General features: G+C 35.2%; 1 long non-coding RNA gene across 1 annotated transcript; it reads right to left on the reverse strand.

The window, feature by feature from the left end:
- Nucleotides 1–22,555: 22,555 nt before the first annotated feature.
- On the reverse strand, nt 22,556–138,156 carry LOC103879375. Its single transcript, XR_004178528.1, has 4 exons — nt 136,484–138,156; nt 57,168–57,344; nt 43,594–43,812; nt 22,556–22,822 (listed from the first exon to the last, which is right to left on the reverse strand). It is a non-coding gene; the product is annotated as an uncharacterized LOC103879375 (long non-coding RNA).
- Nucleotides 138,157–288,358: the final 150,202 nt, after the last annotated feature.

Below are 288,358 nucleotides of genomic sequence, written 5' to 3' on the forward strand. Positions count from 1 at the left end.
TTAGATTTTGAAACTTCTAATCTACTAGCAAATATCTATACTAACAATGATTACTCAAGGACTATCCTTTGGTACAAAAAACTGAATATTTTCTCAATACAAAATAATTTCTCAATACCACGAAGAATGCAAACCAGTAAGTCACAAAAATAGATTAATAAAAATGAGCCCAAGTTTTAAGCTGATAACAGGGGTCACCTTTCTATTGTGAGTTAGTTGGCCATCCATTTAGATGCATACTTAGGCTAGTGTCACCCCACCTAATCCATTGGCAATCATTTTGCGTCCTGATCTGAGACCCTGAAGGTTGATCTGTAGGAACTCTGATATATCAATGGGGTTTCTTGTCTTCTAGCTTCTGATTAGTTACAATCAATAGATCAGAAGATCTATGCAAGACGGAAGAATAAGGTCAGGGTTGTTACTCCCTTGACAATCTCATTCTGGGGTTGTCTAAAGTGGTGGTTTCCCTTGGCCAAGGTGACAGCTTTTGCAAAGCAACCCTTTTCATAGTTTCTCAGTCTGAGTTCTCATACCTGTCTTTGTCTCCTCAGAATTGGGGTTGGTAAAAACCCTACACTTTCTAGCTCCCTGAATATTGAATTAATCCCATGGTTTCCCTCTAATCCCATGACTTTATAAATGGTTCTTTATTAAACTTTCAAAAATTTTCCAAAGTGAGTCTGTAATTGGTCTTCTGTTGGGACACTGAATTATATATTTAGGGTTTCTTACATGTATAAGAAGGTATTATCTTACTGTAGTTTGTTAATAACCAATTCAAGGGGTCTATGAAAGCACAAAATACTTCTTTTTTTTGAACACCCAATTTGTATTTTTTTTAGCTCTACAATAAAAAGCCCAGTTAAGATAAATAAAATAGCACATGAATTTAATGAACCTGGATGTGCTGCTTCTATTTATACTTCAAACAGTTTAAACCTCAAGCTATAGACTAAACCACATCATCAGAGAACAAAATACTGAAACTAGGATGTTTTAATTCCTTTACCGGGTTTATTTCTTGTAACAGACCCCAGAGTTACACCTTAATTCAGCCTTAGGGGCTATTATGATAAAACAAAAACAATTTAGAGTTTTAAAATTATGTTTATTATTTTGATGACATTGAGTCTGCATTAGTCTGTAGCTTGCAGAATACTCTTATCAGGTCCTTTGAATTTATTGGTTTGCTCTTTTGGAAAAAAACAACAAACCTGTAAATCTCGAATTCTGGATTTTTCAGTCTTTAGAAATTTAAGAATTTTTCAAATAGTCATATTTGTTTTGGTAGCTATGATGCTTAGAACACTCTTTCATTTTGACATATTTATAAAAACTTTAGTCTATGGCTTGCATTCTTGAAAATTATTCTTTTTTCTGATCCACTGCTTTTCTAATTTTTTATTAGGTCATTTTCTAGCAAAAACTTATTGTATTCATTTTGCATTGTAGGTTTTCTTATAAAGCATCTCTAGTTGTCAATAGATCCAGGATAAAATGATATATACATACCCAAACACACACATATATACACACAAATATACACACACACATATATAAAGTAGTAACATATATAAAGAAATATATATGTAAATAGAAGTAATTTTATCTTATAGTTGGAGTTTCAACAGTGAAAACAATAGGGGCAAAGTAATCCCACTTGCTGATCTAAAACAAGGTACAAAATGATCTGTGGGGGTCTTACAAGGAGTGTGGTCAAACAATATTTTTAAAAAATTACTAAAATATAAGGTACCTACCACAACGTTCCTCCTCAAAGTATATGATAAAATGGTTTTATTATGTTTATAATGTTGTGTAAATAGCACTAGAATCTAATTTTAGAAAAATTTGCATCACCCAAAAAGACACACCAATCCCATTTGCAACGAGTCCCTATCTACTGCCTTCCAGGTTAAACAAATAATCTCTTTCTGTCTCTATAAATTTATCCATTTTTGACATTTCATATGAATTCATGAATCAACCAATATATATATAATTGTGAATCTGGCTTTTTCAATTAGCATGTTTTCAAGGTTTATCTATGTTGTAGCATGTATCAGCAATTCTTTCTTTCCTTTTTATTGCTGAATAATTTCCCATTTATGGACATACCACAATTTATCTGTTCATCACTGATGGACATTTCGGTTGTTTCCACCTTTTGACTATGATCAAGTATGCTTCTGTGAACATCCATGTACATAGGTTTTACAGATAGACATGTTTTCATACCTACTGGGTATATCAATACGAATTGCATTTCTAATCTATCGAACAATTTTATGTTTAACATTTTGAGGAACTGCCAAACTGCCAAAAACTAATTTTTAAAAGCATTTCTCATTATTGAATTTGAACATGTATGAGAGTGTATAAATAAAATTCATTATGATGGAAAAGTCAATAGTGAGAATTTCTTTGGTGCATTTTTTACTCCTGCTGCAAACAAGAAAGTTTTCTTTCTCCAAGTGAGAATGTCGTCTGGAAAAACTCATGGAAATCTTGGTAAATGTCTTTTAACGTGGTATGCTCAGGATTAGGTACCTCTCGCACACAAAATAGGTGAAGATTGGCAAATCAAGGGGATGGAACCTAGCAGAAGTCAAGTTCTGAGAGAGAAGTGTGAGCAGCCAACTAGGAACATTCGTCTATTCCAGAAGTCTGAATGTTAAAGTATTTGGAAGAACAATGTCCCCACCCCGCCCCCCACAACATGCACACGTAAGAATCAGAGTATGTGGGCATCTGCCAGTCAGAGGCTGCTGCTAAGTTTATTACATCAGTCAGGTGACACATTTTCTGCTACTTTTCTTGCCTCTTATCCCCCTTCCTCTCTTCACATTCCATCCAAACCTTGAGTTTATAAAGCCTGTCTTAAAAATAAAAGTGTGGAAAGAAGAGTTATCAAACAGAATTCCTTTCAATTCCTGAAACTTTGTGTCATCTCTCTTACCCCCAGGATATTCCACAAGTGAAAACTGTATGTTCTCTTTGCTTTGCCTGGCTAACTCCAAACCTGGAAGTTCCACTTTATTTCATCTTGTCCAATCAATCTTCCCTAAAACACTCCACATTCCTACCTTTGAGACCAGAACAGATGTCACTCTTAATTAAATTGAAAACATGTTGTTTTTATTTTCTAATTAATTCTGTAATTTACTGTAGAGTATCCCAAGATCATGCTTACTTCTATTATAAGGTAAATTCAATAAAACACTGTGAGAAGCCATCAGCTTCACAGCTATTTCTCAAAAATTACCATAGTGTCCAACATTTAATCAATGATTAATAAACATTCTGACAATTTATACAGTACATTGACCTTGGAATCAGAAGACATAGGGTAAATTCAAATCTTCTCATTGTTTGTTTGGTAATCTTTTTTCTTTTTCTTTTCTTTTTTTTTTTTTTAAGGCACTCTACTGCGATAGTCTTAGACTAATCATCTGCAAAATGACTATGTTGGGCAAGATGAACATTAATTCTTTTTATTTCAACTCTGATTAAAAGACTTAATTGTAAATATAACTTTTTTTAAGGAAGCATTTGCTTACATTTGATTGAGTTGGAGAGACCACAGAATCAATGACTAAACTCTTGATGGTATATCAGTGATGTACATCTTTTTAACTTATTTCTTCTACTTTGCATAACAAAGGAATAAAGGGTATCTCCTCCTACTACTTACATAGAGAAATTTAATATACTCAAGTGTTCAAGTGCTTCTGCACAATTGTTTAATATTTACATAGTTAATACCTTTTCTAAGCATGTTTAATATATTTTTCTTGATTTTATTACATAAAGTAGATATATCAATTTTACAAATTTCTACTACATTTCATTCTACATTTGTCCTGATTTTCATCCTGCCTCAAAGCTTTCTGGCTGTTTTTCATTTAGACGCTATTGAATGTATCTTAAGAAATTGAGGATTAGAAGTGTTCACTTGGCATGTGTATTGTCCTATTCATTGTTTTATAATAGATAAGATTGGTTTATGAGCTAATACTTTTTTTACTTGGACATTAGTATATTTTTTTGCTGTGCTGGGTAGTTGAATATGATAAATGCTAATTACATTATGACATGAATATATATAATGTATTATCATTATTTAATTCATAAAAGAAATCTTTGATATTTGTACATTGTGGCTTAATATAATTTTTAGACATATAATATCTTTAAGAATATATACAGTGCATTAAAAATTCTACCTGAATATCAACAAAATTTGACTTCAAACATATATTTTAAAAGTCATATGAGAGCTATTTATGATAAAACTGAATTTTGTTTATTTAACTTCTTGAAGAATAAAATAACTATGCAAGAATTCTTACCAGAAACATTATCTATGGAAAAAAAAAAGGGATTCCAAAAGTGAGGATCAATTATTATTATGATTAATTTATTATTTCCAAATATTTTAGAGCAGAAATATATATATATTTCTATATATATTTTAGAGCAGATATACATATAAATATATATAAATATATATATAAATATATATATATCTCTCTCTCTTAAGTATGTTATTCAGAGAAAGTACACCTGGCAGCTTAATCTATGCTTTGCAAGGGAGTGAGTGTTAAAGTACTTAGGCGGAAAAAGAAAGAGGAAACAATTCAGACACATTTGAGATGAATGGAGAGGCATCCAGATCACAGTGCTATGATTTGAATGTTTTTTCCCATCCAGAACTCATGTTGAAATTTCATTGCCACTGTAACAGTATTAATAGGTGAGACTTTTAAGAGGTTATTAGGACAGGACAGCTCTACTTTTCCTGGTGGGATTGGTGCTGTTATGAAAGGGTAAGTTTGCCCCTTCTAGCTCTTTCTCAAGCCAATAGAAAAGAAACAATTTTTATTCAACTTATCATAACATGAATTCATGTAACATTTAGGCCCATGCAACACCCAAGATTTCAGAGCCTACTTGCCAGTTCCAGAAATACTAAAAACAGGATTAAAAATTCAAGCAATAAACCAATGAACATATCAAACTCTTAGAGATTGTGTGAGAGGAATTCAAAAACAGCAACAACAACATCAGAAATGTGTTCCTACAGGGGAGAAGGAAGAATTGCCGCTGAAAGCTACACAAGTATGTAGAAAACAGATGCAAGAAAATAAACATTTTTTAGGCATGCCTGTGTATTTGAGTCGGAAACTGTGCACTTCAGTACTTGTGTCACACAACTGTAAAAATATGCACGTCTATTTCCCTTTTGGTTTATATGTATACAAACACACAGGCTCAACACTTTTTTTCCTCCTCCAAATAGAACTGAATGTATACAAAGTTGCCTCTACCATGCAAACCTGACTTACTTAAATATTACTACAATACTATCTCTTTAGCATTTTTTAATATTCTACTTTTTGGTAGATGATATTATAGATATATTTTATGCTACCACATCTGGGTAATTAGCTGAGATTACACCAAACTTTCCAGAACCCCTTTTTCTTCTTTTAGATTAAACTGAAGTCAAGTTATGGAGAGAAAAGTCAACTCTCTTCTAGTTCAAAATATGTAAAATGTTATGAGTTATACATCATGTATTATCTGAACCAAACATTATATTTCTTTAGAGATATACAGTCCAATATTGAAGGAGTAGTATCAAACATTGATCAAAAAAGTAACACTCCTTTAACTCTGCTGGTATTATTTCCCTCTAATATAATCTTCTGATATATTTTGCAGTTAAACAAGCTGGGTGCTGTCTGAAGCAGAACAATGGGTAGACATTTTCTTTATCTCTGATACTCAGATGTCTTTAGTATGACCTTGAACATTGTCATCAACCTTATCATGCCAGATATTTGTAGCACTTGGAAAATTAATAATGTGATTTACCCTACATTGATAGGTGCTAACACATTTGTGTTGAGTCAGTGTCACGGTCTTTTCTCAGAATATTGGTTGCTAGGGCTGTTGTGACACACTGTGCTTTGGCTCTAAAATCAGTTTTGTAATCCAATTTCCAGGAAGATGAATACAGGCCAATGTCCCTTGTCATTTCTGATTCATCAATAGATTGATTGATTTAATATTTATTGGGTACTGTTTTTCACAGTGCTTAGCTTCAGTCATGTCCCCAGTAAGCAGTAGCCAAGCAAAGGGAGGGAAATTAATTCTTTCTGGTATTCCATTTTCTAGCAAATTTGCATTCACTTTAAAAAGTAGATGTACTTGTGAAGCAATTGTAATTAATTATAGCCTGAATTATATTGCTAGGCTGAAATTTTGCAAAATTCAAAGTGATTAACATGATATTTTGATGACTAAGAGGAATAGTAGCAGGGTTTAGAGAGTATCTATTCTACAAATTACATCATCTATAAAGTTACATTACATCAAAAACAAAAAAGCCATATTCAACTGAATACTGTTAATATTCACCCATATTTAAACAATAAATTAACCAAATTAACATAATTATTTAGAATATCTTTTGCTGAATTAGGGCTTGAAATAATATTTCAAAATAGCTAGAACACAGTAAGTGCTATGTATCAAAGTTTAAAGCATTGAAGTACATTATTTAATTTGTAGTTGGCATAAATTGTTAGCTATCAATAACAATACTATCAATAACAATACAACACAATACAATACATAATGATGTTTTGGTTAATAGACTGCATATATGTCAGTGGTCACATAGATTTTAATATTGTATTTTTACTGTGTCTTTTCTATGTTTAGATATACAAATATTATTGTGTTAGGATAGTCTACAGTGATCAGTACAGTAACATGTTTTACAGGTTTATAGCTTAGGAGTAATATGCTATGCCATATAGTCTAGGTGTGTAGTAGGCTATAGATACAGGTTTGTGTACGTATGCTTAATGATGTTCACGTGACAAAATCGCCTAATTATGCATTTTTTAGAACATATCCTCATCTTTAAGTGATGTATGACTGTAGTTTGTTTTCCCTTTGTATATAATGCTGACAACAAACATATAACTGGAACTTTTTGGGGTTCTGTAAATGAACAGAATGCCAGAGCATAAGCAATTTGACCATTCACAACGACTTGCCTATTACTGTAAAGAAAAATGCAGAAGTATGAATATGAACAAGTATTTCATTTGTTACATGTATACATTTTAAAAATCAGGTCAGGACATTATTTAAAGGTTTATTGAAGAAATATACAGTTGCTTCTGTCTTAGGAGCCTTGAGAGAGAAAAGTAACTGATTTGTATCAGTTTCTGATTCATTTTAATTATACCTATTAAATGACTGAATAAACATGGGGGAAAGGGCTCAAGTTGCTTTTTTTACAGAAAAAAATTGTATACGTGATTTTTACTAATTTGCTTATTAATAAGTTAATCGCATGTTTGCCATTCAATTGTAGTGAAACTTAGATTATGACTTCAATGAAATCTCTGTATATAATATACTATTCTCAGGCTGCATGAATTCACCTTATTACAAATATCCTTGGATTTAGTCCAAAGCAGCAAAATCTTCTAAAGAATGCATTTCTATAAAGAATAACTACGTATATCATCTTTTGAATTATTCAAATGTGAATGAAATAGATGATTTATTTCTACAGGTGATTTAGGGTAGTTATTGAAACTTATAGCAATAACAAGATTCACTTTTTACTTATATTTATGTATAAGAAAATTATGTTATTCATCTTTTATTATACTGTACTGGAATACTAGATGGCCTTTTTTTGGTAACAGTATACATTTTTAAACAGACTTGTCTAGAAAGAAAAGGAAAAAAATGTATCATGTTCTTTTCATATTAGATAAATATTAGACAAAACACGAAGTGTTGTTATGGCTATGACTTAAAAAGAAAAATTGGCTATATGATATTTTTATGTGATTTTATTTATTATTAAGCTAGTAAGGACTTTTCATAGGAAGAACATTGCACATACAGACAGCTCTTAAGAGACTGTATTGTAATAAAGTAGGTTCAAATCATCATGAGACTAGTCTTTTTATTTTTATTTTTGTTTCATTTTTTTCTTATAGACAATCTATTTTGAGGGTCAACCATTTGAAAAATTGAAATTTACATCACCCTCACCTTCCAGAAATCATGACAAAATGTTTAAAATTTCATGTAATAATACCTCTTAGAGAAGAAGAGCACTCCTTCAAGTAAAGTTACTAGGTATCTTCCAAGTACTCACTGTACACCACACATTATGCAAAGAGGAAGAGTAACACTTCAACCTTGAGATCACCAGGGGTAAAGCAGGGAAACGACATGTTTGTTTCCTTATACCACTCTGTAGCCCAGGCTGGAGCACAGTGGTGTGATCACAGCTCACTGCAGCGTGCTAAAACTAAAGTGATAAAACGAAAACTAAAGCCTTTACAGAAGTAAAGGGATACTCCAGCCTCAGCCTTGCGAGTAGCTAGGATTGCAGGTGTAGGCCACCACACCATCTTTTTATTATTATTATCATTTATTGTAGAGATGGAGTCTTGCTATTACAGACTGATCTTGAACTCCTAGTCTCAAGTAATTTGCCTGCTTTGGCTTCCCCAAAAGTGCTGAGATTACAGGAGTGAGCCACCTTGCCCAGCCCTTATTGCCTTATTGACCTGTATTGTTTTGCAAGCTTATTTTCTTGTCTTACTGAGTCATAATTTGTCTACAGTATGATTAGGTAAACAGTTCAATAAGTAACTACCAATCTGACCATGTTATAGAACATTCTGGCCAATCGTACAATTTCCTTTCATATCTTTCCAGCCCATGCTCTTTCCGTAATATCTTATGAAACCACTGCTCCGATGTCTACTGCCATACCTTATTTTTGCCTGTTCTAGAATGTCATATTAACGGAATGTGGAAATACATGCTTTTTAAAATATATTGCAAAATAGTATTTCACTCTGGATATAACACAATCTGTTCATCTAAGACTGTTCATTTCAAATCACAATGGTGAGTGAATGTCGACAGCAGGGGCAAATCGGAGTGTTCGGAAAACCAGAAGAAACTTTGCTGACAGTAAAAGTTGTATGTGCAAGCCGCTGAAATTACCAAATTGTTTCTCAGAAACTAAGGGACAAAAATACTTTTAGTGGTTTAAATAGAGGAAAAAAAATGGGTATATCTGGAGGGAGGTTTGACTGCCTGAGAAAAATTTATCCTCATATGTAATATTTTACTCTTACAATTAAAGAATTACTAATACATTTAGGTAATACATTCATATATTTTATTAATTATATTAATAGTATTTTTTCTGATTTACTGATCAAAGAAAGGGCATTTTGGCTGTTCCACTCTAGTAACAAAACACATTTACAATAACTTTGTACTCATGTCTCTTTTGTTTACAATAATCTATAGATTAAAAATATCCCCAAACATTCCTTTGTGACCAGCAGACTGATTTAGCCTATACATATTAGGAAGCAAAGGCAGAACAGTATTTCTGATTAAGAGAGCAGACAAAACACTACTGAGTTCCTCCAGAAGACTGCTTAATTGTTTGTATCACAAGATGTATTAAAAACACACTGTTGTGTTTTAAACTGCATAGACTTTTCAAAATTTTTGTATCATAATGCAAATAAGGACTGCTCACATGTACATTTATTAATATGATAATGGGATATATCATCATCTTAATACATGCTTACCTGTTATAGAATATCTATCAACTATATCAGTATAAATTGAACAAATATTTAAGTAAAAGTGGTGATACAAAATTTAAGAAAATCTAGAATTATAATGGAGTCTGATATATTAGTAATCATTGCTTCTTTTTTTTGTTTGTTTTTGAGAAGGAGTCTCGCTCTGTCGCCCAGGCTGGAGTGCAGTGGCGCGATCTCAGCTCACTGCAACCTCTGCCCTCCGGGTTCAAGTGATTCTCCTGCCTCAGCCACCGGAGTAGCTGGGACTACAGGCGCATGCCACCACGCCTGGCTAATTTTTTTTTTTGGTAGTTTTAGTATTTTAGTATCTGGATGCCCAGATGTTGAAAATACATGTATTGGGATAAGGATAGAAATATGTGAATATAGACCATGTAAACTATGGAAAAGGGGAAGGTAGGATTATGATTGGATGGATAGAAAAGATTCGGATTTGTGTGTGTGTATATATATTTTTTATTTATATATGTATATATCATAGTGATATACATATATAAAATATTTATATATATATATTTAAAATTTTCTCCCATGGACTTGATATTTTAGGTCACCCTTATTTAGCTCTTAATCTTTTGAATCAGATACATTTCACATAAGACACAATATAAAACAACCAACATTTTTTCCAGATTAAAAAGAAAAAATTATAATACTAGCTTTTAAATAATACATCCATCCTGCAGTAATCTCTACCCTAAAGCCATCTCTATAATAATGTCAGCCTCCAGGTATGAATAAGATTTCTATTGTGCTTTATTGATATATTTTCCTTCTGCACGCATATTTTGTACCGTTTATATAACTGCTACTTTGAATTATATCCTTATATCTACTTATATCTACATGAAGTGCCTTCCCTGTGTGTTCTTCTCTTTCAAAATTTTCTTGTCTCTCCCTGCATTTTTATTGTTACTTACTTTCAGAATCAGCTTCCAATATAAACTTGTTGCCATTTGATGAGCTTTGTATGTATTAACATGGGAACTGACATACATTAATTCACATATTTCCCTATGAAGATCTAAGGACATACGTAAATTGAAAAATTGTCTTCCTCAACGGAAAATCTAGGGATACATTAATTCAAAAATCTCCCTATGAATATTTTTGTTGCTAGTGTAAAGGCATATTAATTTTTATTGTATTTTCTAGTTGGTAATTCCTGATATATAGAAAAGCTATTGAATTTTCCATGTTGACCACACGAAGTTGCTGAAAGCACTTTACAGTTCCTTGAAATGTATGTATAAATTATTTTTGATTTATCATGTTGGTGATCATGATGTATCAGTCAGGCCTCTCCAGAGAAACAGAGGCAATAGGAGAGATAGATTCTATAAATAGATAAATGGCTATATGTAAATATATATTTTATATTAACATATTACAATTTGATAGACTATATTACATAGATGATTAATAGTGTTATAAATATCTTCCTATTTCATGTATGTATGTATGTATATGCATATATGTGAATATTTGTGTATTATATATGTATACATGTATGTGTCTGTCTGTGTACATGTATTATATATAGGAATTAGTTCAGATAATTGGATGCTGCAAAGTCTGAAATCCATAGGGCAGGCTGGAACTTCAGGAAGGAATTTTATGCTAAAGTCTTGAGACAGAATTTATTCTTTCCTGGGAAATTTGTTTTTTCTGTTAAGGCCTTCAACTAATTGAATGAGGTCCACCCTCATCATCCATGATAATGTGCTTTACTTAAAGTGAACTGATTTTAGATGTTAATCACTCATACAAAATACTTTTATAGCAATATCTACACTAGTGTTTGGCCAAACAACCGAGCACCATAGCCTGCCAAATTGACACACAAAATTAACCATTACACATGCAGTCTACAATTACTATAAAAAAATTTTCCCGCACAGTCTTTAGGCTTCCTCTTTAGTTTATGTACTGAACTTTTCAGTTACTTAAAAATAATTTTAAACATTAGTGGTAAAAGCAGGCATTCTTGTCCTTTTAATATTTAATAAGAAGATGTTTTTAAGGTTTTTCGTTGACTTTGATGCCCGCCTTCTTCCGCCTTATTCCTTCTCAGGGTGTGTTTATATTCTATGTCAAAATAAGAATCTCTTACCTGTTTCTTATTTCCTGAGTTTATTTACATTTTTAATTTTTGAACTTTGAAAAATTATCTTTTTCAATATATTAGCATTTTCTTCATAATATTTATCAAGATTTTCTATGACAATCATTTTCTCCATTAATTATTTACAGAAATTTTCAATGCCATTAGCTCGCACGGAAGGGATGAAACCTACTGAAGCAAAATCAGTAATGTTTAATACACTATATAACAAACTGGCTAATTATACCAAGATTATCAAACTCTGTTCTTAAGGGTATTTTGCTCATAATTTTTCTCCTGTAATGCTTTGAAGTATTTTATCATAAAAGTAGATTGAATTTATAAATTGAGTTGAACAAAATTTTTCACACTTTCTACTTCCTAGATATATTTGTGAGAGGTAGAAATTATCTGCTTCTAAATAATTTGTTGGAATTTGCCTATAAATTGCTTGGTTCTGAGGCTTTTGTCAGGGTGTACAGGGTGGGAGATGGGTGATTGGTTTCCATTGCATGCTATCAGATGTTTATTGTAGCATTCAAAGTAGTTTTTATAACCAAGTTTGCTTATTATAAATTCTAGAAAATGTCGCAATTTCAGTTAGAATATTTATATTTTGCCATTTAAAGTTTGTAGAATCTATTATGGTCTTTAAAAGCTCTGCAACCGATTTTATTACTTTATACATTTATTTCACTTTCTCTTTGCCACCCTTTGAAAAAATTATTTTTGCAATAATTTCATCATAATACTTTTTTAAATTTTAATTCAACTTAGTAAGCTGAATTAAAATGAAATTTAATTAAGTTAAATTTAATATACAAATTAAAACTTAAGTTTACACTTGTATATTTAGTACCTAGCAATCTTTTAATGATGTATTTTTGTTAATGTTGTGTTTTCTTAATGATACATTTTCTTAAGTATTTTTCTTAAAAGCAGTGTTCATATATATAAAATTTCTCTAAATACAGATTTGGCTTAACTGATAATGCAGTGTGTTCTATGTTACATATGATTTTCTTGTAAACCAAGGATTATATAGTAGTGTATCATGTGATCTTCAGCTATATTTTTTAAATTTACATTTCTGTAATATATTTTAATATTTGGGTTATTGTTGGAAAATTTCATGTGCATTTGCAGGAAAGCTTCTTAAGATTTCCCTTGTAGCCTATTACATGGTCAGTTTGAGAGATAATTATCTGATCTAAAATTACCTCAATTTTGCTAAATCTAATGGCCAGTTTTTAACCTTACCTTACTGGACCTATAAGCAAAAGTGATAAGTCCCCCTCCCTGAAGTATTTTCTTTGCTAGGTTGACAGTTTACCTCATTTTCTTGGTTTTCCTTTGTTCTCACTGACAGCTTTTCTCAGTCTCCTGTGAAGGTCCTCACATCTCTAGCTCAACATATCGTAGTGAGCTTGATCTAGTTATTGGTCTCTTTTGCTTTCTTCTTTCATTGTCTTCCTTCCCTTTTCTTTCCTTCCCTCTTTCTCTTCTTTCTTCTTACATCCTCCCCCTTCCCTCTCCCTTGCTCCCTTACCCACTCAGTTTACCCACTCAGTTCCGCTTTCCCTCTCTCTTCCTCTTTCTCCCCTCTGTTTCTCTTCTCCCTCTCATTTTCTTTTCTCTCTCTTCTCCCTCTCATTTTCTTTCTTCCTTTTCCTCCCTAGCAGCTATATTGGAATTATCTATGGTTCTAATTAAATAAACTTATACCATCAATTTCAAGTCTTTCCAATTTGGCACATTCATATTTAGCTGCCTACTCTTCACCTCTACTCAAATATCTTATAAACACCTAAAAATTATCAATTACAAAACTTAGCTGCTGACATTCTGTTCTGTATCTCTTGCTTTTCTTGCAGTATCTCCCATCCTATCAAATAAAAAAAAAAAATCTGTTTTTAGACTGGTTCAAACCAAAATATTTAGTGTCATCTTTAATTCCTAACTTTTTCTCAGCTACCACTGTAGCTAATATGGCTAAGTCAGTTTTCAAAATAAATCCAGAAACAAGCCACTTCTTAATACCTTAGGAACTATCAGTTTATGCAAACATTATTTCTTACCTGAATAATTGTCACAGCTCCCTAATCCATCACCTAGTTTCTGTCTTTGCCACTTATAGGCTATTTTTAACACAGAAGTCCAAATGATCCTATTACAATATAAATCACTCTCTGCTTAAAATACTCATGGCTTCCTGTTATACTCTGAATTACAGCCACAGTTTATAAGCTTACTTCCCAAGTCCCTGTGATAATCTCAGGTCCCACTGTCTTTTCTTCTTCACCACTAGGCTGAAGTACCAGGCACTTCCCCCATTCCAATGTAAAGAACGGATAATATATACGTACTTGGAATATTCTTCCTCACCACTTTACTCCCTAGATTCTTTCAAATCTTTACTCAACTTTACTTTCTAGGTATAGACATTCTATCCATCCCCTCCATAATTCAAACTTTCCCTGCCATATGTTTTTATCAGTACTTGTCATCATATAATGTATAATCTGTATAATTTATATAGTTTACTTATTATAGGCAACCTCCTACAATAAGGCTGTAGGATGTAAGATGTAAAATGACTTATGAGGAGACTGGGATTTTTGTTATTTTGTTTCTCACTAGAACTGCATGGTCTAGAACAGTGCTACCAACTACTAAATGCAATGTAAGCTTTTATATAACGAATTAACTAATGAATGAAATTCCTGCACACATTAAATGTCTCTTTACTTTCCCCATGTTAGCTCATGTTGCAGAACATCTGTCAACCACCTTGGCACATAACCTGTTGGGGTTGGATTCTATGTTGAACTCAGGTAGAAGACTTTAGAGGACAAAGAGTTAACCACTCCTCACTTACCCTGCCACCATATTTTCAGGTAACCTTGACTGTCACAGAACTTCCCAATACCACCATGTTTGTCACACTGAGCTTTCTGTAATTTCCCAGTGCATGACTTAAAGCAAAGAGTAGGCCAGCATCTACCCACACACTATTATAGGTTTCCCAGCTTTACAGCCTTCTTTGATATTCTGACCTGTATAGATGAGGCACTGTAGCTTTTACACTCTGCTGACTGAGTTACTCACTAACTGCCCAGTACAATGTGGACAGCTTACTTCGTATAAATTGGTTTTGGCATTCTCCTTTCATAGGCTGCCATTATTTAAGAACGTAGAGTTCCCTGACTCATTTCTAGAACTCTGTGTTTTTCCTTGTAGTTTCTTTGGTTAGTATTGGAATCATTCACACCCATCTCATGTTTGTGGCACTTCTAAACTTGAGGTCAGAGTAGGAAGTGAACAGCCTTTACTGGTAAGCCACAGTATCTGGAACTTGATGCAAATTGTAAAGGCCAAAAGTTGCAATGTATTACTGAAACTCTGCTTACAGAATTATTACACTTCAATGAAACTACAAATGGTTCCAGATGGAGTAAATGGCAGAAAATGATAATCATTTCACTCATTTCTTACAAGGTTATAATTATTTCTTTTGTATAGGAAAAAATAGAGTAATTGCCGTAGTTCAACACCAAACTATATTAGCTTTCTGTTTGTGTTTTAAAATAGTATAAAAATATTTAAAATATTCTAGTATTCAAAGAAAGAGAAACAAAGTTTTATTTTCCTCTGTGCTCTTCCATTTTTATATTACCAAATTTTATCTCTGCCCCATTAAAGAAGTCCTTGCTCTGGTAGGCCAGAGGTAGAACCAGTAGACAATATTGCCTGCAGAAAAGGCCAAAGAGTGCTTTAAACTTTTAGGGATTTCAACATTAAAACACTTACGAGAATGAGGATTTCATGGGCATTTGAGGCATGAATTTATAATCAGACAAATTTTAGTTCAGTTTATGTTTTGGTTTTATGTAACTTATAAGCATAATCTTCCCCTGTCTATGCTATTAGTTTTCTTCTCTATAAGAAATGCTAACACTTCATCAAATACATTTTCTTTGAACTCTAAAGATGGTATGCCTGCAAAGCATTTAGCACAGTGTTTAGTATATCATGAGCACTCAATTATGGTAGCCATTATTATTATTGTATTTTTATAATTCTGACAAGAAGAAAATATTTTACTTAAATATGCAAGGAAATGAAAATATAGAACTGCATATACGTAAGTTTGACATTTATAGATAATTTATTATTTAGAATTAAGTTATTTTAAGAGAGTTGAAATTTGCATTGCATTATAAACTCATGTATTTCAGGAAATGGAAAAAAAATGCCTCCTAAGGGATGAAATTTTCAGCCTATTATAAAGTATTTGAGATTCACCATTAAAATCTTTGAATTGCTTTGTATTATTTATTAATATAATTTGACTTTATTGTAATCATCATAAGCCATTTCTAGCCAAGCCAACTTTCTGATTTTCTCATACCGTAATTTATACAACTATTAGTTCATGAAACTAATACCAACTAAATTACCTGCCTTCAATTCAGAAATATAATTTAAAGCCAAATATAATACCGCAAAATTTGATGAAAACTCTTTCTTATTCAAACAACATCTTCACTGTGGAGTTATTCATGAAGAATACACAGAATTTAATATAATGCTTTGCAACTGTGCTCATTTTTTCTATGCCATTTCTTCATTACTTTACTAGGCAAAAACATGCACATACTTCAAGGAACTTCACTTCTATGTTTTCATAGACATGTGCACCTCTCACTGGTTTTAATCATTGTTGAAGTCATAATTATCTAGTTTTTTTTCCTTCACTTAGAATTAAATGAAGAGATGAGCTACTTTGCAGAAGACATCTATATATATATATTGTGTGTGTGTGTGTGTGTGTATGTGCTAGCGTGTGTTTCTGTGAATCTGTAACAATCAGTCAATAAGGAGCTTACATCTATTTTAAAATAGAGTGTTTATCTGCCTTTATATCAGCTATTTAGGTATCTACAACTATGACAGCTATTTTGCCTTATAAACTTGCTCTTTAGATTCCTGATGGAAGATCAAGACTGATGATATCTTAGTGATTTCAAGTTTTGTCACTGCATATGCTTAATCCAAATAAAAAAAAATTTCTCATCAAATGGTAAAGATAAAAATCTTTAGAATCTATTTAAAAATACTCTTCACTTTTCATAAATTCAGATAATTCTAGAAGTACATAGCTTTTACGTGGCTGCTAAATATATGGCTAAAATTAAAGACTGTCTATTTCAATCCTCTACCATGGTCTCATTGCTTCGAGCACTCTTAGCAGTCACCACCCAAAAAAGCAATGTGCCCTTTGTTAATAATAGCCATTCTGACAGGTGAACAATTAAAAAAAAAAAAAAAAAAAAGACAAGTGTTGGTGAGGATGCAGAGAAATTAGGAAACTTGCAAACTCTTAGTGGAAATGCAGTACAGTTCAGTTAATTCATAGTATTTGGAAAACAGTATGGAAGTTCCTCAAAATATAAATAAATAAAAAGAAAACTATCATTTGGGCCAGTAAGCATACTTCTGGATATATAACCAAAATAATTGAAATCAAAATCTTAAAGAGGTATCTACACTCCCAATGTTTATTGCAGCACTATTCACATCAGCCAAGATGTAGAAGCAACCTAAATGTCCACTAATGAATGAATGCACAAAGAAAATGTGGTATATACATACAATACAATATTCACCCTTAAAAAACAAAGTTCTTTAATATGAGATAATACGAGTGGGCCTGGATAACATTATGTTTGGTGAAATAACCCAGTCACAGAAAGACAAATACTGCATAATTCCTTTTATATGAGGTATCTAAAATAAATTCATAGAATCAAAAACTGGAATGGTAGTTGTCAAGACAACTATGGTAGGAGGGGGATATGGACAGTTACCTATCAATGGGCACACAGTTTTTATTCAGTAAGATGAATCAGTTCTGGAGCTCTGGTGCACAACATTAGGCCTACAGTCAACAACATTGTATTGGACACTTAAAATTTTATTGAAGGGTAGATCTCATGTTAAGTGTTCATACTGTAGTAAAATAATTTAAGAAATAAATTTAGGGTACACATAACATTTCAATTGTAGCAAATGCAGTTTCCTTTTCATTGGAAATTGATTTGGTTACTGAAAAAGTTATTTTCAAAGAAAATTATATTTTAAAATCAACTATTAAGTCAAAATATACCAAACACATATTATAAGAAGAAAACACAGAATGATGAGCAAACTGCTAATTGTAGCTAAATAAAGGGGGTATCTCCAAAGTATGAATTGCACTCCTTTTAGACAAATTCATTCATATGTAGTGACTATCATTTCTCATTCAAGAGCTCAACTGACTTGTATTTCTAACATTGATGCTTTCAGCGCTGCCTCTCAAAACCTCACCAAATATGCCAAACAATAAAAAAAAATAGATGCTATGCAAAAAAAAAAAAAAAAAAACAGAAAAAGAAAGAAAGAAAGAAAGCAATGTACCCTGTTTCAGAGGTCAGGGAAAAACTGATTTCTCTCATATCTAGCACATTATTTACAACAAATGTGATATAGCGACTCATTTTGGACCACTATTATTGAAATTGGCCCCAATATTTTGTATTTATATAATGCAGGAACAAAAAAGAGGCTATGATTTTCCTAATGGTGTCATCTGAGTGAAAACAAAAACAAAACCAAAAACCAAGCTGCCCGCACTATACTTCAGTAGCTTGGCCCTGTAAATAAACATGGTGCTGTTAGAGAGTTTGTCCCATTCCTGCTCATTGGAAATTTGAATAGTTTTATACCGGTTCATTTCTCTCGATGGCTTATTTTCCATTAGGTTTTTAAGTTTTAGTATGTGCTAAAAGCAGGAATATAAGGATTTATTTTTATAATAAAAATTATCATTGGTTTACTTTTTCTGTTCTGCAGAGGAAAACAAAGGTAAACTTATGAGACAAATCAAAACTTTTGCCTCTTGGTCTGAATTGTTCATACAAATTAAAATCTACTTCATTGACTTAGAGGAGTATATTCTAAACTGAAACATATTCAACTTTAATTATCTGTATTTCTATAGTGACATAATATTTTTTAGGATATTCTCTAGAGAATAGAAGTTTATTTAAAAATTTTAATTGCTGATTTAATTTCACCTCCTGCTTTGTTTACCTTTCTGGATTACTGGGTTACATAATTTAGAGAATTCAGAGCTTTTGCCAAGAATTAAATTCAGCTATTTCCATTCTTCTAATAAATATATACATATAGGATGTATATGATTCCCTCATATTTCTGAATACCAGACTGAATAGTATTTGATGTTTTGGTGTCCACTTGCAATGCTTTTGTTCTCTGAAGTTTAAAAAGCAAATACCATTCTTGCAAATACATTAAGACTTCAAATAGCACACATATTTGTTCAAAATAATTGGCATATTTTCCTTGCAACTCTATTGTGCTAAATCTGCATTCTAACGTAGTTTAAGATATTTTCCCTTTCTCAGCTAATTTAGAGACTGAGAATTGCATAAAATCTAGTGTATAATTCAAAGTTCATGCTGCATTTTCAGAATAAGAATGGGAGATGAATGAATTCAAACTGTTTTTTAAGGGGAAAAATGGACCCTACTGAGAAATACTTCTTAATGGTGCATAACTGTTTTATGAATCAGAGAAAATGAGTTGGTGTAGGGTTATAAAACAATTAATGTTATTCACTGGGTCTAGAGTAGTAAAGCGAGAATTCAGTGCTAATAGCACTTCATCATTCGAAGTAGCAGAGAACAAGAATGTATTTATCATTAAGCTCTAACTGCAAGCACAATTTATGGCAGGATGTTTTTGTTTCTGCTATGCTGATAGAACAAATAAAATCTGTGAAGAATTAATTTTCTGGAAATCAGGTCAACAATGAAGACATTTAAAAGGATAATATAAAAAAAAAAAAAAAAAAAAAAAAGAGAGAGAAAGTAACTGCTTTAATGCTTTGTCACATTGATGAACTGTATTATCAAATTAAGTTGATCAATTCAGTAGTAATTTTAGATACCACTTCTGATTTTCAGTGAATAACACAAAACTTAAATCACTGAAGTTAAACACATCTTTTAAATGATATACATTAGTTTATAGTATACAACATATAATGACTGACTTCATTTACAGTATAGTTTGTTTGAGTAAATTACCAGAAGCATTTAAAAAAATGGAGCATACCCAACATTAAATGGATACAGCAGACACTACTAATTATAAGAACATTTTAATATTTTGGAGACTTCATTATTCATTGGGCAGAGTATATAAGCAAACAATCACATTACAGATTTTTATGGCAAGACTAAAAACTTTAATATTATAATCAGAAGTGAGAACAACATTTCAAAAGGAAAATAATTGAGAGAATGATCATAATACATATTGCCTCCGTGAAAAATAGTGCAAAGTTTATTACCTGAACTATGCAGTAATTGTGTATTCAACTGCCTGCCTAGATGTGCTAGGGTGAAAAGCTTGAGTTATAGTGGTAAAAGATATTTTTAGAGAAAGATAAAAATGTGTTAAATGCTGCCAAATCTAGATTTCAAGTCTCTATAACTAGATTTTATGTTATACAGTAGTATAATTTGACGAAGTGATAATAGACTTCAGTGAGAAGAGAACCAAATTATACTGACTCTGAATAGAAAATCTCATTTGAAGACTCAACTACTCTCCTCTCTACTGTTTAGCTAGAGCATTACACTTTAATGAGAAACAGACATTCAGATGCCAATCAGCAAGTCTAGACAGTATTTCAATATTTTTGGACCAGATGAGAACTCTAAATTTGATTCTTATTTTCTGAGAATTAATATCCAACATTCATGGTGTAATAGCCCTCCTTACATTCCCTCTGTTCTGCTCTGAAGGAAAGGTAAGAATAATTCTACCTCTGTCTTTTCACTCGCTTGATCACCACTGCTTTGATACTGGTATATTTCTAATCATGGAATTCATTTGTTTAAACTTCATCTTTGGTTTAGAACTACTCTTAGGATGCAGGCAAAAATCTGAAATATTGTTCACAAAGTTCTTCATTATTATTCCCAATTAACCTTCCAGTTTTCTACTCATATACAGTGATTATATTGAAAATATTTATAGACTGGTAAAACACAGGCATGTAATTGCCAGATGAGATGCCACCTGGAGGACCTTTGCTCTGCCAGACACTTATCTCTTAGTTGACAGATCTTGGGTGGCTGGAGGTTTTCTAGGCAGGGCTGGGAGTACATGAGGGGCTCAGGGTAAAGAGGCTTTATTGCCCTTTTTTCAGACATTCCATTATGCGTTCAATCACACAAATACTTCCCTAGCACACAACCATGGTAAACTGTAGTTTAGTTATTGGGATCTCGACCCTTGTTTGTTTCCTCTGTCTGGACATCTCTCCCATCTCCTAACATTTGCATCTGGTTAAGTAGTATACATCTTTCAGGTCTCATAGTGCCACTCAATGCTCATCACAGTCTTAATTATATTTTTCCAGTTGTCCACATATACTATAATGTATTTTGCTTGCACAAAACAGTTAATCTTATTATATATTATTATGTAGTTAATTAACATATTCTCTTACTCTGAACCTTTGTTTTTATTTAGGGGAACTATAACTCCCTGGGGTCTGTGAAAAAAAAAGTAAAATCTCAGGACCCCAATTCACTATCCCAAAAAGAAAAAATGAAGCGGAAAGATGAGTCATGCAAGAACCTGCTTTCATTTTGTTCCTAAGCAGAGAGCTACAGATAAAGGTTATGTATCTCCATAGATAGCTACTCTGTTCACCTTATGTTATATAAAGTACCGATTTACTGAGAGTTAGTTGAAAACTTAATGGACTATTCCCCTACCTGCTCCTTTTCTATTACAAGATGTGGATTCAGCAATGTCACAATACTGTCTCTCTTTCCCCTCCAGCCCGCATTTTCCCTTTAAATACTGAAGGTTTCAAAATCATCTTTGGAGAAAGTATGGACCACAGATTGTTCCTGTGGATTTGTGATTTTTCTTTTCAAGCAAGTCCTTAACCTTGGCACAATAAACTTCTAAAGTGATTGATTCCTGCTTCAGATATTTTTTGGTTTACAAATTGGTGACAAAGTGGACTCTGAGTAGAGGTGGCCCTAACTTTTGACAAATCTTCTGTTGGTGCTTGGTACCAGCCTGGGTACCAAACCTCAAACCTTGGTACCCAGGCTGGTACCAAGATTTTATTGCTCAAACCAATAGGACAATTTGCAGAGGTACTGAAGGTTTTATTTACCCTCCAGAGAATCTTGATCTCCCCTAATTTGGTAGAGATCTAAGGTTGATTTAGCTGTATGACTCCTTTCCTGAGGTTTTACTCACTCACAACAGGTAAGGCAAGTTTGAGCTTTTTCCTGCTTCTAAGATGGTAGAGATCGGCTTTCAGCCTTGGCCGCATTCCTAGGTAGGTAGCTGAACTGGGGTTTTGCCTTGAAATAAATGTCTTAAGTCATTTTCTTTTCTTTCTATTTTTATTTTATTGTATTTATTTATTTATTTATTTATTTATTTATTTATTTATTTATTTATTTTGAGACCAAGTTTTGCTCTTTTTGCCCGGGCTGGAGTGCAATGGTGCAATCTCAGCTCACCTCAACTTCTGCCACCTGGGTTCAAGTGATTCTCCTGCCTCAGCCTCCTGAGTAGCTGGCATTACAGGCATGCACCACCATTCCCAGTCTGTCACTTTCCTTTTTTTTTTTTTTTTTAATTTTTTAATTTATGATTATACTGTAAGTTCTAGGGTACATATGAACAATATGCAGGTTTGTTATGACTAAAACTTAAGATTGACAAGCAGCTGGCCTTGATTTCTCCTTACCATTAGAGTGCTCAGTAATCGTATTGCTTGTTCTTCTTGTTCTTGTTTTGGCCTTTCACTCCTGTTTCCATTGGATTTCACCAACTCCACCTGGTTTGGTCAAATCTGAATGAGAATTCCCACTTATGCAGACCAAGTCCTCTGAATTGGCTGAAATCCCCTACAGCTGCAAAACTGAAAAACAAAACAAAAATAAAAACAAACAAACAAACAAAAACAGCCAGAAAAAAGGATTAAAAAATGTTTTTCTACTAGGGGGACTTCAGCCACAAAACAAGGGTACCTTTTACTAAAAAAGCTGCCTCTAGTTCTTCTTCTAAGAAGAGCAATGGCAGCTACCATTAGCTATATAGTTCAGTGGCTAAGATTCTGCCCCTTTTACTGTTGTAACCTAGGTTTGCTTCCTAAATCAAGTCCTTTCTTGTTTGATAGTTATGCTCCTTTTGAATATCAGCTGATTATCTCTGCTAATATATAATAGTAAGAGATTTGAAAGGATTTTTAAAGCTTTATATTTAAAAGTCAGCTTAATTAAAAGCTGGTATCAAAGATATCTATACCTCTATCTATCTATCTATCTATCTATCTATCTATCTATCTATCTATCTATGTCTTTGTGCTCCTATGAGAATCTAATGCTGCCACTGAGCTGACAGGAGGTGAAGCTCAAGTGTCAACACTTGCCTACCTGCCACTTACCTCCTGCTGTGTGACCCAATTCCTAACAGGCCACAAGCTAGTGCTGGTCCACAGCCTGGCGGGTGGGAACCTCTGCAATATGGGCTGCATTGGAAGAACTCAGTGGCCCAGTGAAAAGATACAGAATAAATTTAAAACTACCTATGTAAATAAAATTGGTCTCCTTGTAAAATCCTATGGTAGATTTCTATAATTTCGTGTTTGGCTTGGCATCCATTTTAATCCTCCTGCAACACACCCTAACTCTCTCTCTCTCTGTACTTTGCAATGTAAATTTTGCTGATTTTCACCTAAGAATTTCCTTTGTTATGCAAATTTAAGGCTATGTTGCTGAGGATTGCTTAGGGTAATGAAAGAGGTTATCAGGAAGGCTGGGCATGGTGGCTCACTCCTGTAATCCCAACATTTTGGGAGGCTGATGGGAACAGAATGCTTGAGCCCAGGAGTTTGAGACTAGCCTGGGCAACATGGCAAAACCCTGTCTCTACTAAAAAATACGAAAATTAGCAGAGTCTGAAGGCATGTGTTTGTCACACCAGCTACTCCAGAGGATGAGGTGGGAGTATCAATTGAGCCAGGGAGTTTGACGCTGCAGTGAGCCACGACTGGGCTACTGCACTCCAGCCTGTATTAAGAGTGAAACTTAATACAGTTTAACCAACACTAAAGAATTGGTTAGAGTGATAAAAATTTTTAAGTGTTGATTTACTTTTAATAAAATTACAATAAATTTTTATTTCTCACCCTAAAATTCAAATTCAACTTCTGTTGCATCTAGTTTTCAGCTTTCTTTTCTATTTGAAGAGGCCTGATACAATAACTCTCTCCTTCAAGCTTTTTATCACCTCATGTAACTTTTTTCTCAGGTTCTAACTGTCACTGTGGTCTGATACTAACAATAATTTATTTTGAAGATCTAAAATAAATGTATTTTCCTGATATAATAATTTTATATTCTTGGCTTCTCCTAGTATGTCTAAATGGCTCTATGAAATGTAAAACTTTCACTGATGACCAAGGGTACACTCTTACTATGTCTAATAAATTTTAGTATCCTTTTCATTAGTTTGGAATTGCAGGTTATCTAAATGAACTCCCCATAAAGAAATGCAATCACACTGTACAAGATCAGTTTTTTGCTTTTTTGTAATTAGTCTAAGAAACACATTTTAATTTTATTGAAAAGTTTCCTATGTCAATGTTACTACGTTTTTTAAAAATCTGCATTTGCTTAGAAAAAACTGAGATTTTAAAAAATTAATTAATGTTATTACATGCATGTTACTTTCTGTAAGGCTTTTAAAATCCTTGCTCTGGTATGTTACAGGGCTTTGACACTTGGGTGTAAAAAGGACCCTAACTCCTACTAAATCTTAAACATTGACCATACTTAAAACCTCATTGTCAGACTCAGGAGAAGATGACTATAAAAATGAACTGTGTTCTTGAGACACAGGGATGAAAATTAAGACTACTCAACCCCTCTAGGCCCAGGAACTATGTAGAAAAGGTAGGTATGTGAGATTGTAGGAGTCAATTTTGAGAGAAACAATGAGTTCAGTCGCTCTATAAATTAAACATTAACATCAAAGGCACAGTGATGCAAGACCAGCATTGGGGCCCCAGGTTTTCTTAGACCTTTAATCCTCATTTTAGGGGGAAAAAAAGTTTATAAAAAGAATTGCAAACATATCTTATGGTCAAGATATTAGAGTTTAATAGATTTGTTTATAAGATCTGAGAGATTTTTAACTGGCATCATGCTGTCTTTATTAGGGATTATTATTTGGGAAAGTAACTCTCCTCTAATAAAGAGTAAAGGCTTTTACTTTAAAAAACAACAACAAAAAAAAAACAAGTTATGTAGGCTAAATTAATGACTTGTTTTACAATAATCTGTTATCCCATTTGATTATATCTTAAATATAAACCTTTGCTATTTCACAAACTTTCCAAAATCAAATGCTGAATTTATTCTTTTTGATTTCATTTTTTAAATATTAGGTTTATAATATAAAATCCAAAACAGATATTTTCAGATTTAAAATCTGAAATCCAAAACAGATATATTTGCTTATATTGGTATAATAAAACCATAGAAAGCATTGTCAACTATGAAATAATGTCTAACATATTTTGATTATATTTATATACGTGTATTATTAGTATGAGTTTCAAAATTATGAGAGATTTCTGTGACTCTGATATGTCTTAGTATATAATATTAGTAGTAATTATGATTATGTTAAACAGTTGCAAGCCACAGAAATAATCAAATTTTCCTGTCATTTTTTTTTTTTTTTATCATGGTTGTTCTAAGACTTATTTCATCCACAATTGTTATAGCTTAACCTTTTGAAAGGGTTATTTATAATCAGCTACAGAGCTCTGAGGAGTTCTCTAAAATACAGGTTTCTGATAAATTTAGAGACTGTGCCATTGGAATGAAGAGAAAATCTTCCAGGACTTTCATGGAGATGTGATATATTCATGAGGATTGCTGATCAAATATGGAGCAGAAAAGAAGTTCACTGCATGGAGTGAACTAATAGACGACTGAATATAACCTTTTACGACCTTTGTTTAAAACATTGCCAGTTCTTTTTATATTTCAGAGTCAATAAAACTTTTTCCTCTTTTATGCCATTTAAGCTTTTAACAACTGAATAAAATAAACCCTTATGAGCAAAATTTAAAACATAATTCTTTTTTTTCAATGTGTTTCCAAAATTTGGAAGCTTTTTGATTATTCTTAATTTGTAGGTTATATAGCTATTTGTATGAGTTCACTAAGAATCTGTTTTCTTTTATAACAAGACATGATTAGAGACAATGGTTATTTGATCAAGGCTTTGACTAGGATGACATATTTTCAGATGGCCTTGAGAAAATAGGGCTGACCTACAGAGTTTTAAAAGCCCCTTGGAAAAACAGGTCTCATATTTTGTCTTTAAGACAGTGCTGACCTGTGGTAGGTAAAGAATGTTACTTTCTGACGGACCCAGGAACCCCAAGCTTACTTGGTACCTCAAAAAAGGAGAAATTCATTGAATTCATACCAGTATCTACAGGTACGGAAAAAATCTTTGGCTGGGATCAAGACTTTTAGAAAGGTTCCAGCAAGACCGATTTTTTTTTTTTTTAAACACTTATATGGCAAATGATTATCCTTGTTCAATTCTAGGCAAATAACCATGCCAAGTACAATAAAACTAAAATTTATTTTACAAACAAATTGGTCCTGCTGTGATTTTGCCTTTAATAAAATTGGGTAATTAGAGACATAAATTATTTTTTCAAAATAATCTATAGGATACTTCTTACTAGATTCTAAGTTTGTCCAATAATTTTCACTTTTTATTATTTTCTAAAATTTGAACTAAATCCTAACATTTTCCTGGCTACAGTCTCTAAAGTCATGTTTTTTACTTTTTTCCCTTTTTTCTTTTTGTCTCCATTTTCAATGATTTGAAATCACAAAAAGTTAAAATAGTGCTTTTCTTAAAGCTCTGTAACCTGAAGCTAGAAAACTTAAACACTGGAAGAAAAGGACAATCCCTATATATAATATTTTATTATATATTATATAATATATATTATATATAAAATGTATATTATATTATATATTATATATAAATATACATTTATTACTTCCTACTGATGTATGAACTTCAGAGTAATATGACCTATATCCGTTTTCCAGGATTGTTTTACCTTTCTATATGTTAATTCTCTTTTTTGTTCTTCTGTTTTCTTTCTCTCTTCCTTCCCCAATTTTCTTTAATGAAATGGGAGACTTCACAACTTGCTAACAATGAACTTTCCTCACAATATGGGAACTATCCATCTAGGAACAAACCATCTTAGCCATGAGAGATTGGACAAAATCTGAAACCAGAGACTCATTTTCATCTAATATGCTTTCTCTAAAGGAAAAAAATTTTTTAAGGAGGGGTGGGAGATGAATGTGAAATGAAAAATAAAATCTGAGGAACCCAATTATGGCCAAAAGTATAAATTAAGCTAAAAAGCTGAATCATGTATGAAACTTCCTTTCCTTTTGTTCCTAAGAGGATAGTTACAGATAAAAGGTTAAATATCACCACAGGTAGCTACTCTATGCTCACATTTCTCATGGAACATTCTGAGTTACTGAGTGCTAGTTGAACTAATTGACTCTTTCTTTACTGCTACTTTTCTCTTGCAACATGTGGATTCAGTAATGTGACTGTACCCTTCCTTTTTCCCGTCGAGTCCACTTTTTTCCCTTTAAATATTTAAGTCCTCAAAATCATCATTGGAAAAAGGTATGGACCACAGATAGTTCTTGTGGATTTGTGATCCTTTTTTTTCAGGCATGTCTTTAACCTTGATAAAAAAAAATTTCTACATTGATTGAGATCTGTCTCAGACACTTTCTGGTTTACAGATCACGGTTAAAGGTTTCAATTCCTGTAGTTCATTTTCTAACAAAGTAATAAATTCTCTTTGCTATGCCTCAAATATGGACAATTTAACAAGATTCTTAGTGATTCACATGCAACTTATAATTTAAGAACTGCTCTGTGAAGACAGTATTTAAACATGCTTTTTCACATGTTGAGAAAATAACCCAAAACACAGCACAAAATCAGTACTTGGAAAATCTTGTTGAACGAATGAATGCCTGTCAAAAATGCTTCACTGATGAAAGTTTATTTTCACGTGTCAGCTTGTGAAGTTAGATAATATTTAGTTAGCTGGAAATAGAATTAAAGTTAAGGTAAAAAGAAACTTGTATGCCATATAAAAATAATCACTGTTGCTGAGTATTTCAATAAGAGAGCTCTTGCTGTTTCATGGTCCCTGTGTGTCAGAGGATATTTAAATTAACTCTAAATCGCTGGTCAGTATTACTCTCTTTACACACGTTTCTTCTTTTCCTCTTCCTCCTCTTTCCTCATCCTTCTCTTCCTCCTTTCCTTCTCCTTCTTTATCTCTTTATTATCACTTTGTTACCATTTGGTACTCTTTTGTCTCATTAATTATTTTTTTTGAGACGGAGTCTCGCTCTGTCGCCCAGGCTGGAGTGCAGTGGCGCGATCTCAGCTCACTGCAAGCTCCGCCTCCTGGGTTCACGCCATTCTCCTGCCTCAGCCTCCCGAGTAGCTGGGACTACAGGTGCCCGCCGCCACGCCCGGCTAATTTTTTTATATTTTTAGTAGAGACGGGGTTTCACCGGGTTAGCCAGTATGGTCTCGATCTCCTGACCTCGTGATCCCCCCGCCTCAGCCTCCCAAAGTGCTGGGATTACAGGCGTGAAAACTTTTTAACTTTTATTTTAGATTTCTCTTTTGTTCTGATTGGTAATCAAAGGAATGATTTAGATTTTCCTTAGCCTCTCAAGCCTAAGACAATTATGAGGTAAATAATGAGTGTAAAAATCACCCCAAAACATAAATGATTTGAAATGTTATACCAATAATGATCTAATTGTTTTGATATGTAAATCCGAATATTACATTTTCTGAACTAGTGGTGGCCTCTTTATACTTACAAACTTATACTAGTTAAAAAAAAAAAAATACAGCATGAATTCCTAAATCAATTAAATTTGAAATAATAAAGTCTGCATTTGTATCACATAGAATATTTTGAGTTTAACTCAAGCTTTGAAGTTCTGTTCACTTAACGTATAAAGGCTTTATAAATGTCACTTATTTGACACACATGGTCATAGTCTCGGGCAGGTAAACCCAAATATAGTTAACTATGTATAAATTATTCAATAAACCCATACATAGTAAATATGTATCTGAGTAAAATATATATATACATATACACACACACACACACACACACACATATATATATTTACTTCTGGGAATGTTAATGTTAAAATAATAAGATATTACCTTGTAAAGAGCTATAGAGTCCTAGTCTAAATAAGAATCGTACAGACATGTATAGGAACTTAAAATAATAAGATATTACCTTGTAAAGAGCTATAGAGTCCTAGTCTAAATAAGAATTGTACAGACATGTATAGGAACTTCACGATTTGGTCTGTTCAGTGATTTGCTCAACTATTCTTAGCAGAGATAGGGTGAAATGCTGTAACTTCCAACTTCCAGTGGAAGCCCACTCCACCAAAATATGAAGAATTCAGACTAATATTACCTGTCAATATGGTTTATAGTCTATGTGTCTCAGAGAGAATATACACAGCTAGATTTGTTTTGGTTTCCAGTCAAAGAGCTTGGAATTTTTGTCTCATTACTAGAATTTGCCAACTAGTAACATCTTTTCAAGTTATAGACTAGTTTGGATATATTTTAGTTTTTAAAGCTACAAATTGAGCAGACATACAAACTATAAACTTCTACAAAGAGGAAAGTTAGCAGTAAAACGGATTACATAAATCTTCTTTGTTACTAATCACAGATATGCTCTCTCTCATAAACTATTAATAAAAGTGAAGCCTTAAGGAGCATTATAATTTTCAGAGGCTTAGTTGAAAACATGTATAATTTAATTTAATTTGTAAAGATATGTCTTCAACTGTTGTGCATGTAAATTGGAATAAACATTCGGTTTTATTGTTCTAGAAATATATTCAAAGTCACAGTTAATATATGCCCTTAGGGTGATGATTTTCACATTTTTAAAATGATTATGTAACCAACTGTTCAACAAAGCATACAAAACAAATTGGGGAAAGGACGTCTTATTCAATAAATGGTGCTGGAAAAACTGGCAAGCCACATGTAGCAGAACGAAACTGGATTTCCATCTCTCACCTATACAAAAATCAACTCAAGTTGAATCAAAGACTTAAATCTAGTATCTGAAACCATACAAATTCTTGAAGATAATATTGTAAAACTCTTTTAGTCATTGGCTTAGGCAAATAATTTATGTCTAAGACCCCAAAAGAAAATGCAACAAAAAGAAGTAAATGGGACCTAATTAAACTAAAAAGCTTCTGCTCAGCAAAATGAATTATCAGGAAGAGTAAACAGACAACGCACAGAGTAAGAGAAAATATTTACAACCTATGCATCTGACAAAGGACTAATACCCAGAATCCATAAAGAACTCAAACTAATTAGCAAGAAGAAAACAAATAATCCCATAAAAAATAGGCAAAGGACATGAATAGACAATTCTCAAAAGCAGTTATATAAAAAGCAAACAAACCCATGAAAAACTGCTCCACATCACTGTTAGGGAGATGCAAATTAAAACCACAACGAGAGACCACCCTACTCCTGAAGAATGGGCATGATATAAAAGTCAAAAAACAACGGAGGTTGGCATGGATGTGGAGAAAAGGGAACACTTTAACACCGCTGGTGAAATGTAAACTAATACAACCATTATGGAAAACAGTATGGGGATTCCTTAAAGAACTAAATGTAGAACTACCATTCAATCCAGCGATCTACCCAAAGGAAAATAAAGCATTATATGAAAAAGACACATGCACACGCATGTTTATAATAGCACAATTTGCAATTGCAGAGGTATGGAATCACCTTAAATGTCCATCAACCAATGAGTGGATTAAAAAAATGTGATACATATACACCATGGAATACTACTCAGTCATAAAATGGAATGAAACAACTTGAATGAAGCTGGAGGACACTATTCTATGTGAAGTAATTCAGGAATGGAAAATCAGATATTCTATGTTCTCACTTGTAAGTGGGAGCTCAGTTAGGAAAATGCAAAGGCAAACAAATCATATACTGAACTTTGGGAACTCTGAGTGGGGGATGTTAGGAGCAAGGTGAGGGATAAAAGACTACATATTAGATACAGTGTACACTGCTCTGGTGACAGATGCACCAAAATCTCAAAAATCATGACTAAAGAACTTACTCATGTAACCCTAAACCACCCATACCCCAAAACTATTGAAATAAGAATAAAATTAACTTTTAAAAATGCTTACAAATAGAAAATAATTTTGCTGCTAGTTTTGGAGTAATGCTTCCAGAGGGAGAGCATCTATAAACTTACTGATCCTCCAGTGAGAGAACTGTATAATAGGTAAGACAAAATGACAAGAATATTTCAGAAAAAGGCTAAATAATGATTTTGAATATACTATCCTTCTACAATAGTTGTTCCGGTGAAATCCTTTTGTGCAATAAAATATTATTTGCAAAACATATTTTGATAATGATATATACTTTTTTTCTGGTGGATTCCTTTTTCTAAATTTATATAAATATAAGAGGTACAGTTTAATTTTGTTAAATGCATAGATTGCATAGTGGTAAAGTCAGAGCATTTAGGGTATCCATCACCCAAACTGTGTACATTGTACCCATTAAGTACTTTTTCATCCTCCACCTGCCTCCCACACCCTCACCCTTCCAAGACACCACTGTCTATCATTTCACACTCTACATCCATGTGCACCCATTATTTAGCTCCAAATTGTAATTGAAAAGAAGCAATATTGGTTTTTCTGTGTCTTGCCTGATTCACTAAAATAATGGCTGCCAGTTCCATTCATGGTGTTCAAAATACATGATTTCATTATTTTTAAAACTGAGTAGTATTCCATTGTGTATATGTACCACATTTTATTTATCCAGTCATTGTTTGATGAACACTTAGGTTGATTCCATATGTTCACTATTGTGAATAATTCTGTGATCAACATAAAAGCGCAGTTTTTTTTTAAAATAATGATTTCTTTTCCTTTGGGTAGATAAGTAGCAGTGGGATTGCTGAATTGAATGGTAGTTGTATTTTTAGCTCTTTGAGAAACACCAATAATGCTTTCTATAGATGTTGCATTAATTTACATTCTAACCAACAATGCATAAGCACACTCTTGTCTACACATTCTCAGCAACATCTTTTTTAGGAAATTGTTATTAATGATGGTCTGCCTAATGATGGACATTTGTATGTCTCCTTTTGAAAAGAGTCTATTCAGGTCCTTGCCCATGTTTAAATGAGGTTACTTTTTTTTTTTTGGTGATGGTGGTGGTTGTTGAGATCCTTGTATATTCTGGATATTAGAACCTTGTTGGATGCACATGTGGTAAATATATTATCCTATTCTACAAGTTGGCTGTCAACTCTATTGAATATTTCTTTTGCTGTGCAGAAGCTGTATAGTTTTATTTACTCCTATTTGTTGATTTTTGTTTTTGCGGACTGTGATATTGAGATCTTAGATATTAATTTGTTGCCTGGACCAATGTCCACCAGAGTTTTCCCTAGGTTTTATTCTACTATGTTTATAGTTTCAGGTCTTACATTTTACTCTTTGATAGATCTTGCATTGGATTTTTTATATGGTGAAAGATTGGGGTACTATTTCATTCTTCTGCATAAAGTTCTCCAATTTTCCCAGCACTGTTTATTGAAAAGGGTGTCCTTTCCCCAATGTATGTACTTGCAACTTTGGCATATATAAGTTTGCTGTACATATTGTCTTTATTTCTGGGTTCTGTATTCTGTTCCATTAAACTATAAGTCAATTTTCATGCCAGTAACATGATTTTGTGGTTACTATATTAATGTTAAGTCAGGAAATGTGATGCCTCCAGATTTACTCTTTGTGCCTAGAATTGCCTTGGTTATTCCAGGCTCTTTTTTGGTTCATAGGAACTTCAGGATTGTTTTTTCTCTCTGTGAAAAATAATATTGTTATGTGATAGAAACTGCATTACATCTATAGATTGCATGAAGCAAAATGTTCATTCAAAAATATCAATGTTTTCAATCCACGAGCATGGATGTTTTTCCATTTGTTTGTGTCATCTACAGTTTCTGTCATCAGTGTTTTTGTTTTCTTGTACAGATCTTACACCGGTTTGATTAATTACATTCTTAGGTATTAAATTTTTGGTAGCTATTGTAAATGAGATTGCCTTCTTGATTTTATTCTCAGCTGGATGATTACTGGTGTATAAAAATGTGACTAATTTTTGTCCATGATTTTGTAACCTGAAACATTGTTGAAGTTTTTATTTTTATTATTATTATTATTATTATTATTATATCTAGCAGCCTTTGGGCACAGTCTATGGAGTTTTCTTGTTTCCATTTCATTCAGTTTAGTTCTGATTGTGGTTAATTTATTTTTCTGCTAGCTTTGGAGTTAGTTTGCTTTTGCTTTTCAAGTTTGGCTAGGTGTGATATTAGCTTGTTAGTTTGAACTCTAACTTTTTAATGTAAGTGTTTAGCACTATTATCCTTTCCCTTAACAATGCTTTAGCTGTGTCCCAGAGATTCTGATATGTGGTGTCTTTGTTTTCATTAGTTTTGAAGAATTTATTGATTTCTGCCTTAATTTTATTATTTACCCCAAATTCAGGAGCAAATTGTTTAACTCCCATGTAATTGTATGGTTTTGAGAGATTTTCTTAGTACTGATTTCTGTTTCTATTGCACTGTGGTCCCATAGTGTTGGTATGATTTTTTTTTTTATTTGTGGAAAATTGCTTTATGGCAAGTATAAGATACATTTTAGAGTATGTGCCATCTACAAATGAAAAGAATGTGCATTCTGATTTTGTTAGATGGATTGCTCTGTAGTTGTCTGTTAGATCCATTTAGTCTAGTAACTAGTTTAGATCCCAAGTATCTTTGTTAGTATTCTTCCCTGATGATCTGCCCAATACATTTGTTGGAGTGTTGAAGTTTCTTACTATTATTGAGTGGTAATGAGAGTCTCTTTGCCAATCTCTAAGATTTTGTTTTATGAATCTGTGTGCTCCAACGTTGGGTGCATATATATTTAGGACAGTTAAGTCTTCTTGTTGAACTGAATCTTTTATCATTATGTAATGCTCTGCTTTGTCTTTTTTGATTGTTGTTGGTTTAAAGTTGATTCTGTCTAAAATAAAAATAGCAAGCCCTGCTTTTTAAAAATTTCCTATTGCTTGATAGATCTTTCTCCATCCTTTTACTTTGAGTCTGTGGGTGTCCTTCCATGTGAGATGGATCTCTTGAAGATAGCCTAGAGTTGGGTCTTGCTTCTTTATGCAACTTGTCACTCTGTACATTTTAGGTAGGTTGTTTAACCTATTTATACTTAAGTCTAATATTGATATGTACAGATTTGATTGTCATCATGATGTTAGCTGTTTTTACATCTTGATTGGGTATCTGTTTTATAATATTGATGGTCTATATACTTGAGTATGCTTTTGTGATGGCTGGAAATGACCTTTCATTTCCATGTTGCATGCTCCCTTAAGGACCTCGTTATACAGGCCTGTTGGTAATGAATTTGCTTAGAATTTGCTTGTCTGAAAATAATTTTATTTCTCCTTCACTCATAAAGCTTAGTATGGTTGGATATAAAATCCTTGGTTGGAATCTCTTTTCCTTAAGGATCCTGAATATAGGTCCCCAATCTCTTCTGTCTTGTAAGGTTTCTGCTGAGATCTCCTGTTGGCCTGATGAGGTTCCCTTTGTAGGTAATCTGCCCCTTCTTTCTATCTGCCTTTCATATTTTTTCTTTTGTTCTGACCTTGAAGAATCTCATAACTGTGTGTCTTGGGGATGGTCTTTTCATTTAGTATCTTGTGGGGGTCCTTTGAACTTCCTTAATTTGCAAGTCAATCTCTCTAGGGCTGGGGGGTGGAATTTTGTGGGCAGTATCCTCAAAGAGAATTTCCAGGTTACTTGCTCTCTCTCCCTCAAGAATGCAAATGATTTGTAGATTTGTTATCCTTAGATAATATCATATTTCTCAGGAGTTTTGCTCATTTTAAAATTATTTTTTCTAATTTTTTTTCTGACTGAGTTAATTTGAAGAACCAGCATTCAAACTCAGATATTCCTTCCTCAGCTTGGTCTACTATGCTGTCAAAACTTTACATTTTGTTATGAAATATTTGTAGTGAGTTTCTCAGTTCGATCAGCTCAGATTGGCTCCTCATTAAAATGGCTATTTTATCTTTCTTCCATTGAAACATTTTACTGGTTCTTCGGATTGGGTCTGTGTTCCCACCCAAATGTGATGTCAAATTGTTTTGCCTTGAAGGCATTTCAGAGACCTTCATGTCAGACCCTCCCATCACAGGCCCAGAGGCCTAGGAGTAAAGAATAGTTTCATGGGCCAGGCCCATGGTGTTGCTGCCCTGTGCAGCATCAGGACACTACTGCCTGCATCCCAGCCACTCCAGCTCCAACCGTGGCTAAAGGGACCCACATACAGCTCAGGCCACTGCTTTAGAGGGTGCAAGCCATAAGCCTTTGTGGTTTCCATGTGGTGGTAAGCCTGTGGGTTCACAGACTGCAAGAGTTGAGGCTTGGGATCCTCTGCCTATATTTTGGAGGATGTATGGAAAATCTGGAATCTCCAGGCAGAAGCCTGCTGCAGGGATGGATTCATCAAATCATGGAGAACCCACACTAGGACAGTAGGAGGGGAAACGTGAGGTTGGAGCCTCCACACAGAGTACCCGCTGGGGCACTGCCTAGTGGAGCTGTAAGAAAAGGGCCACTATTCTCCAGACCCTGTAATGGTAGAGCCACTGAAGGCTTGCACCATGTGCCTGGAAAAATTGAAAGTATTCAACAGCAGCCCATGAGAGCAGCTGTGGGAACTGACCCCTGCAAAGCCACAGGGGCAGAGCTGCCCAAGGCCTTGGGAGCCCACCTCTCACACCAATGTATCCTGGATGTGAAGCATGAATTCAAATGAGATTATCTTGGAGCTTTAGAGTTTAGTGACTTCCCTGCTGGGTTTCAGATTTGCATGGGGCCTTTAGCCCCTTTTTTGGCTGATTTTTCCCATTTAGAATGGGAATATTTACCCAATACCTTACCCCCGCCATTATATCTTGGAAGTAAGTAACAAATTTTTTATTTTACAGGCTCAGCACAGAAGGGACTAGTCTCGTCTGAGATGAGACTTTGGACTTTGGGATTTTTGAGTTAATGCTGGACTGAGTTAAGACTTTGGGGGACTGTTGTGAGAAGGACATGAGATTTGAGAGGGGCAAAGGGAGGAAATAATATGGTTTGGCCTGTGCCCTTGCCCAAATCTCATGTCAAATTTTAATCTCCACCACTGGAGGCAGGGTCTGGTGGGCGATTGGATCATGGAAGCAGAATTCCCCCTTGGTGCTGTTCTTGTGATAGAGAGTGAATTCTCATGAGATATGGTCATTTGAAAGTGTCTGGCAACTCCCCTGCTCTCTCACTTCCTGCTGCTCTGGCCATGTGAAGTGCTGGCTTCCCCTTCACCTTCTGCCATGATTGTAAATTTCGTGAAGCCTCTCAAGAAGCTGAGCAGTTGCTGCCATGCTTCCTGTACAGCCTGCAGAATCATGAGCCAATTAAACCTCTTTTCTTTATAAATTAGCCAGTCTCAGGTATTTTTTACAGCAACGTGAGAACTGACTGATACAACCGGATTCCGTAGAATCCTTGGAATTTGTTTCAACATTCTTCTGAATCTCAAGGGTCTTAATTGCTATCCAGACTCCAGATTCTATGTCTTTTACTTCAGCTATTTCCTTCTGACTAATAACCATTGCTGGGGAGCTACTGTGGTATTTGGAGGTAAGAAGACACTCTGGCTTCTAGAGTTGCCAGAATTCTTGCACTGGTTCTTTCTCATCTCTGTGGATCAATGTTCCCTTTACCTTGGTGTGTAATTTGAACACAGTCAGTTGGCTCCATTTCTTCATGTTTTCAGAGGGTCAAGGCTTTGTGCAGCATCTTTATTTTTGGCTGAATTCTTGTTCTTGGTTTCACAGGGGGATATAGTACTATCATCTAAGTATTTTTGTTGTTGAAGTTTGGGCTGTGATCCAGTAGATGACGCTTAAGCATAATGCCCTTTAGGTAGGCTTTTGCTCAGCCAGGCAGCTCCTCTGTATTTCCTCCTGTTTGTAGCCATGCTCCCTCTCAGGGCTCTGAGAGTGTGAGCTCCTCTCTTACTTGAGTGCTGGCTACAGATCTTAGCTTGGCACTCTTGGGCAGTGCACCACAGCCATGGGGCAAGCTCAGGCTTTTTTCCCTCTCAAGCTTGGGGGAAGCAGGGACTAGGACTTTGGTAGTGATAATGGGAGAAGACCTTTTCCTTGTCTCTTGGAGCTCCACCCTAGAGCAACAAAGAGCATCTGCCAATGGGAACAATGAGCCCAGGGCATGGTGGCTGCATTTCAGGCCCAAGCCAGGGGTCCCTGCCTGGTGAAGAGCAGGGGGTTGGGGACTCACTGAGAAGAGAGACTCATTTCAATTCCCTGTGGTGACTGTAGCATTCTGGACGTATGAGTAAAGCACGCAGGCTGCTTGTTTCTTCCCCAGTTAGAGGGCACTAAGGGCATTACTGCTGCACTGGCAGTGGCAGAAGGGAGGGGGAATGTCTCTGATATTTACTCCTCAGAGAAATGCAAAGCCCCCACCAACTGATGTGCTGTGCCCTGGCAGGGGCAGGGCAGCTACGCTAGGGGGCCAGGTTGAGAGATCCTGGCCACTGAGGAGTTACAGGATCAGGGGTTCACATACAACACAGCCTGGCCACTTTTCTGGAAGGCAGCCGTGTTGTGCTGGAGGCCTGCAATAGTCCTTCATCTCTCTGCTCCCTACCGAGCCTGAAGGCAGTCGGATTGGGGGCAGCAGCAGCAGCAGCAGCAGCAAAAATGTCAGACCTGTGTTTTTCCTCTGGGAGTTCTGTCCCAGGGAAATGCAGAACTGCCACTGGCTTAAGAGCTCAGGCAGCTTGGGGTGGCTGTGCTAAGGTCCTAGGCCAATTGTCTTTGTCTAATGAGGCGTAGCAGAGGCCAAGCCTGCAGACCATTCACTCCTCAGCACCATGAGGCCCCTTTCCTGGGGAGTGTGAAAGAGCCTGGCCTCCCTTGTTGGTAGAGCTACAGCCACTGGTGTCAAGGTGCTCAGGGGTCTGAGGCCCCTGGGACTCTGTGTGTCTTAGTGAAGGCTCTGCCCATACTCCATGCAACATTCTCTGTCACTCTGGAGGTCCCAGGAAGGGAAGAGTATCAGGGGAGATCTCCTATGCGCTGGTTTGCAAAGGTCTGTGGCAGAAGTGTGTCTGTGAGAAGAGCCAGGGGCTCTTGCTCACTCACCATTTCCCTATGGTAAGAAGCCTCACTTGGTTCCATGCCAATCCCAGGTTGGTGGCTGTCCTATCTCACTTCTCTGTACTCCGTGGGTCCCGTTGCTTCTTTAATGAATCACAAAGTGTTCTTGACAATTCAGTTAAAAAAAATAGTGTTTACTCACCACGCTATCTCCTCTCTCTGGGAGTGGCACACACTAGCTGCTTCTAGTCAGCCATCTTCTGGCCTTTATCACTTGAAGGATGTTTCTTCTATGCCTAAGTTGTTGAGGGTGTTTAGCATGAAGACACACAGGATTTTATCAAATGTTTTTTTTACATCTATTGAGATGCTCATATCAGTTGTGTACTTATTTTTGTTTATATGATGTTCATATTTATTGATTTGCGTATGTTGAATATCCTTGCATTTCTGGTATAAAACCCACTTAATTGTCATTTATTATCTTTATGATACACTGTTGGATTTGATTGGATAGTATTTTGATGAGGGTTTTGCATCTATGTTAATCAGGAATATTGGTCTGCAGTTTTCTTCTTTCATTGTGTGCTTGCCTGATTTTGGTATAAAAGAGATATTGGCCTTGTAGAATAAGTTAGGGATAATTTTCTCTTTGTATCTTGTTTTTGGTGACAATTTCAGGAGGATTTCTATTAGTTCTTCTTTGTATGTTGGTAGAATAATTCAGCTTGTAATTCGTCTGGTCCTGGGCTTTTCTTTGTTGGGAGATTTTTAAAAACTGCTACAGTCTCACCACTCATTATTATTCGTCTGTTCAGGTTTTCTATTTCTTTTTGATAAATCTTAAAAAGTGGTATGTTTGGGATTTTTTCTGTTTCCTCTAGGTTTTCTAGTTTGTGAGCATACAGTTGGTAATAGTCTCTGATGATCTTTGTATTTATGTGGTATCAGTTGTAATCTCGATTGTTGTATTTGATTTTGTTTATTTGGATCTTCATTCTTATTTTCTTGTTTAGACTAGCTAGGAGCTTATCAATTGCCTTCAGATAACAGATGAATCAACTGTTTATTTCTTCAATCCTTTGTAATTTTTTGTTTATATCTTAATATTGTAATTTTTGTTTATATCTTAATATCTTTTACGTTTCTTATTTATTTTCTTGAGCAAATTTTGGGTTTGGTTTATTCTTGCTTTTCTAGTTCCTTGAGGTATGATGCTTGGTTGTTTATTTTTAGCCTTTCTACTTTTTATGTAAGCATTTAAAGCTGTAAACTTCACTCTTTGCACTACTTTTGTTATATCTCAGCAGATTTGGTAAGCTGTATTTCCATTTTTATTTGTTTCAATAAATTTTTAAATTTCCATCTTATTTGTTGGCCCAATGATCATTCATAAATGTGTTTTATAATTTCCATGTATCTGTATAATTTCCAAATATTTATTTGGTATTGTTTTCTATTTGTATTCCACTGTGATCTGAATAAATACTTGATATGATTTCTGTTTTGCTTTTAATTTGTTAAGACCTGTTTTGTGGTCTAATATATAGCCTATCTAAAAGAATATTCCATGTGCTGATGAGAACTATCTGTATTATGTGGTTGTTGGGTAGAATATTCTGTAAATGCATATTAGGTCTATTTGTTCTAATGTGCAATTTAAATCCAGTGGGTTAATTTTTGTTGTTGATTTTATGTCTTGATGATATGTCTAGGCTTTGAGTGGGATGTTGAAATCCTCACTATTATTTTATTGCTGTCTGTCTCTTTCTTTGGGTCTAGTAACATTTGTTTTATGAATCTGGTACATATATGAATGGGTACATATATATTTCAAATTATTATATTCTCTTGATGAATTGAGAGCTTTATCATATATAATGACCTTTTAAAAAAGTGGTTTCAATTTAAAATCTGTTTTCTCTACTATTAACATAGTTATTCTTAATTTTGTGTTTTGTTTGTGTGGAATATCTTTTTCCACACCTTTACTTTAAGTCTTTCTGTGTCATTACAGGTAAGGTGTATTTATTGTAAGCAGTATATTGTTAGATCATTACTTTTTACATCAATTACATCAATCTATATCTCTTAAGTGGAACATTTAACTCATTTACATTTATGGTTAATACTGGTATGTGAGCTTTTGTTCCTGTTATATTCTTAATTTTTTTTTTATTTTTTTCTGTGTCTACTTATCTTTGATTCAGTGGAACTCTGTAATATTATTATTTGATTTCTTTTTTTTTGATATTGAGTGTGGTGGCACAATCTTGGCTCACTGCAACATCCACTTCCTGGGTTCAAGCGATTCTTCTGCCTCAGTCTCCCAAGTAACTGGGACTACAAGTGCCCGCCACCACCCCCGACTAATTTTTGTATTTTTAGTAGAGGTAGACTTTCACAATGTTGGCCAGGCTGAGCTTGAACTCCTGACTTCAAGTGATCTGCCCACCTCAGCCTCCCAAAGTGCTGGGATTACAGGCATGAGCCATTGCACCTGGCCCCTTATTTGATTTATTTCTCTTTTTTGCGTGTGATTGCTTTACCGGTGAGTTTTATACATTCATATGTTGTTACAGTGGTGAATGTTATTCTCTCATTTCTAGTTAGGACTCTTAATTATTTTTTGTAGGACTAGTCTGGTGGTGATGAATTCCCTCAGCATTTGTGTGGCTGGGAAAGATTTTATTTCTCCTTTATTTATAAACCTTAATTTTGCTGGATATAGAGTTCTGGGCTAGAAGTTTTATTTATTTCAGCAGTTCTGACATGCCTTCCCATTCTCTTCTGTCCTGTATGATTTCTGCTGAGATGTCTGCTTGTTAGTCTGATGGGCTTTCTTCATAAGCAACTAGATGCTTTTCTCTTATTAATTTTAGAATTCTTTCTTTCACTTTGACTTTAGACTGATTACAATTTGTGTTAAAGCTCTTTTTGCAATAAATTTCCTAGGGATTATGGGTCCTACTATACCTGGATGATTAAATCTCTTGATAGATGGGAAATTTTCATTAACTATTTTATTAAATAGGTCTTCAAAATATTTTAATTTGTATTTACCCCTGGAGAATATGATTCTTAAGTTCAATTGCCTGATGTAGTCTCAAATGTCTTGAAGCCTATGCACATTCTTTTTAATTTCTTTTCTTTATTTTTGTCTGCAATATTTCAAAAGACCTTTTCTGAAGTTGTACTTTTTTTTGCTTGATCTTATCATTGTTGAGGCTTTTGAAAATTTTTGAAATTCATTTGATAAAGTTTTGAGGTCTAGAATTTTTGTATATATGTACGTGTGTGTGTGTGTGTGTGTGTGTGTGTGTGTGTGTGTGTGTGTGAGTTGTTTTGTTTTTCTTTTTTCAGATATCAATCTCCCTGGTAAAGTTCTCATTTATATCCCGAATTTTTTTTTCTTTGTATTGGTTTTTAAATTTATCTTGCATCTCATTGAACTTCATTAAAATCAATATTTTGAATTTATTATATGACATTTCAATGACTTTTTTGTTAACACCTACTTCTGGAGAACTATTGTGTTTCTCTGAAGGTGTCATATTACTTTGTTTTTTGCTCTGGAGCAATAGTTGCTTCTTTTTAATTTAAAATTACTTTCATGGGAGGAGATTTTTTTATTGAACATATTACTGTGATACTTACTTGGTACGGCATTTGACTCTGGTTCTTTGCAGTGATGAAAACTGTGTAAGATTTCCTTGGCTAGTTTATACATGCACACGTATGTTTATTGCGGCACTATTCACAATAGCAAAGACTTGGAATCAACCCAAATGTCCCTCAGTGACAGACTGGATTAAGAAAATGTGGCACATATACACCATGGAATACTATGCAGCCATAAAAAAGGATGAGTTTGTGTCCTTTGTAGGGACATGGATGAAGCTGGAAACCATCATTCTCAGCAAACTATCGCAAGAACAGAAAACCAAACACCGCATGTTCTCACTCATAGGTGGGAACTGAACAATGAGATCACTTGGGCTCGGGAAGGGGAACATCACACACTGGGGCCTATCATGGGGAGGGGGGAGGAGGGAGGGATTGCATTGGGAGTTATACCTGATGTAAATGATGAGTTGATGGGTGCTGACGAGTTGATGGGTGCAGCACACCAACATGGCACAAGTATACATATGTAACAAACAATAATGATAATAATAAAAAGATTTCTTTGGCTATACCTAGCCTTGGTATCTGTGGGTTGCTCAGTAGTTAGGGTGCAGCCATGGGTGGGGGATGTGGGGAAGTTGTGCTGAGGACTAGAATGCCTAAAAGCTCTTCAGGTTTCATTCATAGTAGTGGTGGGCTCAGCATGTTTATCATTGTGATCTGGGGTCATGTATGCTGGCGCCTGAGGTGGCAGTTCCCGGCAGGCTGGTTCCTGGGCTTCTGAGTGGCTTTCTCAGATGCCAGTAGTAGCAGTGGTGCACTAAGGAGGTGAGTGGGCTTTTGGCATCCTTGGAACCTGGGGTGTTGTGGGTGATGGCAGTAGCAGTGGTCATGAGATCCTTTTGTAGTTCCTGAGTGTTTTTGTGCTAGCAGTTGTTATAATGGTAATGAAATACATGGGCTATCCTCTAGGCCAGTAGGTGGCACTGACAGGTAAAAAAACAATAATAATAATACAGCTGTGGGGGTAGTGGTAGGATGTATAAATCTGACCTATGTTCCCTGAGGGAAGTACTTGGGTGTCCCACGTGGTGGATTGATTTGTGGAACACCCATGAGCATGGATCCCACACTGTCTCAGAGAGTGGGGAGAAGTTTGGCAGAGCTGAACCAGGCAACCTTGAACCCAGGCCTCCTAGTGGTAGGTACAGGCACCATGCTTGTCAGGACAGGACAAGGCAATCCTCAGGGTGCCCAGCTCCACCAGTGGCTAGATCTCACTCCACACTCAATTCTCAGAACTACTTGTGGTAACCCATCCTGCAGTAAAGTCCCATTTCCATAATTGCCTCTAAGCATCCCTACCAGCCAGGACCAATGCTGCTACTCTCAAGGACCATGCACAGTTGGCTTGGAGGTGGGCTCAAGAATAGCATCCCAGGTCTATAAAAGGGCATGCAACACTCCTGAAGCAATTCTTTCTCACAGTATTCTGGCTGCTTCTCAAGCTAGATTCAGAGATTGGGAGGGTTAGGTACTCCCCTTGTTCCTCAACTCGCACAATTCCACAGTAGGAAAGTGGACCACGGAAGCACATTCACTCACCCTTTTCCATATTGAGGATTTGCACCCAGGTCTTGGCTGATCTTGGCCACTCAGGCTGCCCATTTTCTTTTTTCCTCCCAGATTTGAAGACTTCCCTTCAACTTTCTGTTGAACTCCTGTGTTCCTTCCTGAGTAATGTATTCAAAGTGTGATTGTCCACATACTATTTTGGTTCTGCCAAGTGGAGGAGGAATGCTTGAAATGCTTCTAGTCAGCCATCTTGGAGGAAAAAACAAACAAACAAACAAAAAGAACAGTTTTGGTAGATGACGATGATATTTTGATTAGTTAAAATGGTAAAACCATCTATATACTTATAACATTCATCATTAAAAGAGAGACACAATACTTCAGTATAATATTTAATCACCATCATGAAACACCAGTATATGCTATCTTCCTTTTTTGTTGCACATTTTACATATTAAATATATGTGCTATATTTTTAGAATAAGAACAGGAATATTTTAAATTCATGTAAATTGATTTAGAAAATTTTAAAGCACAACATTCACTTATCTGAATGGCTCAGTTTGATATTGATAGAAATAATCATACAGAATATCTAGTAATGATTATTAATTTAAAATTGTAAGTGCCTGTTCTGTAGAGGAATATGACTTCAAGTCCTGTAATAGCTTATACTTGGGTTTATTTACTTTCTGAATGTTCATGCTGGATGGTGCACTCGATAAACACTCTATTAAGTCACCTGATTTGAACTTGTTTCTAACGTGACTGTTGTGAATTACAGCTTCATAACAAATCAGACATTACCTTTGAGGTTAATGAAATCTTTAAGTATTTCCTATTCTTGATTTTAGCATTCTCTCGGAGTCCCTAATTTAGGGAGACACAAAGTATTTTTGAGATTCACTATGTCAAGAAAAGGGGGCCCATCATTAATTAATACCTGCCATAACTTAATGTATTAATGGAGACTGTCGAGTGTGAGAAAGATCATTTTATAAGAAATTATAAATTGGACAATTATGACCTCATCTGGAGGTCATTCCTGGCCTTCCAGAATATGTGAACAGAAATCTTAGGATGGTCCCTGAGACTTCATTATTTTTGCTTTTATGGTTATCAGAGAATGAAAATTTGGTTTTTGAATGTCATTATTTACTTATATTTAACATTTCTTTATAATGAGAGTCCTTTTGTAGTTCCTGATGACATGTTTGTCATACATTACATTTTATTAATATTTAATAAAATTATCTCAAGTTATTAACAGGCAATAACTTAAAATGGCATGTTTTGGATGTTTACTGAAGTCATATGACCATTGACAAATTAGACAAGAATTGTATTTTTTTACATGTTTGTTTTCTTGTTAACAATATATGAGTAATAGGATAGGCCTCTATTGACTTGTACCAATTAGACTTAAATTTTACAATTGTTTACACAATTAAATTTGACTACTTTAGTACAAAAATATTCATATTAGTATAGAGAGGGAAATCAAACCTTTATAACATAATGTTATGTAACATATAATGCAGCATAACATATACTGTAATATGATATACTCTACTATAGCATAGTATAATAAAATATAACATAATATGTACTATTGGGTTTGTAAGAAATGTGTCTTCTGAGTTTTGTGAAAGTTACAATTCCACGGTAGGTATAAAAGTGTTCCAAACTACTGCTTCCATAAAAACAAACAAACAAACAAAACACCCATCAATTTTGAAGATATCTTTCCCTATACAATATGTTATATCAATTATTTGTGGTTTATTTGTGTGTGTGATGTGTTTACTAATTTGCACATTTTAGTCATTATTTTTTGAATTGACTCTTTTATTGTTATATAATGATCTTCTTTGTCTCTTTTTACAGTTTTTGATTTAAACATATTTTATCTAATACAGGAATTCTAATCTCTTTTGATTTTATTTGAACAGAATGTTTTTCCGTTTCTTCATTTTTGCTCTATGTGTGTCTTTACAGTTGAAGTGAGTCTCTTACAGACAGCATACAGTTGAGTTGTGTTTATTTTTCATCCATTCTTTAACTCAACGTGTTTTTATTCGAGAATTTGATTCATTTATTTTAAAGGTGATTATTGACATATATTGACTTTATACTGATAATTTGCTATTTTTTTTCTACTTGTTTTGTATATCCTTTTCCCCTTTCTTCTTCTTTTGCTTTTATCTCTTCCTTTATTGTTAAGTAATTTTCTCCAGTGGTATATTTTTATTTTTTGAATTTCATTTTTTTGTGTGTGTGTGTATATCTACTAAAGTCTTTGCTATAGTTACCATGAAGCTTTAAAAATTATGCATTAAACAGCTTATTTAAGCCAATAATAACTTAAATTTGATCACATAAAATGCCTCTATACTTTTACTCCCCTTCCATAATATTTTACATTTTTATGTGATGATTTACATCTTTTTATATTTCATATTGCTTAACAAATTATTATAGCAATTATATTTTTAATAGTTTTGTCTTTTAACCTTTATATTACAGATATAAGTGAATTACACATCACCATTACAGTAATAGCGTATTCTGAATTTAACTATGTACTTACATTTTCAGTGAGTTTTATACTTTAATATGTTTTTATGTTACTTACTAGTATCTTTTTTTCTTTGAGCTTGAAGGACTTCCTTTATCATTTCTCATAAGATGGGTCTCATGTGCACAACGGGCCAAGTTTGTTACGTAGGTATACATGTGCCATGTTGGTTTGCTGTACTCATCAACTCGTCATTTACATTAGGTATTTTTCCTAATGCTGTCCCTCCCCCAGTCCCCCATCCCTGGTGTGTGATGCTCCCCTCCCTGTGTCCATGTGTTCTCATTGTTCACCTCCCACTTATGAGAGAGAACATGCAGTGATTGTTTTTTTCTTCTTGTGTTACTTTTCTGAGAATGATGGTTTCCAGTTTCATCCATGTCCCTGCAAAGGACATGAACTCATCCTTTTTTATGGCTGCATAGTATTCCATGGTGTATATATGCCAAATTTTCTTTATACAGTCTATCATTGATGGAACTTAAAGTATAAGATGGGTCTCATGAAGCATACTGCCTCAGCCTTTATTTATCTGGAAAATTCTTTACGTCATTTCTAAAGGATAACTTTGCTGAGAACAGTATTCTTTATTGAAAGTGTTTTTTTCTGTTTTTTTTTTTTTTTTCTCTTCAGGTACTGATCTCAGTCTCTCCTGGCCTATAAGGGCTGCGCTGAGAAACCTTCTACTAGTCTTATTGAAACTGTCTTTTGTTTCTTGCTTCTTTTCTCTTGCTGCTTTTAGGATCTTCTCTTTTGTCTTTGATTTTGGACAGTTTGATTATAATATGTCTTGAGGTCATCTTATTTGAATTGAATCTGGAGATGTTTGACATTTCTGTACTTAGATAGTTATATCTTTCACCAGATTTGGAAAGTTTTCTGCTATTATTTATTTAAATAAACATTCTACTCCTTGACCTTTTTTTTTTCCTACTTTATCCTCTATAACTCAGTAATTTGCCTTTATGATGCTGTCCTGTAAGTCTCATAAGCTTTATTCATTCCTTATTTTTTTCTGTATATTTTCAAATAACCTGCCTTCAATTTCACAGATTCTTTATTCTATTAATTTTGCAACTGATGCTCTGCATTATAATTTTCATTTTGTTCATTATATTTTTCAGCTCAATAATTTGTGTCAGTTTTGTTTTAATCATTTCTATCTCTGTTAAATTCTGCTCCCTTGTATTTCTTTGAATTGTTCCCCTGTGTTTGTTTTTAAAGCTCTCTGAGGCCCCTTAAAGCAGTTATTTTGAATTCTTTGTCAAGTACTTTATACATCTTCCTTTGTTTATGGTTGATAACTAGCACTTTGTTTTGTCCCTTTACTGATGTCATACTTCCCTTCTTTTCTTATTCCTTATGGCCATGCATTGTCAGCACATTTGAAAAAGTGGGTATTCATTCCAGTCATTAGAGACTAGCGTTTTCTGAAAATTTCTTCAACAGTCAGCCCATTCAGAGATTCTAGGCAGGCTGTCCAGCATGTTTCATAACCTGGAGACCATTGTGGTTGACAAAGCACTGGATATGCCCAATGTTTGGGTCTGCTGAAGTCAGTCTTCTGTGACCATTGAAGTTCTGGGGCAGAGTAGAAACACAGGACTGCTAAAGCCTGTCTGCCACTGAAGGCTGTCTGGGTCCTGGAACCACTGAAACCAGGCCATGGTGTGGACTAGCGATTAAATTTTTCTCACAGGCCTTAAGCTTTGTACTGCAAGTTCCCCACTCCTACCAAGGTGGGTTTGGAGGTTTATCCTTAAGAATCTAACCTGGTTTTGAAGGCCATGGGAGCCTGCCTGCTTCTGAGTTTTACTGTGGGGATCACATTTTGAGGTCCAGGGAAAAGTCCTGTGCTCACCCTCCTCTCTTTCCCTGAAGCAAAGAGTATCTCTCTCCATGGTGTGCTGCTCAGGGCTGCGGGGAGGGTTGATACGGGTAGTGTAAAATAGTCTTTCCTACCCTCTTCAATGCCTTTTCAATGCGTCTTTTCTTATTATTGTGGTGCGGTCAGGCATCGTGCTCTCTCACCTGGTTTCCTTAGCTCTTGTGAAGGTACTTTTGAATGTAGATAGCTGTTCATATTGACATTTCGGCAGCAGGAAGAACTCTGAAGAATCTTATTTTCCCGTCATCCTCTAGTTCTCTCGTTTATTTTTGAATCACATAACAATTTTAATTTATTGCTCTCTTTTCAGATATTGGGCACATGCATGTATTCAGATAGAAAACTTCCACAATGATTCCAAAAAAAGGTTGTTTTTTTTTTTTTTTTTTTAAATACTTATTCTATGTGGGTATTACTTTTATTTTTATATTAAAAAATCCCTCCATAATAGTGTTATGATTATTGCATGGTGATGGAAAAGCTGCACTTTATACATTACATAGCTTACTCTGTCCCTCAAATCTGATTGGTTTTTACACTGCAAACAAACTTATCCTTTTAAAATGTAAATCTAGTAATATCACTGAATTTGTAAAATGTATTTTACATCTTATTATTCATAGACCAAAAACACAAATATTTAACTTGGCCTAAAAATCCAGTACTTTCTATTCCTTGTAAAATCTTTTTACTTTATCTCATACTTTTTGTCCCCAGCTGTCTATTCTCCAACTTCACCGGACAGTTGTGGGTTTCTCTTTTTTTTTTTTTTTTTTTTTTTTTTGAGATGGAGTCTCGCTCTGTTGCCCAGGCTGGAGTGCAGTGGCCGGATCTCAGCTCACTGCAAGCTTTGCCTCCCGGGTTTACGCCATTCTCCTGCCTCAGCCTCCCGGTAGCTGGGACTACAGGTGCCCGCCACCTCACCCGGCTAGTTTTTTGTATTTTTTTAGTAGAGACAGGGTAGAGACAGGGTTTCATTATGTTCACCAGGGTGACCTTGATCTCCTGACCTCGTGATCCACCTGTCTCGGCCTCCCAAAGTGCTGGGATTACAGGCTTGAGCCACCGAGCCCGGCTGTGGGTTTCTCAAACATTCAACGCTCTTTCCTGTGTTGTTGGCTTTCATGTCTATTGTTCTCTTGCTAGAAATGTTCTCTGAAGAGCTCTACTTCTTTCTCAAACATTAAACTTTGTCTGTTTAACTTCTAACAATTCTTCATTTTTACAGCTTAAAGGATATGCTTTTGCAGAAAACCTTCATTAGCTTCTAAATTAGTGAGGTTCATGTGTTATGTAATATTTATGTCAAAATTCATGTGTTATGAATAGTATTTTGGACTTTTATCACAATTATTTGAATTTTCTAATTCTGAACTGACTTGGGTATTTGTGTTCTGTCCCTAGACTGTGAACTGTCAAAGGGTAGAATCTATCAACTTTTCTTACCTTCTTATGTATGTATGACCAGTGCCTGCTCATAAGAGATACTCAATAAATATATGTTAAATAAGTGAATAGGTAGTTATTACCTTAGAAAATGCTTAAGCATAGCTTAAGATACCAACAATACTCTTGAGAATACAATATTTGAATATCTATACTATCTATAAAAGTGATGTGCTCCCGAAGAAATTCCCACAAAACGCTGGGCACGGTGGCTCATGCCTGTAATCCCAGCACTTTGGGAGGCCAAGGCGGGCGGATCACGAGGTCAGGAAATCGAGACCATCCTGGCTAACACAGTGAAACCCCGTCTCTACTAAAAATACAAAAAATTAGCCTGGTGTGATGATGGGTGCCTGTAGTCCCGGCTACTCGTGAGGCTGAGGTAGGAGAAGGTCATGAACCCGGGAGGCGGTGGCTGCAGTGAGCCGAGATCGCGCCACTGCACTCCAGCCTGGGTGACAGAGCTAGACTCCGTCTCAGAAAAAAAAAAAAAAAAAAGGAAATTCCCACTAAATTCAAACTGATTTTGAGATCAAAATCTCATTGCCTAAACTAAAAACAATTACATAAATTGTAAGTAGATATGTTAGATTGTACCTAACCTTGCCTAGTCCGATTATACTGAAATTATTACTTGCTGTTCTTTTTTATTGCATTGTTCTTGTTGTAGGGGTTATTTACTTATATAGTCACATTAGGTGACGCAGATTTGAAAGGACTAAGTCATACAATCTTTAATATGACATTCAAACAACCTCTAGAAATATGAAGTCACTAAAATTTCTGTTCTTGGCCTGCTGATTTACATATGAAGAAAATTGGTGTTGGAATAGTGTTTATTTACTTTCAGTGAAAGTACCTGAATTGAAGGTAGGTATATCAGGATCACATGTGTAGGGGAGTATTTTCCAACTGAATCTTTTCAAGCCTCACCATTCTGAGAACATTTTAAGATGCCAAGCATCTCTGAAGTGACATGCCCCAACTCATCTCTAAACCTTTAAGGGGATCAATGCGAAGGTATATTATTTGCTGTTGCTGGTTGTATATGAAAATTGTTAAATATTTTATAGTTGCAAATGCATTGAAAGACACTGACTTAAATAGGAGAACAGTACCATAAGAAAGGCAAAGTATTATTAGAAACCCCAACACTCTTTCTCTTACATATATACAATATGCACTCTTTCTCTTACTATTCGTGTATCAATGTCATTTAATAAATCTTTTAGGTTAGTAGTAATGAGGATTTATTCCTAACTCCCAAGCCTTCAAGATAACTAGAATTCATTTCTTTTCAATTCTAAGTTAATATCATCTCTTTCAGTATTCTCTAATTTTAGACAGAAATGATTACTGTTTTCAATAGAAGGATAAATAAGACTAAAACTCAAGAACAAAGGAAGAATTATCTGTAGCTTTTAAGTCTTAGACAAATCCACATTGAAGTATTATCTGCTCAGAATGTGTTTGCCATTTCAACTGAAGAGCTTTAAACCGAAGATGCAAGTGATAGATGGGTAAAACCCTTACATATTTATAGTGTGCTGATTGGAACTAATTACAGAAGCACATAAATGTAGAATTTATTTTCAAGAGAGCTGGAATCAAATTTATAGTGCCATTTGCATTCAGTTAGTTCTACAAGGAATCTTTCTTCATTTTGAACTTTGAAAAAAAAAATCATTCTTTTTCTCAACCAGTTACTAAATAGAAGTTTGAATTCCAAATTCAACTTTGATGTTTACTTGATATCAGAAAATGAAAAATAAATTAATTTTCCAACAAGACTCACGGGAAAATTAATGTTTACTTCAGAACCTTGACATTTACACAATAAGAAGTTTCAATGTTTTTTATTTTATAGGGAGTCTAATACACATTAGATTTCTTCACAAATATGCTAGCTCTTTTTTCTTTTTAGTCACTTTGTAGGTTTGCACTTTCCCATCTTTTTAAGGTTGTTTCTTTTTGTGATTATTTCCAGTGAAATGGGACCGGAAATGATTTGTCTCATTTACAAGTGATTTAAATTTCCAGGTGATTTAAATCTATTTAAAATTCTGAGAATGCTTTGTGACATTGCTTATTTATTTGTTTTCTTCCACAGAGAACATTTCTGATAGTGGCTACTTTATTAGGAGGATGGTGACACATTTCAGAGACTCTAAATGACTATTTTCTTTTTTTTTTGAGATGGAGTCTCGCCCTGTCGCCCAGGCTGGAGTAAAGTGGCCAGATCTCAGCTCACTGCAAGCTCCGCCTCCCAAGTTTATGCCATTCTCCTGCCTCAGCCTCCCAAGTAGCTGGGACTACAGGCACCCAACACCTCACCTGGCTAGTTTTTTGTACTTTTTAGTAGAGACGGGGTTTCACCGTGTTAGCCAGGATGGTCTCGATCTCCTGACCTCGTGATCCGCCCGTCTCGGCCTCCCAAAGTGCAGGGATTACAGGCTTGAGCCACCGCGCCCGGCTCTAAATGACTATTTTTAAATATGTAACTTGGGTGAGAAGTTAAGAAACAAAAGCAAAAACATACAACCATTTTAGTTTTAAGCCAATGAGTGTTAGTGGTTGTTTGTTATTGCCACATAAGCTAATCTTGCCTGATTGATTCATATCCCTTTCAAACTATGATAAAATATGGCTAAAACCACAAAACTTTGCTAAATAATCCCCATGAGCATGATTGTATGAAACAGCCATTTGTTGACCATTCCAGAGGGTGATTTTAGACAAAGTATATAATGTTCTTAGTTCTTGTTACTGAATTTGAAATTCATGGATTATAGAAACCTTTCAAAGATATTTTTTAACAATACTTTTGCTGTATATTGCATTTTAAAGATAACACACATCAATAATATATTGTAATTCTGTATATAGGTAATTAAGAACTTCATAATACAACTTTCAAAATGCCATGTATTTATTTGCTCTCAGTTGCTAACACTTCTGTGATCAATTAAAAATGTTAACTTTACACCTTTTCTTTTCACTTATTCATTTTGTAGTCTAACCGCTGTAGTTTCCACCTAATGCTCTTATGTATTCTATTGTAGGATAATGAAAAAAAAATCCCCTTAACTGGCTTCTGCTTTTCCTTCATGGTATACCCATTTAATATATTCATAGCTCTAGTTATTTCCATTTCTCTTCCCTCTCTGGCTTGTGGAGCTCTTTACTGTGTATACAGTACAATAAATAAAATATAAATAAGGAGCTTCAACTGGGTGCTTAACAACAACAAAGGGATATTTTGTTGTATTTCTTTTTCTACTTTCTAAAATAACTCGATTATATCCTCTAAAATCCCATATTTTTTACCCTCCTTTTTTTCCCCTAGTTTTACATGTCATGGAGATAATAAATATTTATAAAAGAATTTCTGTAATTTGTAGACCGGAACTTTATTATACCTTCTCTCTTCTCCTTAAATCCCATATTCTTTTTTTGTTTGCTTATTTGACATGAAATCTCGCTTTTGTCGCCCAGGATGGAGTGCAATGGTGTGATCGCTGCTCACTGCAACCTCCGCCTCCCAGGTTCCAGCAATTCCCCTGCCTCATCCTCTCGAGTAGCTGAGATTACACGTGCCCATCACCATGCCCGCCTAATTTTTGTATTTTTAGTAGAGACAGGGTTGCACCGTGTTGGCCAGGCTGGTCTCAAACTCCTGACATCAGGTGATCCACACACCTCGACCTCCCAGAGTGCTGGGATTACGGGTGTGAGCCGCCGCACCTGGCCTTAAATCCTATATTCTTTTACCCTCCTTTTTTTTTCTCCTAGTCTTACATGTCATGGAGATAATAAATATGTATAAAAATTTTTCTTAACTTATAGACCCTAAACCTATGACTCTAGCTGCCTCCACATTTACTTCTTTATTTTCTCCTGATACAAAAGATTTATGTGCCTCATAATGAGATTTCAGTGAACAATAAACACGTATTTGATGATCTTCCCACAAAATAATAGTGGCGCCTAAAAATTCTATACCCTAGTGACATCATAGCCATCATAATGCTGACTGTAACGTAACACATTAGTCACTTCTTTGTGATGACACTTGTGTAAAAAACTACTATGTTGCCAGTCATATAAAAGTATAACACATACAAATATAATCTAATAAATATTATCATATTACTGGTTTATGTATTTATTACACTATACATTTTATGATTATTTCAGAATGTACTGCTTCTACTTATTTTTTTTTTAAAAGTAAACTTAATACAGCCGCAGAAAGGTCCTTTAGGAAGATTTGTGGAAGAATGCATTGTTATCTTAGTAGATGACAACTCCATGTGTGTTATTGTCCCTGAAGACCTTCCAGGGGGACAGGATGTGGAAGTGGTAGACAGTGATACTGATGATCCTTACCTTGTGTGTGTAGGCTTAGAATAGCGTGTATGTTTGTGTCTTACTTCCCCACAAAATAAGTTTAAAAAGTAAACAATAAAAATTAAAGAAACTAAAATAGGGAAAAGCTTATAGAATATGAATAAAAGAAAGTATTTTTGTACAGTTGCACAATGTGTTTGTGTTTTAAGGTAAGTGTTGTACAAAACAATCAAAATGTTAAAATAATTTAGCAGTTTATAAACTAAAGAAGTTTCAGTAAGCTAAGCTTAACATACTATTGAATGAAAATTATTTTTTAGAAATTTAGTGTGCCCCAAGTGTACAATGTTTATAAAGTCTATGGTAATGTACATTATTACCTTAGGATTGCATATTCATTCACCACTCACTTACTGACTCACTCAGAGCAACTTCTATTTGTGCAAGCTCCATCCATGCTAAGTGCCCTATATAGCTGTAGCATTCTTTATCTTTTATTCCATATTTTTACTGTACCTTTTCTATGTTAAGATTCATTTATATACACAAACATCATTTTGTTACAGTTGCCTACAGTATTGAGTAGAGCAATATGCTGTACTCTTAGTACAGTAGTAACATGTTGTACTGTTAGAGTAACATGCTGTACTGCAGAATAGAGTAGACTAACATGCTGTACTCTCTGTAGCCTAGGAGCAATAGGCTATACCGTATAGCCTGTGTGTGGAGTAGGCTACCCCATCTAGTTTTGTGTGAGTATGCTCTGTGATGTTTGAACAAAGGCAAAGTTGCCTAAAGACACATTCCTCTGAATATGTACCCATTGGTAAGCAACACTGTACGTAGCGAAGGTGACTCCTTCTTTATATACACTTCACTCCATACACTGTTATCTTCTGCATCTATCCTGCATTTCATCTGCTGCTGCCTGTTCTAGATCCTAATTTATCTGTCTTCTTTCTTGTGCATGTACATTGTCTCTCCCACACCTATATACTTCTCAAAGCATCAAACATGCCTAACAGGGCTGTAAAGAATAAATAATATATTTTTAAAGTCTTCCATATTTTCATTTTGAAAAAAATTGAATCCCTTCATAAGCATTTATTCCAAGTAAATTTTAAAAATTATTTTTTCTCATTTTCTAAGCTGGAAAGATTTAGCTAGCAAATCTCTTCATTATAAGTGGAATAAAGTAGACGAACTTAAAATTAAAAATTAGAGAAAGAACCAGTGATATGATTTGGCTGTTTCCCCATCCGAGTCTCATCTTGAATTTTAGTTCCCATAATCTCCGTGTCATGAGAAGAACCCAGTGGGAGATAACTGAATCATGGGGGTAGTTACTTTTATGTTCTTCTCATTATAGTGTGTGAGTTTTCAAGAGATCTGATGGTTTTATAAGAGGCTTCTGCTACTTTTGCTTGGCTCTTGCCCTTGCTGCCATCATGTGAAGAAGGACATGTTTTCTTTCCCTTCCACCGTGATTGTAAGTTTCCTGAAACCTTCCCAACTATGTGGAACTATGAGTCAATTAAACCTCTCTCCTTTATAAATAACCCAGTCTTAGGTATGTCCTTATTAGCAGCATGAGAATGAACTAATACAGTAAATTGGTACTGGGTAGTGGGGCACTGCTGTAAAGATACCTGAAAGTGAGAAAGCAACTTTGGAACTGGGTAACAGGCAGAGGTTGGAACACTTTGAAGAGCTCAGAAGACAGGAAAATGTGGGAAAATTTGGAATTTCCTAGAGACTTGGAGGTCTCAGAAGACAGGAAGATGTGGGAAAGTTTTCAACTTCCTAGAGACTTATTGCATGTCTTTGACCAAACCAAAATGCTGATGGTGATATGGACAATAAAGTCCAGGCTGAGATGGTCTCAGATGAAGACGAGAAGCTTTTTGGGAACTGGAGCAAAGGTGACTCTTGTTATGCTTTAGTGAAGAGACTGGTGGCAATTTGTCCCTGCCCTAGAGATCTGTGGAAATTTGAACTTGAGAGAAAGATTTAGGTTATCTGGCAGGATAAATTTCTAAGCAGCGATGTATTCAAGAGGTGACAGAGCATAAAACTAGAAAATTTGCAGCCTGATGATGAGATAGAAAAGAAAAACCCATTTGCTGGGGAGAAATTCAAGCCCACTTCATATATTTGCATAAGTAATGAAGAGCTGAATGTTAATAACCAAAAGGATGGGAAAAATGTCTCCAATGCGTATCAGAGACATTCATGACAGCCCCTCTCATCACAGGCATGGAGGCTTAGGGAAAAGAGGCCTTCCCTGGAGGCCTAGGGAAAAATTCCATACCTGGGCTGGGTCCAGGTCCCTGCTGCTGTGTGCAGCCTTGGAACTGGCTGCTCTGCATTCCAGCTGCTCCAGCCATCACTAATGGGGGCAAATGTACAGCTCAGGCCATGGCTTCAGACGGTGCAAGCACCAAGCCTTGGTAACTTCCATGTGGTGTTGGACCCACGGGTGAACAGAAGTCCACTATTGAGGTTTGGGGAATTCTGCCTAGATTCAGAGAATGTATGGAATGCCTGGATGTCCAGGCAGAAGGCTACCACAGGGATGGAACCCTCGTGGAGAAACTCTGTTAGGACAGTGAAGAAGAGAAATGTGGGATTGGAGCCCCCACACAGAGTCCCCACTGGGGCATTGCCTAGTGGAGCTGTGAGAAGAAGGCACCAACCTCCAGACCCCAGAATGGTAGATTTACTGACAGCTTGCACTGTGAACCTGGAAAAGCCACAGGCGCTCAACACCAGCACATGAAAAGAGCCAGGAGTGGGGCATTACCCTGCAAAGCCACAGGGGCCGAGCTGTGCAAGGCTGTGGGAGCCCACCTCTTGCATCAGCATGACCTGGATGTAAGACATTGAGTTGAGGAAGATCATTTTGAAACTTTAAGGTTTAATGATTGCCCTATTGAATTTCAGATGTTTATAGGGTCTGTGGCCCCTTAGTTTTGGCCATTTTCTCCCATTTGGAATGGCTGTATTTACCCAAGGCCTGTACCCTGATTGTATCTAGGAAGTAACTAACTTGCTTTTAATTTTATAGGCTCATAATTGGAAAGGTCTTGCCTTGTCTTAGATAAGACTTTGGACTTGGACTTTTGAGTCAATGCTGGAATTAGTTAAGATTTTAGGAGACTGTTGAGAGGGCATGATTGTATTTTAAAATGTGACCACAGGAGATTTTGGAGGGGCCAAGGGTGGGATGATACAGTTTGGCTGTGTCTCCACCCAAATCTTATCTTGAATCTTAGCTCCCATAATCCCCATGTGTGCTGGTAGCGACCCAGTGGGAGGTAATTTAATCATAAGGGTAATTACCGTGATGCTGCTCTCTTGACAGTAAGTAAGTAGGTTCTCAAGAGATCCGATGATTTCACAAGGTGCTTTTCTGCCTTTTGCTTGGCACTTCTCTTTGTTGCTGCCATGTGAAGGACTTGTTTGCCTCCCCTTCAGTCATGGTTGTGAGATTCCCGAAGTCTCCCGAACCCTGTGGAACTGTGAGTCAATTAAACATCTTTTGTTTATAAAGTACCCAGTCTTGGATATGTCTTTATTAGCACCTTGAGAACGAATATAGCCAACTTAATCAAAACCATTTTAATGCATTTACTTACGTAAATCATTAAAAACGCAAAACACTATTAGTTTTTCTCTGTACTACCTTTATTCTTCTATTTGGTCAATTGAGGCTATAGCACATTTCCTCATCATTACATGCTATACTTCTTATACATCACCCATACAAATGAAAGTTCTTCAAATTTTAAAACATATCACACTCTTAGAAAAGGCAGAAGAATACATAAAATCCCCTGGAGCGATTAGTAAACTATTCTTTTTTTACCTGAATTAAGGATCCCCAGAAGAAAAAATAATATGATTTGGTAATATTAATTTGAAAACAAAAATGAAAACACAACAATATTTTCTGGTTCTTCATATGCACTCCACAAAGCAATCACACTCCTGCTTCTCATTTAAAACCAGTGTTGTAGATTCAATTCACGTATCTTTTATTTTTGGAAACTTTGATAACATTTTATAATTTATTTTTTACTCATATTAAAACAAATTTTATCCCACTTTACAAAAGCTAGTAATACAATAAGATTTCTATAACAATATTGAGCAATTTAATGGGATGTCTTCTGTAAGTCACTTAGATGATATGCTACATACTTCAATTCTATGCACTGTTTCAAGTAAAAATTACTTTAAATGCTCTAAGCATGGTCTTTTCCTAATATAACTTATTTTCATCTACTTTGGAGAATAATAGCTGGCAGATAAAGCCTATAAAATAGCTACTTTTTGATTAATCCTCATTTGTCTTTGTAAAGACTCTGAGTAACACAATGTCAATAATATTGTTGAGCATTCATAAGCACAGCCTTGAAAGACAGTAAGTTAGCCAGAAAAAAAAGTATGATAACCAGCAAATCAAAGCTGAATAAAGAAGAAAACTACAATGAATGTGGTTAGAGACTCAGTTAATAAATAATATGTTGTTTCACTGCATATGAAAATTTTGAGTGTGTATGTCTGTTACATTCTTACTGTGTTGCCATGATACTGGATTTTAGTTTTGTAATCTGGCATTGCTCTCCTTTTTGCCTGATCTTTACAAAAGAAGACTTCTCTCCTGATAATTGACGTTGCTTTGCATATATCAGTCTTTGTGACCTAGCTCAGTGTTGGCTGCAAAATATGTTGATATGGAAATTGACTTATTTCTTTGAATTGGGATTTGAGTCTGGCATTCTTGAAGCTGAACTATATGGTGGCTAGTCTTTTTTTTTTTTTTTTTTAAGTAAGACTGCCCATTCTTGAGACTTTCACCATGTATTTGATAGCTTAAAACAGATGTGAAACCACACGTCTCAAATTAAACCACAAATTCCACTAAGTAAAATAAATACATAGTGTGTCTCAGAACACTGAAGTACAAATTGAATAAAAAATTGAAAGGAAATATTGCAAAACTGAAAAAAGTCAGGAAGTGAAAATGTCAGCTTGACCTCATTTTGTAAGGTACTGATCATGATTAGTTACATTCAAGCAGACTGATTCCATCCATACATGGGAATTCTATCTAGAAGATTCTGGAAGATATCCACTTACTTGGCAAATCACTATGGAATCTTTATTATATTTTATGTATTTTAAGTTTCTTCTTGAAAATTAACTATTTAAGGACTATTTTTACATACACGCACGCACACATAACTGTATTACTTAGGTATGAAAAATAAAAATAAAATTCTTAAACTTCAGTGGTTTATTCCCATAGAAATGAGAACCTCGTTATTCTCATTTCATTCTAATGAGGTTGGTTTAGGGGCAGCAAGTTGACCTAAATGTGGTAATTTCAGAGACGATAACTCTTTCCATGTCTTAGTACATCTGGATCCTCTGCATTTAGTAGCAAAGAGAAGGTAAGGAAAGCATGATCAGTTCCTGTGTTTTTAAATACAGAGGTGCCATTTATTATTTTCTCTCAAATTGTCAATAAAAAAGTCATATGGCCCTGATTAGTCCCCAGGAGAATGAAAAGCAGTCCTGGCTGTAGACCTGTCTGTCACTCGTCTAATACATCAAGTGTTATTAAAATAAGTTATATTGTTTTACCATGTTCTTTTCAGGACACTAAATGCTATTTTGGTTAAGTCTGAACATCACACAAAGGTCTTTCATCAGCAAAATGAAAAAAAAGTTTAATTTTGCCCTAATACAAATTAAATTACTATCCTGGTTCCAGGTGAACAGAAATAATTATTGATATCTATCTGACTTTTGTCTGCAACTGACTCTCTTCCTTCAAAATTAAACATGGAAATGAAAGCTTTGCTCTCAAGGGTTTATTTTTGTCTCTTAAAATAAATGACATGAATTACTTCTCCTTTCAGAATTATCTTTTCCCAAGTGTTGCTGATGGCTTCTTTTTAAAATGTTTTACATTAGCAAGTGCCATCCAGATGAAAAGCCCATTTCGACTTGACATTAATTTTACACTCAGTGCATAATACTCGACCTTGTCATTAGGTCAACCATAAACTGCCATGAGTGAAATGTAATTTCTCTACTGCATTGCTATTTGTCCTTCTCTTATTTGTACCCTGAGGTGTGCAGTTGCCCTCTACTGTCATCTTTGTCTCCTTTGTATGTTGCTCTTCTACTCATTAACTCTCATCACCAATGTACCTTTGCTTACAAAAGGTAAAGGTGCTTCTACTATAAATATACATGAGTTTCTTTTTCCCTCAATTTCTAAACAAAACAAAACTCCAAAAATCTACTTCGATAGCTAAAAAACCTAGGAGTTTAAGCTTATAAAGGCCATGTATTAAGAAATGTTCCCGTAAGCTGGTACATAGAAATGTGCATGTTACCAGAGTACTTTTCTATAAGGTGCCTTTCAAGCTCTGCTCCTTTCTATGCTGAAACACACTGTGGATTCTGTTTCCCAACACTCACCATTTGGAAATCACTCATATATAAATAACTAAATGTTTCCTTATAGTTCATGCAAATACACTCTTGAGCAATCTTCTGATTTTTCTGCAATTCTGACAATCACTTTTATCTCCAAAAATTATAGACCAGTTAGCATTAAATGTATATAAAAATATGTTTTTTTTTTTTACAATACGAATACATCTTTTTAAGGGTGCACATAACAAAAATGAGAATCATTGTGAACTCAAAATTATAAAATGACATCATTTCAGATACATTGTTGCAATCATATTTTCTATATCCAATGAAAGCAGGTTTAAACCAAATGGTAAGACTGTGTCATTAATACGAATTTTACATACTACATTACATAATTTGATTTATTTCAAGTTAGTCCAAAAATATGTATCATTCTTACAATCCATTTTTGGACTTGAAAACTATCTATTTGCCAGATTTGGTTCATTGATTGTTCCTCTCTTGATATCCAACTGAATCTTCTTTGAGGAATACATTTTCTCTGGAAGTGGTAGGCTATTGAAACTTACACAAATGTTTTGCAATATAGGAGGAGGATGGGGGAGGAGGAGGAGGGCAAAGAAAATGTGGAGACAGAGAGAAAGAGGAGAAAAAGGAGAAAAAGAGGGAAAACATGGAGATTAAAATTGTTCATATAAATTTTGGAAATTGTCAGTAAAAGCAAAAATAAGACAACATATTTAAGGAAAAGACTGAAATAACAATGCTAGGAAATTATAACTACAACTGCAGAAACATTTTTCCTTCTAGAAAGTAAACTATGTGTATTGTTATTCTACTTGGGTAGTAGATAATAAAATTACTTACTTTCTTTGGAGTTAGCTTACAATTTGATATGTTTATCTCAGTTGTCATTATAAATAAAAATGTGTCACAAGCTTGGATATAGTTTTACAATTACTTCAGCTGTTTATAATAATGAAAGCAATTTCTTATATAATTATGTGACACTTAGGAACCATCTAAAAAGCAAAACCTTTATTATATCTTATTATATTAATTATTTTATATTATATATCATTCCTGCTGCTATATTTTACTTTTCTTCAATAATTCTAGCAATTCAAAAATAATGTCAGTGTTATGATGAATAATATAAAATATGAATAATATACATTATAGATATCTTTAAACTTCTGATTTGTAGCAAAAAAATGGAATATATTTGAAAGTATATGTGAAGTTTTGATAAAAATATTTTAAATATGGAGCCCAGACCTTTTTTAGAAAAATTTCTATCAATCAAATAGTTTTTAAAGTAACCCATGCATGCTGCAAATTGGGATTAAAACCAATAAAATTTATCAGTAGAAAGGAAAAGAAATTATGACAGTAACACGGGATAAAGCCATACAATCAAGCCTTAGAAAGTATTTCTTTTAGCAAATAACTCCCTTTGAATCTCTTATTCTCCTTTAACTCTTAAAAGATGTAGTATTCTTTTCAAAACATGCAGATCCCTACAGTGCTTGGTCTAGTTTGAAAACAGTGCTATAGAAAAGTATGCATTTTATTTGAAAAATGAACAAGTCAATATCATACGAATTACTGGCTTACATATTGTATACAATACAGAAAAAGGCTGATGATAGCTGGACCAGAATTATGTCCTGGGTTTATGGTCAGAGTCAGCATGAGGTAACTCTCAAAGTCAAAACACTAAAGAAGTGTCAAAGAGCAAACAAAACTGAAATATCGGTGGTGAGTTCATTCACATTATCAATCAGAAGAGGCCATGGCCAAGACTGCAAACACGAACACCTGTAGGTTCTAGGCCATCAACTAACTGAGTTCAAGCAACAAAGATGTAAAAGTCAATAGCAACTGATCACTGATTTTCAGAGAAGCAATATAAGGTACTGAGGACTAGGACCAACAAGAAAGGAAGTGCACAGTAGAAGTATTCCTTTCATTTACATGTGATATGGAATAATAGAGTTACATGTCCCTTTTAAATACCCTGTGAAATGTCTTCCAATGCCATTTGGCTTCTCTTTTTATAATTTCACTTTCTGTGTCATGAGTCTTCACACTGCCTTCCACATGATGGCATTACTAGAGAACAGCTCACTTCAACTTTTTGTAGTCAGAGTCATGTACAGTCTGAGTGCTGAACTTACCTTTAGTCTTACGTGGTACCCTCAAATATAACAGAGTCAACCATAGCTTTATAAGGGATGAAATTTAAACATTTCACACTTCCATGTCTGCTAATAACAAACTCAAGTTGCTTCAAATATAGCTATTTTTTAATATTTAATAGCTTAAGAATATTTCTGTATGCTCAAAACTTACTGGGTGCTCATAGATTGATCCCAATGACTATACTGTTTTGAAATTATTCAACTTATTTCTCATTGAAGACAGGGACAATAGTTTTATTCCTTTTAGAGAACCCATACACAGTTTTCTCCTGAATTGATTCCTTTGGCTCTCCTCCAAGTTAGCAAAGTGTTAATGGCATTCCAACGGTATTTATATTCTACTTTAAAATGTTTAGAATCTACTCTATAATTTGTAGGAATAATTTTGAAATATAATAAATGAAAAATAAAAGTTATAATGTTTGCATGTGAAAGTAACAGATAAAATAAAAACATGTCTGGCAGTAAGGTTATACTGATATGGCTAACTCAGTGTCCGAATAAGAATGTAGTTTTCCATTCTACCCTCTTTGGAATGTTATCTTCTAGTAGTTCCAGTATGGCAACTTGTGTCACATGTAGAGGCCAAAATTAAGAAGTAGAAAAAAAAAATCATCTTTCATCTCCATCAGGAACAAGAAAATCCATCATAGAATACATTCACATTGAAAGAACTTCTCTGTATAATTGAATTGGCATAATTTTGTCAGACGACCTTGCCGAAAATAATCACCATCAGGCAAATGAGACCACATTTTTGTCAGAGACAAGTTAAGAACCATTCCGTGTTTCCTAGGAAGGCAGAGCGCTGCTGAAAGCAAATTGGAGAATGGTGAGCCCATGTGGAGTTTTCATAGCAAGGAAGATGTCTAGGAGATAGTGATGAGGAGACAACCCAGAATGACTGTCAGAAACAAAGGTAACTTTGGCTGCTTTGCTTTGGGCTCTCTTGCCTCTTACCTGAAAACCATTACAGAAAATAATGTTTCCTACTCTATCAGATATAAGAGCAGCTGAGAATAATCTTCATTCTTGACCAAAATGCCAGTAAAATGTTATCTATATTCCAATTTAAATTCACAAACATTCTGACATTATTAATAGGAATTTTAAAAGTTTTATCCAAGGATATTTTGGCTTGCTCCAAATCCTACAGACTTAGAGGAAGAAAACACATTTTTAATAAAAGGAGCCAAGAATGATTTTTGTTTAATTCTACCCAAATATGCCATTTTTGGAAGGATTTCTGGCAGGAGCAGTTTTAAGAAGCACACTGTTAATGTTGTAATGGGTTTTGAACTTGTGGCTGTTATTCCAGGAAAATTCACTCTTTTTGTGCCCCTATGCACAGTAGAAGATATAAGCATTTGTTTTAAATGTAGGCATTAGTTCTGAATTCTGTAAAAAAGATAACAATATATACTCTAATTATTGTTAGATTAATTAATATATTACATTTCTAGGACAAAAGTAACATTGTGTCACACACAGTTTGCACTGTATACATGATTTTTGTTTTCTAACAATCTTCAAAAGTTAGAATCAAATTCCTTCCACTGTTGTGGGTTCTTTATTTTCAAATCTTACAATTTTCAAAAATGAAAGCTATTTGTAGTAAAATGCTATGAAAGGTCATTCATTTTTACGTAACAGTAAACTCATGCGATTATAGAGTCCTTATAAACCTGAAATTGAATGCTTTGCTACAGTCATTTTTAGAATACCATACTTAATATGGTTTGAATTTGCATTCCCACCCAAATCTCATGTTGAATTGTAATCCCCAGTGTGGAAGAGGGGCTTGATGGGAGGCGGTTTGCTTATGGGGGTTATTACTAATGATTTAGCACCATCCCCCTAGTGCTGTCTTGTGATAGAGTTCTCCTGAGATCTGCTTGTTTGAACTGCGTAGCACCTTCCCCTATTCTCCTGCTCTGGCCACGTGTCAGTGACCTCTTCACCTACTGCCATCATTGTGTTTCCTGGGGCATCACCCCAGCAATGCTTTCTGTACAGCCTGCAGAACTGTGAGCCAATTAAACCTCTTTTCTTTATAAATTACCCAGTTTCCAGTATTTCTTTATAGCAATGTGAGAATGGACTAAGGCAATGTTCTAAGGTACTAAAAAATAGGATAACAATAGAAGATGATTCTAATTTACTTTTTAAGTAAATTGTACACTTGTCTATAATATAGTATGCTTTTGATATATTACAATAGTGAAACAAAGAAACTGTGAATACATATACTTCACAGTGGTACACTAATATGTGGTTTATAAAATACAATTATATCTGGCTTACTTTGTGAACCACAGAATTAAGATTTTTTTCTTGTCAAAAGTATTATAATATTTATTGTTGATTTAGCATGGACAAAAATTGTCTAATATTCTTATTTCCCTCTTTGAAGGCATCCCATATGAAAAGTCTGCATGTATTAAATATGTAGTACATGTAATACACATAAAGATTGTGTAACTACTACCCAAGCCAACTCCTTCATAACATGCTCCAGTCAGGATCATACCCAATTGTAAACACTATCGTGATTAACTCATTCTACTGTTATTGGACATTTGACTCTTGCCAAGTTTGGGGCTGCAATGAATAAATTTCCATGTTCACTTTTTCATATTGGTTTTGGTGTATTTCTGTTGGGCATATAGAATATAGGAATGGCGTTGCTAATTCCAGGCATATGAGAGGATACTATTATTTTTATTCAAATAGGTTCTATCAAAACATTTTCTTTTAAATGTTTTTACATTTTTCGTAATCACTACCAATATAGTTACTGTTATTCCACATCCTCAGGAACTCTTGGTATTTTCAACCATTTATTTAGGTATTCTGATAGGTAGTGATAGTTCATTGAAATATTAATTGGCATATCTGTGATCAATAATGATAATAAAACATTTCCACAAGTTTATGCAAATTTTTGATATCTTTTTGTGAAGCACACATTCAATTCAACCTATTTTTCTATATGTATACATATGTATGTGTGTGTATATATATATATAGAGAGAGAGAGAAAATATCTTCTCCCAGACTGTAGTTTTTGTATCACTTCCCTTAATTATCAGGTTTGTTGAAAACTATATATTTTTTCTTAATGAAGCACCATTTATCAATGTTTGTTATAGATACTACTTACTGCATGTTATTTGAGAAATTTATTCAGAGATTGAGTTAATGAAGACTTGTATGTGTTTTCTTCTAGAAATTTGATAAATATATGTATAATATTTAGGTGTACCTGCCATCTAACATTAGTTTGTGTTTGTTTGGAAAGAGAAGTGAATTAATATAACCATTTTCCCCATGGACTATAAAAACATCCTTTCCCCAGAGAATTTGTAATGGGGACTTCAAAAAATCAAGTATAGATTAATGTGCATGTCTCTAACTAGACGCTGTGTTCTGTACCATTGGACCATTTGTCTGTCCTTGAAACAATGTCACATTGTTTGGGTTACTATGTATTTATAGTAAGACATGGTATGTGGTAATACCTGTTCTGCTTTGCTCTGCTTCAAAATTGCTTTAGTGATTCTAGGACATTGGACTTTCAATCTACATGTTAGGATTATACTCTCAATTTCCATAAAAGGAAAATCATGCTGAAATGTTTATGGGGATTGCAAAGAAGCTTTAGGGAAACTTGAGGAAAATAGGCATTTTACTAGTAAGAGTAGAACAATCCATTAAGTTGGAATAACTCTCCATTTTATTTAGATATAATTTAAGAAATGCTTTGCATAGTTTTCAGTGTGAAGATATTGTAAAGTTTTCATATATTTACTAGATTCATTCATAGAAATGTAATGTTTTGGCTATTGTAACAGAGTTCTCTAAATTTCATTCCCATTTTTATTGCTAGTATAAAAAATATAACTGACAATTATATACCTACCATGTATCCAGCTAAATTCCATTCTTATTAAATACTTTCTATGGTTGGCTTGTAGGTATTTTGTTAAGTTTGTTTTTTGTAGGAGAGATTTTCTGTATCATGATGTGTGTCAAAAACTTCTTTTTCCAATATTCTCAGCTATTATCATGTCTTCTAAAGTAGATATAGTTTCGTTTAGCTTTTCACTAAAAGTGCTGCCTTATACATGAAATGATCCATAATATAGTCAATCCTGCATATCCATGGGTTTTACAACCATGGAGTCAACCAACCATGGATCAAAAACATTTGGAAAAAAATGCATAGCTACCTCTGCACTGAATATGTACTTTTTCCATTTTATTCTTACCTAGACAATACAGTATAACAACTATTTACATATCACTTACATTTTATTAGGTATTATAAGTAATTTAGAGATGATTTAAAGTATATGAGAGGGTGTTAGTGGGTTATAATCAAATACTACATAATTGTATAAAAGGGACTTAAGTATCCATGGATTTTCGTACCCACAGGAGGTCCTGGAACCAATCTCCTGTGAATACTGAGGAGCAACTCTATTTTACTGTGATTTTCAACCAGTATACGACTTCAATCTTTCAATGCTTCATTTGATGAAGATGTAGATGTGTATAATTGCTTGTCTCTTTTGTATACAGACATGAGTTAGCCTTGGCTTGGCACAGTTACTGTTACCTTTACGATTTCAAACATTCTTAAGTCTCCTAAAGTTCTGGTTATTGTAGAACTTTCCAAGATCTTGAGCTCAGAAGTTTCTGGGCTCTCTCATTTCTTATTGTAAATATAAATGTCCTCTATGTCTACCCCTATATCTAACATTCACTGTAGCAGTGATGTTTTATTTTCTCTTTTACTTTTCCCACGTTCCTTTTGTTATGCCGGTATGTTGACACTTCATCTATGCTCAGAATACAGAATTTTTAAATATTTCCTTGTATCAAACTTTCTTTTATTTTTTCTCTCTTGGTGGTCTAACCCTTAAGAAAGCATAAAGTATAGTATCCAAGTTTCAGGCATTAGGTGTTAGGCATTTTTATCTTGTTGACAATTATATATTTAAGTTTTATATTATATATAATTTTACATTCTCTAAGCAACAAATATCAAACCCTTGATAAATAAAATACAATAAGCATTAATGTGCATATAGTCTCTTTATGACTTTTTTTTGGTCAAGAGGACCAGTGTCATCACCGTATAAACCATCTGTCCATCTGAAGGTCATGTTTAGCTCCTCAATGCCTCGAGTAATTTTGGGAGATCAAATGTACAGTTACAAATTATGTTTTAACTAACCAATGTGGTTTTATAGATAATAATTAGGCACTTATATTTAATGACTTTGATGGGCAATAAATTTAGAATAGTGTATAAAAACATAGGGTGAACTAATTTTTTATCATAGAAATTTCTGATAACATTTTCAAATTTATATATATGTGGATAGATCTATTTTATGATTATGAAAATATGTGAGCATATCTGTATCAATCTGTATATAATATATATGTGAAAACATGTGCAAACACACACAGACACACACAGACCCTTATTGGCACACATATTTTACTTCTATGGTAAATGTTAAGATAAATGATAGAGTTAAAAAGTTAAGAAGACATTTTCCTGTCATAAATATATAAGACTGAAGTCATATGATTTTTTTAAGTCAGAAACAATTGCAACAAAAAAAATGTTGCCTGGGACATGATATTAAAAAAAAAAAAGTGATTGTAACCAGGAGGAGCAACACCTCAGAATTACTTATGTCAAAGGACAGACAAATTATACCCTATGTGCCAATTTCTAGGATTTTTCTTTTCTTTATTCTAAATAATAATGCATCATTATACATCATTTACCTTGGGCCAAAGATGAAGTGAGAAAATAATATAGTAAAACATGTTACACTTTTATAAATTTATAAATTTAAAAAATTTAGTAACAGTATGTAGATCTGAGTAAATTTTCACTTCACTCCTTAACAATGGATTCAATGCTTATTATTATTACAGAAATTTGGTTATAAAGTAAAATGTAACGTTTATTTCTTTTCCCCAAGTTCAATTGTGTGCTCTTCATATCACTAGAAAAACATTTTCTCAATAAAAAAAATCAGCCTTTCTCATCAATGATTTCAAAACATTGCTCATTTATATTCTAAGGCACCAACAATAATTAGTGAATCAAAGAAATCCAATGTAAGCTTCTTAAGATTAACAATCATTCCTTATGGATTTTTTTATCTTCGGGTTCGTAAGTTTCTCTCACTTGAATTAATGACTGTATGTTGCCAAAATAAACAAATCTTTCTTGAGCTAATTTATTAATACATCTCCCAAGACTATTTATGTTGATCTTTTTTCTCATATTTCTATTTCCTTTTAATGACATTAGGCTGGCAGCATATAACCAAATATATGTATATAAATGAATATATAGTGGATCATATATTATATATGCATGTAGTGTGTATGTGTATATTATATATAACTACTGACATAGAACAAATAAGTAAGCAGCAAATATTTTGTTAAAAGCATTTTTAAATAATATGCCAGTAGGAATAATAGTAACAGCAGCAGTAATAAATATAACAAAAGGAATAGCATATTTGTAAAATATACAGGTGTAAATTATGTAAATGAGAAGAATGGGCTAACTGCTTATATGTATTATCTTGTTTCATATTAACTATAAGCATATATTGCTCATATTAAATTTCTTCTTGTAGATAAAGAAACTTGGGGTCTCAAAAGTTATGTAATAATCCATAAGCCATAAAGGTAATACATATCAGAGCCAGTGTTTGAGGTCATGTATACCAGAATTTCCACTCTTAATCATTAATACATAATACTGTAGGTCTACAGATACAGATTTTATTCTGATGACAATACTTTTTCAAATATTTCACAACAGATGAAAGAAACCAACGTCCTATTGAAAAGAATTGCCCTCAGTTCCGAGTTTGATGTATCATTTTCACACAAATGTATTTGCAATGAGTCAGAAAGTCCTTCTAGGAAACAAATGAACAAAAAAAATCACAACTCTGGAAGCTTGGTTAATGAAGCAATTATGGTGAAAATGTTTCAAATGAATCATGGTGAATTGAGAACTTAGTGATTTCTAGATACTTCTGGGTATTTAATCATTGAAAACCATACATGGCCACATATGAACACCTGGGATGCAATGAAACTATTTGGACATGATGATGTTGTAGGTTAGATGCTTGTGCAAACAGATATTTGAACTAAGTCAGAACAGAGGAATATTTTAGGAAATTAATATTTTATCTCTGAAGGCCAAAAGGCCTCTGAAAATAATATCAGATTTGTTAATGTCCTTTACATTTCATTTAAAGTACCTCATTATATCACCGTGTATTCAATTTTGCCAGGTTACGTATGTAAGGACAACTTGACTGTCTTTGGAGGTTCTATTTAATAACTTGTGTTCGGGGAGCAGATTCATTACGTGGAGTATCAATATCCACAACCAGTCATCTCAGTTAATATCATGGCAAGTCCAGAGTAATTGTATCACAGGTGAAATTTCCTGTGTTCTTCTGTGTCAATAACATGTGGGATGGGGTTGATAAAATTCTATTGTATTTTAATGTCTACATCCTTGTGAATAATCAATTGGATCTCTGAGACATCAACTATTTGAATATATTTGAAGTGACAATATGTGTGGAAAGTAGGAGTTGGAGTATGGAGGATGGGAGGTGAGGATGGAAAATTTGGAGGTGAGAACAAAGAATGTAAGACAGAAAATAAAAGATCGAGACTATTTAGGATATTTGCATCATATTAATGATTTTGGATTTTAAATCTGAAAAGTCACAATTGCAAGTTTTATTATTTAATTCACATTTTAAATATTGTTCCTTATGCTTTCACCAGTTGTTTTTTATGACTTTCTTCTTTCATTTCTCTCCATTTGTCCTTGCCCTCATCACTGCTTCATTTCCTAATTTAATCATCACTTAATTGTCTTCTCTAATTTTACCTCCTTTTCTTTTGCTTGCCATGTTGTTAGTGGTGTTATGCATTATCTCCTTTGTCAATTCTTAGAGAGAAACAAGTAATGCATTATTTGAGAAATACTTGAGTATTTTCCAGGCTTCTTGATTTATGTATTTTGACATTTAGATATTACATTTTACTTGGTTCTATATCTTTTCCTCAGAAATTTCTTTATATTGTTCTCTGTAGTATATACATATTTTTAATAATTTTCACCAGTTTCACTTCATTTAATTAGTCCTCTCTAAATTATATCAATTTTTACTTTAGTATCTGTGTATCGAATGAATTGGATAAGATAAAGTAAAAAGTTTAGGTAATAGGTGTTATTACTTTATCAATTTGTGCTCAGACCTTGCAAAACCAGTATATAAACCTGATTTTTATGAACAATTAATGTTGTTCCCAGATCAAAACTCATTTTAATGTTTAATAACATTCTTTTTTGGTGATATTCTCTAAAGAGCAGAATACATTCAAGGATAAATAATTATTATTTTTATTTTATTTTATTTTATTGAGATGGAGTCTCTCTCCATAACCCAGGCTGGAGTGCAGTGGCGCGATCTTGGCTCACTGCAAACTCCACCTCCCGGGTTCACGCCATTCTCCTGCCTCAGCCTCCCGAGTAGCTGGGACTACAGGCACCCAAATGTGAGGCACTAAGAACATAGAGAAAAACTGAGGATGTCATAAATGGCAGTATGCAAGGTTAAATAAAGCAAAAAGGCAGAACTGTTTTGGGAAATGAACACATTTTCTTGGATTTTAAGGAAAAAGTACCACAGATGTTTAAATATTTTAATAAACAGAAAGACAGAAAATAATCAGTACTGATGCCTGTATTTTATCCGTCTCAGTGATTGAAATGAAATGCCCACACCATTTGAAGTTAAATTTTTTTGTGCAATGGTAAAATTATAGCTCATTTTAACTCTGAACTCCTGGACTCAAGCGATCCTCCTGCCTCAGACTCTTGATTAGCTGGGACTACAGGTTTGAGAATGTATGCCCCTCCTAAGTGAGTTTTTATAAAGAACCAGTATTATCAGCAGCACAGCCTTTGAAAATGTCAGAAGTCTTCTTTTTAAATTTAATTTGACTTTTTAATTTTTAATTGCTGTGGGTACATAGTAGGTATATATATTTATGGGATACATGAGATATTTTAATACAGGCATAAATTGCATAATAATCACATCAGGGTAAATAGGGGATTCATAACTTTAAGCACTTATTCTTTCTTTGTGTTACAAACAATTCAATTATACTTTTAGTTATTTTAGAATATACAATAAATTACTGTTGACTGTAGTCACCCTGCTGTGCTATCAAATACTAGATCTTATCCATTCCATCTAGCTTTGTTTCAAGTTTCAAAAACCATATACTTTGTCTTTTTCATTTTCTATTTAAAATTTCTTTAAACTTCAGTTTCAAAGAAAATGAAAACTATATTTTATCTAATTTTTTTTCACTTTATTTAATTACTAACACTGCAATATTTAAGCAATGTACTTCTTACTTCTTAAAATTTATCGTATTAGGTTTTGACCAATAGTTGACACGACGTGAACTATTAACCATTTCTGCTGCCTCATTATTTTATTGAAAGTAAACATTTGAATGACCACATTAGGATTACATGTTTTAATATGAAACTACAAAGCCATTTTCAAAACTTTATCATGTTTATGTTCTCACATATATGTAAGAGACTTAAAAGTTTATCTCATAGAGGTAGAGATCAGAATGCTGGATATGAGAGGCTAAGAAGAGAGGGGATAGAAGGTGACGAGAGGTTCATTAAGGGGTACAAACATATACTTATAAGGAATAAATTCTAGTGTTTTATTGCACACTAGAGTGACTGAACTTATCAATAATTTGCTGTGCATTTCAAAATAGCTAGAAAAGAATATTTGAAATATTCTCAACACAAATAAATGATCAACATTTGAAGTGATGGATATTGCAATTGCTCTGATTTGATGATTATACATTGCATCTATCAAAAATTACAAGTAACCTATAAATATGTACAATTATTACCATAAATAAAACAAAAATAAACAGGTTATCAAATGTTAATGTGAAAATACTTTGCAATGTTAGAAAATGTCTTGCAAATAAGAGCATGATCTTCCATAAGCTGAATTTTCTTTTCAAAGCAGTGGCAAGTAGATTGTCAGTACCAGGATACTTTGGCATTTAGAAATACAAAATGTGACTTGACGGCAAATTGACTAATTTTATCATATATTTGCTTTTTATTTTTGAATTAAAAGATTTAAAATATATTTTAAAAATACAAGCCTGAAAAAATTGGTAAAAAGCTAATTTTATAATGATGAAAAATTTGATATCCAAGTAGCTTATAACATATATTAGGGTGTCCATTTATTTTAGAATTAGCATAGGCTATCTTGCTGTTTGTTTGAATATAAGACATTTATTATAAATACTACTTCATAGAAATTTTTTTTATTTATTTATTTATTTATTTATTTATTTATTTATTTATTTTGAGATGGAGTCTCACTGTGTCACCCAGGCTGGAGTGCACTAGTGCGATCTTGGCTTACTGCAACCTCCGCCTCCCGGGTTCAAGTGATTCTTCTGCCTCAGCCTCCTGAGTAGCTGGGATTACAGGCTCATGTTACCACGCCCAGCTAATTTTTTTTTTTCGTATTTTTATTAGAGAAGGGGTTTTACCATATTGGCCAGGCTGGTCTCGAACCCCTGACCTCTTGATCTGCCTGCCTTGGCCTCCCAAAGCACTGGAATTACAGGCGTGAGCCACCGTGCCCGGTTGATAATTTCTATTGAATAATAAAAATGATTAATAAAATGATAAAACAATACTCTTTGTGAGATAAATTCAAAATGTTTTTTTTGGAAAGTAGTAATATTTTACTTAATATCTACTTAGGACTCTAAATATGAATCAGGGGAAAACTACACACTATTTGTTGGTGAGTCCTTAAAAACAAAAGATATTTTAGTGGGTAAGTTTAAATTAAGACCCATTTTGAAAAATAAAATAAAGGATAGAACCAAAGAAACTTTCAAACAACATTAATTTTCAGAAGTCATGATATTTGAATAACAATAATTTATATATCAATAAATCACATAATCACCAGGAAAATATAAATATACAATTTTCAATACAAAAGAAGTAATGATAGAGTAGAATTGAAAAACTATATGAGAACTGTAGGAAAAATATTAATTTTGAAATTGTTTGCAGAGGAGTAAGAATTTGTTCTATGGCAAGGGACTAAGAGTTAACCAGGCAGAAGGGAGTGTGACGGGGATATTCATTTTAAATATTTATACACCGTGAGCAAAAATGCAGAGAAAGAAGTGAACATGTTCTGTTGATTAAGGAAATATTTATACTATAAAAGTGTTCACTGTCTAGTTGGTTAGAATATATAACAATTATAAGTCTGAATAATTATGTGTGTATAATAAGAACACAAATCCAACAGAAGCAGATTCACCTAATAAATGCACATTTATTTATGCACTAGTTAATGCATTAGACCCTGAGGACACATCTGTCAGCCAAAAACGGCAGGGCTGCAGTCCTTGAAGAATGTGTATCTATTCTTCAGTGTTTGCTTTTACCAATTTCATGACAAAAAATATGGAATCTGTGACATGTCAAGCTGCTCTTTTGGGATCGGGCAATAGCAGTTAAGATTTGGTGACTATCAGAAAAATTAAAAGCAACATCACAATGAGATATTCCTTTACACCTCTTAGGATGCCCATTGTCAAAAACAAAAACAAAATGTGTTGGAAAGGATGGGGAAAAATTGGAACGCTTTACACTTTTGGTAGAAATAATTGTAAAATGGCACATCTAATATGGAAAACATGGAGGTTCTTCAAAACATGAAAAACAGAACCACGATGTGATTCAGCAATCCTACTCCTGGGCATATATTAAAAAGATATGAAGTCAGGGTCTCAGAGAGAGATCTACACTCCCATGTTTATTGTAGCATTATTAACAATAGCCAAGATATGAAAATAACCCAAATGTCCATTGACAGATGAATGGGTAAAGAAAAACGAAAATGTGAAATATACATGCAATGGAATAAAATTCAGCCTGAAAAAAGGAAATCCTAACATTTGCAACATACCTGAGTGTGGATGACATTATGCTAAGTGAAATATCAGTGATGGAATGACAAATGCCGAATGACTTCCCTTACATGAGATATCTAAAATGGCCAAGGTATAGAAAGGAAAAATAGAATGGTGACTACCACAAGGTAGGAGGAGGAAGAAATGGTTATTGTTGTTCAGTGGGTATAAAGTTACAGTTATACAAAATAAGTAAGTTCTAGATATGTGGTATACAGCGTAATGCCTGTATTTCAAAGTACCGTTTGTGAACTTAAAAATTTGTTAAGAGGATAGAGCTCATGTTAAGTGTTCTTACAAACAAACAAACAGCAAAAGGTCATGGGAAAATCTTTGGAAGTGATGGATATGCTTACTACCTTAACTGAGGTGATGGTATCATGTGTATACACTTATATCCAAACTCATCAAATTTTATACATTAAATAGGTGTGGTTTTAAAGATATATCAATTATACATTCATAAATCTGTAAAAAATATATGGTGTAATTTTTTCCTCTGCTCTTTAATTCTGAAGAATATGTTACTATATGTAAAGGAATTCATAGAGAAGAATGAAAGCTTTTATTTCTCATATGATAATTCCAGCTTAAATAAATAATATGCCAATACTGACTCTCCCATTCAGCAGTTCTAAAACATCTTGTAAATTATTTGGCCACTTTATGTTTCTTCATATGAAAACAAAAATAATATAGTTGTAAAGATTATAAAGTAAACATATATAACACTTTTACAGCTATGCTTGGCACAAAGATGGCATTATAGATGTGTTGGTTATTATAGTAAAAATAATTTGATGATGATAATTTCATTGTGGCTTAGTTTGCATTTTCCTGATAAACAATGATATTGAGCCTCTCTTCATATGTTTATTAGTCATTTGTTTATCTTGTTTATTTGAAATGCCTATTTGTTTCTAGTTCATTTTGTTATTACATTTATCACTTTTATATGCTGAAATTTTTAATACATTTGATGTGTGAATCCATTGATCAGTGTAAGTATTTCAACCATATTCTTTATGTCTGTGGTTTGCCTTTTCAATTTTTAAGGTTTTTGATTAATAGAAGATCTTAATTATACTGTTTTCCAACTTTCAAATTTTATGGTTAGTTGTTTTTGCTTTTGTGTTCTTGCATTCATTTTAGAAAATCTTTGTATGCCCTCAGTTCACGATCACATTAACTGGCTTGTCCATCTTTGAGCCAGTACCATACTGTCTTAATTCTTGTGGGCCTAAAAGTCTTGGTATCAAATAGGGTGCTTCTCAAATTTCATTCTTCAGATGCTTTAATCCTGTTGGCCTCTTACTTACTTGTCCCTATAAAATTAGAATTACTTTGTCAGTACACACACACACACACACACACACACACACACACACACACACACACACTCACTCTTGCTCCCTCTCTCTTTTCTAATATTTTCTTTGGGATTTCTTTGAATGTATAAACTAATTTGCAAAAAACTGATGTTTTTACACTGTTGAATCTTCCAAACCACAAACATCAAATGCAATTTACACTTCTATCTATTTAGACCTGTTATGATTTTGCTCAGTTAAATTTAGTATTGTTTTATTCTTGCATAACTCTTTCTAGATTTATTCTAGATGCTTGTTTATAGTAATATTCATTTAAATGAAATATTCTATTTGTTAGATGCTTTTATATAAAAATTGGTATTTGACATGAGTGTGTCTGATAACCTTGCTAAAAGTTTGTACAAATTTCTATAATTCAGGGTTTTTCTTCGATTATTCATATAGACCATAATGTTGTATATGGATCAAGACAGACTTATTTCTTTCTTTCCAACTTCCTTTAATCTTTCCTTTTTACTTTACTACTAAGAGCTGTGGGCCAGTTATAAACAGAAGTGGTAATTGGTGGTCTCAGGGAAAGCGTTCAGTAAGATCTATTGTTAGTGACTGTAGCACATGTAGTGATGCCTCTTTTTTCACCTCTGATACTGATATATCTTTCTGTTTAATTTGGGTGGAAATTTTTTACAATTATACATTTTCAAATAACAAACAAGAGTTTAGAAGGATTTTGTACAATTTTAAATTTGATTTCAATATTTCACTATCTTATCTGTCTCATTTATGCTCTTGATTTTTATGCCTATTTTTTTAACACCTTGAGCTGGATAATTAGACTGTGTTAACTGTTCAACCTTTCAATTATAAGAACTACAATTACATATTTTCCTCTACATAAGCTTTAGCTGCATAGAATAATTTACAAGATGTTGTATTTTTATCATCATTAAGTAAGAACACTAAATTTCAAACAGTTTGAGAATTTTCTAAGTTAATTATTGATATTTAGCTGAATCTCCCTATGACATGGTAACATCTTCTGAAGGTTTATTCCTGAGGTTTGTTGAGACTTGTTCCTCATATTTTAAAATAAATGTTATAGTGTATTTTAAGACTCTATTTAACAAGCTCATAAGCCTATAGAGCATCTTTTTGAGTCTCACATTGTCTGGCAGTTATTGATTGATTTTATATAATTTTGCTAGTCTCAAACCAGTCATGGTTTAGGGTAGAATTTCTTTTGTTTGTCTTGTACATTCTGTCTTCCGATATAATCTTTCTTCAACAACTGCCACTGACTGTATAATAAGAAATAACCATTTCTGGTAAGATAATTTTAAGATTAGTAGGTTATAAATAAAGAATTTATCTTATTCATGACCATTTCCTTTTCACAATATATCCCTTTACTTAGAAATGCAGCATTTTAGATCTAGACAAAATATTTGACTTACTATAATTTATCTGTTTAAATGTAAAAGCATTTAGAAGTTTTAAATAAAAGTTACATAGAATCTTAGTACTTGATGTGGAAAAACTTAAGTGCAGCCACTGTATGTGAAGTGAGGAGAGAGGGTTCAATATTCTGGATGCTGAAGCTTCACATTGACCATCCTGAGTTGCTTGCCTTTAGAAGCACCTTCCAATAATCCCATTAGAAATCTAAGTAGCAGAGCTGAAAGCGCCCTCATACAGTTAATCTTCCTTTAGCAGAGGATGCAGCCCAGAGAAACTCTATCATCTTCTACAGAGTTGGTTTGTGGACCACTTTCATCTAAAGTTTATTCTCCTAAATATGTTTATCAAATGTTCCACCATTGTCTAACTGTTTGCAAAGAAGAACATATCACTGAAAAAGCAAAATAAGTAAATAAATATTGTAATCTATTTTGTTAGAATGGCTTGTCGATCTGAATATAAAATTATCTCTCTTCTACCCCAAATTTCCTTTCCTGAAAAAGGCGACATGAGAGAAAAAATGTACATTTTGGAATAAAAGGGTTAATATATTTCTAATGACACTTATCCATGATGGCAAGATAAATTCAAATATTATTAATTAACCATCTTTTCCCACTCTCTCTTTCTTTACCCATATCTATTTTGTATTTGAAAGCAGTCATATGATGAGGAAAGACAAAGTCAGGCTGACTTCTAAGGCTGTACTACAATTAATCTAATATTAACTGAACACACAATGCAAATCTTATGCTTCCTGAAAATAAGTAATATAATTTCATATATAGAAAATTGCAATCAACATAGTGATGCTAAGTTATTAGCCAAAGCTTAATTAATTGAGTTTATTTGTAAACTCTTGTAGTTCATAATGGAGTTTTAAAGTTTTGAAAGTAGTTGAAATTAAACACTGTGCATAGTTGTCACTTTGAATGCAATCTATTTATACTTCTTCCATTTATTTACCATTATTGAATGTCAAAAAGAAATGTTATAGCACTTTGCTTAGCCAAATAATTTTTGTTCCAAATGTAAGTTATTTGTCAGTAAGTTGTACTAAATTGTCAAATTAATTATTCTTGCATTGACTCTGTTTTCCTTGGAGGGGAATAGAAGTGAAAAAAAGGTTTAAAGTGTTCAATAGCCAAATCTGTTGGTATTTGGAAAATATTGAACCTTTTTTTTTTCATATAAAGAGGCAGAAAAGATAAAATAAAGTAAAAGAAAAAAAAGCAAAAGAATGAAGAGGATGAAAATAAAAGAGAAAGGAACAGATATTTTAATTAAAAATTAAATATGATATCTAAGGGTATTTTTATTTGTAATAAAGCACAGAAGATAAATTAAATGTATGAATTGTGCTACATTTATATACTAATTTATCTATGATGTATTGAATAATTACTATGTTCCCAGCACTCTGCAGTTTGCTAAGAATGAAAACAGTGCCAACAAGGAGGGCACAGTCTTTTGAGACACTGGCAAGCCAATTGGCAACCACGATATTGTGTAGTGAGTGTTTTAATAAAGGTAAAAGAGAGTATATAAGAGAGATATTCTTAGAGTTCTATATGTTAGAAGTACTGTATGGGTCATAAAGGCATCTATCTGCATGGCTCTGTTTCTTTCTGGAAGCTCCTAGAAGAAAATTCATGTCTTTCCTCAATTGTATTATTGCCAGAATTCAATTCCTTGCAACTGTTGAACTAAGGTCTTTATGTTTCTCTGGTTGTAAACTGTGGACCATTCCCAACTTTTATAGGCTGCCACATTCTTTGGCTCCTACCCTACTTCCTTTCCCTCAAAACCAGCAACAGTGGGTGCAGCCCTTCTCACACCAAATCTCTCTGACTCACTTTTCTGGCTTCCTCTTTCCCTCTTAAAGGCTCACATGGTGCAACTGGCCCCACAGACGTAATATAAAATAATATTCCTAAATCAGTGTCCTTTGCCTTAATTATATTTCAATTCTTTTTGCAATTTTACATTACATATTTTCAGAGCTGGAGATTGGGAAATGGGCATCTTTGAGTATGAGGGCATTATTCTGCCTATCACAGATACTTAACACAGAGTGGTGAGAGATGAGCAGACAAGGAAGCAGTGGATACGTAGATAGGGATCTATACATTAAAGAATAAATTGATCCCGAGGAAAGAAAAAAATGAGGTTAGCAGGAACATTTTTAAAAAGTGGTTTGTAATTTAGAGAAAAATAAATGACAATTTTGGAAAAGTTTCTTCCGTTTAGCAAGTGATGTTGATGTCATGAGAAGCTGAAAGATTAGCAGCTGGAATGAAGTGTCTCCTATGCCATGGTTGGGTATTTCAGTTTTATTTCAAATGTAGCAGAAAACCATGGAAGCATTTTAAGAGATAAAATGCCATTATATACTCATTGTATAAAAGTCACTGACAGCAGCATGGGAAGGAATGGCAGGGGAGGGTCAAAGCTTGAGAAATAAAGAAAAGTTAAGAGGATAATACTATAAATGAGAGGAGAAATAGCCTGATCATGGGCAGTGACAGTAATGACCTTGCAGAGGGGAAGGATTCTAACAATATTCAGGAAATATAAGTGAGAGAACCTGACAGAAAATTGGATGTGGAAGAGAAAGTTAACAGGGAAGAACAATAATTATAAGAATTCTAGCTTTGAAAACTGCAACTGTGAAATCAAAGTGTCAACTCATGTGCTTTTTAATGTGTGCCTGAAGAATTGTCATAATTAACCCTGAAAAGACTGATGTATTCTGTGATGAACGAGGATTGGTTGTCCCTCAAGGAAACGTCCATTGAAACTGAGAGTTCACAGGCAGTAAAAAGAAGACTCAGTCCTTATAAAATCTATACCGTTGTTGTTCCCAATTAATATCATAACATGTATAAATCGAACTGACATGGACGTTCACTATGCTAAGAGTCTAAAATCTTGAAGTTTAAAAGGTACAGAGGAGGTACTATCAATAAATGAAAACATCTTTGGTATCCATAACCCCTCACATTGAAGGAAAGCTGTAACTAGTGTAATAACGAAAACATTAATTGGAAATCATGACTTACAAAATACATATTTTTCTAACTCTATTATTCCTAACCATATCTTAATATTATAACTGCACTTTTTTCCATGAAAAACTCTCATGAAAGCCCATACAAAACAATCGAGATATTATTTTGTTTCTATTACTAATGTCTACTAAAAGTAACTAGGGCTCCTTGAAGCACATTTGATTATGTGCCATGGGACAAGAAAAATAAAAGCCTGGGTCTGGAACCTCTTGTAACAGTTCAAATGTTAGGATAGTTTTGAGGTTTTCATAGGTATTAAAGCCATCTTAAAGGGGCTATTACTGGGCAAGTGGTAATAATTAAGTAGACAATGGAATATTAAAATTATTAATATTTGCCATTTGGTCAAATATTAATGGCCATTTGAATCAGCTTACAATGATAAAAATCTACATGTTCAGGAGCATAAAGTGCAAGACAATCTATGTACTTATAAAGGAGAAAAAAGATGACAATGTTCGAATAATTATATTTTTGAATTGTCTTCATACAAAGTGACATTCTATACGTATGCAACTTGATTATGGAACATGTAAATATATGCATATATGTATATATGTGTACATATACACACATATACAAAGGAAACTTTAAAAACATATAAGTACAAATACTAAAATTGTCAGAAAAAAATATCATCAAAAGCTGAAGAAATGCCGCAAGAAAACGGTTTACAGTGAATGCAACTGTTGACTTTCACGGGTGGTCATACCAAAAGATCAGTTAATAAAATGGTCAAAAAGTCAATATTCCAAAAACATAAATATCAAATGTGTCAAAGAATAGCCTTGTGACTTGCGTCACACATCCCCTTACTCTAGAATTGAGAAAACTTCAAAATCACCTTATAAGTTTTCAAAAAACTCTTGTTCCATAATAAATTTCCAATAATACTGAGAAATAATGTTAAAATATCATTAAAACATGGCCTTAAGCTAGTTCCTGGCCATGGAAAATGTAATTAATATATCATTTTAAGAAAAGATACCAAATTTCAAAATCTACCATTTATATCAAAGACAGAGAAATGAAACCCATGATATAAAAACTAAAGCTTCACTGCATTAAGAAAAAACAAAAACTCAGTCTCATATTGAATGCTATAACTTGCAGCAATCTCATTGGACGAAACATCTCTATCTTGGCTTCTACTTAAAGATCTTCCCTCTAGAAATCAAAGTTTTATTACTTTGGTATGGTATTATTTTATTGTGTCTTAAAAGACAACTAAGGGTAAATGTAAACATAACATATAGTAGAATAAATGAAACCCTAGGAATATGTAGAAATGGCAAATAAAAGAAGCTACATATATAGGATACAATCCAGTTTATGTCATAAGCACTGTATAACTTTGAGCTCGATCTCTGTCACCTCAGTTCAATAAGACCATGATCTGCTCAGAATCCACTTCTCTGCACTGCCATTTGGAAAGTGCCTTCAGGCACTGCCTGCATTTCAACATCCAAACTGTACTGGTTGGCTAAGTCTAGTCTTAGTTATTTTATCATCGCCAATAGCAGGTGTTTTCTCCAAAACAATTTTGCCAAATTATCTAACAGTTCTCGAGCATAAGCTATACTCTCTAAAAGCAGGCCTTTCACTTCTCTCTGGATGACACTCTATTCTAGTTTTATTACAACGCCTGTAGCAAGTAGGTCTTAATCCATGTATGAGGCATGGGAACATTTGCTGAGATTTCTGGTTCACATTAAGGAAAATGGTGATTAAATTATGGCTGAAGCCATGTAAAAGAGAATGGCAGTTAATAAAAGAGTGGTCATTTTGAGGCCTCCTCAAAATGCCTCATCCATGTGTAAGACAAGAGCCAGATAATATTATTCATTTTTAAGAAAATACATTGGAAAGCTCCTTTTTTGTTTATATACACACCGAAAGTGCAGGTTTTCTTTTTCTCTGCATTTACATTCTGGGAGATAATTCTCCATGTGTACCCTCCCTTTTTACACATCTTGTGAGCAGAGACACTGATTGCTTTTGTTTCAGACTACTTTGCTGTTTGCATAGCAAACAATCTTGGAAGATAGAGATAGTGTTTCCCTCCAGAGCAAGTAACAGGCATGATTCCCTGATTCCCATCCTGTAAAAGATTTGCATTTCCTAAGAAAAGAGTTTCTCCTTTGTAATTCAACCCATTATGTGTAATTCTCTCTTTGCACCACACTGTAGAAATTTGACCTTAGGGAACAGAAGGCCAGAAGAACCTGCTCTTTTGACTACTGCTATCAGAGTGATCAACTAATTTACTTGCTTTCATCCAAGAGGGTCATGTCTTCTGACAGCATTCATGAAATTGTGAGGCAAATATTTCAGCTTGAAAATAGGGTAACATTTCAAACTATTCACAGTTCTTGACAGTTCTGTCTATGAGACGGGGACACTGACAGAAATACAGCTTTCTAGGAAAGGAAGAAGGAGACCTTGTAGGCCAATTAAGAGAGTTTGAGAAAAGTCCCTGTGAATCTGTATGGTGAAGATTGAATAAATCATGTGGTTATCCACATAATAAATCGTCCTTCACTTTGATGCCTGTTAATGAGGGGGAATTAAAAAGAGTAACGATGGACTGAGTACTGGAAAGTAGATTCAAAGCCAGCTCGTTGAATGGTACCCTGATTGTTGCTAACCTTCCTCTAACTAACAGGGCTTTGTCACAAATGTAGCAGTCAGCCCTATGGCTGCCTGGGTGGGCAGAAATTTCTGATCCATTTTAGACAACAGTTATAGAGAATACACCTACACTAAGAATGTAAAGATGAGATTTGCAACCATCATGTGTAAACCCAAATAACAACTCCAAGGTCCAACAAGCATGTAGAAAGGAATGATACATACAGCTATAGAAATAAGAGAGATACATAGATGATATATTTATGCTATTAAAATATATTTTCAAAGTCTTCCCTTAAAGTCTTTCTCACAAAGAAAAAACTATAGTGCAGCTCCTCAAACTGTTGCAAGCTCCCAGATTTTAGTTGACCACTCTTTTATTAACTGCCATTCTCTTTTATATGGCTTTAGCTATAATTTAATTACAATTTTCCTTAATATGAACCAGAAGTCTACCAGAAATCTCAGCAAATGTTCCCAGGTGCTGCTCTTCTCAGACAAATCAACTGTCTACACCTCCATATGTATGTCCAATTCTCTTTCATTTTCCATGGCTCATGGGTCCTGAATGGCGTAGATCTTACTTGGGGAGTCCCATCAATTGTGAAAAAAGTGTTTTATTCAGGGAGGTCATATTGGCTATACTCTTCTTGTACCCCTGACTGCTGTAGGTTTCATTTGAGACCCTGACAGTTGCAACATTTCAGGTGGAAAATCCAAAAATGTAGGAGTCATCAATGTCTCCTCTTTTACCTTACCAAAAGAAAAAAACAAAAACAAAAACAAAAAAACACGAAGTTCTAGTAATTTAACCTTATTTATGACCTTAGTCAGCCCCTCATTTTACCAAACCTGATTTAGTGTAGCAGCCACCATAGAATTGCCATTCATGCCCCCAGACTTGTTGCCTAAAATCTATCTTCCATTGTATTAGTCTTTTCTCACAATGTTATAAAGAACTGCCCAAGAATGGGCAATCTATAAAGAAAGGAAGTTGAATTGACTTATAGTTCCACATGGCTGGGAGGCCTCAGGAAACTTACAATCACAGTGGCAGGGCAAACAGCCACGTCTTAGATTGGGGCAGGCAAGCGAGAAAGTGTGTAAAGGAGAAACTGTCAAACACTTATAATACTATCAGATTTCATGAGAACTCACTATCACAAGAATAGCATGGGAGAAACTGCCCCCATGGTCCAATCACCTCCCACCAGGTCCCTCTCTTGACACGTGGGGTTATGGAGATTACAATTTGAGATGAGATTTGAGTGGGGACAGAGAGGCAAACCATATCATCCATTCTCTAAAAACAAAGCAAAACAAAACAAAAATTCCAAAACAAAATGAAACAGAAAAACAGATTTTCCTAACATAAAAATTATTTCTCAGCCTGATGTTTATTAAGAGCCCCAAACATCATTAGGTATAAGAACAAAATCTCTAGTGTGGTCAACAGCATCTTCCATGACCTGGCATTGATCTTCTTATCCAAGATTCCATTTGTTACTCCCAACACTTTCTTTATAAATTCAAGCACAGGTAAATCATGCACTTTGCACTCACTCTTGTGGTTCCCTCGCTTTCTGTCTAGTTGTTCTCTCTGCCTCAAATTTTGTTTACTGAGTACTCCATAATCTGTCTTGCTTTATAGTGTTTATATTCCCTATGTCTCATTTGGGGTATCACTTCTCATTGAACTCCTTCCTAGGAATTTGACTGGTTGCTCACTGAAGTGTTTCCATGATACACTGTAAGTGCTTTTAACATGGTTGCTATCACTCTGTATGGCATTATTCTATTTATTCATTATGCCTCCTAATATGTGACAAGATCCATGCAGTCTGAACTTAGTTTTGAAAAGCACCAACCAACAAATTTCAAACTCAATGTAAATACTCAAAAAATGCTTAATGAATTAACAAATTATTGTATCTCACATTATTATTTCAATTATGTAGAATTATATGTTTATATGGTCAATTAAAAATAAATACAGTAAAGAAATTGTCAGTTTTTGGTGAAGATCATTGAGTTATTTTATTTTATACTGTTCTTGCTTCAACATTACTTATGCAAAAATTACCTGTAAAAGCATGACGCTAACCTTTTATGAGCATACGAATAATGAATATATCTTTTACACACAGCTAGCAATTACATTTTTAGATTAGTTGGCTGTCACGTTGAAAAGAGCACAGATCTCAGATGATGAGATGCTAAGCAGATAAGAAGAAAGGTTAGGCAGATCTTCACAAAACGTTACAGATCCAGTGGGTTGTACTGGAAGCATAACAGGAAACAGAGTGAAAGAGAAAGTAAAAAAAAAAATAAGAGATTAAAAAATGGTTGATGGGAAACACTGTTTACTCTTCTATATCATCTAATTTTGCTCTATGCTGTGGTACTTTGGAGAAGACAATTGAAAAGTAATGGGGTGTGGAAGAGCTGCAGCACCCACTAACCACTAACTGAGGGAGAAAGTCGTAGCCTAATGAAGTAAATGGGTTGGCACAGAGCTTGTTAGAAGAGGGTGAAAATGGAAACATTTTAAAAGCATTTTTTAATTAGAAATTAAAGTTATAACATGAATGGATAAAGAGAAAATTCTGAAAATAAATTTAAAAATGTAAATCCATATAACATTTGCTTTTAATGACTTAATTTTAAGTAATGAATTCATGTGCCATTAAAATAGAACAGAGTAGTAATTTTAATGCATGATCCTAGGAACAAAATAAAAGAGTATATCTCTCTGCAAGCAAATGTTATAATTTCCCTTGAAAATGACAAAGAGAATAGAAAATATTCCCATTTGACCATTTTACATATTTATGATTCATTCCTTTGTTATGATCTATTTTTACATTAACCCAATAAGTTTTATCTTTCCTTTTTACTCTCTGTGACAATAAGATTAATGTTAAGGCTTTAGTTTATGCTGCAGTAGATTTTATACAAGTAACAATGAACACAACATATTTGAAGGATTTTCCAAACATTGTTTTCCGTAATAATTTTTCATCTAAGAACTATAATGTTAAAATTATGCCAATAAATATAATCACTTTAAAAACATTGTAAACTCGCTCTTATTCTTTATTCACTGCTTTAGGCTTTACTACGAATGTTTATAAAATTTACCTTTTTAGTTTTAAATTATAAGATTATCACATTAATAATCTCCCTTTTTCAGACATATCCTGATCATCATCTACTAAACAGCAAAAGTTTGTCTATTTTTACTGTACTCCTTTTATTTTTAATCATTGTACAACGTCAACCATTCTGAAATAGCTAAGCTCCCTTCTAATTTTAAATGTATTTTTTCTCTCTTACATACTGATGATAGAATATGCATCTATGTCCTTCTCTTAATATTATCTAGATTTTTCACTCTATCTCCCTCAAAATCTTCCACTTGGGCATTTTGTCATGAAGAACAGGTTTAACTCAAGGACATTGACTAATACATGAGAGATGTGGATTTATTTAGTTGATATCCACTGACACCCCACACCCAAACTAAAACAACAAAAACAAAAATCAATAGATCGGGAGCACACAACAATGTGAGTTTATTGTATAATATAGATAAATTAATAATTGTCATTTATTGATGTCATTTATTGATTCATTCAACAAATATTTATCCAAAGTTTAGAATGGCTTTCAGTAGAATGACATTAAATAGAATAAATATAATGGTATTATTCAATTTATTAGTTATACCTCCAAATACACGATAAGTTCCATGCAGTCTGAAGTTACCTTTGCAAAGCATCAGCCAATACATTTCAAACTCCATGTAAATACTCAAAAAATGCTTAATGAATTAACTAACAAATTATTGGATCTCACATTACTATTCAAATTATATATATTTGTATATTTATATGGTCAATTATAAATAAATTAAAACTAAAAATAGTAAAAAAAAAACTGTTCATTGTACTTTTGTGTGACATCCTCATGGGGCCATCACAGTTGCTAGGTGCAGAGCTAGCAGCTGTGATGTGCCTATGAGGATGTCAGTCAAAAATACAATGAACATTAGGATAGAGGAGGTGGGTGTAACAAGGACTGTCCATAGAGCGGCCAGTATGCCTAGTTGTTGGATCAGAAAAAAATCAAAAGTTAAGTCCTAGATTATGAGCAGTTGATGGATAGGTCAAATAGTGCAAGAAGAAAGAGAAATATTTTGATCAGAGAGAACATGATTGAAAGTGTAAAAATCAGAAAAAAAGAAGTAACCCAGACCATATTTGTATGGTTGCCTTAGAAACAGTATGAGAGTGGTGAGTCTAGGTAGGCTAGTACTACATAACAACAATTTATAGGACTCATTAAACATTAAAGCTTCATCCTAAACTTCACAAGAGGCCAGTCAAGGAGGGGTGACAATTTATGTTTTGAAAAAATTCACCCAGGATGCTCTCAGGTAAATGATTGAAGACTGTCACTCACCTGAATGAGACATAACAGTTGCCTGCACTATACTTGTGGGAACAAGGATGGTAGGAAGAAGTGGAGGATCTCAGGATCTTTAAATGGTGGAGTCAAATTGACTCTAGTGATTTATTGTTTCAGAATGAGAGATGAATAGCTGTGCCTTGATTTTGACACTAGCGATTAGATTTATGGTGTTGCCAATTACTGTGAAAGGAAACTTAAGTGAGGAGTTAAATTTGCTAAGTAAGGCACTGCATTCAATTTAAACAAGAAGGTAGTTTATTGGTATTTAAATTTTTCAAACTGCATTAACATTTTGGCTAATAAATGCCTGTCTAAAACATGTGATGTAACTTTCTCTGATGTCTTCATGACACTTCAGCATTAGAAGAGAAAAGCTCTAAAAGCTACCATGTAAATGGTAAGAGTGTCTGGTTAATAAGACTTAAGGGAGCTAGATTGGCCTACTTGGCAAATTATACACAAATAATTTTAATTCATCACATGGTGTGGCCTATAAAGAAAAAAGTCAAAACATAAGTCCAAAATCTCCAAGAATAAATATTTAAGTCAGATATAATTTCCAGAGTCAAGAACTAAAAGGCCTATCTCTGTTAACCCTAAATACATATATAGTAGTACATGGACACAACTTTAATCTTTAGGTCTTTGTACAAAATACAGAGAAAACTAAAAATCAGTAAATGAATTGCCTTTGCCCCATCCCAAAAATGGAAAAAAATTCTTGATGCAGGATTTTTCTCAGCCACTTTGCCAGCCAGAGATCTCCCCAGCTGTTGACTCCCCTGCCAAGGTCTTGCTTGCCCCTGGGTTCGGCACAGGAGGTGCACCTCTCACTCAGCCCGCCAGGCCATGCCTGGCTTGTGCTCTGCACAGATACCATGACCACTGTGATGGTGTACTCAGTCCCCGGCGGAGGGTGTGTCTGGGTGAGTGAGTGCCAGGTTCAGCTGGCCACTCCAAGTGCTGGCACAGGTGCATGCTCTGTGCAGGGCTTGTGGCTAAACCAGGTGTGTTGCAAGTGACTCCTCCATGAGACTCTGACATCCAGATGAGGGTAAGATGATGGCACCTAAACAGGGAAGCGTGTGACCTCCAAGCCCCAGAGGACGTGTTACCGCATGCTAACAGCTCTTTTAGTGCCACCACAGCCTGCAGAATGGGGACGTGTTAACAACTCTTTCAGTCCTGTTGCCACACTGTGCCCACAGCTCCAGAGCTGGCCCACCCCCATCGCTGTTTCCTATTGCATGGGGTGGCCACCAGGTGCCAACAGGGGTCAGAGGGCTAAATAAAGTGTGACTGCCTTCTTCGTACCTGCATTTGGCAGCAACCCAATTCTTGTCTCACTTCCAAGAAGAATGAGTTTATGCTGACAATTGAAGGTTGAGAGGTGCAGAAAAGAGTTTTATTAAGCAACGGAACAGCTGTCAGGAGAGAGACGTGAGGGTGGTCCCCCACCTTAAGTTGGGTGGTCTCTCTCTCTCAGCATGGCTGGGTCTGGGACTTTTATGGCCTCAGAATAGAGGAGTGCATGCTGATTGCTTTGTGGGTATGCAAAAAATAAATAAATAAATAAAAGCCTAAATCAAAGGCACCACTCAAAGGTGGGCATGGCAGTGTAAAACAACAACAATTAGAGAAGGGTAGGTATATGTAAAATAGGTGAAGTGTGGGGACCAATCAGAGGAAAGCATGTCAAACAGGAAGAGAGTTTCTCAATCCCGTTTATGGATTTTTTTTTTTTTTTGATACTTGTAGCTTGGCTTTTAAACTGTCTTTGACTTGAAAGTGGGGTTTTACTGGGGACCCTCCCCTATTTGCGCAGGAATGTGGTTGCCTCCTGTGGCTATCATTCTAACAGTCTTACACGTTATATTGAAAGAACGTGAACAGGTTGTATAATGGAATTGTTTTCATTGGGAACAATGCACTCATATTATTAATGTTTGTTCTGTATATACTAAACATACTTCTGAACCACAAACATATTTCATTACTCAGTATGATTTTAAGAAGAAGTAACTACCATGTCCTTTATTATAAGCAGAAAGTATTGGAAAATCTCCTATATACTTCACTATAGACAAATGCCATTATCTCAAGAGTACAAAATTAGAAATTAACTTGTGACAAGTATAAATGTATTTCCAGAGAGTTCTAGTGCAAAATACATTGGCACTATTTAAGTTTACCTTGGACCTACTTCAAGGAGATTAAATATTTTATATTTAGATTCTAACTATTTAGTGAAAAGCTCCTAAATTTTGTATATAAATCAGCATATACACAAATGTTAGTGTTTACGGAAGCTTACCTGTTGCTTAATCCTCATAACAGTTAAAAATATCTTATGAGTTTATGCCAAGACTTCCTTTAAAATACCTATTGCTTATTAAACTATGGGGTCATTTATTTCAAGAACCAAAGTATGACACATATTTTAAATTTAGACAGACAAACTTCTAGCAAACTCTATTTCATAAGAACAACCTCTCTCTCTAGATCTCTAGTCTACCCATCAGCGGTAAACTGAATAAAGAAAATGTGATATACATATACCTGGAATACTATGCAGCTATGAAAGAAATGAGATTATGTACTTTGCAGGGTTATGGATGGAGTTGGAGGCCATTATTCTTAGCAATTTTTGTTTATAAGTGAGAACAAAATGCAGTATTTTGGGAGCTAAATGATGAGAACACATGGTCACACCAAGGGGAACAACACACACTGGGGCCTATTGGAGGATGAAGGGTGAGGGAAGGGAGAGGATGAGGAAAAACAATTAATGAGTACTAGGCTTAATGCCTGGGTGATGAAATGATCTGTACAACAAACCCCCATGACACATGTTTACCTATGTAACAAATCTGCACGCGTACCCCTAAATCTAACATAAAAGCATTAAAAAACTAAAAAAAAAGGTCTTAATGTTTTTCCACAGATGGATTAAAAATAAACGCTGTTATAGTGAGTCTTGTTTTTGGCTCTTTGATTAGAATATTTAACTGAAATTTTTCAAAAAACCTACATTTATTACAGTAGTATTTCCATGTAAATTTAAGTGTCAAAGAAACTCTCTCAGTTTCAAAAAGATACATTTTTTAAACAGTAAGTCTTATTTAAAAAGACTTAAATAAGGCAGAAATGAAAGTGGAAACATTATAAGAGATACTTCAAAATAAAAAATGATTATAGGGAGTAATAATGAGCAAATATCTGTCAATAAATTAGATAACTTAGAGGAAATAAATTCCTAGAAAACTTTAAACCCACTAAGATTGATTCAGGCAGAAGGACGAAGTCTGAAAAGACCAACAACAAATAAAGAGATTGAAGTAATAATTAAAAGCCTCTAAACAAAGAAAACTTCTGATAACTTCATTGCTGAATTCTACTGAATGTACAAGGAAGAATTAACATCAATCCTTCTTTTTTTTTTTTTTTTTTTTTTTGAGACCGAGTTTTGCTCTTGTCACCCAGGCTGCAGTGCAATGGAGTGATCTCGCCTCACTGCAACTTCCACCTCCCGGGTTCAAGCTATTCTTCTGCCTCAGCCTCCCGAGCAGCCTGGATTACGGCTGTCTGTCACCATGTCCAGCTAATTTTTGTAATTTTAGGAGAGACAAGGTTTCACCATGTTGCCCAGGCTGGTCTCGAACACCCACCTCAGCCTCCCAAAGTACCAGGACAACAAATGTAAGCCACTGCACCAGGCCAACACCAATTCTTCTTAAGCTCTTTCAAAAATAGAGGTAGATGGAATACTTCCAAGCCCATTTTATGAGGCCAATGCCACAGTGATACCAAAGCCAGACAAAGACACCACAAGAAAGGAAAATTACAGGCTGGTATCTCTGATGAACGCAGATGCAAAAATGTTTAATAAATTATTAAGAATACAAATTGAACAGCACGTCAACAAGATTATATATCATGACCAAGTGGGATTTATCCCTGACATGCAAGGCTGAATTAACACACAAAAATCAATCAAAGCAATTAACAGAATGAAGAATAAACCACAAATGATTATGGCAATTGATGCAGAAAAGCCATTTGACAAAATTTAACTTTTTTTAATGATAATACTCAACAAATTAGATAAAGAAGGACATTTTCTCAATGTAATAAAGGTCATTTATGAAAATCCCCCAGCTAACATCATAATCAATGTAGAAGAACTAAAAATTTTTCCTCTAAATTCCAATAGTAAGCAAGGATACTCACCCTGGCTACATTTAGTCATATAGTATTGGAAGTACTAGCAAGAGCAGACAAAAAAAAAAAATAATAATAAAATAAAAGGCATACAAATGGAAAAAGAATAAGTAAAAGTATCCTTATTTGCAGATGATTACATAATCCTATATGTAGAAAAAACTATAGACAAAAAGTCTGTTAGTATTAATAAATGAATTTAACAAAGTTGCAGATATAAAATCAATATACAAAAATTAGTTTTATTTCTGTACAACATTAACTGTTTATATGACACAGAAGTCCCTTTTCTGGGTATATACCTGAAGGAAATGAAATTATCACATTGTAGAGATATCTGCACTTTTCTTTTTTATGGCTGTATAATATCCATTAATTTTTCATCCATTCATCCACTGATGGTCACTTAGGTTGTTTCCATATCTTGGCTATTGTGAATAACTTACTTGAGGTATCTATAAAGTTTACACTCTAGAAGCAGAGAGTGAAAAAGTGGTTGCCAGGGGCTGGAAATGGGTAAGGAAAATGGAAAGACTGGTCAAAGGATACACATGTTCTGTTATAAAATTAATAAGTTATAGAGATCTAATATAAATTGTGAATACAGTTAATAATACTGTATTGTGCACCTGAAGTTTGCTCTTTGATGATTTTATATACATATGTAATGTAATGTTACCAAAATCAAATAGACCCTGCACTACACAGTTACTGTGTGTGTGTGCGTGTGTGTGTTTGCGTGTGTGTGTGGTAAGGATACTGAAGAGTTGCCCATTGTACTCCTTATATATGTACACTTTTGTGTAAAAGACAGGGTCTCACTCTGTTGCCCAGGTTGGAGTGCAGTGACATGAACATAGCTCGCTTCAGCCTTGAACTCCTGGGCTCAAGTGATCCCTGCACCTCAGGGTCCAGAGTAGCTGGGATTACAGGCATGAGCTATTATGCTCAGCTAATTTTTAAAAAATAGAGATGAGGATCTCACTATTTTGCTCAGGCTGTTCTCAATCTGCTGGCCTCGTGATCCTCTCGCCTCAACTTCTCAAGTGGTTAAGATTACAGGTGTGAACTACCAATTACAAGTATATACAATTTTTATTTGTCAATTATACTTCAATAAAGCTGGGAAAAAATAAAGGTAAAAAAAGTAAATGGGAATATATAATATGTACATAATATGTAAACCACAGCTAGAGAAACGGAACACAAAACTCAGTGGTAAAAAATGGCAACTATTCTTTCTTTGGCACACTAAAAGTTTCCACACTCAGTCTTGGCAGTTTCAGAGATGGGGTAGCAAGTGAGACAGATACCAAATTGATTATTCAAAGGAATTTTTATAGCTTTTGAAATTAGTGTCCTACTTTTATGTAACAAGTAAAATTTTAGTCCAATGAAAGCAAAGATGAAATTCAAGTGTCCCCAAGAGGGGGATGAAAAACTATTTAAAATGAAACCAGGTTGGCATCAGACTGCTCATTACTACCACTTGATTTTAGGAAAAAAATTGATAAAAACTTCAGATTGTTGTGGGAAAATATCACTAATCTAGAATTATTATTTCCAATAAATCTCTGTTAGCAGCAAGAGGAAGACTACAGATTTTTTTTTTTTAATTCAGACTCCAAAATTCTTTCAATTCATTGCTGGAATATATTATCCTCCACCCCCTATAAAAACAGAAAATGTGTATATGTATATACATACACACACACATACACGTGTGTGTATGTATATATATGGTTTAGAAAAAAAATGAAGTTACAATGTACTGAGAGAAACATACTCAACATGATAATTAATAATTAATTCCCTAAAATAAACAGTGCGATTATGAAATTGGTTTATTAATGCACATAATATTTATTATATTTTATTTTTTCCTGGCCTAAACAGTATTATTCACTAAAATAAATTTTAGAAGATGGCAATTCTAATGACAGGGCCCAGTAACAGTTGCTTATGGCCTTTATTTGCTATCAAATATAATACCCAAACAATGTTTAAATATCATCCTCACTGCCTTAGATTTTCTGCTTGAGACTAGGCCCATTAGTAATGTGAATTCTTTGAGGCCTGATGAATATGATCTCTTCTTGAGAGCTAAGCCAGGCTCTGCTGATTTAACCAAATATTACGTATTCACAAAGAAAGATACATCTTGACTCTTAAAATTTGTTTAAGAAGTTGAAAATGTGTCAAGTGAGATATCCACTTAAACAACTTGTCTACCTATAATTCAAAGGGATCTATTCCTCTTCAATTCATTAATGGAGACCTAGACATGGAGACATATAAAGAACACAGGATTCCCACAAAATGCAAGTGTAATTTCAAATTAAGAGCTGTTTACCAATTTCCCTCAGCTTATTTATTTTTTTTACCTTTAAAACAATTTTGACACCTTATATTTGCACATATTTGTGCAGTACCTGTGAAATTTTGTTACATGCATAGAATGTGTAATGATCCAGTCAGGGTATTCAGGATTTCCACCATCTGAGTATGTATCACTTGTATGTGTTGGGTACATTTCAAGTCCTTTTCTCTATTTTAAAAAATACAATATGTTAACTATAGTCACTCTACTTTGTCATCAAACATTAGAACTTATTCCTTCTATCTATCTCCATGGTTGTACCCATTAACCAACCTCTTTTCATTCCTGCCACCCTCACACACAGACACTCTTGCCAGTGTCTGGTGTCTGTCATTACACTGTCTACTTCCATGTGATTAAGTTTCTTTAGGCTCTACATATGAGTAAGAAAATGTGGTATTTGTCTTTCTGTATCTGGCTTCTTTTACTTAAACGATAACCTTGAGTTTCATCCATGTTGCTGCAAATAACATGATTTCATTCTTTTTTATAGGCAAATCGTATTCCACTGTGTATATATGCCATATTTTCTTTATTCATTCATTAATGAACACTTAGGTTGATTTCATATCTTTGCTATTGTGAACAATAGTGCAACAAACATGGGGATGTAGCTATCTCTTTGATATAGTGACTTATTTTCCTTTGTATAAATACCCAGTAGTATGACTGCTGGACTGTATGGTAGTTCTATTTTAGTTTTTTAAAAATCTCCATAGTTTTCCATACTGACTGTATTAATTTGCATTCTCACCAACAGTGTATAACATTTTTCTTTTCTCAATATCCTTGTCAACATTTGTTGTTTTGTCTTTTTTAAATAAGCTGTTTTAACTGGAGTAAGATGATATCTCACTGTGATTTTCAGCTGCATTTCTTTGTGATTAGTGATGTTGAACATTTTTTCATATACTTGGCTATTTATGTTTCCTTTTGAAAGATGTCTATTCATGCCCTTTGTCCATTTTTTAATGGGATTATTGGTTTGTTTTTTGTTTTTTACCACTGATTTGTTTGGTTCTTTGTATTTCCCGGATATTAATCCCCTGCTGAATGAGTAGTTTACAAATATTTTCTCCCATTCAAGAGGGTGCCTTGTCATTCTTATTTCATTTGCTTTGCAAAAGCATTTGATTTTAATATAGTACTATTTGTCTATTTTTGTAGCCTGTGACTTTGAGGCCTTAGCCATAAAACCTTTGCCTACACTAATGTCCTGAAGAATTTTCCTTATGTTTCCTCCTAATATTTTAGTAGTTTTGGGCCTATATTCATCTTGAATTGATTTTTCTATATGGTGAGAGATAGAGGCCCAGTTTCATTCTTCTTCTGGTTATCCAGTTTTCCCAGCACCATTTATTGAAGAAGGTATCCTTTCCCCAGTGTTTATTCTTGACAGCTTTGCCAAAGATCAGTTCACTGTAAATATTTGGATTTATTTCTAGATTCTCTATTTGTTCTATTGGTGTATTTGTCTGTTTTTATACCAATACCATGCTGTTTTATTCCCTATAGCTTTGTAATATATTTTGAAGTCAGGCAGTACAATGTCACCAGCTTTGCTGTATTTGCTCAGTATTCCTTTGGTTAGCCAGGCTCTTTTTTGGTTACATGCAAATATTAGAATTGTTTTTTTTCTATTTCTGTAAAAAAAGTTGGTGTTTTGATAGGGATTGTATTGAATCTGTAGATTGTTTTTTTGCAGTATGTCCATTTTAATGATACTAAATTGAAGAGGACACAAACAAATAGAAAGGCATTGCCATGATCCTGGACCAAAACAATTAATTATTATTAGTTTAGACATGCAGCTACCTTATGCTAAGGACACAATAAACTTAACAGCCATTACAACAAACCACAAATCTAGGATACCAGGGTCTTTAAGACCAAAATAGTGCTATTTCTTATTATACCCAAAGCATTGTGAGAAAGAAAACGTTACATTCTTTATCTCTCACAGTGAATATGGGAAGTCAATGGGAGTTTTTTCATGTGGATAATTCAAGAAATAAAAGATCCAGTAGCTATGTACTTAGAAATGGGATTCTATGATAACACCTAATATTTTACATAGTTAAAACCATATTATTTTCTTGGAGAATGGATATTAAAAGTGGAAGAAGGGGTGACGTTTTACTGTTTGTCTTATATTTGTTTACAGTGTGGATTTGATGTCATAAGCTCATGTTATTTTTTATGTTTATTAATATCAGTATAATAATTTGCCATTTCCAGTATTTTCAACAATTCTGAATATCCTATATAACATGTTTTTGTACTGGATGGTAAGGTTCTTCAATAACTATATGTACTTTTGTTTATCAGTCATTAGCCCTTAATTTAAGTACTTGTGTATACAAAAATAACAGAAAAATAAAATTGGAAAAAGGAAGGAGGGGAGAAAGAAAGGAAGGGAGGGCTACTAACCCAATAGTTTGGAAAGAATAAATCAATCAGTTCCCAAGTAATTTCATATAAATATGTACTTTTCAAACACCATGCCTAAAACACAACGATTGAGATTATATTAAATGTTGATTTAAAAGTCCTAACAGTTATTTGCATGAAGAAGAGCATTCAAGATGATATATAGTATTTGTGGTTGTTTTGTTAATGTCTACAATCCTCAAAACATATGGTTTCTGATTCGCTGGTTATATTTCTTAATTTACCACACCAGCATTAAATATTACAAATTGCAAAGAGATTAGTCATGTATTCAATTTTAACAAAATGTTTTCTCAAATGAGAAAAAGAGTTATTTTAGCATATTCTAGAAATGTTAGGGAAGCATGTAAACATTCATTTACCTCTTAATCATAAACTACTCTAATTTTGGGGAAAAATCCATTTTGGGGAAAAAATAAATTACTTGTTATTATCATCATAATGTAGTTGATAATATTTTATCCATATAGCATACATCTTGTACATTAAAATTATATTATCCCAGCATAAACTATACAAATAATATCATATAAAACTTAAGTGTAATACATATGATACTGTTATAAAATTATTAAAATCCAGTGTGTTCATTTTTTAATGCAGCCATAAAAAGTGGCCACAAATACAGTGTTTTAGCCCAACACAAATCTATTACCTTAGAGTTCTGTGGATCAGAAGCCCAACATAGATTTAAGGTGTCAGTAGGATGCATTTTATTCTGAGGATTCTTGGAAAGAAGAATTTGGTCCCTTGCCTCTTCCAGCTTCTAGAGTCCACACATTTTCCTTGGCTCTTGGCCCCTTCCTTCATTTAAAAAATTTGTCACTTTGGGCCAAGTCCTTCTCATACTGCCATATCTCTGGTCCTCTCTTCCACATTTATGTGCTCTTGTGATTACACTGGACTGAATATAATCATACTAAGGTCAGCTGATTAGCAACTTTAATTTCATCTATATCCTTATTTCCTCTTTGTCATTTAATGTAACATATTAGTAGCTTTCAAGCATTAGAATATGGAAATCTTTGAGGGGCCATTATTCTGTTATGACACCAAGATATGGTTATGCAGTTGAAAATATTAACTGCAAAAAATAATTATTTCATATTACATTATTTTATATGGTATTTTTCAAAATATAGCCTTACTGTCTTAAAAATGAGACTACATGTAGTGCATTTGAATAAATATGCAAATTATATATATTTCATAAACTGAATAAAAACTATTTAAAATGCACAAAAGCACATTGCTAAAGTTTTCTCTAACTTCCTTTATTATTATTATAGCTACTATGTTTGAAATTAAGAATTTACTTTGGTTTATACATTTATATACTATATTTTTGAGTAAGGAATTTAACCAGGCCATTTGCAGATGCAACTTAATCATTATGTTATACAATTATTTAGTTTTTACAAAACTTTGACTTAAAAAACCATACTATTTACTAAGTGTTTTTTCACTTTGAAGAGTTTTTCATAAAATGTTAGAAAGAAAACTAGTCATAAAACTTCAAAACACAGTAATTAAAAATCATTTAATTTACCAATAATCTCAGTATTAGCTCCAAATACTAAACTCTTTCTCTCTCTCACACACACACACACACACTCTCACATACACAAACAGAATGTTCAAATATGTAAAGATATTAAGAATAGAGAGCCAGATTTTCTCTTAATTGAAGACGGAATTTACAAATTTGAAGGGGCAAAAACTTGTGTGGTTGGATCAGAATTAGAAATAAGAGAAATAACAAATACATATTTAATATACAGACTTTTCATCCCCTCTGTCCCTTTCTTGATGCACTGATGCTTCTTCCCCTACATAGAGACCCTCCCTCCCTTGTCCACATTTCCCCATAATGCACAGACAATTGTTTAAAAGAAAGTCCTTAAGCTAGTTAGACTTGAACCTTCCAGCCCAGGTGTCCCCTAACAGAATGTTCTCATCCTGCTCAGCTTCTAACACCCCACACCAGGCTGCATACACATTTGTAGGCCCCTCCTGGACTCTGATTTCCATGCTTGAATGCCGTATTGTTTCTGACTTACAACACTTTTCTACCCAGTCTGGTCTCTCACAAATGCCATCTGTTTTGTTCCCCACTTCTTTGCAAAGAGACACTTTCCTAATCCACCTCATGTTAGTCTGTCCATCTCTTGTAGAAACAAGCCTCACCCTGCTTTGGCTCTGAAATGATGTCCAGGGTCACCATCCTATTCATTACTTTCTCACACTACTTGAAACACACCACTAAGAATCTGCCCCCACAGCATTCTTGTCATCTCTCTCCCACTCTTCTGTCACCTCTTCTGGAACACTGTCTTCTCCATCCTTAACATAATGCTGCCTTGTTTGGCTCCATGTAGGAATACAGCAGTTGAAGAAGAGAAAGGAATAAAAGGAGGGAAAAGATGAAGTGCTTGTTTAAAAGAAAGATGATGAGGAAAATGAAGAGCCCAATATAATCCTGAAAGTCATCAATATTAGTGTTCATTTCAGGTTCAAATTCTTAAATGAGTATCTTTATATCTTTTATGAAGAAGATACATCCAATGTATAGTATTCAGATCAGGGTTTTATATGGAAAAGAAATGTTTACTAATGAAGATCTAAAAAACTGTGACCAGGAAGACCAAGTGTGAAGAAAATCATGTCACAGAAATATCTAAAGGCTCTGGTTTCTCCCCATCTTAGTGGTTTTTTCTACCTTTGGTCTTTGATGATGATGGTGATGTACAGATGTGGATGTCCTTTCTGTTTGTTAGTTTTCCTTCTGACAATCAGGACCCTCAGCTGCAGGGCTGTTGGAGTTTGCTGGAAGTCCACTCCAGACCCTGTTTGACTGGGTATCACCAGCGGAGGTTGCAGAACAGCAACTATTGCAGAACGGCAGATGTTGCTGCCTAATCCTTTCTCTGGAAGCTTTGTCTCAGAGGGGCACTCAGCTGTATGAGGTGTCAGTTGGCCTCTACTGGGAGGCATCGCCCAATTAGGCTACTTGGGGTTCAGGGACCCACTTGAGGAGGTAGTCTGTCCATTCTCAGATCTCAAACTCTGTGCTGGGAGAACCACTACTCTCTTCAAAGCTGTTAGACAGGGACGTTTAAGTCTGCAGAAGTTTCTGCTGCCTTTTGTTAAGCTATGCTCTGCCCCCAGAGGTGGAGTCTACAGAGGCAGGCAGGCCTCTTTGAACTTAGGTGGGCTCCACCCAGTTCGAGTTTCCCCACTGCTTTATTTACCTACTCAAGCCTCAGCAATGGTGGACGCCTCTACCCCAGCCTTGCTGCCGCCTTGCAGTTCAATCTCAGACTGCTGTGCTAGCAGTGAGTGGGGCTCTGTGGGTGTGAGACCCTTCAAGACAGGCGCAGGATATAATATCCTGGTGTGCCATTTGCTAAGACCACTGGAAAAGCGCAGTATTAGGGTAGGAGTGTCCCAGTTTTCCAGGTACGATCTGTCACGGCTTCCCTTGGCTAGGAAAGGGAATTCCCTGACCCCTTGAACTTCCCTGGTGAGGTGATGCCTCACCCTGCACCATAGGCTGCACCACTGTCACCAACAGGCCTGCCTTTCAAGAGCTCCTGAAGGAAGCACTTAACATGGAAAGGAACAACTGGTAACAGCCATTGCAAAACCATGCCAAATTGTAAAGACCATCGATGCTAGGAAGGAACTGCATCAACTAATGAGCAAAATAACCAGCTAATATCATAATGACCGGATCAAATTCACACATAACAATATTAACCTTAAATGTAAATGGGTTAAATGCTCCAATTGAAAGACACCGACTGGCAAATTGGATAAAGAGTCAAGACTCATCAGTGTGCTGTATTTAGGAGACCCATCTCACATGCAGAGACACACATAGGTTCAAAATAAAGGGATGGAGGAAGATCTACCAAGCAAATGGAAAACAAAAAAAAGGCAAGGGTTGCAATCCTAGTCTCTGATAAAACAGACTTTAAACCGACAAAGATCAAAAGAGACAAAGAAGGCCATTACATAATGGTAATGGTAAAGGGATCAATTCAACAAGAAGAGCTAACTATCCTAAACGTATATGTACATGCAACCAATACAGGAGGCACCCAGATTCATAAATCAAGTCCTTAGAGACCTAGAAAGACACTTAGACTCCCACACAATAATAATGGGAGACTTAACACCCCACTGTCAACATCAGACAGATCAATGAGACGGAAAGCAAAAAAGGATATCCAGGAATGGAACTGAGCTCTGCACCAAGTGGACCTAATAGATATCTACAGAACTCTCCACCCCAAATCAACAGAATATACATTCTTCTCAGCACCACATCACACTTATTCCAAAATTGACCACATAGTTGGAAGTAAAGCACTCCTTAGCAAATGTAAAATAAGAGAAATTATAACGAACTGTCTCTCAGACCACAGTGCAATCAAACTAGAACTCAGGATTAAGAAACTCACTCAAAACTGCTCAACTACATGGAAACTGAACAACCTGCTCCTGAAGGACTACTGGGCACATAACAAAATGAAGGCAGAAATAAAGATGTTCTTTGAAACCAATGAGAACAAAGATACAACATACCAGAATCTCTGGGACACATTTAAAGCAGCGTATAGAGGGAAATTTATAGCACTAAATGCCCACAAGAGAAAGCAGGAAAGATCTAAAATTGACAACCTAGCATCACAATTAAAAGAACTAGAGAAGCAAGAGCAAACACATTCAAAAGCTAGCAGAAGGCAAGAAATAACTAAGATCAGAGCAGAACTGAAGGAGATAGAGACACAAAAAGCCCTTCAAAAAAATCAATGAATCTAGTAGGTGGTTTTTTGAAAAGATCAACAAAATTGATAGACCACTAGAAAGACTAATAAAGAAGAAAAGACAGAAGTATTAAATAGACACAATAAAAAATGATAAAGGGGATATCACCACCGATCCCACAGAAATACAAACTACCATCAGAGAATACTATAAACACCTATATGCAAATAAACTATAAAATCTAGAAGAAATGGATAAATTCTTGGACACGTACGCCCTCCCAAGTCTAAACCAGGAAGAAGTTGAATCCCTGAATAGACCAATAACAGGTTCTAAAATTTGAGGGAATAATTAAGAGCCTACCAACCAAAAAAAGTCCAGGACCAGACGGATTCACAGGCTGAATTCTACCAGAGGTACAAGGAAGAGCTGGTACCATTCCCTCTGAAACTATTCCATCAATAGAAAAATAGGGAATCCTCCCTAACTCATTTTATGCAGCCAGCATTATCCTGATACCAAAGCCTGGCAGAGACACAGACACACAAAAAAGAGAGTTTTAGACCAATATCCCTGATGAACATCGATGCAAAATCCTTGAAAAAATACTGGCAAACCGAATTCAGCAGCACATCAAAAAGCTTATCCACCATGATCAAGTGGGCTTCATCCCTGGGATGCAAGGCTGGTTCAACATATGCAAATCAATAAATGTAATCCATCATATAAACAGAACCAAAGACAAAAAACACATGATTATCCCAACAGATGCAGAAAAGGCCTTCAATAAAATTCGACAGCCCTTCATGCTAAGAACTTTCAATAAACTACGTATTGATGGGATGTGTCTCAAAATAGTAAGAGCTACTTATGACAAACCCACAGCCAATATCATACTGAATGGGCAAAAACTGGAAGCATTCCCTTTGAAAAGCAACACAAGACAGGGATGCCCTCTTTCACCATTCCTATTCAACATAGTGTTGGAAGTTCTGGCCAGGGCAATCAGGCAGGAGAAAGAAATAAAGGGTATTCAATTAGGAAAAGCGGAAGTCAAACTGTCCCTGTTTGCAGATGACATGACTGTATATTTAGAAAACCCCATTGTCTCAGCCCAAAAGCTCTTTAAGCTGATAAGCAACTTCAGCAAAGTCTCAGGATACAAAATCAATGTGCAAAAATACAAGCATTCTTATACACCAGTAACAGACAAACGGAGAGTCAAATCATGAGTGAACTCCCATTCACAATTGCTTCAAAGAGAATAAAATACCTAGGAATTGAACTTACAAGGGATGTTAAGGACCTCTTCAAAGAGAACTACAAACCACTGCTCAACAAAGTAAAAGAGGACACAAACAAATGGAAGAACATTCCATGCTAATGGATAAGAATCAATATCGTGAAAATGGCCATACTGCCCAAGGTAATTTATAGATTCAATGCCATCCCCATCAAGCTACCAATGACTTTCTTCACAGAATTGGAAAAAAAACTACTTTAAAGTTCATCTAGAACCAAAAAAAAGAGCCCACACTGCCAAGACAATCCTAAGCCAAAAGACCAAAGCTGGAGGCATCACACTACCTGACTTCAAACTATACTACAAGTATACAGTAACCACAACCGCATGGTACCAAAACAGAGATATAGACCAATGGAACACAACAGAGCCCTCAGAAATAATACCACACATCTACAACCATCTGATGTTTGACAAACCTGACAAAAACAAGAAATTGGGAAAAGATTCCCTTTTTAATAAATGGTTCTGGGAAAACTGGCTAGCCATATGTAGAAAGCTGAAACTGGATCCCTTCCTTACACCTTATACAAAAATTAATTCAAGATGGATTAAAGATTTAAATGTTAGACCTAAAAACATAAAAACCCTAGAAGAAAACCTAGGCAATACCAGTCAGGACATAGGCATGGGCAACGACTTCATGACTAAAACACCAAAAGCAATGGCAACAAAGGACAAAATTGACAAATGGGATCTAATTAAACTAAAGAGCTTCTGTACAGCAAAAGAAACTACCATCAGAGTGAACAGGCAAACTACAGAATGGGAGAAAATTTTTACAATCTACCCATCTGACAAAGGGCTAATATCCAGAATCTACAAATAACTTAAACAAATTTACAAGAAAAAGTTAAACCCCATAAAAAAAATGGGCAAAGGATATGAACAGACACTTCTCAAAAGAAGACATTTAGGCAGTCAACAGACACATGAAAAAATGCTCATCATCACCAGCCATCAGAGAAATGCAAATCAAACCCATAATGAGATACCATCTCACACCACTTACAATGGTGATCATTAAAAAGTCAGGAAACAACAGGTGCTGGAGAGGATGTGGAGAAATAGGAGCACTGTTACACTGTTGGTGGGACTGTAAACTAGTTCAACCATTGTGGAAGACAGTGTGGCAATTCCTGAAGGATCTAGAACTAGAAATACCATTTGACCTAGCCATCCCATTACTGGGTATATACCCAAAGGATTATAAATCATGCTGCTTTAAAGACACATGCACACGTATGTTTATTGCGGCACTATTCACAATAGCAAAGACTTGGAGCCAACCCAAATGTCCACCAATGATAGACTGGATTAAGAAAATGTGGCACATATACACCATGGGATACTATGCAGCCATTAAAAAGGATGAGTTTATGTCCTTTGTAGGGACATGATTGAAGCTGGAAATCATCATTCTGAGCAAACTATCGCAAGGACAGAAAACTACACAGTGCATGTTCTCACTCATAGTTGGGAACTGAACAATGTGAACACTTGGACACAGGCTGGGGAACATCACACACTGGAGCCTGTTGTAGGGTGGGGGGAGGCGGGAGGGATAGCATTAGAAGATATACTTACTGTAAATGATGAGTTAACGGGTGCAGCACACCAACACGGCACATGCATACATATGTAACAAACCTGCACGTTGTGCACATGTACCCTAGAACTTAAAGCACAAAAAAAAAAAAAAATCACCAAGAGAAAAACTTTTTGTATTTCTGACTGGGAAACAGGTTCAGTTTTGTACATCTTAGGATAAAATGGTATTTTTTGGAATGGAATATGCTACACTGACATTTGAAGATAAACTCTATCATTTTAATTATACCAATAAAGCTTTTAAATAAGTTTTCTCCAAAAAAGGAGAAATATCTAAAGGCACAAGATGTGGCATAGACAAGTATTTGGAACATGAATGTATGATGATCTGAGTATTAACAGGAATGTCATATGCAAAACTGTTATATTATGGCTGTGTGCTTTTTAAGGGATAACTGGGTAAAGCATAAACTCAAAAACCTAACCTACACTTTCTAAATATAAGAGCCATTTAAAAATAAGGAAGGTTTTTTAAAAAAAATATGGACGTATGAGCACATGCTTCCATCATTTTCCTTACTGGATATGCCCTCCATCATTACCCAATAAAAATATTTGATTAGCCCAAAAGTATGTGGACACATTGGAAAAACTGGATGTATGCTGGTGATTTTAGAAGTGTCTATCTTCAATTTCAAATTATGTGAACATTCTTTTAGATACTGTACCAATGGATCGCGATGAATAGAAATCAGCAAAGATCAAATAAAAACTTGAGTTCCTGAAACAGGTCCTCCATGAGAATTAAAAATAAGCAATATTAACGGAACTCTACCAGTAACTTCTGAGAGAGAGAGAATGATAGCTCCACTGGGCACATGACTGCCCCGTAATCACATCTGCTTTGTTTGGTGTGACATCAAATAGATAGCCTATAGCAAGATGGCCTTACTTGTTAGGGCTTTCCCTGATGCTGACCATTTCTCCATACTTCTTCACCCCTGTGAATTTGGAAAACTCACATTTTGTGAGAAAAAAAAAAAAATGGAAGTAACTACTGAATTGTGTAAATACACCGAACTGACATTTTAAGCCATTAAAAGTTGAATTAACTGAAAACTGATTAAAACTCAAAACAGGATTCTATTCATTTTTCTTTTCCCAGATGCTCACATTTACCTTTGACCGCTTGTTTAAAGCTTTTTTTTCTATTTGTTTGCCTGTTTTTGTCTGTCTTTGGCTAATAAATGGAACGAACAGGGGGATAAAAGTGAAATAACATGAAGAGAAAGGGGAATAAAGAGAAGAAATGAGAAAAAACTTTTTGTGAGGTAAGTTTAGACATATAAAGTGAGCAATGATACATCTAAGTACTAGGAACAAACTACAGAGAATGCTCCAATGTGTGAAAAGATTTTAATGTGGTGTTAAAGGAAATGTGTAAGACTGAGTTAAAATGGGATGCCATGCACACAGTCTTTATCTGGCGTGGGATCTGGGGCAGGACAGTTAGTCATATGCAGCCCTTTCTTATGTCAGTGATTATAGGGTATCAGCTGATGGAAGAGGTAATAAGGAAAATAATTTAATCTCTGTACTAGAAATTGTGAAATAAGGAGAAAGATATGGTGTGAACCTGACATAATACTTTTTCTAAAAACTTCTAAAGTTATGAGTTATTAATAAAGAAATAAGGATTTATAAAATTTAAATCAATTAATTTATAGCTGGAAAGAGCTAATATGCCTTATATGTTTTGTTATTTTGTATAAGCAGAGCTAATAAATTTATCTTGGTAGGTTTTCAAATAAGAAACCTATTGTGTATATTTTAAAACCAATTTTGATACCTCATGAACTGTAATTCCCAATAGCATACTTTTTCTAATTACTGTTTAAGAAAATTTATGGTGGATGTAACACCTTAAAATCCATTAACATGATATTTCTGATCCTCTCAATGCACACTCAAAGCTAAAATGTTTAAAAGCAACATGTTATAGCTGGATAAGAGCTATTTGACATGACACCTTTAAAACACTTGGGTTTCAAAGTCTACCAGTAGGCTCAGTTGGAAGATATAAAGCTGAAGAGAATACTTAGCACAGGGAGAGGGTTTTACAAACCGGAACTGCTAATCAAAGAATAGTTTACATAGGTATTCATTAATAATGCAATGTCTCTTTAGCTTGAAATCCACTATTCATTGCTCACATTCTTTGATAAAGAGGTTTGAGTTCCAATAGCCATCTCTTCTGTCATGTCTTGAGATAGTTAAATTGAATAGAAGGTAGTTTTCTCAGTGGGTGTCTTTACATGAGACCTTAATAACTCAGTACCTGCATTTGTCCACAAAGGTGAGATTTTGATTTAAAAACTACATGAAGCATGTCGCTATGCTGAAATTTGTATAAAGCCAAATTAACTCTAGTTGTGATTTTAAACTAAATTTAACAATGTTTTTTTTTTTTTGGTCTTATAGTGGCAGAAATGTCAATGGGGCATTGTGACATTGTGTAAGCATCACCTTTAATACCTGTCATAATCACTGGCACAGCATACACAATGTTCTCATGAATAAAAAATAGATGGTAGCTTGATTTACTTTTTATAATAATATATTAATCATAAACAATTTTGTATTCTACTCTACAGAAATTACAAGCATAAAGGGAAAATATTTATGTAGTGAGTCAAATACTTTTACCAAAGCAAAAGGTATTCATAAAACACTAGGTAATGAAGAAATAAATTATGCTTTTTGGCTTCCTTAATAATGCTAGGATGTTAGGAATCCAATATAATTACACAGATAAATGGAGGGTCGGTATTAGAAGTAAAATGTAAGAGAAATATATTAGTGACTCTGACAGCACAACACAACTAATTTAAGGGAAAAAATGTAAGAATGCATTTATAAACATTTCAGATTTTCATGAGTTTCAGAAAATAACATGGTACATAGTCATTTGTACTAATATAGAGTAAATATAAAAACTAATAGAATATGAATAAAACATGCAAAAGCTTACAATAATGTACTTTTTACAAACAAGTAGCATATATTTGTTATTCAATTTGTGCCTGGTGTTTATGTACAAAAACAAAGAACAAAAACAAAAACTCATATTTTAAATTATTAAATTTTATCTGGATTGAAATACACAATCATAAATTACTAATTATTCCCTAATTTGCAAATGTCATGCAATTACCCAAACTTTAGTTAATAGATGGTTGTGGTAATGAAGAATGAGAAAACAGAAGATCTCATTCTTCCTTTTATGAAAGTAAATGTAACTTATTTAATGTATCAGTCTTAAGAACTTATGTATTAATAAGTCCTTCAATTGTTGTTTTTTGTGTTCCAAAACAAAACTACTGTCTAACATATTTTTAGCCAATTTGAGTGATTTTTCCTTATTCATAATCATTTTGTTCTATTGTGGCAAATGGGTACATTTATAAGGTGAAGAGCTGATTGTAAGGTGCCATCTGTTACTCTGCATAATAGTATTTTTGTTTGATGTGCTGTATAAGAATCAGACCCTCAAACTTGAATTCATCAGCATCGTGATATAGATAATGGATCTAGTTAGTATCAATATAACTCATTCATATTCTATTGTGAAACACATTGGAGTCTCAACTCATATTTGATTAAATTTCCATTAATCATTATTAAAGATGCCTCTGTGCAAATGAAATGGCATTTAGTTCATTTAACATATAATTGAGTTCTAATTGAGTAGCAACTGTTCCATAGAATTGTTAAGCACTTTTTGAATGTAAAATAACACAGGTACCAATTTGTCTGTAGTTTTCTGTAACAATGTTTTCCCATTAACTTCAATTTTCATATACTGGACCAATAGTTATTGGTTCATCTTGCCCATCACTGACCTCATTCCTCACTCAGTCATGTGGTATCATATTCTTAATGAAATAAGTTACACCTTTGGATATCTTTCTAAATGAAATATTTTTAGTTTTATATGGAGAGATAAATGCCCTCATCGTGAAAAGTAAGTGTAAGCATGCACTCTTCTGTTAGGGAAAACCCCATATTTAAGAGGATGCTATCTGTAGTTTATGAGCAATTCCTTCAAACACAATTAAAAGCATCTTATTTACCTTCATCAAAATTATAAACCAGGGCTGGGCACAGTCGCTCAGACCTGTAATCCCACCACTTTTGGAATCTGAGGCGGGTGGATCACTTGAGGCCAAGAGTCTGAGATTAGACTGGACAAAATGGCAAAACTCCGTCTCTACTAAAAATAAAAAAAATTAGCCAGTCTCAGCTGCTTGGGAAGCTGAGGCATGAGAATTTCTCAAACCCACCAGGTAGAAGCCGCAGTGAGCCAAGATCGCAACACAGCACTCCAACCTGGGCAAAAGAGCAAGACCCTGTCTCAAAACAAACAAACAAACAAAAAACAGAGTCAAATGTTTCCTTCTTAATTTTTTGCGATTTATTCCCAATTTGAGAATTCAATCCCCTATGTAAACCATTTTTGATCATTTTTATGTTCATACTCTGTAAATTTAAGACCTAGTTTTATTTTTCTTAATTTTTAATATCATTTGATCCTCATTATTCATGGATCCCATGGAAATTCGTCTACTCTATAAAATTTATTTGTATCCTCAAAATTAATACTAGTGGCACTTTTGTGGTCATTTGTGGACAAGTGGTGAGTGGCAAAAACTTTGGTTCACATTGTGTGCAGGTTCCCAGCTAAAATTAAACAAGCCAAAGCTGGCTGTTTCAACTCTATACTGCAAAGAAATGGCCCTGTTATGGTTTAATTGGTGCCATATTTTTCACAACTTTGTACTTTTTGTTGGTGATTTCACTATTTAAATGTCTCCCAAAGATAATGCTGAAATGTCGTTTTATTGTTCTAAGGGAAAAACAGCTGATATGTATTAGGAAGAAAATCTATGAGTTAGCCAAGCTTTGTTCAGACATAATTTATATAGTGCTGTTGGCTGAGTTCATGTAAATCAATCTGTATTTTAACATAGATTAAATAACATGTCTTTAAGTAGAAATACACATAAAACTAGGATATGTGTTGACTGCTTGGTAAAAATGTTGTGACCAGAGACTCTCAGAAATCTAAGCCTGTATATCTTCCAGGGGTAAGGGTTCAATATTTGTTATTTCAGTGTTATCTGTGAATTTATAGAACACAGCAACTGCATATAATGAATAATGCCTGCATGTGAGACAGTTAGCTGGAAGAATTTTGAAAATCATATTTTATTAATCTTATATTTCTAATTCTCAAAAAGCTGACTTATAATCTCTTTTATGTAAGATACCTAATGTAATCAAACTCAGAGAAGCAGAGAGTATATTGGTGGTTTTCAGGAGCTGAGAGAAAGAAATACAGAGCTGTTGTTTAATGGGTATCAAGTTTCATTTATGCAAGATGAATAAGTACTAGAGATCTTCCATACAACATAATATCTAAAGTTAACAATGCTGTATTGTGCACTTAAGGAATTTGTTGAGAGGGCAGATCTCATATTGTGTTCTTAACACACACACACACACACACCCAAAACAACAACAGCAATCAAGAAAACAAAGAAGCCTGAAGAAACTTTTGGAGGTGATGGATATGTTTATATCCCTGACTATGGTGATGGTTTCATGGGTGTATGCATGTGTCCAAACTCATCAAATTGTACACATTAAATATATGTAGCTTTTTGGTATATCTATTATGCCTCAATGAAGCTGTTAAAATCACTAATCAAGACAGAGAATATTTCAGTATCTTTCAAAAATCAAAATTGAGGCAACAAAGCTTTGTTCAACACATACAAATTTTAAAAATAAAATCTAACTCTGCAAAAAAGAAAGAAAATAAAATTATTCTCAAACTAATTTCCTGTATCAGTATTTCCTGTATCAGTCTCAATTTCTTGACTGCTTACTACACAATACAATAATTTGTGTATACATTTGACCCTCTGTATCTATAGTTTCTGCCTCCATGAATTCAACCAACCACAGAGCAAATGTATTTTTTAAAAAACACAAAAAATAACAATACAGTAAAAAATACAAAAAATACAGTATACTATTTACATGCATTTATATTTTAGTAGGTATTATAAGTAATATAAAGATGATTTAATGTATATGGGAGAATGTACGTAGGTTATATGCAAATACTATGTCATTTTATACAAGGAACTTGAGCATCCATAGATCCCAGTATCCAAAGGAGTCCTGAAATCAATCCCCTGTGGATACCAAGGGAGGACTTAACATTGTTCTAACATTCGCTTTCTTTTTCTTCTTAACTATTCTCAGCTGTATCATATCTATTATAAACATATAAATGTGTATTCATTTATTGTAAGCAGTTTTTTCCTGTAAATTGATGCAAAATAATTTTTAGTGATCTTGATTTTGTAAATTCACAAATATGAAGCCAATTAGCATTTTAGGTTCACATTGGTTTTTGAAATGCCAAGTCACCATTTTTGAGTTATTCACAGTGTCATGTACAATTTGGGTTCTTTTTATTTTCACTTCAATTGCTAATAATGTTTTATCTTAATTTACTTTGTATTTTGTTCATGACTCTACCACAACATTCTGCTGCATCTTTGTCTTGTTTTCTAGTTACATTCTTTCTTGCTGCAGCACAACATGTACCTGTTTCAGTATAGAACTGTTTCTTATTTTTTCTCTATTTTTACATATCTTTTCAAATTTTTATATTTTTAGAGAATTTTCTTTAGTACTACTCTCCTTTCATGTTAGTTTGTATTGAAAATCATAGTTTTAATTTCTCAGAGATTTGTATTCTCTATTTTTTCATGACATTTCTCTTTTTGTATATACTATCTTCTCCAAAGTCAGTGAGAAAATAAATTAATAATTTCTTAAATATTATCCATTGTGCCTTGGTTTACTTCTCTAATATCCTTAGGTGTCTAAATATATTGACCTCCCTCTTTTCTTCCCAGTTGCTGGTTTCATTCATATAACTGTTGATCTGTAGCTATCTGTTCATGGTTTGGGAAATAACTGAGTAGCTCCTTCTTCCATGAAGGATTGACTTTTATGAGATTTGCCCTCCTGCTGTAAACAACTAGAACCCTCTCCCCCAAAAATGTAAAACGATTTATTTTAAGACAATGAACATTAGTTAGCACAGGACTGTGATACCTGAGAGAAGGAAAACAGAGTAAGTTCAGAGTCATTGCCAGGCCTCAGAACAAGTAGGGAAAACCTAGGAGGAGCAGCGTCCTCCTGCTTAAATGTGGAGATAAGGGCATTAAATTCAGGAAGGCAAAGATGGCTAGACTGCTGGGTAGGGTACTAAGAGGAAGAAGCTGATACAGAGAGAGTGCCAGTTCAAGGGATGTGCTGAGGCATTCCCTTGAATTGGACAGAGGAGTGATGTACACATATGTGAGGAATCTCCCCCAGGATAATGGAAAGATACACCTTGAAGCACACAGCAAACCAGCTGGAGCTTCCAGAGGGCTAGGAATCATTCTGTGTTTCCACCAGTTAGGATGGAGAAACCTATTAATAATTCACAGGGCATAAGGAACAATTATGAGGAAAGTCATGTTGTAGAAGGGGGCTGCATTTGTACCAAGAAAGGCTGTTATGGATATGTTAATTAGAAGGTTGGAAAATGATATACCATGGAGAAATAAAGTCTGAAGTAGACTTCAGATAAAATACTATTTCTAGAGATAAGGAGAAATATTCCAAAATACAAATGGTGTAAATTCAGTAAGAAAATGTAACACTCTTAAATGTACATGCTCCTAACAACAAAGCATTGGCAAATATGAAATAAATACAAATATGAAGTAAAAACTGAAAAGAAAAATAAACACTGATTTTTGTCAAGTAACAACTTCACATTATATATTTATTTACATTATACATTTATTCATATTATATATTTCTACAGTCTCAACTCTGAGTGCAAGTTTTTATCTGCTTTTTTCTCAAAACCTATCTGTGGAAAAATAAATAAAATGGTATTTTGAAGGAAATTTTGCCCCCAAGATTTGCCATTTTATGTTTGTCCTATTCTTACTTGCTTGAAGCCTTCCTTTTGCATTGTATGTTTTCAGCACCATTCTAATTGCTTTTACATTTTCAAGGATGGTTTTAAATTCCTAAAATTTACCTTTTCCCAAATATTTATCTCAGAATTTTTGAGACCTGGGAATTTGGGATGTCTAAAGCATAGAAAGGCTTCTATCTCACATGTTGAGATACTATAAAAAACTTAGGCTGTGGTACTTTTCTCTGTATTATCAGTTACCACCTTTCCATCTGCCTTCTAGCCTCCAGAAATGTATTGTTATCTCCCTGCTACTAATTGTCCTAGTTTTATAAATGTGCTTGGTTTAAATTGCCAATGTTCTTTTGAAATGAATTTAATGTGGCCTCTTAAAAAGGAGATTAATGTATGTAGTGAGGCAGCTATGATAATTCCAAACATTGCAATGTTTAACATATTTTATGTGATTTAGTGATTTTTTACTTATAAACATCTATTTTTAATTTACTAAATTATATCTATCGTGTACATGTTTTGTAGTATGCTTACATTACAAAATTGCTACATATAGCCAATTAACATATACATTACCTCATATACTTTTTGGTGACAAGAACACTTAAAATCTCTTTTCTTAGCAATTTTCAAGAATTCAAGGCGTTGTTATTAACTATAGACCCATGTTGTCCAAAACATCTCTCAAACTTATTCCTTCTAGCTAACTGAAATTTTGTATCCTTTGATTAACATCACACCAACATTCATCCGCGCCCCCATCGGCAGTCCCTGGGCACCATCATTGCATTGTCTAATTCTATGAGTTCAACTTTTTTAGATTCCAAACATAAAGGATACCATGTGGTCTTTGTCTTTCTGTGCCTGGTTTATTTAACTTAACATAATGTCTTTCAGGTTCACTATGTGTCACAAATGACACTTCCTCTTTTTATAAAAGGTTGAATCATATTCCATTGATGAAATATAACATTTTATTCATTTATTAATGAACAATTATGTTGATTCTATATCATAGCTAGTGTGAATAATGTTGCAATTAACATGGCAGAGCAACTATCTTTTGACATACTGATACCATTTTCTTCGGATATATACCCAGCAGTGGGGTGGAATGATGAGATAGTCCTATTTAAAAAAAAAAAAAAAAAAAAAAAACTTCCATTCTGTTTTCCATTATGGCTCTAATAACTTGTATTCCCACCAACAGTATACAAAGGGTCCTTTTTCCTCATATCTTTGCCAATGTTTGTTATCTCTTGATATTTTGATCCTAAAGTGAGGTGATATCACATAGTTGCTTTGAATGCACTTCCCTGATGATTAATGATATTGAGCACCTTTTATATACTTATTGGTCATTTTTATATCTTCTCTGGAGAAATGTCTCTTTAGGCTCTTTACCCGTTTGTTAATCGCGTATTTGTCTGAGTTGTATGAATTCTTTATAAATTTTAGGTATTAACCCTTTTTCAGATACGTGGTTTACAAATATTTTCCAAATCCCTAGCTTCCATTTTATTTTCTTGTTTCCTTTGACTGAAGAAATTTTTTAGTTTGATGTTTTTTATAGCATTGCTTATTGGTATGGTTTGGCTGTGTCCCCACCCAAATCCTATCTTGAATTGTAGTTCCCATACTCCCCACATGTCATGGGAGGGACCTGGTGGGAGGTAATTGAATCACAGGGGTGGTTACCCCCATGCTGTTTTTATGATAGTGAGTTCTCATGAGATCTGATAGTTTTGTGAGGTGCTTTTACCCCTTTGCTCAGCACATCTTTCTCCTGCTGCCATGTGACGGAGGACATGTTTGCTTCCCCTTCCACCTTGATTCTAAATTTCCTGAGGTCTCCCCAGCCCTGCCGAACTTTGAGGCAATTAAAACTCTTTCCATTATAAATTACCCAGTCTCGGGTGTTCTTTCGTAGCAGTGTGAAAATGGACTAATACGCTTACGTAGCCTGAGTTTTTGGTATGATATCCAAAAAAAAAAAAAAAAAATCATTGCCAAGGCTACTGACAAGGAATTTTTCTCTGTGTTCTCATCTAAACATCTTATGGTTTCAGGTGTTACACTTAGATCTTTTGTCCATTCTAACTTTTTTTGTGTTTTGTATAATAAATGGGTCCAATTTTACTTGTTTCCATATGAAAATCCAGTTTTCCCAGAACCATGTATTGAATGAAAATCCAGTTTTCCCAGAACCATGTATTGAAGAGACTACTTTTTACCTATTGCCCTTGTCAAAAGTTACTTGACTATACAAGTTTGGATTTATTTCTGTGGTCTATGTGTTTATGAGGGAAATAGATTATTTGAAATCAAATTTGAGCAATCATTAAATGTGTTTTCTTCTTCTTTGTGTTTCTTTTAGTATTGAAGCTTTTCATTTTTAAGTAATTATACATGCATAAGAAGTTGCAGAAAAGGAACAGAGAGGCCCCATGTCCCCTTCCTTCACTGACAAGGGCGAAAGTCCCACCTTTCCACTAATCTTCCTGAACCACCACCATGGAGGGCAGCAGAAGTTTCTCATTACCTCCAGGTGGTGGTTGAAGTCCAGGTACCAAGTGCCACTGAAGACACTACAAGGTTCGGGCGTGGGGTAGGGGATGTTATTTTTCAGTGTTGGTGAAATTGCTGGTTTTCCAATAACCCCCTTCTCACACTACTCGAGGAAGGAAAAGATGGAAGTATTATAGTCAGGCAAAGATGGAAGTATTCACTTTCCACTTAGCCTTTGCTGATGTGCGTATAGATGGAGACACAGGTTTTTCTCATGGCTAGGGTAGTAGTAGAGCAGTATCATTATTGAAAAATTTTACCTCTTGCTAGGATCTTCCTTTCCTGGCTCTTTTGTGTAGAGAGGACAAACTTTTCTTTTTTCTTGATGTGACCCTTTGCTGTTTCTAGATTGTAAGTTTCTCCAGTATCCAGTCCAGTTAAAATGAACAGAAAAGAAACCCCACTGGAACTCACCTTCACATAATTCTTCTGGTGCAAGGCCTTTAGCTGGTCTGCCTTCTCCTCTCCATGATTTTATGTTGTGTTTTACAATTTTAGCTGTACATAGCATGAAAAATACTGAGAAGCATGTCTATTACATCTTTCCTAAAACTTGAAATCTGTTCCCCTTTTTAAAGCATGTTTAATATGCAAAAATTAAAAAATGTTAACTAAGATCAAGTGAATATTTACTTTAAAATAAAATTCTTCACCTTGCACAGTAATTCACTTTGGAATTTCAATAATGTCTCTCTCAAATATAATACAAGGTACAATTCCTTTGAATGTAAAAATTTACAGGACTTTTCAGGTACACGTCATTCTATAAAAGGATGCACATTTGTATTGAAAATTCTGACTGGTACTGGGAAGATGATTTTAGATACTGTCTTTATTTATTTTTCTGTGAATTTGTATTAATAGTAGAAATTCACAAGTGCCTCACATTCACCACAGTGTTCTTTGTGCTTTGATCTATAGTTGTAACCTTCCCAGGCACTGAAGGCAATGTTGTTTACTCAACATAAAAAAGTAATGGTCACAGCTTTGCTTGCATTTTCAGACTGAATATGCTGAGAATATTCTTATAAGATTCTTGGATCATTATTACATCCCTTATGCACATAGCTGTTACCCTAAATTTAATTTGAACTTTGTTTTCAATTATGCAAAAATCCCTGAGTCTGTAGTTAAGCCAGCATAGTCTGAGTGAGTGTAGAGATAAAACCCATTATTGGAAAAAATACATTCTTACTATTAAAAGGTCACAATGTTCCCAGACTCCAGAAAAGGATGAAAAAAGTACTTGTCTTTCCCCATGAAATGCTATTTGTCCAGCTTTGATGGCTATGCTAGGCCAGAGCCCATTCTTCCATTATCTTCTTGTGTCTTCTTTGCTTTAGTCTTTTATCTTCTCTGCCCTGACCCAGACTCCTAACTTCAGTACTTTGAGGTCCTTGTAAACTTCATCACCGTTTTGACTTCACATTGGAAGACTGACAGCAGTTATTATTCTGCTTCATTTTGGAGGACTTCACCATTTTGGTTTCATCTTGGAGCACCAATAGCAGTTTTCTACTAAGCCCAACTCTGTGCTATTTCAACTTCAAGGTTCTTTAAGGTCGAGCTTTTAAAAATAAATAAATGTTTATCATGTATACAATATAATGTCTTTGCTATATATATATATATATATAAAATATTTGAAATGTTGAGCACACTGATAGCAAAACTTGATGAATCGTGCTCCTGGAGTCTTTGCCTTTACTCCTCTCAAAGTCAAGCAGAAACAGAAAAAGAGATGAGGTGGAATGAAAATCTTGCTTTGCCATATGAGGTTTAGAATATTTAACTTAGTCTTATATTCACTTCCCTCACAAGTAGCTGGAAAGATTAGAAATAGGATTTTCAATGTCAGTAAAAATTAACGCTGATATTATATTCATATTTCTGATTGTTTTATGTATGTAAACACATAAATTGTAAATACACACTATATATACAGTTGACCCTTGAATAACATGGGCGTGAGCTGCACAGTTTCACTAATACATACATATTTTTTCAATAAATGTATTGAACAATGTTTTAAAAATTTGCAACATTTAAAAAAAATTGCAGACAAACTGTACAAAATATAATTTATCAATACAATTTAGGAAAAGTTAGGTAGGTCATGAATGTATAAAATATAAGTAGATACTAGTCAATTTTACTATTTACTACCATGAAATATACACACATGTATTATAAAAAGTAAAAATTGTATGAAACTTACAGACCATACATGACAACATTCACAATGAAGATAAATGAAAACAAACATAAAGATCCGGTATTAAAACATAATTGCATAAAATTATAGTACATTTTGTACTACTGTAATGATTTTGTAGCCACCTCCTGTTGCTATTTTGTTGAGTTTGTGTTGCAAGCATCCACTAACAACATAGTGTGGCTCTAGTCATCTTTGGGTGAACAGTTCATCTCTTCAGTAAATTGTGTATTCCAGAAAAAAGTGTTCTTTCACAGTTCTCATGTTATTTTTCACTGTGTTTAGTACAATATCATAGACCTTGAATACAACAAGGGACCTATATGCAGTGGCACTATTGATGCCAGAAGTGCTCCAAAGAAGCATAGAAAAGCCATGACATTACAAGAAAAAGTTGAATTGCTTGGTACATACCAAAGAATGAGGTCTGCATCTGCAGTTGCCCATCATTTTTCAAGTAAATGAAGCTAGTGTAAGCACTAGTGCCAATGTAAGAAAAAAAAAAATGGCTGCAGCTATGCTAGCAGGTACAGAAATCTTTCGCTTTTCACGAAATACATTTTTTTATCTCATACCCTTATGCTAGTAAAGAAAAATACAGCTCTTATGTTAGCATAGGATTGTTACAAGGAAAACATACCAATGGATTCTAACATAATTCAAGAAAAAAATTAAACCATTATATGGAACTTAAATCAAAAGGAAGATGAAGTATCAAAGCTGGATAATTTATTGGCAGCAAAGGATGGTTTGATAATTTTAGAAAAAAAAGATTTGGCCTAAAAATGTCAAGATAATAGGAAAAGCAGCTTCTATCAACCAAAACGCAGCAGATGAGTACCTAGATGCCATAAAAAATTGAAAAGAAAATGTATCTGCCTGAACAGGTTTTTAATGCAGATGAAAGTGCCATATCAGGGGGTCATAAGGACATTTAAGGCTCATTACGCATGGTGCTCTATGGAAATAATTTTCAACTCTATGGAAGAGAACCCTGATAGGATATCTGGAAGGATTATTAAATTTGGCATCATTGTTACAGAAAAGCAATGAAAACAACCAAGCTCGAAACAATAAATTGTGCATGACTTCACAGGATTTCTGACAGAGCCAATTTAGGACATAATAAAAGAGATTGTGGATATAGCAAAAAAGGCGAAGTATGAAGGGTTTCAAGATATGAGTCTTGGAGAAATTCTAGAGTTAACAGACACCACACAAGAGGAATTAACAGAAGATTACCTGATAGAGATGAATGTTTCCAAACTAGTGCCAGATAATGATGATGGAAAAGATGTAAAAGCAGCAATGTCAGAAAACAAGTTGACTTTTGACAATCGACCAAAAGGTTTCCAATTATTCAAGACTGCTTTTGACTTCTCCTACTACAAGGAGCCTTCTTTGATATGGCACTGAAACTAAAGCATATGGTGGAAGAAAGATTTTTACCACATCAGAACATTTTTAGAGAAATTAAAAACCAGAAAAGTCAGAAATTATAATGTATTTTCATAAAGTTGGGCCAACCATGCCTGCCTCTCCTGACTTTCCTTCTATCACCTCCACAAATCTGCCTCTGCTACCCATGCGTTAGCAAGGCCAGCCACTCCCCTTCCTCTACCTCAGCCTACTCAACGAGAAGAATTAAGAAATTATGATGACCTATTTCCACTTAATAAATAGTAAATATATTTTATCTTCCTTATAATTTTCCTAATAATTTTATTTTCATTAGCTTAACTTACTGTTAGAAAAAGTACATAATGCATATAACATTTAAAAGATATGTTAATCAAATGTTTACGTTATTGGTAAGGCTTCTGGCAAACAGTAGGCTATTAGTTAAGTTTTTCGTGAGTCAAAAATTATACACAGATCTTTGCCTTTGTGGGAAATCAGCAACCCTAATCCCCACATTGTTCAAGGGTCAAGTGTAATACATAATACATATAAATATATATAATATATATCATAATCCAATACTCAAAAATAATAACCAGGAAAATGTAGTTTTCTGAGAAATTAATCTTTTATTAATAAAATATATTATGTTTTCATTAGTGACTCCTTTTTCTGAGGTCTTAATAAAATCCAAAATAAGGCCCACGTGGAAGTGGAACCAGCAATAAAAAATATTTGAAAAGTTAAATGAGCATGGAAATATGACACCCAGAAAATATGGTGACAGATAATAGCTGTACGTGGAGTGTAGAAAGCAGTCAAAGAGGCAACAGATGACACAGTAGAATTTGGGTAGATTTGGGTGGATGACCAGAAGAATGGAAGATACAATATAGGGAAGTTAAGGCAGACTGTTGTGACAGAAAAATGATAGCTGAAGGTGTCATTCCTACCATAATCATTTAAATTGTAGCAGTGGGTTTAAAGCAGGTGTTGTGATTCATGTGGCCACATGAATAATAAAATCACCTGGGTAACCACATCAAACATACTCCTACACTCCAGGGAACATATGGGGAAGGAAGCTGATGGACAGTACATCCCTAGATATGTTATACAGTAGGCTTGTGGAAAGAACAGAGGATTATTTTGTTCAAGACAGAATTAATCCTTTATAGTTTGGCTTTTCTGCACAACAAGAACACTATTTAGTTACTATGTATAAGTAGTTAAATTTGATTTCTTTGGTGTGTAATAACCTTAAGCATGGTGTGGTTTCATAATTCTAATTCAGTATTTTTAACATTATCAAAATTATTATCAGAGTTGTGATTGTGCATCCCACTTCATTTTTTTTTTTTATCCTGATACCTACTTTCTGACCTCAAATTTCAATTTTTTTTTTTTTTTGTAAAACTAGGTTTCTTCTTTGCTCTGGTTCTCTACGTTTCTATTTCGATAATGTGTCCCTTGCATCATTTTGCCTTCTAACTAGAACCTTAAATGGATCTTGGCACGGAAACATTTGACAGTTTCTCACTGTCATCAGAGAGTATATCCTCATAATTCTGTGTTTCTACAATTCCAAGAGTCATCAACCTCACTGTTCTCCATTATTTTTTCTATATAACTCCAGCAATTTCCTCCCCTTGATATTGAATCACTGATGTCTTGCTGGAATATAACCTGCTTGATGCCACCAAGTAAATACCATGAACTTACTGATTAACTCAAATTTCCAATAAGTCCCCATGCCTGTCATATCTCAATGTCTAGGTAAAGTTCATAAAGAGTACATATTTTTTTCTGCCGAATTCTCCTTAATTAGTACAGGCTTGGTTATAGCTTCTGGTTTTAGCAGGCAGCTACAGCTGCTAGAATGCAGATTTTAAAATATCCTCTCTGGGATATGTTATGTTTGGATTAATTCCTTTTTCAGATGTCATTCTTGAAATCTCTAAAAAAGCTAATCCAGAGACGACTGATTTTATCTGTTACTCCAGTATTAGTCATGCAGAGGAAGTGTGACGATGTGCTTGCTCACATCTTGACTTTCACTGTGTTATTTGTGTTTTTGTTGTTGTTGTTTTGTTGTTGAGTTACTGGATGAGGGCTGAAGACTTCTATGAAGATCTAGAAATGGCTATCTCCTTTTTTTTTTTTCAGATAAAACTGGATGTGCGAGTTCGAAGGTCTACATTTTGCAATAGGAGGTAGGATATTAGTGTTAACTTTGTTACTAAGGCATATATACATATATTTTTTGAGATGGATTCTCACTCTGTCACCCAGGCTGGAGTGCAGTGGGACGATCTTGGCTCACTGCACACTCCGACTAAGGCATATTTTACTTTTTCGTTTTTGAGACAGGGTCTTACTCCATTGCCCAGGCTGGAGTGCAGTGGTGGATTATGGCTCACTGAAGCCTCAATCTTCTGGGCTCAAGTGATCCTCTCACCTCAGTCTCCCAAGTAGCTGGGACCACCGGTGTGTATCACTACCCCTGACTATTTTTTGTATTTTTTGTAGAGATGGGATTTCACCATTTGCCAAGGCTGGTCTCGAACTCTTCAGCTCAATCAATCTGCCCATTCTACCTTCCAAAATGGTGGGATTACAGGTGTAAATTACCCTAAGGCATATTTTTCAATCAAGCTTTTACTTCAGCTTTGTTCTTCGTCTAAAATTTTTTGTTATTTATCTTGATACGCTCTTGTCTGAGAACCCCTGTAGGAGATGAATCCTATTTCGCAAATAAACCCCCAAAAGAAGTAATCTTTAGTAAGACTGCTATATACAGAACACAGCTCTGTGATTGATAGTAATGACACTCAGCAAGTACAAAGTCAAAATGCAGATACAAAAAGCAGCATTTACTAGCATTGGGTTGATATTTTTGATAGAAGAATGTATCAGAGGCCAAGATTCTAACCTATTTTTTTTCTGAATTAAATTTCAGAGAACAGCTGAATTGAACTAGGGAGACATAAATTTGTTATTAATAAATCTTGCAGCACGAATGTATTCAAACTATGGAAATATGATATACAGTGAATATATCTGTGGTTAGCAAAATGATGTTACACTTGCATAATGTAACATTTTATTAATTTATAAATTAATTTATTAATTTATAAATGTTAATTTATAAATTAACATTTATTTATTTTATGATAATAAATTTCTTATTAAAAAGACACAGGTTTCATTCATTGTATTATCTTTAGTATCTTGCATAGTTCTGGCATGAATTAGATATTAAAACTTTCTACTCCCAAATTAAGCAATACATTATTAGAAAATGTTAGTCAATACTTATCTATATGTATGCCCCAAATATTTTGCAACGTATGGAAAATGCAAATTTTAAAAGTTATTGTCTTTGCCTAAGTTCTTTCCATTTTGTGAGGAAATAGCAGCAAGAATGGAGAAAGAAGAGTGGACAATGTTGAATAAAAGTGACATAGAAGTGGAAGAAAAGTATAAGGAATAGAAAACGTACATGAGGCAAGAAATAACAACATAATGATGAGAAGAAAAAGGAAAGAAGCAAAGTAGTGAATACTGAAGATGCTAAAGAATGATGCAAAAGAAGGAGAAATAGATGCAAGTGGAGGGGCAAGGCAGAAAGGAAAAACAGAAAGCATTAAGGGCAAATTAGACCAGAAAGGAGGACCAAAGGAGGACTACAGCAAAATGTTTCTGTATCTGCTATAATTAATTCATTACAATAGATGATATATGCTTTTACTCTAATAGGTTTAGTAGTAACTGATTTGAAATTATTAATATATATAATTTTAATATTTCTTTTAGAAATATTAAATTGGTGGCAGCAAATGAATAAATGACCACTATGTAGAAAAATAATTGTTAAAATTTAAAAGGATAAATTCTTGACAGAAACCTGCTTCAAAAACAATCGCGATCTTATGTAACAAACACAGACCTTCCATTAGCTCCAATTTAAATCAAACTGACAGGTTTCACTAAGAATTTGTTATGAACACTAAATGTTCTTGTAAAATTATGTAAGAAATAAATCTTCCATTATGAAATAGCAGTCATATTCCTGAAATAAAACATAGATACCAGGTTGTTTTACCCAGTCCACCCCATTGGAGATTGACAATTAATTATAAAATATGCATACATGCACAATAATGCAATTAGTACATATAAGCATATTACTATTTCTCTCTCACACAGGGGCGCAGGCACACATACACAACCATTCATGCACACACACAGAGTTATTGCATATGGATAATTTTAATTGTTGCTACTCTTTTCAACTGTCATTACCACCATTGTTATCTTTTTCTTTGTGACTAATTGCTCCCCACTGTTAGAATGGAATGAGATCTGATAATACAAAGAGAAACTTCCTCAGGTTTCTCTCCCACGTTCCCCATATCCCTCAGCAAATTTCATCTACAGTTTTTAAAGCTAAGAAAAAAAAAATGATTAGAGAGCATCTCTGTCTCCTGACTGAAACAGTAAGCATTCATCACTGTTGCACAGTAAAAATGTCTCATTGGTCCAGCCCCAAGCATTGCTTATTTATATAGTCTTGGCCTCTAGTAGTGGGTACAAACTAGCCCCAGGTATGGTTTTGTCCCAAATAGATCTAAGTACTTCTGCTGCATTTTCAGAAATTTCAAAATCTAAAATTGTCTAGTGAAAAGAAAACACATGCGATCTAAGTCATTATCTTCAGTACATTGTTATTTCAGAATATGCTAAAGCATGTGCGATGAGCTGTTCATTAATATCAGGAATTGACAAAGTTTGGAAATGTGCCTAGAAATCAAAATCTACCATAATTCCATCATAAAATAGAGGATCAGAAAGTAATTGCTACTACAATGAGAAAAATAAATGTTGTTTATGATTGCTTGCTAAATCTATTTCTGAAATATTTTATGATTATAAAATGATTGACATACAAATAATTCTCATGATTTTAGGGTAAAAGCTAAAAATTAAATTATATTTATATGACCTGAATCAAGACAGTGAAATAAAACAGTAAATATTCATGAATGCACACATAGAGAGAAATGTATCTTTTTGTTTCCTAAGATTTGACAGTGTTCCCTGAAAACCCAAGGGGTTGTTTTAAATTGGTAAGGAGGAATAATCTAGCTTGTTTACAATGTGGCAGCCCAGATCAGCATCCTATTCCACAGTCCTTGAAAATCTTGAAAATAAACATATCAGCATTATCATTACCTATATATACATCTTATGTGAATTTATACAGCTAGAATGTAAGATTAATGTGGACAATTCAAAAGCATTCTTCCCTGCCTAGAAACTGATTATATAACCCTCTTATATTTATATCTTCCGTAGTATAGCAAAGGTGCCTTCTCACACTTTCCCCCCTCTCTTGAGCTTCTGCCTTCCTGTGTTTTCACACTGAGTTACTCTCTATTTCCTGAAAATGCCTCCACTTCTAACACTGAGTCTTTACCCACAGAGACCCAAAACCCTTAATATAACTCATCGGTTTTCCTAATATCTGGATACTTCTCACTTTTCTAATCTCCTCAGTCTTCCTTCCTTCTCAGGAATCCTACATGGTTAAAATCTTACTAGACTGAGTCATGCATTCTCAAAAGGATGATATTGTCCACAATGTGGCTACAACTGGCTCTTGAGGGGGAAAATATTCTTCAGAATTACAACAGTGTTGGTGTTCACAATTTAACACTACAGGACAAGATCTTCATCATAAAAAATTTAATTTCATGAGAGAATGGTGGTGATTTTGTAAAAGCATCTAAAAGGGATTCTGATAGGGAGAAGAGTGATAATGAAAAGAAGACTGGAAAACACTGGGCACAATCATTGTCCCAATTGCCCTCAATATATTTGCAAAACTCTGTATAAATACTTTTTTTTTTTCTATCCAAGATAACTTTGTTCAACATTTGATGACTTATCTTTAGAAAATCCTCCCATTCTTCTAGATACAGCTCAAATGTAAACTCTCGTAGCTTTTGTGGATACAATCACTCCACCTGCACCAGACAGAAAACTTATTTTTACATGTGTTCCCATATTTTCCAGGTACTTGGCATGGTATGGACCAAAAGTTTCTGGATCCCCCTGCAATTTATACATTGAAACCCTAATTTCAGTATGAAAAGTTTCTGGAGGTGAAGCCCTTGAGAGGTAATTAGGTCAGGAGGATAAAGCCCTCATGAATGGAATTAGTGCCCATATAAGAGGAGAGCTAACAAGTACTCTCTCCGCCACGTGAGGGCGCAGTCAGGAGGTGACTCTCTGCAACCCAGAAGGGAGTCCTCACCAGAACCTGATCATGCTGGCAACCTGGCTACCAGAACTACAAGAAATATAATTCTGGGGCGGGGGCACTGGCTCACTCCTGTAATCCCAGCACTTTAGGAGGCCGAGGTGGGTGGATCACTTGATGTCAGGAGTTCGAGACCAGCCTGGCCAACATGGCGAAACCCCATCTCTACTAAAAATACAAAAATTAGCCAGGCATGGTGGCGGGCACCTGTAATCCCAGCTATTTGTGAGACAGCCTGAGGCAGGAGAATCGCTTGAACCTGGGCAGAGGAAGTTACAGAGATCGCGCCATTGTGCTCCAGCCTGGGCAACAGAATGAAAAAAAAAAAAATCTGATTTTTCACTGTCTCCTAGGCTGCAGCCTCAAACTCCTGGGCTCAAGTGATCCTCTTGCCTCAGCCTCCCGAGTAGCTGCGACTGCAGGCATGTGCCACTATACTCAGCTAATGTTTTTATTTTTATTTTTGTACAGATGGGGTCTTCCCCAGGCTGATCTCGAACTTCTGGCCTCAAGCAATCCTTCCACCTTGGCCTCCCAAAGTGTCAGTATTACAGACATGAGAATTTCTGGTGTTTATAAACCACACAGGCTATAATATTTTGTTATAGCAGCATGGACTAATACAATTCATCACTGTATATCCACTTATTTATATATTGTTCTTCCCTGTGATAATGTGTCTTCATATTTAAGTCCATACTATCTACATCTTTATAATCCTCAGTAATACGGAGCTGTTATCAGACTAAGCAAGACGGTTTAAAGATTAGGAAAATAAAAGCCTTTGGATAAAATCAGTAACTGAAATATTATTTTTTTGATGTAGAGAAAGAATAGGTAAAGATATAACGCTGCTTAATCTCAGATCAACTATAGGCTATTCTGCTTATCGAGTGTGAAACAGGATTATCAAGGCCAAATTTAGGTTTCTAAAACAGAGCCATAAAGTGAGTATGTGCTTCACAAATTATATTAGCATCATCGTGGTCCCTATAATGAGTATAAATATAAGACCATGTAGGTGACAACAAAAAGTCCTAGATGAAAGAAGCATATGTAACCTACACCTATTTCTCTGTATTTATTTATATCTCTAAACTTTCAAGCAATTTATATTTACTTATATAATATAGTAATATAATTATATAATATACTATATAAATTTATAGTAAACAAATTTACTGTACATCTATGGTTAATATATTTATACAAATACATTTATATATTATGCATACATAATTTTTATCTTAATTAGAGACAGAGTCTTGATGTGTAGCTCAGGCTAGAATATTGTGGCTCTTCATAGGTGCAAGTATTGCATACTACAGCCTCAAATTCCTGGACTCAAGCAAGCCTCCCACCTCAGCCTCCCTAAGAAGCCAGGACTATAGGTATCCACTACTGTGCCTGGCTCTATATTATATACTCATGTATACATATTTCATAATTAATATAAATAAGAAATTATGATATGTTACATAATATAATATTTTATTTATTAGTCATCAAATAAATCTCCTAGTTTTAGAAGAAATTTAACTTAGAGGAGATACTGCTTTATCTCCCAAGTGCTAAAGAAAATATAAGTGAACACATTTATTAGTAAGGAAGGTCAAATTATAAATCAGGCCTGCTTCAGTGATTTTTCCAAGTTAATTTATAAATGGCATTTAAAAAAATTAAATGCATCAAGTAGAATTTTAAAAGTAGTCACAGAGGAAGTTTAAGATACCAACAAAAGGAAACACTGTATATTTACTGAAATCACAAAGGTAGACAGATGTAATTTTAAAGGTCAATGAAGAAATTTGACATAAAAACAAAATAATAAAAATGTTAAAATTAAATTTTTACTGAATGTAATTTAAATTACTGAATGCTAGAGAGCTGAAGGTCCTTTATTAACACTCTTCATATTGGCCTATTTTACAGAAGGGATGAGATTATAAAACTCAAGAAACCAGTATGTGTAAAAAAAAATAAAAGGAAAAGATTGTGTGTGTGTGTGTGTGTGTGTGTGTGTGTGTGTGTGTGTGTGTATATATATATATATATATATATATATATAAAATCTTGGCTCACTGCAACCTCTGCCTCCTCAGTTAAAATGATTCTCCTGCCTCATCCTCCCAAGTAGCTGGGACAACAGGCACATGCCACTATGCCCAGCTAATTTTTTTTTTGTATTTTTAGTAGAGATGGGGTTTCACTATGTTGGCCAGGCTATGTTATTAATATTAATATCTGATACCATGGTATTAGACATTTCTTGTCTTGATAGTATAGATTTCTGGGACTCAGAACACAATAACCCAAAGCACATAGCCTTGACATGTTGAGTACTTTGAACAGGACGACACTGGAAGACTTCAGAAACAAGATTGCACCTTCTCCTGTCCTCCTGTTTCCTGCCCGTCCTTCTTCCCCGAAGTGAGTCATAGAAACCAGAATTCTTCATTAAAATTGGTCATAGAAACGAGAACCCCTCTCCCACAAACTAAGCCATAAAACTTAGAAAGTTCACTCTTTCTCTTCTCCCTTAAAGGTCTACCTCATACCTAAGAGTAAGGAATGCCACACAGAGAGGCCTAGAAAATCTGAACAGACAGGCATTGTTGGGTTTCCCCACTTAGTCTATCACTATTAGTCATACCCTTTGTCCAATCACATTTCCACATAATTGTCTGATCTTCATCAAACCTGATCATAAAACAGTTTTCTCTGGATCTTTGGGTCTTCATTTTCTGAAGGCCCCTGTGTCACATAAATCTTTGACTAAACAAACTTGCTATGCTTTTCTCTTGTTATAGGAGTGTCTATTGTGACCCTTATGATGAGGAAAACTGCTATAACTTTCCATCCTTATAAGATTCTCACATTTGAAAACATTCTTCAATTTCTAGCAAAAGCATAAATTTTAATGAAATTAAAGAACGTTTCTTTGTCTAGTTGAAAATAATATAAATGCCCTTTTTTGGTTGAAAAAGAAACGGCCCAACACACAGTGGCACAGTGGAATTCTAGATAAATCAGGGTTAGAGATCAAATAAATATACTTAGAACAGTTGGTTCAATAAGAATTCTCAGTAGGATGCGCTGTTCCTTATTGAATAAAAATTCTAAAGATCACCTCAAATCTTTGCATTTGTTAAGAATTGCACTTACCACATATACAAAGTCTTCTTCTATTTTGATAATTAACACATTTTTCGGTAGCAGCTCAATAAGAAAAACAGTTTCTTCTTTTATTGTGCTGTGGACTTAATCTCAACAGGGTGTCTCTCCCTGCCCACCCTAATTAAGAAAACTGGCATATAAAACTTTCTGCAGATGGATCAACAGCAGGAGCTGCATAGATTTTCTTCATGAGCTTAATAGTTCTATCAGCAGCCCACATCACTTGAAAATCAGTAGTGCTGTCTATACTCCATAGGCCTTCAGAGCATCCAAGCTCCCTGCCAATGCTTCCTCTACGATTACTACTGAGATTCCTCTCAAGGTTCTACAGAACAGTCTCCTACATGTTAGTTTTTTTCTGAAACTATTTTCTCTGTTTTTTTCCTGGCTCCCACACTGTGTAACTCTTGCCAAGAGACTATTCCTGCCATCTTAATAGTCGCACATCAGAATTAGAGAATGAGAGGCCACAAAACCGAAGAAGATAATGAGGAAAAGGAAGTAGCTTCTAGTTTTAAAAATTCACCTGGTTCACTTTATTTTGCAGTCTTTATGTGTATTATATCATATCATATCATTTTGGCAAGTTTAACCCACAGCAGTAGTCCTGGCTTAGATGCACCTAATTTATACTTGTCTTTTAGGAGAAATAGCAAGACAAAACCAAGTATCTGTATTTTATCCCAGCTGCTGCCATTTGGATAGCTCATCTTTCTTTTTGTCCTCCTTTTGTTTGTGTGAAGAAATGACTAATGCATTCCCACTCTGGTTCTCTTACTTCATTCTAGTGCTGGTCAAAGATGGAACTTGTTGTAGAATCTCCATCTTCAAGCAGTGCTTAGAATACAAATGCTTAGAATAAGCTATGTATTGCCTCTGTGCTACTTAGTTTTCACTTATAATCTCTAATATGAAGACAGATTAAGCGAAACACACATATGAAGACTGTTCATTGCTGTTCCCTATTTTCATAGCAACAACCCTTAGAAAATCTTGAAAGGCATCTGCATACAATGCCTGATGATACATTCTAATTGACAGTTATCATGATAAAAAATATAAAAATTTATACTAAATTAAGAAAATACAAGATGATATCAGCCAGATATATTATTTGCATAAAATATAATGTTTTAATTAGTAAACCAAAAGACATGTGACTCAGCCTTTTAAGTCTCACAATCTCCAGAGCCCGAACACTAGGCCTGGAGGATACACAGCCAGAAAGGACATCCAAACCACACAGTAGAGTTGTTGCTTTGGTGCCTTGTTTGGATTTTCCCCTCAAGACTAATATGCCAGAAGTCTTGGATGTTGAAGGCTCAAAGCTGAGTCTATTTCAAGAAATTGCCCTCAACCAAAAGTAGGTGCCTCATCTAAGATTCTGCCCTGTCTTTAGAACCAACCCACATCTGAAGACTGGTTAAAATGGATACTACAAAGTCTGGGCTCCTTTTCTCAATTTGGAAAAACAATGAATTGCTATCCCAGCTCTTGAGAATTAGAACAAAGTAGAGACAATGAAATTCTGGTACATAATTTTTTAAATCTATTTTTGTTTGTTAACATAATACAAATTTAAAGTTACTCCGAGTTATAGAGTGGGACAGATAATCTTTATTTAGCACAAATTAACCAAATGCTTTAGTTTTTGTTTTGTTTTCTGAATAAAATAATATCACATAAAACCACAAGTGTTTCTCACAGACACTCCTACCAGGCATTAATAGTAATTATGTAATGTAAGAGGCATTTTAAGAGATCCGAGTTGAGTAAGAGGTCTTATGTAAAGCTGTTAACCAAGTACAAGTAAGTAAAATCATGATTCTGGATCCACTTATTCTTTGGTACAATGTGTGTTGTTGATTACATAATGTCTGTGGATGGCTCTGTTTCTAATATTCTGCCATTCTATGATTCCAGATAATGCTGTTTAAATCAATTATGATAAAGTTCAGGTGGAACATTAATGTAAACAAATCTTCAGTTTGGCAGCCAACAGAAGATATGATTCTTTCAAGACAAAAGGAGAAACCAGCATCCTTTACACAATGAATATTGACAAATTTAGTAAGCAACAAGAGGGGCTGGAGGCAACGTTGGAGGATCTGCAACATCTGTCAGTGGCATGCCTCCAATTCTTCAGTTTTCTCTCATCAGCTCCAGTCATCTTGGCCCGCAGAATCTTTCCAGCTCCAGGATTAATCATGTTCATGTATCTGAGTATTATTAACTGTGGGAAATCATAATTATATCCAAGAAACTGTCTCGTGACTTTGTATCTTGTCCAGACCCTAAATCTATGTTACCCAATGTGGATTTCTGGTTTCCAACATTGTTCCTTTATTATCATAAACCAAGGAGTGGTAACCATAAACCAAGAGCCTCCAATTTTATTCCTGTAACACTGAAGTTATTCCTTTCAAGTCTTCCCTATCATTTCTCAGAGTGTGTTTTCCCTGATTTTCTTCCTCTTCCTTTTCCCCAGCACAAGCAAATAAGTAGTTTTCTATTCTCTATTGAAAATATTGAGTACCTAAATTATGACACACATTTTAATATTCAGTTTTATATAGTATCTAACCATCACAACTCTACTGTGATATATACAGTTTGTTCTCATTAAACAGTTGAGAAATATCCTCAGTGAAATGAAGTAAATAACCCAAGACCATACTGCTATATAATGTTAGAACTTGGATATATAGATCTCCAAACTCGAATATAGATAGATAGATCTATAGATATATATATCCACTATATGTGTGTGTATATGTGTGTGTATATATATAATGTATGTATGTATAACTGATTCCAAAACTGTGCTCTTGAAATATACAGTTATGAGGCAATTACCCAATCTTATTTTTTGCCCCGATTTAGACAAATTGCTTTGATTTTGATTGAGCTCTCTATGCGGCCTACACATTTCAGGTAGGCAGCCTCCATAGCTCATCTATTCCCTCAGTAGCTATGCTGCCGAAATCTTGAACTTCCAGACTTCTCCATCACAACCCAGAGCACACATACACACACAAAATGTATGCTTAGTCTCAGTCTATGTCCTATTCATGGAACGGCCTCTGAGCCATTGTTGCTACCTAGAGTCTTCTGACATATTTGAGTCTTGCACTCCTCACTTCCCATGTCATTTAACATCTTCCCTTCCCAGGTAGCAAACTCCTTCTTGCTACCCCTTGCTCCTCTTATTATTAAAGAAATAAACTGAATTACTTTATAGGATTTATAGTGAAATATTTGTATTTCCTATAATGTAAATAGTGTGTACACTTTCCTTTTTTTTAAATGCTTATATTGACAATGAGTTCAAGTATTAGCCTAATCTTCTGCAGCATTTCTCATAATAATTTAGGCAGCCATTGATGATAATTTTCTGTGTCTGCAATTTCATTCGTGGTTGCAATATGATGATACTATTAACCTTTTTTTTCTATATCAGCTGGAATTGTTAATTTAAAAAATATTTCTTCAATTATTTAGTTGCAGTTGTATAAGAATATTAGGATGAACGATAGAGTCCTTCCCTTTCTTTCTCAGTTTACAGAATGCATTGGTTACACAGTATTCACCAAATTGATTAAGGAATTTTTATTACGTAAAAAATTATCATTTTTATCACTAATTAATGTCAATCAATTTTTCAGTAACTTCCACTTGTTTTGCTACTAAAATTGCCTCATCCTAACAATAGAATCCTCTTCCAATTGTACCATGAGAATTTTTGATATGTAGTCTTTGAAATCTTTCTTAATGTTTTAGGATAATAAGTTGTTTCAGACGAATTCTGCATATTTTTGCACCCTATCTAGACTTAATCATTTATTCAGGGTCCCCTGATTTATTTTCATGTAAAACGCTATATAAGAGGCTACAGTCTGCTCACCAAGGTGGTCAGCGTTACTGGGTTCGTCATTGTTTTTAGGCTTTTTAGAATATGAAGCTTGGAATCACATATGAATATAAAAGATAAAATATTTTATGTGTATAATAATGTTTTTTATTGTCAAAGCCAAATTAACAAAATATTACCACCAATAGACGTACTATGGATGTTGAAATAGTGATATTTAGTGGTGAGTATTTTTTTCGTTTTGAACTAAACACTTTTACCCACGTCTCCAAAGTCAATCTTTAAACCATTCATTTCCAACATGGGAAAAATTATATTTCTTTTCATTTATATGACAATGTTATGATGACACATTTATAAAAATGTGAAAATGTATTAAAAATTAAAATGTTGCAGTCAGCTTTCAATGATCAGAAAGTAGCTTCTTCTTTGGTATATCCCAGCTTTGAAAATTACTGAGGAAAGTGCTAAATGATTTATTTTATTGGCAAAACTTTCTGAAAATTACACAGAAAAAAATAAACAAAATCTTTAAACAGAGTTAGTAACCAAGGAGTGTTCATAACAACCACAGTCAGTGCAATCCCTGAGATGCCTTTTGTCCAAGCGCAAAGGGAATAATTAAGGTGTGTACTGAATTTCGTATCAAAAAGCAGAATAGTATTTTGTGCATCAGATTGCAGCATAAGACTCGGGACCTGTAAAGACCATGCGGAACAACGGGACCATCTGTAGATGAGTGTTTGATGACATTTTTGAAGCATCTGTGATGACATAGGTCATTCACCCAGACTTCAACTATCTCACACCCTCACTGGGGTTCAGCTGAGTAACTTTGAAGCAACCCAATGAATAGCTACTATTGACATTTTCTAAAAATAAGACATGAGAAAGGAAAGTTTCAACAAACTTCTTCAATTCATTTCAACTCAATAAACATTTTTGAAGACTCACTAATGTGCACTGTCTTTGCTGCTCTATGCATCTCTCTTATCTATTAAATGTTCATCCTGCTTCAGATCCCTGTCAGATCTATCCTTCATGCTGCTGATACAAGAATCTTTTTCAAACATACTCCTGGTAGGGTCACTTCTCCACCTAAAATCCCCAGGATAAAATTCAATAACTTTAGCAAGGTAGAAAATGTCATTAATGATTTGTTCGCTCCATCTCCTCTCATATCTACTTATCCCCATGCCCCTGACATGCAAAGCTATTTATATGTCTTCTTGTGCTATTCTCACCTGAATCATTTGTGCAATGCTTATGTTATATTCTCTTCCTGAAATGGTCATTCTGTCTTAAATGGTCTATATAGTAGTTGGCTTTTTGATAACTCACATTGCCTTCTACACAGAGTCTTCCATGATTTTTCGTTTGCTTAAATATCTGCGGGTTCTTTCCATTAGAATGTGAGTGATTAAAAGGCAGGAGGCTGGCTCATAGGTCTTTTTGTATAACCAACCCCCACTTCTGCAACAGCACCAGGTAAAACAAAATGAAAAAAAAAAAAAGATGTTTTATTTAATTGCTCAACCAACCCTACAATATATCAAACAGCTGCCATTCCATTAGAGCCCTAGGTATCTCAAAGACTTACTCAGCATCTCTGTTTCAAGGGGATGTGAAAGAGAGCATTTCTTAGTAGAAAGTTTTGTAACTATGTGATAAGTAAACAAAGAATGTGAAGCATGAAATGGATTACATGGAGTAGCTTTGTACTTGTCAGAAAGGAGACTGAGGATTAATCTGAATCCTCAGAGTGGCAGTTCATTATTTTATTGGTTTCTAGTATAAGCGAGATATCCAAATTTAAACACAAATAACAAAGGGATTCCATAAACAGATAAATATTATATTTGCATTGACAGTCATCATTGCCTCATGGCTTTTGAGGGTGCCAAGACATAATCCAGGCTGTCTTCCTACTCGAGCCACTGTAAAAGCAGTAGACCTGGAGATGTAGGTGACTTCCAAAGTGAAATAGCTGAATGGTAGCAGAAACTGAAAACATGCCTTGGTTTCTGAACTCTTAATCCAATGTGCATTTTACTAGAGTAAGGGCTATCAAATTATAAATAATATATATCACAGTAAAACATCTGCATTAAATATTTTTAGTTTCACAATAAAAAACTTCATTATTGACCAGCATTTTAGACTCAAAATTTATAAAAATATTAGGTTATACTTTTCTTTCTTGCATATATATTTAATATCTATTTTTAATTTTTTTCAAATTGAATTCTGTTTTAGACTTTATATGAACAGCTTTATAGTTCTTTACAAGAGGTGGTCTATTTGATGGTCCAGTTAAGAAAGCTGCATTTATCTTACAGCACTGAGAAAGTTTAGTATGTTACAGACAAAATTAATGAAGGGAGAATGGAGCAACCAACTTTTTACATAAGAAAATAGGATTATTTGAAGAGAAGTAAAAAATCAAATACAAATGAGCAAAAATGTCACAATAAAGAGGATCTGAGAAGGAAGAAAATAGAAATGAGTTAGAGGCATTACAATGTTCATTACTGCTTATAAAAATTAAGTAGAAAAGCTACAAAAAGATATTGATATATATTATGTCCTGAATGTTTGTGTTCCCTCAAATTTCATATTAAGTATAAATTAGGAACCAAAACTCATATAGGTATGGTACTAGGAGGTGAGGTCTTTTGGAGGTGAAAGAACCTCTTATGTCATTAGTGCACTTATAAAATAGGCCCAAGAAAGCTCCTTTGTTCCTTCTACCTCATGAGGACACAAGGAGAAGGCACTATCTGTGAGAAAATGGGCCCTCAGCAGACACTGCACGTGCCTACACCTTGATTTTAGATTTCCCAGCTCCCTGAATGGTGAGAAACACGTTTCTGTCATTGATAAGCCCCCTAGTCATGCAGCGGATGTATTTTGTTAAAGCAGTTTGACTAGACTGCAACAACCTGGTAAAAACATAGGAAATTATTTTTATCTCTGAAGGTATTTTAAAAAATACTAATTCAATGATACGGTGGGTGTCAAGACTTGGCAGTTTCTAAAATATCAAATAATGTTAAATGTTAACACTGTGTATAAAAAGTGGTTGTAGAATCCCTGAAGGATTTTAGTAAATTTTAGATTAACCCTCATATGCCTGAAACGCAGAAATACAAACATGGTTGTAGGATGTGGGCAAAACTGTGAGACGTCTCACACATAATTCTTCATAAGTAGACATAGGTAAAGGAAATAAGTTGACATAATAATAATATATCACATAACATAATTAAAGTGATGCTTCAAACTTATAAAGATATTTGCATGATTTTATAGATTATTGGATATATGTAACATCAGAAAAAAGGTAGCAAATGCATTATCTGAGAATGTCCTTCAATGTTAATTCTTTTCTTTTTTCACTGGCTATTAATATCTATATATTTGAGGGCTTTTTTCTCGACTTGTAATTATGCTATTTTTGTGATTTAATTCTATCATAAAAATGGCCTATAAAATAATATTATTCTATATTGTGTCCCATTTAGGATATGGCTGTCATGGCTCTCCGGTCCCTTCACCTCGCAAAATAATCAGTAAATTGAAAACCACTTTCACTCCTCCATTACAGAGTTTTCCCCATCTTGGAAGCATTCATACAAGATGCCTTCAATTAGCAATTCTCTTCCCATGATTTCTGTGTCTGCTAGTTTGTTACAAAGGTTGCTAATTCTTCTTTGCTCCCTTCCATTTATGTTTAATAATATCCCTAATGTCAAGCAATTCCTCCTAATAGGAGGATGTTTTACTCACTATACTCTGTTATGAAGTAATATAAAAAATCTTATTAATTTGAACTAATAATTTCCCTTTCTTTAGTATGTTGGAAATGACATTAAAACTAGATTTTTAAAATATTAGAGTTAATATCATATACCTCATAATTTCCTGAATTTAATTAATATGATATTGAAAGACTGAAGTACACTTTAATATTAAAAATTCCCATGGGCAAGATCTACTTCATTTTGAAGCCAGGTTCTGGGATTGAGCAGATGTTAGATGTAAAAATTCATGAATCTTCCAATGTTTAAGTTAACTTTGCAGGATAAATAAAAAAAGTTTCCATTTGACTTTTTAAAGAAATATGCAACACTAAAAAATATTTTTTCCCATGTAGATATAAAAGTTACTCTATTTTTGGAGAGACAGATTCAGTACTAGTTGTATGATTATACTTTTCCTCAATTTTTATACTTATTTTTCTGCACTGAAATTAATTTAAAAAGTTTTATAAATGAGAAATTTACCAAGGCTATCATGAGAAATTTGGTCTTTTTGGAAAGAGGCGTTTATGACTTTTAGTTGGAGTGATGTAGAAATTGACTGCAAGGTTGTAAACACATTTTTTTTCAAAATTTGAATGCAATAAATATGTTATAAATGAGATGCATTATCTACCACATTTAAATAAGATAATATAAGAAAAAACTAACATATCCATGCATCGTTGCTAAGAAATTTCTTCTTTTTGTATTGGACTTATAAATGCAGGCACCTTCATCTCCATATTATTGAGACATTTAAAAAATACTTACCTTTTATCTGATGTTTAATCTTTCATCTTATTCTACAAACTCAGGAATCAGCTCTATCAAGCCAGGGGTTTCTGGTGTGTTGTTTCACTACCACTTCACCAGCACCTAGAAAAGTGTCAAGTGCACAACAGGGGGTCAATATATATTTGTAGAATTAATAAAAGTTAATGAATGAGCAGATATTAATTTCCAAGCAAATTAATACACACATACAATTCAATTTTCAAAACTGTGTTTTTCCATAACAAGCATAACACTTGATTATTTCCCTAAAGTTCTAAAATCTTAAAATTCATAAAGACGCATTCGCAAGGAGACTCCAGTATTTGGTTCACTGAAGAGTTATCAATTTTCAGTTGAAAACAAGATGAAACCACACCTTTTCAGGACACAGACCATAATCAATTGCAGTTCTGATATCCACCAGGACCCAGTCTGCTTTTACTAGAACCGTGAAGACCACAGTAAGCCCACTCCACTTTCCAGTACACCTGTGCTACACAGGAAGTTGCTAGTCTCCTATTTCCTCCCGCAAATATTGTTTTCATGTTATTTGGTATGTCCTCAATTTCACATTTTTTTTCCTGCTGGTAACTTTCCTCTTGAAATCTCTCTGATCCCCATCCTCTGAAATCACATTTTCCATTTTAAAGGAAAGACTCTGAATCTCTTCTGTAAGAATATCTCCTTTACGAGTTTGCCTTCCAAGGACGTGGCAACCTTTAGACCCTTCGTGTAGAACAATCATCAATTTTAGAAAAATTTGCACTAGGTCATGTCAAGCAGTTGGCAGCTGTTAGATCTCTGAAATTAGTATCACTGAGGAGTGGAGATTTCATATTTTAGTTACTGTAGATTGAGTTAGAAGCACAAGAAATACTTCAAAACCATCCTTTCTCACACTATTGAGTCTTCAGTTTTAGGATTTGATCAACTGATTGTCTTTCCTTAATCACCCTTCAGTCTGTTGCACAGTTGTTAATCACTGTCCTAGGAATTCCGTTTTCTCTTTATTGGATCGTACCTGTATCACTAGGGTCAAGTCAGGAAAAGAGAAATTACTGTAATTATTTCACTGAGAGTGACATTAATACCAGGGATTGGATTCAAAAGTGATGGAAAAGCTGAACAACCACCAGGGAAAGGTGAAGCAACCAAGCCTTCAGCAACATCTAAAAACCTCTGCCACTTTCAAAATCCTCTGTCACTTTATTTTGCTGATAAGATCATGAAAGAAGATAGTTTTATTTGTGCATGGAAACCAAAGCATTCCAGGAATAGCTAGAACCTTGTGAAAGTGGGATTAAGGCACCGTCGTATAGAAATTACAATCACAGAAACAGAAACTATCTTTTTGAATTTAGCATCACAAAGAAACAGAGTCTCTGTTGGAAGTATCACCATAGAGAGAACAAGAGACAGAAATGTTCAGGCTTCTTGGTCTTCCTGGACACCAAATTTCTGCAAGGCTCTTCCACTGGTTGCACCTACAAGGAAGGCAGTTTTCATGGAAACCTGAAAATTGTAGATGCGTGCTATACAGAACCAATCAGGAAATGAACAAGACAGACATGTGAGAGCAAAGATGTAAATGAACAGCAAAATAGGCTGGCTAATGAATGTTTTTTTCTGCTGTTTACAGAATCTTTTGTTATTTATTTAGTTTTTTGTATTTATTTAGTCTTAATGCATTGGTTTAAACCATCGTTTCAATATTGAACAGAAATGGCAATAATAAGATACTCATATTTTACTTCTAACTTTAAAGAGAATAATTCAAACATTTCTCCTTTAATATTGAAGTAGGGTTGTTTTGTAGATGCCCTATGTTAATTTAAATGAGTTACCTTCCATTTTTAGTACGCTAAGAATGGTTTTTATAAATGGTTCCTGAATGTTTATGTTTTAAGTGTTGTGTTTTAATTTTCCCCTTAATCTGTTATTGTGGTAAATTATATTTCTATTATTTAATCAACCTGGCATTTTTAAGGCAAATTAGATTTGTTCCTATTATACACTTTTATGTGCTACATAATTTAATACTAATTGTAATATATTTTAAATTTTTGTTCATCTTTGTTTATTGTTCTGTATTTTTTTTACTCTTGTCAGGTATAGCATTAAGTTTAATGAATTAACAGAATGATTTGCAGAATATTCTTCATCTCTGTCATCTACTTTTCTATAGTTTTGGAATGATTTACTTACTGAGAATTTTATAGAGTTAATCTATAAAACCATCTAGTGCTACTTCTTTTATTTACTACTACACCAATTACTTAATATTTAAATCATTATTTAGGATTTTTATTTATTCTTGATTAAATGCTGGTAAGTAATATTTTTCTAGATAGTTGTGTATTTCTGTTTATGCTTTAAATTTACTCAAAGTAATTAATAGTGTGCCCTCATTTTCTTTCTAATCACTTAGTAAGCCATTAAATCCATTTTTATTCTTAATATTTATTTTCTGTGTAACATTTGTTGTTCCTCGATAAGCCTGAAGAGGTTGATAAATGTCATTACTAATTTTAGAAAATCAAGTTTTGGCTTTGGTGATCTTCTTTGTTGGCCTACTTTTCATTTTATGAATTTATTTTCTTATTATTTAGTCTACAATCATTGAGTTTATCCTTTTGTTGATTTTCTAAACTCATTAGAGTTCAACTTTCTTCGTTTGTAATTTACGCATTTAAGGCTATAATTTTTCCTTTGCGTAGAACATTTGTTGTGTCTCCCACATACTGATATGTACTATTTAATTATCTTCAGGTGTTATGGAACTTGCATATTTTCATTGTATATGGTCATGTAATTGATTTTCCTACAAAATGAAAATATTATATAATCTGCACTATCAAGTGTGATAGTCACTAGCGGCTACTGAACACTTAAAATGTGCAACTGAGAAAATGAATATTTAATTATATTTACTTTAATTAATTTAAATATAAATAGCCACCTAATGCCCACCTCATTAGACATCTGAATATAAAAAAGAAATGAAACATGAGCTGACAGAGGATATTTATGTAATAAACATGCTTGGATGCAGGAGTTGTACCATAATGGTTGTATATTTTTAAGCTGATTTATATAACCTAGCAGAGGAGCAAACCTGAATTAGCCAAAAGAGGACAGAATCACAGGAGCTGTATTCTTGAGTAGACCAAATGTGAATGTGGGTATGGGATATAGTATAGAAGGGGAAGTCTTAGCATAATATAGAAGCCTAAACATTCATTCATAATAGCAGAAGATGAAGCACAGTGTGTGAGTACACATGCGTATATGATGGGAACATGTTGTATTTTCAATATGTTGTCTCCTCTTCCTAATTATTCAATGATCCCTGTATTACTAGAGTTTGTCAGTATTTTCAGTTAAAAACTAATTGTCATAGCCACTGTTGCAATAGCTTTGGCCAGTGTGAATAGGCATGATTCACTGTCTGTGAGCAATAAATCAAGAGATAAAAGTCAACCATTCTTCTGTTGACTTCTTTAGAATGAGGAACAGTAGGCTGAAGTCCAACCAGCAATCTTCTATTTCTGATATCCTGAGAATGGAAGACAATCATCATTTGTTACATGAACATGAAGCCGCGAGAAGCGGCCATGAACTGTCTTCCTCCAGATATGTTTTAAGGTTATACTTTTTTGTGTGTTTACTAAACACAATTCTTGAAAGAGGCATAATTTAGAAGTGATGTGTTGATAGTAATGCAAACTAAAATGTGGCTGAACAAGGTAGTCAGAAAGTAGTTGGGTAAGTTCCGTATGTTACAAGACAGAGCTGGCATTAAGAAATAATAATAATAACCACCATTTGATTAAACTTTCATTTGATGTATATTTAAAAATGAACTACATGATTAATGAGACTGTAAAACTAAAGAAAATGGCAGAAAATGTTTAAAACTTTATATGCAGTAATAAATGGCTCTTATTGCTACTTTTGCCAGAGTCCTGCAAGAAGAAGATGAACTCAGATAAAGCTATGTGGGCTACTCTGCAGTTTCTATGTTCCTTCTCTTCAGAAAAACAATATCCAGATGAGGCAGGAGTACACATGATCCAGAGACCTCAGATTCCAAGTCAGTATTTTGAAAAGCAGGATACTGTTTAAAGGATTATCAGTTGCCTATCCAATATTCTCTCTCCCCACCTTCCATTGACGTTGAATCACTCTGCTCTTAGGAATGAATGCTCTATGCTCAGGCACCCATGAAGATGGAGAGATGATAAATAGGAAAAGAGGAAATGAGTTATGTTTTTTGGTAAATACCTTTAAAAGAAGTTGGGACAGCTGGAGAGGTTTACTTATCTTTCTCTTTGCTGTCACATTTTGTGTCTGGAATTCAGAAGTCACAATTAGGGGTCCTGTAGTCATATGGTGTCTGTGAGTCAAACTTGAGGAGAAAAGCCACTGGTTAAGAACGGGATAGCAGGTGGCTCACGCCTTAATCCCAGCACTTTGGGAGGCTGAGGTGGGTGGATCACCAGGTCAGGAGATCAAGATCATCCTGGCTAACACAGTGAAACCCCATCTCTACTGAAAATACAAAAAATTAGCCGGGCATGGTGGCGGGCGCTTGTATTCCCAGCTATTCGGGAGGCTGAGGCAGGAAAATGGCGTGAACCCGGGAGGTGGAGCTTGCAGTGAGACCAGATCGCGCCACTGCACTCCAGCCTGGGCGACAGAGCAAGATTCAGTCTCAAAAAAAAAAAAAAAAAAGAATAGGATAGCAGAAAAGTAAAAAGAATATTCCTAGAGTTTGTTTTCACAAAATTTGTGAGTTAGAAAATAAAATGGACACACACACAGAGGGGGGGAGGGGGAGGGGGAGGGAGAAACAAGGAGAAACAAAGAGAGACAGCGAGGGAGAGAGAGAAACTATTTTCTTTTCCAGTAACAATTTGGGAAGGTACTGGATGCTAATTCCTATTTTAACTGATATAATTGCCTTCTATGGCTTTTGCTTTAACAGTGAAAGAAGAAACAAACTCCAGCTGAGAGTGAGCAGGATTTGAAGGAATGAGGATTTGGAGAGAGGAGAATGTAAAATAGATTTATAGGATAATGGGAGACTAAGTAGGCTGAAATAAATAGTAGAAATGTTAAGTAACACTAAGGGCTCTCTGAGTTAAGTTATGATTTCAAACTGAAATTAACCAAGTTTGCATAATTTTTACCTGCTGTCCTTAACTAGAGTATATAGGGTACTGGTTTTAACTTCTTGTGGTTCTGCAAGGCAGGGAGGGACAAAAGTGTGACTCATTACTAACTGCTTACATTCTATAAGCATTACATTTTTTATATGCATCACATTTGAGCATCCTAAGAGCTATTGAGCAAACCTACGTTGCTGTCCTCTTAAGAATATGCTGTTTCTCTTGAGCTACCCTTTCCAAGTCCAATTAACTTTTGTTAATGTAACAGTGTAATAAGTCAGTGTTTTATTTAAGTCTTCCCAAAGATACTGCACACAGAGGACACAGAAGGTTCTCTTGGCATAATCATTTCCAATCCATTCATGTACATTTCATGCGCTATAAAATGCAGAGATAGAAACTATATATTGAAACTGCAATTTATGGTACCTTGCAAGAACAGTGAGATCTAGTTTATATTTAAATTTGGTTTGCAGGCATCAATAAAATACTTCAGTAAAAAAAACCATCTTGTCTATCGACTTGCCCTCTCCTGTTTTGTTTTGCTTGGTAATGCAGTTTCTAAGCTCTTACATTCAAATTACATCTATTTTAACTTGCATGTTATTTATCAATTCTTACATCAAGGGTAAGTGTCATAATGTTGAAATTAAAAGTGCATGTTTAAGTTTTCCCACAAAAACAACAACAAACAAACAAACAAAAAAACATAGTAAGAGTTCCTTTAATTCAAAGTAAAGCAGAAATTGCACTTTTTAAAAAACACGTTAGTCCACTGTGACTATAACATTTAACTAGACTGAAAACATCTTTTAAAATAAAAGCACTGCTTTTTCCGGACTTTATTGCATGAGTAAGTGATTACTACAAAAGTGAGCTCGATTGCTCTTGCATTAAGATGTAAGTAGCTGAGGAAACACAAAAAAGAAAACAGGCCAATGCAACTGTACCAGAAACAAAAAATTACATATTGGCTATACTGCTTTCTTAATAAATTATGTGACTAATACTCAATATTTATTGATTTACTATAAGCACACTTCTAATATAAAGAGTACTTTTGAACATGTTCCTAAAAAGTCAAGTATTGGAAAACAGACCAAAATTATTGAATATATTTTGAAAATAATTTATCATCTCTCTATTCTTAGTTGTAAATGTTTTCTGAACAGATGATTAAAAATAAAAAAATTCGAAATATGATTTCACTTCACTGACAGTAGGTAAGGATGTAAGAATTCCTGACTGTCAGCCAAGGGGAGGAATAAAGGAGTGTCTGAAAATAGTAAGATATATGGAGCCAAAACTGCATGAAGTGAGCAATAGGAAGTAAAACTAATATCTGAGATGACATTGATTAGTAAGGTTTATTTCTAAGTGGCTTCTTATTACTTAAAATTGAAGATCAATAATTATTAATAGGTAATCATAAATTCAAATTTGCTCAGGTTTGGACTGGATTTAATGATGTATTGGGGAAATGATATTTATGCAATTATACATCTTAAGTTTAGGCTAAGTCAAAAATTTACATGAATTTTTGTAAGGAAAAGAGAGAAAAGCAGATTTGGCAATAACCCAGTTACGGTGATGTTAAGGGAATGAATTTTAGGCATCTGTAGCATAGAAGATATTACTCAGGATTTGGAGCTCTGTATGTTAGAAAACAAACTCAGACTCAGGTTTAGGGTTGACAACATTTTATTTTGCCATTAATGTACTTTTTTTATCGTCGTGTCATTTTGCCACTAACGTTAAGTGAATTTTTATGCACATACACTCACATGCCCAGAGACATAAACAAATTCTTATGTACATACGACTTAGTATAAATATCATTTAATGGAAATTATGTATAACTTCATAAAAGTAAAAAAGGCAACCTCTTAACATATAGGACAATGCTGAAAACATATACCTCTAGCTTTATGAAACCTCAATTTAATTCTGCCTGCTGTTCCTTTTATACTATGGCAGGTAAAATATTTGTATAATCAAGTATAGATCAACAGATTGGCATTTGGAATCCACTAGAAAAATTGACAGATTTTAAGATGGAATTTACTAGTTTATTTACTAGTTTTCTTGAGAGTGCTATTACATTTCAAGTCTCCGTTTCCTTTTCTGCTAAAAAAATTTGAAACTCAAAAATTTGTATAGAATGTTTGTTTGTGAAAGCATATTATGAATCACACAGCTTAATGCACCAGTTATTATTTTTCTCTAGATAATGTCTATAAAAGATAGATATCAACTTAGTAAACTTAAGAGAAACTAGTGCCAAAGCATAGGGTCTTACATTTGGCCTGGCTTTGCTACTATAGAAGATAATGGGGCAAGCCTTGACTTAATTGTTCACATATGGGTCGCAATCCCTTTGTCAGTAACATGGGTTCTGAATACCCATGGAAAATAGTGCACAAATGGTTTATACAGGTTCTGTAAACCTCCTGAAATTAGGTACAAATTATCAATTTTCTGGGGATATCAGTACACATTTCTTGAGATAATAAGAACCACATATTTATAAATGAAGTTTTTCTTATTATAAGAAAAAGTATTACAGAATAATGTTTCAAACATATATTTATTTAATATACACCCCCACTACCCTTCCCAGCCACTGGTTACCATCCTTCTACTCTCTACCTCCATGAATTAAATTGTTTTGATTTTTAGATCCTACAAATAAGTAAGAACATGTAATGTTTATTTTTCTGTGCCTGGCTTGTTTCATTTAACATAATGATCTCCAGTTCCATCCATGTTATTGCAAATGGCAGGATCTCATTCTTTTTTATGGCTAAATAGCACACCATTGTGTATATGAACCAAATTTTCTTTATCCATTCATATGTTGATGGATGCTTAGGTTGCTTCCAAATATTGACATAAAAAACAATGCTATAACAAATATGGGAGTGCATGCTTTTGCAGGGGTGGTACATACCCATCAATGGGATTGCTGGATCACATGATAACTCTATTTTCAGATTTTTGAGGAACCTCTGAACTATTCTCCATAGTGGTTGTGCTAATTTACATTCCCAGCCACAGTGTACAACAGTTCCCTTTTCTCCACATTCTCACCAGTATTTGTTATTGCCTGTTCTTTGGATAAAAGCCATTTTTAACTAGGGTGAGTGGATATCTCACTGTAATTTTGATTTGCATTTTTCTGATGATCAAAAATGTTGAGCACCTTTTCATACTCCTGTTTGCCATTTGTATATCTTCTTTTGAGAAATGTCTATTTAAATATTTTCCCATTTTGAAATAGAACTATTAGATTTCTTCCTGTAGAGCTGTTTGAGCTCCTCGAAAAAATTTAAATTATTAATCCCTTGTCAGATGGATAGCTAGCAAATAGTTTCTCCCATTCTGTGTGTTGTCTCTTTACTTTGTTGTTTCTTTCCTTTGCTCTGTAGAAGCTTTTTAACTTGATGTGATCCCATTGGTCTATTTTTGCGTTGATTGCCTTTGCTTGTGGGATATTACCCAGTAAGTTTTTCTAGCACCATTTGTTGAAGAGACTTTTTCTCGGTGTATGTTCTTGGAACCATTGACAAAAATGAATTCACTGCATGTGTGTGGATTTGTTTCTGGATTCTCCATTCTATTCCATTGCTCTACTTGTCTGATATGCCAGTACCATGTGGTTTTGGTTACTGTAACTCTGCAGTATGATTTGAAGGCAGATAATGTGATTCTTCTACTTTTGTTCTTTTTGCTTAAGATAATATTGGTTATTATTTATTTTCTCTTTTTTTTGTGGTCTCTTTTCCTTCTTTCCTTTTTTCCTGTCTTCCATTTAGTGAAGGAGATTTTCTCTCATAATTTGGTTTCTTGCTTTTTATTTTTTGTACATTTATTTTATGCTTTTTGGGGAGGTTACCATGAGGCTTGCAAACACTATCTTATAACTTGTTATTTTAAGCTGATAACAACTTAACACTGTCTGTAGAAATGAACAAATAAGCGAATAGAAACCTAAGAAAAACTCTACAGCTTAAGTTCCCCTGCTTTATAACTTTTGTTGTTTCTATTTGTATTTTATTGTACTGTCTGTGTCTTGAAAAGCTGTTATAGTTATTATTGTTGACTGGTTCATCTTTTAGTCTTGCTACGCAAGCTAAGTTTACACAAAGTTCTTAAAATGGTCTATTTTTTATAAAGAATAGTTTACACACCACAGTTACAGTGCTATAATAATTTTTTTTTGGAGGGGGGGTGTACTTACTATTACCAGTGAGTTTTACACCTTCACATGATTTCTTACATCTTTATTTATTTTCCGACTGAATAACTCCCTATAGCATTTTTTGTGAGACAGGTCTGGTGTTTATGAAATCCCTCAGATATTTTTTGTTTTTTGTCTAGAAAAGCCTTTATTTCTCCTTCATGTCTCAAGGATATTTGTGTACTTATGCCAGGTAGACTATCCCATGGTAAAAGGCTTTTTTTTTTTTTGCACTTTAAATAAACCATGTCACTCTCTCCTGACCTGTAAGATTTCGACTGAAAAGTCTGCTGCCAGATGTGTTAGAACTCCATTATATGTTATTTGATTCTTTTCTGTTGCTGCTTTTTAGGATCCTGCCTTTATCCTTGATCTTCGGAAATTTGAATTACCAAATGCCTTGAGGTAATCTCCTTTGGGTAAATTCTGCTTGGTGTTCTATAACCTTCAACTTGGCAATTGATACATTTCTTTGGATTTGGAAGGTTCTCTGTTACTATCCCTTTGAATAAACTTTTTTTTTGAGACAGAGTCTCACTCTGTCGTCCAAGCTGGAGTGCAGTGGCACCATCTTGACTCACTCCAACCTCCCTGTGCTGGGTTTAAGTAATTCTCATGCCTCAGCTTCCCAAGTAGCTGGGACTATACAAGTGTGAGCAACCACGCCCAGCAAATTTTTTTTTTTTTTTTGAGACTGAGTCTGGTTCTGTTGCCCAGGCTGGAGTGCAGTGGCCCAATCTCAGCTCACTGCAAGCTCCGCCTCCTGGATTCACGCCATTCTCCTGCCTCAGCCTCCCAAGTAGGTGGAACTACAGGCACCAGCCACCACGTCTGACTAATTTTTAGTAGAGATGGTGTTTCACCGTGTTAGCCAGGATGGTCTCGATCTCCTGACGTGGTGATCCACCCAGGTTGGCCTCCCAAAGTGCTGGGATTACAGGTGTGAGTCACCGTGCCCGGCCTAATTTTTGTATTTTTAGTAGAGACAGGGTTTTGCCATTTTGGCCAGGCTAGTCTCCAACTCCTGACCTCAAGCGATCTACCTGACTCAGCCTCCCAAAGTGCTGCCTAGTCTTAAACTTTCTACCCCTATCCCTTTCTCTCTCTACTCTTTAAGGTCGATAAGTCTTAAATTTGCCATTTTGAGGCACTTTCTAGCTCCTATAGGGGTGCTTCATTCTTTTTTGTCTCTTCTCCGTATTTTCAAATAGCCTGTCTTCAAGCTCACTGATTCTTTCTTCTGCTTGATGAATTCTGCTGTTAAGAGACTAATGCATTCTTCAGTATGTCATTTGCATTGTTCAGCTTCAGAATTCTGCTCAATTCTTTTTAATTATTTGAATCACTTTGTTAAATTGATCTGACAGAATTCTGAATTCCTTCTCTGCATTATCTTGAATTTCTTTGAGTTTCCTCAAAACAGTTGTTTTGAATTTTCTGTCTGAAAGGCCACATATCTGTGTTTTTCCAGGATTTCTCCTTGTTGTCTTAGTTCATTTTATTGAGGTCATGCTTTCCTGAATGGTCCTGATACTTGTAGATGTTTGTCTTCTTCTCAGCATTGAAGAGTTAGGTGTTTATTATAGTCCTTATAGTCTGGGCTTATTCATACCCACCCTTCTTGGGAAGACTTTCCAAATATTTAAAACGACTAGTATATTGTGACCTAAGCTGCATTTGCATTGGCTTTTGGGGCACCCAAGCCCAGTAATGCTGCTTTCTCCCCACCTCCCCCAGACTAGTAGAGGTACTAATGTGATGGTCTTAGACACAATCTGGAAGAATTTTCTGGATTACCAAGAAGAAGAGCTTGTTCTCTTCCCTTATTTTCTCCCAAACAAACAAGAGTCCCACTTTCTCTCTTTTCTGAGCCACCTGAAGCTGGAGGTAGAGCGACACAAGCATCGCTACCACCAGGACTTTGCTGAGTTAGATCTAAAGTCAGCCCAGCACTGGGTCTCACACAAGGCCTGCAGTAACCACTCCTTGGCTACCACCTATTTTTTTTGAGTAACTTCCATAGTGTTCTCCATAGTGGCTTTATTAATTTCCTTTCCAACCTACATTGTATAAGAGTTCATTTCTCTTTGTATTTTTGCTAGCATTCATGATTGCTTGTCTTTTGCATAAGTCATTTTAACTGCAGTGACATGGTATTTCAGGATAGTTTTGATTTGCATTTCTCTGATGATCAACAACGTTGCGCATTTTCTATATACCTGTTAGCCATTTGTATGTCTTCTTTTGAGAAATGTCAATTCAGATCCTTTGCCCATTTTTAAAGTAGATTATTATTTTTTCCTACTGAGTTGTCTGTGCTCCTTATATTGAGTTGTTTAAACTCATTTTGACTATTAATCCTTTGTCAGATGGATAGTTTCCAAATATTTTTTCTCATTGCATGGGTATTCTCTTTACTTTATTGGTTGTTTTCTTTGCTGTGCCAATCTTTTTAGCTTGATACGATTCCTTTGTCCATTTTTGGTTTGGTTTCTTGTGCTTTTGAGGTCTTAATCAAGAAATCTTTGCCAACAATCAATGTCTTGTAGTGCTTTCCCAATATTTTCTTCTAATATAATTTCATAGTTTTAGGTCTCGGATTTAGGTCTTTAATACATTTTGACTAGATTTTTGCATATGGTGAGAAATAAGGGTCTAGTTTCATTCTTCTGCATGTGGATATCCAATTTTCCCAGCAGCATTTATTGAAGAGCTTGTCCTTTCCTCAGTGTATGTTTGTAGAGTTTGTTGAAAATGAGTTGACAGTAAATGAGTAAATTTATTTCTGGGTTCTCTATTATGTTCCATTGTTCTATGTGTCTAACATTATGCCAGTCCATGCTATTTTGGTTACTATAGCATTGTAGTACAATTTGAATTCAGGCAATGTGGTGCCTCCAGCTTTGTTCTTTTTGGTCTGGATGACTTCAGCTATTGTGGGTCTTCTGTGGTTCCATATAAATTTTAGGGTTAGTTTTAAACTTCCTGACTTGGTTTCCTGCTGATATACTATGCAGCCATATAAAAGGAGGAGTTCATGTCCTTTACAGGGACATGGATGAAGCTGGAAACCATCACTCTCAGCAAACTATCACAAGAACGGAAAACCAAACACTGCATATTCTCTCTCATGAGTGGGAGTTAAACAATGAACACATGGGCACGGGGTGGGTAACATCACACACTGGGGCCTGTCGGGGGGTGAGGGGCTAGGGAGGAATAACATTAGGAGAAATACCTAACGTAGGCGATAGATTGATGGGTGAAGCATACCACCATGGCACATGTATACCTATGTAACAAAACTGCTCATTCTGCACATGTACCCCAGAACCTAAAGTATAATAATAAAAAAAAAAAATTCTATACAACAAAGAGAACATTTAAAACTTCATCCAATTTTCTTCACAGTATAAAGCACATAAAGTCCTTCAATATGTGGAAGTCAGAAAATACAACACTTATGAGACTTCTAAATAATAAAACAATAAAACTTTTAATTCAACAAAGATGAGAATTCTTAAAAAATCTGAATAGAAAAACGTGATAAAAATTCTATCTTTTTATATAATTTTTTTCATGATAAAAGTTCTAGTTTAGATTTCTCTTTTTTGAGATGGAGTCTTGCTCTGTTGCTTAGGCTGGAGTGCAGTTGTATGATCTCAGCGCACTGCAATCTCCACCTCCCTGGTTGAAGTGATTCGCCCAGTAGCTGGGATTACAGGCGCTGACCACCCGACCTGGCTAGTTTTTGTCTTTTTAGTAGAGATGGGGTTTCACCATGTTAGCCAGGCTGGTCTCATACTCTTGACCTTAGGTGATCTGCCTGCCTTGGCCTCTCCAAGTGTTGGGATTACAAGCATGAGCCACCGTGTCCAGTCTAGAAATTTTTATAATCTAAATATTTTGCTAAGACCAAGCACACTGATGAGAATCAAGTAATCAAAAGATAATAAGTTTAATAGTTGTAAATTTAAAACTGTTGACATAATTCTTGAAAATGGGAGAGTTGGAGGTAAGCAGTAGAAAGGCTAAGCATGCCAACTATATTATTTATTTTAAAGGAGGGAGAATCAATTTCATCTATATAAAATTCACATGTATGTTAAAAAGATTATTACTTTTAAAATGATCATGGTTTATGTAATATTTTGTTTGTTTATGTGTTAGTTTATTTTGAGGTGGGGTCGCACGCTGTCACCCCAGCTGGAGTGCTGTGGCACTATCTTGACTCACTGCCGACTCGACCTCCCAGGCTCCAGTGATTTTCCTATGCTAGCTTCTGTATCACCTAGAATCAGCGTCCAGCCCATATGAAGTTTCCACCTCTAGCTGTACTCACAAAATTAATATAACTAATTCTGGGAAAAGCAATTATGAATATTAAATTTTAATTTGCCACTATTTCAAAGACCTTTATTAACTTGTATTTTTTATTTTCAATACTGTTTTACACTAGCATTTTTCGTCCTCAAATGTGGCCCCTGAACAACTGTAGTAGGCAGTACACCAGTAGGGACTCTGTGTGGGGGCTCTCACCCCCAATTTCCCTTCCACACTACCCTAGCAGAGGTTCTCCAATAGGGCTCCACTCCTGCAGCACACCTCTACCCGAATATCCAGGCATTTCTATACATTCTCTGAAATTTAGGTGTTAGCTAATTGGTTTTATCTAAATCGCTCGTATTCTTATGACAAGAGGTAGTTTTGCAGGCTAGAGTCAGTACCTCATCAACGTTAGGCTCCAACCTTCCCAGGGAGTCTTGGAGATAGTTGCCCTGTCTCTTTTGATTACATTTTTATTACATTTCAAATAGATAGTTCTCTCAGTTCTTAAGAAAGTTACTCCTGGGACAGAAAGATGACAAAAGGCCTTATGGTTTTCAAACGGATACATATATCCTTTTGAAATATGTCCTTTCATGACTCTATATATGAATTATTCATATATACAAAGTATACATATATTTCCCCACATTGTGGTGATGTATTCTAAAAAAATGCATCATTAGATGATTTTGTCATTGTGCAAACATCACAGAGTGTACTTACACAAATCTAGACGTTATCACCTATTGCATACCTAGGCTTATAGTATAGTTTATTTCTGCTAAGTTACAAAACTTTACAGCCATGTTACTGTACCCAATACCTTGAGCAATTGTAACACATAGTAATTATTTGTGTATCTAATATATCTAAACATAGAGAAGATACAATGAAAACATGGTACAAAACTTTAAAGTGGTATGTATGATACATACCATGAGTGGAATTGCTCTGGGTATGTGAGTAAGTGGTTAGTGAATGGGAAGGCCTAGAATATTAATGTATACTCTTGTAGACTTTATAAACACTGCACACTTAAGGCTACATTAAATGTATTACAAATATTTTTACTGTGCGCTACTACAGACTTTATAAACACTGTGTATTTAGGCAACTAAATATACTGAAAATATTTTTCTCTCATCAGTAATATATTAACCTTCACTTAACTTTTTATAAACTTTTGAATCTTTGACTGTTGACTCTTGTAATAACACTCTAGCTTGAAACACATTGTGCAACTGTACAAAAATTTTTATTCTGTAAACTTTTTCTTATTTTTAATTTTTCTTTAACTTTTTAAGCTTTTTTTTTTTGTTGTTAAAAACTAAGGCAAAGACAAATCCATTAGCTTAAGCCTACACAAGGTCAAGATTATCAATATCACTGTCTTCCACCTCCACATCTTGTCTCACCAGAAGCTCTTCAGGGGCAATAACACACATGGACCTGTCATCTCTTATGACAACAATGTCTTCTTCTGGAATCCCTCCTGAAAGACTTGCCTGAGGCTGTTTTACAGTCATTTTTTAATAAGTATAAGGAGTACAATTTAAAATAACGAGAAGATACATAGTAAATACACAAACCAGTAACATATTATTATCAAGCATTATGTACTGCACATAATTGCATGTGCTATATTTTTATACAACTGAAAGCTCAGGTTTATTTACACAAGCATCACCACAAACATGTGAGGAATGCATTGTGCTACAACTTTACAACAGCTCTAATGTTACTAGGTAATAGTAACTTTTCACCTTCATGTTATGGTATCACTGTCATGTTTGCAGCCTGTTGTTCACTGAGTTGTCATTATGCAGTGCATGACTTTATACAGTTCAGAGGAGAAAATACTTTTTCAAAATGCAATTTCAAATTTTTCAAGGTAAAAATGTCTACCTGAAGAGAAGGGAACATTTCCCCCCTCCTTTCAGCAAGGAGAATTAAGCCTTTCATTCTTAACTTGTATTTTTTTACAAACTATATCACTTGTAGAAATCTTGACATCTTGTGACTCTATTAGACTTTTCCTTTACATGCTAGGGACAACTCAGATTTAATGTAGGAAGAGTAATGTAGAGATTAAAGGCTATCATGTTAATCAATGCCGAGCAAAATACAAAGCACACAGTTTTAAATTTGAGCCTTCTATTACATATCAGGATAATGTAATAAAAGTTAAAGTTATTTTATAGAAAACTTAACGATTTACTATGCAACAGGTGCTGTTCTAGGGAACAAAGATAGAATTGGAAACAACAACAAAAAATTCTCTCTCTTCATGAAGCTCACATTAATGTTACCTAGAAAGACAATATATTTATAAACAATTACATATATCACAATCTTATGCAGCAACAAATGATATACACAAAATAGCAGAGAAATCAGATCCAGTATAAGGGAATGCTAACTTAGGTAACAGAGCCAGGGAAATCTTTATTGAGAAGATTTAAAATAGAGAAGCAAATTATGTGAGTAAGCAAGTCATATGAATACGTGATTTGAGGATTAAAGAGGATATGCAAGGGACATAAGATAGGGTGTATTTGACATGTCATTGCCACACAGTTAAGAGAAGAGATTAAATTGGAGAATGAATGACAGATGAGATTATATACATTTTATATGATTTCATAGTTTCAAAATTTTATTCTAATTATAATGAGAAATCAGAGGATTTTGAACGTAGCATTTACATTACTAATGACTTGAAAGGTTGACACTACTTATCTTATGAAAATAAGACTAAAAATGAAAGCAGAGGAACTAATAGAAACTCTGCCGCAACATCCTGGCAAGAAATTGATGAAGGTGGGAATAGTAATTGTGTTGAGAATTGATAGTGTTAAGAAATTCTTTTGTGATATGGGCTAAATACATTTGCCAAAGAATGAAAGAGGACATGAAAGAAAATCACAACGTGATAAAGACCTTGTGAGTTTTGATCTGAAAAAAATGGACACAATTTAAAACTATTTATTGAGTTTGGGATGCAGCATGAATAGTAGGCTTGGAGCGAGAATCTACAGCTGGACGTTCCCATGCTAATTTTGAATTGACCATGAGATATATCAGGATAGAATTATTATAATTTTCACATGGATAATTTTATATGACTTAGAAATACAATTTTTCTAATCTGAAGAATTATGAAAGTTTGTCACCTTTCTTTATCTTCGAAATGGCCAAAAAGATTTCTAAATGGTAAGTAACTTTTCAGGGTCATATATATATATTGAGGGACAGACCATACCTTCTAAGACTATAACATTTACCACTACATATAATGCCTACTTACTTTTTTTGAGAAACATCAAATGTGAGGAGTGGAGATAAACTGAGGACTAAATTTAATGCTCATGTACACATTTATTGTCTTAGAAGCTTTTACTTTTATTTAGGATATGTTTTATAGCACATGAGAACATCCGATAATGAACTCCCTAATGTTTATCTCCCAATTTCAACAATTTCAACTGCTTGTTAGATACCAGATAGTTCAGTAAACACTAACCTAATTTAAATATCACACGAATAGTGCTTGTTACTTATTATTTACAGTGTAGTTTCTGAATGAGGAACTTATTTTTCCTAGGTTATAGATTTACCTGGTTGACACAGACACTAACATAGATCTGATGCCAAAAAAAAAAAAAGAAAAAAAAAAGTTTCCTTGGCAAGGTTTTGAAATAATGTGTCTGGCAAATATAAAGAAATACACGTATTGTGTGGTTGTAGATGGAGAGAGGAAGAGAAAGTGGAGGAGGAAGAGAAAGAAGAAAGAGGAAAATCAGGATGACATAACAGAGGAAGAAGTTTCAAAAATTTTACAAAGATTGTAGAGTTGAAATTACTGTTTACTCAAAAATGTGCCTTCCAATTTGTTTGTATATAATGAAACTTTTGAAAAATATATTGAAATTGATATCATATTTAGATAGTTATTAAAATAAATTGTGAAAAATACTTTTAAACAAATTTGGAATTTATTACAATTAATTCTTATTATATAAATAAATCATAGATACAAGTTTTCTTATTATGTACTGATGATATAAAGTGGCTTGACAAAATTTGTGTATATATAACAAATCTAAAAAGATAATTTGTATTGTTAATAAATAAGACAAAGCTTCATCTTCTACCTTGAAAAAAACAATGTCCAAAAAATGTTAAAGAGAGCATTGAAGACTTTTGTGCTATTTTGAAAATTTATCTCCACATATTTTCTTCATTTCTATTTTCATGATGACTTTCAAATTACAATTAACATATCACATATTATGGAAAAAAATTATTATACTTTAAGTTCTAGGGTACATGTGCATAACGTGCAGGTTTGTTACATATGTATACTTGTGTCATGTTGCTGTGCTGCACCCATCAACTCGTTATTTACATCAGGTATAACTCCCAATGCAATCCCTCCCCTCTCCCCCGTCCCCATGATAGGCCCCGGTGTGTGATGTTCCCCCCCTTCCAGAGTCCAAGTGATCTCATTGTTCAGTTCCCACCTATGAGTGAGAACATGCGGTGTTTGGTTTTCTGTTCTTGTGATAGTTTGCTAAGAATGATGGTTTCCAGCTGCATCCATGTCCCTACCAAGGACACAAACTCATCCTTTTTTATGGCTGCATAGTATTCCATGGTGTATATGTGCCACATTTTCTTAATCCAGTCTGTCACTGATGGACATTTGGGTTGATTCCAAGTCTTTGCTATTGTGAATAGTGCTGCAATAAACATACGTGTGCATGTCTCTTTATAGCAGCATGATTTATAATCCTTTGGGTATATACCCAGTAACGGGATGGCTGGGGCATATGGTACATCTAGTTCTAGATCCTTGAGGCATCGCCATACTGTTTTCCATAATGGTTGAACTAGTTTACAATCCCACCAACAGTGTAAAAGTGTTCCTCTTTCTCCACATCCTCTCCAGCACCTGTTGTTTCCTGACTTTTTAATGATCGCCATTCTAACTGGTGTGAGATGGTATCTCATTGTGGTTTTGATTTGCATTTCTCTGAGACCTAATACCATAAAAACCCTAGAGGAAAACCTAGGTAGTACCATTCAGGACATAGGCATGGGCAAAGACTTCATGTCTAAAACACCAAAAGCAACGGCAGCAAAAGCCAAAATTGACAAATGGGATCTCATTAAACTAAAGAGCTTCTGCACAGCAAAAGAAACTACCATCAGAGTGAACAGGCAACCTACAGAATGGGAGAAAATTTTTGCAATCTACTCATCTGACAAAGGGCTAATATCCAGAACCTACAAAGAACTCAAACAAATTTACGAGAAAAAAACAAACAACCCCATCAAAAAGTGGGCAAAGGATATGAACAGACATTTCTCAAAAGAAGACATTCATACAGCCAACAGACACATGAAAAAATGCTCGTCATTACTGGCCATCAGAGAAATGACCTACATTTTTAATCATAAAATGGAACTTGAAATTTAAATTTTGCACTATTGAAAGAAAAAATAATTACAGATTTCTTTTTTATAAAATACTTGAAGAAACAAGTCATGAAAATGCTATTAATAATTTCTGGAAAATTATATATTATTATGTCAGAGTCTAGATTAAAAACAAAAATTTTACATTAGCTCATAGAATTTAAATTAAATTACTTCCATCTGGATAATTTCTTTGACTAGTCATAGAAATTGACACTATGAACAGACAGGATGACAGACATTTTGGATGCTGTTATAGGATGAATGTTTGTGTTATAGCTTGAAGTTCTGACACTCAATGTGATTTTATTTGAAGATGGAACCACTGAGACATAAACATAATGATCCTTGTTTTCTGATAAAATAAATTTTAAAATTAGCAAAGTTAAGTACATTTTTCAGTGCGGGAGAAGTGGGTGGCAATGCTTGGATTCAGTCATTTATTTTATTGAATTCCAAAACTTTGCTATATAAGGCTGCGGTTTAGGGAGTGTTAGGGAAGTAGCCCATGCATCAGGTACTCAGGTTCTTCAATGAGGGAGAGCCCTCCACACCCTTGTACATCAGCTATACCATGTCTCTTCAGAGACATTTTCTGCCATCTTTGCTTCTTCCCCCTCACATATAATTGAAAGCTTAATTCTTCACCTTTACCTCAATCTAAACTAACAGTTTAGGATTTCCATCACAGTCATCACATTTTAATTTAGTTTTTACTAAATTGTCCTTATATCATCTTGAAATATGATATTTCTTTTTCATTTCTATGACCTAAAACCCTTTCAATGAAAGTGGTGGAAGATAATAAGAGACATAGTTATGTTAATGGATTGTGCTATCTCTTTCTTCCTTCTTTTATCAATTGTCTAGATATGTTTTCTATACTCATATGTTTTCTCATTGTCATTATGCCACCTTCAATTTTTAATAAATATAATATTAAAATATATACATTTAAAAATAAATCTGATTTAATCCATTAACGGGTATATATTTTAGTTTCTCATTGTCATTGTTTGTATATTTAAAGTCAGGAAATAACAATTTCTGGTACCCCAAGTAGTCTTGAAATTGAGCCTAAGAACTTCAGCGAAAATATGAACATGAGTCACGATCCATACCCTAAGCAGCTAAGAAACTGTCCTAACACAACCCAGGCAGAAGAATAGTTAATTCTTTCTAGAAGGTAACTAAGAATGACTCCACACTCATGGAAAATAGGAAAGGGTACAGGTAAGAGAACAAGTAATAAAAATCTACAAACAGAAAGAAAGATCAACAGTTCTCTTTCATAGTAGATTATTTTATTAATGACATACATTTTCTGCCTCTCTCTGGGAAAGAATTATTCTTCCCTGGCCATCAAAAAAGGCTTGATCATGTTACTTGATTGGATCTATAAAATGTGAAGGAAAATGAGATATTTAACTTCTGAGCAATGCAATTTAAAGCTTTGCCATGGGAAGTCAGATCCCTTGCTTGGGCTGTAGAGTAAAGATGATATGGAAAGGAGATGTACTGATCCTTCAAAAATAAGTAACATAACAGCAAAATAAAAATTTGTATAAATTATGTAGATGTTGGGATCATTTTTACTACAGCATAAACTAGATGTCTTTGATTGACAAGTCTTCATACATATTACTCCCAGGATGCTGGTGCACAATTTATGCTTTCCAGGAATAAGATTATAACACATTACTCTGAGGATTCTGATAAGTCAAGGACAAAAGACCTAAAGAATCTGCAGTCAGGAATATTCAAGCAAATCACTACAATCAGTTGATGAATCTTAGTAGATGACTCTGAAACAAGCAAATTAAAGTATTTCCCACAGAAAAACAACAAATTAAAATCTCAAGTAACTTACACATAGATAGACTTTCAACAAATATAGGACTACACAAACACATGCACACACACCTGCAAACAACTCTAATAAGTGTGTTCAGCAGGAATAATAAAAGAACTTCCCAGTAGCTCTCTAAAACCCTACTCTTAGATAGGAGCAAGCAAGCAAGAATAACCAGAAGTTACAGGCAGGTGTTTAACATGACATACGGAATCTATAATAAACAGGTGGAAAGAAATTTAATAAGAATTTAGAAGTTATTCTTTGAAAAAATTTAGAAACCCTAATTAATATCTTCAAACGTAAAATAAAATTGCAGACTATGTGATTCAGTAAAAATAATATTATAAAAAGAAGTGTGCAACGAATAAGATAGACTTAAAAATTATGACAAAAAATTCAAAAGCAATGAAATTACTAAAATAGAGTAGAAGAAATAAACATAAATAATAATTAAAAGAGAAAGTTTAAATAAATTACAGAATCAATTGAGAGGTCCAACATCTGAATAACAGGAGTTTCAGAAAGAGAAAACAGAGTAAAAGGAAATAATAAATTATCAAGGAAATAATGGAAGACATTTTTAAAGAATGCAGTAATTTCAATTTTCTGATAGAAGGAGCTTATAGATGAATCAGCACAAATAGTATAAAAAAACAAAAAAAAGTTTAATTTCTAGCTTTTCTGTAGGCTAAAAATATTGAAGGGTTCTTGCTGCAAAGCCATATCAGTGCTAGAGAAAGTAAAATATTAAAATGGTTAATGGTGCTTTAGATAACAGAATTTATTTCTGAAATCAGTAAAAACTGCGATCAAGAATATCAAGAAATGGGCTGGGCGCGGTGGCTCAAGCCTGTAATCCCAGCACTTTGGGAGGCTGAGGCGGGCGGATCACGAGGTCAGGAGATCGAGACCATCCTGGCTAACACGGTGAAACCCTGTCTCTACTAAAAATACAAAAAACTAGCCGGGCGAGGTGGCGGGCGCCTGTAGTCCCAGCTACTCGGGAGGCTGAGGCAGGAGAATGGCATAAACTCAGGAGGCGGAGCTTGCAGTGAGCTGAGATCCGGCCATGGCACTCCAGCCTGGGCAACAGAGCGAGACTCCGTCTCAAAAAAAAAAAAAGAATATCAAGAAATGAGAACTGTCAGGTTACTTATGCATTAGTAGTTTTAAATGACCTCACATCATTTGTTTTGACAATGGTGAGTTCAGAAGATACTGAGTACTCTTGGATTATCTATGCTTTGGTTCATGGATATGTAATGTAAGAAAATTATTGAACCCACACACAGTAGGCCTAATTATAAATCATACTGCATAGAATTGGAACTCTGGAAAACCTACATGGAAAAAGTGAATTAAAAAAAATACACATTTAGCAGTGGTATTCAGCAGGGAACTTGTCTCAATCTTCATTCTGGCAGGAAGTTGAAAAGTAGTCATCCATAAGAATTCATGACCAATGACTACCTGACACGTGGGTTTCAGGTTTGAGTATCTGGCATTTGTACTTTAAAAACTGAATGTTAAATATTTTAATTGAACATTAACTGTCAAAACAGAGGCAAGTAGATATTAAAGTGGCGAAGACAAATTTTACTCACAACTATTGCTATAGAAAAAAGATACTCCAGCATAGAACTGGTCTCCATTCTGAATACAGCAGGAACAAGTGGGGATTTATAGCCAAGGAGTAGGAGGGTTGACGGATGGAAAATTGCTAAAAGACATCAGTTCTGGGGGAAATTCTGGCTGGACTAACCTAAAGGTTTCCTGCTGAAAGCAAGCCAGGTGATCAGATACCAATGGTGGGGCATGAGAAATGTTAATCAGAGGATGATCAGGCATGAAGGGTGAAAGATTTTTTTATTTTTTCTAAAACTGGAGTTTACAAGGAAGTACACAGGTGAGCCTATGAGAAGATTTAGAAGCCTGACTAAATTTTGGTAGAGCAAAGAATCTTTGCCTACACCTAGGTATGTCATCAACCAAAAAATGTAAATAGTTCTGGAGAAAAGCATCCTCAATTCAGTCATTATATATTCTCATAAATAAGTTTCCAACAAACAGGAATCAGAAATAAACACAGGCACACAACACGCAAAATGTACAAAAACAAAACTAAACAAAACACGTATTCAGAGAAGAGAATTAGAAAGAATAGAAACAATGAAACTATAGAAAAGATCAGATATTTGAATTACTGGAAACAGAACATAAGTATATATATAATAAGTTCAAAGAAATAAAGTGTAAATCAAACAAATGAAAAAGGATCAAGAGACGAGTAGAAACTGGCAGCAGATATGAAAATAAATTAAAATTTTAGAGTCTCAACCAAACCTTTGAGCAGAAAGGCCCCATCCTTAATTAGATCGTTGCCTTCAGGCTCTGGCAAAGTGAAACAAATCTGAACACCAGTTAAAAGCCATAGGCAGATTCTATTTATTACTACTGCAGTGGGGGAGGGGCCTCAGGGAACCCGAACTCAGGTCTGTCAAAGAAAAAGATGTGAGGCCATTTAAAGAACAGGCTGTACTAAAGGAAAGGTATTGATGGACATTAAGGGATGTGATTACACCATGTTGGCTACCCAGTGCTTGTTGAAGTTAACCCTCTGCCCTCTCACAGAAACCGGGAGACAGTGTTCTTATCCTTCCTTCAGATTACATTTCAAACAAATAGATTCCAAGTTTTTGAAAAAGGTATTCCTTGGTTGTAGAAAATACTTAACTATCTCTAAGGGACAGAGAAAGATTTAAAACGGAAAGTTTCTTAAAGCAAATACTTCCAGAAAAGAGAAGTCAGAAGCCTATTATCACGTTTGGACTGGAACAAACAGAGTTCTTTTGGAAGCCTTGAGCTTCTCAGGCAGAAACTTAAGGGGTGGAGCAGGGCTGGGTCATCTCAAGGACAGGGCCTTAGGCTGCTAGAAGTCACACTAGAGTTTGATCAAGCCTCTTAGAGAGAGGGTTGAATGCAGTCCTTTGTTCCAGGAGGTTTTACAGCTCACAATTGGCTTTCATTTTCTGAGCTTTTATTTCCCAGGTCAAGATAAAGGTTGAGAAAAAAAAAAAAGTTTCTAGTTCTACCCTGAATGAATATATCGCGTCTTATATAGCTACAAGACAAGTTTTCTGAATAAAATCAGTTTTTAATTTTATAAGTGGCTGCAATAAAATGAAGATTGAACTCACAACACTTCCAGGTCTCTTATGTCAAATTTAGGGCATTGTTCAGCAAAGAAAGGAAGCCAACGACAAGAAAAAGAGGTGTTTGGATGTATTGCAATAAATCCAAGTATGTTGATCCTTTGATCCCTATTATATTCCTTTTTCAGTGTAACAGCCCTTCCTCCACATTCTGAAGAGTGTAACAGGCTTCATTGCTGGAACAGCTTATGGTGTTCCCGTAGCCATACTTTTTTTCTTATCAACCTGTAGTTCATGCTCACTCTTAGTTTTCTCCACATGACTTGGTTTGGGAAACAGAACACTAGCAGACTTGCAATGCAGTCAGAAAGATGAAAATTTTTTTTCTCATTTCCACTTGTTCCTTTATTCCTTTGGATTTACCATTAAAACATGTCCATACTCATTATCTTAAAGAAGAGGAAAAATGTGAAGCAGAACTGTGTTGTCTCAGTCAAGGCCATCCTAAGTAGTCATCCTCAGCCTACACACCAGCTGACTGAGAATCAGAGAGAAGTCCAAATCAGGCTAGAATAGTGTACAAAACTGCTGTTGCTGGTCCTACTGAAAAAGAAGCTGGGATATGTGTAAAAAGCATACTGATGTAATATTTGAGATGTAACCTTGCCAACGTATTAATAAATATGTCTTTCTCCTGAATTAAGAGTCTTAGCTTAAGTGATATGTAGGGTAAGTGCTATGCCAAGATGTTACATTTAGTTTGCTTCATACACATTTTAGTGCTAAAAATAGAAAGCAAAAAAATAACAAAAACAAAAAGAGAAATCTCCCATATTTCTTTTTCCCATCTTTGTCTCCTCTTGTTTCTCTCTTCTTTCCTTTCTTCCTTCCTCCCTTCCTTCCCTTTTTACATTCCTTCCCTTTTCTTGTTTCTTTCACTTAATCCAAATTGGCCTTCATGATATAAAAAATTCCTTAATGTTAGACTATAAAATTATAAGTATACACTGTATTTTATAATGTATTTTACACACATTCTTCCATGATACTATGCTTATACTTAAAAAATAGAGTGTATCCTTAAATTAAATTGTACAAAGACAAAAAACATATAAAACAGTTTAGATAAATTATTAATGCATTTCAAAATAACCAAAGATTTATGAGAGAAAATCATCAATATTGCAAGAAAATACATTTTGGGGGGAAACCTCATTCAACTTAATTGTTACTGAGTATAGAGAACCATTATCTAAAAAAAAGAAAATGTTGAAAACCTACACCTTACTACTCAAAACAACATATTTGAAAAAGAAAGCAAGAAAGTAGGAAATAATCTATTTAAGTTTTTAAAATTTCGTTTAAATTTTGTGGGAACTGAGCCTATTTAGTGTACTGAGAAAGAAGAGTTTGTCTTTATTCATTTTCTGTGACAAAATATTTATATTATTTCTTTTACTTCTCTACCTAACATTGTATTTAATCAGTTTAAGATAGAAATAAGAATGAGTATTTTGCTAGTAAGCTCTCATATCATTTAAAAAACTCTAAATTATTTAAATCTTATATGATGCTAGTTCCTTTAGTTCTACAGAGATTATTTTACAGACATACATTATATATATATATTTTTTATAATATATGAATATAATATACTGCTACTTGGAAAGAAGGTGCTGTTAGACATTCTACTGAACTACAAATTAAATTAAAGCATTCTTGTAATACATTAATTCTATACTAAAATATATTTTATAAATATTGCTGTTAATATAAAAATTCTTTTGAAGTAATGGGTAACTCCCTTTCCAACTACTCCCAGTACTACACATGTGCTAGCACAATGGTAAAACAGAAAGTTGATGAGTCTCAAATAATTGATTGCTTATTTTCTGTTTACACCTTACTTTATAATTAAATAAAGGTATGCCATATGGAAACAAATAAAATGTTAATTCTTAGATTGTTTTTGAGGTTACAGAGCCTGAATATACATCTTCTGTGAAATTTTGTTCCAAAACGAAGTAATTTGCTAACTGTATCCTCACTAGCCAAAGGATATATAAAATTTCCTAAAGCATTTTTACATTTGTGGGTTAAAAGGACATATTTAATAACGGCAAAACACCAGAAACTGTGCTAAGTCCTAATAACTGCAAAACACCAGAAACTGTGCTAAGTTTTTACACCTGAAAATGTAAAAATGAAATACACAAAACATTCTGTTTGCAGGAAGTCACAACCCAAGGAGAAAGACAGACTTGCATTCATAGTCATAACAGACAAGGATACACATTCTATTTGAAAAACTCAGCACACTCTACCAGAACTCTTCTCACCAAGAAAGCCTTTACTAAAGCAATCAGGAACTTGAATTTCAGGGAGACAGAAGGCAAGGTAACATATAATCTTGCTTATTCCCAAAGAAGTGAGCTGAACTGAAGTTTTGACTTAATGTAGATGTTGAAAAGAGAAATGACTTAGAACGTTGTCATAGGGTCATTACTTCACATTATCTTTATGTGAATATTTTCACTTATCCATAGAGAGTGCAATGAACTATAAAGTGACTAGAAGTAGAATTCTCTTTTAAATATCTTTAGTCTATGTTCTGTGTAAACTAAGTAGAGATGAAATACAAATAATAAGACAATTTTTGGCCAGGTGTGGTGGTTCACGCCTGCAATCCCAGCACTTTGGGAGGCCGAGGTGGATGGATCACCTAAGTCAGGAGTTCAAGACCAGCCTGGCCCACATGGTGAAACCCCAACTCTACTAAAAATATAAAAATTAGCCAGGTGCGGTGGTGGACTCCTGTAATATCAGCTACCAGGGAGGCTGAGACAAAATTGCTTGAACCTGGGATGCAGAGGTTGAGATGAGCCAAGATTGAGGGCCACTGCACTTCAGCCTGGGTCACAAGAACAAACTTCATCTCAAAAAAAAAAAAAAAGACAATTTTTGAAATTTATTTAGAAATAATTTCATTTGGTGGTTTAGTGCTATTGTATACAACTACTTCATAGAATCAGTCAGCTGGAAGAAGAACAATCATCAAATTTAGCCACTTCAAATGTTACAGATTAAGAAACACAGATATTATTATTGAGAAATTAATAATTTGCCCAAGGTCAAGTAATGAGTCCTCTTTGTTCTTAGTTTTTTTTGTCCATTATAGGACTCTAATTGATTTTAGAGGTAGAAGAAAAAATAATCTTATTGCAGCTGAAAACAAAAAAGGAAGCAAATATTTTTTACAAGTATTATTTGGCCTGTAATTTTTACTGCCTTCACCATTATGCTTCAGAGTATCTGACACAGAAGCTTTGAAAGCAGTGAGATCTGAACACAAAAATAGAATGTCTGTGGTTTTATTCATATTTAGGAGCCCCAGTTTGAAGAAAGTGAAGCTGCAGCTGTACTTTTCCATGTTACTTAGCAACTGGTATGAGTCAAGAAAATCACTGAAAATCATAGCCACTGGTGGGAGCATGATAAATGACATTTGAAAGAAAAAATTGCGAGGTCGATGTACCTGTCGACTATCAACATGCTATTAAGAAATAAAATGAGAATCATTACTATGTTAATGATGTAAATTCAATTTTAAAGACTGGTAATGACTCTCAGGCACAGGGAGTCTCCTACAGCAACCGGTACAATGCCTGTCAGGGTACGTTCTCCAGTGAGATTTGCTGAACTGAATTATTAGGCACATATTTCTCCCCTGAGCCATTGGTTTAGTTTATATATGATGAAGATAAGTTTGCACCTTAGCATTGACATATTTTGGTGAAATTTACAATAGCATGTTTATGATTTAAAAATATTTAAAATCCATCTAAAATCACAGTATTCAAATATGTACAACTAAAACATGGAAGACTTTTAGATAAGAAGAAATAAAAGCTAAAAAATGAGATATATTATATAAACCAAATCAGTTAAAGAAGCTGTAAGAGAATAATGTATGAGTTACTTGATATTTAGAAAACTATTTTGCTTTGAAAAGTAAAAAATGCGCTCTAAATATCACAGAAGAAATTATTTCTAAATAGACCACTATGATATCTAAAACTTGAGAGCAAAGTTGATTAAATGGGGAAAAAAAAAACCATACTATGAAATATTTATCTAAAACTTTAGAAAGCATTTCAGCAAAGTGCATAGGCATCTAATGTACATATTGAAATTTCTTGATATCTTCACATATACAGAGCTTAGCTGAGAAAACATTCATTATAAAACTTTGAAGTTTTATTATTAAAAATTATTGGATTCTACAAACATTTCAAATCAATATAACTTGTCACTAACTTGAACAAAGCTTTTTTTTTCCCTAATGCAAATTAGATAGGGCTATCTAAAATCAGTCTCTAAGCTTTCTTCACCCCTCTCTTATCATTTCCGTCACCTTACCGTAAACCCCCATCACTTCTGGTCTGAACTATAAAATCAGCCTTGTGGGGGTATTACTACAAGGTATTTCCCCAAACACCTCTTTACAAACCTTCAGAAGGAGTCAGAGTGGTGCATATAAAATACATTATAGAGATATTTTAGATGAATCACTTACTTTCAATTGTTTCAAATATCCTGTATAACACTCCAACTCCATTTCATAAACCACTTACTAACATCAGTTATTCCATCCATTTCTATTTCTGTTCCAGAATCCTGAAGGTGTTTGATGTAGATTTAATAATTTCTTTTATTATCACTTTTAATTCATTTCAACATGTGCAGGCTTTCCCTAATGCAGATAGGATCCCATCCTCTCAGGGTCTTTTTAACTTAGGAGTCTTTGTATAGAGACAACTTGCTGTTCTCTCAGCCTGGAATATTTCTTCCCTTAACCCAAAAGATCTCAACTTAAATATTATGTCTTTAAATTATTTTTTTCCTCAAAAGATGCTGTAATGAGAAAAACTTGCAATCGTATTAAAAATATATATATATATTTCCCCAAACTGGGAGGGAGCCGAGAGATCAAAGAAAGACTTGGCCAAGTTCAGCGTGGCGAAGAGATGAGTTTATTAAGACTTACGAAGTACTCTTGGGTGGCAGCAGGACAGCTCTAGAGATCTGGGCTGCTCCTCATTCTTAAACTGCTTTTAAGCTAATTTTCTGGCTTTTTTTGGCTACCATGTGTGTGCGATGAGACTGTATTCCTTGTTAGTTCTAATATTGTGCAATGGGACTGTTTTCCTTGGTAGGTTCCTTTGGGTTCTCAGGGATACCTGGCTCCTTGGCTGGGCATCATGGCCTTGGTTTACTGCCCGGTCTTCAGGGTTTGGGCAGTTGAGTAAGTAACCTGGCATGGGACCCATTGCACTACAGATACTAAGTAAGCTCTTCTTCTTAACAGTCACTCTGTAATATATCACCTTGTAATCAATTTTTGTGAATATACTAATATACTAAATTTAATATTTACTTAAATTTACTCGTTTATGCTCCTATCAGTTTGTGAGGTTCTTGATAACACACCCTTTGTATGAATTGTTCATTGATGTATCCTCAGCACCTAGGACACACGACTAGCATATTTTGTACCCAATAAATATTAGTTGATTTCATAACTACATGGATGGTAATCAATATGGACTCATTAGTGGAATACAAATAATCAAATACAAGACATAATATGAAATGAAAGGAGGAGGTAAAACAAAAAATGTACAAATGTTTAAAACTCTGCTTTTCAAAGTGCTGTATAAGTGATAGTGTTGCAGTCTCTTGCGAAGGAAACTTCTAGAGGTAGTGCATACTAACCTACACTTCTCTCCTCCATGGTAAATGCTGCAGCCTAGTGTTGAGACAATTACATCGTATCATGTTGGAGACTCAACTAATCTAGTCAGCCTAGATTCACTAAATGTTGTAAGAGGAGAAAGAAATGATCCTTTATTCTGCTAAGAAACTGAGACCTAGGCTCTTAATCTCATAGGAAATCTTCAGGTTTCAAAGAGTCAAAGTGTTCACATACATTACATGCAAAATATTGAATATATGTGTATTTTTTTGAGAAGAGGGTTCACAGTTTAGTCAGAACTTAAAAGGATATCCTTGATCTCTTTTCTGTCATCACGGCTTCCCAGAATCTCACAAATTAAACAAACTGAAAACCAAAATGAAAACAAAATTTGGTTTGCATACAGGTATTTCACATCAAATTGGAGTGAATGACATTAACTTAAAATCTAAGTTGCATTATTAATCTTCTCACTTCTTGTACAGTGTTTTGTTTGGCATATTTTGTCTCTTTCTGAAAAATGGACATTCATGTTTTATTCCTTTGTATCTAACATTATCAGGTAATGAGGTTTTAAAACTAATTCATCTCTTCACAGAGGATTTAATAATATAACTCTAATGTAAAACCACAAAGGGCAGAAAACCTCATATCTAGTATATTAGTGTGTTCATTTATTTAGAATATCAGAGGTTGTAGGGGATTGTGACTGAGAACACAGCCTCCCAAAGATCCTAGATTCAAATCCTGATAACAGATACATAATAGTAATAGTGCCTGCTTACTGTCATTGTGACAAGATTTAATGAATAGGAAGCAGAAGGTGTGGTATATAGTAAGTATAAGAATTTTCATTTTGCATGGTTCTGATGTGCAATAATTTCATTGACCATAGTTTAAATAGCATCAGTTCCCAAAACACAATTACAACTTCAGTTACCACATTATATTAAGAGCGGTACTTGCTCACCGTAGAATCTTCTCTGCTAGCTCCTCAGTACACGTACACACACACACACACACACACACACACACACAACCTACATAAATAATAGATGTACATGAAGATCAGTGGCCATTCCCATCACTTCTTCCAAATTCTGTCCTTGACTGGTCACTGTGCACCTGTTATTCAGTTCCCACACAGACAGTAAAGCATATAGTTGGGTCTCCTCCTTGTCAGGTAAGTAAAAGAGGGAATTGAACAAGAAGGACAAAAGTACAGCAAATAAATGAAAAGAAATAACTCTGAAAATGAAATTAGAATCATAAAGTAAATGGAGTTAAAGGAGATAGTTATTAAAATGCATGAATAGAATGGTTGTGACAAAAAGAATGAAGATGTCCTGAAGGAAGTAACATTGGCAAAAGTACTTCATATTAAAGGAACTCTCAGAGCCATTTTACAACACTGAAAGCACAAAGGATAAAAGGATAAAATGTTCGGAGCTGATCCAATGTTAGAACGGGGAATGACAATTTGCCAAGGCATAGAAGCACACTCTGTTGAAAATTAAACAACATGAGGTAGAAGGAAGCAATGTCCTAGCTACTGATAATATTTTACAAAGAAATGAAGCACTTTGCTTCTTGCTATTTGTTAATTTTTTAAATTACAATTTACTAAATAAATGCTAATTTTACTAATTTTATTTTTCTTTACATTCATGCAGTAAAGAGTTATTGAAATATTGTCAAAAAAATTAAAAGCCATGAAACAATAGTAATTTTCTCCATCGATTATGATTGCTTTGCACAGCTTCTGCTTACATGGTCATTTTTACAGTGCAGTGTTATCATGCAAAGTGCCTATATTAAATAAAAGTTAGCTACAATGTATTGATACAGTTTTACTTATCATATCATTAGCATCTGCCTTGCCCACTTTTGCTTCTCTTTCAATTTGATTTCATCTTGTTTGGATGGATTTGAGTTGGTTCTTTGTTAATTAAGGTATCTAATCCTTCTCTGCTAAAGTAGTTAAAAGATATTCCTCTTTCAGGTCTTTGTTTTTGAGCTTAAGAATGACAGTTTTTCATTTAGACATTTTAATTTTTTAATCACTGCAGTTATTTAGCCTTTTGGGAATCTGTATTGGATTCACAGGTTGATTAACCTTTCATTTGTCAGTTTTTTTTAACTCTATAAACTTAAGATAACATTACTACTTATCTCACACAGTTATTGTGTGAATTAGATGTGTATATATGTGCTAAGCCTTACAATACAGGTTGTCCCAGTTGAGGAATTATGTATATGACAGTTGTTTTTGTCATTAGCAAAACTTACTAACTTCTTATCCTAGTAAAACTGTAAGAAGTTGATGGATCTTTGGATCATACTTTTTGGGGGGAAAAAAAAAAGCTAAAAGAAGTTGAGTTAGAAAAATAAAAAGACATACCTGCCATCCCTAGAAAGCTCACAGTCTTGTGGGAGGCAGAGATAAAAGGTGCTTTAACAGAGATGAAGGCCAAAATAAACATTAAGGGACTAAGACATCACCCCATCAACCTAAGCCAATACATGCCAGTAACACCAGGGAAAGAATCTCAGAAAGGGTGACATTCATACTGAAATTAATGTAAAGAAAGACATTTAAAACAGTGACAATAGGATATGCAAAGAGAAAATGTGCAAAAAAAAAAAAAAAAAAAAAGACAAAATTAGGGAAGTACATGTGGTTCAGTAGGATTGAAAAAGAGGAAAGTATCTGAGTGTTTGAAGTTAATGCTCCAAATACATCTGTAAAGGAAAGAAAGGAACATATAAAGTGGCAAGTGATTCACTATGGGAACACTTAAAATATATTGAATACAGGATTTGCATAAATACATTTGCAATTTAGAAAAATCAACCTGGAAGTGGAAAATAGACATGATTAAGGAGAAACAAAGCTTATGGCAAAACTGGAATGTAAGGGGCAGTTAGAGGAATGATCCTCAGAGAGATGATGGGAACCCGCTGGTGGCAGTGGGGCTGGCTCTAAGGAATAGACAAGAACTAGGAGATATTAACAAAATAGAACCTACATCCATGGTACCAAGAGATGTCTTTGGCCAAAGAGAAGGCTGATTTTAAAGGTGAATTCCTAAGAGACAGAAAAAAAAAAAAAAAAGATTGTGGAATTTAGTAGCATCTGCTTTTACTGTAATATATGACCCTTGCTTTTCAAATTTAATATAACATTAATCTTTAAAGTGGGTTTAGTAATATTTATTTTATTTCAACTATGGATCTACATTTTTAGAAAGTTAAATATATTTTATGAAGACAATTTGTAAGAATTTTTTTAATGATAAATTTCATAATAGTGTTTTACCTCAAGAGATGTAAGGTTCTGAAACAAATTTTCATCTGTTAAGAGTAGACTGTGGTACTCTGGGTATGCCTGATTCATTTGCCTCTCAACATCCTTTCACAAGGACCCCCAGGAGAAATTGCTGATTTAAGTATGAAGTATAGTGTATTTTCTCCTCAGCAATTGTTTTATCTCATGGACATTGTAAATTTTATAACATAATCTTTTATTTATCACTCGGATCTATTTTTAGATCTACAGTAGACTTGTGGGTTATTACGGTTTATCTGCAGTAGGTTTGTGAGTTATTATGACATATTTTTCTCTTTCTTGATTCCACTTTGTTCCCACCTTTTTTTTTTTCTGAAACAGCACTCTTATCTTTCCGTTTTATACACCCTTGTAAGAGATCTGAAATCATTTGGGTAACAATATATGAAATGCATAATAGATAAAAATCATCCTCATAGCTTGATTCTCTCTGCATTGGTAAATGTGTTTTCTATTTATTAAAGGTTGAAGAGTTCTCTGTATCCTTTCTCGGTATTCTGTTAAATCACTATGTAGAATCTCTTTCCAATGAGCTGATGCTTTGGACATGTACAAACTTTACAGAAAAGCCTCTGAAACATAGCTACTACACCTCTGTGCTAGTAAAAGCCTCATTTAGTCCCTGCCTTGAACTATGTCCTAGAAAATGACTTTTGACAAATGTGAAAGAATAGCCACTAGAACTGCTCACCTCATGGAGAGACAGATACCCTTCCTCACTGTGTTACCAGATACCGACTGAGCTGCCCCCGCTCTCAGTTAATGTTAAGGTTATGGTATAAAGTGTGGACTATGAGAAAAGGCTCACTGATACCCAATGTTTGATATTCCCCAAGTAAGTATTGCTAAATGCACCTTACAAAATGCTACTGGGAATTTCAAATTCATTATGTTCTAGAAGAATGATCTAATTCAAAGACATCTCTGCTTTGATAACTTATCTACCTTTAGAAATCTCATTTCTTATTTCTATTTTCTGGCTGCATAGCAAGTACAAGAGAACATATTTGACAGCTTTTGAAAGATAATTGATAGTGATAGAGAAAATCATATAGCTTTGAACTAGAGCATAAAAATGACAAATCTATTACATGGGATCTTTCTCTCTCTCTCTCTCTCCAGTGTTAGATATTTGGTCCTAAAATGAATCTAAATCATATAAAGGCAGCACTGTAACATTTCAGGCTTACATTTTGATACATCAGTTACTAGGGCTTAAAAGTCTGCTACTACAAAATGACATGTATATTGTGCCTGATAACAGAGCAAGGCAGGCTGCCTTAAAAAGGACTGTGACTTTTTCTTCCACCATAAAGGATTCTCTATTTATGGTAGAAGATCGTCCATCACATTTAATCCTCTCCAGGTAAAAGTTGCTTGGAGATAGAATAAGCAGAAAATAAATAATATTCTATTCTTAGCAGTAGAGTTTGCTAAACTGATTCTCTTAATTAAGCATTTAGATTAATGAAATACATTATTTATATTTTTGGCATATTACATTCTTTATGTCCGACTGTAATTCCTCATTTCTTATACATGATGAAACAGCTATATTAATAAATATGATGTTTAAACAAGTTCTTCTACCATGGGAAGAAAGCAAATAAAATAAATTTTGAAAATCTCTCAAAATAAATTCTGGTATTGTTTATAGGCATAGAGGATTATATGAAACTAAATTATCTCTCTTGGTCAGAAGTAACACAGTGAAAAACAAGACTTTAGGGTTTGGGTTATTTTTATTATCGTTACTATCTAGAAAAAGTGCTAGATTTTGTAGTCTTTACCTCTCTGTGTTTGGTGTATAAACCCTGATATTTCTTTTTAAAATAATGTAAAGATTAAATTGAAAGAAAATACTTAAAAGCTTTTGAGATGTGTGTAGGGATTCTAGAACATGATGGTCTGAACTCAATTTCATTCTCCTCTAATCTCAACTCTAAGATACTTCTCTTTTATTGTACAGTAAATGCTATGATCTACAGGTGGCTGCGTGCAGTAAAGCACGGATAACACTGGTGGAAAATATGGAGAACAGAGCATACAAGAAAGGTTTGAACTTTGAATTTCCAGGCTGAAGTCAAGAAGTACGCATAACTATCCTTCACCCTAACATTCATTTTTTAAAAAGCACAAATGTTGGGGTTATGGGCTGAATCTTTCCTGCTTTGACCTGCTTCGCCACTGTGAGAATATAGGAATTTTGGAGAGCAGCAAGGTTTTCTCCAGGGTTATACTTTATTGATAGATACCTCTTTCTATATATGTGTTAGATATACATATATAATACAGATCACAGTAAATATTTCAAATTCCAGAGTAATAAAATGGAAATCACGAGGAAAATGTTAAGATGATTAGAGGACATCTCTAGAATTAAAATACACACAATAAGTGTCCTTAAGACAATAATTAATAGAAGTACAAGAGAAGTACATTGCTAAAGAAAATAAATCTTAAAATTTTCATGCAATACCAAAAAAAAATCACAAGGAAAATCTATTTTGACATCAAACTTCTGCCATTAACTGCTATAATAGAAATTATCATGTAATAAACATTGTAAAATGAGGGCTGTCATCCTGTAATCTTTATCTAGTCAAGCTATCATGACTTGTTAGAGAAAGGCATTTCAAGATATACAAGAACTGTAATATTGCATTTAAGAAAAATACATGAGAAAAAATCAAACAGTGAATGAACAAGAACCTTATGAGTCTCTCATGCAAATCTAAGTATTGTCAGCAATTTATCCTAGAATTATCTTGTCAGGAATGTTCGTATAGAGCAACAAGCCTTGGAAGACAGAGATAGAGTCTCCTTACAGAGTAGGTGGCAGGTTTGTTTACTCTCCAGTAACGTAGTAATAGAATAATGACAAGTAATATGCATTATAATAAAAAGAATGCATCTCTTTGGTCAAAGATGAGGCAGGTTTGCTTGATAAAATATTTGAGCTTCCTAAGATTGAGGTTCTTTAGCTGCGTCCAAATCATTCACCTGGGCTCCTCACTGTAGTCCATGTGGAATTTGAGGTGAAGAGAAAGAGACATGAGCATGACGCTCCGTCTGCCTGCTGTACTGTGAATTATAAGGTTCCTCTTGTCTTCTGCCAGAACCCATGAAATTGCCACAGGCTTTGGCCTGCAAGAAGGCTAAAATCTCAGATCTTGACTGTGAATACCAATACATATAGACATCTTTCACAAAGATATTTAATAAGAGATCAAAAGTAGAAGAAAATAAGTAAAAACGAAAGCCAATAAATAAGTAAATAACTAGATTATAGTATAATACATTTATACCATTTATAGAGTATAGATTATAATACACAAATATACAAATACGATATACAAGTATATGTTATAATATACAATATACCCAGGGGGAAGGGTGGCAGCTTTATAAAATAGGGGGGAAGGCCTTGGAAAAAAGGAGGAGACCATTATGGAAAAAAATAAAAGATTAATAAAAGTCCATGTGTATAAATAAAGTATTATATAAACCTTAATTTATAGAAGTAAATTTATTGCTTTGTAGCCAGTGGGCTATGTTGACCCTGGCTCTGGTAAACATATTATTTATACTCAATAGTCACATGAGGAATGACACATTTGAATTCTAAGAAGACTGAAGGATTGATGTTAGAGCAAGAAAGGCCTCAGCAACCATGCGTCGGTAACTTCATCATACACACGAGGGAATTCGAATGCAACAGACTGTACAGAATGTGTGCAGATCCACAATGTGTTAAGAGGCAATGCAAAATAATTTGACTTAAGATTGCCAAAAACATTTAAAAGAAACCAGTTCCAATGTCATTATGCCAGTTCTATCTGTATATGACAAGTCAGGTGACTCAGAAATGTGTTTGTCTTGGATCAGTGGACAGGTGATCACAATAAAAATCAGAACAAGAGGAAACAGTACAGAAGGACATGCACTTAGAAGACCTCTAAATCTTTTCTACTTCTCAGACGATGCTGTAGGTGTTAGATCTGCTCATAGATCTCAGGGTTCTCCATGGGTTCGTATCTCGTATCTTATAATTTTACTTTATTTTGGCTGACTTGTGTGATTCAGTTTTTCTTTTATATGAGTTTGTTGTAAACAAAATTTAAAAAAAAATAACTATCATTTAACAGGATGACCTCCTTAATGTTTTCAATTTTAAAATTATTTTTTAAAAACTTGAATTATTATAGAAAAGGAAGGCATGTTAGTAAAAACAGACGCCAGTTTTTGATGATTTTTATATAATTTTGATAACCTTATAGGCATTGTCTCCTTCCCAACATAATACAGCCACTTATGGTCATAAATTCAAACTGAGTAGAAATAAGAGAGTAACTCAAGGGATTTTGCTCTGCAGATGAAGGCATGTATGTTCATGAATATGTATGTGTACACATATATTCACCACATTGACTTGAATATCTCTTCGTTTGTTTTTGTTGTTTTTTGTTTTGTTTGTTGAGACAGATTCTCTCTTTGTTGCCAGGCTGAAGTGCAGTGGCGCCATCTCAGGTCACTGCAACCTCTGATTCCCTGGTTCAAGTGATTCTCCTGCCTCAGCCTCCTGAGTAGCTGGGAGTGATTATAGGCACACACCACCACGCCCAGCTAATTTTTGTATTTTTAGTAGAGACGGGGTTTCACCATGTTGGCAAGGATGGTCTCGATCTGCTGACCTTGTGATCCGCCCACCTCAGCCTCCCAAAGTGCTGGGATTACAGGTGTGAGCCACCGTGCCCTGCCTGTTTTTATTGTTTTATCAAAAATGGAAGACTTATTCTACATGATTTCTGATCATTTATTTAACAGAAATTAGTCTTGCAGTATACTACTGCCATTCCAATCAACAAATATAAAAAAAAAATAAATTGTGATATCCTTTTTTCTGGAATATTGGTAACTGGGGAAGCCATATGGACTGACATTGCAAAGTATGCTGGAGGAAAGGGTGGTTTAGATAAAAGCAATAACCATAAAACAAAAGGGGTATAGGTGGAAAACTGAGGTTTCTTGTCCTTCTGCAGGGCGATTGCCTTCCAAGATTGTGTGGCTCTTTCTGATCTGTATTTTGAGTGCTCACTGTGGTTAACAGAGACAGATCCTGAAAAAGAGTAAAGACTCTTTAAATTTTTGTAGCACCCACGTATTTCCACACTATTCTAACAACCCACACTAGGCCTATCTCAATTTTTCAGCAATCCTAGCTGAATTCTTCTTACTGGTGTTCAGTTACATCGACCATAGGTGGGCATGCCTTTGTGCGGTCCTTTCTCTCTACAGACACTGTATCTTAGAGTTGGGGCCAGTTATTTACTTTGTGAACTCAGTTTTCCAATAAGACTGTTGAAAGTCATGAATTTCCATGCAGTTTGATTCCTTTTTGTCATAAGGTTGGAATCATCACCAATTCTCTACATATTCCAGTTCTGTATATACCAAAGTGGAAGTCAGAACTTAACAATTTTATTTAAATATTTGATATAAAAGGTTGAATTGAATAGTTGTAACTATCCCCTTCAGTCCAGATCCACTGTTTCCTTGTGTTCATCCAGAAACCTACACAAGTTGTTCAGTATTTTTGATAAGTTATTATAATGGACTAAAATGTTGAGACTTTCTTAAGAAACAATATTGAAAGTCCTTTTTCTAGATACTTCAGCAAAAGCATTCTATGAGGTCTTATTTAATAGACTATCTTCAATTTTCTAGTCATATGCTGAAAATCTTGCTTTTTAATTCATTTAAAAAAGTTTCTGAGTAACATATTTAGAGTACTCAAGACAATTCACTTTATACCCAGTTCTAGACAAGAAATATGATTGTAAATTATCACTACATTCAGAAGCATGGTTTTATTTTGTTTTAACTTGCCATTTGTGAAACCATCATTGTCAAACAGAAGATATTTATGCATGGGTATAGAAATGAGTATGTGCGAGACAGTGAAAGCTCTAATAAGAGAGAACTCTTAAGCCTCTCTTTACTAATGTGGAGATCTGTAGTTCTAGAAATAGCTTCTTTCCAAAATACCTTGTTCCTTTTGGAGCTGTTTTCTGAACTGATGCTCAAACTCAATCTGAAGAATAAACTTTCATTATTCTCTTTCCTTGTTCAACATTCTCCATAGCTATTATCTGTTCAATTAGTGTGATTGTAATTGTTGGTGTTGAATACAACTATACTCTAATACTTTTTATTTATTTTTAATTATTTTAGATTTGGGGGCACATGTGCAGATTGTTACCTGAGTGTGTTGTGTGATGTTGAAGTGTGGGGTATGAATGATCTCATCACCCAGGTACTGACCATGGTACCTGTATTAATCCATTTTCATGCTGCTGATAAAGACATACCCAATCTGGGAAGAAAAATAGGTTTAATTGGACTTACAGTTCCCTATGGCTGGGAGGCCTCAGAATCATGGCAGGAGGCAAAATTCACTTCTTACTTGGCAGCAGCAAGAGAAAATGAGGAGGATGCAAAAGCAGAAACCCCTGATAAAACCATCAGATCTCATGAGACTTATTCACTACCATGAAAACAGTATGGGGGGAACCACCCCCATGATTCAAATTATCTCCCACTGGGTCCCTCCCACAACACATGGGAGTTATAGGAGTACAATTCAAGATGAGATTTGGGTGTGGCCACAGAGCCAAACCATATCGATACCCAATAGTTTTTCAACCCCTGCATCCCTCCCTCATTGCCCACTCTAGTAGTGCCCACTCTCTATTTTTGCCATTTTTATATCTATGAACTCTCAAAAATTTATTTTAGCCATGTTTTGTAGTTCTAAAATTGTGTTTGCCAAGTTTTCTTCTAGAAAATGTATCAGTGAGAATGTGCAGAGTATTTGGTTCCCTCTTCCTGCATTAATTCACTTAAGATAATGGCCTCCTGTTGCATCCATGTTGCTACAAAAGACATGATTTTATTCTTTTTTTATGGTTGTATGGTGTTCCATGGTGTATATGTGCCATGTCCTATTTATCCATTCCCCACCGATGGGCACCAAGGTTGATTACATGTGTTTGCTATCGTGAATAGTGCTGCAATAAACATACAAGCACTACGTCTTTTTGGTAGAACAATTTGTTTCCTTTTTGGTGTATACCTAGTAATGGGATTGCTGGGTTGAATGGTAGTGCTGTTTTAGGTTCTCTGAGAAATCTCCAAACTGTTTTCCACAGTAGCTGAACTAATTGACATTCCCACCAAGAGTGTATAAGTGTTCCCCTTTTCTCTGCAGACTTTCCGGCATCTGTTGTTTTTTTCATTCTTTAGTAATAGCCATTCTAACTGGCATGAGATGGTATCTCACGGTTTTGATTTGCATTTCTTCGATTAGTGATGTTGAAAATTTTTAAATATGTTTGTTAGCCACTTGTATGTCTTCTTTGGAGAAGTTTCTGTTCATGTCTTTAGTCCATTTTTTAATGGGGTTATTTATTTCTTGCTTATTCAATTGTTTAAGTTCCTTTATAGGTTCTGAATGTTAGATATTTTTCCAATGCATAGTTTGCAAATATTTTCCCCCATTCCACACATTGTCTGTTTACTCTGTTGATAGTTTCTTTTGCTGCACAGAAGCTGTTTAGTTTAATTAGGTCTGATTTGTCAATTTTTGTTTTTATTGCAATTGCTATTGAGAAATTAGTCACAAATTCTTTCCCAAGGCCAATGTCCAGAATGGTGTTTCCTAAGTTTTCTTCTAGAATTCTTATTTTCAGGTGTTATATTTAAATCTTTAATTCATCTTGAACTGAATTTTGTATATGATAAAAGGCATGGGTCCAGATTATTCTTCCACATATGGCTAGCCAGTTATTCCAGCACTATTTATTGAATAGGGAGTCTTTTCCCCATTGCTTGTTTTTGTCAACTTTGTTGATGATCAGGTGACTGCAGGTGTGCAGTTTTATTTCTGGGTTCTATATTATGTTGCATTGGTCTACGCTCTGTTTATGTATCAGTGCCATGCTGTTTTGGTTACTGTAGCCTTATAGTATAGTTTGAAGACAGGCAATGTGATACCTCCAGCTTTGTTCTTTTTGCTTAGGATTGCTTTGTCTATTCAGGTTTTTTTAGGTTCTATATTAATTTTAAAATAGTTTTTTCTAATTATGTGAAGAATGTCATTGGTAGTTTGATAGGAATAGTATTGAATCTATACGTTGCTTTGGGTGTTGTGGCTATTTTAAAGATACTGATTTTTCCAATTCATGAGCATGAAATGGTTTTCCATTTGTTTATGTTACCTATGATTTTTTTTAGCCATGTTTTGTAGTTATTCTTGTAGAGATCTTTTACCTCCTTAGTTAGATGTATTTCTAGGTATTTTATTTTTGTGGCTATTGTAAATGGAACTGAATTCTAGATTTGGCTCTCGGCTTGAACATTATCGGCATATGGAAATGCTACTGATTTTTGTACATTGATTTTGTATCCTGAAACTGTACTGAAGTCATTTATCAGTTCCAGCAGTCTTTTGGCAGAACCATTATGGTTTTCTAGGTATATAATCATATTGTGCACAAAGAGAGATTGTTTTACTTCTTATTTGTTTATTTGGATGCCTTTTACTTATTTCTCTTACCCAATTGCTCTAGCACTTCCAGTACTGTGTTGAATAGGAGTGGTTAGGTGGCATCTTTGTCTTGTTCCAGTTCTCAAGGGGAATGTTTACGGTTTTTGTCCATTCAGTATCATGTTAGTTTTTGACCATTCGCTATCATGTTAGTCATAGATGATGCCTATTATTTAGAGGTATGATCCTTGGATGCCTAGTTTGTTGATGAGTTTTATCTAAGGCTTTTTCCACATCAATTAAGACAATCATATGGTTTTTATTTTTAATTATATTTAAGTGGTGAATCACATGTGTTGATTTGCATATGCTGAAATTTTTTCCCATTTTTTTCTAAACATGTTTCATCCCAAGTATTCACAATGACAAATGCTAAACTTCTCTCATAAACATATATTTGCATTATACGAATTTCCCTATCATGAATACTCCATAGTAAACCTTTGCAGGTATTTAGACCAAGGTGTTTTCATTACTTCTTTTGTTAACTAGTTCATATGATAAACAATTTGACTAAAAAGGAATAACTTAAATAATTTAAATATGTCATCCTTGGTAAGTGGGAAAGAGGTACAAACAGTGCATAATGACTTTTAGCCAGTGTGCTTAAATTTTAATTACAATCCTATCGCTTGTTAGCTCTTCACATTTAGGCGAGTTTTAAAATATCTCTCCTACATAATTTTATCTTCATAAAATAAGACTGTGCTGTGGGAAAGACAAGCTAATACATGTACAATCTTTTTTAAAAAAAAACCTTACAAAAAATAAATGTGATAAATACTATTATTATTATAACTTGGGAAATAAGTCTCTTTCTTAGAACACTCATGGAAACCACAAAATGTGAGAATTACTCTTGTTGTCATTTAGTTTAGCTATTCTGGCCAGGTACAGTGGTTCACATCTGTAACCCCACCACTTTAGGAGGCCGAGGCAAGGGGAACGCTTGAGCCCAGGAGACTAGCCTGGACAACTTGGTAAGACCCCCTATCTATATAAAATAGTTTAGCTATTTCATTTCAAATATATATAATTAATATACAGTTCCTATACATCTTTTTACAACTTGACCAGATTCATGCTTTAACACCTCTGGAATAAAGCCAGAGATAATAACAAATTTTCAGATAAAAAGATGGGAGCCATGAAAGGGTTAAGGACATTAACTTTCCTAAATTTTCAGCCCATGACAGGCCTCTCAAGAATATCCTCCTTATGTGTTCCAAGCCTGCCAAACTCTAGGCTACCATCATTGTTAGTTAGCAGTAAAGGTCACTACAGATTTAGGCTTCTATTCTGCTACTACTGCAAAAAAAAAAAAAAAAAAAAGCTATTTCCTAGGGATATTAGGTTTTCACTTTTCACTCATTATTATATGGATGATTGATAGTCTTGTGTTCCTTGGACAGTGCAAAGATAGAAACACTACTTCAACTGACATATGCTTTAGGTATTGTTATGGACTGAATTGCATCCTTGCCATCATTTATATGTTGAACCTCTAACCCCAAGCACCTCCAAATGTGACTGTGTTTAGACATAAAGCCTTTAAAGAGGTCATTACGATTAAATTAGGTCCAAAGGTTGGGGCCCTAATCCCAGATGACTAGTGTCCTTTTAAGAAAAAGAGATTCCAGAGGAGTACACATACAGATAAAAGATTGTGTGAGCACACAGTGAGAAGGGGGCCATCTGTAAGTTAGTTAGAGACGTGTCAGGGGAAACCAAACCCAAAAGCAGCTTATCTTGAGCTCCCAGTCTCCAAAACAGTCATACAATATATTTCTGTTGTTTAAGCCATCCAAGCTGTGTTATTTTGTCACAGCAGTTCTATCAAACTAATACAGGTATTAGAAATAGATGGGAAAGAACCCTAGGATCTGCATGAATTGTCATTGTCCAATAATTCTTGTGTTATTGTTATAATTCCCCGAACAATCATATCTGGACAGAAAGGAGGCATGTAGAATCCCTTCAGAATTATCAGGGGTCCTTTGTATTCTTATGCAGTATTACGACAACTCATAAAGGAAGAAAACCCAATGAATTTTGCTTTAATAATTCTTCCCATCCTCAGTCTCTAGGCAAATGCACAGGTAAAGATACCATCATCTTCTAACACTCAGCTCCACATCTAGGGGCTGTAGGCAAATGGGAGTTAAGGACTGTTTACTTTGTCTTCAATCTTCTCTATAAGGCTCATAAAACTTAGAGCTGGATTAAAGGCCACATATTCCTCCCTAGACAACTCAAGACAATAGTAGGCTAATACCATGAAAAGAATGGAATGCCAGCTACTCTATTCAGATTTAAAGAGCCTAGGAAGCCAAAGTACCACTTACTACTTCTGCCACTTATGAATCCCCCACTTATGAATCCCCCAGCAACTGCAGGTTTACCTCATAGTTTCCATGTATTAGTAGTTATTTTTCCACAAATCTTGAAGCCCAATGCTGTCAGGTCTGTTAGTGGCCAATGTGTCCACTGCTCTTATTAAGCCTGAAGAACGTAAACCTTTTCAACTCCATAAAGATGAGTCTCCTCTTTTGCCTTTGAACTTGCCATTTTATCTATCTTCTGTTAAGTCCTGTTTGGATGGTCCTGGGACTTCTAGGTAGCACTTATGTAGAGATAGGATTAATAGCAGTCATGTAGGTTGGACATATAATCTGCAGAGCATTGCTGACTCTAATATTCAAATCTGTTTCCTTACCCACTCCAGCATATCTGCATCTCCTCAAAATCTGACAAGTCATCATCTAGTATGATGTACATTGCATTAGGTATACCAAACGTGACAACCATTCTCATTTAAGAAAGAATCCAATAGTTCCCTTTCATCTCTTGAGGCGCAGTTATCTCCAGAGCTTCTCCTATGGAGTGGCAAACTCCAAAATAGGATGGCTTCTCTCCAGGGAATTTGCTTTATTTTGTAGTTATGAAGCCCCTAACTTAAATGTTTTGTATATTGAAAGTTTTAGAGCTTTCTTTGGCTGAGAATTCAGTGCTTCACTAAAAGATTAAAACTACAACTTTGCATTTATTAAAAAAGCAAAAAAAAAAAAAAAAAAAAAAAGAAAAGAAAGAATCGTGGAGGATATCAATCCTATTTCCTTTAGTGTGGGTGTTAAATCCATGACATCTCTTTAAAGCTGCCTCTGCATCGCTTGCAGTGGAACAGACCTCAAGAGCTTCCCTACACCTGTTTCCTGTCCTTCCCGGACATAAAGAAGACTGAGATTTCCAGGCAGGCTTGGATTCTCAAAACAACATTAGGATGAGCTATTGTTTTTATCTCCATTTACAAATGAGAAAACTGAGGTATTATGAAAAATAAATGACTTGCTTCAAGTCACCAGCCAGTTGGTAGAGTCAATATTCTAACACAAGAAGCATGCTTTCCAAACCTGCATTCTTAAGCACCAACCTTTTGCTTATTGTTCTTGTGCAAATATTAATCTTACAATTTAAGACTAGAAAGAAATGTATTTCAAAAACTCGTGTTACGATTTTAGTCACGTTAAAGTTAGGTAGGTAAAAATGCTCTAAGGGAATTATAAGGGGTGGGCAGGAAGTAAAAGACATATAAAGAACCTGTCCTAACACAGAGAAAGGGTAACTTAGCTTTCATTGAAAGAAATAATGTTGGAAAGCTCAACTTCTTACTAGATACGCATCAATTGCCATTAGCCCTGTTTAACACTCAAGTAAGAAACTAATTAGACATCTAATTCAAAGAGCAGTAAATAACTTTTAGAATACACCTGTACAAAGTAACCATTTAATTGGTGATCATCTTTAACTAACCTCCAATTGTTTCTTTAAGCTTAAGTACCTTATAAAATGCACCAAAGAAGGGAGCTCATGGTCAGTTAAGCTACAGGCTATTAGAAATCATCTATGCCTAGCATCGTTCTTCTAAAATTATAGTATCACAGCCTGTCAGATTTTACCTTTGGTTTCCTGGATTTATGAACAGATCTTTTTCTGCACAGCTTCTATTTTCAGTTCAGGCTCCATGCTTATTGAATCAGGAAGAACTTTTTAAGATATTTATGTCTACTAATCTGACATCTGACTCTTCTAGGAGTTCTTATTTGCTTCAAAGCCTCCTAACTGTTCTCTCTGATTCTATTCTTGGACCTCTCTAACCATTCTCCAAACAGTAGCCAGGACAATTCAAAAAGAAATAAATACACACATAAATAAATAAACTGGATCATGCCATTTCCAACTTAAGTCTCTGGAATGACTTTTCTTTACATTTAACATTAAATTCCAACTCTTTATCTTGGCCTAAAAATCTCTGCTTTATCTGGTTGCTGGCCACCTCACAGGCTCTCCTAACTCACAGAAATCCAACCCACTAGATTTATTTCGTCTCTCAAGTATATCAAGCTTTCAAACGCATTCCTGCCTTAGGATCTTTGTACTTGATAGTTCCTCTGGGATAGTCTTCCTATAGCTGCCTCCTGCACTTCAGTCAGATTTCCAGTACAGCATCATCACATCGGAGAAGCCTAAATTAAATCTCCTCCCTCTCCCCTGGTATTCTTATCACTTTGCCCTATTCTCTTAATCTTTTCATATCCCTTAAAAACAAACTGAAATTAGTTTGCCACCATCTGCGGGGCCTTTCCACACATGATGAACTGTGAGCCAATTAAACCTCTTTTCTTTATCAATTACCCAGTCTCAGGCATGTCTTTTATTAGTGTGTGAGAATGGACTAATACAGTATATTGGTACTGGGTCGTGGGGCACTGCTTTAAAGATACCTGAAAATGTGGAAGTGACTTTGGAACTGGGTAACAAACAGGTTGGGAACACTTTGGAGGGCTCAGAAGAAGATAGGAAAATGTGGGAATGTTGGAGCATCCTAGAGACTTGAATGGTTTTGAACAAAATGCTGATAGTGATATGGATAATAAATTCCAGGGTGAGGTGGTCTCAGATGGAGATGAGAAACTTGTTGGGAACTGAAATAAAGCTGACTCTTCCTATGTTTTGGCAAAGAGACTGGGAGCATTTTGTTTCTACTCTAGAGATCTGTGGAACTTTGAAGTTAAGAGAGATGATTCAGGTTGTCTGGCAGAAGAAATTTCCACACAGCAAAGCATTCAAGATGTGACTTGGGTGCTGTTAAAAGCATTCAGTTTTAAGTATTCATGAATGTAAGGTAGAGAATTGGAACTTATGTTAAAAAGGGAAACAGAGCATAAAAGTACAGAAAATTTGCAGCCTGATGATACAAAAGAAAGGAAAAAACTCATTTTCTGAGGAGAAATTCAAGCTGGCTGCAGAAATGTGCATAAATAATAAGGAGCCAAATGTTAATCACCAAGACAACAGGAAAAGTGTCTCTAGATCATGTCAGAGACTTTCACAGCAGCTCCTCCCATCACAGGCCTGGAGGCCTAGGAGAAAAAAAAAAAATGGTTTACTGAGCTTGGCCCAGAGACCTCTGCTGTGTGCAGCCTGGGGACTTGGTGCCCTGCATCCCAGCCACTCCAGCTGTGGCTAAAAGGGGCCAAGGTACAGCTTGGACCATTCCTTCAGAGGGCGGAAGCCCCAAGCCTTGGCAGCTTCCAAGTGGTATTGAGCCTGTGGGTACACAGAAGTAAAAAAATTGAAGTTTTGGAACCTCCACCTAGATTTCAGAGGATGTATGGAAATGCCTGGATATCCAGGCAGCAGTTTGCTGTAGGAGTGGGAGCCTCATGGAGAACTTCTGCTAGGGCAATGTGGAAGAAAACGTGTGGTTGGAACCCCCACACATAGTTCCCACTGGAGCACTGCCTAGTGGAGCTGTGAGAAGAGGGCCACCAACCTCCAGACACCAGAATGGTAGATCTACTGACAGCTTGCACCTTGAAAAGCTGCAGACACTCAATGCCAGCCAGTTAAAGCAGCTAGGAGGGGGCCTGCACTCTGCAAAGTCACAGGGGCAGAGCTGCCCAAGGCTGTGGGAGCCCACCCCTTGCATCAGTGTGACCTGGTTGTGTGACGTGGAGTCAAAGAAGATCATTTTGGAACATTAAGGTTTAGGCTATCTTACTGGATTTTGGACTTGCATGGGCCTGTAGCCTCTGTGTTTTGGCCAATTTATCCCATTTGGAATGGGAGTATTTTCCAATGTCTGTATCCCCATTGTAACTAGGAAGCAACTAACTTGCTTTTGATTTTGTAGGCTCATAGGCGGAAGGGACTTGCCTTGTCTCAGAAGAGACTTTGGACTTGAACTTTCAAGTTAATTCCGGAATGGGTTAAGACTTTGGCAGACTGTTTGGAGGGCATGATTGTGCTTTGAAATGTGATGACATGAGATGGGAGGGGCCAGAGGAGAAATAATATGGTTTGGCTGTGTCCTCACTAAAATATCATCTTGAATTGTAGTTCCCATAATCCCTACATGTCATAGGAGGGACCCCGTGTGAGGTCATTTAATCATGGAGGCAAGTATTCTCATGCTGTTCTCATGATAATGAGTGAGTTGTCATGAGATCTGATGGTTTTAAGGGGCTTTTCCCCTAAGGCTCAGCACTTCTCCTTGGTGCCACCATGTGAAGAATGATGTGTTTGCTTCTCCTTCTGCCATGATTGTAAGTTTTCTGAGGCCTCCCTAGCCATGCTTAACTGTGAAGTTTTCTCATATGCTAACTATAGTACTGATTTGACACACCTATTTGGAGAAATGATCAATAAAATTGATTTTAAGCACTGTATAAGTGTTAAAAAAAATACATCCATAAACATTATAACTGCATATGCTGCTGGTAGTTTTATAGCACAAACGAAAAAAAAATCAGTTTAAGTTATGCAGGTATTCAGTAGGTTAAGAAAAAAATAGATGAAATAAAATTTCCTTTCGTGTCATAAATGGTTTGCCTGTAATATTTACTTAGTATGTGAGTTTTTTTTTTTTTTTTAATTTAGAGGTTTCCAAACCTTAAATTTAACAAAGGAATGAAACTGAAATTTTTTAAGCTCTGTATTTTGATGAGAATAATTGAGGCATCGGTTATCAGAAATACCTGAGGCTGGATAATTTATAAAGAAAAGAGGTTTAATTGGCTCACAGTTCTGCAGGCTTTGTAAAAAGCATGGTGCAGACATCTGCTCGGTTCCTAAGTAGGCCTCAGGAAGCTTACAATCTTGGCAGAAGGCAAAGGGGGAGAGCAGGAATGTCACATTTTGAAAGCAGGAGTGAAAGAGAGATGGGGGTGGGGAGCAGGGCGGGTACAACACACTTTTAAATGACCAGATCTCATTAGAGCTCACTCACTACTGCAAGAATGCTACCAAGTAGATGGTATGAAACCATTCATGAGAACTATGCCACATGATCTAATCACTACTAGGCCCCCATTTCCAACATTGGGGATTACATTTGAACCTGAGATTTGAGTGGGAACAACCATCCAAACTATATCAGCATCTAATATGAGAGCACATAAAATATGCTCCTTGCCTTAAACACCTATCCATTTTGTCAAGTAATCAAGATATACATCCTGAAATACTTAGATAATAAAAATATGACAGGATGATTTCTGGTTGGCATACTACAGGTAAAAAGATTGGAAGTCATTTCTATTCTTATAACGAGAAAAAAAGTGGAACAAACTGAAAATCAACAATACTGCTTAGATCCATTAGACATTTGGGATCATACAGCAAACTACTACACCAAAAATTGTAGAGGAAGACAGACATCAAGGTTCACAGATTACTAGGAGTAGAAGCAGGGGAGTAGAAATCCATCTCTGGAGCCTGTACTGGAAAGGGCATATACACTGTGATTGACCAACTGCTGGAGGCTTTCTGTGAAACTAGCTGGGGGCTTAAAACCTCTGGGGGCCTAGTCTTAGAATGGATTCTTACATTTTTATGAGTTTTCCTCCTAGTAGCTCCACCATTTTCTAGAGATGAAATCTGGAAATAATTACCTTTGAACCTTCCAAAGGGGGAGGAGATGAGTGACCCCTTTGAAATATGGCCAGAACAGTCTATTTCCCTTAACAAAAAATTGACCTCCAACAAAACTATTTTCCCAGAGCCTAATCTATCTTGTATAAGAGAAATATTCAATTATGGGCCCCTCTAGCCTTTGATGTGGAGAAAGGGCATTATGAAATGATAAAGGGGTTATTTCTCTCAAAACAAAACAAAACAAAAAATCCATAGTCTTTAAATTGTATCTTTCTTTCTTTTTTTTTTTTTTTTTTTGAGACAGAGTTTCACTCTTGTTGTCTAGGCTGGAGTGCAATGGCATGATCTTGGCTCACCGCAACCTCTGCCTCCCAGGTTCAAGCAACTCTCCTGCCTCAGCCTCCTGAGTAGCAGGATTACAGGTGCACATCGCCACGCCCAGCTAATTTTGTATTTTTAGTAGAGACGGGATTTCTCCATGTTGTTCAGCCTGGTCGACAACTCCAGACCTCAGGTGATCCACCCGCCTTGGCCTCTCCAAAGTGTTGGGATTATAGGCGTGAGCCACTGGGCTCATAGGAGGGACTCGGTGTGGAAGAAAACGTGTGGTTTTTTTGTATCTTTCTTAACAATAAAGTGTTAAAATACATAAGGCAAAAACTGATAGAACTGCAAGGAGAATAAGAAATATATTTGGAAGACTTCAAGACACTTCTGTCAGATCTAATTGAAAGATTCTTAGGCACAGAATCATTAAGCATATACACACATGCACAAACACATAAACACAGACACACACAGACATACATATGTTGGAAGTCTACGTTCATACCAGAAAAAGTCTAAAATATGTTACCTTGATTAAATGTTAAAAATCCATAAAGAGTATGATGAAACTGAATAGTATCATCAATCAACTGTATCTAATTAGCATTTACAGAATATTTAACATGAAAACAGCAGACTATACATTCTTGTCATGCTCACATAGAAAATTCACAAAGTTACGCCACATTCTGTACCATAAACATACCTTCACAAACGTAAAAAAAAAAATCACACAATTTCATTCTTAGGCCACAATGAAATTAAACTAGAAATTAATTACAGAAATATAGTTGAAAATAAAAACAAATTGGAATAAACAACACAATTCTAAATAACAAATAAGCCAAGAAAGAAAGTTTATGAGGAATTTTAAAATATTTTGACCTACATGAAAATGGAAATACAACTTATCAATATTTGTGGGATTCAATGAAAGCAAGATTTAGAGGGAAGTTCATAGCACTGAATGTGTATGTTTGAAAAGAAGAAAGACCTAAAATCAATAATCTAAGCTTTTACTTCAGGAAACTAGAAAAAAATAGAATACAAAATCCCAGGTAAGCAGAAGAAAATAAATATTAAAAGTTATAGCAGAAAACAATGACATTGAAAACAGAAAATCAACAGGAAAAAATCAATGAAATCAAAAGTTGCTTCTGTAAGTAGATAAGCGAAACTGACAAAACTCTAGCCAGGCTAACCAAAGGACAAAAGAGAGAAAAAACACATACTAATAATATCAAAAATGAAACAGGGACCATCACTACTGAATCCAAGATGGTTATAAGGATAAAAAGGAATATTATGAACAATTCTATGCCAGCCAATTTGTTAATTTAGATAAAATAGACCAATTCCTTGAAAGACACATCTACCAAAACTCACAGGAGAAATAATCTGAATATACATGTATATATATTAAAGACATTGAATTAATGATTAATAAGTCTTCAGTGCAGAAAGCACAGGCCCAGATGGGTTCACCATAGAATTCTACCAAACATTTAAGGAAGAAATGATATCAATTTTCTAAAATCTCTTCCAGAAAATAAGAGAGGGAATGCTTCCTAACCCTATCTACTAGGCCAGCATTATCTATTATCAAAAGCAGATATAAACATTATAAGAAGGGAAAATTACAGATTTAACATCTCTTATGAACATATCTGCAAAAATGCTCAACAAAATACTAGCAAATCCAATTCAACAATGGATAAAGTTATATACATATATATATATATATATTATATACACCAATAGCAATTGTAATTTGAAAATGTAGAAAATGTTAGCAGGGTGCAGTGGCTCATGACTGTAATCCCAGCACTCTGGGAGGTCGAGGTGGGTGGATTGCCTGCGGTCAGGAGTTCGAGACCAGCCTGGCCAACATGGCAAAACCATGTCTCTACAAAAACAGAAAAGTTAGCTAGGTATGGTGGTGGACACCTGTAATCCAAGCTACTTGGGAGGCTGAGGCAGGGAGAATTGCTTGAACCTGGGAGGTGGAGGTTGCAGTGAGCTGAGATCGGGCCACCACACTCTAGCATAAGAGACACAGTAAGACTCCCTCTCAAAAAATAAAATAAAATACAATTTACATTAGTATCAAAAAATTAATTACCTAGATTTTAATCTAGCAAGATTTGTACAAAATCTATATGAGGAAAATAAAACTGATGAATGAAATGAAAGAACATCCAAATAAATGGATAAGTATTTCATGTTTTTGAATAGGAAGACTCAATGTTGTTAGGATGCCATTCTTTCCAAATTATCTATAGACTCAATGCGATCCAAATCACAATCCCTGAAAGTAATGTTGTGAAAATCAACAAAGTGATTCTAAAGTTTATATGGAAAGGCAAAAGACCCAAAATAGTTAACAGAACATTAAGGAAGAACAAAGTTACTCAACCACCTGAATTTGAGACTTACTATAAAGCAGCAATAATGAAGACAGTGTGGTACTTGCAAAAGAACAGAAAAATAGACTGATAGAACAAAACAGAAAGTCCAGAAATAAGCACATACAAGTATCTACTGATTTCTGACCAAAGGGAAAAGGCAAATCATTGGAGAAAAGATAGTATTTTCAACAAATGGTGCTGCAACAAATGTACAGTCACACACATTACAATGAATGTAGACATATATTACTTTTCAAAAAGCAATCATTTAAAGTGGATCTTAGACAGAAATATGTAAAGCAAAACTCTGATCTCCTAGAAGATAACATAGGAGAAAATCCAAGTAACCTTGCATTTAGATGCATCACCAAATGCACTCTCCATGAAATATGTAAGTTGGACTTAAGTGAAGTTGAAAATGTCTCTGCAAAAGACAGAATAAAGGGACGAGCTGCACATTAGGAAAAATATTTAAATGCACATATCCAATAAATAATTTCTATGCCAAATATACATAGAACTCTTAAAATTCAGCAATAATAATGCAAACAACCTAATAAAAATTGGGAAAAATCAAAGCAAATATTTTACCAAATAACATAGGTTGATGGAGAATAAGCTTATGAAAACATGGTTAGTATCATAAGTAACCAGGGAAGTACAAATAACAAAAGACAAACCACTACAAACTTATTAGATGAGCTAAAACGCAAAATGCTGACAACGTAAAATGCTACAGAGAATGTGAAGCAACAAGAACTCTCATTTATTGCTGGTAGAAAAGCAAAATGATACTGCCATCTTGGAAGACAGTGTAACAGTTTTTTAGGAAGCTAATCATAATCTTGTCATATCCAGCAATTGTGCTTCTTAGCATTTAACCAAAAAAAAACAAAAAAACAAAAAACGAGGAAAATGTATATCCACACAAAAACCTGCATGTAGGTGTTTATAGCAGCTGTATTTATATTTGCCAAAACCTAGAGGCAATCAAGATATACTCCCATAGATGAAAGGATAAAGTGTAATACATTTAGGCGGTGGAATATTATGAGCAAAAAAATAGAGAAGTTAATCAAGACTTGGAGGAAATTTAAATGCATATTGCTAAGTGAAAGAAGCCAGTCTGAAATACATACTGTATTATTCCAATTTTATGACATTCTGTAAAAGGCAAAAATATAGAGAGAGCAAAAAATTTAGCAGTTGACAGGGGTTTGAGTAGAGGGTGGAATGGATAAATAGGTAGAGCACAGGGACTTTTAGAGCAGTGAAACTATTCCGCATGATACTGTAATGGTGAATATGACATCAGCCATTTGTCAAAACCCACAGATCTATGAAACATTAAGCGTGAATTCTAACAAAAAGTATGCACTTTAGTTAATAATATATCAATATTAGCTCATCATACTTAACAAGTGTACCATACTAATGCAAGATATTAATAACAGAAATAGGGGGAGAAGGAAGGAGAGGCATATGGGAACTCTTTGTCCTTTCTGCTTACTTTTTCTATAAAACTATAATAGCTTTAAGAAATCTATTAATTAAAAAATATGACATGTGGTTAAACAGTAATGTACTTGATAGGTATCATTAGAGGTCACAGAGGGAATCTATTATCAGGGTAACCTGGAAAAATTCGGCGATAAAGGTGGGATTTGGATTAGGCTTCTGGGTTGTTCAAATTGTGAATGGGTAGAGAAGAGAAAATACAGCATTTCAGAAGAGGAAAATACAATATAAACTGGCAAAAAATTATTTGAAATGCTATATAAGGTATAAAAATGGCCACGGAGGTAACTTGCCTTTTCAAAAGATATAAGGTAATTGTCCAGATCTGTATTCAGAAACAGGATCAGCTTTTTTCCCTCCCAAGTAGTGAGAAAGAGCCTATGTGTTCATTCAATTATGCAGCATGGTACAGACTACAAGTAACCCATGTTAAAAGAAAGAAACTTAAGCCCAATTAAATTTGAAGGAGTTTAACTGAGCAATGAACCATTCGCGAATCTGGCAGCCCCTGGAATCACAGCAGATTCAGGGGCTCCAGCATAGCCATGTGGTAGAAGATTTATAGCCAAAAAAAGGGAAATTATGTACAGAAATCAGAAGTGAGGTACAGAGCAGTTGGGTTGGTTATAGGTTGGTGTTTGCCTTATTTGAACATAGTTTGAACACTCAGCATTTGAAGTATGGCTGCTAGGATTGGCCAAGACTCATCTATTGTTATAGGCACAAACTCCTAAGTTGAGTTTCCAAACTTGTCTACCGATTAAGTTAGGTTGCAGTTCATCCACAAGTACTCAAATATATAAGCAGGGAGTCCTTCTGAGGCCATATTTTTTTTTTTTTTAAACACGCATCTATCTGATGATTGAAACTGGCCCTCAGTTGTATCTTAACTCTGTAAGCAATAGTCGATCAATTACAAAGGAGATTTCTTGAAGAGAAGTGAGGTTGGATTTTATCCCTCCCCCACCCACAAAGGAATGAGTACATAAACCCACTGGTTGACAAATTTTTCAGTCTTAGGATAAGTTATTCCTGTCCCCTTCCCTCCACCTCCCACCCACGATTTAGTCACTACCCTTAAGATCACAGCTTCTTACTATGTAGTCTCTAAAACAACCACATGTAGGTTTTTCCAATAAACAAAATAATGAGCTCCCTCTTAAACCTTCTACTAATTTATAACAAAATCACACAAACATCCTTCTTAGGAAGAAAATACATTAATATATTTACCAAAGGTTTAAAATAAATGCAAAATTCTAAAACTTGAAAATGTAGCAAGTGCCTGCAACTGAATTGTTTCATCTCTTAGACCCCTTATCATTTCAGAGGTAACTACAGCTTCTGGGTCGCCTGTCCCCACAATGGACTTTTCCTTGGATTCTTTGGCTTCATCTTCTGTTGCAACTAAGATGCTTCATATTATCAGCCGGATCCTCTCCCTTTTTTTTTTTTTTTTTTTTTTTAAGTCTTGCTCTGTCGCCTAGGCTGGAGTGCAGTGGCACAATCTCTACTTACTGCAACCTCTGCCTCCCAGGTTCAAGCGATTCTCCTGCCTCAGCCTCACGAGTAGCTGGGATTACAGATGCACTTCACCACGCCCAGCTAATTTTTGTATTTTTAGTAGAGACCGGGTTTCACCACGTTGGCCAGGCTGGCCTTGAACTCCTGACCTCGTGATCTGTTCACCTTGGCCTCCCAAAGTGTTGGGATTACAGGCATGAGCCACCACGCCCAGCCCAATTCTTCCCTTTCCTGAGCAACTGGCTCCTACCTAGCCTTTCAGGTCTCCCTGTCTGTGACCTCTAGATACTGCTCTTCTGCGCCTGATACAGATTTTATTCTTTATATGTGAAAAACTGAGTGCATTTATTACTATAACATAATTTAAGCATTTATGTTTCAGATCCAATTACTAAATGCAGATTAGTTTGTGTACTATTCACAAAAAACTCCATCAAGTGGGTACTAATATTACCCAGACGACAGATGAGGGAAGTTAGGCACAGAGTAGGTTAAATAGTTTAACCACTATTTAAGTCAGGAAGTTAATCTAGGGTGAATTTTTGCTTTGAACCGAAGTGGTCTGCGCTGGCCCTTCTCCTGCGATTGGGCAGGGTGTGGACCAGTGCAGCACTGCCAGAGAAAAGACAGTGAATTACTTTCCACCTGGCTATCCGCTGGCATTGTTAAGTGTCTCAGGAGTGCGTGGGATGGCACCTGCCCCTAACCCTATTGGCCACGTGCTCACACGGACCAAGGAGGCATGAGGTCTAGGCATGGGTCATGTCCCGGGCAGGCGTGGCAGGGGGTGGGTTAATGAGTCGCGGACACAGCGGTGCTGACTCCCCAGGGTGGCAATCTGGGGAGAAAGCACGCCGGAGGAAGTTCTAGGTTGCCAAGGCTCGGCACAGAGGCTCCCCAGGTAGGCGTAGGCGAAGGCGACCCCCTCCAGGGCTGGAGCAGTCGGGTAACGTGGACCATGGTCCTCGCCCAGGACTGGTGGACAGCGGTGGTGGAGGTGCCTGGCTTAGGGCAGCCACTCCCTCAGCAACCAGCCTGTTCCAGGCCACTCTGCGTGGCCTTCCAAGGCGACCCTATGGGGTGTGGGCGAATTGAGCTCCCCTCCCTCCCACGGACTGTCGCTGGCAACCCCGTGGTTGATTCCCACTCACAGGTCAGTTTCCCCTGAGTTAGGCAGACTCTAAATCTTGGGCCCCTTGGGCTCCCAGCGCGCTCGGGGCCAGGCCCCCCACCCAGTGAATCTCCAGTGCACTTAGGTGCTGCAAGTCATTATTAGTGACAAGTGAGGTGACATGGGGGGTTGGTGACAGATGAAAATTGTGACCCTCTTTGCCCTGTCTTAGCCACCAACCGTGGTTTTCCAGTCCGCCCAGGAGTACAGTGGGGTGCCTCGCTTGTCCCCTTTGTTCTCCAGTGGGGTGGGGTTCAGGGGTCCCCACTTGTCTCCTCCAAACTTCCTAAGATGAGAGGTTTCTGTTGTATAAATTCCAAAGGCAGAAGCGTGGCATAAAAGATATTTGTCGTATTTTCTGTGGATGAGCAGTATTTAAGTAAAACAAGTTTTTGACTTTGTTGTTATTGTTACATGACATTGGTAGAGAAGTTGGTAGCTTCTGCCACCAGCTTAATATTATTTTTGCTGAGGATCTCAATTTCTGCGTATGTCCAAACAAGTGAATGGAATCAGATGATCAGTTCTAACGTTCTAATTCTAGCATGTCTGTTAAGTCAGTAAATAGGGGTTACTTATATGACTATGATATCCTGTTGACTATGTTTCTCTTTTAGATAAGTTACAACTTTTCACCTTTCTGGTGCTGCATTTGGAGTGATCTAGGAATTGGTCTCTCACCTGACAAAAGACTTTCTTTGTAAAATCCCAAACAGTGAAACTGGTTTCTTCCTGAAGGTGAACTGGTTTAGGTCAATTGGTGCATCTCATAGGCTCCAGTCTTATGTCTGAGTTACTAATTAATGCTCCTTTAATCTTCAAAATGATAATGATAAATGTTGATAGAGAACCACTTTTCTAAGAAAGATCTGAATATTGACCTTACTTTGCTCCCATTTGAAAAACTTATATAAGCACATGATTGCAAAAGACAGGATTGTGGCTTGTTTTACACTGTGGAATGAAGGGAAATTCTTCGGCATTTATCATTTAAAACATTTTCAAGTGATATTTGGAGGCAGTCGTGAAAAATCTTAGGTTCACTTCCTGAGTAAAAGACATTGTCAGATTTTAGGTGACAAAAACCATGGCACCTGTCTTCTAACACAGCAGGAGTACTCGTTGGCTTTGGGTACTTTTAAACAAGTTCCTAGAGCTGTAAAGGTGTATTTGGAAATTGAGCAGATGACGCTCAGAGGAAAGAGTTAGATTTGTTAGTGGGATCTGATCCCAAGGAAAAGACCACCCTGCTCTCCACCTCACGTGCCGTGGGCAGGGATGGGTCCATTAGGCTTTCTTGCTTTTTTGGCTTGCTGCGGTTGGATTCCCTATCTGCTGGCATTTTGTTAATTGCTCTTCCACTGTTTAGTTGCCTTGTCACACTTCTGGTGACCACAGTGATGGGAACCTATGAGTCCTGGTTCCTTACTATGTGTGTTACCCAGGGCTTCCATAACAAATTGCTATAAACCAGCTTGCTTAAAACAGAAATATATTGTCTCCCAGTGTTGGCAACCAGAAGTCCAAAATTAAGGTGTCCGCAGTTCTCTCCTCCTCTAAAGGCTCTATGGAGCAATCCTTCCTTGCCTCTTCTTAGCTTCTGCTTGTTGTTGTCCTTGCTAATCCTTGGTGTTCCTTCACTTCTAGATGGATCACTCCAATCCCTGCCTTCGTTGTCACATGACTGTCTTCTGTGCATGTGCCTTTGTCTTATAGTGACGCAGGTGTTAAAGAGAAAATTATTCATGACACTTCTTAAAGACAGTAACGCTAACCTTATGGAAGGACAAGGTCATAGCAATAGCTATAGGGACCACTGCAATGAGGTCTTATAGTTGGGGGGGAAAGACTGAACTCAACTTTGACTCCAAGAAGAAGTGGGGATTTATAACCAAGGGGCAGAGTCAGGGTCAGTGGATGGAAAATCATTAAAAGGGAATGTGAAGGATAAAAGTTTTCTGGCTAAATCAATTTGATATTACTGAAGACAGGCCAGAGTGGTAATAGAGCAACGGTCATCAGATACCCAGATCAGGAACGTCTTTGCTTTTGTAAACTGATTTATCAGGATTCTTGCATAAATTAGATTCTACAAGGACAGAGAGGGAAACCCAAGGTTGAGTCTAGTCAAGCAGGAGGCTTAGAGAAACCTAATGTTTGGTCAAAGGTCTGTGTTACCAGTTATATTGGATTAGTATCCATGATTACCTCATCTTAACTTGATTCCATCTGCAAACACCCTATTTCCAAATAAGGTCATATTCACAGGTATCTGGAGTTAGAATATCAATTTATTTTTTGGCAGAAATAATTCAACTAATAAAATTTACCATTCCATTTCTGTGTGCTCTGGCAAGCAGTGTTGCACTTTGGTTTTCTACCAATTTGTAGCTCTTATATACCCCTTAAAGAAGTTGTGAAGACTGGCCACCTGATTTATGTAAGAAATAAAAAATAAGGTCTCTATGCCAACCTTCAGCCAGTAACTCAAATACACTGGTTTTTGTTTGTTTTTTAATGCACACAAGTGTACCAAGGAAGTGGTACGTTACGCTGCTACCTCTTTATTTTATAACCTAATTCCTGAACTTACCTGATACCACTTTTCTGGAGAGCTCAAGGTACTTTCCATATGCTGTTTTATTTATCTGTATGATTTAAAGCAGGGGCCAGTAGTTACTTTTCTCTCTCTTTACATATTTAAAATTTGTGCTTGTTAGTATCTAAATATTTATCTTAACATATTTCAAAATGGTTCTTGTTAGTAGAGATTCACTTCACATGTTTTATCTGCCTGCAGCCTTGCTTTCAGGGGCAATCTCAGTTTTCAGCATGAAATCTCTATAAAACTCCATATAGAAAGAAAAATAAATTTTACACTAGAAAAGCCAATATCCATCCAGTAAACATGTTGTTGTCTTGGGATCATAGCATAGAAAGTATTTTCCACTCAGTCACAGGACTGCCTTAACACCCAAATGCTTTTTTCATTTATCTATTTTTATAAGGTTTTGGTTACTATGTATTAAGTGTTGTCCATTTCCTTTATATCTTGACAATTTTGTAAGTTTTTGAAACCTCTTTTGAAAAAAAGCAAATTATTTTATGTTCTAAATGACGTAAGACTTATATATCTTGATTTTTAATAGAGTTAAACTCTCTAGTATGTATCACATCTTGCCTTCTCATCTAGTCTTTATTTGAATGCTGTTGGAGCCAAACATCATTATCCCGATGGCAAGAGTAAGTAAAGAGAAAATTTGACAGTGGGGACAGGATCACTGAGTTTAGGGAGAAAATGATTACCTTCCTTTTAATATATATATATATATATATATTTTTAAATAGGATAGATTTAGATTTACAAAACAATCATCAAGTTCGTACACAGAATTCCCATATACTCCATATCCAGTTTCCCTTATTATTTTACATTAGTACAGTATATTTATCACAATTAGTGCACCAATCAATAGTCATACATTATTGTTAACCAGATATCATACTTCATTCAAATTTCCTTAGTTCTTACCTAATGTTATTTATCTGTTACAGGATATCACCCAGGATACTATGTTACACTGAGTTGTCATATGTCCTTAGGCTGCTCTATGCTGTGACAGTTTCCTCTTTCACATTTAGTTATATATCTCTTTATTCCTTGGCACTGTCCTAGACACTTTACATATATTATCTCATGATTCTCAGAGTAAATAAGACAAGTGGAATCAGCTCTGTTTGATAATATAAAAGTTTAACAATTTGTCCAACATTGCATTTTTACTGAATGATGGAACCAAGAATGAAACCCAGGCTTCCGAGTTTCTAAAATCCATGCTCTTGTCCTGCTATTTGTATCTGTAGAACATAGCACTGTACCTGCTGCATTAGCATCAGTTTTTATGTCTGAACTGTATTTCACTCAACCAAAGCTTTCCTAACCCTGACAGTATTAACATCACCTTTGTTGTAGGGGCTGTTCTGTGATTGCAGGATGTTTAATAGCATCCCTGGCCCCTATTCACTACATGCTGGTAGTCCTCTCACCTTTCCATCCACTCTCCACCAGCTGCCCAGTTATAATAACCAAAATTGTCTCTAGACTTTGTCAAATGTCCTATGGTGGGTGAAGAGTTCTTTAAAAATGTTTTTAGTAGATTGCAATAATCTATAACTAACATGTATTGGATAATCTTCTGTACTAAGTTGAAATAATCTACAAGACAACTAATTAAATGGGATTTTTGAAAGCTATGGAGACATTTGAAAGAAATGTATTAGATTATTGTTTCTTAAATCCCTAGCCCACTGCTTCTTAGTTTCTTAAACTTTTGGAAAGTTTTGCAGAACAACATGGACCATTTGAATTTTTTTTTTTCAGCCTAAAGACCCAGAATGAAAAGAAAAGGATCAAATATTCATTTAGATATATTGTTTTAGTAATTCTGTTTACCTTACATTGGGGACCAATTTTGTAATGTGTATATTGATCTACTTTGAAGGATTTGAATATATTTCTCACTATTAGAAGTGATTATAGAAAATTTTTTTACCCCTAAGTAGTTTTCACAGCCGGGCCATAATTGATGCTCACTGTATGGATCAGGGCTGATAATGATTATCCCCTTGTAACTTTTGAATAAATGTCATTTACTTGATGTATCTGCTTTACGACTTGATTTTTAGGGAATTTTTGTAATAAGTTGATTATTTAGTGTGCATCCTTAGAGGCAGAGATGATTTTAATAGTATTGCAAATGTTAGTGTTTAATACTGTTTTATGATAGAAGTTTAACTATTGCTGCAAAAATTTTTTGATTGGAATTTTTGCAGCAAGAGTTAAACTTCTAATTCAAACGTTCAAATGTGTAGGAACATCTTTGCTTTTGAAAAATAATAGTTATTGTTTTCAAGCAAAAAAAAAAAAAAAGAGTCTGCTTAAAAAGTGAATGTTAACTATCCTAGAATTATACAGTGCTTAAGAGCACGTGTACGAGCTATAGATCTTGCTGTAACATCATCTAAGCTTGTTGGGCCACTCTGCTAAAGCTTTGTATCTGATGGGATCCAATTTGTCTGTATGCTTTATTTCTTACTTATGTATCTGCCCCCTTTTATTGATTGTTCATATCTAAATGGAGAAAACTACAATTTCAGTCTCTGCCATCCTAAAATCATTAACTTATACCCCAAACTAATCTTAAACATAGTTTTGAACATTTGTATTTGTTGAAGAAACAATTCTACAATGATGAAGTCTCCAGGGTTGTCATAGCTAGACATTAAGACTCTGATTCCGTGGTCGGGATATTCAAAAAATGCTTTACCAGGCAGAAATGAATCAGCATTAGGATGTAGATAGTCAGAGATTTTAAAGGATGAGTTTTCCTGATCATATGCAAGTGATTTGAAGACAAGCTGAAGTTTACATTCTGATTGTTAGATTTATCTAAAATGTAAAACTAATTCTTTGTTCTCTTGAATACTGCTAAGAAACAACACATAACCTTATTGGGCCGTAGTTTCTTGTGCCCGTATTCAATTTGTTATGGAAACACCAGGGGTTTGGTCTAGGTCCTGCTATTAGCTGCACAGGAAGCCAGTCACTGACACAATGAGTACTGCCAAGAAAGAAGGCTGTAATCAGGTGCTGAGGTTGAGGAGATGGAATATCAGCCTCAAATCCATCTCCCTGATCAACTAAACTTAGGGATTTATATAGCAGGGAAGAAATGTAACTATGTGTGGGAAAACAGGAACTAGAAAGGTGTAAGGAAGCAATCGTGATGAATGATGCATCTGCCATTTCATTGTTTGCATATGGTGATCTGGTGAGTTTCACTCCTTTGATACTGTGAGAGGCCTGAGGGTCATTTCATAAGGAAGGAGCTCAGAAAAAACAAATGTGAATTTTAACCTTTAAGACCAGAAGGGTCAATTTCTATGTTCACTAAAATAAATAATAAACAAAAAAAACCTGTCTATGGAACTGTTGAGTTTGTTTCAGTTTCAACTCTTATTTGGTCTTAGATGATAATAAGTAAGTAGCCTTCAGCCAGCACGTGGGGAATCTGTGTTCATCTGGTAAAGTCAGCACTGAAACCAAAACCAAAACCCAAACCAAACAAAAACAGGTTACCCGAGTAGGTTTTGGCAGGCTGTGTATTTGTCACATCTAAGGCTCATTATTTACTAAAGTATCTGTATGAACATGATCTAGTTTGCACTTGTGACTGGTGGTGGTAGAGGGGAAATACACGAAGATTTAATTGTTGGTAATTATATCGAGAACAGAGGGGACTTGAAATTGCTGAATTGTCTCATGCCTGGAGGACTCTGGAAACACTGTGAGGCTGGCAGGTATGTACTATTCTGTACTACTATGTTCTTAAATTATTTGTAGTGTTACTCAGTCTGAACAACTTCCTAATTTCCATATCTATGCAGCAGTTTAATATGGGAAAATTTATTCTGTACCTCTAAATTTCCCTGTGAAAATCAGCTTTTTCCATGTCATTAAGATTTTATATTTTTTCTCATTTTTACCCCTTTCAGTTGTCAAAGTGATCTCAAATTAATAAGTGTCTCAGCCTTAAATAAGGATTTTTATGATAACCTACTTGTACCTTAGGTATTAACATTAAGGATGAGCTCTATAAATAATATCACTGGCCTGTTCCTACGAGTTTGAATCTTGCCTTTTTTTTTTTTTTTTTTCCTGTCTTCCTTCTTGTACTTGTGTACTATAGCAGGTATTTTAATATCAGTTTTTGGTATCCTACCTTAGTTTAGGATGGTAACTACTAAATATTTTTAAATAGCTTGGTTGAGAAGTTCATACATCTTAGATTCATTTTCTTTCTTCTAGTATCTTCGACTCTTGTTAAAGTTACTTTACTTAACCCAAGTCTCCAATGAGAAGTTAACATAAAAACTATATGGTGGCTGATTTCTAACATTCAAGTATTATAAAAAGTTACTATATATTTTGTAGGTAGATGATGGAAGTGTTTTGGACTGAATGTTTCCATCTCTGCACAATTTACATATTGAAGACTGAACTCACAGTGTGGCTATATTTGGAGATGAGGCCATTAAAGAAGTAATTAAGTTAAATGGGATCATAAACGTGGAGCCATGATCTGGTAAGAATAGTGTCCTTTTAAGAAGAGATATCAGATTACCCTCCACCCTACTCTCAGTGGGTGAGCCTAAGAAAGGTGCTCTGTGGGAACATAGTGAGAAGGCAAATCTACAAGCCAGGAAGAGAACCCTCACCAGAAACCAAATTGGCTAAAATCATAATCTTGAACTTCCCAGCCTCCAGAACTTTGAGAAGATAAAATTCTGTTGTTTAAGCCACTCACTATATGGTATCTTGTTATTGCATCCCAAGGAAGACTAATATGTGAGGGCAAGTTTGTTTACCTCACTGAGTCTTAAGTTTCTCCAAATAAGAGTGTTAATAACTATTTCACAGAAAAGTTCATTATATTAAATGAGGAAAGACCAGGTCTATCACATCGTATTACTCAAATGTTAGATATTATTAAGCGCATAATAAAATGAAGACTTGAGCAGGCATCGAATGTATTTAAATCTCACTTATAACCTCTGGTATTGACACGCGAGTGCTGGGAAGGGAAGAGCCGGGTCCCTTTAAAAGATACAGAAGGGAGAAAGGGAAGTGCTGGGGAGAGGAGGGTGTGGTCCCTGGCTAGGGCTTTACCCCACGGATCTAGGTGAGAACAGGCATTTTTGTTTTCCTACCCAAATGTTGCATTTCCCAAGACCACCCTGGCCTGCCATGCTGCCATTCTGTGCCTATAAAAACCCAAGACTCTAACAAGACAGAGATAGAAACAGCTAGACATTGAGAGAAGCACATCTGCAGGGGAACACACAGGGCTAGGCATTGAGAGGCATGCACTGACAGGCACGGGGATGCTGGCAGGCCACTGACCAGCAGAATGACATGGAGTTTGGGTGGGGCAGTTGGAGGAGCACTTGGCCGCTGAGCAGCGGGATTCCAGGGGAAAACCATCTCCCTTCTGGCTCCTCCATCTGGATGAAAGCTACTTCCACTCAATAAAACCTTCCACTCATTCTTCAAGCCCATGTGTGATTTGATTCTTCCAGTACACCAAGGCAAGAACCAGGGATACACAAAGTCTTCTGTCCTCTTGACAAGGTAGAGGGTCTAAGTGAGCTGCTTAACACAAGCCGCCTACGGATGGCTAAACTAAAAGAGCGCCCTCTAACACAAGCCCACTGCTGCTTCAGGAGCTGTAAACATTCACCCCTAGACACTGCCGTGGGGTCGGAGCCTCACAGCCTGCCAGTCTGTTGCTCCCCTTGAGGTTTGAGCAGCTGGGCACTGAGGAAGCCAGACACTCCCCCATCGCACACCCTGTGAGGGGGACAACGGAACTTTTATCGTTTCAGTATTTAAAAAAATTAAGTTAGTTGTTAACTAACAGTTATTGTGGCTGAAGGTAGTACTATCCTGTTCCTGGGTTTTGGACACCAGGAATGACCCGGATTAGTTTTAAGATCTTATCAAATGCCACTCCTGGCTATTTTCAGTAGCAATTAAGTGCCATATCAGTGGTAAACCTACTTTCAACTTGGTATCTAGTTAAGTTCACCATAATTCAGTTCTTAAAACTGATACAGGGTAGAAAAGCCCCAAAGTGGAGCTTAGCCCACAAGATTTCTTGGCTTTGCCCAGGAAAGAATTAAAAGGCAGGCCAGAGGTAGAAGAAAACAGCCTTATTGAAGAGGCAGTGTTACAGCTCCAGTGGTGTTACAGGTCTATGACTGCTCCTGCAGAGCAGGGCTACCCTGTAGGCAGAGATTAATAGCAGCTCAGGAGAGTTTTGCAGTCACATTTAATCTACATGTAATTAAATGTGGATATAAAGGGTGGTTAGGGAAAGGGTAGTAACTTTTCGTTCATTGGCTCATTGCCATGGAATGGGGCGGTAACTCCCAGGGGATGATAAATTGACAGCACACTGGTGGGAGTGTCTGAGTGACACTCATATCCAATTCATCCCCAGTCTGGCCTGGTGTCCAAGCCCCACCTCTGGAGTCTAGTTCTGCCACCTACCTCATTCCCGCTCAGAGATTAGATACTCCTTCATCCTAAGGGGCTGCAGAAAGGTGGAGGTCCATGGGCATAGGTCCTGCCCAGCACTGGAGGAGTAAAAATCTCTGGATACCTGATCTAAAGGGCCCAGAGGCAGCATGGTTTTAATTCTTTGGGTCAGTAGATGTGATGGTTTGTAAGTTTCGTGCAAGCATTGGTTTTACCTGGAACTGTTTAATCTAGAAGACACAAATTTTACCAAGAAGTTATCCAAGAAAGATACAAAACTTAGTAACAAGAAGACAGCTGTCAAAAGGTCTTAGGTAAAAACCAGGTGAGACTTGGGAAGACATTTTGATAGTTGACTGGCTATATTTGGGATCAGTGCCACAGTTATGACTATGGTAACTAGGTAGTTTGGTCATAGATCTTTTGAATGCTAATCACACCTTGTCCAGAGTTGTTAATATATATGCAGCAGATTTTGTTAATAACTACACAGACTCCACCATGTTCAGCTAGTAAATAATCCAGTGCAGTCTGTTATCGAGAACTACACTTACCAGAGTCTAAAGACTCTTGAATTCCCTCTAATGCCTGACCTATAGTAGTGGCTCAGGCTTCCAGGATTTGAGTCAAGTTCCTTAGGGTTAACTCATGATAGGCAAAACTGCCTCAGGGTACTGCTAGTCCTATCACTGCCCAGGTTCCTGACAGAATTAATCCTATTGCTTGCTTACTTCTGGTATTTTGGTGTCTTACGGGATTATAGAGAGTGACCTCTGGAGGGGGCAAGGGTGGCCAACATATATTCAGTTCTATTCCAAGTTTTTGATATACAAGGAAAAGCTACTACTGCGAGAACAGGTGGTTCTCTATGGAGTTGGGAGGAGTTACGGACTGTGACTTCTTCCCATTTATTGCCACAAACAAAAACGAGCTGAGTTGGAACACAAAAGCTCGATGGGTTGTGATGTTTATTCTTTACTGCCAAGTTGAGTCTATAGAGATGTTTTTCTCCCATTCTAATGGGTGTGGTCAGACAATCTTTGTTTTCTAGAAGGTGTAGTACTCCCACCTTCCCAAACTAGGAAAATGTTTTTTCTTGTATTTTCTGGTCTGGAAGAAGGCCCCATATATGATCTCCTAAATGACAAGTGGAACCTCATTTACCTTGCTGCAGCCTTGGGAACTTGGCAACTGAAGTTGGACAAGAGCACTGAGGGGAAGCTTCTACTTTTGTGTCAGTAATGCAATGGTGGGTTAAAAAGGTATAACGATTAGTGCACTGGAGATATGGATATCCAACTTTCCCTGCCCAGGTAATACTGGTAGTGTTGGTGGGGTGTTCAGGTGGAGTCCATTAAGTGGGGAAAAGTTCCATTTAACAAGTACAAGTTTGGGTATTCTGGGATTGCTATTTAGTTAGGAGGTCTAGGGGAATGGTCATGATATTTTCCAGATAAACCAGAAGTTAAAATTATGGATCCTGGGAATGTTGATGATAAATCCAACAAACATGAAGATGATTCCCTGATGCATAAAGCAATAATTGTTGAAATATTTACTCTAGAGTTATGTCCCCACCCACACTGGATCATGGTAATTGGGAGAATGAAAAAGATGAAGAGTGACTACATGGTTTTAAGATGGGCCTTAGTGTGGCCTCTACACCCAACAAGGAAAAAGGAGGTGTTTCCCTGGAGATTAAAGCTACAGAAAAGAATTACTACACTCAGGAAGAAGAGAAAAACTAAAGTTCCTATTCCCACCCACGGTATCACGTTATGACTTCTGGCTGAGTGTTGATGTTTTAAAAATAGGTAGCTGAGGTCTTCCAAAGGCTCACAGCTGTCGGTTGTGGTGCCCTCCTTTTGTGCCTGTGACTCCTAAGAAACAGGTTAAATTCTGGACAAATATACCCAACTAGTTATTCCCTGAAATTTTCAATAAAACCTGAAAAGGATCCTTCCATTTTGGTTGTAATTGATCTTTAGGAGATCCTTCTTTCCACATTTTTAGCAAGACTAAGTCTCCTGATGGAACAGAGGAGCTTTTTCTTCCTTTGCAGGGAATGCAGTATTTTATTTTTTTATTGGAATGCCTTCAGAACCTTGCCTACATTCTAAAGGGGAGGGAAAAGGTTTGTATAGCTAGTTACTACAAGCCAATACCACAGCAGCTAAACCCAGAATCCACAGAGAAGTCAGTTTTAGAACCTCATTTCCTGGCTCCTAGTTTTTGGCTCCCACGCTGCTCAAAATGGGTTCAAGAGTCAATGAGTGTCCACCCACTTCTACTCTTGTCCAGCCCAGAACAACCAACTGGCTGTAATTGCCCTGACTCCAAGTCCCCCAGCCAAAGGTTGCAGGTATTACTGAGGGTCACAATGGACCTAGGGCAGACAGCACACTACCGTAGCATAGGCACGGGACAAACTAAAAGCTTGGCCATCAACACTGCCTCTGGCACACTCTTACTAAAAGGGGGGATATAAAACAAAAAGCATAGGTCAAAAGGAATGGAGCTGGGCAGCTACCCATTAGCCCCCAGAACCCTTTTAAGCAATGTAAGAGTCAAAAACTAAAAGCCAAAATGATGGCACACACCAAGGAAAACAATGAGCACAGAATTAAGCTATGTTAGGAGAAAACGCTGCTCCCATAGACTAAGACAAAACACTTCAGCATCGGACAAGAGCAGCAGTCATAATTATAGGAGAAAAGCTCACAGGAGCTGATAAAAATGCTAAAGGAGAGAGTTCCATGAATCTGAGAAGCTGTTAAATAGACAGTATGATTGAAAAGCAAAATTTTTGGTAATTTAGCAAATTAATATCTTAAGAAAATTTTGTTCTGATACATAGACCAATCTGTAGAATGTCGACAACAATTTTCTTTAATCATAGCAAATTTAATTATGCATAAAATTCCTTTCATAAATTGCCCTTTATGAACTGTATCATAACTTACACAGACCAACTACAACATTCTTGAGCTTCCTGATGTGTCCTATACTACCTCTTTCTTAAGCAGCAATTTTATTCTAGGACAATAATTTACTACAGAAGATCTCTCCTCATATTAAATTATTCTTTCTTTAGATACTTCCTTGCAAAACAATACATTTCCTATCCATTACAATCTTCATATCTATTTTCTCTACTTACTGGCTAAGATTTTCAACATCCCTTTTAATAACTTCCAAATTAGACAAAAAATATACTCTCATTAAAGAAAAACAGTTCTTTGGCATATTGTATATAAACCTAGGTAGGAAGTAGTTCTGAAGTGTCCATCAGACAGTGGCATTCTATAGATGAGAACCGTTCTACCATTTTAAGATTTTAAACCACACAGTAATTTCACTTTTTATGCATCTATTCCATTCACACATATTTAACTTTTCTATTTTTAACAGTTTTATCTAGACCACCTCTAAGAATCAAGGTACTATGCACAGCCAGTCAACATTTAAAGCCATTTTAAACATTTAAAGCCTATGAAAATATGTGATTTACCTAGGTAAAAATCTTAAGGTTAAATTTCAGAAGAAATAATACTCTCTTCAAACTAATAATCTTTGACTAGTCTTATTTATGAGCGCTCTTCTATTTATAAGCCCATTTGATAGCACGCTGGATATATCATGTATCACAATACCTGTATATACATCTAAACAAGTACATTAAATAAAACGACCTATACAAGACAAATGGATTCAAATTATTTACATAATTCAGACCTATTTACCTCGTCAAATTTTGTTTGCCACAATAGATATAGAAAACATGAAGAGGCAGGGAAGGGGATCCCATAGCATCGAATAAACAAGGGAGGGGGCAAACTGCATTGCTTAACGGGAGACCCCAGAGTCGCCAAGCCACAGAGAGCTCATCCAGCAGCGGAGATATTGAAGAAAAATATTTGGGCAGCTATTTGCCTGCCACTGTAGGAAGCTGTCTGCTGGGTCAAGGGTCTAAGACTCTCAGTAAGCTTACTTGATCAAGGCAGCTTGTTGGGGCTAGTGGAAGAAGGTTAGCTCTATTATTGATGGGGAGTTATTTTTCCTCTCTCTCACCAGGGACAGTTAGGACATTCTCACTGCCAGTGGCCCTCTTGCTCACAGTAGGCACACTAATTTTGATCCAGGGGTCAGTGAGTTGGTGGCTCTTGTCTGGGCATCCCAGACATCAATTTCATGACATTTTCTTAAGATGGGTAACCTTCAGTGGGGAAGGTACATAAACAACTGTTATCAATTATATGTTTTGGCTATTTCTTTTTTTTTTTTTTTTTTCTTTTTCATCTTCTTCCTACTGTTGTGAACTTTTTAAAATGCAGTGTACATTTAAAAGTTGGCTCACAGGCGTATGAAGTCTCATGGTTGCTTTTTGGAGCTTCCTCCTAATGTCAGGGGCAGATTGAGTAATGTATACCCAGGTAAGCCTGTCCTTCTGCAGAGTCAGGGCCTGTGTTAGTGTATTTCCTTAATGCCTCACCCAAATGACCCTGAAAGAAAGTGCGATTTTCATCTTTGTCCTGAGTTATTTCTCTAACTTCATCGTAATTGACTGGCTTAACCACACGCTTTTTCTCTTGCTTTTTTTCTCACAGCATAATAAACAGATAATATTTGTAAGTTATGACTAGTTAAATCAAAGAACATGATCAACTTAATAAACTCCTTGGAAAAGCTTTCTGGATTCTCTGAAAACTCCAAATCTTTTCTTTTGTAAAGCCAAATTAGACATGGGAAGTGGCTCATAGGCTCCAACTGTTCCCTCTCTTCCATTAGCTACCTCTCACAATGGAAACAGGTTTGACAGGGCTGATACGGGGCTCCAGTCCTGGTGGTACTTGTTGGGCTTACTTTCTTAGACAGCGGGGGTTTGGCTAGGGATGGTTGGATAAGGGGGAGGTGTGCCTGATGACCCTGGGGTGGAATCCTGAATTAAAGAACTGTCAGGAACCCGTCAGAACTGGGGTACTAAGGAGACCCTGGGGAGGGCATGGGAATTCTGCGGGAACAACTAGGAATAGATCCACTGGGAATGGCTTTCTGGTGCCTGCAAGTATTGTGAGCCAGTAAAGGACCATAAAACCCTGCATATGAGGAACCTCTTCCCATTTCTCTTATTTTAAACAAAGTAAGTCTAACTGTAAAATATTATAACATGTAAAACTGTGTTTAGGCAAAATCCGTTGGTTTGCCAATATGTATTGAACCCAGACATTATTGCAATAGTAAATGAGTTTCTTCTTCTTTTAGCCAAATTTCAATTTGATCAAATAGCCTAAAATTACCTCACTGGTGAGTCCTCTGGGGTTCTCGCTACTGTCCCATGTTAGTAAGGATCCCTATGGACGGTTTCAGTTAGACTAAGTTTAGCAAATGCCTACTTATTTTTCCTTTTATTTTCCTACTTTCTATAAATAGCAAGATGTTACAAAAGCAGATTATTAGCTTCACATGGGCAGTTGGATGTTAAGCCTAAATTCCACAGACAGCAGCGGGTTACGCAGAGAGGGGAGCTAAGCAGATGGTGACTGTGGAAGGAAGGATGGGAAGGGTAAATAGCATTGGCCAAGGGGAGACCTCAGAGGCCCTGACTTGCCAGAGAACTTTCCCAGTAGTGGAGACACTGAAACAAAAATATTCGGGTGACCACCTTTCTACCACTGTAGGTGACTGACTGTCAGGCCAGGGGCCTGGAAACTCCCCATTTCTTTAACCAAGAGAGTCTTGAGCAAGGCATTTGTAAGACAGCACACAGGAAGAGGCTAGCAACTTGGCTATTAGGAAAATATTATTTCTAATTTGGGGACAGAAAAGGCAAGATCAATATTCCCCTGGGGGAGGGGCTATAACCCACAATCCTAGAGGGATTGTCAATACCTAATACCACAGAGCATCTGGTGGGGAGGAGATGACCAAAATACCAATGCTGAAAACTTGGGAGTGCCCAAGCTTCAGCCAATGAGGATTCTCTCACCAAACACCGAAAACCCTGGGGCACCCAGGGAGCAGCCAACAGTGAATCGAACACCAAGTTGGCGTCACAGAACAATGTGACTCTGGCATTCCAGAGTCAACACAAAGGGGGACCTCACATAGCCAAGTGTCCTGCTTTAACTGCCTACACACAATTAACAGAAAGTTAAGAGAAAACATAAGACTGCACACATTTTGGGACTGAAAATAAAATGACTGATGGAACTAATATGGTTTAGCTCTGTATTCCCACCCAAATCTCATCTCAAATTTTAATCCCCATGTATTGGAGGAGGCGGCTGGTGGGAGGTGACTGAATCATGAGGACAGATGTCCCCTTTGCTGTTCTCATGATAGTGAGTTATCATAAGATCTGGTTGTTTCAAAGTGTGTGGCACTTCCCCCTTCACTCTCTCTCTCCTGCTTCACCATGGCAAGACATGCTTACTTCCCCTTTTCCTCCCACCGTGAGTGTAAGTTTCCTGAGGATTCCAAGTCATGCTTTTGTTTGTGCCTGCAGAACTGTGATCAATGAAGCCTCTTTTCTTCATCAATTACCCATTCTCAAGTAGTTCTTTGTAGTAGCATAAGAAGAGACTAATATCGGGACAATAAAATTGAGTCAAAAGAGAAAGGACCAGGAGAAGGGGTGACAAAAACATGATTTGGGACACTCAAACAATCAGGGATGCCTAACTAATCACCTAGCCAAAGGCTTTTATTTTATTCTCTAGTTCTCCTGATACTATGGAGGGAGGCAGAAGGGACACTCACGCATTCAGCAGACATAAATGGCATTGACTGATTTTCCATGTGGGAGCCAGGTGAAGATCTCTCCAGGGTACCTCAACTTGGGTGGCCTCAGCACCTCTGCCATGGTGGGAAGGGCCTGCACTGGGCAGTAATACACCAGTCTTCTGGTCAGAGAGGCAGGTGTCACATGAGGCAGATGGAACTATGGCCACCCCAGGTGTCAGATGGCACTATGGCTACCCTGACCAGCAGCCCACTGGGGCTCAGCTGTCTCAGCTGGAGGGACCTGCATGGATGGTATCCCACTGGGCTGCTAGTCAGAGAGGCGAGTGTCACGCAAGACAGATGGCACTATGGCCGACCCACCAGTGGGCTCAGCTGCTGTGGTGGGAGAGACCTGCACAGGTCTGTAACCAACTGGGCTGCCTGTCAGATAGGTAGGTGTCACAGGAGGCAGATGGTACTATGGCTGCTGGCCTGTTTGATTGGCTCCATTGTTTGCCAGGGTAAATGATGGCTCTGAAGAGAGCCTTTGGGTAGTGTTAGAGCTCAGGTGATACAGCCCTGATTCTCTGTCACTCCACTCCTAGGCTTGCAAACTGCTGCCCTGCCAACCGCTATCCTGCTGACTGCGACCCTTGCTGATCACTGATTGCTACTTCCCAGACGGCCATCCTGCACATCGCTGTCCTTACAGGCTGCCACTCCCAGATCACCAACCACTGCCTTCTATCTTCACCCTGCATTGAGAGTCAAGCTGGTGCAGGGCAGCTGGGCCCCAAAGTGGAGCTTAATCCTTGAGGGTTCTTGGCCTTACCTAGGGGAGAATTCAAAGGCAAGCCAGAGACAGAAGAAAACAGCTTTACTAAAGAGGCAGCGTTACAGCTCTCGGGGTGTTAACAGCTACGTGACTGTTCTGCAGAGCGGTACTACCCCGTAGGCAGAGTGTAGCACCTCAGGGCAGTTTTGCAGTCACACTTACACTCACTTTTAATTGCATGCAGATTAAGTGGTGGTTTATGCAGAAATTTTTAGGGAAGGGGTAGTTACTTTTGAGTCATTGGATTATTGCTATGGAACGAGGTAGTAACTCCTGCGCATTGCCATGTCAGCGGTAAGTTGGCATGGCACACTGGTGGGTGTGTCTGAATGAAAGCTGCTTTAGCCCTGGCCCTATTTTAGCTGGTCCTCGATCTGAGCCCCACTTCTGGAGTTGAGTCCTGCCTCCTTCCCCAAAACTGCTCACATGCTTTTTGGAAGACTGGCAAGAGTTACTTTTTTTGTTTTATACTTGTTTATGAAGTATCTGCAATTTAAAAATATTATTATGACAATTAAAAAAAATACAAAATCGAACAACATAAAAAAATTCTTATTTTAAATGAAAATCATAGTAATGGCCGAGTGATAAATTATCCATGTTTTTGTATTGGAAATATACAAATAGTAATGACTTTGTATGTTAGCAATTTTCATGGTAAAGATGTTAAAATTGCTAGTAGCTATGTAACAAAACTATGCTACAGGTGAGTACACTTTAGGGGTTCCCTGCATTCCTCGCATTTATTGCAACACAACAGATAAATTCCAAATGACATACTTAAAATTTATGACAAGTGCATTAAGTGGAGATTTAATATCCTTTAGGAACTTACCTATGCTTTCATCTTACACATTCTATTTTCTCTAAAAGAGTAGGAAGGCAATTTCAAGTAGCAGTTTTTTATCATAATTCCCCTCAATTCCTTATTATTATAATGGCATGCATTGTTTTTCTTTCTAGGTTAATTTAAGGACAATGATAACTTTCATTTCTCTAGCAAAATATCCTATAAATAAAGGAAGTAATTTACTCAATAAAAATCGGAGCTTAAAAGTTTTTACACTGTAACCGTAACTTGAAACAGATAACCAAATTTTGACATACAAAGGCATATTCTGCATTTTTTGACAACCACAAAGCTGATGATTAAGTAGACTCAATTATATCCACTCACTAAAATCTATATCCCATTTTCTTTTTATGGTTTTTTCTTTTCTTTGTAGTTTTATCAAGTATCAGTTTACTACAATGAGGAATTATATGATAATTGCAACATTTTGAAAGTTTATTTCTTTTTGTTTAGCTAAAATCTTGCTTCATTTCTATGCCTACCCTAACTTTGTAGTAGGTGATAATTTCCTATTGAGCAGAAGCCAAATTGTTAATTTACACTGTTTACCTGTTTACAAAATATTTAACCCGTAAGCCTGTATAAACAGGCGGCTGAAAACTGGTTTATTGGTAAAATATACATATATAAGGCATTCACAAAACATATATATGTTAGTGCTTGCTAAATGCCTTGAAGTCATGTAGACCATGAGGTCAAATCCCAGTACTGCCTCTTACAATACAATGTTTGGAAATTTTGTTTTACCTCTATAAATCTGTTTTCCATCTCTCAAATAGAGATGATATCTACCTCATAGGGTTGCTATGAAGACTAAATAATTTATATAAAGCAAAAATAGAGTGCCTTATGCGTAACTGATAACTGCTACAAGGTCTTACCTGTTCTGGCCCCATACATCCATTGCCTCTAGTATTTAACTTCCTACCATTTTCTCCCTTACTCATACCATGCAGGCCCTGCTGGCCTCCTTCCTGTTGGATCACTACAATCTCCCACCTCTGAAGGCCCTTTCCTCCTTCTGTTTGTTGCCTTGATATCTGCACGACTGGCTTCTTTCTTTCAGTCAGATTTGTGTTTAGATATCACCTTATCAGAGAGGTCTTTTCTGACTTCTATCTAAAATATCTTTCTCTTTCTTACCTTACTTCATTTTCTTCCTAGTACTGATCTAACACATCTTTATTGATTTTTATTGTCTACATCCTTCCATAGAGTGAAAGTCCATAAAGAACAGGCACTTTATTTTGTTCACGATTGTATCTTAGCACATGGAATATCATTTGTCATATAACAGGAATTATGCTTTTTAATGAACTGCTATTAATGTCTTTGGAAAAGACCAAAAACCTGTATTTGAAAATAGTTGCAGCCTTTATAGATTCGTGATACCTTACCAAGGAAATATCAATTAGGCAGAAAACAGACTATCTTCACCTTCCAGGTTTATATATAGTAGATTGTCTTGGGGATATTGGCAGGATTTTGTCTGTGTGTGTGTGTTTCTAAATGTGATGCTGACTGGCCATGTTATTTTCTAAACAGTAAATGTAGCTAAAATCAGAATATGGTGGTAATTTTGATAAAGCACAGTGAATTTGTGTCTACTGTTAATTTTTTCTCTCCTAGAATTTTTGTTTGTTTCTATTAAACATAAAAGATGATCAAAAAATTTCAGTTATCTGTATCAAGTTACCTACACTATAAAAATGTTAGAGAGTTTATATATAATGTGATCTGAGAATACAGAAATGTGGAAAGCAGTCCAGAGGAAGCTTGAGAGGCAGGTGGAAACCAGTGTGCAAAGAACTTTCTTTTTTTTTTTTTTTTTGTTTTTGGAGATGGAGTTTCACTCCTGTTGCCCAGACTGGAATGCAATGGCATGACCTTGACTCACCACAACCTCTGCATCCCGGGTTCAAGTCAATTCTCCTGCCTCAGCCTCCCAAGTAGCCAGTATTACAGGCATGCACCACCACGCCTGGCTAATTTTGTATTTTTAGTAGAGATGGGATTTCTCCATGTTGGTCAGGCTGGTCTCGAACTCCCGACCTCACGTGATCCACTCACCTCAGCCTCCCACAGTGCTCGGATTACAGGTGTGAGCCACCGTGCCCGGCCAAAGCACTTTCTATGATACATTAAGGGTGGATTTTATTCTACAAATGTTGGGGAAGCCATAGAAGGATTTTTAGTCTGATAAGATTCTACTTGTAAAATGCCATCCTGGCAGCAGTATGGATAGTCCACACGGGAGAGCTAGTTAGGAGTATATTGCAGTATTACAGTCTACAGAGGAGGAAGACTTGAAAAAATTAATAACAACATACTAATTATTGACCTCTGCATATGTAACAGGAAGCTTACTATTCTATTAGAATTTAAGTGACAGTTCTACTACCTAAATTGCCATGTGAAGAAATTTGAAAGTTATCTGAATTTTATAACTCGGAATCATCATTAGTGATGGCAATTACCTTCAAAAGCATCTTATTATGTACTTTATGCAGCTCATGCTGAGAGGTGACATGACCTACTTAACATAATACAGTTGAGTCATGACAGAGGTACTTGTCTTTATGGTCATGTGTGGGGTTTTCCAGAGAAACAGAATCCATAAGATATGTGAAAGGGAATTTATTAGAGGAAATGCACATTGTTAGAGGTGAAGAAAGTATCATGTTAGGCCATCTGCAAGCTGGCAAACCAGAGAAGCAGTAGCATGGCTCAATCCAGAAGCCTCAGAACCAGATAAGCCAACAGCGCAGCCCTTAATCTGAGGCCAACAGCGGGCAGGGAGCTGCTGGTGCAAACCCCAGAGTTCAGAAGCCAAAGAACTTGGAGTCTATGTCCAAGAGCAGGAGGAGAAAAGGCTCTGGAAGAGAGACAGGGCAAAAAGAGAATTCCCCTTCTGCCTAGCTGTCCCAGCCAGACCACCAGCCAATTATATAGTGCCTGCCCACATCAATGGTAGCTCTTTCTTTTAGTCTACTGGCTCATATAGCAATGTTCTCTGGGAACACTGCCACAGAAATATCCAGAAGCAGTACTTCACCAGCATCCCTTACTCCAGTCAAATTGACACATAAAATTATCCATCACAAGTCCACCTCTTGTCAAAATGACACCTATATGCATCTTCGTAAAGCATAGTTAATTCTGAATAAAACCAATGTCAAGGTCATAATTACACCTAACACAATACAACTATCCTCTGTACAACCCAAAACATGCCCATTCTTTTCCCAGAGGAGGTAAAATTCTTGAGGTTTACTTTTCTATTGACATCCTGTAACTTAAGTATTAAGACATTAAGTTGACAATACTTAAGTACTGATACAAAGTCAGTAAGTCTTAAGTTCCTTTGTAAATATGTAACAGAAATAAATGATATTTATTTATGTATTATGTATGTATAGATACACAAACAACAAAACAGGGAGGAAATACTACAATTAGAGTCCTTATTCTTTGTAACTGGTCATGTGATTGCAGCTTGTATTTTTAACCACTTTCTACTACCCATTCTATTTCCTCCTTTTCTTCAGCAAGCATCTCATCTGGTCATGGTTCTTTACCTGATGAAGTGTCCCAGATCTTCATTCCTGAAGGGTCTGGGCCATTAGTTCTGCCTGGATTGGAGTATTGTTGTTTCCCATTGAACTGAGTCACAGGGCATGGTTATATTAAGAAATACTGCAAGGGATCTTCTGTGTTCTAGAGTTACTCTTCCTTATCTCCATTGTAGAGCAATGGTTCGATTTCCCCTTGGTTGCCTGAATCAATCAGTCCAGCCAATGTTACTTTCTTCTTAGGCTATTGGCTCAGAGACATTGGGCTTGAAGAGGCCAGTGGCAATCTTCCAGTACAATGGAATAATTGTTGTTTTTCCTAGTAGGAGCTTCCCTCCCTCTGGAAGTAAGATCTCTAGGCTAGCAGAACATATCATAAGGTCAGGAAGCAAAAATTTTACTAGTGAGTCCCTAGGGTTAATGGTGAGAGGTACCATGCCCATCTTCATCCCTTGATTCCTAGATCGTTGAATCCTCGCTATGGGAGAAACAGCACCATATATTGAACTCTGATTCAGAGAATATAGAGTCATCTGGAGAACCTTGCTCCAGTCCTGCAAAGTATTGTCACCTATCTGATGCTTTAACTCTGACTTCAAAAGGTCTATCATTCTGTTAGGCCACCTGCTCAGAGTGCTGGAGATCATGGTAAGTCCAGTGAATTCCATGTGCATGGGCCCATTCCTGCACCTTTTTTTGCTGTCAAGTGAGTTCTTTGGCCAGAAACAATGCTGTGTGGGCTTCTGTGATGGTGGATAAGTGCACAGATAATAGTTTTGATTCAAACATTATTTGTAGGGAAGGAAAATTCATTTATAGAGTAAATGACTATTCCAGTGAGGGCAAAATGCTTACTCCTTTCATGATGAAATTGGTCCAGTGTATTCAACCTGCCACCAGTTAGTTGGCTGATCACTCTAAGGAATAATGACATAGTCAGGACTCAGTGTTGGTCTCTGCTGCTGGCAGATTAGGCATTCAGTGATAGCCAGGTCAGCTTTGGTGACTGGAAGTTCATATTGCTGAGGCTGTGCACGGCTTTCACCCCTGCAACCTTGGTCACTTTGTTCATAAGCTCATTAGGTAATGATTAGTGTGACCAAGGGAAGAGGCGAATTGGTAGCCACAGAAGGGGTTATCCTATCTACTTGATTATTAAAATTATTCTCTACTGAGGTCACCCTTTGGAGAGCTTTCCCATGTGATATAGGTATCTTTTGCCTTCTCAGACAGGTCTATCCATGTTACTCTTCCCAAATTTCTGTCACTAATTTCCCAACTATGTTATTTTCAAGTCCTTGACCATCCAAGCCAAACCATTGGCTATAGCTCAGGGATCAGTATTTAATTGTACATATGGCCATTTATTCTTCCAAGCCAAGTGTGAAACCAGGTGCACTGGCCAAAATTTTGCTAGTCAGAGTTCTCTTGACCAGTGTCCTTCAGGGATGTCTCAGAATGGGCTGCAGTGCTGGGTTTACCCACCTGTAAACCAGGCCCTAGCCTAGTCTTCTCTTCCTTTCTCAACTGTTCCAATGACACCATAGGTACAGGCCGGGAAAAGGACGCAGTGTATTACAGGAAGGAACCATGGGCATTTTGGCCACCTTTCATGTAACTTGTGCCTTCAGGACCTGCTCAGAGTGCTGCTGTGCGTGTCACCTTTATGGCCTGGTGGGTCATATGGCACCCAATTTTTGATGGGCAGCTCAGGTGACATGGTATCTTGGTGGTCCATGGTCAAGTTGTCAGTTTTACAAAGAGCTAGTAGCAGGCCAAGAACTGCCTCTCAAAAGGAAAGTAGTTAACTGTAGATGATGGCAGGGACTTGCTCCAAAATCCTCCGCTGTGATTCACCTACAGTGCCATATGATCTAGCAGATACAATGGTACATGAGGTGTCAGTGACAGGCATGCTGTTTATATCTGTCTGCCACTTACACTTCACTTACCATTATATCTGCTAGATCATATGGCCCAAGTGGCAGATCACCTTGTACAGCAGCTTGGACCTACTGCTGAGCCTTCTCTTATTTTGGATCTCACTCAAAACTACCAGCTTTTGGATCACTTGATAAATGGGCTGGAGTAGCACACACAAATAAGGAATTTTTTGCTTCCTAAAAATAGGCCCAGTAGGCATTGTGTCATTTTCTTGGTTGTAGGAGGGGTCAGGTCCAACAACTTATATTTCACATTAGATGAGCTGTCTGGACATGCCTCATGCCATGAGATTCCTAGAAATTTTACTGAGGTAAAAGGCCTCTGAATTGTGTTAGCTGGACTTATTTCTCTATCCTCTGACACACACTTCTTTTAATAACTCCAGAGCAGTTGCTACTTTTTGCTCACTAGGTCTAATCAGCATAATGTCATTAATGTAATGGACCAGTGTGGTCCATTACTTCTTGTGGAAGTGAAAGGCAATCAAGGTCCCTGCAAACTAAATTATGACATAGGGCATAGATATACTCTAAGATAGGACAGTGAAGGTATATTTCTGGCCTTGCTGGCTGAAAGCAAACTGCTTCTGGTGGGACTTATGGACAGGGATGGTGAGAAAGGCATTTGCCAGATCAAGAGCTGCATATCAGGTACCAGGAGATGCGTTAATTTTTCCAAACAATGAAACCACGTCTGGTACAGCAGCTGCCATTGAAGTCATCACTTGGTTGAGCTTACAACAGAGTTAGTGAGGATTTGGTGGGAATCATCTTCCCCATGTCATTCTAGTCCTTGATGGTACTAATCTCTGTCATTCCTTCAGGAATGAAGTATTTTCAATTTACTATTTTCTTAGGTAGAGGCTGCTCTAATGCCTTCCATTTGGCTTTTCTCATCATAATATCCCTCATCTCCACATGTTAGGGAACCATTGAGGGAATTCTGGCAGCTGATAAATATGTCTACTTTAATTATACATTCTGGAACTGTGGAAATGGCCACAGGATAGGTTTTAGAGACCCACTGTTCCCACTGTAAGCCATACTGGAACTAAAACTCCACTGATCACCTTACCTCCAAAAGCCCCTACCCTGATTGGAGGCCACAATGATGTTTTCTGTGTTCCGGAATCAATGTGAATTCAGAGCCAGTGTCAAGAAGTCCTCAGAATGTCTTATTGTTTCCCCTTTTTCAATGCACAGTTACCGTGGTAAAATGCTGGAGGTCCCTTTCGGTGAGGATTTGGACAAAGATTAACAGTATAAATTTTCAGTCCTTCCTTAAGGACCTCCCTTTCATTTAGGGGTCTGTAAGCTGGCTCAAGTCTGGAAATTGATTGAAAGGCCATGATCTCTGTTATCCTTTGAGTTAGACTTCTGTTCACTTGACCTGGGAGTCTTCTGCTTGTACGGATCAACTAAGAATATAGTACAGTTCCCATCTGTATCACTTCTAGCAACATTCTGTTTATTAACATCATTGGTCTGAATGAGTCAGACTATTTTAACTGTTCCTTTGCCTCTATTGTTTATTATGCTAACTATACCCACCTTGCCTTAGGTGGCTGAGTACTGCCACCTGGGCTTTGCTACCCAGAAATAAAATTACATCCACTAGATGTAAGCTTTCTAATTGAGTGACTGCAGTTCCCGTTGTAAAGTCTAGCATATACAAAAGAGCAGTCACAGGGTACTTCATGGACGTTGGTAGTCCCCTCATCAATCTATTCCTCAAAGTATTGGTGAAAAGCGTATCTTTTGAACTCTCCCAATGTGGGTGGGTAGGTTTTACGTGACAGAGCTGCTCTAACATTCCAATCTCCGCAAGCCTCTGAATCCCTTTCCTTACATTAAAGCAAGAGAGAAGCAAGAGAGATCAGGCATCTTCATCTTACCCATGTTGGGCCATCTTCTGATACACGTTTTGGCTAAGCAACTAAAGTATTAGCATCTCTTTGAACTCCCTGAGCTACAACATTAAATGCAGAATCTCTGCTTAGTGCGTCCATATCAACAAATTCAGCCTAATCCAATTGTATGTTTCTTCCACCATTACTCACACTCTTAATATCCATTCCCACATAAGCTCTATGGATGTCTGAATGTATACATTGGAAAACTTAAGTAGTTATTTTGGAGTGTAGCATATCTTCTTATGAATTATACTGTGTACCGCACCTTTGAGTGCTTGCTGGGACTTGAGTATAGTTTATAGGTCTAGAAGCAAAAAGGGGTGGTGGAGGTGGGTCCTGAAGAAAAGAAGCATTGTCTTGCTTGGTGACTGACTTGGGAAGTCACTTCCATTTCCTTAGGAAATGCAGGGTTAATTCCCTCAGAAAGAAGTAGAAAGGCCGATACCACTGGGGATAGTATTAGGGGTGGGGAGGCTACTTCATCTGGTAAAAAACATTAATAAAAATTTAGGAGCCCAATGTCTGCAGCATCATAATTGTCCTCCCACACATCCTCATCCCAACAGGATCCTATTGTTTCCCAAAATTCTTGTTTAACAGTAGATACCCTGAGTGGATGAAAGTTTGCCTTTCATTGTACATCAGCCAATTAATTGCATAATGAAGGCTTATGTTCGATTTGCAGCAATTTCAACCCTATGAGTACAGGAGAAAAGATTCTTCAGGGCATATTTAGAAGCTTTTAGGCTATTTATGCACGTCTGGAGCCAAGAATTTGAATCCCTGAGCTCATCTTTTTCTTTCATCAATTTGTCCAGCAATGTTAGTAGCAACCAACCAATATAATTATATTCCCTCATTTTCCATAAGTGTTTGAAAGTATCATACACAGCCACCAAATTTCCTGCTTCTTAGTGGTGAATTAGAAGTATCAAATGCATTCATTTTGCATATTTCTATAAACAGTTAATGCTGTGGACCGTCAGTGTTCTCTGTATTATTAGAAATACAGTCTTTAGCAGTCTTAGATCTAATCATATTTAGAGCCAATGCCAGAAACCCTAAAACCAATTAAGATTTATTCTTAAAATTTTGTTTATCTAGAACCACTCCTAGTACCAAAATTGTGTTGCTATAACAGAACGCCTGAGACTAGGTAACTCATAAAGGAAAGAGGCTTATTTGGCTCAAAATTCTGGTGGCTGGAAAGTCCAAGAGCATGGTGCCAGCATCTGCTTGGCTTCTCTTGAAGGCTATGTGCTATATCAAGCCATTGCAGAGAAGTGGGCAGCCAAGTAAGCCTGTGCAAAGATAAAAGCAAGAGAAGGAATTTTGCTTTATGAAACCTGGTCTCTCATTAATTCAGCCATACAAGAATAAGAACTCACTTTCATGAGACTGGATTAACTTATTCATGGGCGCTCTGCCCCTATGACTCAAACACATCCCATTAGGCTTCATCCCAACAACACTGATGCAGTGGCAGTCAAATTTCCACATGACTTTTGGAGAGGAAAACCCATATTGAAGGCATTGCATTCTGCCCCTGAAACTCACATCCTTCTTACGATACAAAATACAATCGGTCTATCCCAATAGTACTACGAGTCTTCGTTTGTTTCAGCACAAACTTAAAAATTCAAAGTTCAAGTCCTATCTGAGAGCCAGTGAAATTAAAACAAACAAACAAAACAAGTTATTTACTTCCAAGACACAGTGATACAGACATTGGGTAAACATTCCCATTCCAAAAGATATAAATAGGCCAAAACAAAGGAGTGACAAGCCCCAGGTAAGTTTGAAATCCAGGAAGGCAGATATTAAATCTTAAAACCTCAAAATAAATTTTCAGTGTGTTTTCTGCACACACTAGTATAAGCATTAGGTTCTCAAGTCCTCAGGTAGCCCTGTCCCAAGGATTGGCTGGGTACAGCCCATATGGCTGTCCTCACAGGTTGTCCTCCAGAACCTGTAGCTTTCCCAGGTAGGTGTTTCATGCTTCTGGTGGTTTTATGATTTTTGAGTCTCAAGGGCAGACCTGTTCCCATGACTCTACTAGACATCGCCCTGGAGGGATTCTCTGTGGCAGCTCTGCCCCTGTAGCAGATTTCTGCTTGGGCCTTCCAGTTGTTTACTACATCCTTTAATATCTAGATGGAAGCTCCCAGGACTCCAGAGCCAACACATTCAGTGCACCTGCTTACTGCTTCTCTCCCTGGATTTGCAAAACAGGCCATACCTTGGTCCACATGAGCAATGACTTCGTGCTACCCAGGGTTACAGCTTATATTTTATGAAGCAGCAGCTCGAACCTCTCCTGAGACCACTTTTAGGCATGGCTGGAGCAACCAGAATGACTGGGATATGGGATACAATGTCCTGGGGTGGCCTTCGACAGTAAGCCCATGAAGAGTGCCTTGGTTCTGTCCCCTGAAATAAATTTTGCTCTCTCAGGCCTCCAGGCCTTTCCAATGTCCTGATTACACAGCACCTGGATCCCTTTGATCTGTGCTAATCTCTTTAACACAAAATGGTCATTGGGCCCACACTTTTGGAACAATCTCCTGAACCTATCTTTCATTACATGGTTACATTTTTACTTTCTGTTTAGCCTTTTGGATACAAATTCTGCCTTTAGATAATTCCTTTGCTCCTCTAGCTCCATGTAAGCAGTTGGCAGTAACTATAGAGCTTCTTGAGCACTTTGTTCGCTAGAATTTATCCTGCCAGAAATCCTAGTTTGTCACTCTGAAATTTAACTTTTAATAAGTACTAGGGTTTGGTCACACTGCAGCCAAGTTCTTTACAACCATATAACAAGGGTGTCATTTATTTCATTACTCAATAAGATACTCCTCATTTTCATTTGTAACCTCATAATGTCTTTACCATCCATATTTCTTTCAGCATTTTGGTCAAAACCACTGAAACAGTCTCTAAGAAGTTCAAATTCTTCGTCTGAGCACCCACCAGAATTGCCTCTAATGCTTCATTGACTGACTGCAATGCAGACATTTTCTAGCATACTCCTGTAAACCCTTGCGATGTCTGCTCATTATCCAGTTCCAAGCTGCTTCAAAAGGTTTTAGGTATCTTCATAGCAATAATCCCACTCCTGGTTACAAATTTTCTTTGTTTTGCTGTAACAGGACACCTGAGAATGAGTAATTCATAAAGAAAAGAGGTTTATTTGGCTTATAATTCTGGTGGCTTGAAAGTCCAAGAACCTGGCACCAGCATCTGCTTGGGTTCTGTTGAGTACTATGTGCTGCATGTTGCATTAAAACATGGCAGAAAAGCAAGCGAGTATGTACAAAGAGAAAATAAACCTAAGGAGGAACCTCACCTTGATCCATAACATCTTGCTCTTATGTTAACTAATCCAGTCTCGCAATAGTGAAAACTCACTCTCTTGAGACTAATCTATTCACACGGGATCTGCCCCCATGACCTAAATACCTCCCATTAGGCCCTACCTCCCGACAGTACCAAAATAGAAATCAATATCACATGAGTGTGAGGGCACAAACCATACTCAAACCAAGCAAATGACATGATTAGTTTTTATTTAACTATAGAGGCTAATACTGAACATTAGCAATTTCATTTATTGAAATGTAGCCTTTTTCTGAAGCTACCCAGCTGACATTTTACTAGAAATAGTAATACAGAGTTATTTTGGAACTTTGACTTATTTCCTTTTCTCTCCTAGGTAAAGCCAGAAATGATCACACAGACAGCTTTGACATAAGTTACACCATGTTAGAAAAATAATGGTCTAGGATTAGGTCTGGAATCTAGTCCTAGTCGTGACCCTAAGCAAGTAGAGTTTCTTGGTCTCTATTTTAAATTTAAAGAGTAGAGCCTGAATATTGATAGCCTTTCAGCTCCAGCTATATAGAAGGATATAGTTTTTGTCATGGCTAAAAAAACTCATTGAGACATATTAAGCAGAACTTCTCTATATGTTTAAAATAATCACGTATTTGTCTGTGTAGAAATTTAAGCTGATTACAAACATTAAATAGCTAGTAAATTAGGTACTGTGGGTATATTTGTTATTCATTCCTTTTTAAAATATTATTTTCTCCCTATAAAAAAAAGACTGTCTTTCTGCAGCACTTAACTTGGAATACGTTTTAGACCAGATTATGCTGGACACAAGCAGAAACTTTCCTAAGTAACCATATTGAACGGACTTAAAGAAAGAACTTCTGTTTTCCGCCACTAGTGAATGTTATAGTATTAGCAAACCACTCATTTGATGTTTGCAGTGGGGCTGCAGAATTCTTAGGTAAGATTTTACCAGATACTGGACATTTTTATTTTAGGAGAAACAGGAAAAAGTTAATTGTTCTCAACACTAACCAAAAATATTTAAGCTGGATATGGATAAAGATTGATTCTTTATATCATTGAACATGCAGTGTTAAATTTTCTTATTATCTCAAATAATTCTGGCAAGTTTTTTTTTTTTTTTAAATAAGGATGCAAATAAGGTCTATAAATTGCCATTGGTAAATGCGCTTATTAGGTCTCAGTTTATAGACTTTTTCTCTTTCAAAAATTCTTTTCATTCTTGTATGATTATTAAATAAAACCAGTTGGTTTTCCTTGTGTCTGTCAGTGGATTTTGCTGATTGCAAGCCTCTATCATATATACCTGTGTCTTGTTTTTTTGTAAATAGGTCATTAGAGCTAAAGGTTTTAACAACTTCAAAAAAGTTAATTATTATTTTGGAATTATTCCACCCAAGATATATTTAGTAAATAGACAATTGTATAATTTACCAAATTTTATTTGTAAAACAAAGTTGTATTATAAAATACAATAAAAATTTACTGTAAGGAGAACATTTCAAACAAGAGACTACATTTTATTTTACTTTTAATGATAGGTGGAAGTCATGTAACTGATGCATCAATATGCTAATATGCATTATTTGCCATTTTCTAAGATCTTATAACTGATACTGGCTACTCTTCAAATGGAATTTACATTTATAATATTGTCCTTTCTCTTAATGCATCAGGAAATAACTAATATAAAGTTATAAGATGATGAAGCCCTTCTTTGCATAATATAGGTAACAAGGGAAAGCAGCTCTCAATAGTGAGGTAAGATGCTTCATGACTTAAGTGTGAGAAAGTTTTCAGAAACAAGCTAATGAAATTGTGTCGATACAATTTGCAAGAGCACCAGTGTATATATTATTTATTTGTAAATGACTGTTTTTCACACAATCGAATAGCATGACTGTTTGGCAAACAATACTGACACCTTCAAATGAGCACAGAACAAACTGCTTAGTTATATTTATGTTCCTAAAAGATGCAACATGATTGTAGTCATGTTAATTTCATGGAAATATCCTAGTAAAAACAGTTTTACTAGAAGTTGTTTATGTTTTCTTAAACATAACTAGTGTCACGTTTAACACCTCCAGTGTTAGCCTGAATGTCTTGGGCAACTCTCTTGTGTTACCCGGAACAGTCATTCACTGTGTGCCCTCATTCATCCATGTATGACGACTTCTTGGAGAACCTTCCCTACTCATATAATAGAACCCTTGGTTATTGTGAGTTTTGTTACCAAGACTTAGACCAGAGCTGAGCTCTTGATCCAAGGGCAGCCTACCCACAGGATAATGAGACTGAACTTAGCAAAAATAATCAGGTTAACCAATCATATTCTACGTATGGATAAATTAAATTATGAGGGAGAAGCAACTAAGAAAATAGAGAAAGCAGTCTGTTTATAGAGAAAGAAGAATGGAATAGACCACGACAAGATGCGGAGATGTGATGGGAGAAATCCCACAGTAGCTGATCTCTACAGCAGCTGTCAGCTATCTCTTTCCAAGCCTTTGTAGCTGACTTTTACATTTTTAGCTTCAAGTAATTTGTTTCCAGTTCTTGAAACCATATATCAAAATGTAACATGTGTCCATATGCTTTAATGCATTAAAAAGCAATTTAAAATATATAATATTACAAGCAAATGATTCCAAATAAAATGTTGTATTGTTCTGATGTCCTTTCCAAAAGCAAAACCTGATATTAATCCTCTAAGGGAAGGAATCTTATTTGGGAGGTAGGAAGTTTAAATCTCATGTAGCATAGTGATTCTAGCCTGGTTGCACATTACAATTACCTGCGTAGACTTTAAAAGTCATGTCTGGCTTCAATCCCAGAGCTCTAACATGGTACTTTTAGAACTTACTCCATAGAAGATTCTAAGATATAGAGAGGATTGAGAACCATTAATCTAGAGATGTTCTGGTACATTAGTGTGGACCCAAATGACAAGTGAGTCTTTTACCAGTGGATTTGAACAGTTCCAGTTAGTTCACATGTTAATGCTATTTTAAGTAAAATATTTTAATATGCCAGTTACTAAATGGTTTGAGGGTACTACTGTCTTGTACCTTGCCCTCAGTATTTTAGGAGTAACTGCCTACATGTGATCTATTTAGAAGGAGCATTTGAAAGCACCGATTCTACTTAATCTTGTTTTAAAGGCTGCAGGTGGGAGACTTGATTATGACCTTTATCTAACCAAAAACCTTTTTTTTTTTTTTTTTGAGACAGAGTCTCGCCCTGTCGCCCAGGCTGGAGTCCAGTGGCCGGATCTCAGCTCACTGCAAGCTCCGCCTCCCGGGTTTGCGCCATTCTCCTGCCTCAGCCTCCTGAGTAGCTGGGACTACAGGCGCCCGCCACCTCGCCCGGCTAGTTTTTTGTATTTTTTAGTAGAGACGGGGTTTCACTGTGTTAGCCAAGATGGTCTCGATCTCCTGACCTCATGATCCGCCCGTCTCGGCCTCCCAAAGTGCTGGGATTACAGGCTTGAGCCACCGCGCCCGGCCCCAAAAACCTTTTATAAATAGACAATACTTTAATGCTTTAATTACACAGATAATAACTTAATGCTATTCAGGGATTATTTCTACGTTTGAAACACTATTCAGGGATTATTTCTGGATATGAAACATTAAGTTAAGACTTAATAACTGAACGCTTCAAACTCAGAAATAATCGCTGAATAATAGTGTTTCCTTTTAATGTTTTGTTTATTCATCTGTATGTTTGTGGATGTTTCCATGGGAATTGGTTGAATGGGAAGGAGAAGGGATTGAATGATGCATAATGCTTTGTATCATATGTGTGTGCCCATCTTCACCTAGCTTTCCTTCACTGAATATTAGATGCTGAACACTAGTTTTAAAAATGTTTAATTGTCTTAGTATTTAAATAGAACATGTTTATTGATACTTTTATAAGCATTTAGATGATTTCCATTGTTTTAACATAACCTGCTAGATATTTATTATTAATTTATATTTTGGTGCATCTTAAATTACAGCTGTCCCTTGGTGTACTCAGGGGATTGGTCCAAGACTCCCATGTGTACCCAACTGTACACATACTCCAGGTCCTAAAGTTGGCCCTACAGCATCCCCCTATAGGAAAAGTCAGCCCTCTGTATAAATGGGTTTCACACCCCTCGAATGCTGTATTTTCAATCCGTGTTTGGTTGAAAAAAATCTGCATATAATAGGACCTGTGCAGTCCAAACCCATGTTGTTCAAGGATCAACTGTATTGCCTTCTACACAGTCCTGAAACTGGCACATATGTGGTTAAGATTTTTATATGCATGTTTTAGATTGTGTTTATTAACTATTTTTTAATAATTCTATATGACTGTATAAAACCCTGACGATTCATATTTTAAAAATAAAACAACAGAACTTTTTTATATGCACATAGTTTTCTACTTTTAGACTAAATTAGGAAGCAATATATGTTCAAAATATTGGGATATTGAAGAAGTAATAGGTAGTAAACAATAAAGAGAGCATTACAGTATTCCCTAATAGTTGTTTTTATTCTTTTATGTTTCTACTTCAGGATATTTCCATAAATTCTGAATTTTTTCAAGTTTTACTATTTACTTTGTACTGATACTAAAACCATCATTTTTCATGATATTTTTTCACATCGTAACATGTTTCTGTTTGTAAATTTTGCAGTCACACATCCAGATACATTCTATTGTTTTTACTTATTTTTCACTGATTTTAGATTTTATACAGATAAAACTATAGTCTGCACATAATTTTGTCTGCAAAAAATTATAATTTTGTCTTATTTCAGCACTAATGTATTTTTACATAATTTTCTATTCTAAATGCTTTGATATTTTTTCCTTGCATTAAAATCATAATATCAGGTACCCTTTTGATATTTTTATTGCATTAAATCAAAAAATAATGGAAGACATTGTAACGTTATCCCTGAAGCTAAAAGTTATTTCTAGAATTTAGCCTGTTTTTTAAAAGATAAATATTTCTGGATATGTACACTCTGTTACATATTTTCAACCATTCTGCATAAATCTATTATTTTTTACATTAAACATTAAAACAAAATTTTCTTTGAAATAATGCCAATTAGGCTACACACACAGAATGACTATATGACTTATTTAAGGTTTTCATGGAAGTATCTCATTCTTTCCTTTTAATAATAATGTGAGCTGGCTATTGGGACTTACTACTGATATGCCAAAATATGCCAATCTACCCTTTTTGTTTTGTTTACATATTTTATGTATGTAGTATGTATATAATAATACTTACATATTATATATATTACTTTTACTTTTTTTTACTAAGTCATGTGGTAGGGAGAATAGATTATTCTTAAAATATCTACAGTTAAATGATGGACTAATCAAAATTTTAAAATTGCCTGGATATTCTTATCAGCAAAAAATATCATTGGGGTAAATTATGAATTTTGTAATTTTAAATACTTCAAGTCATCAAACATTTTATGGTTATTTGGCACTTTGTAATGCAAAGATCAATAAAATTTATTTCCTCTACAATTTCTATTTTAATTTCTGACATACATTGATTCGTAAAAATCAATTTAATAATGATTATAAATCACCTCCTCCCTGTCTGGGTGTAAGCTATTGCTGAGTTTAAGATAGAACATGCGCCTTCTAAGGACTACAGAAAAAGTAATTTTTTAATTGAACCACTTGTTTATGGCAAGTATTCTATGTACCAAAAATTGTTTAAATATTCAAAATATGGAAGCCTTGGCCTTATTATATATTCCACTTATGCACCTCCACTTATGTGAGTTCTGTGGCACCTTTGTACTGTCTGCAACTTCCCAGAGAGATTCTAGTCATTTTGTGAACACATTCAATTAGCTTTGCAGTGCCTCAGGTAATGTTGCTGCTACTTACTCCCTTTTGCAGGTGAACTTGGCATTCTGCTTAAACTGACTTTCTGATATATGCTTTAAAATAAACAGTTACATATTTAGTATTCAGGTCTCTTACTCTTAACTGTTTAGGTATACTATACAATAATATTTATAGATTTGTATTATTTGTCTCTACATAGTTTCTGAGAATCATTGTATAGCAACCACTGTCTAGGGAAATCTTTTGGATCAGGTAATTTTCTTCTAGTAGCATTTATATCATGATGCCTGGATTCAGGTAGTTTACTTCTTCACTGTCTTAATACATTGGTTTCAATCATTTAGAGCACAGGTGAATTTCATTTTGTCAGTTAATTCCATTGATTGTCTTGCCTCTGAAATGCCTTTAATATGAAATATTACATATTCCTCATTTCTATTATCACTTTCTTTCCAATGTTAATCCCAAGACAGGATTCTTTGTACTCCACGAGAGAAAGAAAAGTAGGGAAAAATGAAAACTAGCAAAAGTGTGATTTTTACACTTAGAGAATACTGGTAAAATTATATGGCTATGAGGTCAAGTGATTGGAGACAGACATGAAAAGCCTATAAAATTTTCCTTAGCATTTCAACTTGCTTTATTCCTAGAAAAATACCATGTTTAAAATAGAATTTTATCAATAAAATTAGAGTAACAGAATGTTAAATGGTTTGCAATATCCATGATTATAATTGTCCTGGGCATATAATAAGTAGTCAGGCATTAGTTTATAAATTTAAATGTTAGAATAAAAAAGTAAACTGTTTTCCAAAGGGATTGTCTCATTGCAAAGGCAACAATTTGGACTAAAATGTCAGTAAGCTGAAAACTGCTATATATTCCTGGGCATGGTATGATTTATATTAGATTTCTGATTGTGTCTCATTTGTTTACTTTTTCCTTTGGGTTTCCAAATTGCTGTAATTTAGAGTGCGTGTAATTTAGGAGAATTTTGTTAAATTCTATGATGAACCTTTGCTTGAGATTTAAATAAATATACATATAAAATATTATAAAATGGTTTAAAATACCTTTGGTTTATTAGTGTAACCCCGTGTTTATTATTGTAATTACTAACACTTGTGAAAATTATAAAATAAATGCACTACTATTCTAAGAAGAAAAGATCCTTTGATGTCAACCAATTAAGTTAAAGGAATTGAATGTTTCAAGATACTCAGAACCATTGTGTGAAGGGATTCTTCATCTAAAGATTTTGAGTGTTAATAGTAAGGTTTTGAGATGTTTCAGATGGTGAGTGTGCATTTTGGTGTCTTTGAAATGCTACCTGCTTGCCTGCCCCAATACCCCAGTAGCTGGAAAGACAGAGTGGGTACTGTAAATGACAGAATATTTCTAAATAAGATCTTGACTGCTTTCCTGCTTCTGGACTACATTACATACCCATATGAATACCTGCATACATGTGTCTACATCTACACAATATTAATATAAAGGCAAACAAGCAGCAATAACAATTTTGATATGATGAAGAAACTCAATCCAATTCTATTGACATTAGCCTTCATCTATTTGACCTGAATACAGGAAACACAAGAAAACCAATTATTGAGCACTTACAAGAAAGTGGTAAAATATAACTCAAATTATACAGTGCATGGGCCCATAGCAATGACATCTACATGTTAATGCTCAGCAGGGACAAAATTTATTTTCTGCTCTTTGAAAACATTCTTCTTTCTAGTAGCTAAACATCCAATGGAGTTACTGATTCTCCTCTTCAAAGTTACATTAGGAGGATGTGATTTATGTAGAAAAGAACCAAATTCTTTCACCGTGCATTGCACCGGGAATGCCATTACTGTGGAACAAAACAAAACACCTTGAATCTATATTTTGCAAGCTAAATTATTAGGATGTAAATAAATGCAATACTTTTAAATTTCAAAAATGTAATTCAGTAGCCTCAATTTCATCTTTGAATCCTCAAGCCTGAGGCTTTTGTTAAAACACAAGTTACAAATGAAAATATTTGGGATTTAATTGGGTTATTAATTCCAATTTCTCAAATAATGAAATATACTATAAAATGCTTATTATGTAATGATAATAAAAAGATTCTAAGACCCAGTGGCTTAAAACAATAAGCATTTATTACTGCTCATGATTATAAGACTCAAGATGTTTTGTTCTCACCTAAACCCAGTCACATGTCTGCATTTTGCTATATGTTGTGCATGAACAGACCCTTGATCTGGCTGAATTTTCTGCCATGTTTGCAAGTTAGCTGGCTGGTGAGCTGATCTAGGATGGCATTGGCTGAGGCATTTGGGCTTTCTATCATGTGGCTTCTTAACCACTAGCGGGCTACCTCAAGCTTAAACACATAGCACTGACCAATTAAAAAAAAAAAAAAAGAGAGAGAGAGAGAGAGAGAAGTGCTCAGGGACTCTTGAGGCCTGACTTTGAAACTGTCAAACCATCTTTCAACTGAGAGACTGAATACATAACAGACAACGGCCAGACTGTATATAAAACAAAACTCTGAACTACTTTCTGCAATAATCAGTCCAGGAGGTGAAACTACTATCTCTAGGAGCCAGCCCAGGAAAACAATAATGCCTGTAACAATTGGTCACAAATGGCCAGAATTTGATTAATAGCTGGCAGCTTCTTTTAATTTTTGTCCCTACTTTCAACTTAGGACCAACTAAAGACAGTCAATGTTGCACCCCTAATTAGTCACATAGGATGCCTTGTTTTTAGGCAGCCTGCCTAGAGTTTCCCCATGCCAATAATCTCCAATCAAGGCATACCTGAAACCTTCCATGTTTTTCCATGACAAAGCTTTCCCACTTCTCTGCCTGCATTTGAGTCTTGTCCACAATGCAAGTTAATAGTGGTTGACTTTCTTGTGGTAGCAAGCTCTGAATAAATGGCCTATGCTTGTACTCATTTGAGTGGTCTGGATTTATTTCACACCACCTAGCTCTCTTGATCAAATGCAGTCATAAAACCAGCAAGATTCAAGGAGTGGAAGAAGAGGTTTTGTCCTTGATGGGAATAGACGCAAAATCACATTTTAGAGAAGATATACTTAGAGAGGATGTTTTGCAATTAGTCTACCATACCTACTTCTGTGAGTAAAAACTTGTGTTCAAGTAATATTGAATTCTTGGTGTTCAATTTCAACAAGGTTCTACCAGTTAAAGGAAGACAGGGGAAGAAAAATCCCTGTAATTTTTAATATTTTAAGAATTTTCAAATTAATGACTCAGTAAATTTCATAGCAATGCTCCTCTCTTTTGCCTTACAAAGTCCCTCAAATATTTTTACTAACTTTGGGAAGATAGTGATTCTCTGCAAAACTTGTTCTCATTGGGGGCAGTTAAAGCAGTCAAGGGAATGCATTAAAAAGTAATTCCAGGATATTGTTAGTTCTTACTCAGGAGACTTCGCCTCAGTCAAACTTCATTTCATGGACTTCTAAACTATTCTCTAATAGGCTATGCTTTCTGTTTGTAACACAAGTTTTTTATACCACAGAACTGACAGTATGTTATAATGAACTTTGATTCTGAGCTTTGAGGAAAACAAAAACAAAAACAAAAAACAAAAAACAAAAAACAAAAACAAAAACAAAAAAACAAGAACTAAAACCTTCACTGAGCAATTTTGTTACTGGGTAACATACAGCACTTACTGCCAGAAACAGGGAGACAATTTTCTGACTGATTTGAAAAGCTATGAGAAAGAAAAAATCTGAAGAAACAGCACATCTGCCCAAATTCTTCCTTAATTGTCTGTGTACAGCTAAACTTCAGTGAAATAACTGTGAATCTTTAAAAGTTCTATGCCTCAGTGGAGACATTAGTCCATTTCAATCTGGCAAAATGAGATGCCATTTGCCCAAACACATCAAACAACATTGTTTTGTTATACATGGGCACACTAGATTCACAAAAGACTCATATGGTTTCTGGTAATTTAGCTAAAATAATAATTAAAAGACAACATTTTAAGTACTATTTTCGGGGGGGGGGGCATCAGAACAAAAATCTGCAAGCAGAAGGTAAATTAAAAATACAAAATTGCTTAACTATAAATTCTAAGAATCGGGCAAGACATAATATGTGTGATGCATTATGCTCTCAGAAAATGTGAAGTTTAGTATGAAGAAAAAGCAATTACCTCAATTCCTTATCACTTTATAAGTTTTTCAATTGTTCTGAAAATTTAACAAGTTAATAAGTTAAAAATCCTATGTGAATTTTAACATATCTTATTTCTGTCAAGTGTAATATGTTCTTTTAAGGAAAATATAGTACATGGAAAATAAGAACACATAAATTCAATTGAAAAATCATCTGAACTAAGGCTACTGAAGGAGAAACATTTCAAAATTTTGCTAGTTAATATTTCATACTTGTTAAATATGTACCTTTGTAAAAGCATGGCTCTATTTCACAAAAATTGACCATATAATTTGTAGCATGTTTTATGTTTTTACTAAAGTATATCATGCCAAACATTTTTAAGGCTAAATTTGCGTGTGTGTGTGTGTGTGTGCACGTGTATATATGTATACACATATATACATACACATACACACACATATATATTTTTATTTTTGTGCACTGGTATTTCAATATATATTATTTTCCAAATAAACATTTGGTTTCTATCTTTTTAAAAATATTATTAATCACATTTGTGAAAAATGATGTTATATATATGTAATTTTTTTCTAATTTTTTCATGGAAAATTCTACAATTGCCATATTTTGTTTACATTATTACGTACAAATTCTAGCTGGTTTCCTTCCACCATTAATTACAGATTGTTTTATATTCTCCATACGCTTGCCAATTAAATAGAAAAACAGTTGAATTATTTTTGTATTTCATATGTATGATTGGTGAACTGGGAGATCGCTAAACATGGAGATTTTCAATTCTGTTTTTTAAATTGATTTATATGAACCACTTATATATGAATTATATTTAACTTTTGTCATAATAGTAATGTTGTTTTGATGTGCATTTGTACCCAGTTTTTAGAGAATAATTAAATCTAACAATTCCCATAGGTTTCCTCCTTTGTAGGATCTTACAGTAGCACACACAAAAATTGTGTACTGCCGTTTATCTTTCTAATTTTAAAATTTACTGTTTTAACATATTTAAATGCCTAACACTGCAGAATGTATTACTCAGACTTATTTTTCTCAAATGTCACATGCTAAATAATTTTTTAATTACCCCTGGGTAACTTGCTATTATTAATAATATATTAAATATTAAGAAGCACAAATTTTGGCTATATTCATTTGTGATTAGTTGATACAAGTTAATACACATCCAAATAATACAATGAATAATATTCACCTTTCCCCAGGCAATACTAAGATATATTCCTCTCAGCAAAGAAAGAACTGGGCTTAGAATGTGTGAAGCATAAACTATTATGTCATTAACAGTTAAAATATTGAATTACTTCTAATGAAATACATTGCAAATTTATTACACCAACTCAATGAAGCTTCTATATAAAATGAACCTAGAAACAGGTGGGGCACAGTGGCTCACGCCTGTAATTCCAGCATTTTGGGAGGTTGAGGTGGGAAGATTGCTTGAGCACAGGACTTCAAGACACGCCTGGGCAACATAGTGAAACCTCGTTTGTACAGAAAATTAAAGCAGTTAGGCGGGGATGGTGCCTCATGCCTGTAGTCCCAGCTACTTAGGAGGATACAAAGATTGAATTTAGAAGAGTCAGAACTATGTTTATTTTCTTCAAATCTTATGAGGATTGGAATGATGGGGATGTTATGTCTATTAATCATTTCAAATATGTCCAAAGCCCTAGTCAGCTGGCATACTAGCATATTACACTTCCCTAAATGTTCACCAATACTACATAGCATTATGTCACTTAAAAAAAAAAATCAAACAAGGAATAGTAATAAAAAACCATCTTCTGTGTGGGGTTACTTTACTATCAATGCTTAAATATTAAAAATATATCATACCATAATATTGTACTTGGCTTTTATTCCTATTATCTGGTTCATTCTTTCGGTCCTACATGGATTCTACATGACAGATAAATTTCAGCATTTTCCAAGTTTATGGCTCCCATCTACCAGCTCAGTAAGTAAAGTAAATTGACTTACTATGCATAGGAAATGTAAATTAACTACATATTAAATTTTAAAACAATTTTAAAACAATTAAATTAAATACAAATAAAAGTTTTGGAGGACTGCATGATCTGTGCCATTAAGAGTCTTGTGCTGAATTCCATCTTTTCAAAGCACTAGGAAAATTCCATCTTTTCAAAGCACCACCAACTAAATTGAACAAATACATTGAAAATCTGAGGAAACTCCAGAATCCAATCTGCTCTAACCTCTACAAAACTGAACATTACAAATCAGTGAATGCCCCAGGTTTGGATCTTGATGATAAATAATTCTTTCGCATTTTTAATTTCTCTTTTGTTCGCAGTTAAAACACAAACCTACCATCAAAATAAAGTTTCAAGTCTCACTGTGCTCTGGGGAATGTGCTCCTTGCTATATATAAACACAAAATATTTGAATGAGATGGGAAATCTTAATCAACTGTAACTGTTGCACTCTTTCCCTATAGATAGGATCCCCTCACATCTGAGCAACTATATTTGTGAACTACAGAAGTTTACATTAAGTGTGAATAGTCAATTATTTTCAGATTTATATGGAAAATAAAAGTAACACTGTCTGGAATTACTTCTTTCTGCCACTAACTCTGAATTAATATTATCCTGCTAAAATTCCCTTTGCATATGCCAAGATATGCATTCTCCAAGTCCTTAAAATTCTGGATGCCTGTATCCCGAGAAAGTAGAGAGATGACCACTGTGTAGTTCTTTATCATGCAGTCCTCTATGACTCTATGAGTGTCCCTCAAATTGCTCGTGATTCAAGGGACATGAATGAATTGCATCCGATGAAATTACTTCCCTATAAATACCACAATTTTCAGTATTTACTTTCCCAATTTCTATGAAACTGACCTCAATCTATTTCCCAGAATTCTTTGAGACACCTGGATATTTGAGAAAAATAAAATGTACTTCAATTTCACTGGAGACTGTGTAAAAGAGAGGAGAGGGTCCAGGATTTGGGTGGTCAATCAGCACTAAATCCAAATCTCACAGGATGATTTTCCTTTGGAGGATCATCATATTTCTTTGGAACAGTTTTCTTATTGGTAAGTGATGACCATATAATCTATACTGTCATGTGTCTTGATAATAGCATAGATGAAAACTCCAGACACAGTGTAGGTCCTCAATAAACAGTAGTTTTTGAGAGACAGTTCTACAAGGCCAGTGAATAATCTGGTAAAAAACAAAAGCAGCAGTGTAACAGTGCTGACTCCATGTTAGAGAAAAGTTTGCTCACTTGAATATAATTACTGCTTTACTTGAGTATGCAGATTATTTACTAAAATCAGCCTTGGGAATACAGGACCTTCAGCAGAGATAAAAGAAAATACACAGACCAACAACCTTGGAATGGGCTGACCAGCCTGATAAGAATAGGCTAAGGGTATCTGCATAGAGTCACAAAATACTGACCAAGAAAGCAATCACTAACTGCCTGCCTGAGACTATGCATGTTTCACAGGAATGATCTGATCATAATTTTTCCTAATTGCCCTTAAAATCCCCTGATCCAGAGGCACAACTTGGAATGATGGTGTTTGAGCAGTAGTTGACTGACTTCCCTAAGGTTGCTGACTTTTCAAATAAAGCTAACTTTCCTTTCACCAAAGCTCATCTCTGGAGTTCTTTGGCCTTCAGACCTGAGTTCAGTTACAGCAGGGCGGCTTTATGGTGGAAGAAAGCCTGAAGGAACTGTCCACCTTAGAAAGGGTCACTTTCAGCAAGATTATTTTCCTTTTAGGGACATTGCACTATGGTTCCCTGTGTCTGGAAAGCTTTTCTCTGGTATTGTTTCAGGTCTCCGTTCAAATGCCACTTCCAAAGAGAAGCCCTACCATCGCTCTTAGTTCCTTTATTCTGCTTTATCATTACTAGATGTCAAATGTTTGTGCGTATTTGATAGACTATTCATCCGTAATCACAGAAATCGACTTTTCTGTTTGTAAACTGAGAATAACGTAATATCTCTTTAGCTTTATAAAATAGACCTTCTATAATCCTACTGTTAAGCTTAGCCTAAAGCTGACTCCTTAAATATTTTAAGTTCAGCCTAAAGATTTCTCCCTACATAGAAAACTGAAAACTAACTGGATATGTAGACAGAGTAACCTATATTTGTGCCAGTCACCAAGTTTTCAACAATTAAAGGTGGCCAACCGTTCAAACTGTGTTCAAATAAGGCACAAGCTGAGCTGTAACCAATCTGGCTGTTTTTGTACTTCACTTCCATTTTCTGTATGTCACTTTTATTTTTCTGTCCATAAATCATCTTCTACCATGTGGCTACACTGGAGTCTCTCTGAGCCTACTCTAGCTCAGGAGGCTGCCCGATTCACGAGTTGTTCTTTGCTCAATTAAACTCTGTTAAATTTAATTTGTCTAAGGTTTTTCTTTTAACACTACATTTGCCTTGAATTTCTTTCACTTTACCAGCTACAATAATACATAGAACAAATGTTACTTGGACACACAGCTATATCCACACATTCTTTTAATAACTTTACCTAAAAAGTGTTGCTTCTCCTTGGAGTATTCTTTCAACACATGTATATCCAGATAATTCTTATTCTAGCAAATACGATTTTTTTTAATGTGGTGAAAATATCAACATATCAAGTGAACATTGGAGAAAAATTGAAATGATGAATATTAACAATAAAAACAAAGACTTTTACCAAGATGACCTTGTCACCAATTCTCTTCTGATAATCCTTTATTAAAGATTAGACTTTTGCTTGTACTTATTCCCTTGAATGATCTAAAAATATGTTTCTCCAGAACGTATTTTTTGGCATATTTTGAAATGGCTGCCTTAGGGTTAACAGACTGAGGTGGGGGAAATTAGCATCAGCAGAGAATCTTCATTAATGCAGCCATGTCTCCCCTTTCTATGCCTTTCCCAGATCTAGGAGAGACTGAGAATCTGACACCTTTAAAAGTCTGAAAAGAAACATTCACCATCTATTCCCTCTGACAGGGACTTCATCTACATAGCAAGGCAAGTTTTCTTGGCAAACTCTCTTCCGTTCTCTCTCTCATAACCTGTCTTGCTGCTAAATCTGTTGCATAAGGATCCAAGCCCCCATTTTTTCTGTAACTTCAACATGGTATATAAGCTTCTGTTACTCATTGAAAAATGGGGTGTTCATTCTGGAGGCTCCCATGTACACACTTTAAATAAATTTTTATGCATTTTTTCTTATTGATCAATCATGTCAGTAACCTTTAGGGGCCCAAGAGCCTATGACCCTTGTATTAGGGTTCTCTAGAGGGATAGAACAGAATAAATACATATATGAAGGGGACCTTATTAAGGAGTACTGATTCCCACAGTCACAAGGTGACGTCCCACAATAGGCTGTCTGCAAGTTGAGGAGCAAGGAAGCCAGCAGGAGTCCCAAAACCTCAAAATTAGGGGAGTCAATAGTGCAACTTTCAGTCTGTGGCTAAAAGACTGAGAGTTCCTAGCAAACCACTGGTGTAAGTCTAACAGTCCAAAAGCTGAAGAACTTGGAGTTTGATTTTCAAGGTCAGGAAGCATCTAGCATGAAAGAAAAATGAAGGCCAGAAGACTCAGCAAGTCTGCTTTTTCCAAATTCTTCTGCCTGATTTATTCTAGCCATGCTAGCAGCTGATTAGATGGTACCCACCCAGATTGAGATTGAGTCTGCCTTTCCCAGTCCGCTGACACAAATGTTAATCTCCTTTGGCAACACCATCACAGACACACCCAGGAACAATACTTTGCATCCTTCAGTCCAATCAAGTTGACACTCAGTATTAACCATCACACCCCCACACCCTCAGTTACTTTTTATCTTCTCTATATTACACAAATTCAAGTGTGTATCTTATCTGCTTATGGGGCTACAAGTACCTTGAAGGCAAAATTTAAGCCAGATTATAAAAAAACAATTATAGTTTCAAAGACAGTGTCATTTACAGAGAGTAGCCATTCAAAATGTACTGAATGATTAATGAATGAATGAATGAACACGCAATCATATTTTAATCAGAAAAGGCTATATTATCTGATGGTTACAGGCCGACTTACCCCAAGCATGTGGCTCAGCCAGGGAAGCCAAGTGAGTTCAAGAGAGAATTCAAGAGGAAGTCATCCAAGTAAAGTGACAGTGAACTTATTAAGAAAGTACAGGAATAAAAGTGTGGCTACCAGGCTGGGCGCGGTGGCTCAAGCCTGTAATCCCAGCACTTTGGGAGGCCGAGGCGGGTGGATCATGAGGTCAGGAGATCGAGACCATCCTGGCTAACATGGTGAAACCCCGTCTCTACTAAAAATACAAAAAACTAGCCGGGCGTGGTGGCGGGCGCCTGTAGTCCCAGCTACTCGGAGGCTGAGGCAGGAGAATGGCGTGAACCTGGGAGGCGGAGCTTGCAGTGAGCCGAGATCGCGCCACTGCACTCCAGCCTGGGTGACACAGCGCGAGACTCCGTCTCAAAAAAAAAAAATAAATAAATAAAAAATAAATAAAATAAATAAATAAAAATACCCTACAACTTAAAGTATAATAATAATAAATAAATTAAAAAAATAAAAATAAAAATAAAAATAAAAAAATAAAAAAAAGTGTGGCTACCTCATAGGCAGAGTAGCCCTGTTGGGCTGTTAACTGGCTGTGTTTACGATTGCTTCTTGACTATATGCTAAATAAGGCATGGATTATTCCAGAGTTTTTCTGGGAAAAGGGTAGAGAGTTGCTGGAATTGAGCGTTCTTCCCCTATTTAGATCATAGAGGGTAACTTCTGGGAGTTGCCATGGCATTCTTCATGGTATGAATGGGAGTTTCTTTTACCACGATAATGTATTATAATTAGCCTATAATGAGGAGCAAGTGTAACAAGATACTGCTTCGGTTGCCATCTTGGTTTTGGCAGATTTTGGCCACCTTCTCCACCACATCCTATTTTATCAGCATAGTTTTGTGACCTGTGTGTTGAGAAACTAGTCCTGCCCAACTCCTATCTCATGATGACATAACAATAGCTTAAATACTGCCTCCATAACTTACTATCCTTGTTAATTTTAGCAAGGCACTTCAACTTTTTGTGCCTTATTAATTTTCTCTAGGTAGGGACTGAGTTTGTTTTGAAACAATTGTTTTGAGGACTAACAAAAACGTACACTCAACAGATATGAAATAAATGTTAATTTATTTTTCTGTCTAGGCTCAGAATATTCTCTCTTGGAGATCATTCCTTTCCCACTATCTTTTTGACCAACACTGAAAGTATATACAAGATCTATTCATTCACTGGGGACTGCATAGCTTTCTCAGCTCTTTTCTTTCCAGATATGATAGAAAGCTCAAGAGTCATCTTAAGATTTTAACCATCACCATATCTTTTAAGCCGTTTTTGTTGTTTCTTTTTGACAGCATGTGTTTCTGAGAACCTTGCATATTGCTTACGTATTTTATAACAGTCAGCCCTATATACCAGTAGCCACTCCCATATGTTTTTGAAAAACATGGTTCTAGAGTTACATACTCTCTTTCTAACCATTATAACTCTCTCATTTCTCTAAATCAGTGGTTCTCATACTTTTTGACCTTAAGAACCATTTTTCTTTTTAAAAATCTTTGAAAAGTTCAAAGAATCTCTGTTCATCTGGGTTATATCTGTCTATATTATATAAAAATTTAAACATGATTATAAATGTTTTTTTAAAACAGTATCAAAAATCTGTTGTATATTAATAGAAATAGCATCTTTTCATAAAATATAACTATTTTTTCAAAACAACATAGTGAAAAAAGTATTTTATTTCACAGTAAGTGCAAATCTCTTGAATGCCTAGCTTAAGGGAACATAGCTGGTTTTTCATTTTTGTTTTGCCTTTCGTCTCTTGCAATATGTTGTCTTGGTTGAAGTATATAAAGAAAATTCAGCCTCACATTGAAAGCTGGAAAAAACTGGAGAATTATGATGGTAGTATATTCAGATAATTGTGGATATTGTTTGTTTATACTGTGCTAATATTGAACAAGTGGTAGTTTCTCAAAGTTTTGTGTAATACAGAATTTACAACTATATTTAAAAAGCTGGATTCTGTCATTTTAAAATCCATTGATGTATCTTGCACTATGAATGGATTGTTTACCCATGCATGACTTTATAACAATATATTGGATATTTGGAAAGCATGGCTTCACTAGTTTAGTTCTTTTCAATGTTGACATGTTTCATTCAGCAATATTTTAAAAATTACATATGTTATTACTACTGATGTCATCAAGAAAACATTTGAATAGAATGTCAAGCACATGAAAGCAGATATAAGTTTTTTAATTTTAATATTGATTGAAAGCTTGAATTGTATCATTGGCAACAAATACTATCAGTTGTTTTTCCTACAGTGACTGGTTCACTTAATTCATCTTGAAGAGAACATTTGCCAAATGCTTAAATGTGCATAACCATTGCTTATCTGTTAGTTGGACATTGTAGTAAAAATGTTATTCCATTAAAAAAAGCTTCTAGTTTCCCTTGTGACTCAAACAATTGTACAAATGCTTTTCTTTGAACCATTGTTCTTCAGTGTGGATAACAGCAAATGCAAATTAAAAATAAAGAGACAATTCTTTTGATCAATAGCGGAAAGACTTCTTCCTCCCTCCCTTTTCTTAGAGGATTTACTTTAGAAAACTTTGCAATTCCTTCTCAATCTTTTTGAAATGAATTTAAATCTCTTTAAATGATAACAAGTCTTAAGACAGCTCTACAATTCAGAAAAGTCTCAAGCACCTGAAAAACATCCCTTGGGAATGTAAATATCCAAGGAAGATAGCACTTTCATCTCTTTGTGAGAAGGTAGAAACTTAACTGGCAGATGGCTTTATTCCACGGCAAAACTTCTTCTCAAAAAATAAAAGTTTATTTTTACATTGTCTGAAATCAATTAACTAACAGAGGTGGTCACTCCAATTACTAGATGAATTTAGGATGAACATTGTGTAATAAATGGTACTGCCAAGTCCCCTTACTTTGTTACAGGTAGTTAGAAAGGCATGAGCAGGGGTTGGAGAGGGCTCTCCCCCACCCACTAGGAATGACTTCATTAAATTCTTGAAATAGCCTAGGTATGCTGATGTTTCCCAGACTCAGCTTGTAATTAAACTGAAAGTGTTTTAATCCCATCAGGTTAGGTGGGAGAGTCTCAAGATTCAAATCTTTTTTCCTGAGCCTTGTGGTCTAAAGAACCACACCTTTGATTTGATCCTTAGGTAGAGGCCATTTAGTCCTTTCCCACATTTTCAGAATAAGGTGAAGGCCATACCCTTAATTTGGTCCTTACCTCAAGGACAAATTTTTAGGGGCCTTTTAATTCTAAAATATTCTTAGTTTTATAATTTACTATTTGGAACTGAGAACAATCTGCCTCCTCCAAGGCCTCAAAATTTCTAGACTTCCTCTATTTCTGTACATTTCTGTTTGCATAGCTATTTTTTTTTTCCCTGAGGTCATCTGTTTTTAATACCTTGCAAAAAAGCAACCCCCAGTAGTCAACATGCACTATTCATGTTTTTACAATAATTACAGATTCCAGTTTATTAGGTATATTATCTATCTCTCAAGTGCCCCAGGTGATAGATGATTTTATCAAACATTTAGAAACTATATATGTTATTGTGTTAACGTCCTATTTCAACAAGTGCCACAGGTGATAGATGATTTTATCAAACATTTAACATATAATGTTACCGTGTTAATGTCCTATTTCAACTTATTCAACATCTAAAGGCTAAACTAATCTCACATTTTTGGGGCTTGAGTTATAGTAATGAAACTCTTTTGACATTAATTTCTGTAATAGGGAGGATAGGATTGTGCTACAGAGTAATCATCAATCCACTATGTTTCTGGCACCACCACCATTTTTTTTTTCACCATCAACTTCTAGCATGACAATCTGAAGCACATCTTTGATAAATGTGGTAGACCAAGAGATACTTGAGATTTTAACACTTACATGTAAATGCTCTAGAGCAGAGGTGATCCTTACTGCTTCAGTACATGACCCACTGCCCAGGAGTCAAAGAGCCCTACCCAAGTATAAGGATTATCAAAAAATTTGGCAGCTAAAAGTCTAGTTTAAAAGTTGTTAAACGGCCGGGCGCGGTGGCTCAAGCCTGTAATCCCAGCACTTTGGGAGGCCGAGACGGGTGGATCACGAGGTCAGGAGATCGAGACCATCCTGGCTAACAGGGTGTGTCTCTACTAAAAATACAAAAAAACTAGCCGGGCAGGTGGCGGGCGCCTGTAGTCGCTACTCGGGAGGCTGAGGCAGGAAGAATATAGCGTGAACCTAGGGAGGCCGGACCTTGCAGTGAGCTGAGATCACCAGCCACTTTCACGCTCCAGCCTGGGCGACAGAGCTAGACTCTGTCTCAAAAAAGAAAAAAAAAAAAAAAAAAAAAAAGTTGTTAAACATCTCATTTTTAAATAATAAAAAAACTAAGCACTAGTTGATATAACCTTTTGTGAACTGTTTACTTAATACTACTTTAAACCATTTATACAAGATGCATAAATTATAAAGCACATGATGAAGTACATTATAACAATTGCAAGTTATTGTAATAATCATTACCATATTACTATTAATAATTAATAGTAATTATCATTCCTTAGACTCTGAGAATGTTTTCATTTAAATAAAATTAATAGAGGTTTTCCCCCGACCTTAAAGAATATATAATTAAATAATCCGAGATAAAGACAGTATGTCAAATTTAGAACATTTCTATTATTCTAAAGAGATATGTACTATACTAGTTTAGTATCAGTCTTAAATAACTTTATATACCTAAATGAGTTTTAAAAAACTCACTGTAGTAGTTTAGTCTGAAAGCCAATGTTTTAGAAGTATATGTCATGATTTATTCAAATAGATAGTTTATGGAGACTTTCAAATTTAATTATTTACTCTTGTAGTTAAATTTGTGAAACAGAGCTGTGAATGCACACATTATAGATTTATCCCTGAGTCCTAGAAAATTTCCAATTGTTTAACAGAAGTACTAGCCCGAGGACAACAATTACATAGAATAGATTACTTGATAAGAATGTGCTGGCCATTCATAAACTGACTGATTATAAAAATAAACCTCCTCATGACTTACCAGTAATCAAGACGATTTTTCAGAGTTTGAGTTGATTATTGCATTAGCAATCTCCAGATAAATATCTCATGAAGACAAAGACAGAATTTGTTCTTCCTGCATCTTTTTGTTCTAGTCAGGCCCTGGAAAGGTGTGAGGTGTGACCACATTAGTGAAGGTGATCGTCTTCACTTAGTTTATTGATTCAAATGCTTACTGTTGGCCTGGCACAATGGCTCATGTCTCTAATCCCAGCACTTTGGGAGGCCAAGGCAGGTGGATCACGAGGTCAGGAGTTCGAGACAAGCCTGGCCAAGTAGTGAAACCCCATCTCTACTAAAAATACAAAAATTAACAAGGCATAGTGGCGTGCACCTGTAGCCCAGCTACTTGGGAGGCTGAGGCAGAAGAATTGCTTGAACACAGGAGGCAGAGGTTGCAGTGAGCCGAGATAGCTCCATTGCACTCCAGCCTGGTGACAGAGCGAGACTCCATCTCAAAAAAAAAAAAAAAGTGCTCACTGTTTGTAGAAATACCTCACAGACACACTCAAGTTATCGTTCATTTGCCCAGTCAAGTTGACACATAAAATTAACTATCACAGTTGTATTTAACATTAGAAACCAATTGAGCTAATTGTGTGTGTGTGTGTGTGTGTATATATATATATGGAGGCCAAGGCAGGTGGATCACGAGGTCAGGAGTTCGAGATCAGCCTGGCCAACGGAGTGAAACCCATTTCTGGGCATGGTGGCAGGTGCCTGTAATCCCAGCTACTCAGGAGGCTGAGGCAGGAGAATCACTTGAACCCAGGAGGCGAAGGTTGCAGTGAGCCAAGATGGCACCACTGCACTCCAGCCTGATATGTACAATATATTTACAATAGTATTACCTATGTGAATATTAAAAGTAATGGCAAAAACCGCAATTACTTTTGCACCAATCTAATATTAAATGCAAATTTCATGTGTTTTTATTTAAGGGGATTTAAGAGCTTGGAAGATAATGGTAGGAAAATATGCTATGGATGTTAAGAAAGTTGAATTCGTATAATTTCCCATTATAGTATCTACCAGCTTCAAATGCTAATAGAACATGAAATAAGTAATAGAAGTACTATATTTACTGAACTCTTCATTAATAGTAGGATATACTTTAAAATACCTGCAGTTTCTGAGAGATTGCCCATCAAATATGCACTTAATTATAGCTAAAATTGCATTATGAACCTCAAGATTGGCATTCTTGAAAAGAATGTAGAAACAAAATCATTGTCAAGTTGACTGAAACTAGAACTCTTTCCTCATATGCACTAACACTGTGCCATCTAGGATCTATAACTTAAAAGTTTACTACATATGGCTTGATAATTCTGAAACCACTCGGCATGTATACTGGTATTGAACAAATAATGACAAGGATAGCGGAAGGAGGAAACCAGGTTATTTTTAAAAGGGTGAAGCTACAGACATAAAAGGGAAGAAAGCTGGAATAAATCCTATGTTACTGGATTAGAGTTGTAGGCATCAGTATGAACTCATGTATAATGTAATATAAATACAGATGCTAGAGAAATAACTATAAATATTGTTGTGTGTAAGCTTGGTATACTTACACATATTCCATAGTTCTGTTCACAGAACCAACAATGCACCAGTAACAACAAGCAGATCCAACACTTGGTCTCTAATACTACTCTCCAATAAAAAGAACTAGGGCTACTTGGAGAAATGGCTGATGCTAGGGCAGGGATATGAAATATAAAAGATGAACCTTGAATATCTTATAGGACCAGAAACTAAGGACATAGTAAATTTAAATGCAATGATGTAGGTGTGTCAAAGGGGAACAGTAAACAACTGAAAGAGCTCTCACTGGCTAAAGCTGGGGAAGTTTGAGCAATAAAAATAGCGTATTAAAACTCAAACATAAAATGCATACCCATGAGTTCATACTGATATAAATAAATCACTGGACATATAAATGGGATAGTGGAGGCAAATTTTCTTTATAGGGTTTCATATAATTTATGTAGATACTCTCCCCACTGAAGGAGGGGAGACATAATTTTATATCCCTTAAGAATGGGATTTGCATAGTGACTTTCTTCCAAAGATTGCAGTAAAAAAGTGAGAGTCGTTATTTTATGGTACAGAAACCTGGCAAGCCTCTTTCAGCCAAGTGATTAAGGTTAACAGTGAAGTCATGTTAATAGCACAAACCCTTGATATGATGTGGTGATAATGGCTTTTCACTTCTGTGGTCATCCGCCAAAAACCCATAACCACCATCTTACCATGCAAAAAAACTTTAGACAAATTTTAACTGAGGTACATTTTACAAAACATCTGACCAGTTCTCCTCAAAAATGTCAAGGTCATCAAATGCAGGGAAAGCCTGAGAAACTGTTACGGCCTTGAATAGCTTAAAAAAATATGATGACAATGCAATGTGGTGTCTTGGATGTGACTCTAAAACGGGAAAAAACAAAGGAAATTAGGGGAAAACTAATAACAAAATTAAAATAAAGTATGGTCTTTAATTAAAAAATCAAAAGCCTACCCAACACCCAACCATTTCTTGACATTTCCATAAATGGTATGGCTCTTTAAGAGTTAAGAGAAATTCACATGTCAGAGACCCCTTTATTTGATGAAATACACCGTGCAGCTCAAATCATTGAAGGGTCTAAAAATCCTGAAAATTAAGAAAACACACACAGGCTGTGCTGGGACAGCTTTACTAAGACTTGGAAATGACTTTGCAGTTACCTTCAATAGTTATTCCTCTTTCTGAAATCACAATAAATTCAGTTTAAATTTCAGAAGTATGTTCCTTCATTCCTCTTCTTAATATGCATGTTTGTGAAGGCGGGTTGTGTTTGACTTGCCTATCATCTACTGTAATGTTTGGCACACCAGGAGTACAAAAATACCAAAAACAGAACATAAGGTACAACTCGAAATACTGGAAAAGATTATTGCCAAATGTAAACACTGCAGTGTTGTACTTGAAGCATGTTTGTGATCGACAAATTTGGCAAAGAAAATTCTCTCTAGTATTATGACCTATTTTGGGACTCTGTCTTTTGGCTTCTAAAAATTTGGAATTCTCAGGCTCAATTGGTAGATTTTTTTCACATTGTCTATATATCATTCTTTTAAAATGGTGAACTATAGCTTCTTACAGGATTTTAACATTATTTTCAGATTCTACATTTTATCCTTTGGCAGTATATCACTCAGGAAGAATAGATTAAATGTGCTGAAAAGAAAGGCAATGAAAACTAAAGTTTCTTAATATGAAAGAATAAGATTAATATCAAGTGCCTATCATATTCAAGGCTACATTATGTAGTTTATGAACCATTCTTTGGCTCAATTTTTTTTCAGGTATATACCTGATCATAAACTCTGTACTACCAAAATGGGTAGGAAAATTATGTCCTTAAATTCAAATATGTATTTTTTTCCTCTTATATTGGCTTTTGAATAACTTACCCTTCAAAACATATTACCAGCCCATTTAAGTTTTCTTTGTATTACAGTGTTAAGGATGTCACCTTATTCCTTATTTTTATCCCATCTTATACTTCATAGTAATAAAAATGCTTTTAAATCACTTTGCAAGCACTTATTTCAATAGCCTAGATAGAATAAATACATACAATTTAGCCAGTTATATGAATTGTAATTTTATTATTTTTGGGGGGGGGGCATGGTGTCACTCTGCTACCTGACAGTGGCATGATTTTGGCTCACTGCAGCCTCCACCTCCTGGGCTCAAGTGATCCTCCCACCCCAGCCTCCTGAGTAGTTGGGAGTACAGGTGCATACCAGCACACCCTGCTAATTTTTGTACATTTTGTAGAGTCAGGGTCACCTCATGTTGCCAAGGCTGGTCTCAAACTTCTGAGCACAAGCCATCCATCTACCTCGGCCTTCCAAACTGCTGGGATTACAGGCAGGAGCCATCGTGCCTGGCCTATAAATTGTAATTTTTTAAAGAAATGCCATCCATTAATGTCCAATTTAGACATTTGCTTATTTTGTCAGATGGAGAGTTCTAATCCTTTTTTTATAATTCTATTAAGCAGTTAAAGGAAAAGTATAAATTTTGACCTCACGAAATCACTATCATATATCTCACCATAGCCTGAAACTACTGGGCAAAAGTGATCCTCCTGCCTCAGCCTCCAGAGTAGCTAGGACTATAAGTACATGTCACTATGCCCAGCTAATTTTCATTTCTATTTGTTACAGGAACTGGCTTTCCCTATGTTGCTCAGGCTTGTCTTGAACCCCTGGCCTCTCAGAATCCTATATAGATTATTTTAAAGGGAGTTCAAAAGTATGAGAATTTTATCTATTCATTAACATTAAAACTATACCCCAATATAGCTAATTTTAAGTTACAGAAACATCATATAAACATACCTTTCCATTTTATATCACTGGATAATATGTTTCAAACCCAGTATTTTATATAAAAATGTGAGAAGTTTGAGCCCTAATGAGTTCAAACTTTGAGTTCAAAGAGTTCAAATGTCTTTGCAACTATTCTCCTAAATTCCAATCAAATGCTGAAACCTTGTTGCGGCCCAGCCCTTTTAGCTGCTTGAGAGTGTCACACAGAGTTGAGGGTGTCTGAGTTGTACACACTGATTATTACATAAACTCCTAATTTTCTAAAGGAGGAATTGGAGGGAGACTTATTGTAAGCCAGCCCAAAAGAATTCTGTGAATTGGCAGAGGTGCAGTGGTATTATTATAGCTAAATCTAATTCATAGAGTGGAAAGGAGGAACCAGACCTGCAAAGATATTCTCTCGATCTTGGGAGCAGGACATAATCTCTGTCAAGATTTGTTACAGAGGAGACCTAGGGAGGGGCTGTCATAGAAAGACTGCTCTACTTTTTAATGTACTTTTTAATATGATTGGGTTTGAGTCCAACGTCTGTTTTCCACTTGTCTCATCTACTTTAAAAAAAAAAAATCTTTCCATGTTTTCTTTTGGAATAATATTATATTCTAGTGTTTCACTTTACTTTCACTATTTTTTCATTAACTATGCCTCTTTTATTTACATTTTCATTATTCTAAAGCAGTGATTTTCAACTACAGGTGACACTGTCCTCAAGATATATTTGTCAGAGTCTGGGATTTTTTTTGTTTTCATATTGGAAAGGAAGTGTGTGCGCTAATGACATTCAATGGGTAGACGTCAGAGATTCTGCTCAACATCTTAGAATGCACAGAAGGGCCCTCCATAGTAAAGAATTATCTAAGCCAAAGTGTCAGTAGTGTCAAGATTGAGAAACTCTTAAACTGCATAACATCAAGTAATATTAAATATTAGATTCAAACAACTAGTTTAAATAGTATTTAGTGTGAAATATTATCTAACGCTATTTAAACAACATTAAGCAGTTGTTAAAGTGTAAGAATCTTTAAGTGTACTGTACCTTCAGTTATCTCCTTATCTGTACTATTAGCCTGCACTTTACTTCTGTACTTATTTATGTATCATATGCTTATAAGCCTCATGAAACATCAGTTGTAATTTCCTTTCAATCAATTGACTTTAAAGTGATTACAATGAGAAGAAAGATTTCTATTCAGCCACATAACTTTCTGTAAGTCTTCATTCCTTTGTATAGATCCAAATTTCCTTAAAATATTTTACTTCACCCTGAAGAATTTCCTTCAGCTTTTCTTATATTCATGTCTGTTGGTAATACATTAATTCTAAAAAGGTTTTATTTTGCCTACATTTTAAAATATACTTTCATTGTGAATAGGATTCTAAATTAGACAGATTTTTCTTTTGTTCTGTGGTAGTGTTCTGGTTTTCTCAATATTGAATAGCTTCTGACACAAAGTTGGCTATGTCATGATATACCATTTTCCCTCTCTCTGTTATTAGTCTTTTTTTTCCTGCTGCTTTTTTCTTTTTATGACTTATATTCAACAATTTTATTATTATGTGCCTTGATATCATTTTCTGTATGTTTACTATGCTTGCAGATAACGAAACTTCTTAGATCTGTGGATTTAGTTTTGATCACATTTAGATAATTCTCTGTCAGTGTCTCTTCAAATATTATTTTCTGCCTTATCCTAGACTTTTTTTCAATATTCCAATTGCATATCTATTAGACTAGTAAATTTTATTCCTCAAATACTAATTGATATGGTTGCTTGTGTCCCCACCCCAATCTCATCTTGAATAATAGCTTTCATAATCCCCATGTGTCATGGGAGAGACCCGTTGGGATGTAACTGAATCCCAGAATGGTCACCTCCATGCTGTTCTCACCACGGTGAGTTTTCACGAGATCTGATGTTTTTATAAGGGATTTTCCCCCCTCACTTTGCTCCGCACATCTCCTTGCTGCCACCATGTGGAGAAGGATGTGTCTGCTTCCCCTTCCACAATGATAATTGGCTGGGTCCCCACCCAAATCTCATCTTGAACTGTAGCTCCCATAATCCCCACATGTCATGGAAGGGATGGTTGGGAGGTAATTGAATCACGAGGGCAGGTTTTTCTCATGCTGTTTTCATGATAGCAAATAAGTCTCATGAGATCTGGTGATTTTAAAAAAGAGCAGATCCCCTGCACACTATTTCCTGCCACCATATAAGACGTGCCTTTGCCCCTCCTTTGCCTTCTGCCATGATTGTGTAGTCTGCCCAGTCATGTGAAACTGTGAGTCCATTAAATTGCCCAGTCTTGAGTATTTCTTCACAGCAGTATGAAAATACACTGATACACTGATGCTCTGCTAATTTTTAAAAAACTTTTTATTTCAGGTTCAAAGGTATATGTGCAGTTTTGATATAGGCAAACTCCTGTCATGCGGGTGTTTTGTGCAGATTGTTTTGTATCCCAGGTACTAAACCTAGTATTCAACAGTTACTTTTTTCCACTCCTCTCCTTCCTCCCACCCTTCAACCTCAGGTAGGCCCCAGCAACTGTTGTTCCCCTCTTTGTGTCCTTGTGTTATCATTTAGCTCCCACTTATAAGTGAGAGCATGCAGTATTTGCTTTGCTTTTCCTGTGTTAGTTTGCTAAAGATAATGGCTCCAGCTCCCATTCTACAGGTTTTCTATTCACTCTGATGATGGTTTATTTTGCTGTGCAGAAGTGCTTTAGTTTAATTAGATCTCATTTGTCAATTTTTACCTTTGCTGCAATTGCTTTTGACATCTTTGTCATGAAATCTTTGCCCAATTCTGTCTCTAGAATGGTATTGCCTAAGTTGTCTTTCAGGGTTTTTATAGTTTGGGGTTTTAAATTTAGGTCTTCAATCCATCTTGAGTTAATTATTTTATGTGGTAAAAGAAGGGGCCTAGTTCCAATGTTCTGCATATGGCTAGCCAGTTATCCCAGAACCATTTATTGAATAAGGAATCTTTTCCCCATTGCTTTTTTTTTTCCGGTTTTGTCAAAGATCAGATGCCCACAGGTTCGCAGACTTATCAATGAGCTTTTTATTCTATTTCATTGGTCCACGTGTCTGCTTTTGTCCCAATACCATGCTGTTTTTAATACTGTAGCCCTGTAGTGTAGTTTGAAGTTAAGTAGCACACTGATGCAAAAATTTTCAACCAACATACTAGCAAGCCTAATCCAACAGCACATTAAAAAGCTAATCCCCCATGATCAAGTAGGCTTTATACATAGGATGCAAAGTGGGTTCAACATATGCAAATTAATAATTGTAATTCATCACATAAGTAGGGCCAAAGACAAAAACCACATGATTATCTTCATGGATGCAGAAAAGGCTTTCAATACAATTCAGCATCCCTTTATGTTAAAAACTTTCCAAAAGCCAGGCATTGAAGGAACATAGCTCAAAATAAATAGAGCCATCTATGACAAACACACAGGCCAACGTCATCTGAAATGGTCCCTTTGAAAACTGGCCCAAGACAAGGATTCCCTTCAATAGTATTGAAGGAATAATATTGATTCCTTTCAATAGTATTGAAAGTCCTGGCCAGAGCAATCAGACAAGAAAAGAAATAAAGGCATCCAAATAGGAAGACAGGAAGTCAAAGTATCCCTCTTTGCAGATGATAAGCTAGGGAGGGCAACCATCTCTACAATAAGAATTACAAAACACTACTCAACGAAATCAGAGATGATACAAATGAAAAACCATTCCATGCTTATGGATTGGAAGACTCAATACTGTTAAAATGGCCATAATGCCTAAAATTTTACAGATTCAATACTATTCCTACCAAACTACCAAAAACATTATTCAATGAACTAGAAAAAGCTATTTTAAAATTCATACGGAACCAAAAAGGAGCTGAAATAGCTAAGGAAATACTAAGCAAAAAGAACAAAGCAGGAAACATCTACCTACTAATTTAATAGTGTCTCTATCCCTTACTCTGTTTCCTTTTCGATAGTTGCCGCTAGTATGTCTTCAAGTTCACTTATCTTTTTTTCTGTAGTAAATAATCTACTGTTAATCTCATAAAATATTTTAAATAATTTTTAGTTTATCATATAGTAACCTACTATTACATATGAATAATATTAATGAAAAAATTTGTTACACTGTTAGGTAAATTACTTGGGATTCATTTGCTTCTGAGTTTTTGTAATGACAAATATGGAGCAGCCCCTACTTTTACACATTTATAGCTGTACTACTAAACACAGTTGTTCTGTAGATTCTACTTAATATCCTATGGAGTATCAGATCTCTGCTTTCTGTCTAGTAAAAATTGTTTGCTTGCATGCCAGTGGTGCTTTCTTTGGTCTTGAAACTTCACCCATGCATACAGAGATTAGTACTCTACCAAAAGATATGGGGAGGTTTCCCTGGGTAGTTTTTCATGATCTGTTTTTGTTTATGCAGCTTCTTTATCTCTAGTATTCTGCTATACAAATAATAGCCATCTTAACCTTTCCTTTCTATACCCTAATATCTGCATCCTCATCTCAGCAAGATTACTAGACTAGTTTCATATACCTTTGCTCAGGTTTAGAGACTGATTTCTGCAGCAATCTAGGAAAGTTGTAGGACTTATCCCATTTTTTTTTTTTTTTCTTTCAGGTATCCCAGGCCTTTGAGGTCCATTGTCCAGTATCTCAAAACATTATTTGTCCGGTTTTTCAGATATGTATGGTAAGATTACAATTCTTGAATCAGTTAAGTTTTTCTGGGCAATTCTATAAACTTCAAACTGCAATATTTTCTGAGCTTTTAGAGAACTAGCTGAATTCTATATTTCCGGATATTTGTTAATGAACATAAATGTGGTTCTTTACATTTTGTTAATAGAAGTTATTGTTCTCTCTCTAATGTGAAAGAATGTATTTAATAAATGACTTATTTGTCCCTTGAATCCTGATTACTTCCTGCTGCAAACACACAACTCCCCCAACACACACTCACACATACGTATGCTCACAAAATGCACACAGAAAATGAGGTACCTCCTCCTGAGTTCACAGATGACATCTCTATTGCCAAATTCTCATCTCATCAGCATTTGACATCATTAATTACTTCTTCAAAGACCTTGTTCACTTTTGCTTTCAGAACAGCACCATCTCTTGTTTTTTCTTCTTATTTAGCAGGCTGCTTAACTCAGATTTGTTATTCCTTGTGTATCCTCAAAGCTGTTCATGTTGAAGTGCTCCGGGGCTTAGCAGTTGGTGCTCTAATCTTCTGTAGCTGCACTTTCTCCTCTGATGATGTCATCCAGTTTCATGTGTGTAAGTACCATTTCTAAGCCAGTAACTACAATTGATATCTCCAGCCAGACCATTTGTCTGAACTCTAACTTCATATATCCAAATATTTGCAGAACAATTCTACTTGAATCTTTCTAAATATCTAAATTATAATGTGTGAAACTCAACTTTTTTCGTTCTTCCATTCCAAAACCAACTGTACCTTCTACTTTCTTATCTAATTAAATAGCATTAATATTCTCTCTGCTGCTTTTCCTTGGATCTTCACATCTTTGGCAGCTGATATTCACTGTGCCAGGAATTAATCATGGCATTGCCTTCAAAATATGTCCAGGGTCCAGTGACCTCTCTCCCTCTGCTGCTACCACCTGATGTTGCACAACTACTATAATTTCTTTACTACAGCACATGTTTACTAAGTGTATACATATGTTATTATAAACATAGGTACTTAAATAATATTTATGGAATAATATTTTTGGAATGTTTGGTCACATACATACATAATAATCCTATACATTTAGTATCATTACTTGATTACTCATAGTTTTGTTACAAGGGAAAATAAAGCCTTCAAAGAAGGTTAAGGCCCAAAATGATAATATACATATTTAAAAGTTTTGAATGTATCTCATGGAACATAAAGATAGGAAATGTAGAGTGAACACATATAGGACTAAATAAGAAAGTGGCTAATCAGAAATTGGCCCTCGACTCTAGATGTACATGATCGCTCCGGTCCAGACAACTTAATAACTCATTGTTAAATTTAATATTGTCATTGCTCAAGACCTGTATAAACTACTCCTTGTTGAGTATATTCATGCTTATCCAGCCAACTGGTTTAGGGTTCTTATGTAAAGTCACAGAATATATAAAGATGTGCCTTCCAGGGCTGATAAAGTCACTCTAAAAAGGTAGTAAGGGTTCATACAAATTTGAAGGAAATTTTAATACAATCATTTTTACATAATTTATTGCTAACAAAATTGAAGCTTCAAGAGTCCAAATAATTTGCCCAAGATCATTCAGCTATTAAAAATCTGACTTATGTCTCTATATACAATGATATCAAAATTATGTATTTGGTTGTTAGAATAAAACACATTACTCTGTACTTAAAAAAATCACTGTCTTCATCTATGTTTGGTACTGAGGACATGCTAGTCTCATAGAATGAGTTGAGTAGTTTTCTATATTTTATATATGTATTAGTGTTATGTGTAGTTATTACAAAAAACTCCTGAAGTTTTTGTCAAGTTCATGCCAGAATGATCAAGAAAATGTATGTAATGTATTTGTATCTACACATCTGTGCCCCCATATCCATGTAAATATATTTGTATTGGTTTAGATAATTTGACATGATTTTATTAAGGCTTCACTAATATAAAAATCACACCTTAATAAAGGACTTTGCTACAGCTCTTCCAGAAATTAGAACAAGAGGACAATGAGCAAGTTAACGAAATTCATAGAATTTTAACCCTGACAATATAAATTTTAAGTTGGAAGATTGTGTCAGAAAACTGTAAGTTAACAAAATTGGCTTAAATATGAAGTCTTTTAGCTCAATTTTTAGAAAATAAATTGAATAGTAAATACAATTCTATACCTGAAAAAGCACAAGGGTTTGTTGCACAAACCAATAATTTTATATGTATAGACCTATGTCCAGATTACTTTTCTAATAAAAAATGTTTTAGAGAAATAAAACATTTTTAAGGTGCTTTAAAAAATATACTAATGAGGCCGGGCGCAGTGGCTCAAGCCTGTAATTCCAGCACTTTGGGATGCCGAGGCGGGCAAATCACAACGTCAGGAGATGGAGCTCATCCTGACCAACATGGTGAAACCCCATCTCTACTAAAATACAAAAAATTAGCCAGCTGTGGTGGTGAGCACCTGTAGTCCCAAGTACTTGGGAGCTGAGTCAGGAGGATCGCATGCATCAGGGAGGTGGAGATTGCAATGAGCCGAGATCACGCCACTCACTGCACTCCAGCCTGGTGACACTGCGAGATTCTACCTCAAAAAATATATATACATATAATACATATAACATATGATATGTAACATATGTCATATGTTTATGTAATGTCATGTTATATATTTGTTATATATGTTGTATATGTTGCATGTTATATATCATGTTATATATAATATGCTATACATGTTATATATAGTATGTTATATATATATGTTACATGTAATAAACATATAGTAAATGTTATATATAATAAATATATGTATTATATATGTTATATATACACTAATGAATATATACACTAATGAATTTGAAAATGGAGAAAACTATACAGAGCAAAAATAAAGTCAGAATATTAATTCAAGATGGTAAGAGTATGCTAAAATTAACAAGTAACCTATAAGTGGTGTACACTCATATATGAGTATATAATATTTATAACGTAAGATAAATGTTAGCCAACATTATTGATGAGTATTTTAATTTCAACTCAAAAAGTTAAACAGTAGGTGTATACTTTCTAAAACATGACCAAAACTTAGCAAGTTTTCAATTTTACTAATGCCCGTGTGCTGTCACCTCTAAAATTGTATGAAATTGAGACTTTGGTCTTATATTTGTTTCATTTACATATCAGCAAATTATATCCTATTATCTATTAGACCATTTCATTTCTTTCCTATTTCTCTTACTTTACTTTCTTGAACACATTCTTAATTATTCCAGAGTTGATCAGTGGGTGGTATTTACCTTTTGATTTTTAGTTTCTTTCCTAGATGTCTCTATATTGTATTTCTATTTGACAGTTTCTATTACCAGAAGTATTTTCTTTAACAAAGCAAAAATTTCAGTATAGATCTTTCCTCCAATTTTCATACTTATTCATTTAATTTGCTGCTAGGCTTTTCTTCCTGGGTCACTCACTCTCAAGATCATTACTTTTTCCATCTTCCTCCGACACTCAGTATTCCTCCCTTAAGTGTCCCTGTTTTAGTTCACAACACCACAGTCTAACTAATGTCACCAGGAACTTGGTGGTCATCCTGGATAGCTTGTTTTCCCTTAATGTCTTTATCTAAGCTCCCAGCAAGCTCTAGTACTTCCTCCAAATATGAATCTTGAATATCTATCTTAAAACCTTGTGTACAGGTCTATTATAATTTGAATCCCAGATACAACATTTTATATTCAAGGTGCTGAAATGGCCACCTGCAAGATCTTCCTGCCTTCCCTCTTGCTCTTACACAATTTATTTGCCATAAAATATCTAAATAACGCCTAAAAAAACGTAATTCACATCATGTGCACCCTGCAATTTCCATTTTATTTAAAATATAGTCAAACCTCCTTGCCACGTTCTCCACGTTCTTTTGTGATTTATCACTTTTGCAGTTTACCACTGCAACCTTATCTAGAACTTCTCTCCTACTCTTGGCTTCTTTTGGTTGTTTGCAAAACCCATGTATTTTCTGTCTCCAGGCCTTTTCACTTTGTTTTTTTTTTTTTTTTTTGAGATGGGCTCTTGCTTTCTCACCCAGGCTACAGTGCAGTGGTACAATCTTGGCTCACTGCAACCTCTTACTCCCGGATTTGAGTGATTCTCTTGCCTCAGCCTCCTGAGTAGCTGGGATTACAGGTACACACCACCACACCTGGCTACTTTTTGTATTTTTAGTAGAGACAGGGTTTCACCATATTGGGCAGGTGGGTCTCGAACTCCTGATCTCATGATCCACGTGCCTCGGCCTCCCAAAGTGCTGGGATTACTGGTGTGAGCCACTGTGCCTGGCCTATGTTCCCTCTTTCAAAAAACTTTAACCTTTGGTTCAGGGCCACCTCCTTTATTTGGTTCAATTCTCAAATTTAATGTTTTTTTCTTTTAATCCAGAGAAAACTTATCTAATAATCATGTCTAATATGCCTCCAAGTTGGACTTACTTTCACTATATACTATTGATTTTCTTATGGATCTAGTTTAGTCCCTAGCTATTTTCTTTTTTATTTGCTTTTTCTGTTTATATCTATCTATTTATATCTATTTACTTCTATTTATACTTACTTTCTGTTTCTATCTACGTATGTCTGTATTTTTCTGTTACAAGATATACTATCTCTGAAGACCAAGAATATATATATCAATCTTAGTTTACTACCATATAATCAGAGTCTATTATATACTAATGAGTTAAAATATTTTCAGAATATCTCTAAATGGGTATCATTTGGTGAGAAAATATTTTAAATACAATATGACCTATGAGTTTGAGCACTTTTAAGTATTTCTGCCTTAAGGAAAAGCATCATGGAGAATAGAAGTAGTTTCAGTAGGTTATAGAAAACTAGGTTACAAATTCATTTAGATTTTTGTGTGTTATCAACTAAAAACTTTACAAGGCATATTCGATATTTGTCCTTTCTCCATTAAAAAGAAAAATAATGCTATCTGTAGCCAATGATGCATTCATAAGATCAGTGTGAATCTATAATAGTTGATTTTCTCTATTTTTGTTGTCATATCTTAACATTTTGTTATTTGAAAGAGACTGGAGATTCGTGGTCAAAATATTCATAGATATTCTACTCAAATTGTTTTAGTTGTAAGTCAGAGAAATATCAGAATATAATTAAAGGCAAAACTATGAAATACAGAAAAATCACACAAATAATTGCATCTAATCTAAGTTATCAAGAATAAAATTCACTTTCCCTCTCAGTATCTTCATGGAATTCATTATTCCTGTATCTTTCTGTATCTTCTCTTCCTACTTTGTGTCTTCTTTTGTTCACAAATCCATATTAGCTAGAAGGCACGCACTGCAAATCTTTATAAGAAACAACTTCCCCTTTGTGTCCATGTGCAACTTTCCCCGTGAAGCACCTCTCACTGCTTGGGCTGCCTTGGTTCAATCAGTTATGAGGTGCCTGATATACATACCCACCCATTAATATGGTTTGACTCTGTGTTCCCACCCAAATCTCATCTTGTAGCTCCCATAATTCCCACCTGTTGTGGAAGGGACCCAGTGGGAGATGACTGAACCATGGGTGTGGGTCATTCCCGTGCTTTTCTCTCGCTAGTGAATGAGTCTCATGAGATCTGATCATTTAAAAAAAATGGGAGTTTCTCTGCACAAGTTCTTCTTTTGCCTACTTGTGTCTACGTAAGATATGACTTTCCCCTTCTTGCCTTCCACTATGATTGTGAGGCTTCCCAAGCCATGTGGAACTGTAAGTCCAATTAAAACTCTTTTGTAAATTACCCAGGCTTGTGTATGTCTTTATCAGCAGGGTGGAAATGGACTAATACATCCACCCACCCACCTACACACACACACACAATTTGTTTTCTTTATTGAGGTATAATCAATACACAAAATGTTGCACATATATGACTTTGGCTATATGTGGCTACTTGTGATGTAATCACAATCAATGTGCTATGTATTAGTAAGAATTCTTTTGCTTACACTTTGCACTAATCTAATTCTCATATAATACAAATGTAAACTAGTCTGTATTCTAAAACAACATTTAATAACTCATACAGTATGGATGCGTCATGGCTAGCTGCTTATGACTACATGCAGAGACTCATTTCTATTCAAACTTTGTCTTCGAATCTATACTATTTCCCTTATAGACCAACTTCTCCACAAGTGAGTTGCTGAATCTTAGGCAATTACCAGGCTTCTGTCTTTACATTTGTACCACTTAAGACAAACAAAAAGAACTTTTACAGACCAGTTTGAAAAATTTTTGTGAAGAATTCTGGTTGGCAAGGATTGGGTTGCATGATTATTCTTTGAAACCCTCCCTGTGCTGATGAGGGTAAAATGAAATAATTGCTAGTGCCCTCTAAAGGCATATATTTGGAATCAGGAAGGAGCAGTTGCCCAAAAGAAGAATGTGGATTCTAAGAGACAAAAGAGAAAAAGTCATGGTTTAATAACAAAATATTTCCATTATAAGACGTTAAGTGCTATCTCTTCCAAGTAATGAAGTTATTTGTAGTATAGGTGCAGCAACCAATGGTGTGTCTGTATTTTGACAAAGCATTTGTCAAAATCTCTTATTATATCCTCACAGAAAGCTGAAGCAGCATTGAGCAGAAAATAATATGGTTACATGTATTCACATCTGGCAAGAACTCCTAATTAAAAATTGTTAATTAATAAAAATTACTAGTGATGTGTCATAGGGCTATGTCTTTGGCTCTTAAGCATTCTGTATTTTTAACAATGACTTGAGGAAATAATTAAATGCGCAAGTGAAGTTAAAGATTTTGTGGCATGGTTATTCATAGAAGAACACGTTGAAGTTACTCTATATTTGAAGTCCAGCGGCTTACAAGAATTTTTGGAATACAATTTTATCTCCTTGATTTATCTCAACAGATTTTCATAACCTTAGCATTTCTTAACAGGTATTCTTAAGCCTAACCATTTAAAATTACTGGCAGTTCCATGATCATGTTATGTTCACCCATTGTCCTATCTGGGTCTCCTTTTTCCTCTTACTAACTTCCTTTCATCTAGTTGACTTTTACTCATTTCACAAGGCTTAATTTTTATAAGAACCCAGTTGAATTTAGTTATAAGTGTTTGGCATTGCTGTAGCATCCTGTGTAAAATTTGAACATAGCACACTTTTACAATGCATTGTATTAATTGGTTTACGTTTTGGTTTTTGTTTATTTGTTTCCCTTTTCTCCATAAGTCAGAAAGCCACTGAGAAGGGCTTGAGATAAGTCTTAAATGCCTCTGTGTTCTTCAGTACCAAGAACAGTGCCTAATAGTAAAAACAGAAAATAGTAAATGTCAGCTTAATCACGTTGAGAAAGAGACGCAACATGATCTGGAAAGGGAGAATGTAAATTGTAACATGTATGTGTGTGTGCGCGTGCACCCACCTGTGTGTATTTCTAAGGATCAATTGAAGGAGAACTTGCGTTTTGGCGATAATTGATGTGGCAGCAGTCTGTGTAAAGAGGAGGAGAATGTGTTAGTGGTAGTTCACAATCAATACGAAATAATAGCATGCTTAGTTTCCTCATAAATAGACTCCTCTAGAATGTGTAATTAAATTGATGGAAAAGCAATAGCACATTTTCTTCCGTACTTAATCATTTATTTAGTAGATCGTGTCAGGTTTGAGGAGATATTGCTCCACACCCTTGGGATTCAAGCTGGACCTGACAAATCTCCATCCTCAAATCTCTTAGTCCATTATTGTTCAGTATGATAAGTGCTAAGATACAGAAAATTACAAAACGATGTGGGAGCACAGAGGAGATACCTGCTGCATCCCTTAAAGGTCTGAGTAGGAAATGTTATTTTAAGTTAAAACTATTCAAATAAACAATAGTATTCTGCAGTAGTATAAAGGAACTAGAGTTCCAAGAATAGGAATAGCTTGTGTGGGATCTTGGAGGTGAAAATACGGCCCATTCAGGTAATGAAGTGTTCAGTCCAACTACAACAGAGATGGTAATACAGGAAGGTGAAATGTGTGCTCCATTTTGCAAGGAAAATTACCTCTCTGCTGGAGTTGGAACACTGGGAAATCAGGTACCACTTTCACAATTTATTATTATTTTAACATAGCATTGAATTTAAAATCGAGTTTTATAATGGATATCCTCTAACATCACATTGTAAAAAGAGTCATTTTGGATTGCACTATACAGAGACCAAAGCCATTGATTGACTTCTATGTAGAGAAGCGAGTAACACACAAGCAATGCACTTCCTGAATTTATTTTAGACTTACTCTCTGTCCCTCCTTTCCTCTTTTTTTCCTTTCCGCCTTCCTTCCTTCTTTGCTTCTTTCTTTTCTTCCTGACAGCCTTCCTGCTTTCCTGCCTTCCTTCATTTTGCCAGTACAGTGATCCATTTCTTTTCATTTTAATGGAAATTATTTTTCATTGGGAGTATGATTTCTCATGAGCCATGTTCCTACCACTGCCTGACGTCTCATATATTGTCACTGTCATTGATATTGCTCTTTAAGACTAACTTTGTGCCCTATCTCTAAGTAGAAATAATACATCATGAAACTTTTTGGGCGCTTGTCCCAGCTAATTAACCGCATTGACTAGTTTCGCTTTATATGGTTCCTGTCATCATATAGAAAACTTAAAATATTAATTTAGCATGACAGTAGAGTTGCATCTTTAGGTGGGTCCTGCCCTAAGTGGAAGTCTTCACAGGCCTTCAATTAAAATGATTGAAATAACTGTTGATGATTTACAATCTTTAATTTGTTAAACTCCAGGGACATTGAAATATCTTCAATTATTAAACAATCAAATTATGTAAAACTTTTTAAGTGTTATGCTTTTAATAAAAGCCAAAAGTATAATTATTACAAATAAAGTATGTACTTCAGCTGATACTTTACATGCAAATTGAGTTAACATTTTTAAGGCAAATTCTGTCTTCAGACAGATGATTGTAGGTTAAAATTCAATATGAATGAATAGCCAACATTATGATTTTTTCTGGTGAAAAGGAACCACAGATATATAAAAAATCTTTTAATGTATATATGGTAATTCATTTTGTATGTATTTAAATTCTGAACAACACATCTTAAGAAGTATGATGATAAGCTGTATTGTATTCAGGGGTAAGCAAAGATAATTGTGATATGTTCTAGAGATTCACCTATAATGAACAAAATTATTATCCTAGACAATGGAAGGTTTCAGGATATGTATCAGCTCTATGATATCAAAAATTATTTCATGTGGAAAAGGCAATTGGTTCTCACCAGAATCTTAATTGTTGAAAACAGTGCAAGTTTATGTGAGGTGGAAAAAGATATATTTCTATCCTTAAAGGTATATATATATATATATATATATATACACACACACACACACACGCACGCACAAATTAGAACAGTAAAGAAGTGACAATTACTCTGACAAGAGGTGATTTCTGTTCCAGCAACATTTAACTGTTGATTTGGTGGAAATTGTAGATGTCCTTTATTATTACTCTACAATTCTACGAATACTCTTGCTGGAAAAATGCAAATAAAACAAAAAACATAATTGTTTAAAAATCAGTTATTTTAGCTAGCCACTAAATATGTTTTTGATTAAAGCTTTCTTCTGTCACCATCCGGAACCCATTTCAAATGACCATTGAATATTACCCACCCTAGCTTATTTCTACATGCTCTGTAAGAATGCTCATTATTGACCTCTCCTTAAGACCCTTGGACTTAGTAATCTCTACTATAATACTATGGATATAAGTGTTAGCTCTGGAGAATTCTGGCTCATTCCACTTATTATTTGAGTAATCTCAGATAAGGTACTTTATATCACCAAGCTCAATATCCTCTCTACAAAATAGAAACAATGATAGATTTATAATCTCAGGATTTTTGTGATAATGAATGAGCTATACATGGTTGTAAAGAGTTTATCACAGTGCTCAACAAAGAGAAAATTCTTTACAACATGGTTATTATTCCAAATGGGGTTAATGTAGCATCTAGACAATCCAGTAAACTTGTATCTGTTAATAAGTTGCACTTACTAATGTTGCCATACTAATCTGGTTAAATACATATAATATGTATTTTAAGTAAAGCATCATCTTCCTCTGAATTCTTATAAAGTGATTATTTCAAATAATTTCAGAGTGTGAACAAGTGCTGAAGAAATCAGATAGTACCATAGATTCTCAATTTTGGAGGGGAAACTTTTGATATCATTGGAAGAAAAATGACTTTACCTTTTTGAGTTTGCACCATGCTTATAATATTACTAATATATAAATTTAGCTAGGTTCAGTTTATAGTCCTAAAATCAGTTTTGAAATCATTCCAGTTGATTCATGGTATAAATTACACTAAAATATTTGCTTTGGTCTGGCTGAATATTTGCTTCATAAATGTTATATAAATATATACATAATATGTCTATGTATTTATTACTGGTACAGTAATACTCTTTTTGTAATATAAATCTGAAGCAAGGCAACAAATATGAAAAAAATCATTGTTATCCATTTTCTGTATAAAAACATTCAAATATATTTCCTTGGTCTTATAAGCTTTCAAAAGTAGCCTAGTTTTGTCATCTACATCTACTTAGTGATACAACCTATCTTCTAGATATACCACATTAATGACCATTATTACCATGATATGTCATTCTTTTCATATGTCATCTGTTGGAATTAGTAGAGAATGAACTAATATGTATTGAGCTTCTACTTGTGTAGCTTCCATGCTAATTAATTTGCTAGTTACAAAATTTCAAAATACATTTTTTTGTTCCTCAACTAATTCTGAGAAATGAATGTTATCATTATCATTTTACAGATGAAGAAAGTGATACTCAGAGAAAAACAGTATCCTTAAATTAACGTTAGGAAGGATCAAAGATGGGTTTTGAGGCAGTCTTTTGGATGTAATTTCTTCCCCACCACTTTCCTGTAGTGCCCTATATTGCTCACATTTCTTCTATTATCATCAGTGTATCATGTGTATAAGTCAAATACTACCCCCACACAGACATAAGTAATGCTAAATATATAAATCCTCTTTAAGTGAACACCTCATAACTTTGTAAAAGAACTCCAATGGAGTATTATCCTAAAGTACTCTAAAATATTACTCTTAAATCCTAATGAATACTGCTTACATCACAAACATTTGAGCTTCTTACTCTGCATGTTATGCTATAGTTATGTGTTCATTACCAACTTTCATTGTAAAAAATAAATTAGGAACCATATCTTTACATGTATATATATCATGAGATCAACTAAAATTACCTCAAATATAGATAATGTTTGATTATTATTATTTTGCTGCTGCTGCTGTTGGTTGTTCTGTTTTGTTTTTAGACTGAGTCTCGCTCTGTCTCCCAGGTTGGAGTGCAGTAGCTCAAACTCAGCTCACTGCAACCTCCGCCTCCCAGGTTCAAGTGATTCTCCTGTCTCAGCCTCCCCAGTACTTGGGACTACAGGTGCCCACCACCACGCTTGGCTAAATTTTGTATTTTTTTAGTAGAGATGGGCTTTCACCATGTTGACCAGGCTGGTCTCAAACTCTTGACTTCAAATAATTCACCTGCTTTGGCCTCCCCCAGGGTGCTGGGATTACATGTGTGAAACACCACATCCAGGCCTATTATTTTTTATTCATAGAAATGAAAGCATAGACTTCAAAACTTAATTAGTAATTCATATTTCCATCCCATTTTGGGGTCAACCATTATTACCAGATTGATGAAAAGCAAAATATAAGTTCAGATATAAATGTAATAAGAAAAAATTTATTTTTATGCAAAACGTGCCTCTTATTCATGAAAACATATCGTGATAAGAAAAGTTCATATAGAGTTACATCAATCCCAAAATAACCAAATTATTTCTGAAAATATTGAGCATGCTCTATATTAGCAAAGGCAAAGAGCTGACATTGCCAATTATTTGTGCGTATTTTCTTACACAGAGATTAGAATGGATGGAGGGCCATTGTCTACAAAAATAGGAAACAGATATTTGGCAGAAAGAGAATGAGTTTCCAGATGGTTTGTATGTACATTTTCCCAATTGTATGCTCTACATCATTAAAAAAAAAAAAAAACAAAAAAAAACAAAAAAAAACAAAAAAAAACAAAAAAAAACAAAAAAAAACAAAAAAAAAAAAACAGATCTTCCTAAATTTAGTTGTGTACTTTAAGGAGTAGCCAATGTAGTCAAGGAAGAAAGAGATTTCTGATGGATATATTTTTTTACTTTAATTGCTTTAAGCATTTTTCTCTCCAAATATTGATGAATTAATGATTTAATTTGAACTGATGCCAAAGCAAAAGTTGCACTGGATAAACTTAAAGAGATTAGGAAGACGTGCTATATAAACTCAACTCCACTTAAACAAAGGTTGGGAAGGCTTAGTTTTAAGAGCTTGGAGAGTGGGGAATCTTAAGCCATCTGTGAGAACTGGCCTTACCCAAAGGAAAAGGAAATTTTATTGTAACTTCATGACAGGAGGTAGTTTTACAACTTGAAGATAGTGACTACCAAAGTTAAGCTCCTACTCTCCCACAGAGAAGAGGAGGAATGGTATATTCCTTGATTACATTTCAAAAGGATGGCTCCCAGGTCTTTGAGAAAGACAGTCACGGATTTTAAAACTTATGAGAGGCTTATAAAACAATTTACAACTTAATGGGGCAGAGAAGGAATCTACAAATAAAAATTTTCAAAGGTAAATAAGCTAAGAAAATGTAGAGGAGAGATCTCCGTGTTCAGAAAATCTGTATTCTGTAAGGAACAGGGTAAGAGGGAGGTCAAGGATATAGAGGCAATGGGAAGCTTGTCTATAGTTTAGTCAAGCTGAGGGCAATGTTATGCCTGCATTGGTCACTAGAATAATATTCCCTGACATTCAATGAACGAGCCATCCTGGCACACATTTGTTTTTAGTTTCTCAGGCTGTGCCACACTTTGTGTGAATCTGTTCATTCCATGATATAATCATATGATGTTTCTGAATGGTACCAGGAAAAATAAATGTCATAATTCGGGTCAAGATGATGGACTGGGCATGTATATCTACATCCTCCCTTGGCCCCAGTCATTGACAATTCTGTGCATAAAAAAAGACATATTGGTATTTACCAATTTTTGAACCAACTTTCTCCCCTCTTGGCCCCCAACATGCTCCACAACTGTCCAATATAAGGAAGTACAAATCAAGAGTATGTAAAATTACTTAAAATCAGGAAGATGTTTCTAGATTGAAGGAGAAACAAGATTAGTAGAAAAGAACACAATACATGTGCAGATGAGCATTATTTTCAAAGAGGATAGAATTCCAGTTCTCCAAACTCCAAATAAATAAAAACCAGAGTGATGTAAAGCTCAGGTGTAACTGACCATGAAAGGTGCAAGGAGGAATTTGCATCTGACGCAGGTTAGTTTGTTGACAGATTTTACTTTCAACATTCAACAATCTGTCAATTTCTTGAGAAATTTACCTTCAGCAATGGTGAGGACCAATGTGTGGGCTAATATTAGCATTTTTATTTGGTATTATGAAAGGAAGATAAAGAAGTGAATACCAGCAAAGACAGGCAGGAGTGAGAAAAGCAAACAAGCTGCCTCATCCTCATTCCACTACAATCACATGTTTAATTAACCATGTAACTCACTCAAAAAGCTGCTATAATCAGGGCTAGCATTTACCAAGAGATTAGGAGGGAATAAAAAATACAAAATAGGCAGGCAACTGAGAATTACCAAATACTGTTTCAAGGAGATAAAAGGACACTAAACAAAAAGAATAATTAATACTTCAGGAAGTAGAATTAAAATAATGCACACAAAAAATTAAAAAGTATATTATATCAAATATTGTTAGAAAATTCATAGAGATGGATAGGAAACCATTAACCAAAGACAGACCATAAAATGAATGGGAATACTACAGATATTTGATATTTAAAAGTATGTTCTTAAAAGAACAGCTGGAATGATTAGCTTAATGTTTTCACCTCAAGAGCAAATTAATGATCTACTAGATAATTTAATTATTAATTTAATAATTAAATTAATGATTCTCCTAGATCCCATGGCAAGAGAGGCAGACAAAAAGATGTATTGAATTGAACATATGGGAATGAGATAAAGGATATTTTTTGGTAGCTCTACTGTCCTTTTCAAGAAATTCAGAAGGAAGCAGAGGGAATGAAGTAAAGAAAAAACAATAAAATACTTAATAAAGGGGAAAATTGTGCTGAAGAAGATCATAAATCTTCACCTGACAATCCCCAAGTGAATTTTGAGGAGAATAAATTTAAAAAAAGATATAAAGCTAGGCGGAATATGATGGCACTTCACAGAAAGAGAAAATTCTAAAGGTTTACAGAAAAAAAGTACCAAATTAACTACAAGAGAAAAATAAGGAACACGACACTAGATTCCTTATGCTTAATTGAAAGATAGCTGGGAAGATAAGTTCATGGGTTTTTTATGATTGTATTGTATTTAATTCCCTGGAATTTAGGGAGAAAGGGTGAACCAAGGAGAGACATGACCAAGATCTGATGAAATTTCACATCTGTTATTGAGGAGAGAAGGACTCAGTAAAGTAGACTGAAATGAAACAGCCAATGGGATAGCAAGGAATTTGAGTGGATCGTATCACAAGTGTTTTAAGAAGGCAAATCGATTCAGTTGTGTTAAGCCATATGGATAAATCAAGAAAGATGCAGATAGAAGTAGGCAAATTACATCTCAAAATGTAGTGTTTTGGTGGCTTTGGCAAAAATAATTCCACTGGAATGATTGGAAATAAAAAATTCACAGAAGTTAAAAGGAAACACTGAAAGATATATGGAAAAAAGAGACTCTCACAGAAAGAAAACATGGTTGTATGCTTCTGGAATTGTGGGGAGGCATATGAGTGAGGTAGTCAAGTCTGCACAGGAAGTGGAGAGACTGATTTGAGAAGGGGTATGGTCTGTTTTACAATGAGTTGTAAAGCAGAAATAATACTGAAAATAGATTTGATAATAGATTTACAGATTAATTGAGGGGAAGATACATGTATTTTATTCTGATTAAATCTATTTTATCTGTGAAGTATGAGCCTATACATTATCATAAAAATGTGTTTGTAAGAAGATACAGAAGTTTTAAAAAGCACAAAGAAAAACTTTAAATAACCCTCGTAAAAATAGAAAAATGAATCTATCAGTGTTGAGTGGTTGGGTGGGATTCATCGTCACACATTTAGAGCAAATTTATGTGAATGACTACTATTCTTCAGCTATCTGGATGTCAATATGGAAATAATGGACTACAGTTTTACGCAGACTTGGGCTTTTGCCTGGGTGAAAGGATTGGGCCATCTTTTTAGTACTTTAAGTCTAAGGAAGATCTCTGGATAACAGCTTGACCAATAGAGAAGTGAAGCCACAAGAGACTGTTTTGCACAGTGAAAATATTATACATATAATAAATGTTGGCACGATATGATCTCAGACTCGCTTTGGTAGGAATACTTGAGTAAGCCGGTTGGTGAGTTAGAAAGTTGTGATGAGTGACATGTTTGTGAGGCCAGACAAATATTACATTGAGTTTATCTGTAAATATATTCCTCTGATTTCTAAATGTAGACAGATTGTCCAATTTTTCAATTCAAGGACTTTTTAAAGGTAAACATTAGAAGCAGCCTAATGCTAATTTCTTTCCCTGTCTTTTCTAAAAGTATAAATAATGGGATATATGATGTAATGGGTCTATAGTTAGGAGGAGAGAGAGAAATTGCAGCAAGGCAAGACAGACAATTTTTGGAGATTATGAAGGTGAATATCTTTAGTGACCCAATGTTAAATTTTACATGAGCGCTGTACTCCTGTAAAACTGTGAAGGCTAAAAATATACCCTAATCCTTTGTGTCTCCTAAAATGGCTACTGAAGAGAACCATACTTCCCTGTATGATTTAGATAAGACTCATGAATGCCTCACTTGTTTATTTATGACAATGCCAGACATAGATCCTCCAAATTCCCATTTGCCTCATCAGTGATTAGCTAAACTGCTTGTCCTCGCTGATCAATGTGAACAAAATGTTTGTCAACTAAACTTTGGTTAAGATTCTTTCCTTCTTCCAGGACCTTGCATGGTGGCCGACTCTCTGCCTGAGCCAGACTGCAACCTCTTGTGAGAACAGGCTGGCTTCCATTGAAATTTTCCGATTTACTGGGCCAAACTGATATCATTGGGATCTTCCTAGCCTTATTTACTCCTCTCTTTAAAAAATGAAAACAAAAAGAAACAGCAAAAGCAATCGCCTGTGTGTCTGACATTTGTCAAACAGTTGTCCCTCGGTATCTGTTGGGGATTCGTTTCAGGACTCCCTGCAAATACCAAAATCCACGGATGTTCAAGCCTCTGATACAAAATGGTATAGTATTTGTAAATAACTTATGTTCATTCTCCCATAAACTTTAAATAATCTTTACTTGTTGTATTGTTTCTATTTACTTATATTTTATTTCTGATCCAGGGTGGTTGAATCTGTGGATGTGGAACCTGCAGATATGGAGATTGCACGTGTAGATCTTAGGGTTACAGCTGTCTCCCAACTGTGAGGTCCCTATTCTTCCTTGCAATAATCCTTTCGCATAAACGTCTTCTTATGTAAGTCCTGCTTTATTTCATTTCTTTATTTTAAAATTTAACTGCAAAACCACACTGATAAGGTGGTCTTTTTGATTGAATGAATGAACGAAATGTGTTGGTGGATTTTCAGGTGCAGCAAAGAGAGTTTATCAGACTGATTACCTCATAGTGTGTAATCAGCAGCAGCATACCCAAGGTTTTTACTTTATGGTTTTCTTTATCCCTTATTCCCACACAAATCTCTCCTAAATGCAACTGCATTTGCATGTCTTGATACAGGTTTTTTGTGACTCTATATGGCTTTACATAATTTAGTTAAAATATATTTGATTTACATCTCATCCTAATTCTTAATTTTTTTCAGTACTGATTTATGACCTATGGCTTCTGTCATACCGACTTAATCCATTGTTTACAAATACTGCATTGTATTTTTATCATGAATCTGTAGCATCTTATTTAGCCATTCCCTATATATACATGTAGACTGTGAAAGCTGCCAAGTCAATATATTTGTATGGAACTTCGTACATACTTTACTAAAAAATTATCTGGCACATATAAAACCAAGGATAGTATAAATGTTTAGTTGAACAACTTTATTTTATGCAAGTTTACTAAATGAGCTTGAAAATTTTACACAATAGTTGAAATAACCTCCAATCTCACCACAAGTAAGAGTTTCTTTCTCATGAAATCCCTTCTAATTCATTATATTATATGTATCTTTTCAATACATTGGGCTTAGAATAGTAATAAAACTGTTATATTCATTCTTATCTGTGATTTTAAGCATCTCTTTATATACACATAGCTAATGGGATTTTTTCTGCAAAATTTTTTATTTATATATTTTTTTCTTGCTTTGCAGATTTCTTTTTATACTATAGAAGTAAATTTTTGGTGTATTAAGATGTGGCAAATATATTTTCTAATTTATTACCCAGTCTACATCATCTTTTGGTTAATTTAATCTTTAATCTTGACGTAATCAAATCTAACAAAAATCACTCATCCTTCGTACTTTGGAAACGAAGTTGGTTCTGATGAAAATACATGTTTACGTTATTGTCTATTAAGTTTACATTACATTCTTTTACATGTGGATCTTTAATTAACCTATGGCTCACTTGTATGTGTGGCAAAAGCAGGATCTTGCCTTATTTTTGGACATGTTTGAGACAGTCTTCTCAATGCTAACTAATTTATATCTTTATATCTCATTAATTTTTCTAATTTTCCACATATGTATTTTCTTGAGCTCTCTATTTTGTTCAGGAGTTTGTTTATATCTAAGCCAAGACTAAAATGTTTTCATAGCAATGACTCTTTGAATGTCACAGTATCTGGTGGGTTCAAATCTTTTTTCTTTGCCTTGTTTCTGAAAATTCACACAGCTATTCCTTGGTGTTTATTTTTAGGTATAGATTTTAGAAATTGTTAAGATTGTAAAATAAATAACCAAATTAAAACATCATGAGGGTATTTTGTAAATGCATTTGGAATTGACAAAAGAGCAAAATAAATTCATTAGAATATAATAGAGTATTAAAATTTCCCTTTTCATTTTTGATACATTCTTTTTACTTTTTCTCCCTAAGGAAGAAATATTTAAATCCCAGGATAGAATAAAATATTATATAGTGTTTCTCTAAAATGCAAACCTTTTCACATCAATATTCTTAGATTCTTCTTCTTACTTTATTGTCACTTACTGATTTTGCTTCTCAAAAAATTTAAAATTATACATGATTCCTCCTACCAAATAATAGTGGTCATCAGAGAAACTACAGATATTAGAAACAAACTAAAAGCATAATCTATATTCTACTACCACAGAACAATCATCTTTAACTTTTAAATTTTATTTCAGTTATTATTTCGACTCCTACAGATTTCTCCAATGATTTACAAGGTATATTTCATTTTGTTTATTTTTTAAGTTTTACAACTCAAAAATTTTGGAAATATTTTTGCAATCTCTATTTTTTAAATTCCTAAGATAAATAAATATATGTATATACGTAAACACTGTCATATATCTAAATTACAGTAAGTGGTACTCAGGTAAAAAATACATGAAATTTTAGCTATGGTCTTTATTATATTTTCTGAAATTTGCAGTTCTTCTTAGGAGCAAGAGTAACAACCTAAGATTAGGTTAAAGGAGATGTTTAAAATACTATAAACATTCAAAGTCACTTATCTTAGGCCCAATTTATCATACTTTCTATGAAAATAATGTGGAAAATGGAAACCATTAGAACTCATTTTTGTGTATTTCTTGCATCCATGTAAGCATTCAGTGCAAATCCTCTCATACAGATAAAAGATTATCTGATTATGTTATTTGCAGTGGATCAAACAGCATTAAAGAAAAGTAATTCATCTCCACAATCTTACTGGGCAAATTATATTTACTCAAGGATATATAACAAAACTGATAAGGGAGAATTACAAGAGATTTCTATCACAAAAAAAATCTTTATCAGTCAGTAAACTTAAACATCACTATCTGCCCATAATAAACAGCTATATATTTACTCTGTTAATGTAATGAAAATCCTATTATAGAGTGCTGTACTTTGTCATGTTTCTTTATTTTGTAATATGGTTGCATGTTAGTTTTTATGCATATAATTACACATTGAAAGTAAAATCTGAAGACATACTGCCAATAACCTGGAAAAAACTTGTAATTTAATTTAAAATGAACCTCTTAGGCTTGGCACACTTTGTGAAACTAACCTGTGGTTTCCAAGAAATCGATAATGTTCAATCAGAATCTTTAAGCATACAAACTACTATAATTTGTTGTTTGTTATTTCAGTCAAAGAGAATTAATACAAGCATAGCCTTAAAACATTTTGCTTCTTTCCAGCTCTCATTATGCAATATTTATGTCAAAACAAAAGAAATAGTCTCCAGGAGAAAATATCATGGAAACATAGAAAATAGGAATCACAACTGTTTAGTGAGTATTTATATAATGATATGCTTTTTACCAGGTAATTTTTACTTATCTAAAACATAGCATGTTATCAGTTGAATTTTGCCACCCTCCCCAATTCATATACTGAAGTCCTCATCTCCAGTACTCGAGAATGTGATCTTATTTGGAAATAGGATTATTGTGGACATACAGTTGCTCTTTAAACAATATGGGTGCTAGGGGTACTGGCCCTCCTCACAGTTGAAAATCTATGTATAATTTTGACTCCCTCAAAACTTAACTAATAACCTACTGTTGACCAGAAGACTTACCAATAACATACCTAACACATATTTTGTATATGTATTATTTACTGTATTCTTACAATAATGGAAGCAAGAGAAAAATGTGGAAGAGAAAATATATTTACTATTCATTAAGGTCTTCATCCTCATTGACTTCACATTGAGTAGGCTGAGGAGGAGGAAGGATAGGAGGGCTTGGTCTTGTTCTCTCTTCTGCAGAGGCAGAAGAATATATACATACAAGTGGACCTGTGCAGTTCAATCCTGCATGGTTCAAGGGTCAACTGTAATTAGTAAAGATAAGGTCATACTGTGGAGTTGGTCCCTAATCCTAGATAACTGTTGCTCTTATAGAAAGAGGAAATTCGGAACAGACACGTACACAGGGAGAATACCAAATGAAGATTAGACTTATGCTGTCACAAACCAAGGAACCATCAGAAGCTAGAAGAAATAACTAGAAGTCATCATTCTCTGGTGTTTTAGAGGGAGCATGGTCTTTCTGACACCTTGATTTTAGACTTCTAGCCTCCAGAACAGTGAGAAAATACATTTTGGTTGTTTAAGCTTCCTGGTTTGTGGCACTTTGTTACCTCAGGCCTAGCAAGTTAATACAGATTTTAGTATCAAGAAGTGTGGTGCTTCTGTTACAAATGCCTAAGAATGTGAAAGTGGTTTTGGAATGAGGTAATATTGGAGGCTGGAAAAGCTTTGTGGTGCATAACAGGAAAAACCCAGATTGCTTTGAAGAGACTTTTGTTAGAAATATGAGTGTTAAAGAGGTATCTGCTGAGGTCTCAGACAGGAACGAAGAACATGTATTGGATAATCTTGTTTTAAAGTGGTGAGAACTTGGCTATTTTAAGAAAAGTGGTTCTTCTAAATTGATGAGCCGGGTTCTCTTTGCTGCTTATAGTAAAATGAGAGAGGAAAGAAATAAAATCTGTTTTTCTTTTTTAAGCAAAAAAGAATCAGAACTTGATACATACTTAGACTATCCATATGGGGGGGGGGGGGGAAGAGAGAGAGAGAAATGTGCTCTGGTGATCTGTGTTTCCACAGCCAGGAATGCGCTGATTGAGCCACCCCTCTATGAACACGTATCCTTCAAGAGAGAGAAGAATGATCCTCAAAGTGGGTCAGGATCTGGTCCTTCTGGGTTCCCACGGGCAGAGGTACCTCTCTGGTTCCCGAGAGCAGGGCCACTAACAAGGGACTACAGAACTTAAAAACAAATCAGTAAATTGTAATAATCTATAAAGTCTAGAGGTTTTATGATAGTCCTTTTTCAGAAATAACATTATGCAAGTACTGTTTATTCAGCATACTGGGTGCTTCATTTATAGTTACAGGTTAAAAGAAGAACATTTTTGTCTCTTTTATCACCTTTTATCATCCAGATGCTTCATCTATTAGCAGATAGAAAATGCCTTTTTTTTTTCTAAAAGCTCATCACTATAATTGTATTACATAAGACTTGGAGAAAAAGAGTGAGAAAAAGAAAGAGGGAGAAAAAGAAAGAGTGAGAAAAAGAGTGAGAAAAAGAGTGAGAAAAAGAGTGAGAAAAAGAGTTAACAAAAAGTTAACCTTGAGGTGACTCAAATTTAAAATACAGAAAAGAAAATGGTGGGCGATTGTATTAAGAAATATAGTATAGTGATTTTTCCAAGGTCAGGATGAAAAAATAAAACTTTTGAGCATCCAATGCAACGAGCCTATACAGAAACAGTAGTTTTGCTGAAACATGAGAGAAGTGTTTCCCTAAGTAAGCCCGTGCTTGTCATACTGCTGTGTGTCTGAGGTATGTGGAAGGAATATGCAGTATAAATCAAAATGTCAAGGAACTTTCAAACCCAGTGCTAAATATGATCCCTTTCAGCAAGACATTTAACGCTAAAACAGTATAAAGTTGAAAAAAAAGGTCTAAAACATATGGCACAGTATACTAATTAAAAAAATGAAAATTAATGTTTAAAATATCTGGCATAATTAAATGTCAACTTATTTATTTTATTATGTTGATATAAAGAAAAAAATTCCAAAGTAATGGTGTGGTTTTCTTGATAAGTTAAAATATCATCCTTGACATTTTCTCTTAAATATGAATTATTATAGTAATAACCACATGCTTGTTCAAATTAAACATACAGATAAGACTATACTGAAAATACGTAATTTATTGTCCAATACAGTGTTATATGAAGGACTAACCTTTGGGTAGAGGGTCCATGAGTGGTAGTAAAAAATCCCTCGAAGACACAAATTCTGTAATAGATTTTGCAATATACTGAGGAATTTTTCATGACTCAGGAATAAATTTCCATGAAACATAATTTCTCTAGCTAATAGGGTGTGTCTGAATGGTTTGGTAACTTACTTGGTGTGTCAATTTTAAGGATTGTGGACCAATATAATTTATACCTAGAGTGAAGATTCTCATGTTTTCCTTTGAACAACTTTTATGAAATTTAAAGATGTCATCATTCTGTCTCTACAAATGTAGCTTTAAAATACTCACTTTATTTGTGTATATTATCCACACACTGTCACAGAAAGTTAACTCTTCAATGTTGACAGACGTTGCCATTTATGTCAAATATTTTGTAAAGATTTTGTAAAATGCTAATACAATGAAGTGTTAATTTGGCAAAGGCCTTTAATGCTTTTATTCACTCTGCCTCTATTGTGAGGATTCTAATTACATGTGTCTTATCTCACTAGGTTTAACTATGATAAATTCCTGCTTCAAAATTAATCTTTTGTCTTGGTTTCATTCTTATTTTCTGTTTAAATTGTACTTTCACTTTCCAGTTAGAGGAACATCATTCTAATTAAAGCGCCAGCCTAAATAAAACAGATATTCTTTGTTCACTAAATGCAAGAAATACACATGCATAAAAAATAATCAAACAGGGAAATGATTGTCCTATATATTTGGATAATTGCTTACATAAATAGGCCATGAAAACCTGCTGGTGCAAAACAGTCATATGGTATGTCTGCATATTCACTTATAGGACAGTGACATAACTTCAATCATTGAAAATAAAATACCAAAAATATATGACCTACATAAAAGGTTACAAACTTTAATGATGATCAAGAGATTTCAATAAATGTCTAGATCATGTAATTTCATGTGTAAAAATATTTAGCAGTATAAGTATTTATGTAGTCTTAAATTTCAGCAATGATTAACTACTTGCTTCTGCCACTGTAGTGTGAAATCAGCTGCAGACAATACATAAATGAATGAGTGTGGCTAGATCTCAATAAAACTTTATAAAAACAGGCACCAGCCCAAATTGGGCCTGTGGGCCTTAGCTTTCTGGCACATATTTTGTACCATTTTAAATGTAAAATATATATTCTCGGTTTTCTACTATCCATCTTGTTATTATTACTTTTATCCAACAGGTCTAAAACTGAGTTTCTGTTTGTGTCCCATTTACCTACTTTACGCACTATTCTCAGAGTCCTCCAGGCACAAAATCTGTAGAGTTATCTGTAGTTGGTTTCTCACTTTGTTCTTTCTTGTTCAATTAATTTCATATTTTTGTAGGTTATATTTTCATAATATCTCAAGTTTTATCCTTATGTTCTGTTGTCCATGATGTGATCTTAAATAAGCATTTAACACTCTTGCTTCGAGCATTAAACAAACACTCTAAATCAATTTGTCTCTAGATTTTTCTTTTAAATGTATTCATCCATTCTACAAAACATCTTCTAAAGCCAACTCCAGGTCACAACTCCTCGCCTCTCTTGAACCAATTTCAGTCCAGCTTCTGCCTGTTTATTTCTACCAATGCTCATGGAATTCATAAACATAGTGTTCAGTTCTCATTCTCATCAAACGTGATCATTTGGTGAGATTTGAGAGAGTGTTTGTTTACTCCTACTTGAAACACCTCCTTTGGCTTTCAGTACACTGCACTTCCTTGGTTTTATCTTCTATGCCACTGGCTGCCATTTTTGTCTTATGTGCTGCTCCTCACCTTTAGAACTGAGGCTTTCTGTATTGAATAAAAATCGGCACGTATTTTTCTTTCATGCTGTCAGAGGCTTAACTACCGTCTTTCCCTTTATGTATGGAATGGCCCATTTTAACATTTTCAGAGTTACTGGTTTTCACAACAAAAGTTAACTTCTAATGCCTTTGGAAAAAGAGGGGATTTTCAAAAAAGTGTATTATTTTAGGAATTTATTTACTTAATCAGAAATTTCACCAGTATAAAATAAGTAGGGAAGTTTCTTTTTCAATGGTAGGAGCAAAAACATTTTATCCAAAATAGTTATTATGTGTAAGAAATATGATGGATATTTAAAAATGCAGCATAATCTTTGAGAATAACTTCTATTACAAAAGGCAACTGTCAATTCTAAGACTTTGTAATATAAATGAAAAAAATATAGATTAAGACATATTACCATAAACACATAAATAGCTTGTTTTCACAAAAAATTAGCAAGCTCATGGTATCTCTTAAGTAGAGCCTTTTAATCTTTAGAAATTAAATAAGGATATTTATTTTTAAGTATAATACTGTTCTCTATTTTGAAGTTTTTAGAATGTGAATCATATAGTCATTTGTTTAAATATAAGGTGCATTACTTAAATTCAATAAACAACTCTGGCAAACATTGTACAATTTTTTTCTTTTATTATTTTTTATGTTTTTCGTTGTTTTTTGTGACAGAGTTTTGTTTTGTCACCCAGGCTGCAGTGCAACGGCATGATCATGGCTCAATGGCACAATGCAGCTTCAAATCCCTGGACTCAAGTGATTCTCTTGCCTCAGTATCTCAAGTATCTGGGACTACAGGCACACACCACTACACCTGGTTTTTTTTTTTTTTAATTTCTTAGAGATGGGGTCTTGCTATGTGGCCCAGGCTGTTCTCGAGCTCCTGTGATGGCCTCAAGTTATCCTCCTGCCTCAGCCTTCCAAAATCCTGGGATTATAGGCTGAGAAATGACACCTGACCTGTGCAATACTTTTCAATGAAAACATGATAAATATGATTATATCAAGAAAATAATAATCTTTGAAAAATTACAAAACATGTTCTGTAGTCCAACAGTTTGAAAACAAGCATAAATTTAATGATGTGGTAAATAATTTCCAGAGAAGACTGTCAAAAACACTTCCTATATGTATTGAATCTATTCACTTACCCTTATATGACCACATGATTTTCTTTGAAACCAGTAAGATATGGTAGAAGTAAAAAATGACTCAGATATGGTTAGACCTTAAATGGCTTGACAACATCCCGTTGCTCCTTTGGAAACCTCAGGAAACAAAGTTTTCCTTCATTGTCTTGGCACTATGGGTCACCACAGAAAGATATCTAGGATACCCTACTGGAAAGAACACAAGAAGAGAGTGTCTCGTTCACATCTAACACTGAGGTGCCACAAACATTTGAGGGAGGAGTGTTCAGATTTTTTTGTCCCTGTTGAACCTCAAAGGATCTTAAACTACCTTGTGGAGCCTATGAGAGACCTTAAACAACCAACCAGCGGAACCAGTTATCTGAACCCAGCTAGGCTGAAGAATAGTAAGTAAATAACTGTTTATTATTATTTTAGGCCACCAAGTTTTTGGCAGTTTGTTATTTAACAGTAGAGACAGTATGATGAAATTGGTAGCGGATGCAAATGGGTGTCTTTACTGGAAGACTACTCTGAGTCTTTTATCTGTCAGGTTACATTTGACTCCTTAGAATGGTATAAGTTTGCAGCAAATTATCTCGTCAATGTGGGAAAACATTCAGTATTTTTCAGATATTTCTGATGTTCTAAAATGATGTCATTCCAATAGAAAGATAATATGAGCCATACATATAATTGAAAAATTTCTAATAGCCATATTTTTAAAATGTATACATAAAATGAATTTTAGTAATAGCTTATTTAACCAACTATATTAAAATGTTATTATTTCAACAAATAATAGATCTGAACTTACTAATGACACAGTTTGCATTTTTCTACTTAATCTTTCATATCTTATGTGTATTTTACATTTACAACACGTTCATTTTGGACTATCCATGTTTCAAGAATCACATTTCAAATATGGCTAGTGAATACTGTATTGGAAAACAGAGCTCTAAAATATGTCTTTTTGTCAATCAAAAAAAAGAATCTGTTGGTCAGGCATGGGGGCTCATGCTTGTAATCCCAGCACGTTGGGAGGCCGAGGCAGTTGGATCACCTGAAGGCAGGAGCTCAAGATCAGCCTGGCCAACATGGCAAAACCCTGTCTCTACTAAAAATACAAAGATTATCCGGGAGTGGTGTCAGGCACCTGTAATCTCAGCTACTGGGGAGGCTGAGGCAGGAGAATCACGTGAACCCGGGAGGCAGAGGTTGCAGTGAGCCGAGATCGCACCACTGCACTCCAGCCTGGGCAACAAGAATGAGACTCCATCTCAAAAAAAAAAAAAAAAAAAAAAGAAGAAAAAGAAAAAGAACAAATCTGTTTTGTGCCTGCTATTTACTAATTTCCATGTTTTTTATACCTGTTTTATTTATTCATAATATATTTGTAATAGACTAATAGACTGATCATATAAATACTATCTTTTTCTTGTCTTCTTAGAGTTCACTATTAAAAAAGTATCAGTTACCTGAATGTCCCAAGTTTAACACTTTGGTTCCTATATCATTTATTATTATTCCATATCATATAATATGAATATATATGTAAATAGATAATTTTTTTCTCCTATACTAATCGATAAGACATTAGAGGGGAGGTAAGTAGTACAATGCTGTAATGCCTATTATCTTTCCTGGCATATATTATGTAATGAAATTTTAATTTATAGATGATTAAATACATTTCTATTTACCATTAATTCACTCTCAATATCATTACTAATTTCTATTATTTCAGCAGTTGTATCATGATTATAGTATTCTTGGAAATTTATATCTATTTTATCAGATAAGGATATAATGCTTTTTATTCAACTACATTTGATTTCTCTACATAAATTCTAATGTGTCAGAATTTGTAAAAAAGCAAAGTATACATTTAATCTTGCTTTAGGAGGTTTATCCATGTGTTTGCATGGTTTGATACCTCATTTTTTTTTCATAATGGATGGTATTTCACTCCATGGATATACCATTTATTTGTATATTTATAAACTTGGTTTTAGAGCTATTCAGTGTTGTTCTTGTTCTTGAGCTGTTGTGGTCTTCTCCACTCAACTGAAGAACTGGAGGAGTTAGGTGCTCAATCAGGATGGTCTTGTTAACTCTACATCCTGGATTAACAGGTAATGTAATAGCACTAAATAAATATTGTCTTTGGACAGAAAATGCTTTTGGTAAATACCAACAATTTTTGTGGAATAGCTAAATGGGGCAATATTAGACTAGCAAATGAAAATAGCAGCAAGAGCTTAACCCTCATTATCTCACACAGAGGTATAAAATTTTAGCTCCATTTATCCATAATTCTATACCAAATTCCAACCAATATAAGTTCATGAACTTTCTGATACCCATTTCATTTCCTTCTTTCTAAAAAGAGATCTCAGGCCCTTTCAAGTTCGTATTGTATTTTAGCTTAGAATCTTTTTCTCATAAACATACACAAAGGTCTAACTTCATCTCCATTCTCTCTCCCACCACAGCTGTTTTTTATCTTATTTTATTTTTTATTTATGTTGAAATGGAGTCTCGCTCTGTAGCCCAGGCTGGAGTGCAGTGGCGTGGTATCGGCTCACCGCAAGCTCTGCCTCCTGGGTTCACGTCATTGTCCTGCCTCAACCTCCTGAGTAGCTGGGACTACAGGCGCCCGCCACCATGCCCGGCTTTTTTTTTTTTTTTTTTTTTTGTATTTTTAGTAGAGACGGGGTTTCACCGTGTTAGCCAGGATGGTCTCGATATCCTGACCTCGTGATCTGCCCACCTCGGCCTTCCAAAGTGCTGGGATTACAGGCGTGAGCCACCGTGTCCAGCCAGTTCTGTTTTTTAAAGTGTCACTATTATTATTTAATATGATCAGAATTTAGAGGAACAGTTGTAGTCTTCAGGGGACATTCTTGAAGATCTTAATTCGGCCATTAGGAAGGATTAACATTGTGTAGGCAAATATGATCGGGAGGTTGTCAATAGACTTTCAAATTAGGGTAGACATGCACATAATACTAGTTACTATAACCTGGGTGACAGTAAAGAAAGTGAATTTTATGCATAGGATAGGATAGAAACCAGGGAAGTAAGTATGAGAAGAATTTGGGAATTAAATGATATTGGTAACAACTGCAGTAGTTAAGAGTGAGCTCTTAGGAGTTGCTGAATCTTAAAGTAAGAAAATTATCCATCAAATCTCCATATATTAAATCAAGGCTAAGTAACTGGGCAAAAGAACAAAAAATTCTGCCTACTTTGAAAAGGATAATCTCTTATTATCATTTATGGGATACACTATGCACAGAAGTTCTCTGGTCAGCTCTGTTAACATTTTTGCTTTTATTCATTTCAAATATTTAGGAAAATTATTTTTTCATTTCTCTTCCTTTCCTTTCCCTTCCCTTCCCTCCTGTCTCCTCCTCTTTCCTTTTTTTTTTTTTTTTTTTTTTTTTTTGAGACAGGGTCTCCCTTTGTCACCCAGGCTACAGTGCAGTGGCATGATCATGGCTGAACTGCAGCCTCGACCTCCCGAGCTCAAGCAATTCTCACACCTCAGCCTCCCACGTATTTGGGACCACATGCATGCACCACCACACCAAGCTAATATTTACTTATTGATTTATTTTGTAAAAATGAGGTCTCACTATGTTGCCCGGGCTGTTCTCAAACTCTTGGACTCAAGCTATCCTCTGCCTTGGTCTCCCAAAGTGCTGGGATTACAGGACTCAACCATTGCACCCAGCCAGGAAAATTTTCTAATCAGGGAGGAGGAACAGAAATTTTTGAGAAGAGAGCCAGTGAGTATTTTATGGCTGATTTTTTTATATTGCTATGTGTTGGTTTCATTCTATTTCCACATCTCTTTTTATTCTGAGTTGGTAGCAGACAGCTGTGTCTAACTTTGGGGCATGAGCATTATGTTGAAAAATCATGTGTAATTCAGTATTATATCAAGTATGTAAACTATTTGTAACTCATAATAATAATGATGCTAATAATTAGTATTTTCATGTCAATGTTCTAGCATGTAATTTATACATAATAATCTTTCTCTTTTAGTGCCGTGTACTTCATCTAATTATAGGGTTTTTCATCAACTGGCTCCTGGCAATGAAAATTATCTTCATAATTGCCCCATACCCAAACTTCTGCCTACATGTTAGATTTTGTCTCCTTTAACACATTCTACCTTGTATGTTTCATTGGGGTCATTTGTGGAAAAAAGTTAAACATTTTTATTTTTTAAATTTTGTTTTTATTTTTTTTTGAGACGGAGTCTTGCTCTGTTGCCCAGGCTGGATGGCAATGGTGTGATTTACTGCTCACTGCAACCTCTGCCTCCCAGGTTCAAGTGATTCTTCTGCCTCGACCCTCCAAGTAGCTGGGATTACAAGCATCTGCCATCGTGCCTGGCTAATTTTTGTATTTTTAGTAGAGATGGGGTTTCACCATGTTAGCCAGGCTGGACTTCAACTCGTGACCTCAGGTGATCTACCTGCCTCAGCCTCCTGAAGTGCTGGGACTACAGGTGTGAGCATTTTTAAATGAATTGTGAAATCATTTGAATATGCCAGCAACTAAAAAACCAATCAGGTGTGAGTTTGTAGATTGATAGATATATGAGGACTCACAGCTGAATGCCAACCACTGTAATTTAAGAAACTTTTCAGAAATTTGGAAGTTATGTTGTACGTATTAGTAAAGGTTCCCCAGCAAAGCAGAAACAACAGGATATGTATATATTCTTATTTGATGTAAAACATTAGCTCTCATGATTATGGAGGCTGACAAGTCGTAAGGTCTGTGGGTTGAGTTGGCAAACTGAACATCCAGGAGAGCCTGTGGTATAGTTTCATTCCAATCCCAAAGGCCTTAAAACTTGTGCAACTGATGGTGTAATTCCCATTCAAGGGCTGGCAGGGTTTAGATCCAGAAAGAACTAGTGTTTCTGTTTGAGTCTGAAGGCAAGAAAAAAGCCCATGTCTTAGTTCAAAGGAACTGGGCAGGAGCACGCTCTCTTACTTGGGGGTGGAGTAGGGTGGGAGTGGGAAGAAGGGGTGTGGGTCAGCTGTTTTGTTCTCTTTAGGCCTTCCATTGAGTAGATGATGCTTATGTGCATTAGGGATGGCAATCTGCTTTATTCTATCAATTGAGTGCTAATTTCATCTACAAACACCTTCACAGAAACATCCAGTATAACGTTTCACTAAATATGTTATCACTTCATGACTTAGTCAAGTTGTCAAATAAAACTAACCATCATACTGTGTTTGGAATTAATACTAGAAATGATTACTACACTATTAAGAAATATTTGATGCATGTCACATAATGAGCTGCAAACATAGGTAGGGTGATAAATTACAATTCCACTAAGTGTTAGAATATGAATTTTTAGACTTTTCCATTTGTATGGTATTCAGTATACCTTTGGCCATCTATTACAGAAAATCAGATTTAACTTTACATACTGCATATGGGCACTCTTATGTCCATGTTCTGTTGGTAGATAGTGACTATCAGACATGACCCCTGCAGGATGCTACCAATGAAGTCATTAGAACCGGAGGGTACTGGAGGCCCATGCTATCCTTAGACCTGGGCAGTAGGCCCGGAATATCACATAAACACCCAACCTTAAAACACATATTTTTAGTTTCCTAAGAAATTTTTTTGAAAGGTAACAATTGAGCAAAATGGAGTTACAGCTGAGGAAAACCTGAGCCAAGGTAGCCACCCAGGCTAGAAGATAAGGTGCAGAGCAAGATGAGGACTTACAGCCTCTGTCTAGGTTTTGTTTCTGATTGCCTCTCCAAATTCTCCCAGGCAGATCACTGTAGTTTCTTCCTTTTTCTGTTTACATGAAATAGTTTTGAAAGCATGTATAATTGCCTGGAAATTCTGAGTTGGAAAAAGGTAATTTGAGGGAGAAGCACTTGCCTGATCTAATGCCTTGGGTAGCTTGAACTGTCAGTTCTCATCTAAGTTTTAGGCAGGTCCAGTCACTGCCTGAGCTGGGATCTGCATTCACTATTTTCCATGCTCTATCCAGGGGATCCACAGAAACGCTTGGTCATATGGCTGATACAGGGGAGGCAACAATATCTTTATACGCCCATTACCAATGAAATTTCTGGGAAGCATGATGTGTGGTCCTTCATGGAAACACAAGATGGGACAAGGGCTCAATTTGTAACTTAAATATCTAGACTTACGATGTGTAGGTTTACATTTGCTCTGTTGGCCTATGCTTTGATGCTCAAGGCAGTATGAGACAGTGCGGTTTATGCAGAGTCAGAAAAATCATGGAGGAGACAAGTTTTTTTGCACCATAGTATTGAAGCAGGTATGGGAATTGCACAAATAATTGTAAAGTCAGAGGGCAGAAGAGCTTAAAAGGGAAATATACAAGAGGATAAGAAGTGAGTTACAGGGATTTGAGGGCTGATCAAAGAATGAAATGAAGGTGCCAGGGCAAGGAATGTGATTATGTAAAGAGTATTGATTGGCCAGGAGGGCCCTGAGTCCCTGAATGCAGCTTCCCTTTGAAACCGCAAGACTGCCATGCATTGGCTGTACCTCAAGTCTGATGTGAGAAGGGTAACTTTCTCCCATGAGGCCTGCTAGATAAAGCCTTTGCATAGAGCCAGGACAGAAAAATGACAGTTTATTAACCCAGAGTTAGACTCAATATACAGGCAGGCTGGAATTTTTTTTTTTTTTTCAGGCAGTGATATGTGATTTTTATAAGCAGGTATTGGCTAGCAAAAGCAATGCGAAGTCAATCCAAATAAAAGCAGTGATGTTAGAGGTCCAAGGACTTGGACAATGAAAACTACAGGCATACCTCAGCAGCATCGCTGAATCAGTCCAAACCACAACAATAAAGTGAATATCACAGTGAAAGTAGTCACACTTTTTTTTCTGGTTTCTAAGTGCATATAAGTGTTATGTTTATACCATACTGTACGTCATGAACTGTGCAATGGTATTAAGTCTAAGAAAACAGTCTCCATACCTATATTAAAAAGTACTTTACTGCTAAAAATTGCTAACAAGCATCTGAGTGAGTTGTAAACTTTGCTGATAGTGTCTTGCTTCAATGGTAACTGCTGACTGATCAGATTAGTGCTGAAGGTTAGGGTGGCTGTGACAATTTCCTAAAATAAGACAACGAAGTTTGATGCATTAATTTAGTCTTTCTTTTATGGAAGAGTTATCAGCACCATGCAAGGCTGTTTGATACTATTTTACCCACAGTAGAACTTCCTTCAAAATGGACGTCCTTCTCAAACCCTGCTGCTGCTTTATTAACTAAGATTATGTAATATTCTAAACCCTCTGTTTTTATTTCAACAATGTTCATAGCATCTTTTTCAGGAGTAGATTCCATCTCAAGACACCATTTTTTTCTTCATCCTTAAGAAGTGACTCCTCATTCATTCAAGTCTTGTCATTAGCTTGCAGCAGTTCAGCAACACCTTCAGGCTCTACTTCTAGTTATTTTGCTATTTCTTTCACATCTGCAGTTACTACCTCCACTGAAGTATTGAACCACTCAAATAAGTTTAGAATCAACTTCTAAACTCTTGATGATGTTGGTATGTTGACCTCCTCTCATGAATCACAAATGTTCTCAATGGCATTTAAAATGCTATGTCTTTTTTCAGAAGAGTTTTCAATTGACTATGCCTAGGATCCACCAGAAGAATTGCTACATATGGCAGCTATAAGCCTTGCAAAATATGTTTCTTAAATAATAAGACCTGAAAGTCAAAATAACTCTTTGATCTCTGGGCTACAGAATGGATGTTGTGTTAGCAGAAATGAAACAAGATGAATCTCCTGTATATCTCCATCTGATCTCTTGGGTGCCTAGGTGCATTGTCAATGAGCAGTAATATTTTTAAAATATTTTTTAAATCGCATTTTTCTTACACAATAGGTCTCAATAGTGGGCTGAAAATGACTTTGATATTTTATTTATAGAACATAGGCAAAAGTAAATTTAGCATAATTCTTAGGGCTCCTAGGAATTTTGGAGTAGTAAATGAGTATTGACTTCAACATAAAATCATGAGCTGTATAAGCCCCAAACAAGACAGTCACAGCCTATCCTTTGATGCTTTGCATCCTGTTATTTATCCTCTCTAGCAATGGCATAGAAATCTATTTTGTCTACACTTAAAAAATCTGTTGTTGAGTGTAGCCACCTTCATCAATGATCTTTGCTAGAGCTTCTGCATAACCTGCTACAGCTTCTGCACCAGCACTTGCTGCTTCACCTTGCACCTTTGTTAAGGAGACGGCTTCTTTCCTTAAGCCTCATGAATTAACCTCTGCTAACTTCAGACTTTTCTTCTTCAGATTCCTCTCTCTTTCATCCCTCACAGAACTGAAGAGAGTTAAGTTCTTGCTCTGGCTTAGGCTTTGGTTTAAGGGAATGTTGTGACTGGTTTGATCTTCTATCCAGACCAACAAAACTTTCTCCATATTGTCAGTAAGGCTGTTTCAACTTTCTTACTCCTTGTGTGTTCATTGGAGTAGCACATTTAACTACCTTCAAACACTTGTTCTTTGCTTTCATAACTTAGCTAACTGTTTAGTACAAGAACACTAGCTTTCAGCCTCTTTCAGCTTTCAACATGTCTTCCAAACTAGTTTTTGAAGTCAAGTGACAGACATGTAACTCTTCCTTTTACTTGAACAATCAGAGGGAAGTATAGGAGGGTTATTAATTGGCCTAATTTCAATATTGTGTCTTGGGGAGTAAAGAAGCCTGAGGAGTGGGAAAGAGATGAGGGAATGGCTGGCTGATGAAGTCAGAACACACATAGCGTCTATTGATGAAGTTTGTTGTTTTATATGGGAACAGTTTGTGGTGCCCCAAAACTACTAAAAATTGTGATATCAAAGATTACTAATTATTGGCTGGGCATGACGGCTCATACCTGTAATCCCAGCACTTTTGGGAGACAGAAGCGGGTGGATCACTTGAGGTGAGGAGTTCGCAACCAGCCTGACCAACATGGTGAAAACCCGTCTCTACTGAAAATACAAAAATTAGAGGGGCGTAGTGATGGGCACCTGTAATTCCAGCTCCTTGCGAGGCTGAGGCAGGAGAATCATCTGAACTCAGGAGACAGAGGTTGTAGTGAGCCAATATCGCAATACTGCACTAAAACCTGGGTGACAAAGTGAGACTGTCTCAAAAACAAAAAAAAAACCCAAAAATAAAAAATAATCACTAATCACAGATTACCATATCAGACGTAATAACAAAGTTTTAAATATTGTGAGAATTACCAAAATGCGACGCAGACACACAAAATGAGTACATGCTATTGCAAAATGCTGCCATAGACTTTCAATTCGTAGAAAATGTGATATATGTGAAACATAATAAAATGAATTACAACAAAATGAGATATGTCTGTATGTTGTTATAGGGAATTACACTTACTGAAATATGCTAGGGCTGTAATTAATAGAGAAACTTGTATTGAAGCAAGAGAACAGGTTAGAGAAAAGACAATTACTTCTAGAAGTCACACTTTAGTCATTTTAAAATTGGGTGAGACAACTCTAAAATAGAATGACATGTTGAAAACAAATAAATACATGCAAATGGAAAAACATACGCATATAGAATAAAAACTAGAATAATAATAATCAGCTAACGGTGGCTAAAAATACACTCTGCACTGTCAGCTGTCATTTCCAATATTCACTTTTTCTAATTCCCTAATTTTTGAGTTTTTATAAATAATTCTTATGCTATTCTTTTGTACCATTTCTCATTATATAGATTTCTTTTGGCTTGTTTGGAAAGATAAGTTTATCATTTTCTTCAACTTTGCGGGAGTATCTTTTACAGTGTCTTTATTGTCAGTGGGAAGAATTTTTTCTTATTTTTCTTTCGATAACCTTAAATATGATTCAACCTTATCTTTTTTATGTCTGCTCATGTTTAAGAAAAGTAACTATTCCCACGCCCCCCCCCCCCCCCCCCCCAACCACCAACTCTGTACTCCAGAAAGAAGAAAATAGGCTAGGATAATGCCTACATTTCTTTACAGCTTCTGAGTTCTGCCTGCTTTCATCACCTTCTCCTTTAGCTAAAACTTCTTTCTTTTGTTTCCACTTTCCCAGTTCCACTGTTTGAAGACACACAGAGAAGTTTCTCCTCAAAGTGAGGTTTTGTCCTTGTTCCATGAGTTTCTACAGCCCAGATGATTCCAGTACTGTCTTACCATTCTAACATATTTTGTACAATTTAATTGGAGATCACAAAAGGCACTGCCACTTTATTTCTGCAGGCTTGTTATCCTAATTGCTCTGTTTTGTGGAAATGTGTGTGAAGATTCAAAAATCTATAGAGTCATTTTCATCTTCTTCCCAGAATTTTTAGGTTCTTAAAATTATATTAAATAGGCCTAAGACTTATTTACTGAGTGTTACATAGCACAGTATAGCATGTACTACGTTTCAAATAGATAGTGCCCTCATAAATTAGGGGGGTTATTTTAATAATAGACAACAAACCATAATTATGGTGCTTAGTTATAGTGGGAAACTAAGGGTGACATGTGATCACATAGGAATGGATCAGATTCAGATGGGGGGGTACATGTTCGGGCCCACTTACAGGAGGCATTGTTCAGGAAGGCAGTGTCTTAGCTAAATTTTAAAATAAGGAAATATAAATATATAAAATTAGTGGTCTACAAAAGAGTTTGTGCATAATCTGAAGTGAAATTACAGGCAATTTAAACATTTTTTGGCACGAGAGGGACATGAACATACATAACTGCTATTTATCCTTAAATACAGTAAACAATATAATACATTTGTTGCATCTGCTTTGGAACTGGTAAATCAGTGAGCTACTTATTTAATTCACAATAAAAATAAGAATTACCCTAGTCAAGATGCTTCGGCATTAAAAATATGTTACTCTCAAACCATTGTCTTCTAATATCTTATAATTAAGGATCTTTAATGTAAATAACATGGACACATTTGAGAGCTAAATTTAAAAAAAAAAAAGTTCATTGGTTGGAGTGACCAAAGAGTCCATTGTGGAGTAAATGACTGAAGAATTAAGCATATGCTAAACATTTTAATTTCTCTGTTAAGATTATTTGTGGATGGGCACATTATGAGCAATATCTGTACAGAATTTTTGTGATTTTTTCTAAAATCTTAAAGCCAAATAATTTTTCCAGCTTTACTGAGTTATACTTGACAAAATTTGTGAATGTGTTATAAAACCTG

This window comes from Papio anubis, chromosome 15 (genome assembly GCF_008728515.1).
Source record: "Papio anubis isolate 15944 chromosome 15, Panubis1.0, whole genome shotgun sequence".
In the NCBI taxonomy this organism is placed as follows: Eukaryota; Metazoa; Chordata; class Mammalia; order Primates; family Cercopithecidae; genus Papio; species Papio anubis.